The sequence below is a fragment of the Pipra filicauda genome, unplaced genomic scaffold, assembly GCF_003945595.2.
Source record: "Pipra filicauda isolate LSUMZ 115617 unplaced genomic scaffold, ASM394559v2 scaffold128_size5466820_pilon, whole genome shotgun sequence".
Taxonomy (NCBI): domain Eukaryota; kingdom Metazoa; phylum Chordata; class Aves; order Passeriformes; family Pipridae; genus Pipra; species Pipra filicauda.
In genome coordinates this window covers 4,444,405-4,708,810 of record NW_024103751.1, presented here as the reverse complement: position 1 = coordinate 4,708,810, position 264,406 = coordinate 4,444,405, and the positions used below count along the sequence as shown (strand labels likewise).

The window sequence follows — 264,406 nt, the reverse complement described above, 5'->3', positions numbered from 1 at the left end:
CATATACATATACATATACATATACATATACATATACATAAACTTATTGGTTCATGGTTATGTATGATGTTCTAAAAATTTGCACTGAATTATCAGAGATTAGCCTATTAGTAAATGTTAATGGTCCTCAATTTTTTAATTAAAATGATGAATCATCATATTCAGGCTTGTCTGTGGGGTGTACCTTTTGTTTGTTTGTGTGAAATAACATTCAGTACATTGCAAGAATGTGGTTTGGGCCCTTTATTCAGTCTTGTCCGAACAATATTCCAGCTTAATTACAAACTGACGCAAGAATTACCAGGCAGACTCCTAAGACATGACGCAGCCACAGGTCAGACACCCAGTCTTCCAACCCTAACATTTATGAAAATGAAATTCTTCTCTGACTCATCAACTAATTATATTTCTAGAAATACCAACTGAATTACTTATTTCTTCTCAAATCTGAAATGGAGCATTTTCACTTCAGAATAATAGTAAGAAATAAATGTTATTACTATAAATAGTTTGAATAAAAGTTATATTAGATAGCAAATTGCTATTTCTTAGTCTCTGTCACCAGCTACCAATGCCTAAACATAAATACAGTGATACTCTTGTGGTGGGCTGACCCTGGCTGGATACCAGGTGCCCACCAAAGCCTCTCTGTCACTCCCCTCCTCAGCTGGACAGGGAGAAGAAATATTACAAAAGGCTCATGGGTCTAGATAAGGAGAAAGAGACATCATTCAGCATTTACTGTGACAGGGAAAACAGTCTTGACTTGGGGAAAAATAATTTATTACTAGTCAAATCAGAGTGAATAATGAGAAATCGCCTTCCCCCCAGCCCAGGCTTATCTTTATTCCTGAATTCTCTATCTGCTTGCCCCACAGTGGTGCAGAGGGATGGGAAATAGGGACTGCAGTCAGTTCATCACAGGTTGTCTCTGCTGCTCCTTCCTTCTCAGGGGAAGGACTTCTCACACTCTTCCCCTGCTCCAGTGTGGGGTCTCTTCCATGAGGTGCTATCCTTCAGGAACAGATTGCTCCAGTGTGGTCCTGTATGGGGTCACAAGTCCTGTCAGCAAACCTGCTCCAGCATGGGCTCTTCTCTCTATTGGGCCATGGGTCCTGCCAGGAGCCTTCTTCAACACAGGTTTCACACAGTCTCCTTTGGGCACTCACCTGCTCTGGCATGGGGTTCTCTAGGGGCAACAGGGTAGATAGCTCCACCATGGACCTCCATGCGTTGCAGGGGAATCTCTACTCTGGCATCTAGAGAATCTCCTCCTGCTCCATTTTCACTGACTTTTGTGTCTGCAGGGCTGTTTCTCTCACGTGTTCTCACTCTTCTCTTTGGCTGCTGTTTTCACAGCAGTTGCCTGCCCTCCCCAACCCCTCCTTTTTAAATCCATTATCCCAGAGGCACTACCACTGTCACTAAGGGGCTCAGCCGTGGCCAGTGATGGGTCCATCCTGGAGCCGTCTGGCATTGGCTGTGTTGGAGACAAGGGAAGCTTCTGGCAATCTCTCACAGAAGGCCCTCCTGTAGCTCCTCACTACCAAAACCTGGTCATGCAAACCCAATACAACTCTGCACAATTTGGGTCAACTACTCTTATTCAGATGAAGCCAACTGAAATAGGTGCAGAGAAGGGCTACAAGAAGGAACAGTGTGTCTCTGTGGAGGACTGCAGATTGTGGAAGGGATTACATGGCTACTATAAGCAAAGAGGATACATTCGATTCAAGAACAAAGGCAAGTAAACTCCTCAGGGCTGAAAACTGGAAATTAGAAGGTGACAGCTGCTGCTAAGCAGTAATGCTCCAGGACAGCCTTTTTCCAGAACCAAGAGGTAAGATCTATGTGGTCAGTTTTAAAGTGATGCTTGATATCTGTGTTAAATGTTATATAGAACATGACTGTCCAGTACAGAAAAGCACAGGGCAAAATGAACCAGATGATTAGCTTCAGTTTTTGTTGCTAACATTGAATTGATATTAGCAACAGGATGACCAGGATACAGACTCCAGCATAATTCAATTTTCTTTAATAAATTTCAGAGAGTGGAATTTTGAGAGATTTATTTTTAAGTCATTTTTTAATGTCATGTTTTTCTTTAACATTGTATTATTTTATTTTAAAATATATCTAATTCTTCCCTGCACATGTAGCAGCCCAGCTCTAAGATAATCACATCGCTTTTGTTACAATCAAGCTAAATTTCCCTAAGGTGTAGTGATGTCTCTAGTACCCTGGTCATATCTCCACTGTACTCACAGTTATTGCAGTAGACTGGGAGAGGGGCTGTCCTTCGGGACTAAGAGTGAGGTAGGTGCCCTATTACCTCTCTCAGTACCTCCATCTATAGTTTAAGTTCCTCAACCACTGCCTAATTCTCAGAGAACTCCCAGAAATAACATGTTTAAAATATTAAGATAAGCCCTGGGGTATTGTTGTCTAGTGACCCTTCTTTACCCATGTTTCTGAATGTCACATTTTTCACTCTGAAGCAAATTCATGTTGTGAGAGCAAGATATCAGCCTTTTCCTGGACTATTACTTTTAAAATCCAGGCAAAATATTAGTAGATGCTATAACAGGCAACACAGAGCAACGGTAATGTCAGAACCTAGGGCCATGGTCTAGTAACCACAGCAGTAGTGGATCAAGGGTTGGACTTGATGATCTCAGAGGTCCCTTCCCAGCTGATTCTATGATTCTGTAACTCGGGACCACTTCTACACTTCACAGGCTCCAGACTCGTGGTTTCTGTCTATGGTTAAACCTAGATATTCTTCATTGTCCCTCCTTCTGAGCCTAGACAGGGGAAGAGATAGGTATAGCCTGGCCCTGTCAGTGAAGAGGGTGTCATACCACAATGTAGCTCTTCTGCATTATCTCAGCACATGCAAGTTCAACTGATGCTTGTACTCTACCAGTGGATACAGAGCAAGTTTTCTAACAGTGGCTCAGTGCAATCAGAGGAGCCTTAAAAAGGGAGTAGTAAGGTTTTGCAAGGCTTTCTGAACCTGTGGTTTCAAATGCTTCATGTGCCAGGCCCATCACAAGATGGGGGGAGGATGTATGTATGTGTATGTGTTTATACCCTACTGAATTGACCATCAATGTCAGCACCTGGTCAAAGGTTTTATGAATCTCACTTGATTCAATATAGAATGGATGTAGAGCAGGGTATTGTATTTTAGGAAGACAAGTAAAAACACGGTGATTTTTATACAATGATAGATATCAATAGCTGAAGGAAAGTAATGTTAAATTACTGCCTAAGTGGAAGCTGAGAGATCATTTCTGTAAACAAAAAAAGTTGGATGGGATTCAAAACTATAGCCTCAACAAACTTGTTTACCAATCAAGCAGGCATGCTGCAATAAATCCTCTACATTCTTGTTAATAATATCTCAAAGAAGACCTCTGTGTGTGCATGCATGTTTGTTCACCTGGAATTGCCAAAACTTGAATGGACTGAGTCACGGGAAACCTGGTAATTTAAACCAAAGTACAAAACACTTAGCATGGCTGTAGACTACTATAACCACAATGTTTCAGTTCATCATATTCGAAAGTACAGTCATGTTATTCAGAAGCACCAGGTACAAGTAGTTCAATACCAGAGATAAGTGCTTTGGAGGACAGACATGGCTGCACTCAGAGATGTAACACAGGGATGTTATCCAATTGGCAATACACAGCTGCAGTGGAGCATCTAGAGATACCAGCTTTGACCTGAATCATTAAGCTTTTCCTAGTTTTTTAGCAAGAACATTTGTCCAATAGTGTCCATTTTTGTAGATGCTCATCCTGCATTTTCCACTCAAATCCTTACTGGGGGTCCTTGAAGATGAGGCCAGAGAGAAACAACCCTACAGCACAGTCACATACACTTGCACAATGCCCATAAGAACCCGAATTTACTCAGTGAAAACTAATTCAGTGTCAGAAGAACAACCATTTCACAGCATTATATCCAAGCTAATAAACCTTATCTCTGTCTTGGAAATAATTCAATATCTGGTTTTATTAACTTGTGCCTCTGCTGTACAGTTTTTACTGTCCTCTCCAGTCAGATATTGAAGACTGTAGACACTCACCTGATTTACTGCTGGTTTTCCACAGCATGAACTGAATTTTAAGTTATTGAATACAAGAAGCTGCACTACCACCACGTGTCTGAAAAACAGGAGCCATGAGTCCCTTTCATGCATAGTCTATGTGAGGCTTTGGGAGCAAATCACATTACAACAACAAAGAAACACACGGCTCCTGTCTGCAGCCTGGGCACAGATATGAATGTGACCACCAAAATACTCAGATAAAATCACTTACAGAGCAATGAAAGGAGCATGGCCTCAGATGTTTAAGGAACTGAGTCAGGCAGAAGACTACCTAGCAAAATAAAGAAACAACTGAGCAAGTTTTTGGGTGTTCAGATGTTTCACTCCAGTATCTCAGCACTTTCTTAAGTCACTTGTTAGCTCACATCCAACACCTCATATCCTAAATGTCCTCAAGTACATTCTCATAATTTCCATTTGTGACCAGGAGAACAGACTGCTTTAAAAGGATCTCAGTCTGGCATAATGAACCAACTTCAGGAATCTCCTGGGTGGCTTACTAAATAGAGGATTGGCTCAGCTGGAAGTAACAAAAATCCAAACAGCCTTAGATAGATGCTCATGTTTGAACCACAGTGCTCAGCTCAGAGTACTTTTATAGCAAAGACATACTTCAAGTAGCCATTGTTTCTGGATGAAAATCCTCATTTAACCATCTCTGTCTTAACCTTAGATTTTTTATTAGCTTTTGCTAGACTAATTATCAAATAAATAAATAAATAAAATCTCTTCCATTCAAGCACATCTTCCCTGGATTAAAAAAAATAAAAATACAGTGCAAAATGATGTAAACAGTTTATCAAGTTCTGCTAAATTACATTTTTTGCTATTTTTGTTTCCCAAAGGAAAAAAATGGTCGACTTATTTCTTGAGAAAAAGCTTTTTACTTATAGCAAAAAAGTAAATCAAGCCCTTAGTCAAACATTTTCATTGGAAGGACAGCAATCTGAGCAGAAATTTATGGCTATGAATGCAGATGGCCAGAAAAGGCTACTAATATGAAGAATAGGATTTACGTCAAATTATGAAAAAAAATTGATAACAAATCTGTAGCAGAAATGGTAGCCTACAATGTAGTTTGTGAGCCTGTGACAAAGGACCAAACACAGGACACTAACTTTCCTTTTGAGGGCCAGATGGTTCTCATATGGCCTTGGAGAAGCGAGAAGTTGGAGAAACAACAACTTGGGTGACCCTAACATCACATTCCAATGTTTTTAAACATTTAGAATTCTTCAGCCTTTAACTCTTCAATTTCCTGGCTTTCTCACAATAGCTATCTTATTCCCTGTTAGCTTGATTCTTTTTTAATTGCTAAAAAATTGCTATTGTAATCTTAAATCTTAACTTACTGGAACGTAAATCCACCCTGACTGATTGGGGGGCAATGTCTATTACTGGTTACCAAGATCTTTGGTTTAAGGTATGTTTTCACAGTCAAAGTTAAATGTTTTGTGCTGCACTCTGTGCCAGACTTTCTCAGGCCAGTTCCTGCTTTTTTCTTCACCTTTTTCCTTTTATTCTCAGAAGATTTCAGTCAAAACCACCTTACACTTCACAAAACAAAGCACAGGAAAAAATATAACATTTTCCCTACACTTAAAAACTTTGAATCTTTTTCTTTGAAGAATTCAGGTGCTTTGCTTGATTTTGGCTTTGGAATTGACATCAAAAAGGAAAAATTTCTTTCGTGGAGATGTCTCCTACCATCCCTACAATAATCCAGTTGTCCCAATCACATCTCTTCTGCATTAAGGAACTGCAGACACATTTCCCACAGGGTAAATATGTGGTCAAGATACTATGTGCTCAGTGACAATCACTTGTAAGCATTTTAGGTTGGGTACATGTTTCAGTTCCTCAGCTGTAAAAGGGATATACATCCCCACCTTGAAGAAATCAATTTAGATAATTGTGAGAACTGATCCCTCTAAAGCGCTGTCACAGCAGGCTGCTGGAGACCGATCTGACAAGGTCAACCTCTGAGTTGAGCTCCCAATTCTGTCTTCAGAATAGTCTTCAGTATGGAGTCTGTGTTGAAAGCTGAGAGTCCCAAATGCAGGCTGGTGTTCATTGTGAGAGCATGATCTGCTCTGCATGGACAGTGGGAAACGGTTCCCTATTAAAGTAATCACTTTGTGCCATTTTGCTTAAAGTTTATGCAATGCAGGAGAGGTAAGGATGCCACAGAGGCAGCTCTAATTTCAGTGCTCCTTCATCTGGATCAGAAAGAAGCTCTGAAAAGTCTAATCCAAATTTGCCAGGATTAATCACTTTTACTTTTTTTTAATATTTTTGGTAACCTACCAAAGCCCATACAGCTTTTCAAAAGAGGGCTTTAGGAGGATTTCTACCATCTGCCTGTGCCAAGAACAGAGCATAGGATTAGCTACAGCACCAGGCAGGCCTTCATCTTAACCCCCACTATACAACATGGCATGTTGGCCTCCTGGACTGCAGCCATTCCAATGCAAACCTGCCACCAACCCAAAACTTCATAAATCCTTGAAGTTACATGAACCCAATAAGGTTTCCCTCACTTCTGAGGCAGAGGCATGCCTTTGGACTCAGGCTCATGAGTTCACTGCCTTGAAAATGAGGTGATATTTATCTTTTGGATTTATTAATGCTCTCTGTTCCTTCTGTTGATGTGCTGTCAGGCACCGAGATGTGAGGCACACTGGACCCAGCTGCCTCTCTTTCCACTTGTCTTCTGATTTCCACAGAAGAAGTGGAAGACGGAGAAGTCTGGAAGACGGAGATATCCCATCAGAAACAATAAATGTCTGTTAACTACAGAGGAAAGACTCAGGCTATGATACTGTTCTTTATGGGCATCTAATTGATTCTCAGTACTAAAATTAAAGTCAGTCTGTGGGACAAAAAGCAATGGTGAAGGGTGGAGATTCAGCTGCAATTATAGTCTGTTAGTTAAAGAAGAGTAGCTTAGACCTGCCAGAATTCTTGAAGAGAAATGTAGGCTTAACAGGATTCCTACCTCTTGCCCAGAGGCTTAGGTAGTCTGCTGCATTCATGCTACAGAAACAACTGCTGTTATTTCATCATGGGAGGGAAGCAAGGTCATATCCCTGTTCTACCCTTCACATTTAACTCCTGCTTACAGCAGGAGTCCTCAGCAAGCTGCGATTTGCACTCTGTACCAAACAGAGCACTTGCACCGAGGGAAGGTAGCTGGTAGACACCTTACTGTCTTACATCTCTTTTTTGCTGCCCAAAACAAGAACAGGGAGAACAGCATATTCTTTCCTTTCAACATGATAACCATCTGACAGTTAGTGTAATGGAAAAGACTGCTAAATACTCTGCCATCTGCAATGGTTATGGTGAAAAAACATACCCTGAATACCAATGTTTGTTTGCAGACATCTTATCTAGTTTTACAAAGTCTGTGTTGTACTACCTATATTACAAGGACATCACTGTCCTGAGGAATCACGAGGGGCTTCCTTTTAAGAGGCACAGAGTGGCTGCATGATCAAAATCAGAATTTACAACAATCATGGTGGAGTGTCTTAATTATCCAAAATTAAGTAAATTGGAAAGGTTATAGGCTAAGTCATTTCCAATTCATTAAGGACAGGAAAGCAGCACATGTCTTCTTTTGGGATTCAAAGCCATGAAAGCTCTACCAAGATATTCAAGGACTATCAAGTTTTTCAAGGATCTTGACAGGACATTTGTGCATTACCATTTTTTTAAGTGTGAGTGTTTAGCAGTGAGCATGGTCACCAGAAATGTGAAAAACTCTCTTCTTTGTCCAATTTTAATTAAGGATTTAAATTTCCTCAAGAAAGTGTTCTGTCCTGAGCATTGGTTATCTGTGCATTCTGGAATCAAGACATTTCTTGCTGAAGAAAATTTTGTATTATGTAGACTAATTAAACATTCATTGGTTCAAACATGTAAGAAGACCTCTACTTTACATAATCATGTTGGTCTCCAAGAAATCTGGAGTATCCAATTCTAGCTTCAGCAGACAACAAGTCTCTATGTGACTGTATCAACCAGCCCCAAGAATCACGCATGCAGTTTTCCAGCAGAAAGACTACCTCTGTGAACACTCATACAACAGGGTGAGGGCATTTTTAGCTTCTCACCTCTTGAAGCTGCACTATGGACATCATGGTATGGATTTAGCTGAGACACTCTCCAAAAACAACATAGAACCAGTTTCAGCATGGTGGTTCACAGCTATGGTTATTAATCAGTAGTACTTGCTGCAGTATTCTGAACAATTAACTTTATTTCCTCAAAACAGTAAACATGGGAAGTAAGAAATTTAGCTCTTTCAGAAATACTATCAATAATATTATGACTTCAAATACTGGCCGTGATAGGAACTGCCTCTCTTCCTGAACAGCACTGGAGAAATGGGTTTGCAAAGATGCTGCTGGACTTCCAGAGGCTGGGACGATGACAAGACAAGGGGTGGTGGGTCCTTTGACAGTGGTGGAAGTTTGTCATGATCTGCCTATGATCAAACAACCTGAGAGCTCCTCTTAAACCACATTCCTATAGGCAGTCTGGAGGTGGAAAATCCTACATTTTATCAGGCAACTGGGAAACTTTTTAAACATGTCTACTTTCTGCTTCTCATTCCATGTGGCCAGATGGGAATTTTAAAATTATATAGAATGGAAACTGTCAAGAATACCTCTAGTTAGAGGAATTGCTAAGTTAAAAAGGATTATTTTTACTCTTCTGAATAATTTGATAAAATTGACTGCTTTTAGTAAAATCTCTGATGGGTACTAAAGGGGATAGAACTAGTACCAGCTGGATGAGAACTTCCCAAATATAAGGGTATAGTGTAAGCAACAAAAGAATGGCATTAATGAAAAAGTAAATGCAGTAATAGCTAACAAAATGAGACAGAAAACAAATAAATTGGTCTGTTGTAGCTAACTCCAGATTTATTTATAAGAATAATCCTTTTAAGTACTGAACCAAAAGCATATGTGTAATTCTTCTGAATATCAAATATTACACATGCAGAACATGTTCCAAGAGTGACAAGCATAGTAAAAGAAAAGTGAAAGGAAGCAAATGAAATATAGGAAAATAACAGTAATGCATCAATCAGTATTGAAAGCAGAACTTTCTTATTTTAAAATGATGTAGCAATTTAGTCATGGAAAGGTGATGTCAAATCTGAATACTTGCCACATGAATCAGTAATCTTTGGAGGAAAAAAAAGAAAATAAAAGGAAATATCTAACTAAAAGCCAAAGTCTATTGTATTGTCACAACAGTCCCTGCCTGGGTGAGAAGTTAATGCAACAAAGTGCCTTGACAAATTTAAATATATTTCTCCCTATAAATGATTTATATATTTTCAGCATACTTAGTATTTGCATCATTTAAGCCATAGTAGAGTGTGTGTAGAAGTCTATCATTATAACCCATACTAGCTAAGATTACTTTCACTTGATGAAAACATTTTGTGTTACCACACAGATTTCCTTGTCTTGTTAACCGGAGAAATAGGTAAATGTGTGTACATATTTATTTCTCACTTGTCCCATAGCCTTCATACACAAAGAATGGAGTTCTCTTTGTTCAAGTGGGTGTATGAAAAGCAAATCCTTCAATGTTTTTTAGTCCTGCCTAACACAAATAGGACAAAATTTTGAAGAGGTTTTGGCTATCCTACCTTGTGGCCACACTAGCAGTTACAAATTCAGTTCTCAGTGACCTGGAAAAAGTCAGAAAAGTTGATTTTGCACAATTTAGAAGAACTGGTTTCTTCATTCACATATGGAAGACTTCAGCCAGATAGCAATAAGCCTGCCTTACCTCACTGCATGCAAGTATGGCCCATCAGGGTGCAAGCAGCTTGCACAGCTTCTCTGTTGTTATACAGCACGCAGAGAAGCATGAAAGCTAGCTGGATAGCTAAGCAAGGCCACTTTTAATCCACCTTTGCAATCCATCTGTTCAAATGAGTCTATGATAAATTATTTACCACTGCAGTGACAGATGTATTCTGTCACACAGCATGTGCCAACCACTTGAGATGGCTCAGAGACAAGCACACCCAATCCTGACCTGGTCACATGAAGCTCACTCAGCAGTCCCCTGCTGTCCTACACATCAAACTGGTGCTGAACAAGCCTTCCAGAGTGCATTCTTCAGTGAACTCAAAAGCCTGTTTTGTCAGGTCATGAAAGAGAGATGGCAGTTCTGACAAGTGTAATGAAAAACCAGAGCAAGCGCCTTTTACGCTCAGCCCTCTGGAGTGACTGGAAACTCAACTTTCAGCATGAAGAAGCAGAAATGCAGCTAATTTGCCATTATCCTGTAGAAATGCAAAACTTTCTAAGGAAAGCTGTTGAAAGGATGGTCTATTAGAATTGGTTAAGCATCACCTGCAGTGCAGTACTTTTCTCTCCCACCACAGGAATCTGTTCATGTGTCAGTCAGGTCAGCTACTGTACCTCTCTCAAAAGGCTCTTCACAGATTCCATCATTTAAAGCCAGATGACTGTAACTAACTCTCACTGAGTTCATCATTAAGTTCATCATAAAACACTTGTCACTTCCTTGGAAACAAGAAGTTCAATATGACACACTTTTGCCACTTCTACAGTTGGTTGAAAGTCATCTCTCTTGAAACATAGTTGCTTGGTGTTGCTACATGTTACTTGGCAAAAAGCCTGCCAGAGAAAAGTCCATCACCCCAAACCCATCTGTAAACTCAGCACACTGCCAGTTACCTGCATGACAGGTTTACTGCATGACAGTGTGAAGGAGAAAAACTACAATATTTTTCACTGCCCTATCAATTGTCAATCAAGCCAGTAGTTCATCATAGATATCAATACTACTTGGTAACTAACATTCACCATTTTTAATGCCAAAATCAAAGATAAGACTATCCTGAGTCAGGAGCTCCAGCTTTGCCCGGAGATAAGGTCCTGCTAATACTGACAAGAAGTGCATTGCCTCTTTGAGGATGAACTCTTACTGACAGTCTGTCAGCAAACCTAAGATCTAGTTGTGTATTCTGCCTGGAAAGGAAAAAATACAGTTTGAGGCTGTCCTCAAAAGCTGCAGACTTGTGGCTATGTCATGAGGACTAGTCAATGTCAAGGGAAATTCTGCATTCAGCCTGTCAGTACTGGCTAGCTGGTCTGGGCTTGTTTTTGAAGCTCATCAGGAGCAAATGCTCATGAATCAGTTTAACACTTGGGATAGGAGAGAAAATGCTTTATCAGGACCATCATAAGGGAGAAGATGGAGGCTTCTCTGACATTGATGCATTTAGAATTGGAATTACATTCATAAACACAGTTCTTTAACTGTGATTTTCTTTTTTTATATCTAAGACATTAGGCTTTTATTTTTAAATTCCAGAAGCACAAATCTTTATTTAATGGTATTCGGTAGTTTTTCAGTATAGCACTTCACAGTGCTTTAAAAATCTTAACCACATTTTCAAGGTACAGAATAGCAGCTAAATAAATTGATTGATGTATTTATAGAGTCATGGGCAGTTGGGAAGCAGGGGAAAATGGACACATAATTGCAATTCTTTATTATGTGGTGAAACAGAAGTCTCACCTTCATAAAAACCTCAGCAAGCAAACATAAACAAAATAAAAATCTTTAGAAACACGGAGGGAATAAAACAACACATAAAAATACAGTTCTTTTGATGATGTAGACACATTTTGAAACACTATAACTGGTATTGCTTAACTTTGCTAATGACCCAAGTAACAGGAGAGAATGTACCCCAAGAAGCTGTGGATCACATCAAATTGTAGGTAATAGTTCACGTGCTAGAGGGTTGAATTGCCATTCAGAGAGCCTATATGAGCTGGGGAAATGGGCCAACAGGAACCTTATGAAATTCAATGGCAGGAACACAGAATAGACCAGAATAGCCACGTGCACCAGTACAGGCTGGAGTCCAGACTGTGGCTTTGTAGAAAAAGATCTGAGTGTCCTGGTGGACATCAAGCTGAACGTGAACCAGCAATATACCCTTGCACAATAGAAGGTCAAGCCCATCTTGGCCTAGTGCTAGCAGGTCAATGTTTGCCCTCTCTTCAGCACTGGTGATACTGCATCCAGAGTCCTGTGACCAGTTCTGGAGTTCCCAGTACAAGAGAGACTATGCTAGTGTGGAATGAATGGGTCTCTATCCCATTCTTATTTCTGAAACAGACACTAGAAAGGAAGATACTTGAAAGAACATGGAAAAACTTTAACTCCTTCCCTCTACATAAAGAAAAAATGGTTGTATCACCTAATGGAATTAAGAATCTGAGGGAGAAAGCATAAAAGAAAATGTTTAAGAGAAAAGAATGGGATAGAGACCTGCAACCCAAGCCCAAAAGGTTAACTGAAAAAGACATTTCCCAGGTACATAACAAATAATAATTTCATGTGATTTTCTCATTCTTTCAAAAGGAAAAGGAAAAGAAAAACACAAAATTAATCTCTACTTCCTACTCCTTCATATCCATCTAAAAGGAAAAAATAACTTAAGTCCCCCAACAACAGAGTTTGCTGTGGGAGAGGAGAGAAGAGCAGAGCCCACTCCCAACAGAAGCAGTCAGTGACGCTCGACTACACCCACATCCACAGATGGCTTGCCAGAGGATGCTGCTGAACTGCATCATCAGCTACTTCAAGACCAATTAAAGGGCACCTGTTTTATTTTCCTACTACTACTAGAGAAGTTCTCTTTTCTGAAAAGTCACAATAGCCACATAAGTAGTAAAACAGTTCAACTACAAAGGACTTCAGACACCTAAAACTGGCAGCACAGAGTGGTCAGAGCTTAGAATGCTTCATGCCAGGGTTTCCATAATCTTAATAGCTACTGAGACTCAGAAAAGAATCAGATAAATTAGGTGTCCACAGCTCTTCTCTTCTTCTTCATTTGTAGATTTGGAATTTACCAGGATAGAAGAGGAAGGGGAATAGAAGAATTACTTGACTTCTTTTGGTCAGGCAGACCAAGCCAAACATGCTGCCACAGCACTGATGGTGGCCGTGCACCACTAATCAAACCCTTGAGAAGCTTCAAAACTCGTTAGTAAATCTTTTACTTAAAAATAAAAAAAAGGGCTACTTATATGTTCCTAAAATGAAAGCACAAGAACTAGAATTATTTTCTCTAAAAAGTATTAATCCAAGCGACAACAAGAATTAATCAAATTAATTGCAATATCCTGGTAATACTTATTTTCCTTTAAAAATAGGGAGAAAATGTTTAGCTTGCCTTTCATTTGTCTCAGACTAGAACAAATGGTTTTTATGCAGTTGTTCTGTGTGAGAGCAATGACAGTTGAGGTTTTGGGTTTAAAGCTATTATTATCCTCCCATTTGAATGTCCATCTTTCTTCTTGTGGTTACCACAGCTAAACTGAAAGCATCCTCTGTGGAGTAGAGAGATTTGTTCTAAGGGACTGTGCCGTGATCTGGAAACACCAGTGGTTTTGCTGGTAGAAGCTCAAACACTGATCATAGCCACCATAACCACTCAGACAGCAACCTTCCTTTTATGTCCTCTGCTGTGTCCCAAACTCAACTTGCTATAGGAAAGCTTTGACAAATCAATGAATGCCACAAAACATTCTGCTTACAGACAGGATTAATAATTCCCTCCAATAGCTCATTCCAGATACATCTCAGGCATCAGCCTCCCGCTCTGGACATTTAATTAGGTCGGTTTGAGCTGATTCTTTCATGAGAATCCATTGAGAGAGGCAGGAGGAGTACATAGCCCTCAATGAACTGTGCACAAATCCCAGGTTTTGAGAAATGGCTTTTATGTGGTCAGCCCAGCTGCATTTAGTTTGCTGCCAGCCAGCCTGACTCTGACCAAGATTAATCATTGTACATACGCATTTGATCATGTACAGCAAGTGTGAACATGCCAGCAGCTGTTTTATGACCCTCTTTTGTAGATGGTATTAGACCTCACAGGCTGATGCATTACTTTTCCATATTTTTTTAAATATATTGCTCCTAGAGATGTTTGTGAAGCTTGTCAGGTGCCATTCAGTACAGACATACATTTAAACTCACATGATTAAAAATTCTTGCATAACTCTGAGCACTAAACAAAACCATGAAAACTGCTTTTGTGTTGAACATAATCTAGTCTCTCATCTCAAAAATACTTGCATGCATAGATATTTACATATGCATAATGTAGAGTTCCTGTGTTTTCAAGAGCCACTGCTCAGCCAATATCATCTAAACCCATACTTGCACTCTTTGATAATAAAAATTTCATTGATAAAGCTGAAGCTATGCCATTTGGAGCCCATCAATATGGACATTTCTTTCTTCTATGTTTAAACTTTTTAGTTAATTTCTACTGATATATAAGGGTTATCCTTGCCTTTCCTCCATACAGTAAAACCTTACCCTCAATGGGACCTCAAGCTTGTATTCCAACATCTTTAAAATAACCTTTCAGACAGGGACCTCAAGCTTGTATTCCAACATCTTTAAAATAACCTTTCAGGCAGTGATTCAGCAAGGCAATGGAACTTTTTGGATTTATTTGATCCGTATCTTTGGAGCAAACAGTTAAGCCGCCTGTCTCAGAAAGAAAATAAAGCACTTGAACTCTTGCCTTGGTCCTAATTTAGAGTTCTGTTTGCATGTTTGTTTTAGCATCTTCTGGGAACATTCTGTCTCCTCAAGAGCTATTCTACCAACATAGAAACACAATTTCATAGAGTATTTTTTTTTCCATAGGCTTTGTCAACTTGATTTTCTCTTAAATATGCAAAATGCAAGGACATAAATTATGCCTGGCATGATAAACATATATGACCATAAATAGAAAATCTCAGCAACCGTTATGCTGCCACTATATGTGAATACATATTTGGCTGCTAAATAGGTGGTCAGACAGAGGTTTTTTCAGAAAAGCTGAAAGATATCCAGTTTCTCTCTCCCCAGTAATTTTCTCCAAACCACCTAAATACCTGTGAGACATAATAACTAAGTGCAAGATCACATCTTTATGGGTTTCTCACTTCCGTGTGTTTGAGTGTTAATCACGCCTCATTGAACTTAATGGTGTTTTGCCTTCTTAAATTACTGCTACAGAAAAGCAAAGAGTACAGTTCTTTGGGCTTTGATAGTCTGATCAGTAGGCAGAGAGTCAATTTAAAGCAAATTCAGTGAGCTGTGGCATTATAGTCATATTGGAGTACTTTATAGCACAAAAAAAAATTCATCTTTATTGATGGTATGAGCACAGCAAATGTCTGCCAGAACTGGAAGCATTGTTCTGCATACATTAACATATTTGTCACACTGCAGAATCATGTAAAACCTCACTGTAGAGTGAGTCAGTTGCACAAACACATGGGAGAAATCGATTCATTACCAAAGGCTTAAACTTTGGTCAGGAGGCTGCTTGTGAGGACCAAACTGAGATGGAAGTACAATAGGATTGACTGAAGAATGGGACAAGCTACAAAGTAAACAACTTTGGACCACTGTAGCATGTTTATATTGGATATTCTCAGATGCCATCATCGGGGGAATGTCAGTGATAGCCAATCTGTCAATAAGAGACATTTGCTTTGCAGCCATGCCAGCCTCAGAGGCTGATCTTCTGCACCAGCCCAGAGCATCAATTCTGTACTTACACTATGTCATGTAATGTCATGTCATGTCTATGGCACCAGAAATTATGTAGTTTTAACCAATTGTTTTCTCATTGCTGAACAGCACTTACTGGTCTCTTAAATTTAATGCTAATTCTGGAATAATTCTCAGCTGGTGATCCTCTGGTTCACAAACCTGATCAGGTACAACACACTAAGAACCAAATGACAGCTTTCCACGCAGGGGATGGCAGCAATAATGTGTACTCATGGAAAAAAGCAAGTATACTTAGAAGCTGTCATTGTAAGTGTTGGGGGAGAAGAGGAAAGGGACATTTGCAACATTAACAGCTTTTTCAAACACTCATCAAGATTGAAATGTAGTAAAATAGGTAAAGTAGAAGTATCAAGACTTGAGTACCCCTGAATACAATGCATCTTAGGACTGTATGAACAACAACAAAAAAATCCAACCAACCAACCAAAAAACAACAAACACAATAAAAAACTATTAATCTATTGATATAATAAAATTGCAAGGAATTTAGACCCAGCACATGAATTTTGATATGACTTATCACCAAATGGACTTGTCTTCCCTCCTGTTTTACTAGATTAGATAACCTGAATGAAAGATGCATGCTTGTGTACCTATTTACAACCTTGGTGGAAACAAGTCAGTCATACTTCTCTTACCTTTGTATGTCTGAGGACTGCAAAAGCTGACAGAAACAGCTGTTCTCCAGTCCTCTCTTCTCATAGTTTTTTTCTGGCAGAGCATCTAATTCAGTTTTGCTTGGATGCAGTTTATATGGTATTGAGTAAATAAACCCATGTATTTACTAAAGCGAAAGAAAACTCATTGTCTGGTTGGATCATTCTGCTTAACAAAACTCATTGTCTGGTTGGATCATTCTGCTTGACACAGCTTGGAGTCATTGCTATATACCACGTAAAATTGCAGAGAAATAAACATCTGAGGCCTGGTGGATGGTGGAACTAACACTAGGAAGTACCTAAACTTAGTCAAGAAAAAGCAATGTAGTGGAAAAGTAGATGAGAAAAATGAATTCTCAGTGGATGTGAGTGTTCACTAAAGGGATCTACATCATCACCAAAACACTTTTTTAAAAATCTCCAGTGGTTAATCCTGTGTTTATTAGGACAGCGAAGTCCAAAGTCTCTCTCATTAAAACAATAGCCTAGATGTCTGGAAAGGAAAGCAGAAAAGCTCTAAGGCAGGCAATTGAACGTGCTCTAGCTGAAAGTTGCCAGTTTATTTCTAATACAGTGGCAAAGGCCTTTTCTAGAGCCAATAGGACCATCTCACTATTTGGCATCTAGAAGTCTGGCATTCTCATCAAGAAGAAGGAGGAGGAAGTGAAGAAAAAAACCTGTTGCAATGCAATAATATATTTGTCATAAAATCTGAGGCTTATATGTTCCCCCTTCAAAGTCTAATGCAATTTAGTCTTTTCTGGCATACATGGAAACAACAACAACAACAAAGAAACAAGATATCAGATAATGGTTACAATAGGAAAATAACAACAATTGAAAAATTGTGATTATTGTCTGAAAATTGTAGAATAAATTTAATATAATGAAGGAGAAAATGTGTTAGACATGAATAACCAAGCTTCAGGCAAGACTCATAGAGGCAATTGGTGTTCAGTTCACATTAAAATTAATGAAAACCCATTTCAAGCCACTTATTCAGAGAATTGTACCTTTTAACCTACAGTGACATTTCTCCTAATTAAAGTAAAGGAGCTCTATTCTAAAGTTCCTAATTAAAGATGCAACAAAATGCTATAATAAAAATGTATCTCAAATACAACTGAACTAAAAAGAAAAAGAATTCTTCATGTTCTCTTGTATATGAGAACATTTGTTCCTGTAAGTGTTTCCAAGTTTTTTAACTGGATTCTAATTCTGGAGAGGAATAATATCATTCCTACCCATTTCCACCCTATCCAAACACTATTAGTTTGGGCAACAAAATGAGGTTTTTGCTGTCACCACTTTTCTAGGAAAAAGTCTATGTAGAAAATGAAATCTCATTTCAGTCAAACAAGATATTCTGTAGCTTATTCAGCTCTACTGAACAAATGCCTACCCTTCCAGAATATATGGGCTTCCTAAAACATTTAGACAAATTGAAGAGCAATACAAATACAGTTCAATTATATTAAATGCAGCAGACTACACTGAATACTTTAAGCTAATATGTTCAATCTAAACCTTTGACAGCTCTGATTATCCACAAAAGTTCTCTGTCCCTCCTCCTACACTTTTCTCCAACCTCAGCTATATTGGTCCCAGCTGTTCTTAAGCTTTCTCTAACTTCCAGCAGCTAACCATCACCTCATTTCTCCTGCAGCATCTTGCAATGCTCTCCAAGCCATATACAAACTGGGTTCCAAATGAGTGTTAGCAAACTTCAGAGCTGGCTAACTCCAATGCATGGGAAGCATTCAGTTGCCAAACTGTGTTTCTTTCTTAAACAGGCTGTGGAACAAGAAATCACATTTTGGAAGATAGTTTGTAAACGTGTATTGGTTTTCAAGTTCAGTGCAGTGAGGGATTGGATGCTTAATAACTGTGTCTGATTGTGGAGTTCCCTGCACTTTAGCTTTATTTTTGTTATGGGAACAAACAGACACTAGAATAGATCTAAAATTTACAGTATTTACAGCAAGTTCTTGTTGGCAACCTAAGGCTGCAATCACCAGTACTATTTGTAGGTCCTCAGCTGGCTTCTGGAAAATGTCCAAGTTATTTCACCAATAATTTGGGGATCTTATGCATATACCCTAGGAGGACTGCACTGCTAGGCATTTGAAATGAAGGGAGAAGGTGGACACCAAATTTAGGCAGATGGTACACCTTAATTCCCTTCCTCCTCTTTTGCAATCATTTCTGTTGAGATAGCTCAGTTTAGTCCCATCACCAAACCATGCAGTGGACCTGAGCAGCTCTATCTAAATTAATAGATTCAGGCAGTACCCTAAACAACCTTTCCCTGAACTGCAGCCAACTCTGACAGCAAAGGTTTCAAAATACTTTTTTTCTCACTGATCTTCCTGTCAATGCCAAGGAACTCTAAAACATACAAATTTACAGAGTATGGCCAATGTTAGAGAGTCCAAAATTGTAAGAACTGGGTCCTGAGATTAAAAGGATATAAAAACAAGAACTAAAAGATCTTTTTGTTAGTACTGTAGCTTTTGTTAGCATTCAGCTTTCAAAGTCTGCAGTAGTTTCATACAAGTTGGAAGGACACTTCTCTACAGCACAGAGAAACTGAAACATGCCTTATCTTTTGTTAAATACCTGATCTTCTCACTGAATCAACCAAAAATTTGGTTATTAAGGAAAAAACCTACACCACAAGCTGGGCAGGAAAATGGAGAATAGTGGCAGTGCTGCCTGCCATCTCTCTCTCATCCCTCCCACAACTACATGGAAACACTGACAGTTTAGTTCACATTGAAAAGACAAAAGGAAAGGACCAACACCTGCAAAGAGCTGCTCCTTTTTAATTCCTCTGGAAGTTAGACTTTTCAGAACAAAAATGGTCCAAAGACTTCATTTGGTACAAAAGGACAACCTTTTGGTACTTACATTTTTTGTTGTCCTCTGAATATCAAGGCAACTCCCCTTTGGCAAACCAGCTTTGAGTTGGTTTGTCTAGGATTAACCATGATCAGCTATTATTAGGATGGCAGTTTCTAAAGAGTCACCAACCAGCCTTATAACTACTTGTCTTTGGAGTGCCAAGAGCAATCCAATATCCAGGCTGGGTGGCCTCGTTAAAAGTATCCTAAGATTCCTCTCCATGTTTGTGTGCTGATTACCTGTGTCAGTGTTAGGTATTGTGTCTAATCCTCAAAACTAATGAGGTCTGTCTCCAGATCCGAGGCAATCTCATTGTTCTCAGTCTTCCTGAACTGAAAAATCTCCCAGGGACATAGCATGAGAGAGCTCGCTGGAATAGCTAACAAAGGTGCTAAACATTACTATAGCAACTGGGGAAAAACAGAGGCTCAGTATGTATCCCTGATATATTTGCTATGTCTTTTATCATTCATACTCAATCTTTACACAACTGTAATGCAGTCCTTTGGCAATATAAGCCCTTGTATTTATTACAAATAAAGTAAACCAATGTTAGTCAGAATAATTGCATTTCCTTCCCTGGAGATTCACCTTGCACATTCATTGACAGGCTGGTTCCCTTTCTGTATCAACGTAGGTAATTAAACCTTTCTGGCCTAAAGTGAACTGAAGAACAGTAGGAAGCAGCATGACAGAATGTATAATAAAAACATTCTTTGAATGTAAATCATGTAACTTCTTATTTTTTTAATTATTTCATAGTTTTTTTTACTGTAACTCTCGATGAATTGTAAGAGACATGAGGGAGACCTTAACACTTCATTTTTCTGGTTTTCCAGCTTTAGTATTTCCCTGGTAGGTGTTTGAAGGTGCACAGGATATGGAATTCTGCTTGAGTGCATAACAAGTTTCTTCTTTAATTCTTTTAAACACCTAAATGTACAATGGATGAAGAGAATTTAGTCTGTCCAAGAATGTGCTAAAGGGTACTCCAATACCTGGATTCCAAAACTGCCCGGGACTAGGGACCAGACCCTAGATTTCCCCTTTATGTGACAGAGATTATGCCAAAAAATATTGCACTCTCAGTCTGAAGGAAACTATCTCCCTTTTCTCCATTATTGCTGTGTGGGTTTCAGCACTGGACACCACTCACTGTTCTGGCAATTCTCTCTAGCTTCATAACACTCTCTTGAACTATGCCATAAAAAAAAGCAGAAAGAAATTCCATCTGCTTTCCAGCAATATGAGCTAGGTGCTTGTTTTTTTGTGTTGGCCTTCAGATCTCAGCAGAAGATGGTGATGTAAGTTCCACATGGGTACTCCACAATGACTTCTTCTTGTGTAAAAAAAGCCTTTTACAGTTATTAACTTTTTATATAGAGAATGTTTCATGGAGATGGGTGTATTTATCTCAGATGGCTTTGATGAAATAATTCACATTTTTTATTGTGCATTTTATCTGAGTTTTGGGATAGTTCTAATAATTTTCAGACAGCTCAGTTTAGGTGTACAGTCAAAAGAGATTTTGAAAATTTATCTTTAAAATAAATAATCCTTTAATCTCATATTTGGATTAATCAGCATTTGCTCCACTGTGCATATTTTTTTCCACTTTTGTTTAAGGTGATTCTTTTAATATTAATCCTAACAATGTGCTAACCCAAATAGTAGTTTTCATATTTGAATATGTGATTTGTTAAGCAGTGTCAAAAACAATGAAGGCCTTGATTTTCATGAATTTTTATTATTTTTGGTTAACAGCTGGCAAGGCATGACTAATTCGTTTAATAAAGACAACATTATAATTCATATTCATTTTTTAAAGTATAAATCTGGAAAAAGGACATAATGGGTTCAGAAAAAGTGTGAAAAAATCTTAGCAACTGGAAATGGGTCATAAAAACTAATATAGCTTGCCTATTTCTAAAAAACTTCAGAAGTGTTCTCTTTTATAGGCATATGTCTGACATACATCAGGTAAAAATAACTTACATAGCACTAAGGATAACTCTGCTATTACCTGAGCCTGCTTTCATAATCAAGTAGATGCTGCATAATCTGCATTTTTGAGAGTAGACTTAAATATCAAATAATTGAAAACATTTACTGTTTGTAAGTACATTATAATTAGCAAGAGAGAAAATTTATGAGTAAACATGAGAATAATTGCTGAAGCAATAACAAAAGAAAATGCTACATGAACAGAGAGACAGAAGAGGCCTGGAAACATCAATCTACATTATGTCTCAGCCCTGTCCTGCTTCTCACCCCAACTCATCCACATGCACTGGGAAAAAGATATCAGTTCCTATGACTCATCTGGAGCTGAGTCCATGTGGATAGGCCAACCTGTTATGTGCATGCCTTATTAGCCAGGAGGATGCTATGAAAGAGGAATACAATGACTGAGCTGTGCCTTCCTCAGAGGAGTCATAAATTTCTCCTTTATGCTGATATTTGTTTCTGTTAGACTAGTAGGAAAACATCTTTGAGTACTCCACCCTGATTAAAATTATCCAATATCAAAAATAACGGGGGGAAGGGACTTGGCAAAGGGATCAATGCGAAAATTATTTGGCAGTAATTTTTTATTTTTTTTTAGGAATTTGGGTCTAAAATGATTGTAAGTTGAAGCATTCATGTTCTGTTTTATTATTATATGGGGTTTTGCCTGTCCCAAATGCAGAAAAATGAAATGTTCATTAATTCCTAAAGTAAAAAAGTTTTCACAGCTCATAACTTGAGCCTGACTTGCAGTGAGCACTGAGTCTGCTGCAAGCCCAACAGGACTCGGTGGGGCTGAAACATTCTGGATAGAGATGTGGAGCTAAAATAACTACCTAAGTTATTTTAATGACAGTAGTTACTCAGCCAATATTTCTTTGGTAGATAGCACTTCATAAACTGCAAGATATTTATTTTCATCTCTGTGAAGTGCAGAGGCAAGTACAGTTTACATGCAAGATACCTCCTAAAGTTACCTCCACCAAGGGAGATGACTAAAAAGCCATTTAGCATTGTTGCAGTAAATTTTCAGATGCCATGTGTCTAACCAGAATACATGAATCTTCATCAGGTCCTTGTTTTTTTTTATTCTGCAAAGCTGAGCAATTTAAGTGCCCATACTTGGGCAGACAGTGAGCATTTAGACGCCTTAGGGTATCCTGTCTTGTCTCCAGATGACACTCCAGGAAGACAAACGTCTCCAAACATACTGTACTGTCTCTGTCTGCTCCACATTGATGACTTGGCAACCAAGGACATCTCCACTGGCACTTGGCACTTATGTTTATGTATCTAAGTTCCACCACAGGTGAGGAATTCACAACAGCCAGGACTCTCTCCATGGATGAGATTTAAGTATCTTTCAAAAAAATTAACAAGTCCAGAATAGGCAGGAGCATTAGAAAAAAATACTGTGAAGGACTTAAAATTTGAGAAATTTTTTTGGGTTTGGGCATGAAGTGGACATGTTCCATGTAGCATTCACCAGGAAGATAATGCCCACACTGAGAGCTGTAGGTGTAAAGAATTTTGTAAAACTTTGCAGTTACTGGAAGGCTAAGAAAGATCTGATTTTCAGGACTTATGTTTTGAACTTGGCTGCTTAAATACCAGACTAAAATGATATTTTAGGCCTTAAAATCATTTGCATGCTTGAGCCAATATGATTTGATCTGTCATAAAACATCTGGAGGAGAGAAATAAATTAGGCCTCTTTCTCCCATACCAATACCATCCCAGTCCCTACTTGCTTGATTCTTTGTTTTGATTTTATATTTTCTGTCCTAGAAATAATTCTCAGAGAAGTCTAACGTGACATTAAAGAGGTTTAAAGAGAACAAAAAGGATACAGACTTTCTGGTAAGTGAAAGGGAAAGCTCGAAAGTAGGATTGGAGAAGGTTAAATAGGACTTATTTGTGCAATTGGGAAGTACCACTCAAGAAGGGTCTTACTTCCTTTAGTTCTAGTACCAGAACTGATGAGAGTTAAATGCACTGGCACTGCAGAATGATTTCTAAAAAAACTGAAAAACAAAATAAATGGCAGCCCTTACTTTCCCTAATTAAAACAGTTTAGTTACAGTAATTTACTGTCAGGATTAATGCAGCAGCAGCCAGGCAGATGAGGCCTATTAAACAGCTCTGCTTTTACCAAAAGGATTTCATTCAGTACAACTAAATTTTATAAAATCTTCATTGCGTCTAAACATCTGCATCTAAATTTTTACAATTTCATGGCATTTTTTACATTCTGTTTTCTAAATGTTTTATTATCAGAGCGTATTATAGGTTTTAAGATACTTATAAATATGCATTCCTTTATCTGTGTCCTCTTTTGAGAACACAGATACACTTTAAAGCTTTGCCTAGATCACTGTGGCAATTATTTCAGTCTCACCACTAACAGGAAAAAATCAAGAAAGCTACAGTTTACATGGCACTGGACCTCCATCTAGTGAGAAGAAGAATAGTGCATGTTTCTGGTGCATAAAACTGGCACAGTTCTTGTTTCTACATTAAAGAAGATTTTCATAAGGGGAATTGTGTTTAGCTGCCAGAAGAGATGTGGATACCTTTACATAAAACACAAAGGAAAATGTTATTTTTTATTGTGAAAAACTTCACAAATTTTAAATTGTCAGTGATTGCTCACAAATCTCAGTAAAGGAAACAGATCTTCAGAAAAACCTGCTGTAGTCAGACACATGTAATGGCTGGTATCATATCATGCTCCACTATTTATCCAGGTTAAAGACTGGAAAGGTCAGTCTAAAGCCCCTGTTCCAAGATGGGGAGGTGTTATCATCCCCACTGGACAGGTATGAAGGAAACACATCAACCCAGGGCTGGATTTTAAAGGTTTAAAGGTGTAGAGATAGGCACCTACTGAGCTTTTCAGATATGTCTAAATGTCTATTTCTAAGTCAAGGTGTTAAGTGCCTGACTCCTCCTAAGCATCATGGCAGATGGCTGTCTGCATCTATTGCCACATAAATGCCTGCAAAACTTGTCCTGACGTGCCAGACTGATACTCTGCTCTTCTTCCCGTTTGGAGGGGAACAGAACTGCAGAATTAGTATCTGCTCACTGATGCACCTGCAACAATGACAGTCCAGTATTCCCTAGGGCTTGTATCAAGGGAATCTTCAGGGCATATTTCATGAGACTTCTGTAAAAATTTCTGTGACCCTTTTACACAAAGGACAAAGCCACCAAGGCCATCTGAATGCCCAGTTTTCTCTGATGCCGTAAAATTGTCTACTTGAAATTTTTTTCATCTGCTTTTTCCAAATCTAGGATTATTTCTGTGAGATGCTATAGTATAAAAACATCTTTTTCAAGCTAGAAAGAAAATCTTTGCAATAGCATGCCTCAGTATTTGCAGGATAAGGACTATTTTTTAAGAGGCATAGGTATTGCCTATAAATATTATGACAGATAATGTCTTCAGACATCAATTTGCTTTAAAAGTAATTGATATAACTATACCATATTTTCAAAAGAGGTTTGCAAGAGAATATAAAGCACTTATGTTGATATAAATCCAATCCTATTTTTCAATGCCAAAATCTGCACATAAACACAAATTCTATTTTAATAATAATTTTTTTTTAGTTAAAAAATAACTCTCATTTCCCAATTCTGTTAGACCATATAATTTCCTCCAAATCATATATTTTGTGGGTGCACAAGAAAAGTAAGAAACCTAAATAGTATGATCTGCATCCCTGGAAAATACCATTATATACCAAGGAAATTTCTTCTCATAGTATGAATTCCATGTGAAATACTGCAGTGGTGAAATTTATTTTCACTGTGTTTTACTGTTCACTGGTGTTTTATTCACTCTTCCAGCCTCACTGTAGTCAAGTTAATGATGGTGAGTGCTTCTATATCATTTGCACCTTGAGCAGCAAAAAAAATTAAATCCACTAGATACTAGAAACAGTGGATCTTAATAGCAGACTTGGTCAAAATATGTTAGGCTTTGCTATCTATCATCTAACCCATTTTTAGCACTAGAGTACAAAGAACTGCAAAAATAATAAGGAAATAAATGTATATACTCAAACCCCCAGACAAGCAAAAAGACACAGTCAGGGAAATGGGGTTTAAAACAGAAACACTGTACAGTATGGTCCTAGATTTGGAGTAACAGCAGGGTTTAAATATTAGAAGGTCCTCCAATTTTATTTTTCAGAGTGGTTAACTGAGCCTTTAATTTTCAAAGGTTATGAAATTTTAACTGAATTGAATTTATGTTCACAGTGTTTTTCCATACGATTCTTCATAATCCTGGATTTGCGCAAACCATTTGGCACTGTCCTACATGATTTCCTTGTCTCTAAACTGGAGAGACATGGATTTGATTGGTGGACCACTCGGTGGACGGTTTCACTCACACAGCTCTCAAGAGTCGCAGTCAACGGCTCTACGACCAAGGCGAAACCGGTGATGAGCGGAGTTTCTTAAGGGGTGGTTTTGAGACTGGCATTTTCGACGTCTTTGCCTCTGACATGGACAGTGGGATGGATTGACGTTTGCTGATGATCCAAAGCAGTGTGGTGCGGTCAGCATGCTGGAGAGAAGGGATGTCATTCAGAGGGATCTGGACAAGACAGAGAAGAGGGCTCATGTGAAATTCATGAGGTTCAACAAGGACAAGCGCAAGGTGGACTTAATGGTATACAGCCAATTGGTTCACAGACAGTAAGAAGTTGAATGAGATAAAGCTTCCAGTGGTTCAGGAAAGACACATTAGAGATTGGAAAACCCGAAAGCAGAGCTCTGACTTCCTAATGAATTCCAGGGATGCCCTGGAAAGCTCTTCATTTGATTCCATAGCCTAGACGTCACTCCACTTTAAAAATTTTACTTTATCATAAAATCTAAGGCAAGAGACAAACCCACGTTCAAAGCAATTCCCAGTTCAGTTCTTATTTTAGAGGTGGTGCCACTAGGCAAACAGGAGCTATGGATAAAGCCAAAGTAAACAATAAATAAGTTCTACAAAGAGAAAAACAACTCCTTCCTCAAAAAAAAAGGAACATATCACTTGACAATGTTAATTACTTGCAAATTACAGACCACTGAGATATGTATATCCAGACTGAAATTCTCTAAATAAAATATAAAGACACCAAACATTCAATGAATTACATCTAGAGAGCTACTGAGACAACTTAAAATACCCTTAAATGAGTTGAGCTGTTAAATTGCAGGATCTGTACTTGGCACACAAATCTAAGCATCCAGTCTAGCCCACATGGATACTTATTGCAAAATCCTGTCTAATAACTTTGTCCTTTTTTTTTCTGCATTGGAAAATAAGAGTCTGAGGGATTAGACATTGGTTCTGTGTATTAAGATGCTCTAGACTAGTTTTATAAGGACTGGAAAATTTAGTTTCCTTTTTCTGTGGAATTACCTACGGATACCAGAGAAGTATTCATGTTCTACAACCTTGCTACAGAATGAATGGATCTGCCCAAAGATAATGTACATCAGCTATTTTAATCCATGTCTTAAGCCATGTAGACAAGGTTGGTTTAAACAATAAAGAAGATCAAGTCTGGCAGGGATACACAAGAATGTTAGAGTTGACAAAAAATCATACAGACTGGAATGGCTTCTCTACAACTGTAACTATAAACATACCGTGATGCACTCTAAGAAGATAGTATTGTTAATCAGAGAAATCCATCAATCATTTGCGACATGTTCCTAAAACAATGCAGCATTTGAAAAATAGAATATTAGGAATTATTATAGAGATAATTGAGAAGAAAAGAAAAAGTCTAGTAAATTCCTCCTGAACACTGCATATAGTTTTGGTCACTTCATCTTGAAAATAACAGGAAAGGGTAGAGGAAAGGATGACAGAGATGATGGAAGATAGGAAATGATTTCCTAAGAGCTTTGGAATAGGTTCCTGACAAGGAAATACTGAATAAATCACGATACTTTGGTTGAAAGGATACAACTGAGACAGGATAAAAATTACTCTACCCAACAGATTGGCAATAGAAAATGGAAACACCATTCAAGATCACAAAAATTTGGCCCTGCCTTTGCTCATTCCTTTCCTTGTGTCTTTATTGTGCTGGAGGAAAGCCTTGATTTGTCCTTGAGGGTCATATGTGTCCAGGCAAGGAATCCATTGAGCAGGTTCTCCTTATAAGAACCTTACAACAACAGTCAATGCCTTTGACAACAGGCTGAACCTTTAACAGGAGGGACATTGAGTTAAAACCAGGTGCCAGGCTGTGCACCAATGGGTAAGGCTTTACAGGGGCTTGGCCAGGCTCACCACATCCCCAGATCATAGCTGCATTTCTTCCACCATGGTCTCACCAGAATGACCCTTGGCTTTAGACCATGCTCATTTTATACGTCCTGAAAGAGCTTTTCCAGAGCAATGGTATTTGTTCTGCCTCACCCTTGTCTTCCTGATGTGGAAATAAAATCCAAGTGCAGTTCCTTAGCTCTGGTTAGTACCAGTTTCCATTCTGGAGACCAGTATTACAAAAAGAAGCTGCAAAATCTTAATTTTGGAGAAAAGCAAGGTGGCACTGTTCCTTCTGATTCCCTAAAGTTTGCTCGGTTATTCTGGGACTTAAAGAGCTTTTGCAACCCTGCTGCAGTCCAGAAGCAAAACACAAACACACAGGATAAATAGAACAGATCTAGCCAGCTTTATTCAACTCCTTCAGGTGTTAAAATTTCAAGTATTTATAAAACATGTAAGCGAAATTTATACAATTTCCATATATACAATAAAAGTGTGTAAGATACGTATGTAGATGTCATTAAAATTGCCTCTTTGACTAAATAGTGACAGTAAGACCAAGAGCTATTTAATGAGTATTTGCTGCATGCAAACTGGACATAGGAATGTATAAACAAATGTCAGATGCATCATTAATGCCATGGTAATTTTTTTCCTCTTTCTTAAGTTCCTGAATACTATGAAGCCCATTTAAGTCTTAAGAAACTTCCTATATTATTGTCAGTCACAAACTTGACATCTCGCTCAGAAATAAAACCATCAAACTAGCATGCTTCTCTTTGTTGGAAAGATTCCCTGTATTAGCAGGAGATTTGTACTACCAGATGACATTTATACCTTCTCTGCTTCTCTATCCTAATTTGAAAAATTACTTTTGAAGGCTGAACAGAGGTAATAGATTGAGAGCAGCTTATTAACTGGCATAACACAAAAGAACCAAGACTAGAAATGAGATAAAAATGTTGCAAGAACACAAAAATAGTATACATGAAGTCACTGACTTCCTGAGGCTCCTTACACCTTGATGTCATTCCCTTTTAAGTGTCTTGGCTTGTCTGCAACCACCACTACATCCCATAAAAATATACTTGTACATTTAATAGAAAAAAACTGTGCTACATTCTGAGGGCTTTATGTAAAAAAATCCATCCAAATCTCATCTTGAAACTCTGCAAAGAATCACTTCTCCTGGATGAGGTGTCTGAATTATGACTATAAGATTACAAGGTTCTCCAATACGTACAATTATATTCTGCCTTCCTCTAGGCATGTTTGGTATTCAAAGTTACCTCATTGCTTTGTTATCTTGTGAGAAAGGAAGAAAAACCGATTATAAATTTATACACATACATATACCCACACACAAACTTATCATTGGTGTATATATATATATCCTTGTTATTATCTGGTGTTCACTCATTTGTAGTACAGCTGTCATACTTCATTATTTCTTAAATTCAAAACAGAGTAAATTATTATTCTTTTGTTCTGATCTGCATATTTCTTTCCATTTATTCTATATGAATGTATTACACTGCACTGTTGTCATTATTTATTATTTTATTTAAATTTCCCAATTATTTTGGATCTGCGAATTTACTTAAGAGATAAAAATGGGGGGGGGGGGTGTTCTAAATTGTTCTAAATACACTACTGCCTTGTTCCCAGCATATGCAGTAATTTCTTGTGTTTTTAAATGCCTCACTTGATTTCCTTTGTCCACTTCAGAAAAGCCACTCTTATATACAGCAGGCTCATGTGTGGATTCCTCACAGCTATTTTTAGGATGCGTTTGTACTAAGACTTATAACATTCTCTGGAGGTGTCTGTCTTTCTACACTGATTAAATTGCAAGGCTGTGTGATTAAGCTTCTAATTTAGGCATCTCAATGCTGGGTTTAGGCACAGGCTGTTCTCTAGGGTCCTGGCTACATCACCTGCATATCTGGCGTCATGAAGAAAAGCATCTCCCTTCTTACAAAAAATCCTCATCACACAGTGAGAAAGTGACAATTTATTAAGTCCTTAGCCAGGGGAATAGCAAAATTCAGCAATGCCTGCACTTCATGAGAAGACTTTGGCCACTTTGAGTGGATATCTCAAATCAGTTGCCAGTGATTTTCTAAGTCCCAGATCAGCATCTCAACACAACTTGAGTTCAGCTGGTAAGACTCTACACATGTGAAGAGTGAACATGTACAAAGCCCACCACGTAACGCAAGGCTCACCTTCAGGATTTATGAGTCAAGAGGATGCTATTGTCAGTACTGCCAGGGGCTAGTCTCTGTTCCTGTTCACTTCTTTCATCCTAGATCTTGATATAAGAGCCACCCATCATTTTTTCTCAGTTTATTGTTTATAATTGAAATTTGTCATGTATTTTCATCCTGAGGTTCATACATGATTGTCAACTATCACAGAACTTTGTAATTCAGATAGGGATGGAGAACTTTAAATCTTTTCCTGTTTCAAACATGAAAATTAAAACGTTTCTGTCCCCTTGACTCTTAACCATTCATTCATCAAATCATAGATTTTTTTAGGTTGGAAAAGACCTCTTAGATTATTGAGTCTAACCATTAACCCAGCACTGCCAAGTCCTCCACTAAACTATGTCCTTAAGTGTCACATCTACAATCTTTTAAATATCTCCAAGGGTGGTGACTCAATTATTTCCTTGGGCAGACTGTTCCAGTGCTTGACAACACGCTTCTATGAAGACATTTTTCCTAATATCCAATCTGAAGTGCCCCTGTAGCAACTTGAGGCTGTTCCCTCTTGTTCTATTGCCTGTTACCTGAACAATAAGGTCTCTCCTGAGCCTTCTTTTTTCTCCTCAGCTGTTTCTCATAAGATTTGTGCTCTAGACCCTTCACCAGCTTCGTTGCCTTTCTCTGGACACGCTCCAGCACTTCAATGTCTTTCTTGTAGTAAGAGGTCCAGAACTGAACACAGAATTCAAGGTGCAGTCTCCCAGCTCAGGGGGTGGCTGGGTAGTCAGAGAACAACTGGGTTAACTGTTAAAGACTGAGGGAAAGAAGACCTTAAGTAACTCAGCCTTTTCATCATCTTTGACACTATGTTTCCCCCCACATCTGAAAAAGGATGGAGGGTCTCCTTAACCATCAATTTGTTGCTAATGTATTTTTAGAAACATTTCTTACTGTGTTTTACAGCAGTAGCCAGATTAAGTTCTAGTTTCACTTTTCTCCCTGCGTAACTTCACAACATCCTTGAAGACCTCATGAGTTGTTACCCCTTCTTCCAAAGGTCATAAACTCACCTTTTTTCTCTGAGTTCCAGACAAAGCTCTCTGGCGAGCCATGTCAGTCTTCTTCCCTGCTGGCTCATCTTTCAGCACAAGTGTATGTCCTGCTCCTGTGCTTTTAAGATTTTGTTCCTGAAGAATGTCTGATTTTCCTGGATTCCTTTTCTTTCAGGACTGCCTCCTGACTCTGTCAAACAGACTCCTAAGCTGGCCATGCCTGCTCTTCAGAAGTCCAAAGTGGCATTTCAGCTGGTGCCTCTCCTTACTTCCCTGAGAACTGAAAATTATCATTTTGATGACCTCCAACATCACCCACCAGTCCTTCTCTGTTCACAAACAGCAGGTCCATCAGAGTGTCTTCCCTAGTTGACTTCCTCACTAGTTGTGTCAGGAAGTTATCTTTCACACACTCCAGGAACCTCCTAGATTGCTTTCTCTCTGCTGTGTCGTATTTCCAGCAGACATTGGTAAGTTGAAGTTCCCCACAAGAACAAGGGCTAGCAATTGTGAGACTTCTCCCAGCTGTATATGGAATATTTTCCCTACCTCTACATCCTGGTTGGGTGGTCTCTAACAGACTCCCACCATGGTATCTGCCCTGTTGGCCCTCTCCCTGGTTCTTGCCCATAAACACACAACCCTATCATCACTGTCACAGTGGACTCCCATGGAACCCCTTCCTGGAGGAAGAAACCTCCCTGCCATGGGCAGGGACACCTTCCACGAGACTGGCATGCTCAAAGTTCCATCCAAACTGGTCTTGAACACTTCCAGGGATGGGGCACCCACAACTTCTCTGGGCAACCTGTTCCAGTGCCCCTCAGAGTAAAGAATTTCTTCATATATCTAATCTAAACCCACTCTCTTTCATTTTAAAGCCATTATGCTTTGCTCTATCGCTACATGCCCTTGTAAAAAATCTCTCTTCAGCTTTCATGTAAGACTCTTTTAGGTACTAGAAGGTGCTATAAGGTCCCCCTAGAATCTTTTTTTTTGCCAGGCTGAACAACTCCAACTCTCTCAGCCTGTCTTCATGGACAAAGTGGTTATGGGTGTCTGACGATCTTCATGGTCCTCCTCTGGGCTCGCTCAAGTAGTTCTATGTCCTTATGTTCGGGGCCCAAAAGCTGGACACAGCACTCCAGGTAGGGTCTCAAAGTGGAGTAGAGAGGTAGAATCACCTCCCTCAATCTGCTGGCCACACTTCTTTTCATGCAGCCCAGGATATGGTTGGCTTTCTGAACTGCAAGGGCACATTGCCAGCTCATGTCAAGCTTCTTTTCCACCATCACCCTTGAAGTCCTTCTCATTGGGGTTGCTCTCAATCCATTCTCTGCCCAGCCTGTATTTGTGCTTTGGATTGCCCTGACCCAGGTGGAGGACTTTGCACTTGGCCTTGTTGAACTCCATGAGGTTCACACAGGTCCTCTTCTCAAGCCTTGTCAAGGTCCCTCTGGATGATATCCCTTCTCTCCAGCGTGTCAAAGGCACCTCACAGCTTGGTGTCACTTGCAAACATGCTGAGGGTGCATTCAGTCCCACTATCCATGTCACCAACAAAGATGTTAAACAGTGCCAGTCCCAGTACTGACCCCTGAGGAACATCACTTGTCACTGGTCTCCACTTGGACATTGAGCCATCGACCACAACTCTTTGAATTTGACCATCCAGCAATTCCTTATCCAGCGAGAGGTCCACCTATCAAATCCATGTCTCTCCAGTTTAGAGACAAGGATGTCATGCAGGACCGTGCCAAATGCTTTGCACAAGTCCAAGGAGACGATGTTAGTTACTCTGACATTATTCATCAGTGCTGTAACCCTGCCACAGAAGGCCACCGAACTTGTCAGACACAATTTGCCCTTAGTGAAGCCATATAGGCTGTCGCAAATGACCTCCTTATTTTCCATGTGCCTTAGCATATTTTCCAGGCAGGTCTGCTCCATGATTGTGCCAGACAGAGGTGAGACTGACTGGACTGTAGTTCCCCAGGTCTGTCTATTTTTTCCCTTTTAAAAATGGGGGCTATGTCTCCCCTTTGCCAGTCAGTGGGAACTTCACTGGACTGCCACAACTTCTGAAATGTGATGGATAGTGGATTAGCTACTTCATCAGCTAGTTCCCTCAGGACCTGTGGGTGCATCTCATCAGGTCCCACAGACTAGGTTCCTTTGATGATCTCAAACTTGATCTTCTCCTACAATGGGAGGTTCTTCATTCTCCCACTCCCTGAGTTTGTCTTCTGTGACTCAGGTGGTGTGGCTGGAGCATTTGCCGGTGAAGACTGAGGGAAAAATATTGACTAACTCAGCCTTCTTATGTCCCAGGTAACCAGTTCTCCTGTTTCCTTATAGAGAGGGCTCAAATTTTCCCTAGTCGTCTTTTTATCATTGATGTACCTATAGAAGCTCTTCTTTTTGTCTTTAACATCCCCGGCCAGAATTAATTCTATCACAGTTTTAGCTTTCCCAACCTGATCCCTGGCTGCCCAGACAATATCTCTGTATTCCTCCCAGGCAGCCTGTCCTTGCTTCCATCCTCTGTAGACTTCCTTTTAGTGTTTGAGTCTGTCCAGGAGCTTCTTGTTCATCCATGCAAATCTCCTAGTGCTTTTGTCTGAATTCTTCTTTTTTGGGATGCATCACTCCTGAGTTTGGAGGAGGTGATCCTTGAATACTAACCAGATTTCTTGGATCCCTCTTCCCTCCAGGGCTTTATCCCATGCTCTACCAACCAGATGCCTGAAGAGGCCAAAGTCTGCATGTAAGTGAAAATGTGGCCAATATATGGTTCTGCTCTGATTTCTATTTTTAAGAATATGAATCCAGGAGATAAGATGTCCTTTGGAGAGGAAGGCAATATTTTTCTTTCAAGTGGTTTTCTTTAATATATCTTTGTTTGGTGTGTGGGATGGGGTTGTGCCGTACCTATTACACATTAAGAAACGAACAGAGAAAGTGCATGAAATAAGCAGAGAAAATAAACATCAGTCATATCAGTCTGATCTACTTCAGTATTAGAGGTCCACAGAAATGAGGGCCTTGGGAAAGTAAATATGTGGATTTCTCTGCAACTGAAAGAACAGTTGCAAACTGTAACAAATATTATAAGAAAAAAAATGCAACACATGGTGAATTCGAATGAATCACACAACAGTACATGGACAGCATTTTCATAGCCATGAAAGGCATTTTTCTTAATACAGCACCTTGCTGACTCCTTTAAACACTGTTATTATTTCTGCAACTCAAAGCTACAAAACCTAGCACAAACTGAAAATAGCTGTATCATTCTCCTCCCTCACCAAAGCTTAAAGTTATCTAAATTTGGATAATCTTTAGATTTACACTGTGTTAGATTACAGAATATTTTGAAAACCAAAGCCTTAGGAGAAAACAATGGCTGTGAAGCTAAAAAAGGCTTGAAAGAATAAACCCAGCTCCTGCTGGAACACAGAGATTCAGCACTGCAACAGTGTGAAAGCAAATCAAATAATCAGTTTGGAGTACCAGCAGATCAGGACTCCCCAGCAGCTGTCTTTTCAGTTTCTCAATGGAGACCAACAGATGGAAAAAAGCTGAAGAGAGCAGGCTTGCTTTCTCTGCCCACTGAATTATTTCATTCTTATGCTTTTTTGTCTATCTATAGCTTATAGCTCTATTTACCCAAAACGATTTCAGCTTTCTGTGAAACAGAAGCTTGGAGAAACAACAGAAGGTCATATATTTGTGCTGATACAGCCACTTCTTGTCTTGCCACATACTCCATTTATTTACTACTGACAAGCTCAATCTTCCTCCCCAAGCCCAGTGAAGCCAAATGGGACCTAGATTTCTTCTTTTCAATTTTACTGTAGCAGGGTAACAAAATTATAAAAACTGCCCAATTTTGTAACCTTTCTGTAGCGAAATCTGCCCTATCTTAACCAAAAATTGTCATGGTCTTTCACTCACTCAACCATATGAAGGAGGTGATGATGGCACAGGTTTCTAGACATACGAAATAATTTTCAGTCAAGTGCACAGTCAGAAAGGCATGAGAGGGGGAGCAAGGCAGGCTATTTATAATTACAGAAGAAGCTTCACAATAGCAAATCAGCTAAGCCCTGGTTTATTTTCCAAAGCAACTTGGCTCTGCTAGAGATTAATTTTCTCAGCAGGACTTTTGGCAATGTTGTTATAGCCTGCTGAGACACTCTAGACTGCCAAAATCCACACTAGCAAGGATCTCCAGTATACCGCCATTTCTAGGTCAAGTTGGTTCTGAGATAAGATTTTTATAGAAAATATCACAAGACATTTCAAAAAATGAAACACCTACATTTTTTTAGATGCCCTTCTCTGTAAAATAGACATTGTCCAATTATGTGGAAAGTTTCTCAGAAAAAAATGTAGATCTAGCTACAGCTCCACTCTACCTGCCAATTTTATATGGAACATACTTTAAAAAAGAAAAAAAAAAAAGGGGGGGTAATCATTTGTTGATCAGATAGGGATGAAGCAGCCAGAATTAGACTTACAACAGAAAGTAATTCATATTTTATCTTTGGACTTACTGTACAGCATCTGTAGTTTCAACTGCTCTCATTTTGCAGGAAGGCAAGGAGTAGAAAAATGTGCAAAAGACTGGGCTGGAGATAAGGTGAAGAAGGCCATGGACACATGTCTCCAACTTTCTGGAGCACCCAGGGGAAATGCAGATAACTAGTTTGGTGGCCTTTTGCCACAGTCAGTGTCCTCTGCTTCTCAGAGTGGCTGGATGAACTAAGGCACATATTTAAGACATTTTCCCAATTGCTTTCAAACTGTAATTGACCTTTAGACAGGTCATCTCTCTTACTGACTTCTTCCACAAAGAAGCAGTGTTTATTTTTATTTCCAATCACAATGGTTTAGTGTTTTTAAATGGTTTTGAGAGGATACAGTCTTTAAGTTGGCAATCTGCTTTTGTTATTGTGATCTTTTTGTTTCTAATGAAACCTGTTAGCTGTCTGGACTGAAAGAACAACTGAGTTTGGGGTAAACCTTGTTAACAATACTTGCGCTGGGAAATATTAGGCTGCTTTAGTCAGCATCAGCATTTTATTTCAGAAATTCTGTTACACAATCTGTCAGATTATATTCATTGTTTGAGGTTTTTCAGGAAGAAGCACTCAAATTAGACTTAGAAATATTGCAAAGCATTAAGATATGCTAGGGAGAAACCCAGAAAAAAAGACCCCACTGAAAAGAGGGCCCAGAGACTTCAGGTGTGTTATATGGGCTGGTGGTAACCACCTGCCCAACCAGCACGTGAACAGGTCTAGCTTAGTCAGGGTCTGTTCTGGCTGCCATTTAGATTCAAGGGGGCTCTATGGGGAGGTTTTGGCACCCAAATAGCTTGAGTTGGCTCCAGCAGCTTCATGGTTTCACACATGCTGGGTCTCAGCTCCCTGATAGTTGGGGAGACCCACAGAGTACCACTCATTTCTTTTCCAGTACTACACCCATTGCCAACAAGGAACCCATCAAGGACACATATATTTATTTTCAGCTCAGAGAGTGTCTGGAAAGAAGTATGAGGTTATATCTGGGATAAATCCAGGTAGGGCACATCAGGACACAGTGACAAAGGAAATTTAAATTGTGAAAAAAATCAATACCTCCTATCTCAAGGGCTAGGATTCAATTTCCCATGCACACCATATCTACTCCCCTAGTGAATTCACTCAAGAAGTCTCTGACTAGAAATCTGCTTCTCTAAGTTACAAGATTATAGAATCATAGAATCATAGAGACTGGAGGAGATCTTAAAGATAATCTAGTTCCAATCTCACTAGACCAAGTTGCTCAATGCCTTATCCAACCTGGCCTTGGATGGGGTATCCACAACCTTCCTGGGCAACCTGTTCCAGTGCCTCACCATTCTCACAATAAAGAATGTCTTCCTAAAGCTCTTTCTGCTTGCATAATTGAGGTGTTCATCCACTGCAGGAGACTGGTCTGTGACTGGTCTGTCATCTACAGAAACTATGAACAGCTCTTTTCCTTACCCTGAAGGGACAGACACTGAGCTCCGGACAAAGAGGGCAGGCTCCTCAAAGTTTGAACAGACGTCCCAAGTTTGACCACAGCCTTTTTGTATTGTAGCTGGGTACCAGCTGCTTGAACAGTGTGTCAAAGATGAGAAAATTTTGCAACCCTTGAACCCTTGCCAGTAAGAGGGGGCAGAGTTGATATAAGTGATGCTGTAGAGGGGATGCAGACAAGCTGGGGGAGAAGTGTGGGTAGAGAAACCAGTGTTGGTGAGACATGAAAAGTCCATGAAACACCAAGATGGAATTTTTTTCTGCAAAGCTTTGCACTCAGCTGAAGCAAGCTGGAGATGAATGGCTGTGCCTAAAGGAAGTGGAGACCAGAGCAAAAATCAGGACACTTGTAGTGTTCCCTTCAAGGAAAGAAGGCTTTTTAAGGTTTATGCCTAATTCCACTGCTAGAATAGCAAAGCATTCAGGTTTCCCAGAAGGAAGAGAAAGGAAATTGAAGAATTCAAGCTGTAGTGTAATGAAATGCGCTTTCCACCCACTTAGATTTAAGATTGTGATTCAGTACTGCATTTATGTAGTTTCTGGAATGGAAGGGCATTGTGATGCATCTAAATCAGATTTCTGAGCCAGCGGTAGCAGATGGACCTCAAGAAAAAAACCACACAGTCAGAGAGCTAAAATAAGGAGATATTTTTTCCCACCTCTATTTCAGTTATGGTCACCCTCTGTCATTGCCAATTCTAACTAAACTATTAATCTCTTTAAAAAATGCAACACATGGGAGATAAAAATATCAAGAGCAGTGGTTAACTAATTTTTTAACTTCGATCTCTTTTGCACAATTTGCAGCATCTATATCATCTATCTGACACTTTGACACACAGATATTTTACTGGCAATACAGGAAACCAACCATTAAAGGCTATTTCATGAATATTATTATAAAAGATTACATTAAGAGACATAATTAGAAACTGATGGCAGCCATACTTGATAATGAATTCAATTTTAAGGAAAAACCGTAACAGACTGTGAATTTGTATAGTTTTATTTTGTCATTAATTGGCTTTATTAAAATACAGTTCTAAAATAAAATATGCCTATGAGGCATTGGAAAATCTTTTATGCATAACAACCTTAATAGACAAAAGTTTCTTCCACCTTAGAAGTTGCACAGCCATCCTGCAAATTTTGCTTAATGTTTCCCTATCAAAGCAGCATTTGCTTTTCTCATTCCTGCATTGAGGAGTTCTGTACTCTCCCTTGCTATTTAGGAAAAAGCAACAAACAAACACATAAAAAACCAACCAACAAACCAAACAAAAAAAGCCACAAAAACCCCACTAACTTCCAGGACAGCATGACTTATTTGATTTGGGCAATCCAGTGCTCACCCAAAGTATTCAGTTTAATGTGATGGAGATAAATCATCCCAACATAATGCCAAACACTGCCTGTGGCTCCAAGCAGAGGAATAATTATTCCTTTCCAAGTCTAGCCTAGGTGGTGATATTAATAACAAGTAAATTTAGACTAGCATGTAAAGCAGAGAAGTTCAGTCATCAAGAGGCAAACCAGAATATCTTATAAATTAGGAAGAGATATGCACTGACTTAACATTTTTTGTTTCTGAGACTTCCAGTTACAGAAATTGTCGTAGTCAAATACGTCATTACCATTTCATTCAGCGCTTAAGATAAAATGTGGCCAAAAGCATCCATCTGTTCATCTTTAGCACCCACCCAGACAGAATCTATAGTGCCAGTTTCTGCTCAGAAGTACACTGAGGTAAACCAATAAGAACTACTTTGACAGTAATGTATTCACTTCAGGTTTAATATAGCATAAAATTTGTTTGGCAGCTCTCAGAAAGACTAGAAAATCTCCTGGAGCCCTACCTAATATTTCTTCTGAAAAAATCTCCCTAAAGACCTACCTAACACTTCTGGAAAAAAATAACGCGCCTTATCTACAGCAGTGTTTAGGTCACTGTTTCACAGATCAGTGTAAATACTCTGTCCACTGTTTAACTGCTGGGCAATCTGCTTTAAGGCATCATAAGTTAGAAAAGCATCATACAATGCCACAGCCTATTGAATATGTAGAATAAAAACCCCAAAGAACAGACTTTCTTTAATATCAGGTTCTCTAATTAGAAAATAAGATATCTGTGGGATATTGTAGGAAATTTTGAATGTTTTTCTTCAAACACCCAGTCTCACCCTGCATGAAGCAAGGATATAGAGGGTTAAAGTCACATCAGTCTTGAAATCAATCCACCTTGTGACTCAACCAGCATCATAAGCACATTGAAACCCCACATCAGACTTGCACTACACATCAGATTTCATCAAGAAGAAATGCTTAAGAAAACCTGTTTTCACCCATCTTCAGAGAATATCTGCTACATTCCTCCATATTGGCAGATAATGCTTCACTAAACTTGCCTGGACAATTTGAAAGAATGGAGTATTTTCCTGCACAAATGCTAAGGACAATATTTTGCCTGCCCATCTCCACCTTTTTTTCCCAAAATTCTGTAAAGCCCCTTTAGTCTCATTTCAAAGATGTTTCAGCCTGTACCCAGTAATGTAACATGCAGTTCTGTTGTTAATTTGAACAGAAAGGTAAGGAATGATATTACAACACAGTGAAAAAAAAATAATCCAAACTTGTCCCTCCCTAATTTACAATTTTCTACAAGAACACAAAAGGAAGACATCAAAAGATGATGTGCTGTCTATGTGGCAGGGTGTGGAAAGCTCTACACCTCTTTGTTCAGTGGAGACCACAAGTGAAATAATGTCGAGAGACAAGTGATCGTGTGATCTGTGATCATTTGCACTCTCCAGAAAAGTGAAGGTCTACAGAACTCTACAGAAGCTATACATGAAATGAATATCAAAAATTGATTGATATTAAGTTTGGAAGAACCACCTGTTACTTGATAGCTTCAGAAATCTACTTTGAAACCCACTCCAATTGATTCAAATTTTATTAAACTCTCTTCAGCTTTAATATTAGAAGCACGCTCACCGTTTACTAGTGAAACTATGACCAATGGAAATGTATGTCGTGATCCAGTGTAATAAGTTAGGTTAAAATGGCACTGGAATTGGTTAACAAGGTACTTTGATTCTTCATACCTAGAGGCAAAATGGAAGACATCTTCTTTATCCTTAGGCTTCCAGCTTCAGTTATTTAGGCTAGTTAGGATAATGAAATAGCTGCTAAAAAAGTTTGAAAATAAGCCATTGACACTACTCTATGAAAAACAGAAAGGCGGCCTTATAGAGAAGTGGAATGGATGGAAAGGGAGCTGGGAGCACTTTCTCCTTTGCTTCCTCTTTTACTGTTTCTGGGGCAAGCTAGGTACCTGCCCAGAGCCAAGCAGCCAGTGGGCTTCCAGGACCTGCTACGGGCAATGACTACTTCACAGACTCAGTTTGTTCCCTTACTTCAGATGCCCTTCTTTATTCTTCTCCCCTTGGATGTACAGCAGACCCGGGATGTGGTGCTGGTGAGAATTTTATTCAGATGTAACAGCCTGCTTAGGAATTGAGCACAATGTTCCTCACTGCATTCCTTGCAGTGGGGGTATGAATTTAGCTGTATGACTTTGTTGGCACTAGTGGAGTCATGTAGCAATATCTGGCACAAATGAGTTTGTCTACACATTCCCATGGCTGACATTCACTAATAAGATTATGTCCAGAGAAATATGGATTATCCTGTTCTATTATGATTCTCCCATATAGTGGGTAACATAATATTTGTCTAGATTTCTGTCCATTTTCACCTTTGTCTTTGCTCAGACAGTAAAGCTACATTGACAGATCAAAAACTGCATCCTCATGCACAAATAGTTTTCAAAAAAAATTATGTTTTGCAGCTCCATGTGTTTTCAAACAAATTTACCAGTTCTTGCGAGGGCTAAAATCAGTTAGCCATTTAGCATTTATAGCAAGGAAGAAGTTCCCTTCTTGCCTGGTTACCAATTCCCATTTTGACCTGTAATCAATAGATGAAGAACTATTTGGTGCCCTGGACAGACCTTGCAGAAAACCCTCCTGATGCATCTGCAAACTCAGTATGCCAAAGAGCACCAGTGTTGATGGCAGCTTGTTAAAGTTTAGAAAGAGTTCTTAGAAACTCATCTTGCTTACCCCACAGACTTGCTGGGAATAACACCATATGCTATGACATGAGACACTATTTCTTCTGCCTGTTTAACACAGCACTAGGTTAAAGCAACCTGGGCTATGTACCGCAGTCCCATAGTACATTACAGTAACTATTACAGTACTCACATACCACAGTACATTAGAAGATGTGTTGTGGCTATATTTAGGTCCCAGATTGTGAGGACAACTCTCTGTAGGTGGAATTGAAAGACTGATTTGCTGAAGGTATTAAAAATATCATTGGAGAGGTTGGATGAAAAAAAGAAATGCTGTTGGACGCAGCTTGGAGCTAAGTGAAAAACCTTTAGGCAAGCTTTTCTCTGTGCTGTATTTTATATTAATAATTTTTTTTAAAAATAGCTAAAACAATATAATATACCCATTCCATAACAGGGACTGCTATAAAGCAGTCTAATAGTACCTAAATATAACTAGCAATATAAATATTAGATCGAGAATGTGATGGTAGCAACATCATCATTAATACTAATACTAATGATGGAATATCTACCTTAACAAAAACTTTGACCTATTTTTTTAACATTAAAAGTCAAAATCTTATGGCAATGATGCAAATATACAGTAAGTTAGCTACAGGCAAAATTAGTGGATCAAGTTACTGGAAGAAAGTAAAATCTGATGAGTCCTGAAAAAAGGGTGATTGTGTGTGCCTGCAAGGTCTGTCATAAGAATAACACTGGAGAGTCTGAGAACTGAGAATTGTCACCTAAAAGCTCAAGGGGTCATTTGCAAGCTTTAAGTAATGTCAGACAGGAGAAAAACAAGCTGCTCATTATTTCTGCTGCTCACACAGAGGCAAAAAAGACCCCAAGATGAGACAACCCTGGCCAGTCAAAATCTGAACTAAAGCAATCCACTGCTTCTTTATACATCTGAGTAGAGAGGACTGTTGTACATATTCAGAACACAGTGGGAATGCCATATGAGGTATCTCACTTCCCTGTCCACAGAGGATTTGATTCAGTAAAATTATTGAACAAGTACGGGATAACCATGGTGTAAATCTGTTCTTCTCTCTGTTTGAAACAAACATGACCATGGTAATAAATAAGTCACAGCTGAAGAGAGGGAGAAAAAATGAACCTTGTCTTACCACACTTGAGAAATTCAAAAGTTAGCGTGTGTGTCGTCCCCCCCCTCCATTTAAGCTTACCCTCCTCGAGAGTCACCGGAAGCAGGTGGGCATTTCTGGAGAATGATTCATTCTTCTAAAATAATTTTCTTGGATAGAAAAGATGATTCACCACCTGAAGACAGCTAGAGAGCACATGGAAGTAGTTTAGATTAGATCCCTCATCTATTAGTGCTGAAAGTTAGGTAAAATGAATCTCTAATACAGTAACTACCAGACATTTCTCAGAATCCAGAAATACAAAAATAAAGAAAAAAAATTACAAAAGAAGATGCATGAATTTGCCTCATTCTGCTAGAATTACATTGCCTTTGAAAAGCTGACAAATAGTTACAGCTTATTCTTGACAGAATTCAAAGCAAATGCCATTAAAAGACATGTACCAAGCAGGTAAATGCAGTAACAAAGTAACATATTACTGTTTCTGTTATTTCTCACTTTGCTATTACAGAAGGAAGACACAAAGTGATGTTCAGGAAACCATAATGAATCCCATTGTTACTTTCCAAATACAAACCTGTTAAAGCAGTGCGCATTTCACTGTAAGACATAAAAAAACCCACAAAATCATGCTGATCCAAGACATTCACACCAAAAACATTAAGAGACATCCAGCCTGTTTCCTGTAAAACCCATCAGCCTATAATAACAGGAAAAAAAAGTCCAAATTCAATTCACTGCTTTGCCAAACTAATGTTTCAGAGTGGTAGAACTGGATATACTTCATGCAGGTTGCACAATGGTGGATGCTTCCCAGCTCCTAATTCCTACTGGAGATAGAGTGCCTTTTTTTATAAAATATCTGAGGGTATAATATACAGTAACTGGAAGTAATAGTCCATTATTCTCAAAAGGAAGCATCCTCTGTATTAGTTTCACATGAGGATAGCAATATATGTCTCCAATGCCTTCAGCTGGAAGAGGTTTCAGTCCACATGGTCATGCAACTCTTTTTGTGGGACAGGTGTGAACGAACTGCCAGCAAAACACTTCTGCAGTCCTTGTGCTATACTAGTCCTGTGGCAAGGAAAGATCAGAGAAGCGAAAAAGTCATGCATTTGTTATTTTTAATACTCCCTTGGAACAGAATAATCCCAATTTCTGGCAAACACATTTAAGATAATTCCTCAGATGCAGAAGCATATTAGGAAACAGCAAGAAACTCTGGGCAATAGCGTGTTCTGACAGGCATATTTAGGAAAAGGCTTCTTTTTCCAGAGGCATAAGCACAATACTTCCTAAGCCATACTTGCACTTCCTCTACATTTTTTATGAATGATTGCATTACTAGTATTGAATGAAAGGGTCAGGAAAGCAATAAAACCCTAGAGTTTATGCACATGCACACACTTGTTTTGAGTCAAGTAAACCAAAGTTTTCTATTGTGCTCTGAGCTCAGCAGGGTATCTTATCATTTGAGGCACAGTTCACACAGAAGGCTATGATTAAATATCCCTGACTGGAAACAAGTTAAATTAAAATACCACTGGCTTGGATAAGTTAATTGGAAAATATGTCAAAATGTGATTTCTCAAGATTTGCTTGCTAAGAAATTTTTATGAGGTCTGGATAAGAAAAGCAACATATAGGTCATCAGTGCATTACAAACACAAGGGTTTGTTGTTCTACAGGAGACATTATACTTCCATGTCTGAAATATTTACCCAGGTTTACATTTTCAGCATGCTTGGTTTTTCTCCCTCTGTCCAGGGTAGCCCTCAATTAGAAAATTGGCTCTAGGGGCTCAAAGAGCAGTGCCTGTATCACGATATTATATGATAGTGATTGATATTATATAATGATTAAGACTCTTCACCATCCACCCCAAAATAACTTGAGTTTTGCAAACAAGGTCATTTGAAAATGGTTCCTTGGGCAAGATGTAAATTTTCCAGCACCACGAATGACAGCTTTGTCTTTTTCCACTCCAACAGGGAAGAAGGCCAGTACAAAGGACTATAGTCATCTCATTATTTTTACATACTGAAAGGCAGTAAGAAATGCATAGCAGCAGAGCCTTCCCTTTTCTGCTGTTGTTGTATATATCTTTGAAGACCAATTATATGGATGCAAAACAATAACAAATGCATGACTTTTTCATATTATATAGAGATTTGTGTGGGTAGGTCTGTAAGCATAAATGACAGTGATGACAACATGTAAGCACACATACACACATCTCAAATCCCTCCCAAAAGTACTCATCCAAAAAAATACTTAGTTCGGAAGAGTGTCATACCTTTAATACTGGTGTCTGCATAAGTCCAGAAAAGTAAGACCTACTGTAGAAACATAACCTGGAATTTTTCATCCCAAATTATTATTTCGAATAATATTAATTACTCCACCAGTATCAGAACTAAGGAATCTTGGTTTCCTAGTTTACAGATTAAACATATATATGCACCTTCTCCCACAACAACCACATATTTCTCTTCATTCAACTTATCTTTGTTCCTTATAGTTTGGGATATAACAAAGTGTTCTGAAGCCATTACAAACAATAACTGCTCTAACATCAAATTTTAAAGTAGTGCTGGTATTAAAATTTTTAAAAACCAGTAATTTTCTGAAGATTTATGACTCAAGTCCCTAAAATAAGAGTTCCAGATATGCAATTGACCTATGGCAACACCGTAAAATCCCAACTGCTGCAAGACTGAAAACTATACTTACTGTAATCAATTACCCAGACTTCCTGCAACTTATTTGTTCCAAACCCTTACTTAAATGATTTACAGCTTACAACATAAAATGAAGATATAGTTAAAGAAGAGAACATATTTCTAACTGCACATTCATTTTTTAAAAGCCTTTCAGTCACTTGATACATGTAATAGAAGCAGATCCAACAGAGACAGGGGTGATGTTTAAACTGAGCTGTGAAGTTTCTACATAGCTCTGGGTAGGAGAGATATGAGGGGTTCAGATTCCTAGGCATGATGTCCCTGACTGTTTTTACTTCATTTACTCTCAGAGAAGTCCTAAGGAAACTGATTCTTAAAAAAAATGGGCCCCATCTAAAAGCTAAATCCCTTTAAACTGGGTAAGCTTTAACACTCAGAATCAGTCATCTAGAAAAAAAAGCCATCATACAAAATGTATGTACAAGATACAGAATGCTCTGGAAAAGATATGAACCATTTTAGTTCTGAACCGAGTATAGACCTGAAGTTGAACATAACCCTTATCTGCAGTTCCAGATCAATCCAATTCTATTTTCAATTTATTTATCTGTTTGAGTATTGAGATAGTGCTTCACGGTGGCATCATCCTTCTCACCTGATAGGGCATCCTCCAGAACAATCACCAAAACAGGGGCTGCAGATTATTCCTGGGGACAGCACTAGACTGTTTTAAGATGCTCACTACATAGCACTAAGGTACTTGTAAGTCAAGTCCAAAACCAGTTACTAGGTGCAATTGCTACAGGTGCTTTGTCTAGAAGAGAAGTGAATTCAAGTCCTTGTTTAATGAACAAATTGTTTTATTAAAGTCTGGGGTTCCTGAGGAAAAGAGTGGGCATTACTGTAGTAGCTCTGTAGGCAAGAGTTGCATTAAATGCTTGGAAAACTGGCAGGGCTTTGGTGTGACTTAAGTACCTACATTGTAGCAAGATGAGGACAGGGTTGCTCCCAGGCATGCCCAAAGAACTGACCTCATGTAGCTGGTAAGTGTAGACACCTGCTGACCCTCAATACCTCCAGGGACAGGGAAGCATCTAAACAGATTATGTTTACTTCTTCATTTCTTTAAAAATCAGTGTCTCTTGTGCCTCACTTCTCATTTTATAAAACTTTGGATAATAATTAATATTTCTTTTATAGTGATAAAAACAAACCCAACCATGTTAAAAAGAAACTGTGAACATAATGATCAGAACAGCTAAAAAATATCTGGATTTCTGTGCTAAAATTATTTTGGACATTCTATTCTTATCTTTGGGAATTTGACATACATGACAAGAATTTTTTTTAACTCAAATATTTAGAAGCTTTTATTTATTTCCAGATTGTATATATCCTGCGTATCCTACACATACCATGATTTAGTGAGTTAAGTTGTATGACATCAATATTGATATAATACTGATATTTTTATTATTGTAAAGTTTATGAAATCCATTGAAAAAATATTGAAACTCATGTCATGCAAATTCTATGCTAGAAAACCACACCACTCAAACAGTTACCCAAACCAAACACAAAAAAGAATGGACAAGACCAAAGGAGCTTACTCAAACACTTAAAAGATTATTGGAAGTACTTGTGGGGTTTTGTTTTTTCCCTCTTTATCCTCTATCATTTGTATCTTGCATTTAGCAAAGCTGGTGGATAAAGGCAAAGTAGGAAGACAGAATTAAATCTCTGTCCTCAAAAAGCTGAATATACAGATGAGGATTTTACTTAAGCAAAGCACAAATGTTTATTTCTACTCCGACACAAAGCTGCATAAAAGGTGACACCATCTTTTGTTACTCAAGAAAGCACTCCTGTATTTCATTTCACTCTCTCCTCACAACTGGAATAACTATTCCTCTTTTAATATGGCTAAGATATATTTCAGGTGATTGCTTTTCTCAGAAGAATTGTGTATGCTGAAACATATTTGGGACTGGTTTTTTTCCCCCTTGGCCATGCTCTGCTCTATCTCTATGTTTGAGTAGAGGCTGAATCTTGCTTTACTTTCACTGTAGATGGTTCATGCTGATCTTTTGCTCCCAAGGGAGTTTTCCCATTGGTCGAACAACAGCTTTCGAGGAAGGAGACTCCAAAATAGGCCCTGGACATGGTAAGATTTGTGGCCCCTGTGTCTGGGGATAATATTTCATCATTCTTTGCACTGTGTTTTGTTTTCCTTTTTGACCATACTGCAGTTTCAGCCCCTCAGGAGACACTCTGCAGAATCTGTTGCTTAGTAATAGTAACCTTCATGGAAATTAGCTTGAACTTCAAAAGAACAAAACATCTTTCATTAGTCACAGGTTTTCAGATAATGAATTCCTCTGAGAAAGTTTATTAGAAAAGCAAGCTTTCCAGAATCAAGTGCCTCCAATGTTGACCCAAGATGAATGGCCTTCTTGAAAGGGTCATTTCTTTGTGCCCCTTAAATTATATTTGAGATTGTTTCTATCAATAGTTAGGCTCACCTTGACAGTGGCACTAATGAAGTGAAGTTTTATGTAAGTGGAATCAGCCTCTCAAACAGAATAAAGCCAGAAAAAATTACCGCAGTCATATAGTCTGGCCTCCTGTGTAATACAAAACACATGAATTAATTACTGTGCTAACAAAAGCACCTCTTAAAAAAATTATCTCAAATATAAAATGCTTTTAGAAATTTTATTTTTCCTTGAAGACCTGCTTTAGTTAAAAGTACTCCTGTTGTGTGGTAAAGAGGAGGCGATAAGGACCAGAGGGGCACCAGAATTGCTGTAGATTCCTATTGGGAGGGTCAGAGGCAAAGACCTGCATCTGCTGCCCTGTGAGTGGAGAAAGCCAGCCACTGCTGTGGGCTGTCTCAGGTCATACAGGCAACAGAAAAGCAGCTGCTCAGTAGAAATGCTTAACAGGACTGAGACCTTCCTGCTAAAGTTCTGGCTTCCATCCTCCACTGCACCTACCTGAAATCCTACATTTCCATTTCATGCGGAGAAAGGCAAGGATCCAACTACAAAGAACTCATCTCCTTTAAAACACAGTCACACGGAGAAGGACTATTCTCTCAGCATAATGGCTAGCATGTGCTGCTAAGGAGGCAAAGGGAGGTCTGATTGCCTCTCCCACCACTTACCAAGGAGGCACAGCACATTGCAAGAAGCAGTAAAAGCTTTGTGGAGACAGAATGCACGGCAGAGGAATGAATGAGATACTGGTGTCTGGAGACCAGGACACATAAAGCCTCAGCTTCCACCTACATTTATAAGATTGCGACTGCATTTCACATCAGGTAATCCCTGAAGAAAAACTGAAATCAGCTGGGCAGTTTGGGCTGTCTTCAAGCATTCTGACTTGCCCAAATTAGTAGGCAGCAAAGTCAGGACCCCTCAAGCGTGTTCCTAGGCTTCCTTCTTACTTTAAATTTAGTCTTATAAATTTTGCATTGCTCCCTCTATCTAGTCTAACAAAACAAATAGGAGAGCAGCTCAGCCTTGATGCCTTCTACATTTCTAAATTTGACATAACAGAAATGGAATAATTACCAGAACTTAAAAATCATGCTAGAAGGCTGGCTGATTTTATAACAGACTCTATAAAGTCTTTTCTACACCGGAACATGAAAAATCAAAGACCAAGTAATTAAAGGTACAAGGGCAATACATTCTAGTTTAACAATGCCAAATCTCAGTGTAAGTTTTCTCACATAGAGGCAAAGTGCTCTAATTCCTTCAGACAATTTGGAGACCAAACTGAGCCCAACATAATTTTGCAGAAAATCCACACCATGGTTAAAAGTGCAGGAATTTCACACCTCATCTACAGAGAAGCACTGAAGGAAGTTAATCAAGTTTTAAGATGTACAATCTTCTGTCCAGCACAGTTATCACCAGAAATCAAAAAAAGTGTCTAGGGCTTTTTTGGGCTATTTCTCTCACTCCTTTCGGAAGGTCACCTGCCAGAAGAGCTCCTAAAAACCTGAAAACATCCACTTATCTCCACTGACTGCAAAGGAGCCTCAAGTGATTGGTGGAGCTGTCTATGCTATAGATAGCTGAAATATCCACAGATGTATCTCATCATGGATGTCTGCTTCTGCATATATGCAGAAGTGTTGCAGCACTGATGGCAATGAACAGTGCCATGCCCATCTCAAACTAGAATTTACAAAACAGGCTTTACATTATCTATGCCACATGAGAAGGTCCAGCCATAAGCATTTTCAGAGCTCAGTCAATAGCTAAAGCTGCAAAAACCCCCATAAATGAACCCCTGGTAGACCACTCCCCTAACCTCATAACTCATTAGTGAAAATATTTAGGAAGGAGATATGATTTCAGTTGTTCTCAGGATCCCAGAGGATTTAAAACAGTCTCTCCTCAATGCTTTAATCAGTGGATTGTTACCTAATCTGAGGTAAGAACAGAAAGAGGACCCTCTCCCACCCTGTAAAAGCTGTTTCACCTTCAACAGAATAATTAAATTTTCAGCAGAAGTGAGACATGAGTGTCTGGGGTAGTTACTGCATGTAACCAGGGCAGAACCTGGCTTCCCCTGCTGCTCTCCTGACAGCCTAACTGCAAAACTCTACACCACCTTGCATCAAACGGTGGCTGGTGCACAGCCTCTCACCTTCTTCCCATCTCCTCTGGAACAGCACACAGGCTGATAAACGACAGCTTCAAATCTTCTCTAGTGAGGAAGGGAAGGAAATCCAAGTCTAGGGAATCAAATCCAGAATTACTATTCTCATAGTTAAAGTGTCAATTAAGAAGCAGATGATAGATGTCATTTCATCTCATCCCTCTTCTTTTAAAAGGAATTACTTTTACAGGAAAAGGCAGCACTGACACCCCAAAGAACAGCAGGGCTTAAACTACAGCCCTGAGATTTTCACGTAAGCTCCAGTGGCTCCCTCTTGCCATCCTGGGTGTTCAGGCAGTATCCTCAGCCACCAAACTCTCCCCTCTGTCTTTGACACAGAGCCCAGGCCCAGTAAATCAAAAGAAGCTATTGTTAAACTTATATCAGCTGTGATTACATCCCCTTTGGAGATCAGACAAACTGACTTTTGGAGGAATTGTTATGTATTTCACTAGACCTTCTCCTTCAACAGACAGGGCAGTGTTGGTGGAATTCCTACTCATGTTGGTGAACAGGCTTAATTTTATTTCAGGTCTACCACAGAGATTTGGATTGCAGTAATCTATTTAAGGCAGAGCACCAATTATACAAGGAGTATGTCTCATTATTGCTGTGTTCTGTGCCCACACACCAGCAAAGATGGTTATCTAGACAGGATAATAATATAAACCAGGAACATGCTCTTCTTTGGTATTTATGAATACTATGTTACTTATTAGCAGTACTGTTAGTGATTCGGTATCAAGCTGCATTCACTGTAGGTAGAACACAACCCAACAGTTTGTGCATAAATATCCATAAATAAATTTTAAAAACTCTCTCTGTAAGGGGCACTTAAGAAGTCCCATTACAACTCACATTTTCGTCCACCCTACAGTGCAGTCACTGACTTAAGGCTGTTTTCCCCCTCATATCTGAGCAGAGTTGTGGTTGTCTCCATGAATGCCATTTTTCTTTGAGAGCAAGCTATAGGACCTTTTGTTATGGTGGAGGGTCACTAGCAGATCCTGTGCCCAGAGCCACAGAGACAGAGAAACAAGTCAGCTAAGGGATTCTTATTCAGTCATGAATTGGCTATAGAGAGATGTAGCTTGGGCTCCAAAAGATGAGTGTGGAATAAAACCTGTAACACTACTGGGGATAAAACAAGAATCCTGCACTGGCAGGATTGCTATATATTGCACATATATTTGCACTAGAGGCAAATATATGTGCTCCTGTTCAGTCCAACCTGAACTCAAGGCAGGAGAGAGTGAAGAGGTGAGAGGCTTGCTGGCTGCACAGCTTCTCCAGGCACCTCCACCTCCTCCTGCCACCACTGTACCTGTGGCAACACAGCAGTGCAGAAGGCGCTACCTCAGGGAGGTCGGGGGGACCAGAAGAGGACAAGAGAGAAAAAAGTGGTTGTTGCAGAGGTACAGTTCTCACCATCAGGCATGTGGGCAGCTGAGAAAGGCCATTTCCAAGCAACCAGAAATACCCATTCCCTCTCAGGAATTCTTTAGTGACATGTCTTTGACTTTAGCATTTAGAGAAATTGCTCCAGCAGAATTTCTGTTAAATCATTAGCAAGCTGAAAGATTTCCCCAAAACAGCCAAGAGCCTGAACATTTTTCACTCTACTAATATGGAGAATAATCTGTCACATACAAACATGCAGCACTTGAATCATAAAGGTCATTATCTTGTGTTGATATGAATCATGCCATGCAGTACCGCTGCCTGGTTTATTTATTGTAGAATAAGATGATCTTAATTACTCAGTCCAAACTAAAAGGTAGTACACCCAGTTCAGGTAGTATTTTAGGAAAATTATATTCTTTTTAGGTATTCTCTCTCTTGCTGGATACTATTTCAGTTGGTTTAGGTACTATTTTCAATTGTTTTGACATGTCTCTACCCCCGTGCCTTAGAAAAGACCACTCTAAATGCTTTACATGAGAAACATTTTGGCTTAAACAAAACCACTTAAATCAGGCAATCTTTGTTATTTAATATACAGATAAAATAAATTGTTTGAGACTATGAAGTTGGGCATTAAATCCAAGAAACCTGTGAATGTACAAACATAGAGTCAATTCTGAAGATTTTTGCTACCTTTTTGGAGAATGTTTATTTTCTCTCTTTTTTTTGTTTATTTTCTCAAGTGTTTTCACAGGTGTAATATGCACAGAAAAGACAATGCCATTTGTTTTAAAACAGTAATTCAAGGTTTCTCTACATCAGAAAAAGACTACTTCTCAAAAAAAACCAAAAAGATCAAGCCAGTTCATACTGGCTCCTGGAAAACTGGACTTAAGATATTCCTCACCATTCTAACCACAACAAACTTGTGCTCTGAATTTTTAGTTTTCACACAAAAATAAATTAAAATTTCTTTCAAGGAGGGCATTGTTGAATGATTTGAGAATTAGAAATCTCAAAAGGTCGCAGAAAAATCATTGAAATCTTACAGTTTCTTATGCATATGCTCGAAATAAAATATGAAAGCATTAAGCATACAAGTGAAAAAAAATAGTAACAGAAAGCAATAAGAGGCAAAACAATTTTCTCTATATACAGAAATATTTTACACGAATAACACGAAATGACAAAAATACACAACTTTGAGTACAAAAGAATCATTTCATCAATAGATTTATACAATTGAGAACTCTGTAAGCAGCATGCTTTGACAGAATGAATTAAACTGCAACATAATTCAAAATACATTCATTTAAATCCTCCATACTAAAGATGTCTGAAAATGTAACATGAGGGAATACAGATTAGCAATGACTCATTTCTGGAGAGGAAGAAAATTATAATTCCCACACAGAGTCAACAAGGATCTATTTGAGTTTTTAAAATCCTTGGTCTTGGTCAAGCCCACTAAAATGCCTCAATAGCCCAAATTCTGCCAACATGTTTATGTTTTGACATTACAAATGTTAGCATGGTTATGTAGGATCCTTGACAGGATCACAGGCAGCAAGACTGAGCAGTTTAGAGGTCTTCAACTTGGTTCTAGGACTTCAGCTGCAATTATCAAGGCACTGCTCTACAGATGTATATTAGACACAATAGCTCAAATAGACCTGTAAACACATAATTACCCTGCGGATACTTCTAAACCACCTTGATTCTTGAACACCCTTTTGTTCACGTATGCTCTGATCACCTCAGAAAACCTAGTGTGAATACTGTATCACTGTGTAAATTACCCCTGAATACGGCCAGCAATTTGGGTTTCTTTTCTCTAAGGATCAGCAGATGCAGCTCTGAGAAGAAACCTTGTTACAGTCAGTGTAAGCAAACACTTAATTATCAAAACAAATTAACTGTCTTTGATGTTTGCAATTTCCACTTCACAGCCAGTACTTATCACAAATTGATAAATCCCCACAAAATGTTTTCCCCTCCTCCTTCAAGAAAGTAATTTCACTAACTTTCCTGTATTACTCATCATCTTCTCTTCTTGAATTATTATGTTTTACAACACTCATTCAAATCTCTTACATTGTAGTGCTGGAAGACAGCAAAAATACCTGTTCCTGCCATTTAGACAGTGTATGCTCTCTATTACTTTAAGCACAGTTTTGCTGCTTTCAGAGATAAACAGGCATGACAGCTCTGAAATGGAAAATCCATACTAACCAGGTCATAAACTTCTGCTATCAATGTAAATGTAATTGAAAAATAAAAGCTTTACTGCAAAGACACACTAAAACACTCTCTTTTATAGTGGAAGTCTTTTACTGTCTGTCATTTCAATCAGAAAAATCTATACCATCATCAGTGAAGTTGACAAGGAAAGGAAAGCACGGACATCAATAACCCCGCCACTGCTGGGCAACACGCAACTTTACATGTAACCCACAACCTCACAACCTCAGCTAGCAGCTTTTTTCAAAAAATGAAATTACTAAATTCAAAATTGATCCTTTTATACTCCTAAAATTTAAATACTGCCAACACTTTTACCAATAGCTGTCAATGAGAAGAACAGAGATAACTTAAATTAGTTCTTCATTGAAGAAGAATTCACATTGGGGTGTGAATGTTTTGTTATCCTCAGGAAGCAAGCAGTCCCTGGACATCCACACAGAACAAGGCATTTTCTTCATGCAAACATGTACTGGGTAGATAGACAGAAGTAGAAAGAGAGATGGAAGCAAGAGAAGCCCAAATTCTAGCTCTGGTTGTTAGGTTTGTTGTACATCAATGCCCCTGTTCTCAGTCATGGGCTCAAAAAGCTCACTGCAAGGACACACAAATTTTACAGGCATTTTTCCTCAGCCTCAGAGCAAAAAGCTCTGAGCTTCAAAGTCCAAACCTAAATCTTAATTTTACTTATCTCACAATATTTATTTAGCTGATTGAAAAAAAAAATAATCTGAGTCTGGTTTGCCATCATTAAGGAAAATCTTTGCCATTCTGCTTTCCAGGCAGGTATCAAGACAGCCTGACATTAATCAGAAAGGTAGTTTGGCATTTCAGGGAGAGAAGCTGATGCCTAATAGACGAGAACAGCAGAATAAACCCTTGAGGCAGCAGCCACTACAGAGACAAAGAGGCAATGAAAAAAAAATCAATGTAAAGTAGTATCAGAGGGAAAGGGGGAATTTAACTTACATCCCCAGCAAATTCTGTGGCTGACTGTTATAAGGGGTAATGGCTGAAAGAGGGTAGATTTAGATAAGATACAGGAATAACTTCTTCCCTGTGAGGGAGGTGAGGCACTGGAACAGGTTGGCCAAAGAAGCTGTGGATGCTCCATCTCTGGAAGTGTTCAAGGCCAAGAAGGATGGGGTTTTTAGCAAGCTGATTAGTGGAAGGCGTCTGTACTCATGGCAGTGGAGTTGGAGCTAGATGATCTTTATGATCCCTTCAAAACCAAGCCATTCTATGATTCTGTGATTGTCTGTTTATGGTTTTGGTCCAATACTTAAATTGTAAAACAAGCAAGTTGAGGATTTTTTCTTCCCCTGTAATTACTATGTAGACTAAATCCTAACCTCAGCTATGGGTTATCTGCCATCTCTTTTCTGGTTTACCCTACTATTTCTAATTCTAGCCCAACAAATGCCTGACAGCATGATTTCAATAGTGTAGAGCATACCCAGCCTTATATGAGCTCTGAGCAGAAACATCACTACGAAAACACAGTATAAATTGCAGGTCCAAAAATCACTATTTCAGATAGGTTTTCAGGCATATCATCAGGTTTGAGTAGCTTGTAACAGCCTCAAGTAATAACTACAGTCACCCTTTACCTCATAATAATTTTCACATGAACACTATTTTATTAAATCTTGTGTTAGCCTAAACCTCGGGTCATGGAATTTTTGTTGCTCTCTTTCCCTTCCATTCCTCTGTTTTCTCCTTCTAACTCCTCTGATAACTGAGCAGTTAGTTACTTTTGACCAATTGTTAAAAAAACCAGCAAATTTATGACTGTACATGTAGCTATACCAACATAAATTGCCCTCCTACAACTTAAATGGGTCTTTCATTGAAATTCACCAACATAACAAATTATAACAGCAATAATAATACACCTTCAATACAGAATAAAATATTCCAATGAACAAATTATATAGTAAATTTTGTAAAGTGCACAAAAATATTAATGGAAATATTAAAAAAAAGTTTTCTAATGTTATAATGAAAACTTCTGAAATATTGTTAAATTAAATAGAAGTAATCTAATGAGACTTTTTGGATCTATTATATTGGCAGACAGCAGCAACATTTTTCAGAAAAATTACACCAACTAAATACACCATATCTTAGCAGCATAAAAAGTCCCTACAATTAGATTGCAGGCCTAGTAAGCATAAACCTGACAAAATGTTACAAATGTAGTTTTCATTTAAAAGAATGGATTTCCATGGAATCCCAGAGGTAACATTTGTTATTTTGTTTACATTGTATTCTGGTAGTAAACCCAACTATAACCAATCACTTTCCCTCCCTCTATCTTCCCAAAATTGCACAGAGTAGTGGAAAACTAAATCAAGTTATGGCCATACTGAAAAAGCCATATGAAACAAAACAAAATTCGACCTAAAGCCGGAAAACAATCCCAAAATACAACAATCATTGTCAAAGAGCCACAGTTTCAAACCACCGACCGGTGCTCCCCACACACATAGATGGCACTGGGTCGAATGCGCCGCCTCGTATGGCCAGGTAGCTGTGGCAGAAACTTGAAGAATTTGGGCATCAAGTCTAAGCATGCGTCATGAAACTTCTTAATCCTCCAGTAGTAAATCAGTGGGTTCAGTGCAGACTTGAGGTAGCAGAGCCAAAGGAGCCAAGTGCTTATCTCAAAAAAGTTGTGCTTGTAGTAGAAGTGGCTGTTGAACGTGGCAATAAGGCTGTAAGTGGTGAATGGTGCCCAACAGACTATGAAGACAAGGAATAAAATCAAGATGGTTGTGAAGGCACGAGTTTTAAAGCTCATATCAATATTCATCTGAAAAGGTCTCTGTAAGCTCATGAGACCAAGTTTGCTGGCCTGGCTGAGACATATGCTATCAGGGTGGCTATGGATACGAACTGCATTGTGGCGGACGGTGTTGAGTATGCCCATAAAAGAATACAGCATTACCAGGAAGGGAATAAAAAAAGAAATTAGCAAGATAACTATCACATAGGCTCGGTAACCTGGGCTCGTAGAGTAGCCAAAAACACACTGAGGTGCTCTCGAGGGTATCTGCAGGTTAGGATTCCCTACTGATAACGGAAAAGCAACAACAAAGGATGCCGCCCAGGAAATCACAATGAGAATCTTTGCACGGTAAGGGTTCAGTTTATCTTGCCTCTGAACTATGATAAGAAATCGGTCAATACTAATAATGAGAAGAATGGCTACCCCCTCTATGACAAAAAGCCAAAAGAACATGGCAGAAACTCTGCAAAATATATCCCCAAAAATCCACTGAGTGGTAATGATTGTTATAAGAGCAAATGGCATATTCAGCACTGCCAGCAGCAGGTCTGCAAAAGCCAGGCTTGCTAAGAGGATGTTAATTGCAGATCGCATAGCCGCCTTCTGGTAGACCATGAGGCAGACAACAAAGTTTCCAAGGAAAGAAACCAATAGGATAAATATCATAGCAGCAGAAAGAATGATCTGGAGTGGCAAACTCAAGCTCCTGAAAACTTCTTGCGATGGCAGGATAGCTGTAGTGTTTACCAGAAAAGTACTTCTCTCAGTGGTGAGCACAACACCTGAACTATATCTCAATGGCTGTGTTGTGCCACTATGAAGCAAGAACTGGGGAGTGGTAAAATTCGTATAGGCATTTTCATAGACAATAAAAGTAGCATTTGAGGTCCCAGAGTGGGCCAGTGTCAACATTGCTGAGAAAACCATTGCTTCAGGAGAAATGAAAGCAGAAACAAAAGTCTTCAAGGCATTTCATCTTGTTCAGGCAGTATTTTTAACTGATCGTTTAACAATCAAAGTTCAATGTCTGAAAGCATCAAAGTTCTTAAGTTCATGTCAGTATTTCCATCTGAAAAATAAGAAAGAAACGTAAAGAAACAAAGTAAAACTCTGAAACCAATGGGAACCAAATGATTGCTCACCTTTCCTTAATGATAAAAGCACCTTTAATATATGTTTACACTTCAGGTTGACACAATTTACTTAAGCACCAGACACAGAAGTCTCGTAATATTTGGCCTTTCTCTCCTGCTCCTGTAGTGCTGCTGATACCATACAATACTTGCAACTCACCAAGTTTTTTTTCCTACCATAACCAAGGCTGGAAACAAACTTTACTGTTTGAAAACAAACTTTACTGATTAAGAGTGAATAAATCAAGTAAGTATCTTTACTTAAATCTCATAATTTTTAAACTAACTTCATTATTTTGGTTTGGAATTGCCTACAGATGGAAACTTTAATGACATTTTTAAATAGCTTAAATAGTATCAGTATCGCCTATCTGCCTCTTTGGTAAGCACTAAAAAGCCTACCTATCCAAGTTACTGTACATAATACAGAATTCTTGGTTCTGTGTCAGTCATCCACATTAGATGTCTCAGGAAAAACATGCAAAACATTCTAACCTATTACTAATTATCAAGTAACTTATCCACAGGATAAAAGTATTTCTCAATTTGTTGCATTTAGAGACTGACTCATATCAAGATGCAGGAAACTATCTCTTCTTTGCTCACTACAACTCTTCCCATGGCAGCAAGTTTTCCTGCTTTTGCTAGTCTAGGCATGTCTTTGTTAATTCAACTTGGTATCCCAAATAATTTAACTGTGTACACCCTCTTTTTCCCTGTAGATCTAATCCTTAGACTGCTCAACTCTCTCCCTTGCCATTATACAGTCATGGAATGGTTTGGGCTGGAAGGGACTGTAAAGGTCATACAGTTCCAACCCCACTGCCACCTTTCACTAGGTTTCACCAGGTTGCTCAGAGCCCTGTCCAACATGGCCTTAAACACTGCTAAGGATGGGGCATCCACAACTTCTCTGGGCAACATGTTCCAGTGCCTCACCACCCTCACAGTAAAGAATTTCTTCCTAGTATCTAGCCTAATTCTCCCTCACTTCAGCTCAATGCCACTGCCCCTTGTCCTATCACTACATACCCTTGGAAAAAATCCCTCTCCAGCCTTCTTGCAGGCCCCTTTTAGGTACTGACACAATGCAATGTTTCTTTTTATACTTTACATGTGTTGTCTCATATTTACTATCTTTACATGTATTGTATTAGTATTGTATTATTACATGTACTTACATAGAATCATAGAATCATAGAATCAATTGGGTTGGAAAAGACCTCTGAGATCATCGAGTCCAACCCTTGGTCCAAATCCAGTCCATTTACTAGATCATGGCACTCAGTGCCACGTCCAATCTGCGTTTAAAAATCTCCAGGGATGGTGAATCCACCACCTCTCTGGGCAGCCCATTCCAATGCCTGATTACTCTCTCTGTAAAGAATTTTCTCCTGATATCCAACTTAAATTTCCCCTGTATGTACATATTCTCATAAATAAAATACAAAGATTTGAGAGTTCTCTCCCCTTTTCAGTGCTAGCTCCTCCCCTCCATCTTGGACTATTAAAGACTGTTAAAGACTCTCAGAGCACACTGGCATCTGATCAAGCTGGAAACCAGATGGATTCTATGCCCTTTTAAAAAACAGATCACTACAGACAGAAACAGAAAGTGGGATTCACCTCATTCCTTCGGGATGACTGCAACAGTCCCTTCTGGCTATTTTCATGTTTATAATCAGAAAAGGGATAGAGCCATCTTCAGAGGGCATCTCCTCCATCTCTGCACACAGTGACAAGCTTGTGCTGCTAACACAAACAGTTTACGTTTGGTAGCACAAATCCTGCCCGTGGTATTTAAGTAGGTTTTGCTTGGTATCAACGTTGGGTAAAAGTGATGGGAGGAAGCAATTTTTTTATGAATTTACACAAGGACCACATGGTTCGTGTTGGATCAAAAGTTTACCTTTCACTGGATAATACTTCACTGGCAAAAAAAATAATGGTTAGTTTAATTTATAAACAATTAAAGCAGAGTAGAGTAATGAGAAAATAAAACTAAGTCTTAAAAACACCTTCACCCCACTCCTCCCTTCTTCCTGGGCTTAATGTTGTGCCTAATTTTCTCTATCTCCTCCCCACCAGCAACGCAGAGAGACAGGGAATAGGGGTTGCAGTCAGTTCATCACATGTTTACTCTGCTGCTCCTTCCTCCACAAGGGGAAGACTCCTCACATTCTTCCCCTGCCCCAGTATGGGGTCCCTCCCACGGGAGACAGTCCTCCATGGACTTCTCCAACATGAGTCCTTCCTTCAGGCTGCAGTTTTTCTTTGAACCACTCCAGCATGGGTCCCTTCCACAGGGTGCAGTCCTTCAGGAACAGGCTGCTCCAGCATGGGTCACCCCCAGGGTTACAAGTCCTGCCAGCAAACCTCCTCCAGCATAGGCTCCTCCCTCCAAAGGGTCACAGGTCCTTCCAGGAGCCTGCTCTAGGCTTCCCATGGGGTCACAGCCTCCACCTTCGCTGGCCTGCGGTCCTCCTGGGGCTGAAGGCAGAAATCTGCTCCACTGTGGACCTCCATGGGCTGCAGGGGCACAGCTGCCTCACCATGGTCTTCGTCACGGGCTGCAGGGGAATCTCTGCTCTGGTGCCTGGGGTACATCCTCCCTTCTGCAGAGCTCTCTCACATATTCTCACTCCTCTCTCCAGCTGTAATTTGCTTCTGCACAGTAACTTTTTCTCCATTCTTAAATCTGTTACCCCAGAGGCACTTCCACCATAACTGATGGGCTTGGCCTTGGCCACTGGTGGGTCCGTCTTGGCACCAACTGACATTGGTTCTACTGGTAATAGAGGAAGCTTCTCACAGAAGCCAACCCTGTAGCCCCACTGCTACCAAAAGCTTGTCACACAAACCCAATAGAGAGTCACACAAATTCCACTTCCTAGAGGTTTGACTGCTTGAATGGGAGGGAATGACATAATTTTCTATTTTATCCTATTATATTTCAAAGACTGTAAAACTCAGCAAAAGTATATTAGCTATGTATATTGACATTTTTGCAAAAATGAAAAATTCCATTAACTTTATTCTAGATTTTTTTCCCCCATTATTTCTCTTTAATTTTATTTTTACACTAACTCTTTTAGAGAAAGCCTCAATGCTAATTACAAGCTAAAGCATCTATATTAGCCGAAATTATTCTTTCTTTGGTCTTTATAAACTTTTCCTTTACTAGTCTTCTTTAATATATTTTTTAGAATAAAGTATGGAACCAACAGTGAAAAGGTTAACAGAAGTTTCCAGAATAAGTAAGAAATATTTTAGCAATGAACAAGAAAATCTCACCCAAAGTTCCACTGAGGTTTATGACTCCACAAGACAAGAACACTGAAGAGGAAAGGAAGCTGTAGCATTCTGCAGGGACTGCAAAAGAGAATAAATTCAACAAATCATTTTGGATTTAAAATCTTGGAGTAAGAAAATTAGATCCCCTGGGCAGTATCTTTTAAAGCTCTGTAAGCAATAAGCCAGCAAAGGTAACTGTTGCATTTCTGATTGGCTTTGACAAAGTCTCTCCAACAGGGCTCTAAAAGAAACTAATCTGCCATTAGATACATGTAAAACCCTCCTATAGACAATAATCAGTTTCAAACAGGAAACAAAAGAAGGAGTAGTTAGTTCTGCAGAGAAAAAAGGTCACCAGAATGATCCTACAAAGAAAATCTATACTAGAGTCCAAGCTCATCAACCTGCAGAAGAGAAGAGGGAAATGCAAAACTATGACATTTGCTGATGATGAACATAAACTGTTTTTCAGGGCAATATAATAAAAACTAAGATCAACTATAAAAAGGCATAGAGGATTTCTTGAGGAGTAGTCTAGTCTGCCCAATAAAATTCAGTGCTAGAGATAAAGCTATGCCTGGACTGAAAAAAAGTTATCTGCACAGTAACAGGTGCTAAACTAATAATTACCAACCAGAAGAAAAACAGATCTTCAAATTTTCATAGTCTGGCCTATGAAAACATCAGCCAAATGCTCAGAATTGTTAGCAAAGACACTGAGAAGAAAACCAGGAGGTAGCTATATACATTGTGTATTCAGATATGGTATCTGCTACAGTACATATCCATGGCACCTTCTTATCTTCAGTACTATGTTCCATTCTGCACCACCCGATCTCTATTCAAAGGTCACTAGAAAAAGGTATCATAGAGGTCTACAGAGTTATTAGTGGCACAGGGAAAGTGAATGATTGCTGTCTTTCATAACATAAGAATACGAAAAGTCAAAGGAATCACAAAAACACAGACTAGCTGAGGTTGGAAGGTACCTCTGGAGATCATCTTGTCCAACCTCTCTGCTCAAGCAGGACCACCTAGAGTCAGTCATCCATCTCTAGGTGGCTTTTGAGTATCTCCAAGGATAGACTCCACAACCTCTCTAGAGGATCTGTTCCAGTGCTCGCTCACTCTGAGAGTGGAAAAAAAATTGCTTCCTGATGTTTCAGCTTCTGCCCATTGCCTCTGGCCCTGTCACCAGGCATGACTGAAAAGAGCCTGGCACTGCAGAGCCTTTGCACTTTCCCTTCAGATATATATATATATATATATATATACACACACATTGATAAGATTCCCCTGAGCCTTCTCTGCTCCAGGCTGAACAGTCCCAGCTCTCTCAGCCTTTCCTCACAGAAGGGGTGCTCCAGTCTCTTCATCATCTTTGTAGCCCTTCACTCTATTCTCTCCAGTATGTCCGTGTCTCTGAGGAGCTCAGATCTGGAAATTATTATTTCACAATTAATTGTGAAACATTTGCCACACGATGTTGTGGATGCCATAGAGCTTCTGTGGATTAAGAAGGCAATTTAGGACATATTTCACATGATCTTTATATAGATGTCCATGTCAGGAAGAAGTGAATCACCCATCTCCCTCTGCTGACTGCAAAGGGTACATGGCCATCTGATTTGAATACAGACTTTTGAGCGCATACATATGCAGTTACTGGACTAACTTTAAATATACACAACAGAATTTGCTTAATTAGGTTAAGTTTACATCCTTTATGCCACATAACTTTATACTCTGAAGTATGAAGTTCAGCAGAGGCTTAGATGGTAACATGTATCATGAAAGCTTTAAAGAGGAAAAAAGTCAAACAAAAACCAACCAAACAATTCTAATATTCCACAGTAAAGGACCAAAGTTTTAGAAAATACTGCTTTATCATAAATTTTCATTCTAAACAGAAGGAACCAGACAAGGGGAGCAGGAGCAAAGATGTTCTGCACCCTTAATTCAGTCAGAAAGATTGTGCTACTCCACATTTCTCAAGACAAGGAGCATCCACATTATGGCAAAAGACAAAGGACTCACAGACATCTATAGCCTATTCCTAACAAACCCAGGAAAAGTGTCTAAGAAAAGTAATCTCACATATGCTCTCTCACCATCCCAGCTCACTGTGCAAATAGCTACCTCCTATTTTGTGCTTCCTCCCCTCAGTGTGATGCTTGTATGTTTTCCTGTGTGGCGTTAACAGAAGGAGAATGACCTCATGCAAGCTGCTGCCTGGACCAGCCAACTGCTTAAAGTGGAAATGAGTGGAGGCCATTTGGCTGTTGCATAAGTCATCAGCCGTATCTTTTCAAGGACAAAAGAGTGAGCACTGATCAACTCTTGCAAAGAAGACACCTAACCTAGTAAGAGGACTGCAGGCTTTGGATCCAACATAAAAAGTAACTGTTGAGTGTTGCTCCTGTGCTCACTGCTTCCTGATGATTTCCAGGCAACACTCTTCTCTGTACTCTGTTTATCACTCTGAGGTATGAAATCTTTCTGTGCAGTGCATACTGAATCCGCATGTTCAGATGTGATTTGGATTTACACTTATCTAACCTGCAGGCAATGCTCTTTCTCAGCTATCATCCTTCATAAAAGTTACTGACAATTTAGCCAGTAAATTCGAGAGGATCCCCTCTATTGCAGTCATAAGTCCTTTTTTTTCCCTCTACTTAAAGGGCTTCTACGATGAGCATCTACATGATTATTAAACGTGTTCCCCCATTCTTCTTCCTACCCTTCCAACTTCCCCAAAATTATGTAAAGATAGAAATATAAGATGAAAGGAACCACTAAGATAACTTCACAGCAATTCTATTTCAGTCCTCACTCGCTCTTTGAGAAAGACAGATCCTGTAATTTCAAAGCCACAGTCATTCCTGAATGGTAATCACATAGCTTGTAAAAGACAACCATGCGTTGATAGTTTAAATGGGTAAGGCTATTGATGGTCAAGTGCTCAAGCAAGAGGCAGATAGATACCTTTTTGTCACAGCATTCTCACTTTTGGAACATGTGCTCTCACAGGTTCTTTTCAGATGCAAAAGAGGTTCATACAATCACTGTTTTCAATTTCAGTGCTAAAATTTACTGTGTATGCACATATTCTCTCAAGCAAGGTTCTCGTTCATATGCAACTTTCTTTTTATGGAACATAATAGACACAATTATTTCAATAAAGTACATACTTAAAGCTAAATAACACACAAATTCCATTCATCAAATATAATTATTGCTAGAACTATGGCATCTGTTTTTAACAGCTTTAGAAGCTAAAAGGTTTCTGTTCAAAATTCGGATAGCATGCTCAACTGGAAATAAAACATTATATCTTATATGCAAAGGTAACATCAGTCAAAATCAGTAACAGGGAACCTAACAGTGCCATAACAGGTTTAATGCAGATCAGAACACAGCTGCCAAAATGTTCAATGATTTAATATATTTGTCTGCTAAAAGCATATTTTCAATACTGATCAGCATCAAGATTTGGTCTAGCACACAAAAACACCGTTCTTATTCAGAAACTTGAAGTTAGCAATGCCTGGTACAGTGATCCTATTTCTTGGGGATGTTTTAAGGTTACAAATGGGAAGCTTCTGCATGTTTTATAGCTACTATTAATGGTTTTATTTTAAAGGCAAACTTTGGCAAAAATTATTTTTGCAACATAAAATCAAAAGCAAAGTATTTCTAGGGGAAAAACAATAACAACAAGCATGAAGGCCATGGGCTTATTTTGTTTTCAAAACAATTTATATGCCAGTAGAAAATACTTGAGTATGTGCTCTCTGACACCCTGTTATTGCACAAAGCAGCCCAGGACACACACCCCTCTCAATATGAAACAAGCATTGTTTCCTGTGCAATTAAGTAGAGGCAGGAACACATTGCAATGGAATCCTTTCTGCTAAAGCCAGTGCAAAGAATGAGTCAGAGCACAAATCAGCAGGGACAATGTTCTTACCTAAAAGGAACCAGCAGTTTTCAGTTTTAATACATATTTACATATCCTAAATTGAAACTAATCAACTCCACTGCATGAGTAGGTGACCCATAAAACTATTCACAAGAGGCATTACTTTAATTTAGGAAATTGTCCTTTTTTCCACTCTATAAACACTACTGTAGCAATTGTGGGAAAACAGTCACCTCTGCTTTGGGTCATTTAGTACAACTAATTGCCCTCTTGAGGGTATTTCCTTCTGTCCTTAATTCAGAGAGCCATTAACTGTCAAGAAACGTCAGCCATGGGAATCATTATTACTATTGCAAACCACAAATATGCAAAATGTAAAGAATAATCCTATTTTCTTAGCTCTCAGGAAAACTCATGTTCTCAAGTTGCAGATCATGTGAAAGGACTTACACAGTTCTAGATTCATTTCTTGTACTGTCATATCTCCCCGCCTTCTAACTTTCCCACTAGTTCAATGGTCATATAACTGTATTCATGATGAAGAGCTAATTAAATACCGTAGTACCTAGAACAACAGTAAACACTGAAAACATTACTGAAAATATACTATTTTAATTCATAGTCTCCTTCTAGTTATTAACACACAGCTAACAAATTGGAAGTTTCTTAAATGCTTGGTTTCCTAAATTTTAAGTGGACTATACATACAATCACTATATGTCAGTGTAGCAAAAAAAACCCAAAACAAAACAAAAACCAATGAACAAAACACAAAGCATACCAATCCAGACAGGCTCCCACGAAGAGCAGGAATCATAAGTCATCTTGTGCTGTTGTGTTCAACAAAGTATTCCCTTCCCAAATAACCTGCCAAAAAAATAAAGAAAGTAAAATGTGACATATTTACTCTCAAGGCAGGACAAGATCAGGATAGCAAAATTTTCCCTGTAAAAAAACTTTATTTTTATTGGGAAAAGTAGAATACTCTGTGTCTCCTAACAAAAGACAGATCTTAAGAATCTCACCATTTAATACTAACATTTGCCAGGACTGGAGTAACATGTTGTTTTAGGTCTCATTCAGACACATTTATTTCATTTGTAGACAAGCACACAGCTGTTAGCTGCTGTAAGTCTTATTGGATCTATGAAAATACATGCTTGGCCTTAACCATCAGGGTTCTGATCTTGATATCCCCAAAGACTCTCAAAACAATGACATTTAAATCTACGAGGTACTATTGAGCATCTTAGAGATGATGAATAAATTTTGCCCAAATGGCAAAGATATTAGCATAACAGTATCAGAAAAACAAAGAGCAAGAAAACAGGTCTAGAGAGGAAGAATAAGCCATGAAAGTTTCAGTGCAGGATCTCAGCACTTCCTTTACATGCACTTGTACCAATCATCATTACACCTTAGGTAGTTAAAATTATTTCTGTAAACGGGGCCTAACACAGCTAAAAAGTTGCACATTCTATCATGGCATAGCTGTTCTTAACTAAGAAAGTTGATTTTCAATGTAGCTTTTACTGATATTCTTAGAAGGAAGCCATAAAATTTCAGTGAGCCTTGAAAGCTGAGTTTATGTCACACTAATAGACTTAGGTGATCTAATTAGTTTATAAATATTATTTATATATAAAAATCAAGAGAACAAAGATATGGGCCACAGACACTTTCACACACTATTTTTTAAAAGGCTACATAAGTTTTAAATTCTGCCAGAATAAGCTTTAGGAACATCTCTAAGTCACCTCCACACTGGAGCAAAAGATGTCAGGATCCCTCAAGAACAAGTTTCTAAATAAAAGCTGTACACAGAGCTTGAAGGACAAAGCAACGAATGAGTTCACATGGCAATAAGGACAAACCGCACTTGAAGACCACCCAGAACGTACTCGCTCCTACAGTCACTCAAGTGCTGAGTTTCTGTATCTGCAGCCAACTTAACACGGACTTTAAACACCCAAAACATAAGGCCTGATTTACTAGATTTATGTCTGCTGAGAAATCTGCCTTCTGCAAAAAAACCACATTATCTAGCCACAATGGAAGTCAGTGTCTGAAAGGTTTTTATGATAATCTATTAATACAAGTTGTTTTCCATTAGCATACAAATTTAATCTTTACATTTATTCTACAGAACAAAGAGGGAAGGAAAAATACAAGTCTCAGATTTAGCTATGTATAAAAGAGATAAAATGTAGCCATTGGATTATTATAGACTTTCACCATTTGGTTTGTTCCCTCTTTAGTGAGATAAGTAATATGAACTGCTAATCTTCCCTCTTTCTGAAGTGTCAAAGAAGTGAACAGGTTTGCAAGCAGGCAGAAAACTGCCAGAAGCCTGGACAGATTAAATACAGCAACAACCTGTAAGATCTTCCCACCGTACAAGCATATTCTCTGACATAAGAGACACTTTTCTCAAGTGATCATAGAAAGTACCACAGAAAATATTCCCAACTCTCATTAAAATGAAAGTATCTTTAAAATCAATTTAGAAAAGCATCCAAAACATCACTATAAACTACAAAGTTCTTCCACTTCGAGCCTCCAAGAAGGAAAAAAATAAAAGTACTTTTTCAAAGTAAATCTGGAAAATTTTACTAAATTTGAGTACCTTGCAGAGATTGCTCTTAACTGGGCAGGATTGCTTTAGGTAGCTTTCTGTTGGCAATAGGTTAACACTGTTTCATAACAGCCTTTTTTCCCCTCCATTATAAATGATTAGTCAGGCCTTTTTTGTAAGAACAGAGGGGGAAAGCTCTGTAACCCTTCATGAAATTGGAATGTGAGGATTCCTGTTTCTGCAAAGAGCTCTACTTGTGGAATTACAGCCTTGATGATATCAGCATTTAGACCTGGTAGAGCTCCTGAAAGGGTAGTCCTGACCTTTTCCTCATTCATTCACTCATCCCTGAACCCAGCTCCCCACTCCCAAAGCTCAACTAAAATAGACTCTGACAAGCAAATTTAAAAGTTTCACTTTTCTGTCCTGAAGCTGTGAGATGCTGGGGTACACAGATTAAGGCATAAATTGTAGATTTAGCTTCTACATAGTAAGAGGTATTTTAATTCAAGACAGTGCTGTACCATAAGCAAGAAGGGTGCAAAACTTGTTCTTACTGATGAACATAGAGAAATTTAGATCTTGTTAGATCTATTTCGATTCCTCAAACCAGAAGCTGTCATTTCCAAAGAACTGAAATAGCAGAAGTCACAGGGATCTTAAACACCACTAAATTTAAAAATGTTTCCCACAAGCATTCAGATTATATTATAGACTTGGCGACAGGCTAGAGAAGGTCTTAAAAATATTATGAAATTGCTTTTCAAATGAGTAATAATTTTTGTTACGTACTTTACTGACAGCTCTCTACATCTATTTGCACCTAGTCTATGGTTATATTTTATCAAGTTTCCCTAACATTTTCTTGGGATATTAAAATAAAATCATAAGCAAAAATGAAGTGAAATAAAGAAAGCTGTCTTTATTCATAACAATAGTCAATCTATCGGAAGATAATAGGCAAGTTAAAAAAACTGCTTCAAGTTAGAAAGCTTTACCAGAGTTGTCCTATGGCTATTTCGGCTTTTCAACTACAGAAACTTCTCCAGTATGCTCTCTCAACGAAAGACTGAACTCTATGAAAAGGTTTCACCTTCATATAACATAAGGTAAAGGGGCTATCCATAAAGGCTCCTTGTATTACATCATTCTTACTTCCTCTGTAGTGCCCCAGTATACGCAACATACACTATTGCACTGCTTTCTGCTAAAAACAGGGAAAGATGAATTTTCTAATTTTTCAGTGGTTTTGACAACAGCTGTTAACACACAGTCTTCTTTTGTAAGCCAGGGTTTACAAAATTTACCTTACAAAAATGGTAACACCATCATCAACAGAATTTTACATCGATGGAATTTAAGCTCTCTCCCATAAAAATGTACCTGTTTCTTGAAACAAGATTATTTTAACAAAAAGGGATGTTAATGGAAAAGTGATTAGAATGATCAAATTTGTACTTTCTTCACACAGTGTGCTGCACACAAGTTCCTGGAATTTTGTTTAGTTCCAGAGCAAAGCAATCAGCCTTGCTTCTAGTTTTCCCACAGGGATTCCGCTCATGCTACAGCTAAATCTGTGCCTGCCCAAGAGTCTTGCTGCTGCAATACAGATGTTATGGATCTTACTTCTTGTCACTTGGTTCACAGAGAAGAGGTGCTGGTATAAAGTTAAATGAGGTGACTGTATTTCAGCAACAGGAACACTGCTGATTGGAGCATCCTGTTCTGAGAGTACTAAAAGGCTGCAACCATAAGATTTAGCTGAGAACTAAACAAATATTTACTTTATATGCCTATTTATGTATTTATATTACACACTTTTCTTCTTATACATATACATACACGCAATTCTTTTCAATACTTACTACCATCTCTATTTAGCCAAACATAAACATAAAATGCTCAATGCAACAAAATAATATAACAGTTATTTGTGTTCCTTTGATTTTTTCCCCCCAGAATTAGCCTACACTTTGCTGTTAGTCTAAATGAGTCTGCTAAAAATCAGTACATGTTACAATAGTAACTTATTTTTCATATCATAGAAACAGAGAATAAATAAACTATCTAATTCTTAATAGTTCTCCATACATTTTTTTTTTAAAAGCTTCAGAATTATTTTTGGCTCATGTCAGCCAACTGGAATAACACTTTCAAGATAGCAACTATTCTGGAGAAACAATCCTAGTTATAAATCTATTCACACTAGATATTAAAAGACAGTTAGATTAAGAGTTCCCATCTGGACAACTCTCAGTGTGAGACAACATATTACAAACATTGTTTTAAGGATTCTGTACCAGGATTCTACTGAAGGTATCAAGACCTAAAATACAAATATAGTTTTCCTGCCCTTCTCTGGGATTAATTTAAAGTTAAGCATTTTTGTCTAATCTTCTGATTATTTTCTCTCTTTCAATCAATCCCACTTTCCTTCTTCAGATATAATAATAGTCAAGTTTCTGGTAGCAGCTGCTTTAAACTTGTAGAGCGGCTAAAAATAAGTCATATAGATTTTTTTCCTATCAAATCACTATTATCTTTTCCATTGACAATCCAGTTGAATTTAACATATATCTACAAAATCTCTCAAACAAAAGTCAAAACTGTTTATATATGATTATTTTGTTTACACAAAAAGAGTCACTCTAACAAGACCTGTTCCACATCTGGCTACAGTACAGTTCATTTACATTAGTTCCCTCAAAATATTTTTCATTCAGGTTCAACCAATATTCAACCAATAGCCACAATTAATTTTTCAGAACATTTTCATCTGGCTCACTATCTTCTTCCTACCATCCCTCTCTATCAGCACTTCGCAGCAATAGTTAACCTGATCCACAGCATGTTCTTTATTGCCAGCTCTCTTATGGGTCCTAGAGCTCCTTCCACCACACAACGAACACACTGTTTGTCACAAGATGAGAGAGAGACTTTCAGGAAAGATTCAAGGCATCCTTGGGGAACAAACAGCCACCATGACAAACTTGCTCAATCTCAAAGTCCCTCAGCAAAGGGACAATGAAAGAGGAAAAGTCATCCTTCACATACTATGAAGTTATAGTCTGCTCCTGGTTACTGTTCCAGTGAAAAAAACAGTGGCAGATTCTGATCCATATGTATACTGACAGGACTCACATAAATACAGTAACTCCAGTCATTTGACAAACATGAAGGGAAAAGTTATAGTGCACTTAAAGCCATCTCCACAATGACCTCTGTTGGCTACCTGGCTGAAAAGACCAGAAGCAGTTCTCTCAAATGTACTCCAAATAACAGTTTAAACACCGCACGTTGAGGAGGTTTAACACTGATGGAAAAATGACTTATTTTCCAGAATGTGTTTTACTGAAAACAGTTTCATTTCAATTCAGAAAACATAGAAGGGAAATTCTACTGACCACCTGCACACACTTGAAAACCTTCCTTAGCCTTCGATTTCATATTTAGCTCACAGACTATCTTTGCTTGGCAAGTTCTTACCACTTTCAATCTTACCAAGAGCTTTCCAGATCTCCTTTTTCTTACAGAAGAAGCTAAGGCAAGTTTCTGAAGCTCTACAGACTCAACCATCACCTGTTCTCCTCCCAGCTCACTATTCCTTTTCTTCTTAAGCAGACCCAGCCTGTGAAATGCTCAGTCCATGTCAGTCTTGTTTTGAGTAGTTATGCCTCACAAATAATAAAAAATCTGGAAAAAGCTATAATCACTTGCCCATATACTTGAATTTACACCCTTGTATGCATGGCATACAACTTCAGACCAGCAGAGCAGACTCTTGTGTTAGGTTTTTGTGTTGCCCTTCACTACCTATCTGCTATCATCAGGGTTCTTTTGGAAGTGGTTGCAATTCTAAGTATATTGCATTTAGATAGTCTAGTCATTCCTTTTCTCTTAAAACCACAACTCACAGCATGCTGAGAACATGGGTACCACTACCTTCTCTAGTATTTCAGTTTCCAGGTCCATCAACCTGCAAAGGGATTTTAACTGCATGAACACAAGGCACTTGAAGTAGAGCAGCAATGCCAAATAAGCACTTTACCTCTCACATTGCAGACACTGGTAAGCAGAGGATTCACATCTTATTTATATGCTTTTTAAGGTCTGAGGTCTGCAGGTATTTCAGGCTATGCAGAACTTTTCCTGTCTTCTCCTTGTCCAGTCAGTCCATCTTATCAACTGGAACAGTCTGTCCTGTGGGCTCAGTGTACTTAAGTCTTTATCCCTATTAGCCACATGCTTAGCTAGAATGGCTCAGATATGCCCGTCTCAATGGTAAGAAGAAGAAAAACCTCTGCTGTATCAGTCAATAACCCTGGTTTGGAAACCTGACACATTTTCAGCAAAAGCACTAGGAAAAAAGAGCCAAGGTCTCTTCTTGGGCAAACCCACAAGTATCGAAAACCCAAGTATCGAAACCACAATTCAGTTCCCTTGCTCTGAGCAACTTCGTATATGTATATCAAATAGGTATAACACAGATGTTAAACACTTTATACATGAAGTTAAAAAATCTGTAACTTCACCAGATCCATAGTAGTCCTATCCTTCCTAAAGTACTCTGAAGAATCTCAGTTCACTTCCTCATCCCAGTTTTTAAGCAGGACCATATTGCTGCCAGATCTTCATTACATTGTCATCTATCCACTGGTCAGTCGTCTAAATGATTATTTTAGGATCTGTTTTACTGTACAGCTTTTGTCCATTTCCTAATTTCAATAGCAAATTTTTGTTCAGTGACCCACACACTAGGTGGTCTGAGTGGGAAGTTAAGGTACCTTTTGTAAATACTAACAAAACAATAAAAAATTAATGAACTGTAAAATACAGGAAATTAACTTCTCATCACATCATCTATCTACCCACCTAAATGAGTTTAAAATACCAGCTTCAAGCAGTCTGATGTTCTAGGGACATTCAGTTGCCATTTCATTTATAGTCTGTTTCCTTAGCAACACTATAATCCATCTGGCTGCAGAAAGCTAAATTCCCAAACCATATCCTCTCATACACCGGAAATAGGCTCAAAAACATTTATATTTTAAACAGCATACAGTCATCATGATTAGTGAGTGTATAAATGAATCTGGAAAGGCAATAATGTTCTTAAAACACACACACAAACTTCCCTGCTCTAGTTTGAATAAGAGGTTCCTGTACTGAGAATATCTCCCACCAAGAATTTCAGAAATATTTCTCTCATCTTTGTTTCACTGTGCCCAGCTGAAGGAGCCTTCAGAACTGCACATGGTCAATCAGTTCTCTTAAGGTTTTTCTAAGAGAAGCAATTTAAAAGACCTGGGATGCAATGCTACTAACGGCAGCCAAAGAAAGCCTGATGAGAGCTAATAACATTACAAAGTAGAGCCACTTGTCTTAAAAATACTTACTCTTCAACTTTTTGCATCTAAACTATAAATAACATCTATACAAACTAAACTAAAAATCCAGTCCCAAACAGCAACATTTAAACATCAAGAGTGTAAAAATCCCCAAATCAAAATATTCTGGAAAGCTAGCTCAAGACCTGGAGGATAACTAGCAATTCCCCAATTAAACTGGATAACATCAGACTTTTATCACCAGAATGAATGGATGCAACTTTAAATCACAGAATATATTTTAAGCATACACCATTTTGCATGAATTTGGCAACTTCAACCTTGCAAAAGGCAATTTCGTTCTCATGTAGTTATGTAGAGTAGAACCACCTCCTCATTGCCTATATCTAAAAGACCTATCAACAGTCTTTAATCCACAGAAGGATTCTGCCATGCAATGAGCCATTTTAGTGACAAACCTGCATAGCTTTGCCTGACTCTACTGTACAGTAGTGGCCCACAAGTCCATATTGCTCCGACCTGCTGACAGCAACTGAAGACAGATTTGAGCAGGCTGAACTGGGTAGGCCTTTTGGCAACATCTGGCAACTTTAGTAAGTGCTCATAAATACGAAGCCCCAACCTCAGGCCTTAGGTAAGTCTGTTTCCTTATCAGCATCTGTTTTTACACACACCATACCCCTCCCCATTTTCTTCCTACTAGGGCTGAGACTGATCTCACCTAATTTCAACACAGCTTTGAAGTAACCACATAAGCTTACTCAGTAGTCAGACAGAATATGCATTTCTGGAAAGCAAATTCAACTGAACCATTTCATGTATTTATTTTATTTTTCTTGTTTCTTAACAGTACTATACATTAATACCCTTATGTATCTACATTTGCCTCATAATCTGACTCAGACGTATGTCTCTACATTTCACAATTCTGTAGTTTCAGAAAACAGAAATTGCCCTGTCAACAGCTGACACCAGCCTACCCCAGGAGTGATTCACCAGTGCCCCCCTCTCTGGAGTTAAGATGCTGGGATCCTCAGTGTGCTCTGGAGCTTGCCAAGCTTGTCAGGAGCCCACAAAACACCACAACGGAATCAAGATCACCCATCTGTCTCATCATTTCAGAAGTGTGAAATTTTGGAAGACCACCAAAGCAACTGGTCAGCCTCTGACTCGATGCCTAACTCACACTCATTTATACTGGCATCAAGAAACGAAGAACCTGATTATTTATTGAAATAGCTGCATATTCAAGAATAGAGACAAACTTTCAAAACAGCGCAGAAAACAGAGAGAATATTCCAGGGCTGTTACATTTTCAGCCTTGTTGATAATATATCGAAGGATATCTCTCTATTGGCAGTGTACAGTGGAGATGCTTTTTCAAGTCTATTATTTGCAGTGGACTTGAAAATACACATTTAATCCAGTTTATTTGGATCTAGCAGTTCAACAGCTGAAGTGCTATTACCTGAGATTTCATGCTTTGATTTGATATCTCAAGAAAAGATGAATGCAGTTGGAAATTGCCTTCTTATCAAAATGAAGGGAATGGGGAGGCAAAACAACTTCAGTCAGCAAATGCACTCAACCCCATCCCTATCCCTGTAATAAATGCAAGGGAAATTTCTTATAGTAGCTGCAGATGTCCCAATATCAGTAATGCATAAATCAACTTCTCCCTGTTATAAATATTCTCAACATGTCTTTATGAGTCATTATTAAATATTGCCAAATTTCTTTTAAATGTCACCTCCTTATCATAAATGACACAGTTGGAGCTTCAGCAGACATGCTGAACGAATTCAGTAGTCTGACGGATGGAATTAGCTTTTCTCCACTCTACCAACTCATGAACCCTTCACACCAGAAATAAGACAAGTGGTGGGAGACCCCACTGTGATTCAGTTGACTTTGCTTCAAAAAGAAACAGGTAGTTCCTCTCCAGGCCACAAATTCTACCCAGAGTACTCAATACAAGCATATGAAGGTCTGGGGTACTAGTGTGCATGACTGCACTGTTGAGAGAATGGAAATGCAAATACAGCACACATATTCCTTCAATGTTTCATAACATGTCTTTGGTTAAATGTGGGAAGTTTGGATTTTTATTTGGACATTTACTTTGGTTCTTAAAATCACTTTGGTAATAAGATGAAGCACAGGTAATTTGTATACAAATGCAATTTGAAAACATTACCTGCACTTTGGAGTTTAGATGTGCAAAAGCATATACACATATAGTTAGTGACATCAAAATATCATGTGTATATTACATTCAGTACTCCTAAACACATCCACAAGTCTCATGTAAGTCTCAAGAAAAAGGTCTAGAGAAACTGAGAAGTGACAACTGACAGAAGAGTGGAAATCAAAATGATCAAATAATAAAAGACTTGTTGGAGTATTATCTACTGAAGAACTTAATCAACATATAATGTGTTTTCAAATTACTTTTCAAGTCTGACAAAAAAAAGTCACCTTTATTTTTCACAAGATATCAGTCTCTTTTCTATCATTATACACAATGAACCTTGTACAATCCTTTGAAAGGGATAATTGTGTGAATTATGCTATTGATGCAGAAGATTTGTAGCAGTAACCACTTCCAAGCAGTATCAGGTTTTGAAGTTCTAAAACAGCTTTAGAAAGACAGGATTATTATTTTGCAATTTGCATTAAAATACACGCTTTTTCTTCCGCTTTGTTGCAAAGGTTTCCCCTGTTGCTCAAAGCAACCCAAACTGAACACCTCTTGTTTGTGAACATTTTTCTATCACTTTTTTCCCTTTTTCTGTTTTTAAAACGAGAATATAACTTGCACAAGACAATAAGGTAATGAAGATAATTTAAATGTTCCTTAAGAACTGAGATATTATAGATATGAACACCACCACAGAAGAAACACACATGGAAGTTTAATTATTAAGCATTCAGAATAGGTTGTAAATAAGACATGTGATCATATATTGAACAATGACAAGAAAAAAAAAGGACTGAAAAGGTGCTCATTAAGGATTAACCTTGCCTAAACGTGGCTGTCCTAAAAGCTGGATAGCAAGGCTAAAAGAGCCATTGAGACTCTCATGATACAAAGCAGAAAGACACTGAGCAAGTAATACAGCCACATGTATCATAAACCACCTTATGGACAGGCTTATTTTCTCCACTGACTGTGCCTGAAAGGCTAGTTGAGACCATCTCAGTGCCACCACAGTACTCTGTAGATCATTTCTAACAGAGCCCTGAAAGGTAGCCTATAGTCAGTGGGTTTAAATTTGCTATGCAGGGGTCCATACACCTAACAAGGCTGAAAAAAAAAATCACAATCACAGGACAAGATAGTTGGCTTTCAGAAGCTCAGCTTGAAGACTTAGATTTACCTCCTAAACCAACAGCATCCCTTCACTGCACATAATGAGGCAGTCACCTGATGGAAGATACAATGCATGATCATGCGGGAGAAAGAAAGGAAAAATTTCAAATATCACATCTGTTTCAAAAAGCAAGGCTAGCAAAAGATTTTTATTTTGCCCACAGAAACAAAAAAGTAATTCAACTGATTTGATCAGCCTGCTATTGAATAAGGTGTGCAAACCTGACTGGAAGAGGATAGGTTTTTACATGCTTGGCAAAAGCTATCTATATTCATGACAGAGAGCGTGTTATTAAGCATCTGAGAAATACTTTTTGCTTTTCATGAGCACAAGAATCTGACTCTTCTTGGAGGCTCACAACAAAGGACAAGGGAAAACACACACAAGCTATGGTATGGGTCACTTCAGTTAGGCCTTAGGAAAAAGCTTCATAGTGACAGTGGTCAAACACGAATAGGTTACTCACAGAGGCTGTGGAATCTCCATCTTCTGTGATATTCAAAACCCAAGTGGACATGATCCTGAGCAACCTCATCTAACTTTCAATCAGGCTCAGCCATGAGCCAAGTGGTGGCCTACACGACCTCCTGAGGCCTCTTCCACTCTCAATTATTCTGTAGTTCTATGCTCCAGCCTCAGTCCACTTAGGCTATAACAGTGATTATTTCCTCAAGAAAGCCTGTAAAATCTAACAGGAAAGCCTGTTTCCCCTTTGCTTTCTTGACCTGATCTGCTTGGCCAGCTGACCTGACCCATGCAACTAGAGGGCTGCATGCTAGATTAGGATAAAATATTCTAACTGGCCAACAGAAGTGACTAGCAACTACAAATTATATATTACATCAACAAAGAAAAGGATCTGGCAGAAAAATGTAGGCAGCAGCTGGGCAACAAGATGGCCCAGAAGAAACAGGTCAGTAAAATATTGCAGGGAAAACAACAGTAAAGTCACCAGACAGCATTGCTCTGTGGACAACAGAATGGAAACAAAGCATTAAAGCTTCACCATCCTCCTTAAGTCAGTGACATCATATTACATAAAAATTATGAGGTAATGTGGGTCATTTCATAATCCATGTTTAAAGTATGCTATTTCCCTTTGTTGTCAATCCACCTATTGATCATGATCTACTGCTACAGCTTGGACAGTTACAGCCTGAGTTGGCATTTAGAGAGTTCTAACTCTGCTAAAGACATAAGAAGTGATCAAAGATACCCCAGAAAAAAATACATCTTTTGCTTCTATCTGTTTTAGGGGTAAAAAAAAAAAAAAAAAGCACTGAGGAAATTATACACCCAAAAACTATGTTAAAAAATTAATGCTATCATGGTTCAAAAGTCAAGCTCTGAAGCCTTGAGAAGTAGCAGTTATAGAACTGAAATTAAACACTAAGATATAGCCTTTAACTATGTGACTAAATACTACTTATCCACACAGAATCCAGCTTCCTTTAGAAAGTGCATTAGTCATCAAGATGAGCAAGTGTCCAAAACCTTGCTTTCTCCACAATTATTCTCTGTCACTATGTCATACCTAATCAACACAATTCAAGCCTTGCTTTAGTAACTCCCAGGAGGAGAAAAATCAAGGAAGAGATGCAAAAATCATAACCATTCTTTAATTTTGGTTGCCTGATTTGAGATGCAAAGTGCCCTGAAAAAAACCTGGTCCCAGACAATATAAAGCACAGCTCCCAAAGGCCACATCATCATCACTTCAAAGCTTTAAATTTCCAAACACTCCTGGGCTTATGTGGTCTTAACAGTATTCTTTTAAACACGGCTTGTGTATAATAAACATCTAGATTGATGTAAATTAGGTTACAGTTATGCAAGAGATTTCTCAAAGTGCCATTCAGACCAGTGGGACTCCTCAGACAGTGACAGTGTGTCACCTTGCTGAATCAGTGCTTTTACACATGAAAAAAAAAATGGATAGCTCAACTTTCTCCTAAAGCACGCACTGAAACGTCTCAATATTAAGAACTGTATTTTACAAGGTTTCATTCATATGAAATCAACTGGAATTTCACTGAGCCTAGTTGCCGGTTTGGGAAAGCACTTTAGAACATTTACCCAATCCCATCACATATGTAAGGTTTACATAAGTACCTAAGTGTTATTCTCAACTGGAAATGAGATGGTTAAACAATTACCCTATTTAAGTTCAAACTGTACTACTAGCTAGGTTAGCAAAATAAAGGCTGCCAATAAATAACAGAGATAAGAAGTACACCATTCTATTAAAGTACTTTATATGTCTATGAGAAGCACTGCAACCTGACAGAACAATTTGCAATCTGAGACTCTACTTCTGGATCCTACAACTATGCTTCCTCAGATAATAGTTACACTTCCTCTTGCCTCACTTTCCTCATTTGTAACAATGATGTCTGACACCCTTTAGAGCATTGAAAAAAACCCCAACATTTGCTCTGCCTAACTTGCTACTTGTAACACATTAGGAAAGTAGCAAACCACCATGTGACTGCATTCACCTCTAGCCATCACGATTCCTTATGGACACGCAATGCCCTGAGAACACATTTCCAGACAAGCAGAACAAGTCACATAAACCTTTCCCTGATCTTGTTTACCTCTCCTTTATTGAGAAGTGGGAAAGCCACCACGCGTTCACCTACTCCCTCTTCACCCGCGTGTACAAGTGGAGATGAAAGGAAGAAAGCTCTGCCAGTTCTAAGCAGCTGACCATGAAAAGCAGCATTTTATAGTGTCAGAGATCCTCAATGAATGGAAATTAAATCACTATGATTGAGTACAGAGTTAAGGAAGGCTACCTGCAGATAGGCTGTTACAGATAGACTATGTCCACACTAGTAAATCAAGCAGTGCCAGGAATTATTCCCAGGAAACAGAATTCCCTCAGTCACAGACTGCTGAACTGTCAGACTGGCACAGCATTCTTCTAACGCAGGGCAGCTACAGGTCTCCCATGCAAATTTGAGGTATGGTTTTGGATTTAACACAGGCCAGGTGCCAGTCACAATCACTAGCTTGTACTCAGCTATCCCATTCTGGAAGGCAGGAGAGTTCAGTAGCATTGACAAGGGCCAATCCACAAGAGTTGGCTTCAGAACCAGAAAACAGCCTTGGGTGCATTTAATTAGCTGCAGAGAAGTGGTCATAGCCTCTCCAGGCTTCATCTGCTATTATTCCTAAAGGAATATTTTAAAAGTGGCAAATGCAACGATGAAGCATATAAGCATTGCCTGATCAGCACCACCTGACAAAAGTCACCTACGCACTGTAGCACACAAGAAGAAAATTAGAAATTAGTAGAGCTCATCTTAGCTTCTTCCTGTTTCCTCTGAGTAGGCAGACTTCGCATATGATCTACTAATTTCCACAGTCTCATTTATTTTCTCAGTTTAAAAAAAGACAAAATTTACACATTTAGAATACATTCTTACAGTAAGGCTACCCTCTACATGAATAATGTAGAATAGCGTAAGAGGCTGTGCTTCTGAGGGCTGATCATTTGGCAGTAAATATTTCAAATTACGGTTATTTAGAAATTATTTTTCTTCTAATTATTAGTCATTACCAAATTTGCTTCTGTAGACTAAAAATGTAATTACTGGTGAGTCTATTATGTTATCCTGGAGCTACAGCAATTTTGGCAAATACATTTTCACAATAGAGAACTGTGCAAAAAAACAACAGTAAAAACACATTTGACAACTGACAACACACAGCTATTCCATGTCATTAATCTTGAAACAAATCTGAAGTTTTTTTACATTTTCATCTATCTAGAAACGGTCCAGTTAAAGCTGCCCTTTTTATAATCTGATGCCTCTGACACCTTTGCTCTAATGTTAGAATGTGTAAGATGTCCCACAGAAAATGCATTATGCAAAACCCTTTTGCCACTGCTTAAGCATTCATGGTTTCAGTAAGGACAAACAATTTCATTTAACAGCCCTCTTGGGCATGGATCTAACTTGCTCTGACCATTTAAAATATGTATGTTACCTGTAAATCTTTACGTAAATCAACCGTTTTCTTGGAAAAGTGTTTTTATTGATTTTTATTGATTTACAAGGAAAACTTCATTATATGTTTTGGGTTTTATATATACATACATATATATATATATACATACATATATATATATAGTAGGCTGCACTGTATTATCTGACTTTTACAAAGCAAATATGAGGAAAACCATGCAGCACACCCAAATAAAAATGACATACTCGTCTAAGTAGATGAAAAATCATCAAAACCAAGCGAGGCACTTCTATTTTTTTCCAGGAGCCACACGCACACCGTACTGACACCGGCAGGTTCAAGAGTTGTGCACAAGCAGGAGCCTAAAGAAGCAGGTGACAGCAAGAAGCCAGCCCCACCCCGTGCCCCTGACCAGCGGCCCGGAGGGCCGGTCCAGGAGAGCCGAGGGGAGCCAGGCCACCTCCTGGGGACGGAACCCCGGCGGAAGCGCGGCCCCCGCACGCCGCCTCCGCGCCGGCACCACCGCCGACGGAGGAGCAGGAGGAGAAGTAAACCCCCCACGGGCGGCCCGACGGGCCACGGGACGCGGCCGAGAGCGCCCACCTGGGGCTGGCAGCGCTCCCGCCCCCGCTGCCCGCCCGCGGCTCCGGCGGCTCCACTGGGAGAGGGGGCGCCCGGCTCCGCGGTGCCCACGCAGCCTCCTCGGGGCGCCGGCCCCCGAACCGTCCTAGCCCACGGATACGGATCCTCGGGGCTGGAGCGGCTTCCTGGCCGCGGGATCCCGGCTGCGGCGAACCGGCATAACCGTGCGGCGCTCCCGGCGCAACTCTCTCCCCACTCCTGCCGCCCGTCCCGCCGGCCCCGCGGAGCTGCTCCCGCTGCTGCCCGGCAGCGCTCCTCGCCCCGGCTCGGCTCACCTCACGGCGCGGCCGGTGCCCTGCGGAGCCCGGCGCAGCACAAGCGCGGCCTGAACCCATCCCTCCGGGAAGTTTCCTGCCATCGCAGCAGCTGGGGGAAACAAAAGCTTCAGAGCCGGGAGCGGGAGGAGGAGGAAGAAGGGAAGCGCAAGCGGAGAAGTGAGAGGCATTGCTCGCCCGCCGCGCCGCTGCCCTCGGCTGCCGACTCCCGCGGAGGGCAGCCCGCTCAGCGCCGCCTCCCCATTGGCTTCGGCGGCGCCTCTGCTGCCCGAGCAGCGCCGCGGAAACGCCGGACTGAGGAGCAGGCAGGCGAGCCAGCGCCTCTCTCCCCTCCCTGCCTCCGTCCGTCCGTCCGTCCCTGCCCGGCGCCGGCAGCTCTCCCCGCACCGCGCGTCCCGCCGCCGCAGCGCCGCCGAGCCCCGCCCGCGCCGCGGCTCCGCCTCCCGGGGGCGCGCGCACGCTCGGGCCGAGCGGGTCCCACCGCCCCCGGTGCCCGTGGGCGCTCCCGATGGAGCGGCCCCGCCGACCCTCCGCTCCGCACCAGCGGGCAGCTCGGGCTGGGCTGGGCTGAGCCGCTCCGCAAGGCCACCCCTTCCAGTTCTCACCGCCCAGCGCCAGCACGCTGTTCCTGTAAAGTTGGAGGCGTGTCTTTAAAAACCGAGGTAAAAGATGCTGAAAAGCAGGATTAACAAATGCAGAGGAGCTCCAAGCTTCCTGCCGGGCAGGGACATAAATATGTTATGTGCTTGGTGGTACTGCAGTTCTTGTGTACATAAAGGGAAAATTAGTATATCTCTAAGAGTCACTTTATCACAGAGAGTTGTGCTAGATGATTTTTAAGGACTAGCCTTCACAAGCCTTTATGTCACAGCTAACTTGGTAAGGGGGAAGGTTTGCCAGACAGGATATAGTTAGCAACGTTAAGGTCGCATAGTACGTTGCATTGGCAGCCCTATCGCTTCCGAACTGGGATAGGGTGACTGCTGATGCTGAGAAGTGCAAGGCCATAAATTGTAGTTTCAAGCCAAAGTCTACATGGTTCCGGGTAGCTTTTTGTGGTTTTCAGTAGTTCTTTCAGTAATTATGTATTACTGACAAGACTCACTATATCATAACAAATAGCTGTACAAGGTTGTAAACTGATATGAAAACTCTGTATTGTATTACAAAACTTGATGTCTAAAATAAGGAAGAGTCTTTCAGAATCCCTTTTCCTGTTCAAAGTGCATTTGCCTGATTGCCAGCTAACAAGTCTCTACATCAGATCACAACTGCTCACAGTGAACTCAAACCATGAAAGAAGAGAATGAGGAAGCTTCTCATTCTCCCAAATGGATCTCTTAAGCATGCAGCTGATGGGATGCCAGCAGAATGCTAGCAGCTACATCCAATCAAAGCACTGATATTGCTTTGATTTTTGAGAAGTTCAGGTCTTGATTGAGTTCAGCAGCCACAAGGCTGAGAACTGCAAAGCTAATACAGAGAAAAAGCAATTCTTTATGACAGCTTTAAAAAATTCTTTACTGAGTAAAATTATTTCTTTATTCCTACATCTTGTGTAACAAGTGGGTGTGAGCACTTTTTTGGTTGTAATTTCCCATCAGAGAAAAATTGCTAAGTTCTGCTGCTCATTTGGAATGCATAAGGAAAAGAACCTGTGGACCTTATTTGTTTTGTGGGACGCACTCTGAACTCCTCCCATCTGAAATAGGCATAACTAACCAGTGAGAACCTGCTCCACTGGAGCTTCTGATTTGTTTTGCTGTGGCTGAATAAAGTTTTTCAAGGCTTTTTCTAGCATAGGGGAGGCATGATATATTGATTCAATTTGAAAATTCTCAGATATTATCACTGCACTCCATCTTGTGGAAGAGGCAACAATGTGTTTTTAAATGATCCTGTTGTGGTTTGTTTGAGTAATTAAACCTAACAATGTTTGGTTCTTACTGCCAAAGCAAGCAACTACATATAGCAGTGGATACAAGAAGTTGTTTAATTCTCAGTCTGCCTAATTGTACCCAATGGATTTGTGTAAATGTCCCTTGGTTTAGGTATGAGCTTCACATCTCCTCTTCCTTTGTTTTTGGAAGGAGCTTTAGGAAAGCATTTGGAGAGTCTAATTTGAAAAGAGAAACTAAAGCAGAAAAGAATCTGCTTTCTAGGTGAAGTTGCCAAGGAGCACCCAGATTTGTGAGAGATTTGGGGATGATGATCTGTGGGGATGTGGCTGGGGTGAAGACTCTGCCAAGCAGGACTGTGTAGGGAGCTGACTGCTTGGGGTTTTGGTTTGTGTGGGTTTGCTGGGTTTTTGTTACCCCTATATGACTCACAATAATCTAGTTGTATCTGGACAATATTGGGGATTACTATCTGTCTTACCAATAAAAAAGAAACAAATGATGAGGTTCTCTCTGTCCTTCTGAAACTGCCTTTCATGGTTTGTGACCTTTTTCTCCTTGATGTTCAGTGCTGCTTTGGGAAATCAAAATAGATGTTGAGGCAACAGCTATGAACCATAGCAAGGGCATAGTCATATGTGTTTGTGTCTGGCCAGGTTCAGAGAAAATTGAGAAACTTATCTGGATTCACTGCTATGGAAGGGTTAACCTTATAATAGTTACTCAGGACAAGCTTGAAGATAAAGCCATTTAACCTTAATGAATAACTTAAAATACAAAGGGCTAGTTATTCCAGCTGTTCCTTGGATGGAAACAAAAAGGTTTTCTCGAGAAAAGACTAGAAAAGCTTAGTCATTCAGACCCAAAGAAACAGGGAAAAACAGGAAGAAGTTAGGAAGAAATTCTTTTGTGCAAATGAGGATCTTCCGAATTACCTCACCCCAGAAGTAGATTTCACAGGGAGACTGAATTTAATTAGCAGTCATAAACTGTGATTTTCTTTTTCTCTTTTTTTCCCCAGAATTCTCCTCTCTCTTGCAGTAACAGAAAAGTATGCACCTCTGTCTGTTGTGGTGTGGAACAGCAGTGCTGAATGAAGCACTGGCCTTTTCTGTTTCATTTACCAGGGAGAGCCTTGGACAACTTGCTGATTGCTGGTATGTCCTACTGCTCCAAACTGTGCTAAGTCTGGTAAAATAGAAATGATCTAAGTAATGCCTCAGTGTAAACAAGGCCTTGAAGGTGGAATGTCTCTTTCTGTCTACTATTCTAACACTGGTCTCATTAGTTCCTGATGTAATAGTAAAGGCAGGGAATCATCGCTGACTGCTGTATTTGTTAGCCTTTTCCAGATTCTTTGGTCATCTTCCTAGAGCAATGACTCATCACTTCATCATTGCACTGATTACATTAAATTGTTATTATTATTACAATATAAGTAACATAATGCCTATGTTAATTCACTTTGTGTGGAACTGTCAGAATTCCTGAAACAGTCCTCAATTGAAAGCATCCTACATGAACATTTTGGCATTACTTACACTCCTTCTAATTATTCTATTCATATTTATTATATTTAATTCTGTTCAGTGATGGGTTTTGATATAGTATGCGAAAACTCGGAGCAAATGGTCAGACCGTTTTGTGAAACCATTAGTCTCATTTGAAGGGAAATCAGGACATAACATGACTGCTCTTTCTCTTAAAGAGGCCAAAGAGTAATGTTGGGGCAGACTTGAAATGGAAGAAAAATGAAGAGTCTGCTTTTTAAAACCATTAAACACAGATGATAAAATGACGCAGTTAGGGTTTTGGTGGTTTTTTTTTCTAACAGTAGCAAGAAAAAATGCAGATGAACAGAACAAATGTCAGATGTTGAAAGATTTTATATTTGCACTTATTTTATTAAGCAGTTAGTTGTATACAATCCCAATAGAGTCTTGAGTTTCAAGGCTGACTCTGAACTCTGTGCCCTGGAGAAAAGAAAGATTTCAAAATGTAGTTTCTGGTATATCCAACATAAAAAAACACCCTTATCATCTTTTTTGCTTGTTTTTTGTAATAGAGTGAATTTGAAGATATGAAAAACCACAGCATAGTGTAACAATGAAGGAACAGTACCAAGATCTGACCTTGGCGCATTTATTCATGTGCTTGAAGTTACACAAGTCTTTTGCTCTGTTTACCACAGTAACTAGCATGAGGTAAGAAAGACTGGGTGAGTTAAGGACCAGAGTGAAAAAACAGGCTGCTATTTTGAAACAGAAATTTATGACACTGATCTGAGCATTTGTACAGAAGGCTGGCGACTTGGAGCTGAGTTTGAAATGTAGCATGAAAATGCTTTCACACCTTTCTCTAGAAAAATAAAATCCATGGTGCACATGTTTGCAGTGCAGCAAATATCAACTAGTCATTTGCTCACAGCTTCAGTTCTTTGTTTTCTATCCTGTTTTCATTCTGAGGGTAAGAGAGAAAGAGAAATCATGTCAGCAAAATTTGTGCCATTGCCAAGCAAATATGAGATAATTTAATATATAATTTCAAGTATTGGCGCGCGTTCAGTCTCTCTTATACTCTTTTGGCCATCTGACTGCTATTGAAGTAATATGTCTTTTATTTCTCATAACAAAGATGAAAAGATGGTCAACAAACCTCATAAATTCACCTGCCTCTCAAAGGCCATTTGCTGCTTCAGTTGCTACTGTTTGCCTTTGAAGCAAGATAAACGAGCTCTACTGCATCTCTGCACTGTTCACATCAATACGAAAAAATGTTTTGGGAAAATTCAGCATTCAGTTTCCACTCTATAAGACCCTAAAGTGTCTGGATCTTCAGCAATTATAATCATTTAGGAAGCTTGTGGAAGTGGAGGACATGGCACAGAGTTGTCTCCAATGTGATATTTTGCTCCTAAAGCTCAGTTCTGAGAACCATGCATCTTCAACCCATGTCCCAGTTTTAAGAAATGGAGAAGACTTCTAACACTTCTCTTCATTTGGACTCTCACATAATAGAACCAACCAACCTCCCCTTGTAGTTAACATGCTGGACATTTCCTGGTATTTCTGATCTTGGCAGGGAGGCTATGTCCAGTATTACCGAAATTGATACACTCTTTTTAATATGACATTTGTTTCATTTTGTTCGGTAATCCAGGAACCAGGGGCAAAAAAATCTTGATGCATAGGTTTCCTAGAGAGGAACAGTAAACTTCTTCCCCCACTCTCTGCCCTTCCCTCCTCCCAGTTTAATGTTTCTTGTGCTTCCATGCAGAGACGGTAATAAAAGAAGTGTAGTCCTGCCCCTTCCCAATCCCAGCTGTACCTGGTTTTGGAATTTTGCTATTCTGTCACATTCAGCTTCATATCTACTCCAGTTACTTGATACAATTTTCAGTAGAATCTTTGTGGTACATATTGGTATCTTTGTTTTCAAAATTATTTTTACTGATAACGTAGGAATTAAAATTAAAATTAAGTCTTTATTTTTCAGCAAATGCTTTGGGATCCTTACATTATAGTCTAGTGAAACTAGCCGGAATGGCTTTTCAATGTCTTAACGCAGGAAATTATCTACAGTGCATCATCTGAACGTGTCCAGTGTTTTCTGCAACTACACTCTCTAAGAAGAGGATAACACAACAGGACTTTTGCCACAAGCACCTTTCTTTTGTGATGTCACAAATTTGGTAAGGCAAAATCTAATTCTGTGCATCTTGTTAGAACTGTAGCCATTCATTAATCAGCAAATTTGACTTTTAATAGATGCTGTAAATCAAGATGGACAACATAGATGGTATTTATTAGAAAATTACGAAAAGTCCCTATAATAATACAGGTTTCTGAACTGCTAACCAATGACAAATGCTTCACAGATCCTCCAATTAAATAAAAACAATGGTGAAAAACTCATCATTAAAAGAGAGCATTACCTTAAGTAAGGTAAACCATTTACCACTGAGATATATCTGTGTTGGAATCCCCTTCTATGAATGAACAATTAACTTCAGCAAAGAATGAACATGAAATAATGAGTTTAAAACAAAATTTTCTGTTCAGTCAATTTAATAAGAATATAAAAATTTTACTGTGGTGTTGCACATAATTTTCAGTTCTCTCTTTAAAAAGGTTACTACCCTATTTTAACTACACCTGAGATTAGGTAAGTTTTCGAATTCTTTTTAAGTACCCTTTGTCCTAAATATTCCTTACTATTTTTAGAACAGCACTAGTAACTTAACAGTGACTTTCACCTGTGGAGGCCTTTACAATTCACACTCCTCAGAGAGAATGAAGATGTCTAAGAACATACATGAACATGGGAAATGCCCCACTGGGTTGGACTGTGGATCTTTTTTTTGTCTCAGACAGGGGTAAGAGACCCTGGTGCACATCAGGTATTTTGTGTGTACATCAAATGAGGAGGGTGCCATCTCTCCTCCAGAAATGCTCATTGAACTTCTAGCTGCACTTTTTCCTCTGAACTTTTTATTTATACACTCCCTAACCAAGGCCCTTTCCAGTTGCAGGGTCTCCTCATCAACGGCTTCCAGGCCCTGCCCATGTTGGTTGTTAACATCACCAAAAGAAGTAAGCTTGATGGGGGGATCCTGGTGACAGTGGGACCTGTGTCCTTTCATTTCATCATCCTTCCACACCTCCAGGCAGAGCATCACTGGGCAGCATCCACCTGCTCCTTGGTTAATCTTCGAGAAGCAACGGGTGATGTCAGGGCTTCTCTGCTTCATGCCCTCCTCCAGTTCCCTATCTGTGTATTTCTAGTTCTGTAACTCTTCCCTTTCTATCATTTGTTGTTCACTGCTGTTCAATTTTTTCTCCTTGTTTTCATTACCTATAGCCCTCTCCCTCCCTAGGGGGCCTTCAAGGTTTTGCTAATACATACCTAAACAGAAAAACAAATAGAAACAGCAGCAGTAGGAGAAACTATTCATAGAGTGCACACAAGCTTGGCCACCTTCTTCAAACCATGTTCTTTGTACTCCTGTAGCTTCCATGGCTCTTATGAAGATAAATCGTTGCTTAGTCCTTTCACTATCCATTTTTTGGATTTTTTGTATGTGAACTTATCCAATTCTTGTCTGAACCTACTGTTGGGATCTGCTGCCACAACCTCTTTCAGCAGCAAGTCTAAAAATACACTAGCCACTGTTTAAAGTAATGTGTTATTTTTATCTGTTTTAATTTAATTCCACCAAATAAGCCAAAATTGTAATGTGGTGAAAAATGGTTCTATATTCATCTTTTCAGCCACCTCTGTGATTTCATAAACAAGTCTTGCCACAGTGCTCTCCTAGTTGATAATTTTTTAGTCTGATCTCATAAGACAGCCGCTACCTTTAATCCCTTTAATAATTGCAATTGTTTGCTATGTATCTTCCCTAACTTTTATCAGGTCCTATTCCAGGACCAAAACTGTAGAGCATTCAAAATGTGGATACAATAGAGTTGCATTAGAGGTAAGGCAAAATGATGCTTTCTCACTACCATTTCAGATTATGCCAAACACTGGGTTTTGCCTCTTGTTTGACAAACTCATGCAGGGATTTCAGAGAATTTCAGTCTCAAGAACTTTAACATTTCTGAGCTGTATCTGGTCATTAGATCTGGAAGTGCTTTGTGACAATTTGTGTGCTTCAGAGAAAGCTAATTAAATACTGTTGTTAAATTTTAGAAGCAATGTTAACCAGAATTTCATTCTGAATCCCATAAACGATTACTTTTTACCATTTTTCATATCATCCATGAATATGTCTATTGGTCCCAGTGCTGTAGGTCTTCCAAAGGAACAGCTCTACTTGGAGTGAAGTGGAATTCTAGTTTAAATAAGCTCAAATGTATCTTTGGTATAAGGCAGACAAGGTGAAAACACTGTAGATCTTAGCTAGGAAGACAGCAGAGAGAGCAAATTGGAATTATTTTTGGATCAGTACCTGAGTCCTGTGATAGAAAAGCCAGCTGCTTCTTCTGTGGTTGATGATCTCCATGCTGAGTGTAGAAGAAGGAGGGGAATAAGTGCTCCTTAAACATCATTGAAATTTTCATAGGTTTTGGGTTTTTTCTTAATTTCTAAATTTTCAATGCCCAAATACCAAAAGTGAACAATTAAAGGTTTTTATCAGAGACTTTATGACTTTGAGCTGTTTGTGTGTGTATGTGTGCAGACATCCCGTACATGATGCACTCTTTGACTTGAAGGTCTTGCAGTCAAACAAACTGGGTGAGGAAAGAAATTTGTTCGTATCCATTTTACATAGAGGTGTAATGGCTCTCTAGCAATCAGACATTTTGCATATTACATTTTGCTTAGCACATTAGTTCTTACCTATTCAATATCCACATGAAACAGTAATGTATGACACCTGTAAAGGCAATTGCAGAAACAGACAGCAGGCTATTCTTTTATAAGGTTCTTTGCTGGTTTAGTTTTGTATTTTAAAAATCTAGATATTTTAAATTCATTTTATAGGAAATAAAAGAAGGTGCTACCTGTTGGGTTTTTTTAGGGGGAAATGTAAAATATCCAAAGAATAAGTAAAATGTCCATTTAAAAATGAAGAATTTCACACCATTCTATTCTTACGAATGCTGATTACTGGGGAGGAAAGGGTTGTTAATGTCAAATCTCTATGTCCTTTTAGAGCAACTCTGTTATTAAAAGGAGACATGTTTGAAGAGTGAACCTTTTGCTAATGATGAGCATCCCCTTTCCATTTTGCCTTCAAATGGAAGATCTGTTTTGTGTTTTTTTTTAAATTCAGGGAGGAGGTGGTTACAGCAAAGTTGTGCTTTAACTGAAAAATTTGATAAAGCCATCCTTTTTTTCAATTTCAGATCATGTTTACTGAAGCATGTTTCTCCTGATTGCTCTATATAAAGTCCTTTCTAATGTTATGATTGATGCCTCTAAATACACAGGCAGTGAGATGGCAATCACCAAGAAGGGAGAAAAGACATGAATAAATTTAGAGTTGAAATTCAGAACGTTTCTAATCATCAGAAGAATCAGGTTCTGGAACAGTTTTTCAACAGAAATCATGGTGGGATGAACTCTTTTCTGTACAAGATGACATCTGTGATTTCCGGCTCTGCCAATTTAATCAGAAGACTGTAACACAGCCTGGAGTCTTTATTTCTTGTGCAGAACAAAGAAAAAAGAAAAAAAGTCTGAATTCCCCAGTCTGGGCATCCTACTGTCTATGTGGGGACATAGCTACAGCTCTGTTCTAGGGATTAAAAGGAGAAAAACCACATTCTGCTCTGCTGCACCTTGCCTGTGCAGGCAGTGAGCTGTTACTGAGCTGTGGAGTTATGTTAAATAACTTTTGTGAAAGCATCTGTGGAAGTTTTAGACATGACTGCTTTTCTGCTGGAGGGCACTGTCATCAGAGATGAGCTGGTAGAAATGCTCATACAAGTGTTTCTTATTTTCTTCAGCAAAAGGTCAGCCAAGATTAGCTCCAGATATGTTAAACAATAGGTTAAATGACGCCAGCTGACTTTGTGCAGAAGCAGATTAGGAGTGCCCACAAAGGCCATTCCACAACTGAGCTCTAGAGGCAAATGAACTCAGGAAGCAAAAACAACAGCTTCTGCCATTTCTTTGGTGACTGACACAGCTCAGTGGCTGTATCTATGCAACCAGTTATTTCTGCTGCAGTCTGAATTATAGTCTCCATACAGTGAGGACCTTTGAAGTATCAGGCTTGTAACATGTCTGGACAAGTTGAAAACACTTTGTTTCCAGATTTATGCATTCTCAGATGTTTTCCTGTGGTGCACTGGGAAATGCCTGATGGAGGGAAAAATCAATGGACAATACGGACTTGTGCTTGCTTTCATGCTGCCTTGATGCCCCTTTCTTCTTGGCCTGTTTGGATGGCTCTGTACCACACCGCTGGGCCTTGCAAGTGCTGAAATGCTGGTGAGTGGGTGTTTGACACCTTGACTAATGAATATCTCATTCTGGCGAATCACTCACAAAGCTACCACAGAGCTTTAGCATGGCACTCACACTGGCACATTTTAGACCAGTGTCTTCTTTCTAAGGGTGATCAGTAGGTGCTTACAGGAGCAGTGTAAAAAACATGTACCAAATTAAATGTACTCTGCTTTCCAGCCGTGAGTGACTTATGGACTTCCTAAATCACTTGTTCTTCCTAGGTGTTACATCCCAAATGCTGTGTTTAACAACTACACATTAACTTGTACTTCAGCATTGCTTTTTGGGGTGCTTTTTTTACTTCTTTTTTAATCTACTTATATTTTTAACCTCCATAACATCTCAATGAGTTCCACAATTTAATTATACATTAAAAAAAGAACTGACTGGCTTGCAGGACTTACAGTGCACTGTAGCTACGCATTCCTCAAAGCCTATTTGCCATTTTAGTGCCCTTGTTGCAAAGTTCCAGCCTACAGGGACACATACAGAAGCTAGAAATGGAAAAGATCTATTATATCATAGTGTTAGCTCCAGCCTTAATAGAAAATGTTTCAGTCACAGCTTGACATGATAACATCAGTGTACTTTAAAGATACAGCAGGTCTCCGAACAGTCTGCAGGGTGTGAAAACAAAATGACTTCTACAGCCTCCAGGGTGTTTTTCCTCGACAGAATGAGCAGGACAGGATTCATGCTAGAGCTACTGTGAACATCTCTTATGGAATTGTCGTTTTCCTGGCAATTTTAGTTCTAGAGGTATATCCTATCCTTCAACAATTGCTAGACTAAAACTGTGTGCATTTCCTTTTATTTGTAATACAGAGATCACCTCGTTGTATTAATAAGCCAAGGTTTGTAAGTATCTTCATGGGGAATACAGTTGGTTTTCCATACCGTAAACACTGTTTAAAGAAGAGGCATCAAATGGTTGAAAGTTTACCATAAATAGTCAGTCCAGAAGTAGAGCTCAGTCTTAAACATGAAGGTCATCTTCTAAGGATTATACAGGATTGTCTCTCACTTGAAATTTTTTGATCAATAGTGAGTTTGTTCTTTTTTCCCCAAAGCTTCTTCTCTATTTCAAAGAAATAGGAAATTAAGGAAGCATTTACATCACTTTATTTTAAATCACATTAAAGCATCACAGTGGTCATGTCTAAAATTATATAAAGTGTGAAATAAGAAAAAAGGAAGAACTCAGAATAAGCATAAACTGTTGAAAAACACAATTTCCTCTGGAATAATTCAAAAGAAATAAAGATCAGTTAGTTTAAACAAAAACCCTTTTGGTTATCTACCGAGGGCTTTTCCTAACAAACAACACCACCACCCCCACCACTGCAGATTTATGTAATTCTTTTATTTAGTGGCAATTGAAAGTGGTATACAGATGATATATGGGAATATTTCATACATCTTTAAAAAGCAATCTCTTCCTGAGTAGAAAAATTGTAACTATTCTCTGTAAACAGTAGTATAGTGTATGTTGGAGTAGCAGGATTGGTTTCTCAATATCTCTGTAGTTCTATCTATAGGCAAAATATATGAGCTACTGTCTGTTTTCCTCTTTTCAAAAAATGATAACAAACAAATGCTGAAGAAAATGCCTAACTGTATGCTAGAAAACCTTCCTCTAAACCAGTCCTCAATATCTGATTAAGATAGCATGGATTTTACATTAACCTAGCTTTTTTTTTTTCTGAAAGAGAAAAAATATATTACCTTTTTTTTTTACTCAAGAAGTTTTAAATCCTCCAGCCCTGCTAGTAGATGCAAAGTTTTATTTCTGTCTTTTATAAATGGAAATGTCTAAACCTTATGATTGTAGAAAAAATATTATAAATCTGCATCAAAGGAACAGTAATTGTAAATCAAATAAACCCTAAAAAACCCATACTTCTTTTAAAATTCCTTGATGCTTGAGGGCAGTAATATGATTCTTGGCAACTGGGACAAAAGACTTTTCTGTGCTTGGGACTGATAATATTCTAATTCCTACCTCTTTGTAGCCATTTGTTGTAATGATATATAACTTAGATTGCGTTTTAGCCTCACTCTGCATTCCAACAAACTCATACAGATTAGGTGACTCCAAAGTGAAAATGTTATTTATTTTCAAAGGTATGTCCTTTTTCCCAAAGTGCCCTCAATTCATAGGAACATTCAGTGGTATGCTGAACAAGGACACCAAGCTTTTATAACAGATGAAATTTTGTAAAATTCAGTAATTCATCACATCACCTGCCTGAGTATATTTTAACCTAAATAGAGTTGAAATGTCATACACATTTTAATTAGCAGACTATATACTATTGGTAGATTTTAAATCAGGTACAGGTTTATAATATCTGAGAGTATATGTAGCAAGAACAAATTGCCAATCTGTACTTGGCTGAACGCAAAATTAGCAAAATTTGGTGCAGGGCAGTTACGTAAAAGACTTCAGTTCTATTGACCCAGATCTCAAAGCTCACCTTAGGCTTTTTATAGGAGTTTTAACCATTATAAGTGGCTATGATTTATATACATTTCTAACTGAAGCAGGTTTTCCAGACTGCACATCCATGGAGTCCACCTATGAGGCATATGGGGACTGTGGAGCGAATAAGATGCAAGCAGCATTGGCTTTGGGGAACAAATGGATTCTTAGTGAACCACTAGCATCACCTCAGTAAGTTTTGGAAGTCTGTTCAAAGCTGCCCTTCTCTGTCCCCACTGAGAATTCGCACAATTAAAAGTAGCATAACGGTTTTATTCAATATTCCTTTTCCTTTTTTTTTTTCTATGATACTCAACATTAATTTTCACTGTAATTCTGTTCCAGGTGTTTGTGCTCTACAAAAGGTTTTTGTTTCCAAGTACATGTTCTGCTACAGTAATTATCCATCCTGCACTGTAATTCGAGCCTGAAAGTTGATTTATTCTCCATGTGCTCTTTGTAGAATTCAATGTGTCACCTTTGTAACTGACTTACATCTGACAACGCTGATCTAAACAGTTGCAGAAATGTCTCATTGCCTTCGCAGTTACGAGCCCAATTAACTTGTCAACATTTTCCAGTAGTTATTTACTACAGATTTACCACATTTCTAATCAGCTACAGAAGTGGGAGAAAGAAAGACAATTAGTGTAGGGAGTGTCTTTCCTTGCAGTTTTCTAGTAACAAGTGTAACTGGACCCTCATTTCACAAGTATTTTAGGATATATAGGAGTTGGAAACGGTGATGGGTCATAAAATCACAAAGAGGGTTGTTCACTGAATGTGATGTGACTCCAAAGCCTACTGAAATTAGTTTTGTACTAATAATTTTTTCATCTACAGACACATTTAAAAATGAGATTACCCCATCTGTCTTAGCATACTTCATATGCCATTTCATATGCAGTTTGCTTCCTAAAGACCAGCTTCTGCTGTCTCTGTTCCTCATATGCTGAGAACACCACAGCTGCATGGAGAAGGTGAAAATTCAGAACAAAATGAGAACACTGGCCATTGTTCTGATAGCATTAATCCCTTTCATAATTTGCTTCTTTGTGTGTATGCTGTATCACCCAAACTAAATTTCTCCTAGGGAAGTATCACAGTGAAAGTTGTGTGATTTAAATATAGCCAGAGACAGCAAGGTGCCTTGCTAAGGGCAGGTCACTGTGCATTGCACTTTCTGGAGTTGTTGAAAGGTGCAAAGATCAGAAGCTGACACCTTCACAATAAACACTGTCTTCGAAACACCTTAATTCTTTTATGAGACTACAAGCAACTACTCTCTTTGAGAGGGCACTGCCCTCACACTTTTTCTTCAGCATGGCCTTCTGGCGGTGTGGCAGGAGGCAGTGGCTTTGGTGGTGGCTGCTGGAGGTTCCCAGCAGCCTTTTCCAGGCCTTCATCCCCATCATCAGCTGCTAGTGACATGACGGTACCATGGTGGTGGTGGTGCTGGGAGGAATTGTACAATCCATTCTCTGTCAGGGTACATCATAACCTGCCATGTTTAAAAGGTTCAGCACTCTTTGACAAAAGGTTTCCCTGTGAATGTGTTTAGTATCAAACCTTGCTGGGGTGAGAGGAGATGCTTTTAGGTCTGGGAAAATACGTATTGTGTTCAAAAACAAAATCATGATGATCTGTCCTTAGATAGTTCAAGTTGTAATTCTGGTTTTAAGATACCCAAGGGATATAGGTAATGAATATAAAACTAAAGTTGTTTCTTTTCCAAGAGGGTGCTCTGTCTGAATGGAAACCATGGTAAGTAGGGTTACCATGCTGGTACCTTGCTCCTGAGTGATAAAAATGCACATAGAGTAGGTTTTGTTCTTAGTAACAAGGCCTAATCAACTGAGTTTTCAAATAGCTCCCTCCAGCCCTCCATTGCAACTGCCATGCTTGTCCCATGCAGTATGTATGCCCAGGCTTCATGCTTTCATGTTCACTAATCCTTCAGGCATGCAGTAAGCAGCACAAAATACCTTTCACACAAAAGAAAACAATTTGTTCTTGTTTGTCATTGCTTTATTAGAATATACAACTAAGATCCCCTTCCCTGCAGAGTTGTCGTGAAGTATGACTCATCCTTGCCCAACATGTTGGATGTTCACTTTAATTAGAATATGTGCATCTAAAGATTTTTGTAAACACTTGCTGTTAATAGCAGATTACTCCCCGGTATACAATGGGAAGTATAAGCAATTTTAATACATTTAATATAAACTGTATATTTTAAGTCATGTTAGGGCAGCGCACTGACAGAAATTAATTAGGGAAATTCTCTCATTAGCGTACATTGGCTGCCATACAAATCACGCTGGCATGAAAAATTGGAATAATGCAAATTGTACTCCACAGTGATGATAAAATATTTTCTAAACACTAAATATTATTATACAAATCTTTGATATCTATCCTGTGTGGCAAATCTGGATGAAGATCCAGTTTATATAATAATGAGTGAAAACAGATAAAGTATTGCTACTTTCTAGTTGCTAATGGTACGTGTGAAATAGGCTAACCTTCATAGAATCATAGAATAGTTTGGGTTGGAAGGGACCTTTAAAGGTAATTTTTTCCAACCCCTTTGCTATGAGCAGGGACATCTTCAACTGGATCGGGTTGCTCAGAGCCCCACCCAAGCTGACCTTCAATGTTTCCAGGGATGAGGCATCTGCCACCTCTCTGGGCAACCAGGGTTTCACCACTCCTGTCATACAAAAATTATTCCTTATATCTAGTCTACATCAAACCTCTTTAAAGTCATTTCCTTTTGTCTTATCACCATCTGCCTGTGTAAAAAAATCTGTCCCCCTCTTTCTTACAGGCCCTCTGACTGTATTGATAGGCACCTGTAAGGTCTTCCTAGAGCCTTCTCTTCTCCGGGCTGAACAACTCAATTCTCTCATTAAGTAATGAGGCTCCAGCACTCTGATCTTTGTGGCCCTTCTCTGGACCCACTCTAACAGGTCAATGTCTTTCCTGTCCCGTGGACGCCAGAGCTGGATTCAGTACTCCAGGTGGGGTCTCACCAGATTGGAGTAGAGGGGCAGAATCTCCTTCCTTGACCTGCTGAACACGTTTCCTTCTCATTTCACATACAAATGTTTTCCTCAGTGCAGGCAGGTGAAATACCTTTATACTTAGTGGGATCTAACCAACCCATGTAACAATGCCAGCATTTGACAAAGCACAAATTGATGATCCAGAGATTTTACAATTTCTCTCTGGGGAGATTGTAAAAAAGATTGCCTTTCCAAACGTAGCTTAGCACACTTGAGTAAGCTTAGACTGTTCTCAAAATTTAATAAGAGAATGATAATACTGTGTGTTTATGTGTACATGTCTTTCTCCGTTGTGCAGTAATAAATCATATTTGTCTGTAAGCAACTTATCCTTTTTCTGTTTTAAATTTCAGTGTCATTCACTGACTCAGGATGTCAGAGATTTCATTATGTACCATAATGCTGTATTGCTATGTGTTAAAAAGAAGGCTCTAGGGTATGAGACTAATTGACTATTAAAATAATCTATACTTTGTGTTCTCACATCGTCAGATCAATAGCACATGATTTGAGCATTATCATGCCTTTTACGTCTCAGAAGTCTTCACAGGGTGCCACTTCACACTTTCACAGAAGAGTATATTTCAGTATTTTTATCTGTCAGCCAAAAAAATCCCTGAACACCAGAATCTTAACTGAACTAGTCTTATTTCTGAGAAATTCATAGACACCTTAATCTTATTGTGGATATTTTTGATCTCATGCATCATTTCTGTTGGTGGAAACCTGACCATTTATGTAAATAAGTATTCACATATCTAAGCTGCAGGATCAGGAACTTGAAGGTCTAGCTCATTCCATTTACTTGATGTGGATAACAGTGTACCCCTGCACTGACACAGGCTGGACTTCACCAGTTCTCCCACAGTCCTCTTGTGGCAGGTCAGAATTTTTTGGCTTTCTTTTGTCGTTGATCTGAACTTAAGATGAACATCTACCAGAAAGAAAATGTGCATATGTCACAGGACTATCAGAGAGTCTTCCTGGAGTGATTTAAGTGATATAATGACAACAATTTGGTGTATGCTCCTAAGGCAATGATCGAAAAAATAGAGATTTCTTCATATGTCTGATGTAGACTTGAGGCAGTAAGAAACTGGATTATTTTTTGTGGCATCATTGAGTAAATGTGAGAGAACTTGAAAGTAAAATGTCACCTTGCTTGTATCAATGTATCAATAGTATTAAAACATAGAATCAAGGCATCATAACAATCTATAATAGACTTGTTTCCAACTATTTCATAGAGTTTGGTGCCTTAGAAAATGAGTAACAACTGTGGATCTTTAAAGTATGCAATAAATGGAAACAATTCCTTCCATAAAATGCTCAGACTGTAATGTGGATCCTGTAACCTTATTACCAGAAAATGTTACAACAGAGGAGTTGCTAAGGGAAGAGGAGCAGTTGTGAGCTTACATATAATTCTTCTACATTACTGTTCATTAAATAAAATAAGGCAATATTATTTCCAGTGGTAAACCACAGAGAAAAAACAAGGATAAATTTTGTTTGGATTTTTGCTCTTATTTCCTTGTTCACCCACCCACAGCCCTGGCTGCTGCTTTCCAGAGACAAATGTATTGCCTGGTACTAAGTATTTACAGAGAAAACATGCAAGCCAGCAGGAAGAATGATGGTGTTACTACTGCAGGAATAATCCTTAAATTGTATATTTGTATTCTGTTGAATGATTTCTTTGTCTTTTAAGCTATATTACAGTACCTTTTCTCTCTACTTACATTTTATAGATGAGGCAGTAGAGTTAATTCCTAGTAGAAACAGGAATTGGAAGAATAAAATTCCAAGCAAAGGAGTAAAGAACAGATGGATGGAACCAGGTTTCTTTCCCCATAATTTTGAATATTCTGGTGATGCTGAGAGATGTTTGGCAAGGCATAAGCAATATGGAGTCACTCTTCCAGCAGAACAACGATGGGCAATAGTCAGAAGTTGCAACAGGAAATTTTGCCTAGCCATAAAGAAATTACTTTTCCCTTGAAGACAGTTAAGCACTGAAACAGGTTGCCCCCATTGTGGAATCTCCAGCCTTGGAAGTATTCAAAGTTTGCCCACACAAGATACGTTATTCCCTTACAATCTAAATTATTCTCTGGTCCTATGAATTAAAAAATGTTTACAACATTGTGCTTAATGTTTTGAGGTAGCAAGTGGTCTTTCTCTTTCCCAAATGAAATGCTCAGTTCTTCTTCCAAAATCATTCCTTGTCCCATTAGATCCCAGATGTCTAGATGGCTAACTGCAGTTGACTTGGAGGCTGCCCAGCCATTGTTAAAATTGTCATTTATGTCCTGCAGGTCAGTAAGACTCCAGTACTCATCATTCCAACGTGATTGTCTTTGTATAACCTTGATAATAAGGACAAGCTCTGAAAATATTGCAGACATTACAGATGCTGCTAACAATCCGCAATTTCATAAGTAAAATTAAAAAGTGAAATAGAAATATTATTGTAGCATGGCAAGAGATGCATATGGAAAAAAGCATGCCTAGGAAAAGTCAAGATTAATTTCTCATAACTATAATTTTTTTATTCCAACTCTGCTGCTAGCAAACCTCAGGAAAAAAATAAGATAATATTATTCCTAATGGCAAACCAGAGAAAAACATAGCGGTAAATTAAGTAATGTTTTGTATGATGACTTATCTAAGAGCTATGAGGTGAAGTGTCCTTGCAGAACACAGACAAAGCAAATATTATTCTCATAGTTTACATTTAGGTGCATCCTGGTAAGTCACCTTCCCAAATGATGCACACAGGTCCCTTGAGATGTCCCCTGCATAAATTTAATGATATTCTTATAAATCTCTGGGGACAGTTAAAAGCTGTGCTAATTAACAACATTAAACAAAAATAGGGCTACCTGCAGCATTGCCAGGGCTTTTGGGAACAGCTGTTTTTGCAGAGAGGGGTTATTTGCAAGGATTCAGCAACAAAACCATCTGCCAGTATCTCCTCCACAGCCTGGAACTCCATTTTTGTCTAGTGTATCTAGTGAAGGGATGCAACAGATAGGCTGTTTTCTCATCTTTAAGCCACATTTTTTCAGCTGAATCTTTAGATAACCACTCTGCAACCATAGAAACAGTTTGACCAATTGAAATGCACACTGGATTTTTATCACTTAAGTAATCATTTTTCCTTATCGTGAAAATAACTTGAAAACCAGCAGCGTGTGAAGTTAGTTCAGATTCAAGTTGTCTTCCACTGGAAAGAAACCTTTGGTCAAGACTCCACAAATGCAACGTATCCATGTCTAATGCCTAGTGTAGAAAGGACATAGCATTTGAAAATCCTTCATGACACACTCTTCAGCCTGACATTTGAATCTATTTATCTACCATTTCCTCCCTCATTCAGGAAGCTGAGATGATCTGTGCAGGGAAAGGCAAAGGAGGTGCTATCATTTCATTAAGGATAAAAGATTATTTTAGCAAAGGTATTTCATATTGTTAAAAACTAAAACCAAGGGAAATTGTCACAGAGTCCGGGTTAAATTCAAGACAGAAAGGATTAATAGCACATCAAGAACCCTATGTAACTTGTATTAATATATTCAGCATTTTGACTTTAACTTCATTTAGATTTTCATCTTTCATTTCCAGAAGTATAGCAGCTAAGGCAGAGGAAGCAGTTCATATTTCTCAAAGTATTGTTTGAGGCTGCAGCAGACTCAAGAGGATTTGAGTAGGCATGGTTTACAGTGAGTTCAGCCTTTTTTCATAGCTGAGAACTAATTACACTTTTTTGGCAAAATTAAACATATTGTGCTACAGCGTGATGTTGTAGCAAGGGGTGAATTCTGTAACTAGTTCCACAGCAGCAGAATGACAGAAAACACAAAATTTTGAGGCTAAAAATCTAACAAGGGTTTCCCATAATGCTCTGTCATTAAAACTATGGTTTTTCCTTAGGGTATCTCCAAAACATTGCAGTTTCATTACTTTCTGAAGGCTAGAGAGTTATGTATGTCCTGTACCCTATGCATCACAAGCAGGTATTTATGCTGTTTGTTGAAAGAACAGATTTGGTTTTAGTAGCAGCTTCTCAGTTTTTAATTTTAGCTATGTCACCGTGGTAAAATTCAAATATTTTTTATTTCAAATGTACACAACAGTACATTTATTTTAAAAGGGTTAAGAAATCATGATTAAATGTCAACCTATTAAGAGAGCCACAAGAAAAATGGCTCTTTCTCAAATTGCTACATTAATGAAAACTTTGGAATATAAAAAGGGTTTAATATTGAAGTATTTGATGTGCAGAAGTGAGCTGATAGAATTTATCTTTGTTAAGTGACAACAACTGTGAATTCATTCCCACAAAGGAAATCTTTAACTGGTGACAGCTAATTGAGAAAGGCAGAACACAGTATGAAATTTATTCCCACTTTCCTCTGTGGAGAAGCAAGGCTAAGAGTGTGGTATTATTTCTTCCTGAAGACACCTTCAGTAGCCTCTTTTACATTGATTCATTGCTATTCAATGCACTTGCTTTCTATTTATTCCAGTTTCACTGTAGCTTTGGTAGACAGTAAATCAGCCTTGCTCATTGTACACAATTAATTGCCTATCTATGAAACAGGACTAGAAACCTGACAGATGATAATTGTCAACAAAGTAGCAGGGGGAGTGGGAGGACTGGATTTAGGTAAGGGTGGGAATGGTAATAACTAGTATGGGGCAAACTTTTGTTTAACAAAAGTCTTAGCATTTCTTTTTGAGATTGACTAAAGTAAAAAAAAAAAATCTTCATTATTTGGTAAAGCAAGGAGTATCTTTGGTGTATTGTTTGGTGAACAAAATACTTTGCATGCAGTTTGAACTGTTCTTAGAAATGAATGTCATCTCATACCACCAAACCAAAGTATGTTTTTACAAATAAAAAAAAGGTTTTACAATATGCTTTTCCAATCCCAAATCAAATAATTTGGAGATGATGCATTTCAAAAATTTCACAGAAGCATTTTGGTACCTCTGCATGTTCAGCTTTTTGCCCCTAAATTTTGCGCAAGAAAAACATGCCCAATTTTAGTAACTTCTTTCTCCCAGTAGACATGGCTGATAATACAAGTAAGCTGAATATGTGCTGGCTGCAGCCAAAGGGTAGCCACTGATGCTGACAATGGTAAAGACTGTTTCTCCTTCTCAGTTTTAAATATACGTGTTTTGGTTTGTTTTCTGCCATGCTGATGAATTAAAGTGGTTCATAAAGTGGTCTGAAAATTGCCTTAGCTAGCATAAAGAGAGGAGGTGGGCTGTAGTGGGCTGCAGCACTGGGAACAGGGTGATAAGGAGTGATAAGGAACAAGCAAGGCTTCCCTCCATGAGCAGCAGTGAGCCCCCTTCCTGTGCCCACTGGGCTGTAGCCCCTACCATTCCCCCACCTCAGCCCCACCAAGAGGGACTTGAGCCCTGCTACTCTTGGTGCTCATGAAGGAAATTTATGGTGCAAAGGAATTATGGAACTAAAATGAGATCAATAGTTTACAACTTTTAGGGGGCCTGGATACTGTTAAGATAGACTCCTACCTAGCATTCAATTTCTGCTTCGCATTAAGGGGGATGCAAATCCACAGCCCCACTTTAAGAGGAGACACCTAACCATCAAGCCTATAGCATCCTTTAGCCTACAGTGCTGTGCTGCAAACACCACAGACCAGGACAGATGGCAATGGAGTGTGACACGTCTGCAATGCACAACTCCCACACATACAGCAGCTGAGCTGACCATCCAGGCCTACTGTGCTCTGCCCCTGCTTCATTGCTCTGCCTCTACTTTGCACCCAATGCATGGCATGGGCAGAGTCAAAACTCCTTGAGTTATGAACCACGCTGTGATGATTTGCCTGGGAACAAAGCCCGGTGCAATTAATGAAAGAGTCAGAGAAAATGTTCTGAAGACTCCACCTTTATCTCTTTTTCCTGCTGCCAACACAGGCAATTATAACCAGCTCTGCACTCCCAGCTGCACCCAGGTTGCCAGCACTGTCTGTTGTCCTTTCTTCAGAGCCCCAATCTCTGTGTTAACCAGAGCTCCCAGCTGTGACTTTACATTCAGGTTTCAAGTTACAGCAGCCCTTGGCAGGACTGAATCTAGCTTTCACCAGCACCATGTGCAGCTCATCATCACTGGGATCCCTCAGTCCCTACATGATCCCAGCTCGCAGGTGTGGGTGCTGCTGAACGACTATTTCAAAAGTAGAAATTCATTCAGCCACACCACCACTTCCCTCAGCTTACTAAAAATAGTGGCCTCACTCCTACAAGACACCATGCATTTTCCATTCCAATGCAAGGAATCCTTATAGGAGATGATTATGGGGTCTATCCTGCCAGTTGCTTCCCTCCAGGGTAATGCAGCATTAGTCCAGTCAGGAGGCCAAAACACCTCATCCAAAGACAGAACTTCAGCAGTTGAAGTAACCCACACCCACAGGGGATTTTGCACCACTGTCACAGAAGAACCACCTTGGTAGACTTATTTTTTAAATTCTTTGTCCGGCAGTAGACACATCAAACCCTACTCCACACTGCAAAGCCACAGGAGCACCACGGTGCTCTCCCTCCAGCACGATACAGGAGATAAAGTACTGTTACTGGGCACTGCTGCTGTGTAAATCTCAGCCTCTGTTTCAGACCAAGAAAACTAATTTTAAGTTTCCAAGAGAATTTAATCCATGGGATTTATCAGTCTTTTTCAGCAGAAAACACTTAGCTCTGATAACAACCCACCAGTACCTAAACTGTGAAAGGTTACAGAATTCATTAGACTTGTAGATGGCTAGAAACAGATTTAGTAACAGCACTGGCAGGCTGTTTTGATTACTAATACCATATTGGTGTACAACTGCCACAGTCTCAAATGCCAAAACCTTTTTGCACCTGAAGCTCACTTGCTCTGGTCAGGCCTCCCCTGTCAGCTCAACACCAGCACCACTTAATTAAGAACCAGAAAAGTCCTGTTTAAAAAGGGGCTGCAGAACAGAGCTGTGAAACATGAAGCTTCATGCAATCTCAAACATGATGCTCACATGGAACAAGGTGAGACAGCCACCTTTTTTATCTTTTGCATTTTGATCCTGTTTTATGACTACTTGAGCTTTGACTCCATTTTTCAATACAGAAGTAAGAAATTCCATTTTGTAAGTTCAATACACACCTCTCACATATAAACATGATTTTCTTTTCTCCTTGAGTAAAAAGAGGCAGCTTAAAAGACAAGTTCCCTGTGCTGAAAGGCTACAGAAAGATCACTTTTTGTACTGAAGGTCCCTCTGACTAACCTGCATGGAAAGCAGAGTTAAAACACTTTCCTGCCTCACAGTTCCAATCTTGCTACCTTGCCATCAGACTGCAAGAACCAAGCTATGATTAATACATATACAGTGAGACAGAAAAAGATGACTTAAGTTCACATATCCCAAAAGAGCAGCTTTTGAAGATGTAAAAGCTACATTCCTTTTGAAAACCTGTCCTATTCATAAATTCTGCAGAGCAAAACATGTGCTCAGTCCTCTCATCTTTACCTCAGCAGGTGTGCTACTCCTAGAAGGCAAGAGAGCTCTGCAGAAATAAAATAGGTTGTTGATACTGAAAGGGCAGGATACAACCAACATTTGCATGTGAGCTAGTACAGAGCAAGAGTGCAACTATATGAAGTTGTCATAGCAGAAAAGACTGGCTGGAGAAGGCTAGGAATAGACTTCGTGATAGAACAAAGCTGGAGAAATGGGACTATGTCCGAGAAAATACGGGTAAGTGAGCTACTAGACTCCCCCTAAAGAATCTTTTTAAAAAAGAAAAAAAATCAAGCCAGGAATTCCAGTATACCTGCTGGAACTCCCCTGAAGAAAATAAATTTTATTTCTCACCAGGAATGTAACCCTCATTTTCCAATAAGGCTCAGCCTGCCCCTGTGTGTTCACTCTGTATCAGTGCCCAAGGCAGCCTGGAATTTATGCAGTGACATCTGGAGAACTGGTATAATAATGCCACATATAAGAAGTTCGTCAACCGTGTGCCATTTACACAAGAAATGAAACAAATCCCTTACAGGCTTACAAAGCTCATACTTAATATACATTTTACATTAATTCCACAAGAAAAAAGCAGTTTGAGTGAGACAGGTTGTTCCTTACCAAATGTAATGATCCTATATGGTGGCCAAAAAGAACTAAGCTACATTTCAATGCACTGCATGCATGGCAACAAGACATGAAAAATTCTTCAGATATGAGCACCAGAAAACTGAATTGTGAGTTCCCACAAATTCCTCATAATTGCCTCTTCAAAACAGTTGCTTGGAGAATACCTTCTCCTTAAGCTGACAGCCAAACAGCTATAGGAAAGGGATATAGACAGAAAGGAACACAGACAAAATCAAGTCTGAAGGGTAAAGAAAATACCATTATTCTTCCAATTAGAAACTAGTAAGCAGGCAAGAGAACTGATGGGCAAAGAGTCCCTTGAAACCAGAAAAAAGGAACTAAGTAGTTCCAGAATAGACGGAACGGTAAGAGTAGTCTTATCCCAGACATCAACTCTAAAGACAGCATTATCTTCAAACACATACTCACTGGAACACTGGTGTGTTAAGCACACACACCTGCTGTGGTCAATAAGCGGACACAGGACAAGATGGTAGCAGCGAGAGTGCTTGATCAGGGTCAGGCTTTCCCACCAGGGTAAAGATCCATGCTTCTGGCTCTCCTTGTAAGCTTCAGACAACTAAAATGCTCCATGTCTGAAGACACAGTGAAAGCTAAACATTCAGACTGTACATAATTTGGATAGATAATGGTACAGATTTTACATGGTCCTGTACAATCAGCAATACCTTTGAAGTGCTGGTTTGACGCTGCCCAGCAGGTGGGGCGGGTGACCAGCAGAAGAATCTGTGTGCTGACAAACTGCATTGCATCTAATTTTCCTGGAGTGAGCAACCTTTGCCAAAGAAGTTCCCTGCTCCAGAGGAGCCTTCTGGGCTACCAGTTTACCTGCTTCCAGGGAGATGGATCCCTAGACCAACTCTGCCGTGACCTCTGCTTCCCACTGTGGATGATACATTCTGAGGAAGAGAGCCTGGCTCCAGAGAAACAGGGAATAGCTTTGCAATCATCACATTTGTGGACAGGATTTTGTCCTGAAGGTATGGCTGGAGCATTGAACATGATGAGCATCAAATGTCCCAAAGCATGTGCCTATTGAGGGTGTAAGCAGTGCAGTAGTATAATGCCTCTGGGGACTTTCAACATGAAACAGGACACTGTCATGGTGCTGACACATTACAAGACTTTTCACAAAGGCAGACAGAAGATGCCAAAATACATATCACAGTGGTCAGGGGGGCATGGTTAAACTGCTGTCTGGTGCCAGTTCTGGTGTGTTTTTAATTGACTCCAATCCATAATTAAAAGATTCATTTTTAAAGAAGGAAATCGCAGCATGTCCAATAGTAACAGCAACAATATCTGCACCAAATACATTCCGTAGCTGTTTTCCAAATATTACTTAAATATTACATTAGGATGAACAGGATTCAAACAATGAAGTATTTCTATTAAAACATTCTATAAAATAAGAGTGCAAAGCAAAGAAATCTTAGTGTTGTACATAACCCAGGTACATTAGTTTCAGAGTGCAGCTCTGTACCCCATTTTATATTACAGGACAAATGACAACCCTATCCCCACACATCCAAAGACTAACAATTTTGAATTCTTATACAATGCACTTGGTGTCATCTTCCACTATGGTACAGTGTTATGTACTTCAGAAGTGAATCAAGCAAAACCCTGAATACACTGTGGCAAACTGTACTGTAAATATGGTGTTCCAACTCCGAGAGAGAAGTGGAAAAAATCTTGCCACGAAATAATAAAGCTGATCATCTTCTTGCTAAAGTATTTACCAGACTCTAAATCTAAGACCAGGCAGAAAAGTTCTTGAAAAGAAAGTTACGTTGTAGGCCTAGTACCGATTTACATCCTTTTAATAAATTCACCTTCTTTGGTGATGGGCTCTAAAAATATTAGTGCCACATAAAATTAAGGTTTTGGGTTTTGAATGAAGGCACCCATAATGCATTTTTAAATATCAGTTCTGATTATCTGCCCCAGCTTATCTGGAAAACATGAACCACTTTTCACTACAGTAAGTGCAAAACTTCTTACTGACACAGACCTAAACAGTCATAGCATCAAGAAGACTACAATCCACCGCTACCACCTCACAGTTTGTGTCATCCTTTATGAACAATTGGAAAGGATGCTGTTCATCCTCAGTCTGCTAGTATGTGGGTAACTTGCTGTGAGTAGACATGACCTGACCTAGCCCACATCGGGTCAGTTAGACAATGCTTCCACGGGAAAAAAAAGGGTTGTTGTAACAGGATGGGCACATATTCACAAAAGACCTACTAGTGGGTCCAATTAGTAGATCCAGTTGAATTGCACAGCTACCTATTAACATGAAGCATTATTTCTCATACAGCAGATGCCATGGACTGCTGAGACCATGGCAGGTGCTAGAAGATCATCGCTCTTTACAAATTCCCTGGCTGACAGCACCTAGGGAGGTGCAGGTATTTAAGCTAAATCAGAATAGAGTAGAAAAGGAGCTATGGATCAGCCATTACTGTTCCAGCACCAGAAAGAGGCCTTCTTGCTATTCATCTTTTTATTTTATAGTTGACACAGCTGAATTTCCCAAATCTTGTGGTTAACCTTCTTCACAAAGTATAACTACTATTCCATTCTTATACAAAAGAAAGACAGCTGTTTGCATATACGCACACCTTGGCAACAAATCCTTGAAGGAACACAGCAACATGAAACTACAGAGCTAACACCTGCAGAGCACCTGTTTAGCTGCAGGCCAGGAAGTCTCTGCTAAGAAAGGCAATCTTTCAATGTTAAGGTAAAGTGCTTTAACTGAACTTGTAATGTTTGAATGGGATAATCAGAACTGCATTACATGCTCTCGTACCACTTACTGGTCATATTCTGGTTTACAAACTGTAATTGCTGCATTTCATTGAAGCCATCCAATACAGAATGGAATTGCTTGAATACATCTCACTGGTATAAGGAAGCGTCATTGTTGCACAACATGTTACCGACTCTGAACTTTCAGACACTGAATATACTTAAGAGTAAAATTAAGACAAAAGTGAGATCACACCAGGTTTTGGCAAGTATTTTTATGTTGACTTTATAGCTTTTTTGGTTTCTTTAGGAAATTCCTGCACGGTGAAAGGAATGAAGAATTCCAGAAGAGAGTTGACATCCTTCAGTTCCAGACTGTATTCTGCTGCTATTTTCTCTGCAGTCCATATTTGAGGATGAAGTTTATGATTATTAAGAAGTGTCAGAGCCTCCACAATGGAAATTTTGCCTTTGGAAACTTTCTTAACATCTAGAGCTCCCAAATGGCCTAGTTTTGTAAGTCTCTTTTCCTCCTGTTTACACGGAAGATGTTCTCCACCTCCATCTTTTACCTAATTGTGGGAAGGAAAACAAAAAGAACTTAACAGTTCTGTTTACTATGCATATTGTAGCAAAGCTGTTTTCCTAAATATGACAATTCCTGTAAGCTTCTCCAGTAAGGTTTCCTCCAGCCTCGCTTCTTGTAATTTCTTTCACAGCCATTCTACATACAACTGCCTACATGTCAACTCCCAACCAAATGCTGAAAAGCATCCCATCCATTGCACTCTATGTGTTGTACAGACTTGGCAGCCCTTCATACAAAGCAAACTACAGATTTTGGTAGCCAAATGTAAATGCAGATAACCTAATACTTGGTACTGATTCGCTGCAAGGGACAAAAAAAATAAAATCATACAACAAATTGGTATCCTTCTGATACTACTGGAAAACTTTTTTATGTAGTCTCTCTCCCCTTCCTTTCATATTCAAATTTTAGTTTTGCTACTAAAAATATTCCTTCCTTTGCTTTGTTCTAGAGAACAAGCTTTCCTGGACAAAAAGAAACTATTTTGCAGCACCATATAGAGTTTCACTGCCATGACTACTGAAGCATGAAGACACACAAGGTCTCTTCTCCAAGATCCCTTCATATTTTCAAGTAATTTCCAAACCAATTTTGGTTTCCTCATATTGCCTTTTATTAAGATTTTACTAGTGAATGACACACACACACACACAAAAGGACACAATTAAATCTTTCTTAAATTTAAGAAAAAGTACTTTTAAAGTAATCAGAGTCCACAGCCACTGACTGGCGCACAAACACTCTGTATTAACTCACATGCTGAGAAAACTGATGTAGATGTTACATCTGTGTGTCTGTTTCTAAACTACAGAGAATGTCTGATCTGTTCTCCATGTATTCCTTCTACTTTGTGCTAAAACTGTGCCTGGATAATGAATGATTTTTCAAGTCTTGATTAAATGATCTGTCTCTGGGCATCTGCCTATTCAGGACTCCAGAGCTGGTGCTTTTCCACCTACCACAGACAGACACACCAAACATACATAGAGGTAGGTACACATAATGTACACAATGCACAAAGTTGTCAGTGTGACATCAGGAACGGAAGGAAGCGTTTGGAGTAAGTTTTGCCCATAGATCTCTGTGCTTACACATCAATCATGTTCTTCCTAACAACTACAAGCAGACACAAACGAGCAAGTCTTATGTGGCAGCAACCTCAGAATTAAGGAAAGATTTGTTCCACTTTTGGCTTTTTCTCAAAGCTCTCTTGACAGGCTTATTGAAAGATACTGAAATTAGACCTTCAGCACTTGAAGATTAAAGTACTATCCTCTATGATGAAAATTAAGGATAGAGATTAAATGGAAACTTCAGGGAGAGACTGAAGAAATTTTTTTGCATTTTAAATATTTTTAGACTTGAATATCATGTAAGTGGCAAATTAGAGAGACTTAGGAATTTTGCTGATTCTAAAAATTATTATAAAAATTTTATTATTGAATAAAGTAGCTGGAATAAAGTGGTCCAATAATGCAACAAGTAAAATGCACAAGCCATAACATAACATGATGGAAAACAGGAGACTGAACCCCAGTCTGCATTTCACTGAATGAGAAGGAGTACGTTTTGCCTTCCCAAGTCAAAGATTGCAGCCTGGCAATAAAGAAACTGATAACCATACAAGCCGTAAGGTTAAGCAGAAAAAACCTAAGGCACTTCATCAGCCAGATAAAAAAAAGTCTCTGCGCTATATGACATGAACATCAGTACTTAAAGACTCCATTAAAATGTTAACATCTTTGTCCTCTATCACATCCCTGCTGCCACAGCAGTCTTAATCTCTTCTTGCAACACCACAAGCGATCTCTGGCAAATTCTTGTGTCTTTGCAAAAGGCTGGACAACTGCCCAAGTGAGAATTTAAGTAAAAAACAAAACAGGATCAACACAATGTTAAAAAGGAAGACTCTGTAAGCATTTAAAAACTTGTATAATCACAGTCCATCACATGTTCAAAACACAGGGTCAGATACAGTCAGTACTACTGATGTATATAAGGGTAATAAAACCACCACTTTTATCCACTAAAATAAGGTAGTTTTTAGGCATTGATAGAGGATTTTTCTTGACACAAAATTTGCACTGACTTTGGTGACCCCAAAGCTGATGCTGGTATGGCTCCTACAAAGAGACATACTCACCTGTACTGGCGGATCTCTGGACTCGACATAAACATCTTTTAGCAATGTGAGAAGCCTATCGTCCTTTCTTAAAATTTCTTCTTTTATCTCTGGTTGATCTAAAGGCAGTGAGGAGAAGAAGGGAAGGGGGATTAAAAAAGGAGAAAAGACAGATTTGAGTCAAATTGTTTCCTTTTTGTTAGTTCTGCCAGCTCACTGCTTCCCCAGAAGGCACGGCATGGCTCCTCCAAAAGTACAGGCCTTCTTGGCAAGTTGTCATTCTCCCCACAGCTCTGGCTTTAACAATGCTGCTCTTCACAGTGCAGTGCCGCCCGGTCACCTGCCACAGCACAGTGGGAAGCACACGCTTGTGGGCAGCACACGCTTGTGGGCAGCACACGCTTGTGGGCAGCACACGCTTGTGGGAAGCTTGTGGCACACCGGGTACAGATCTGCAATACCACCCCAGCACCTGCCCCTAGTAACAGCCCTTATCAACTGCCTCAGCAACTGCCCCAGCAACCACCCCCACGTAACTGCCCCCAGCAACGGCCCTAGTCAACCGGCCTCAGCAACTGCCCCCTGCAACTGCCCCAGCAACCTCCTCCAGCAACCGCTTCCATCAGCTGCCCCCCACGGGCTGCCCCACGAGCCACCCCCCGCACCCGCCGCCGCCGCGGCTCCCGGCATGCCCCGCGCGCTCTCCGCTCTCAATGTCACCGGCCCCGCCGCGACGCCGCCGCCCCGCACCGCCCGATACTCGCCCGCGCCCCCCGCACCCGGCACCCGCTCTCCCCTCCTCCGCCCCCGCCACGGCACCGCGCCGGGCCCACAGACACCGCCCCCCGCCGGCAGCCCCCCCCCCCCGCCCGGCGAGGCCGGCACGCACCGGCCGTGGCGTCCATGCGGGCGATGCGGTGCCGCGGCGCGGGCGTGGGCTTCTCCTTGCTGATCTCGCGGCGGGCCCGGTTCTCCACGTTGAAGGTCCGGAAAACGCGGGTCACCCGCCCGCCCATCGTCGCCGCCCGCGCCGCGCCTGCAGCGGCGAATGCACCGGAAGAAAATAATGCACCGGAAGAAAATAGCGGATTACGCCGGGCAAAGAGACAAACGAAAACTAGGGACAAGACGATTCGCTTTTTTATTTCATGGCGCTCCGGCGGACGCCAGCCCGGGGCGGCGTTGGTGCTGCCGTGGCTTTTCTAAAGGCACGTGTGCCCGGAGCCCCCGGGGAGCCGGGGTCGGGCGGGTCCCGTCGGGAATGCTCCCAAAGCCGCGGGCTGGCACACAGTTTCCTTCTCAGTCGCGGCGGCGGGCGCAGGAGTTGTCGGGTGGCGCATGAGCTGTCGGCTACGTCATGTCGTGACTGTCGCCCTTTGTTAATGGGTGGAGATGCGCTCGGTGGGGCAGCGCAGTGCTGCGGCTCGGCTTGTAACCGCACCGAGGCATCTCGGTGTACATAACATGTCGCACCCGCTTTTTGAGTATTTTCAAGTTTTTACTTGGATAATGATAACGTGGAGATATTTAGGGATGTTCTGCCTTACACTCTCGTTAACGTGTGTAGCGTTTCCTTATAAGCATCTCACTGGTCTATTCAGTAACAGAAAATTAATTTTATAAGAAGATGTCATCTAGAAGACCTACTCCACATGGAAATCGGGACACTTCCCCCATACTGTTCAGAGTTTGTAGGCTACACAATGCCATCAGGGTGCAGACCCTCTTTTTCAGCTCAGTCAACTAACCTTTCTTCTGACTTCTGCAAAAATAGCGAGAAAGACTTGAGAGGAAGTACTGAGAAACCTTGAGCCATGCCAGATAAGAAAAGTAAAATTGTAGGCAGAATCAAAATTGTTGAGATGGAATCAGCAGGTTATAGATTCAAGAAGCAAAGCATGGAAAGATACAGAATCCTCAGAGAACGGAAAGCAGAAAGAGCAACACTAAGGACTTTTATCCTGATGCAAGAAACAGTAGAGCCTGATGGTCGACCACTTGTTTCAACCAGGACTCACAGGGTCTCTTACCAAAAGAGATTAGTGTCTTACTAGTTCCAGCTGCTGTGTGATTTAGTCAACAAGTAATTCCTTTAAGTTGTGTATATGCTGTTTGCAGACTTAAGGCATGGTAATAGTTGCCTGAGTGAAGTGATGAAGGGACTCAAGCACAAGTCCTATGAGGAGAGGCTGAGGGAGCTGGGGCTGTTCAGCCTGGAGAAGAGGAGGCTCAGGGGAGACCTCCTCACTCTCTACAACTCCCTGAAAGGAGGTTATAGCCAGGTGGGGGTTGGTCTCTTTTCCCAGGCAACTATCAGCAAGACAAGAGGGCATGGTCTTAAGCTGTGCCAGGGGAGGTTTAGGTTCGATATTAGGAAGAATTTCTTTACAGAGAGGGTAATCAGACATTGGAATGGGCTGCCCAGGGAAGTGATGGATTCTCCGTCCCCAGAGGTTTTTAAGACAAGACTAGATGTGGCACTCAGTGCCATGGTCTAGCAACTGCAGCAGTAGTGGATCAAGGGTTGGACTTGATGATCTTGGAGGTCCCTTCCAACCCAGCTGATTCTATGATTCTATGATTCTGTGATTTGGAGTGGGAGTGTTAGTGAAAGACAGAGAGGAGACCAGACTTCTCGCTATACTCTTTTTTTTTTTAGGTGGAAATCACCTATTTTCTGCCCTCGCATCTATCTAGTTGTTCTTATTATTGTGGGCATGCAAAACTTGTGTTTTCAGATTTTGGTCTTCTACTAGTAGCACTACTTAGTAATAACAATTATGATGTGATATTTATTAAAGTTACAGCATGCTTGAATACTGGATTAATAAATGACAGTGTTTTCCTTGAAGGGAAGCCAAAAGACGAGTTGGTGGTGAGGAAAGCCAGCTAGATCTAGAAAGACAATGGAGACAAGGTAGTATGAGCATGGTCTGTGCTGGATCCCTGCTCGCTTTGGGCATCATGAAGGTGCAGTTTCTCCACTTCTTTATTTTAAAGACTCTCACTGTCTGTAGGAGGACAGAAATATGTATTTGTTCTCTGGTAATAAACTTACTGACCCTATCTTATTTTGGACATTGCATGTGTAATGATACTAAGAAGACAAGTAATATAGTGATAAGAACATGGAAGCTGTTAAAAGGTGCTGAAGTCAGACTGGTGACAAGTGTCCTTAAATATCAGTTACTTGCAGAATAAACCTGTGTTTTTGACTACAGGGTTTGATGCTTTTGTAAGTGTTGAGTCTGTCTGATGTGGCTACAGTGGAAGAATCCACATGGATGCCTCTGGAGGTTGTAGACCTTTGATGTGTACTTTAGCATTTCTCTGAGACATTCCTATTGATCTGTCTGCGGATAAGCCATTGTGCCAAATTTGGAAAAAAAGATTCTCCCTTCAAAAGCTAAGAACTGCCAACTTCTGGGATCAAACTCAGCACAAGGCTTCTGTCTCCTTAAAGCCTAGATGTGATTAGCACTGCCATAATATTTACTGACAGCAAAATAAATTCACCAGAAGGCAGTCAGTTAAAAACAAAGAGTGATGTCATGCTCTGCCTGTCACTTCCTATCACTGAGGATGGCACGAGGCTGTTCTTTTCATGTATAAAGAAGAATCAAAAGTACAAGATTTTTATTTTGAAGAGTCTTTCTTAGACTGTAACAAGCAGAAGAACTGAGATGGAAAACTTTTTTTTTTGCTAATTTGGTATTTTACCAGTGTGACCTTGCTGATACTAAATATCAGTAATCACGAACTTGGATTTTTTTTCCATACAAAGTGTCTGTAAGTGTGATTATTAAAAAATGAATGTGTATATATTCAGTTTAGGTAGTGTTTCAGAAGGGATGCATTTTTCATGAGCTAGGAGTCTGAATTTTTTCAGGAAATTTAAAAATAACAAACATTGGTTGTCAAGTAGCTCTTTAACAAAACAGCCCATTACAAGAACACAGACTATCCAGCTGAGCTCATGTACACTAGTAGCCTGTTCTCAACACTGGACAGCACCAAACACATCAGAGAAAAATACTGTAACTTGCACAATATACGTGTGTCATAGGCTGCCACACTAGATCTCCTTTCAATCCTTTCACGCCTCTTAAAAGAGAATTTTTAAAGCTATTGTGCACCTGGAAAATAAAAAGTACATTTGTGACCATTGTTTGAATCTTTTCCATTTTTCATCCTGTTTTTGATTATATGCTGTGTTCTTTTTTCTTTCTCAGCTAGTTCTGTAGCTAAATGGAAAATCAGAAATTAATTTTGGTAGTTAACTAACATCAAAATTCTGATTGACCTACTGAAAATTCCCTTTAGAGAAGAGAGAACAGGAATGTCATTATCATCTTGTTTTGCTATGTGGTACTTCTAAGGTTTCTTTGCTGTCTTTACTGTTCAGAAGATCAGGAATCAAAGTATGAGTCCAGATGGGCAGGTAATCTCAGTGAAATAAGAGTCTTTTTTTCATAGTGGGTGCCCAACTTGAGAATTTTTGAGAAGAGGCAGGTGAGGTTTGCTACATGATTTGTGGTCTGGAAATGACACAGCAGTCGACAGCAGAGGAAAATTAGAAGTGCCCTTATACAGCAGCAGCATAGGTTTATATTTGATCCTGTCCACATTTTCTGCCACTGACACTTTCCTCTTCTCATCTATTTGTTGCTGTTTGTTCATAATTTACGCCAGTCTAAATAGATACTTGAGCAAATTCATGTATAATTAGGATTCAGGGAATTGAGTCCTCTGTCCTAAGATTACTGGTTTCCCAGTAAACACAATGAGAGCATTGATCCTTTTGTTCCTTACCTCATCAGTGTTAGGCAGAACCAGAGAACATAGCATTAGCAAGCATTGATTATGAGCCAAGCAAAAATTATTGTCCTGCAGCTTTGTAAAGATGAACTCAAGAGACGGACTCACTGATGGATCACTGTTGCCTTTTAGTGACTTCTGGTTGTTCTGTAACTTAATTCAGTTTGTTACTCTTATTGACTTCAACAGATCCACCTCTTATTGGCTTCTGAAGTATCTACAAGTACATGGAAGGATTTTGCTTAATTCCAGTTTGTGATCAGAATGTTCCTGAACACTTGCATCTTTTCAAGGCTAGGTGGCTGCAGTGCTTTATTTAAAGGAGTTTTTGTCAAGTGCTTATGTGGATGAAGTTTATGGCGAATGGATCAAGCTCAGCCTTACGGGGTCACATACCAGTCCAGACAGGTCCTTGTCAGATAATACTAATTTCAGATATTGCGTTTAAATTCTCCTGGTTGCCTGTGGCTTGATATATCTGACATCATCTTCCATATTTTTCCTATCTGATTGTTCTACCTCAATTAGCAGGTTACTTTGACTTGGAAATGCACAGTAGGAGCCAACATATTTGAGAGTGAACCAGCCTGGTACTGGAAGGAATTAATTTTAGGAATTACGCATGCATTTTTCCTTCATTTTTACTCACAGGGTTTAGTTCCCCATGTTCTCTTCTTAGTGGCAATACTACTTGAGACAACTGACAGCCTCATTATTTCTTGTAACCCTGGCTTCAGTTCATCTCTGTTGCCAAAATGGGAGTGTAGGAATTGTTCAGAGCAAACAACATCACGTAGCTAGTCTGATTTAATAAAGAAAGAAACTCACATAGCTTTTCTAAGCTGTATCAATTACTGAGGGTTTGACTGGTCCCACAGAAAGCTGCCAGAAACACAGAAGGAAAAGCAAAAGGCAGATGGCAGGAGGAGTATGAATACCTTGAACTTGTACTGCTGCCAGGTTGGTTGATTGGTTGGTTGGTTTGCAAGACTTTGCACTTTGCTCCCTGACCATTTCACTCCAGCAATGACAGAAATGATTGTACCAGCTCCAATGAGGAGGAGGTGAACCAATAGTGAGAAGAAACTGGATGGAATGGAATGGTAGCTGCCTCGGGCTCACCTCGGGCTGGCTTTGCTGGTGCACCAACATCACCCAAGACAAACACCATCCTTTGTACTGACTTGAAGCATTAACAGTAGCCATGATTTTACTGCACTGCCACTGCAGTAGCTATCTGATGGTCCAGAAGATAGCTAATATTATGAATCCATTTATCAGCTATCTGCTGGAGTTTCTTTCATTAAATATAGCACATAACAAATATGTAACAAATATATAACCTATATGGGCTGGTACATATAATGTAATATATTTCTTCTAAAATAATGTATATTTTTCCATAAAGGATATTTATATTTTCTCCATATGGTTATTAATTTGTGATGATGCATAAATATTTATACAGGTATGATGCATTTGGTATACAGAACTTTATAACTTAGTTCTATTATCTGTGATTTGATGTATCAAGGCATTTAATTTCCATGCTTCTATACGTAGTTGCAGAACCAGTTTTATTTATTTCATTTACACTTTAATTGCATCCTTCTGCAATTTGCCAATTGTGTTTTTGCGGGTGTGCTTTACATCAAAATTTGAAATATGTTTTATTTACCTATGAAAAGCCAAATTTTGTGCAGAATGGAAAAGCCAAAATGACCTCAGCAAACACTTCTAAAACCATTTTATATATATCTCAGTCTTAAAGAAGGCTTATATATAGATCTTAAGAAGCTGGAGAAGTTACAGTGCGGTTTAATAGCTAAATGGCTTAATCAGTGTTATGCTGGGTAAGTAGCATTTGAATCCCTGTCCTGTACCTGTATTTTTCTAGACATACAGTAGCTAAAAATCTACCTGGCACACATGAAGCATACTTCCTGGCTGCTTCCACAAGCCATTGCCACGGATTCCAGCGTCTACACTAAAGTTGGAAGAGGCTTCTGTTAGAGGAAGGATTTGATCTACACCTAATGCAGTAAGTACCTATAAATATATGTCACAGAGGAAGACATAAATAAGACAAATAATGCTGTATTATTTTAGTTAGTTTTGCATTATTTCTAAATACTATACTTTATGTACAGTAATACAGAAAATTAATTACATTCTTCCTACAGGTTTTCTGAGCATTTTCATTTTCATTTGTATGTGTCACCATATACCTGAGTGATTACATATACAAATTGTGCTGGTAGAGAATGCAGTAGAGAAACAAGAAAGGTTTCAACAATACCAACACATAACTACCAGTATTAGAGTTCAAGTGGAAATCATTACTGAAGCTAGAGAGCCCTTTAGTGTGCCTCTTCTTTCCACAGCATTAAAAAATCTGGGGGCAGCATGTGGGACACAGATGTATTTTGAACAGTTACATTTACTAATTATATAGAGAGATACAGTGGCTAAATATGTAATTGTCAGGTTGCTCTGGGGGCTACTAAAATAGACTATTAAAGTGGTCCACAAATATTTAAAGAAGTACTACCTCTATGTACTAAAAGTTCATTATTAGATTATATAATAAGGACATAATTATGCTTCAAAGCTCCAGCGTTATTACTCAGACTTACTGAGACTCCTTGAAGGCAGAGTTCTTTCTTTATGTAAGATGTCTTTGGGATCATGATGAAACTACCACACTTTCATATATGCATAATGAAATGCGAAAAGAGCATTCTCAAGCATTAGTTCAGGAACTCTCTATGGACTAGCATACTTTTTGGGGCTAGAAAATGCTGAAAATGGTCAAGTTTTCTTTAGTTGATAAACAGTTTGTCAGGATGACTCATGTTTTTCTAATACGAATTAAGGAATTTAATTCTGTGCAGAAAGCTATAATGATGAGTGGTTACAAATGATAAATTTCACATGCAGAAAATTGCTAGACCCTTTTCCAGTAAGTTGCTGACAGAAATCCCTCTGAGCACCTTTCTGTGGGACCAGGCCTCAGCATCTAACAGCTGCCTTGAGATGAGGTTCCCTGCTGTACCTACAAGTTGCAGACCTCTCAGCCTGTGGATGATGGAGACTTTAAATAACTCCATACATTGAGTTAATTCAGAGGAAATGTCTTTTGATGGTCTGCCTGAATTATGGCAGCAAAGCTTCTCTTGCCAGAAGTACTGCCAGACCCTTCAATGGTTTGTGACAGGGGCCAGCTTTGTCCTGCTGTAAAATCTTGTAAGACTGTAGAAAGGACCCCTGCAGGGCATCTCTCTTTGCAGCATAGGGAAATTCACCCCAGTGACAACTGAGATTTTTAGATTTCTGCAAGCTGCTCCTGCATTCTTTCACCCTTTGTTCAGACATCAGAGGGAATGTGGTAACCTATTTGTTGTTTAATACCTTGATCTCTTTGTAAAATATGGGTCATCTTGTAATGGTTAATTGCTAAAACAATGTGGTGTTTTCTTTTTTTTCTGACACCCCTATGGATGTACCATACTCTGTCTTTGGGCATGGGGCAGAGAAGCAGAACTATAGATGCTTATGCGGAGACAAAACAACATCTGTCTCAGAATCTCTCTTCCAGTACTGAAAGGCACATGCCAGTGATCTCCTCTAGCAGACTGCAAGCATACTCTTCATGGATATTCTCATAAAATGAACTCGTTACAGTTCAGACTGTTGCAGCTACCAGTAAGAAGGCAAAATACGTTTTTCTCCTTTTCATGAATGCATGATGTTGACCGTTGCCTTTTGTTCTTTCTATTCATCCATATGTATTTCAGGTTCTTCCATAATTTCCTAGTATAGGTTAGAAAATGGGGTGGAAAGTAACACTACAATTTTTAAAACAGTAGTTATACTTTTTGCTAAAGTTAATTTTTTTCAGATGTTTTGTCTTTCTGAGGCATAAATAAGGTGCTTCTTTTTTTTTGTAGTTCAGTGTATAAATTGAACATAGAGGGTAAAAGGCTAAAGTATAGTAAGCAAATGTATAAGTAAAAGCTATTATGAAAAAAAATATGAAAAACTATGGAAGTGTATTCCTGTTTCCTAACTCTGAAAGGTTTAGATGTTGATACATTTTACAACTTAGCATTTTATTAATGAATTATGTGTGTTTGCCAGAGGGTATCACACATGTATTTTCTTTATTGCCCCTGTAGACTGGGAGTTAGATGGCAACAATATTTATTTTTATGTTAGAATTTTAGGCAGTGTGTCTGATTTTCCATTGGGCAAAAAAGAAGATGGCTTCAATGACTCCTCTGGAAACATCTTGCTCATTTGAGTTCTGTTCCTTTCAAACTATACACAAAAGCTCCTTTTTTTTTCATCCGGACACAGCAGGAAACAGGAGATTTCACACTCAGTGTCAGACCCCCACCAGACAACATTCACACACACATGTACACAGACACACAATTGTATGCTTTTGTTGCTTTTATGGACATGAGGGTCTATTGCCATCTATAGCCCCTGCTGTCATAAGCCAGATGTTTCATTTAATAACTTCCATAATCTGTCTCCCTTCCTGCAGCTTTTTGTCTCTTCATCTCAGTTGTACAGAGTGACCCCCCCCCAGACAACTCCTAACCCTCCTAGCTTCAGACCAGATTATTCAGTTTCCACTCCAAGCCTGTCATTCTGGTAAATGATTTGAGCAGCAACTTCTGTTGTTTTGGAAAAAATAAAATAAATTTAAAACAAAAGAGAAAGGTATTTGACTGTAGCTGTAATGGAAGTAACCTTAAATAGGATTTAGAGTTTTCCATAAATCAGAGGTATATCTCTGGAAAGTTAGTTGCGGTCTGCCTTTTAGTGTCTCCTGCACCATTGAACCTTAAAAAAGCAGAATCACAAGAGTACAAGCTATGTTTCCCACTTTGGGTTATTCAAAAGCCATACTGCCTTTCAGTTTCCTGGCACTTAGGCACTTAGATGGCTTTTGTTAGTACAGTCCTTGCAGTTTCTGTGTGTTCAATTTTACAGAACCCAGAGGTATACACTTTTTACATGGTGTCAAATGCAGACACAGCTGTGAAAGTCCAAGAACCATCTATAACGAAGGATTTAGGGGCCTAAATGGGACTTATGAGGAATGTAGGTAAGTCCAAAATGGTGATCCTGAAAGCCACCACTCAACTGCTGCTTAATATTTCATTCTTTCTTTTCATATACCCCTTGTTTAAGAGGGTGAGTAAGAAGCATAGCACATATATCTTCCTCAAGTACAATCATAATCCTGAAAGCAGCTTAGGGTATCTAATGTAGGGATTTTATTTCTACTAATTTGTCAATGACAAGAAGAGGACTTCCAACCAATGCACCGAGGATCTTGCTCTTTATACAAAATGAGCTTAACATATTTAACTTAAACTTTAGATAAATGTTGTCAGTCTGTGAATACATCAAATACTCCATTCAATGTTTGATTTGTTGGTGTTTGGGGTTTTTTTTGTTACATCATATCGTTGATTTTTTGTAGTCATGAAAAGAGATATGTTGTGTTCTGGTCTAACATACCTGTTAAAAATCCTTGAGCTACAGAAATTCAGCTCCAAATACATACATACAAAAATACATACGTATATAACTATTCCCATACCTACCAGATGGAGTGAAAATCAGTGTACCTAAATTTGATCTCTTCTCAAGACACAGCCAGTCTTGTGCCGCATGGAGTAAGCAGTCTGTCTAGTATTTGGTGTATGAAGCACTGTTTCTTGTCTTTCATCATGATCCTAGTGATGATACTACAGACCACCATGCATGCAGCCTAACCAGTCCAACAAACTGTTGAGGAAGCAAACATGGATCTTTTAGAAAACTGTGTCTGAATTTCTGATTTGTTAGACAACTATGCAGAGATGTGTTAGAGTGGCTTTTACATTATTCAAATACTCCCATGGCTAGTTAATGTCAAGAATGGAAAAACCAAAACATATGTTCTGGCAAACATGGACAAAAAGATATATATTACAACAAGCATGTTCCTTATCCCTACTGGTATTTTCACAACATCCAAAATAAGCAAATTTGCATATTTTGTGGATCTTGCATTCACCTTCTATCCTCAATTAGTTGATTGATTAAAAATTTTATCCTATTAGAAAAAACAGATTTTTGTTAGGAAACTGTCTATTCCAGATTTCAACTGCCCCTTAACTACAGAGTTAAGCATTGGGAAATCAACCTGTGAGGGTTCAGTTACACTGTGTTGAGTGAATCTTTGGTCTGAACTGGTATGGCTACACTTCAGCTACCAGTATGACTAAGAGAGTTCTCCCTCCTCTGATTTAAGAGCACCAATCATGCACATGAAAATAACAGGCTGTCAGAAACTAAGGTTTCCATATTGCATAAGTACTATTGTGAGTGGATTTATCTCTTCAGTGAGGGTGTGGACTAGAATATCTTCTGTTTCCAGTGCACAAATGCTGGTGAGGTGCAGGGGTCTCAGTTCAAACACTGAGGTGCTGGAGTAAGCCACAACCTTGTATCACTGGTATCTACAGAACATCATCATTTTGGAAATCTACATCCTGGCACTCTTTGTGGATTCATGCTCTGACAACATGAAGCCGTACAGGACCTTTAATAATGCTCTAAGAAACACAGAGAACTGTTAGAACACACACTGAGAAAGATGAGAGGCTGGTAGCATTTGCAGAAACAACTTAAAATGTAGTAAACCTCAAACTGTAAGTGTTAGGTGTAGCAGCCTACAATAACTGATATCTGCAGGTGCTTTTGCATGGGGAAAGACTGGAAGTCCTTAATCATATAAGGAATCAACTATTCTCAAAGTGGTACCTGGAAAATGAATAAGAAGACTACACATGCTCATATTTCTGTCACATGCTGTGTTTCTAATGTGTACCTGCTAGCTCTTCTTATTCTGCTCATCTTCAGAGGTTAGAAACTTACAAGGTGTTATGATTAAACAGTTAATTTATTTTTTACTGTGTGAGGAAGGAATTGCTGGTGTGCAGAGTTAGCACAATGAGGTCAGCACTGTCAGCTGTAGTTGTGGAGGGGATGATAAAAAGTCCTTTGGTTCTGCAGACAGGCTAAATTACTTATAGGAGCTCTACCTTTCTCTACAGGTTTCTAACACCTGCATCCTCCCTCTTATGAGGAGGAAGACTGGTTGTCTAATTGTCCCAGGATTAAAAGTGCAGCAAACATTCCATCATTCAGATCTTCACTACTGTGCTACTTTCTACTGTAGAAAGGAACTGAATGTAAGAAAAAGCTGAAGAGTAATCTAAAGACACCATGGAACTTTAAGCTCAATCGTTTTGAAAACAAAGGCATATAAAGTGCTCTAAACAAAGGCCTACGCTTTTGTTAGCAGAGTGACAGTACCGAGGTTTGCTCCAGGCTCCATAAAGCATTATATATATATACATATATATATATATAAGCTCATCTATCACAGTGGAAAAAGCACTGCAGGAGTGCATGGTTTCTCTCCCTCTTCCTGACCTCAGGCTCTGCTCTTATTCTTTTGCCAGCCATGCCATGATCCCTTTTGTGAGCTGATGGAAGTTTTCATACATCAGAGCCTTCAGTCTGATGCTCTCGCAGCAGCCACATGCTAAATGGAGAAACTGCATTTTCAGAGTACTGGCAGTAAAATATGTTTCCTTGATGTTAGAAATACACCTCCTACTTCACAGAAATAAAAGCTGTGGGTTGTCACATCTAATGTGCCAGACTATTTTATTTCAATGGTTGAGAAGTGGAGAATGATTTTGTTTAAAGCAGCTTCAGGCTGAGCCACACTCAGCTGTTCTTTTGGAGTAGGGGGGATCCAGGAAAGGGAAGTAGAGGAATCAGAAAACTGTTAATTTTCAGTGGCCAGCAATTTACTTACCAACAGTACTATATGGGTTCCTTAGAGAACTGTTTTGTTAGTTTCTTGTCTAACCTCTACTTCCTTTTTTCCTTTCCGTAAATGTTAAGCCTTGCATCTAGGGCTCTATTCAGAAAATACATAGCAGAGGAAGTATTGCAAGGTTCAAGCAGGACGTTATGCTCCCTCCTACCTGTCAGGAAACTTCTTTCCTCCGGTAGGAAATGTCAGCTCATGTGACTAAATCTGTTCCAAATGAAAGAACCGGGTCAAAGCAGTAACCTAGACAACTCCAATGTTACAGCTAACACTACTATTTATATATCTTCTACTGAGAAGGGAATAGTTACTCCCTTACCTGTTTTAATTGGGGTTTTTTTTGCCCATTGGGCTTCTTTTAAGCGGGTGCTGTCATGCAGTTGGTGTTTGTCAGCTCCATCAATAAGCAGAAAACTGGAAGCACTTAAGGGTTTTCTTCTAGCTCCAGTTGCAATGAGAATAGAGGATGGGATTGCAGCTATTATTTTTCTTCCTTTTTTAATGTTGGACCTTTATTCTGTTTGTTCCTTTTATATATTTGTGGTACTGACATGTAACCTAGAAAATGCTCAGCTGAGCAAACTGCTCAGAATATAGTGTAGTGTTTGATGTTTTTATGTTTTCAATCAAAATAGCGGTGCTGGGTATAATTTCAAATGTAACTAGGAATTGGCTGTATTTATCTGGCTAATTTTCAGAACGGTGAGATAACATGGACCAGTACAGCAGGTTTACATTCAGCTTTGCAAATCAGGAAGAGCACCGCAAGAGGAAATGTTGGGTTAATTATGGATGAGTTGTAAAGAGCCTCTAAACAGAAGGTGTACAGAAACATTCATTGCACATGATCAGAGATTGCTGTAACTTGTGGTTATGTGGGAAACTCACCATAAAGCACTATAAAATCAAATCTTGCAAAACTATACAGGAATCTGAACTGAAAAAATTTTAGTATGGGTATCTGAATGATACATGATCCTGACTGTTAATCACTTCAGATGTTATCCAAAAACTAGAAGGAAAAAATACTTCCTAGTGTGGCTGGAACCATGAAGCACTGTAGTGTTCATAGAGGTTCCAGTAACAGGAATTTTGAATTTACTTTTCCTTCATGGTGTCGGAAGGAGTAACATAAAATTCTGTATTTATGTTTGAAAGCAGTCTCAGTTTTAAGTTCAAGCCAGCTGTACCCTGAAGCTGAAACATGGCTATATTTTGGCAGCAGGGAAGACTGCCATATGTTGCTGTGATAAAGAAATTACACTGATGCCAATCTCTAAAGTCAGTCTTCTAAAAAATATATGAGGGAGTATATTTGTGGCAATATAAGCTTTTATAGAGAGAGAGAGTAAAAGAGCTTGACAAGCCTTTATTTAAGGTAATTCTTCTGTCTCTTTAACAGTCGCACCCCTTGTAAATGCTGCAAGCCACAATTCACTATTGTTCTTGAGAGAAGTTGTATATAATATATAAATCCATTGCATTTCCCTGTTGCACAGAATTGCTTGCTCTCTAGCTCCCAGCTTTCAATAGCCATAGGACAATTCCGTTCTTTAAATAAGTTCTTACGTATTGACTGGCTTTTAGTGAGCACATACTGAAAATAGATAAGAAGATTTTTTTTTTAGGAGTCATTCAGTCAGGCCTCTAAATGAGAGCATGGTTCTGGAGACCCTGGACTTGGCTGGCAGCAACATGATGTACTCTTTCCTTTTTTAAGGTCAATATAGCCTGTTGGTCTGTAGCTCTCATGGGTGAGTTCCAGTGCTTTTAAAATTGGCAATTAGCTTGGTTAAGTGCCAGCAGTATGTCAAGGATCTTTGAACACAACTATTTGTATTCTTGATATGCATATAATAAAGTGCATTGTAGGATCTATTCTTACAATGAGGTGGTTCCAAACCACATCTACTGCAACTTAATGCAGAACAAGATATCCAATACAAAATATGGATCTCAATCACAAACTTTCTGTTTCCTGTTATAAACACTGAAGCTGCTGTTTCTGATCACTGAAGAAGGACTTATACTGATCCATAAAGCTGACTCTTGAGCAGTTTCAAATTCTCTCCATTCACCAGTATCCTGAGATACGTTTGTTAGATTGCCAAGAAGTTACTGAGAACAGACTATGGATTCCACCAGCATCTTCTTTTATGTCCATAAAACATATGGACATAAAACACCATTTATGTCCCTGAGCTCTTGAAAGAACTTATCCAGAGATGCAATAAATTTGTTTTGAAGCAGGAGTTTTACTATTGTCTAGGTCAATAGTTTCCAGGTACACATTTTCTTGCTCAGCAGTGATGGTAGTCTTCAAACTTCCATTTTTTGACAGTATACAAGCTAAGTTCTTCTGTATCTCCTGTGCCAACAGGTTCAGCTGGCTTTGCACTGAGGACACCAATTCATTGCATTCTTTGTATATACACACTTTGCCATTTCCACTTCTTCTGTTAAATCCTCATGGTATTTTGCAGCTGACAAAAAACACTGGCTGTTTCTTTCTGTAATTTTTTCAGAGTGAGTTAGAGATCTCCTAAGAAGGTATTAATTGCTTTTTATGGTCCTTCATCTCATCAGCCACAGCAGAAAATTTCCTTGTGTTATTCTGAAATGAACACTTTAGTTCCAGGAAAATTCCTACCATTGGTGTCAAGATATTTAATGTTCCTCCTAAGCCATGTATATGCTCCCCAGTCAACCTGAACAGCTCAGCTTTACTAGCAAATGGCACAGTCATATTTTGTAATATGTTTGCAGACAGTTAAGAAAGTTCAGTGATCAGCAATTTTTTAACAGAGGTAAAAGACCCTGGTACAACTAATGCAAATACATTATCTGCTGAACAATGGGTAGATATGAGGCCATCTATAAAATATGCATAAGTTGTCAACAACTGTTGCTGCTTCAGACAGTTCTCACTAACTGAATCGTGTATTTTATTGACCAGAATATTAATTTCTCCTGCAAATGTATTTGGATGATCACATTGTGTCAATCACCAGTTTTCTTATGATACAGTACATCATTTGTACAGTACATCATATGGTACATCATATGGTACATCATATGGTACATCATTTGTATTAGCAGACCAAATGGCTAGCTGCACCATGAAGTTTTTCTTTGGTGTATTCAAAACTGAAACCACATATTTTTTTCTCAACCAGAGGAATCTTGGTTTCTTGCAGATTTGTCCATGATTTTTTTCAGTCATTTCTCCTTGATTTGCAGATCTGTTTTCATTGTTTCATTACATTTATTAACTGTGAATGGTTTAGTGATTGCTTTCACTTCTTTTTCCACGGTGCTCATTATGTCAATATATTCTGCGACTTGTTCTTCCCAAAATGTCAGCTTTCCTTTAAGGGCTTCATGAATTTTCAATGAAAATATAGGTTCCATTTTACTCTTGTGCAGCAGTGAGGTGTCCTTTTAACTGCTCAGTCTCTTCAGTATCAGGGGTGGCTTTATTCAGTATCAGGGGTGGCTTTATATGTTAGAGAGTCTCTTGACTCTGTTGAAGTTGAGGTCAGCAGTGACAAGGTTGAGTGCCTGTGGACCAGAATCATGGGGAAGGCCAACAAGGCTGACATCCTTGTGGGTGTCTGTTACAGACCGCCCAACCAGGATGATGAAGGAGATGAATTGTTCTACAAGCAGCTGGCAGATGTCTCAAAATCTCCAGCCCTTGTGCTCATGGGTGACTTTAACCTGCCGGATATCTGCTGGGAGCTTCATACTGCAGAGAAGAGGCAGTCAAGGAGGTTCCTGGAGTGTATAGAGGATAATTTCCTTCATCAACTGGTAAATGAGCCTACCAGGGGTAAGGCCCCACTAGACCTACTGTTTACAAACAGAGAGGGGCTGGTGGATGATGTAGTGGTTGGAGGCCGCCTGGGGCATAGTGACCACGAAATAATAGAATTTTCAATCCTCAGGGATGTAAGGAGAGCCATCATTAAAACTTCTACTCTGGACTTCCGGAGGGCAGATTTTGGCCTATTCAAAAAACTAATTCAGGGCATACCCTGGGAAACAACCCTTAAAGGCAAGGAGGTCCAGGAGGGATGGACATGCTTCAAACAGGCAATTTTGAGCGCACAGGAACAGGCTATTCCAGTGTGCCGAAAGGCCAGCCGGAGGGGAAGACGGCCGGCTTGGTTAAATAGGGAGGTTCTGAAAGAAATCAGGCATAAAAAGAAAGTTTACAGACTGTGGAAAAAAGGGCTGGCTACTTATGAAGAATTTACGAAGAGAGCTAGGTCATGCAGGAAAAAAAATTAGGGAAAGAAAAGTGGAATTTGAAGTTAATTTGGCTAATTCAGTTAGGGATAACAAAAAGTCCTTTTATAAATACATTAATAGCAAAAGAAGGGGCAAGGAAAACCTCAATTCTCTGTTGGACTTGGAGGGAAATATAGTTAACAAAGATAAGGAGAAGGCTGAGGTACTTAACACCTACTTTGCCTCAGTTTTTCGCAGTAAGACAGGTGGCCCTCAGAACAACTGGCCTCTAGAGCAGATAGACAGAGACAGAGAGCTGAATAGCCCTCCTGTATTCCAGGAGGATGTAGTTAGCAACTTACTGAGCCAGCTGGATCCTAACAAGTCTATGGGACCAGAGGGGATCCATCCCAGGGTGATGAGGGAGCTGGCAGAAGAGCTTGCCAAACCGCTCTCCATCATCTTCCAACAGTCCTGGCTCTCTGGGAAGGTCCCAGACGATTGCAGGTTGGCGAATGTCACCCCAATCCACAAAAAAGGCTGCAAGCAGGACCCTGGCAACTACAAGCCTGTCAGCCTGACCTCGGTGCCTGGCAGGGTTATGGAGCAGATCATCCTGAGTGCAATCACACAGCACCTTCAGGATGGACAAGGGATTAGACCCAGCCAGCATGGGTTTAGGAGAGGCAGGTCCTGTCTGACCAACCTGATCTCTTTTTACGATCAGGTGACCCACCTGGTGGATGAGGGGAAGGCTGTGGATGTGGTCTATCTAGACTTCAGCAAGGCCTTTGACACTGTCTCCCATAATAGACTCCTGGAAAAGCTGGTAGCCCATGGCTTGGACAAGTGTACCCTCTCCTGGATTAGGAGCTGGCTGGAGGGTCGGGCCCAGAGAGTGCTGGTGAATGGAGCTGCATCCAGCTGGCAGCCGGTCACCAGTGGTGTTCCCCAGGGGTCTGTGTTGGGTCCAGTCCTGTTTAACATCTTTATTGATGATTTAGATGAGGGGATTGAGTCCATCATCAGCAAATTTGCTGATGACACCAGATTGGGAGGGAGTGTCGACCTGCTGGAAGGCAGGAGGGCTCTGCAGAGGGATCTGGATAGACTTGAGAGATGGGCTGATTCCAATGGGATGAAGTTCAATAAAGCCAAGTGCTGGGTCCTGCACTTTGGCCACAACAACCCCTTGCAGCGCTACAGGCTGGGCACAGAGTGGCTGGAAAGCAGCCAGGCAGAAAGGGACCTGGGGGTACAAATTGACAGGAAGCTCAACATGAGCCAACAGTGTGCCCAGGTGGCCAAGAAGGCCAATGGGATCTTGTCCTGTATCAAAAATAGCGTGGCCAGCAGGAACAGGGAAGTGATCCTTCCCCTGTACTCTGCGTTGGTGAGGCCACACCTTGAGTATTGTGTTCAGTTCTGGGCCCCTCAGTTCAGGAAGGATATTGAGGTGCTGGAGTGGGTCCAGAGAAGAGCAACAAGGCTGGTGAAGGGACTGGAGCATAAGTCCTATGGGGAGAGGCTGAGGGAGCTGGGGTTGTTTAGCCTGGAGAAGAGGAGGCTCAGAGGTGACCTCATCACCATCTATAACTACCTGAAGGGAAGTTCTAGCCAGGTGGGGGTTGGTCTCTTCTCTCGGGCACTCAGCAATAGGACAAGGGGGCACGGGCTTAAGCTCCGCCAGGGGAAATTTAAGTTGGATATCAGGAGAAAATTCTTTACAGAGAGAGTAATCAGGCATTGGAATGGGCTGCCCAGAGAGGTGGTGGATTCACCATCCCTGGAGATTTTTAAGCGCAGATTGGACGTGGCACTGAGTGCCATGATCTAGTAAATGGACTGGATTTGGACCAAGGGTTGGACTCAATGATCTCGGAGGTCTTTTCCAACCCAATCAATTCTATGATTCTATGATTCTATGATCTTTTTCCAAGATTTGGTAGGCTTAATTTTTGTTGTGTACAGCTATTTCTTCTAAGCCTTTCCCATTTACACTTTATGAGTCTTGTTTATGGGATCATCAAAACATCTGCAGTGCTGGGAATAGGATTCAGAAGTTCAAAAAGCTCTTCATTATATATTTTCAGAAGAGAAAATTATACAAAGAAGAATAAAAATCAGTTTCAATCTGTGACTTTCTCTAATATTCAATACAATGTATTGCAAGACTCTTTTCAGTGGTGCCCAGTGACAGAATGAGGAGCAGTAGCCATAAATTAAAACACAAGAAGTTCCACCTCAACACGAGGAAAAACTTCATTACATTGAGGGTGGCAGAGCACTCAAATAGGCTGACTGGAGAGGTCATGGAGTCTTCCTCTCTGGAGACATTCAAAACCCAGTCAAACATGTTCCTGTGTAACCTGCTCTAGGTGACCCTGCCTTGGCAGGGGGAGAGGACTGGATGACCTCCAGAGGTCCCTTCTAACCTTAACAATTCTGTGATTCTTTGATTCTGTGTACCTGGAAGAAAATCTACTTCCCAAGCATGTTCTTCATTGGGGCTTCCCTGAAATTGTGAAGGTCTTTCCAATACCAGTTTGGCCATAAATGATCACTGTACAGTTGTACCTATAATAACTTCATTATCCAGAATATGACTACACTCCTGTACATATCAGTTGTCCATGACTCCTCCATACTCTATAATTTGTTTTCTTGCTTGAAAGTCTACAGTCTACAAAATAGGCACTTGCTCTAAATCCTAAGGCATTAAAAGGCCTGCACCACACCACCACCTGGATGTTCTTGCCCTTTGCATTCTTCATCTAACCACTTGCCTGAAGTGCAAGTAAGACTTGCTGGGTCTCAGGGCCAATCTGCCAGGGAAAGAGGCAAAGCACTGACTGCCCCATAATGCTTTTTCAGCCACTCGAGCTCCAGCCAACTGCCCTCTGCTCACGTTCTGCTCACCTCAGCCACCAGCACTGTGCATCCTGCAGTTCTGCACTCAAGCTCCAGCCAAGCTCCTAGTTACAGTGGCTCAGAAGTGTCTTAGGGAGACTCTATGCACTGCTTGTCATGTCCACACACTGTGCAGTGCAGCAAGGTGTGGATATGTTTAAGCTAACACTGATCAAAATAGCCATGGAATGAAAGGTACTGTAGCCACAACAATTTTGTGTTGCATGTGAGTTAAATGGCCCTGGTACGAAGCATTGGCCTTGTCTTTCTGACTCTGTTTTGGAACAGAAATGGGCCTCTGCCTGGTATTGCACTGCATCAGCACCAGACTGCTTGACACTTGACTTAGGGAAGGTTTGCATTACTACCCAAACCACTCCATATACTGCATCTGGCACCCACACTCTCTGAACCAATTTTCCAGTTGTTGCTGTCTGCTCTACAGATGAGGAATTGCGCTATTTCTAGATGTCTTTCATGGACACCTTAGAGCAGGGCAGCTCATGTCAGTAGGCTTAACTGAAGGCCCACACACTGAAAAATGTCTTAGGGAATTGTCATATAAGACAATATGAGGCTTGAACTCCTCTGATGTAAAATTTAACATGGAGCTATGTTGGAGATGAAAGCAGAGATTTTTGGAATCTATTGTTTTCTAGATTAACTGCACAGATCAGAAGACAGAACTGACTCCTAAGAAAATCTAGTAGCGAGAGGCAGACTGCTCAAAACTAAAGCTGCTCCGTTCAATTCTCAAAATGATATTTTCTCCTATATATTACAGCACTGTCCAGGTGCTCTGCCTTCAAACTTGGTTCTTTTTAAGGGCTCAACCAGGCCTTCTCCTTCCAGCCCTTCCGCAGGGCCGCGAACCCGGCGCTGGGAAGCTCGGCAGCTCTCACCTCCCGCGGGCACGGCGGGCTGCAGTGGCGGACCTCCAACACCTCGGGAGCGACCGACAGCCGACAGTGTGGTCCCGCGGCCCAACCCGCCTCCTCCTCCTCCGGCAGGTGCGGCCCTCCAGGGCCGCCGCTGCGCACTGGGCGGGGCGGGTAAGCTCCTCCTGCTCGGGCACCGGAGCGGCACAGCCGGGACGGCGGGTCTACGGAGCGGGAGCTGCTTCCCCCAGGCTCGTCCCGGCGCTGCCGTCGGAGCGGAGCGGAGCGGAGCGGAGTGGAGAGGCGGCGCCGCCACTGCCGTGCGCGGCCCCAGCACCTGCCGCGAGGTGAGCGAGCGGCCGGGCCCGAGGCGGCGCTTTGCCGCCCGTGTTACCTAACCAGGACCGGGGCGAGGGCGGGGGGCGGCCGCCGGTCGCGCCCCGCCGACCTGGTCGCTCAGCACCGCTGCCGTGGGGAAGGGGGGCTGTGATGGGGAAGGCAGGGGGCGAGTGTCCCCGTTGCCAGGGAGACGGGTCAAGCGGCAGCTCCGGCCGCCGGGGCGCCCCCGGGTACCGGCCGCGCTGCCGCCGGCCCTCGGCTCCGCGTGGGAAGCGGCGGGGAGCGCGGGGGGAGGGAGGATGACCCGGAGCCCGGAGGTGGCTCCGGGGCGCCGTGAGTCCCGCTTCCCGCGGGGTTATGTGGGGACGTGCTCCGGGCGCTCGGGTTGTGACGGCTCCATGAAACATGGCTCTGCCGCCTCGAGACGGGCGCTGGAACGCGTCTCGTTACTTGGTGCGAGCTGCGCTCTTCGTGTATCCGGACTTAAAGTTACTCGCTCGAGCGACAGAAACAAGCCTTTGCTCCTCTCGGGTGCTTACATATGCGAGAGCTCCCAGCTGGGAATGATCTAGTCCCCTTTATAGCTGGAACGTTAAATCTGCAGCTCTCGGAATTTAAAGGTGCTGCTCAGGTGGTTGTAGCATAGGGTGAAGAAAGATTTGATTCTCGGCACGAAATTCCCTGTTTGGTCAATATGGAGCATTTCTACCGAAAAGTCTCGGGTCCCTGCGATGCTGCAGGTTGCAAAGGGCTCGTTGCTGCCAGTTTCCCAGGCCATCGGTGGAGGGTGGATTCCAGCCCGTGGAGCGAGCCCGGCTCGCCTGTGCGGGCTCCGGCGGAGTCGGACTGACAGCTTATCCATAACTGTAACACCAAACAGTGGGAAGCAGCGTGCTTGGCATCAGGCACTGCAATGAAATGTGAAAGAAATGGAGTTACAGTTTAGGTCTTTGTACGGTGGGATAAACTGCAGACGTTGATCTCAGCAAAATAGCGTGACTACATTTTTTAAAGCTTGTTATAAATTTTTCCAGTTTTATATGGCTAGGAGAATATCTTACAAATGTTTCAGAAGCAAGTTGAGGTAAGTCTTATTTGCGTAAATGTTCATGGCAGCATTTGTTCAGTCGTGAAAAGATCAGGAGCAGACCCAGAGGCCAGAATCCTGTTAACTGTAGCGCATAGGGTAAAGCATTACTGTAGCCTTGCCAATTCCTGTTGATTCCAGGATCTGCCTGCATGAAGGAGTTGGCAGGGGTAAGACCACTGAGGCGCATTCAATAGTTTAGCGTTTTTGTCCAATAACAGTGTTTTCTGTTTAAGCAGATCCTACAGAAATCCAGTGATGTGCTGAATAAGTACAGATGCATAAAAATCCACCAATATACAGCTACTCAGTCACATCTCTTTGTGTTGTTCAAGTATACAGATGATCAAAGAAAAATTTTTACTGAATTTTGAAAGTATTCCCAAAAAACTCCTTTAATCTTTTGTCTGCTGTTCAGATTGTGAATAGTTTGACAGCATCTGTAAAGCACTTACAGTCATACCATAATGCAGTCATACCAATTAATGCCTCTTAAGCATAAGATTTTTTTTTTTAGATGCCTACAGTGTTTATAAATTTATTGTGTTTTATTTAACAAAAGTCCTTGTCACTTCCTGTATAAGCACGCCTGAAGAAATGTACATTTGGGCAGCCATTGAGTTGGCAGATGGGGGAAAATTGTACTCCTAATATTTCAAGGGGGTAAGAAGTTGCCTCAGGATTTCTTCAGAAATGGTCCAGTTTGATTGGCAGGCGTACCTTGCATTCAATTCCAAGCAAGAGCAAGTGCTTTTAAGGAAGGGAATTTTAATATGGAAACTGAGATTTCACACTTTGTAGCTCAGCGTGTTGTACAAACGACATAGAATATGAGATTAAGCACTGTCTTTACTGTTAGAAAACAATGTAATATTCTAAAACTAAAGATGACTATGCCGAAATTAAATTTCTGGATATATTTTTATGAAAGCAAGTTTGAAAGTGACTGAACTTCAAATTGGCCCTGAATAAATAGCGTAGAATATTGCCTCAGGCAGGAAACTTGAGATTCCCTGGGATTTTCTAGTGGAATTTTAGTCTTTCTTCCATTCTTCTTCTCTGTACGAAGGACATGAACAACTGTGATTGAGATGGAAACACCTGTTAAAAGTCTGTGCGTTGCTAAACATGCAAGTGAATTTGACTCAGCATTTGAGCTTGAACATAAAAAGAAATTTGAGTAACATCAAGGAAAGTGTTTTTTTTTTTCCTCTCTTTTTATTCAGAGGAGCAGTACATTTTGAGTTTACAGTAAGGAGAAGTATGGTTGGAAGATCAGTAGCAGATGGACATTTATGCTTGTATGGGTCATTTCTTCAGTGGGTACTTACATAGTAAAGTAAGCGTGATTTGACCAGAGAAAATGCTGTGTTCATTAAAAAAAAAAAAAAAAAGACTTTTTTGTTATCTCTATTTTTGATTCAGAAGGTGTTGCTTCTGCCTGAAAAGTCAGAAATTGATATAACGTAGCTTCTGACACTGATGATCAGCTTCTACAATGTAGCAAAAAGGAATGTATTCAATAAGAAATTCATGGCACTACTGTGGTGTTTTTGATCATCTCTGCTGACTGGAATATGATTAACTTAATGGCCAAGAATGACAGTAATTTAGTGCCACACTAGTATGGGGAAGTGATGATTATAAATTGAACTAGAAATGGGAATTGGATTAAATGAAAAATGAAATTAATTTAATCACTTGGGTGAGAACAGTTGACAGAGTTATCAGGAAAAACTGGCCAAACAAAAATATCATCCGCTGTAATTATGCTTTCCTACTGTAACCGCATAGTTGTCTCATTTTAATTCTTTTATTGTAAAGAAATTATCCTTCATATTTCTCATCCATCTAAGATTTTCATATGGTACTTGCCAGTGTATTCTGTGCTCTGAGGACTTCAATTACTCAAGAATTGATTGCAGGGAGCGTAGGGGAATCTTGTGTTCAAATTTTTGTATCTTTCTTCTTTGGAGATAGGGAAGAAGTGCCAAAAGGCTTAAAATTACAGAGATTTTCCCGAGCAATTAGTAAATTTTTAAAAACCTGATTTTTAATTTTTAACTGTTCCCCACAAAAAATTACTAACTGGTAGTGGTGGTATATCTCCTCAATTTCTTGAATTATCTGACATTTATACTTGATAGTGAAAGACATAGGATCCTTGACGTAGTGATTTCTAAATCTTCGCTTCTTTCTGTTCTGACTTAATTGACCTTTTGGTCACTTACGAGATAAAATGAGGTCTGCTCTTCTGTCATTCTGTATGCATACTGCATTGCAATAGTGTGTGCTTGTAAATGGGATGCTTTTATTTCCAAGAGATTTCTGAAATTTTACTGTCAAATTCTGATTACTAAAAATAAGTAATAAGTTGAAATTTTTCACAGGATCTTGTACACAATTTTTTTAATAAATTTTTGTTAAAACATTTTGGCTCATGTGTGGGTTTTACCCCTGAGTTTTTGGCTTTGAACAGTTTCTTCAATTTTAGAAGAAACACACTTAGGAGAGCATTTTTTGAGGGACATTCCTACTAAGTCTGAAGAAATTCCAGGGACAAGAGGCAACTCTAGGAGGTAGTTTCAAGAGAAGAAAGTGAAGCAATGATGTTGGCGTTTGGCAGCTTAAACTGGGATACCAGGAGATCTTTGAAACTCCTGGTTCTGGCTGCTCCCATGTGGACCAGCCATCCTGAATCTGCCTGATTTTTATAGAAAGGGAAATGTCTAATGTATGCCAGAAAAGAGCTGTAGCAGGTTCTGGCAGGTCTGGGTTCTAGGCCACAGTCTTTTGCCATTTCCATCTTTTGTGGGCTATTGATCTTTGGGCTATTAACTACTGAGTAACCTGGCCGAGTGGGATTGCAAAAATGTTTTGTCAAGATTTTATCAGACTTGTGTTTTAGTTGCACTTTTAACTGTGGAAAAACTAGGAAATAGCTTAGATTTGACTCTGAAGTCCATTACCAGACTTGCTGTGGACCTGCAATGTTTGACTTCTTTTCTAGGGAAGAAGTTTTGAACAGACAAGGTACCTGAACTAGAATATGTTTTGTGGTTCATGCTGTCGGGGGCAGCTAAGTCACTCAATGGGCAGATACCTTGTGGGAACTGGGGTAGTAGTAGGGGGTCTATACACCTACGTACATTTCTAAGCCTTCGAAATACGTTTCTCCTTTGTCTTGAGAAATGAAAGATGTAATTTCAAAAAGTGAAATTCCAGTAGTGAATGCCATGCAAATTCCAGTCACACTGATGCCTGTTTGAAGCTACTGACTTTGATATCAGCAGTTGGAGATTCCTCTGTGATGAGAAAGCAATAAAATATTTAAACAGTTATGAGTAAAATAAATCAGAGTCTTCCGAACGTCAATAATACGTGGGAATGCATAATTTTTCCCTAAGTTAGGTGACTACTCTGAACAGTTATGTAAATTGAGAATATTTTCTGCCAAAATTTCTGTAGCAATATGCTGCAGCAGTTTAGAAGAGCTGTAATTATAGGGAATGAGCTTTTTAGGGGGATAAATATTGTAAATATTTTGATTCATCAGTACTTGAAGGTTATGGTTGTTCTGAAGACTGGCTTTTGCTGCAACCATCTGTCTTTATTTTTCCTGACAGGAATGATATGTATAGTGGTGGGTTTTGACTGTATAGATGTTGTAATGCTACAGCCTAATTTATTGTTGGTTTTTCCTGAATGCTATGACTACATAGAATGCATCTTAAGATAATGTATTTTTCCCCTGATAGCCTGAACTTTAACATCTTCAAATTTTCCAACCCCTTGTGCCTCCAGAATAGCCTTTCATTCTACCCTTCAGTAAGAAACTGCTTGAAAAAAATTCTTAGCATCACTAGTTTGGATGACAGGGGGCTTTTGAAGGTGTCATATCCAAAAGTAATTTGAGGGCCATTTCTGCAATGTTGATAAGACTTGATTTCTGTCTCATATGTTTGGGGTTTTTTTAAATGATTGCTTAAGTGAAAACAGCATGGCTTAGATGAATAAGAAATTTTGAAGAGGATGTGAGCAAGCTTATGGCCTTATTATGTCTGAAACATTTTCCATCAGGTTTCACTTCAGGTTAAATAAAGTAAAAGGGCTACTGCCCTTTATAAGCTAAACTGTACCTCTACCTGGCTTATCAAGACAGAAGAGAGAAAAACCTGTTGTTTTTCAGGTCATCAGGTTACGTGGAATGTATTCTTCCCAGGTTTATTTTTTAAATTCTCTGAAATTGGTATTAATATTTTTTTTCCAACAGGTACATTTATAAGAAGAGCATGGCTTGAATAATATTTTTCCTGATCTAATACAGATTTTTAAATTATGTCTTTAAAGCAGTAATAGACCATCGTAAGTTTCTCCACTTGAAGGGATACATCTGTGGTTTTCCTCTCTTCTTTGTTATATTTCGTTTTGAAAGCTCCCTTTCAGTCAGTGGCCTATATTTTAGTTGCATAAAACAACAAAAAAAGAAAGAACTGAGGTGATGTTTTTCAGAACAGAACTGGGACTTTGACTTTAGTGAACTGTGGAGATCAAAATAGATGTCTGGAGCTAAAGGCTTAACTGAAGTACTAACTTCTTTAGTGGGGATAACAGTACCTGTTTTGTGGGTTTGGTATATTCCTTAGCTGAACTTCCTTTTCTTCCTTTTTCTCTTTCGGTAGAAAACTGAGGCAAACAAACAGGAAGGAACAGAACTCCTTTCTGGCAGGGTCTTAGTGCATCAGCACTGCAGAATGCATTGGAGAGTGTGCCATACCCCTGCTGCGCTGAGCTTCCCATCCTCAGTGAGGTTACATTAAAGTACACTCGGGATCTCTTGGATTGTGGGGTGACTATTGCATACAAATGCTGCTGCTGTATTTGCTTGTTGAGAAAGTGCATAGGAAATGGAACGATGGTGATGCGACTGTGAAGTCTTGTCTGTTTATTTTCATGTATGGGATCCATCTTCCAAACAGAATTGCAGAGGTGCAAAAACATAGGTTTTGCTGAGAGGTAAATAGGAGGACTGGATGTGTTTTGCTTGCTTACTTAGGGAAGATAACTATGAGTTGAGGTGGAACAGAAATAGGAAGTCAGCATTAGAGAGCAAGTCAGTTCCAAAAGGTTTCTGTAACCAGGGCTGGCCATGTAACACAGGAAGCTCTCCTGGACCCTGAAGTACATATTCAGTTTGAAGCATGCAATTTCATTTTTAATTTTTTTTTTTTTTTCTTTTAAGGCCTGTTCATTTTCTTTAAGACCTTTTAATCAGGTCTATCATGTGTAATGGAGTCAGATTCCATGCTTCACTTCTTCGGATGCAAATGGCAGCAGATGAAAACAAGTCATACACAAAACTGGCATAGTTTATACTCCTTGCGGCTGTTCACGTTTCCCCAGGATTTCAAATCTGGCATAGTGCAACTCTTACCTTAAAGGTGGGAAAGCTGCTAGACAGGCTGTTTGAATTTAATGAACTAATTAGAACTAATTTGTGCACTATGGACTTGGATTGATTTTTAGTGGTGTTGCAAGATAAGTGAAGAGAATTGAGGTTCCAGTAACTAAACCTTGTCAGTTGTGATTTGTGGCAGTTTAAGCTGTAAATACCTCCCTCTGCTCGTATAACAGAGCTGGGGGAGTAGAACAAGTGCCTGCATTTTACATGATTGTAGGCACTGTCATGGGATGTCAGTGTAGGTTTGTACCATCATGCCAATGGGATGGTGGTAACATGAGTGTCACTTGTCCTCTGGGGCAATAATTTGTGGCAGAGCATGGGGCATACAGGGGAAGGGGACTTGAAGCTTCTTCAATGGCATAGATTGCTTCAGTGAATTAGACATTGTTTCTAGATTTTATCCTATCACTGGCCTGTGCACTGTGAATATTGAGAATTGTTGTTGGAAACCCAAGGAATGAATTTTCATATGCTGTGTCTTTAGTTCCTGACGTATTTATTCTTTGCCCTGGGTAGTGAGGGAGATCACCAAGATCATAGCAAACCAGAGCAAGCTTTGAACACCTGAAGGGAGAAGGAAAAAAAAAAGTGGTAGTATGGCTATGGTGATCTAAAGATATAAGAGGGAAAGGTGGGGTTTCGTTGTTTGTTTGGGGGCGGTTGTCATTTGTTGGTGGTTTTCTGTTTTGTTTTCTCAGCTAGATGGTATAGTCTGGGAAGGAAGAAGAAAGTGCAAGACTGCCAAACAGAAATGTTTCTTTTGCTTAGACCTGAAGAAGTTGCAGAAGTCCAAACACTTATCTGTTCCTTTTCTAATTCAGTTTTTGCTCCTAATTAAAGGTCAGAGATTAAAAATTATTTAAAGTCTTAATTTTAGGCATTTTTCCTTGAAACAACAGTTTTTCTCCAAATAAAAGTTGTGTCTCAGACTAAGGAGGATGGGGAAAGGTTGAAGAAAATCTTGAGCTGTAAATTCAGAATCTTCTATTTGAAGGGACAAAAGCACCCCTCTATCTCTTCTCAGAATTATTTTCCACCTGTTCATCTCTGATACATTTGAAAACTGTCAGAAGAAACAGACTTTATCAGAAAGTTTCGTCTAATGGGTTTATGACACCTTGTGCACTTTGTCTGGATAGATAGTTTTCAGCTAAGTGCAAGTTGTGGATCAGTCTCTCCTCACCTTTCTATCATGTTTTGACACAAGACGTTCTGCAGCAATAATGGCTTTAGGTACTCATAATCTATCTGCCCTCCTTCTGCAGCTTATAGCTCTTGTGTTTTGCTGGCATCACTGTTTGTGGAAGTGTACTGTGGATTGGATCACCAGCATGTCTCTTAAAGCTTTAAGTAAAAAAAAAACCAAACCAATAAAATAAACCAACGTCCGCTAAAAATTAAAAAGACACCCCACAGAATTCTCTCTTATACCTTTAAACCAGGTCAGGCAAGAGAAGGAAGTGTAGAAACCAGCACTGCTGCTGAACTTGTACACATTCTGTCTTGAAAGAAGAGGAACTTGCTTTGCCCTGTAGCAAATATATGTAGACTAGAGAAAGGCACGTTGACTATAAGTACTTACTTCTTTTTTCATATAATAGGGGGTAAAAGGTGTTAAATCAGTGGTTTTATTTACCAAATTCTTGCACTAAAATGTAGTAAGCAAATGTTTACACTGCAGCTTGCCGTAAATAAACAGAAGGGTGTTTGGAAACCCTGATCAGCTTTTGTGTAGGAGAGAGCAGTCATAACAAACTGGTTCTGTGAGAAACTGAAAACAAATAAAAGATGGGCTGCTATTCATGGTTTACAAAGGCAGAAGAGACTGTGAACCAAAGAAGCAAGTAATTTTCAAATACTGAAAAACATTGTTTGTGAACCTGGGATAAATTTCAGTAGCATTTCATGTTTTCCTCTTTTCAGTCTTTAGAAGATCTCAGGAAAAGAAAGGCAATGATTTTAACCAAATCCAGACTCAGACAAGAGTGAAAACCAACTACTGCATTCAGTGCTGCTGTGAGTCTTTTGTATCTCCCCAAGATATTTCCAAGAACATTTTCTACGTATTTCTGAGCATTAACAATCTTGCAGTCACTTAAAATGTTGTATTTAGCTAAAGGAAAGAATCCTTTCAAAAATTCTTTAACAAAACTTTTTCTACAAGGAAGGCTCTTCTTTTAGTACTTAATGAGAGTGTTACCTACTACATGGAAGTAATTTTCCATATTACTGTGTGTTCTTAGCATTTGTTCAGTCTAGCATTACTGTATAAAGTGATAGGCAGTCAATACTCAGATAAGCAGAGCATTTCCAGTTGTGCAGCTGAAGGATGAATTTTGTTTTTTTTTTTTTTTTAAAGTAGTTATTGTTAAATGGCACCAAATCCCCAAATCAATGTTCTATTTTTACTTTATACTGATATATAGTTTTTGTGATTGGGCAGTGTCTGAGTGTCTGAGTATCTGAGTAGCTGATAACTCATACTGACTTCTTTGCAACTTTTTTGTGGTTTTAATGCAACCACAGCAGTGTCCCAAAGAAAGGCTCTAACCTTAAAAGATAAAGGTAGACTCAGCCTAGAAATGGAGCTGATAAGGTGGTAATAAAAATCATGGCTAAAGCTGAACCTTTTTCTTCGTTATTTCCTGCGTAGAGCGGAAACCTGTCTTCAGCACTCTTAGGGTCTTCATGGAGAATCTCTTGGTTACACGGTTCCACTGGAACCAAGTAGGCTAGAAGATAGTATTAGTAGCTCAAATGTTTTTGTGACTGTGATGGTAGGAAGAAGAAATATAATATTTTACAGAAGGGATGAAACCTTCCATATAAACATATCATTAGGTCATACAAGTTGACTGACTGTGTAGAGGTACCCACTTAGCTCTGAACAAAGTAGCAAAACACGTAGAAGCAGTATTGTTAGTGTAAAATTTTGTGTGAATAACATGTTGAGAAACTACTTGTATGTCTGCAAGTCTCTGCATTGGGCTGTGTTGAAAGCAGGCCCGGTGGTGATCTTTTAGGAATTGCCAATTGATAAATTCCAATCCAGATTCAGAAATTTTATTCTCTCTCTGAGAAATAGACTTTGAAGACCATGTTTACATAATAGTAAATTGGGGAAATAATGGAGTCCTAATATTATTGCTGCATAAGATTTCAAGTCATCTGTGAGAAAGTTTGTATTGCCAGTGGCACTTGCTGAAGGAATTTCATAAATACCTTTTAGTTCTAGTTAGTCTGCAGTTTGTGCTCTTTCTCTTCTGGAAGTGGGTGGGAAGAGCCTTTCTTTAATTATCTTGGAATTAGTATAAATGTAGAGGTAAAAACTTACATTTGTTTTTCAAATATAGTCAAGAGTTGCCTGAGAGCAAGCTGCGAAACCAAGTCCTAGTGATGATGTAGCAGCTTCCCTCCGCTCACTGGCTGATAATGCTGTGAGATCTATGACTTGAAGCGCTGCAAGATGGGAAAGATCTTTCAGACCTATTCTTGCATTATTTATTTATTTATTGGAGAACAGTTGTCTCCTGATTAGGTAGAGGTGACTGTAGTGTAAATGAATAAACCTGGCCAAAGCAAGAAGTCAACTCTTTGCTTGGTTACAGTGACTCAGGTCATCTGGATGCGGTCCTACACTTCTTGGCTGCATTAGGTATGTTACTGTCCAAAGATGGAAAAGAATCAATGAGTCTGTGCTTAGGGTGATGGATCATGTACAATACAACTGCTTGATTTATTGGCAAGGTGAGGAGCAGTCTGTCCCTTGCAAATTCTCTGACTCAAATTCAACTTCCTGTATGTGCCATTTGGTAAAGAGAAAGTGAACGCAATTTAATTATCCTCTTAGTCCTTGGATCTATCTGCAGTATTCTTACACTTGGTCATTGAAGGGAGATGGATGGGTGCTTCAGGCCATCTTTTTGCTGGTTAGCATTCTTTGTGTCACTGTGTCTCTGTTCCCAGCTCAATACATTGATGAGTTTTTATACCACTGAGTGGCTTTTAATTTTAGCATTGTCAGTCTCAAGCATTCAAACCCTAAAAGTCAATTCCCAGACATTGGCAATCACATAAATTCAGACACTTTCCATTAGAAGTCAAAAGCGTGGTGTTAGATTATGTTTTCAATCTTCTCCTGGTAAACTTCAGACCTCTAAACTTTATTCCTTTTTTTTTTTTTTGTGAAGTGAGAGCTTCAGGTACAGTTTGATTCCAGGAGATACATTTGGTGACAGGGAAGGAAACCACCGTGACTGCTTTATTTTGGCTTTTTTGTACCTTAAAATGTGTTTATTTTTTGATCACTGCTTACCTGTGATTGCAACAAAACTATTCCCTATGTTAGAGACTGAATTAGCATTTTCCTTCCTAAATCAATCTGTGTCAAATTTTGATTTAGAAGGTTGGTTGATTTTAGTGGTGATGTTGTCCCATTGATTCTTCTAGACATGTATTAACAGGGATATTTTTAGATCGTATTATTTGCTGTGGTCCAAATATAGAAGCAACCTAGGTAGTTCCATGTGGGTTAGAAGCTAGGAATCTAAACTAATGAAAAAAATAACTGGAGTAAAGGAAAATGTGAAAGTGTTGTGATACAGCTTATAAATCAGACTAATATAGTAAAATACAGCAATTCACACTTTTCCTAAGCAAATTAACTTTATTAAATGTTATGAAGTGTCTAGTATAAAATAGTATTGTTTTGTTGGGCATACGCAGCTTAATTTGATCATCATTCCTTTACTAAGTGGATTGTCCCTTTTATGTCAGCAAATGTTGCTTTTGCATGTTTGAAAGGTCATAGCAGCTGGAATCAAATGCTTTGCCCTCAAACAAGAGTGATTATTAAGAAGTTAATCTCAGATCATGCTGGTACCAGCAATATTTAATGTGTTTTAAATAATTAAAAATGCTAATGTGAGATCTTGTAGGCAAAGTGCACAGTTAAGGCAATTAACAGCATAAGATCTAGTCAAATAACTTATTTGATGTAAACTCTTTTCCACTATCAAAAAATCCCAAACCAGCCAACATCTAAATGAAAGAAAAAAACCCCTGTGTAATACAAGTCTTCTTACTCTGTGCTTTGAACTGCTAAAAAGATTGTGGATCTTTCAATTTTAGTTAGAGCTTTGACTTCTCCAAGTACTTCAATAACACTTTTAGGAATGAAGGTACTATTTTGACCTTACGTGTGTCCATGAAGAAAAGATTTTGGGGAAAAAATCTCTTCAGGGCTCTCTTGTAGAGTTTTGTTGTTACCATACCCAGGAAAATCTTCATTGTTTTCTGTGAAATGGTAGTAATAGTAATAGGCCACTGTTGTCCCTTTGGTAATTCATGGTTTGCTTTGGTTTTGATTTCCTTCTCTACCTGGCACTGTAGTTTTGACGATGTCTACCATGGCCTCTAGGAATCCTGTCTGAAAACATGCCCATCGGGAGGTGCAGTTGCTGTCCTAGTTGGCTTTACGTTCATCACCATTGATTTGGTGCTGAGTGAAGTGCTTCTCTTCCAGGGATGGCACCTATCCCCAGTTTGCTTAGCTATGACTCGTTTGTTGCTTGAGTGCCTGCTATGACTTGTTTGTTGCTTGAGTGCCTTTTACAGCTTTTCCCATCCAAACTCAAAGCCCTGTACCAGAATCCTGGGTGTCTGGGCAAAGTTTGATAAGTTACCTCCCGTTGTGTAAGGAGCTCCTTTCCTTTTATTGCAAGAAGATCATTAAAATACGAGTGGTTTGTTTTAAAGATTTAATTTCTTCTTTCTTCACTACTGGAAATGCTGTACAGTTGTGTACCCTTGGAGAACTGCTTGCCAATAGCTAGGCATCTCTTAATTTGCCTAGCTGCATCTGTAGAAATGATCTAGCAATAATATGTCCCTAATTTTTTTTTTTTTTTGAACATGCAGAGGCGTTTCTACTAGCAAGCTGTGACAAAAAGATACACAGAAATGTAGGCTGTTAAACTATGAATTTAGTCTAATTCTCATTGAAGACCTTGATGAATTTGAAAATAGCAAGGTTTGACCTCAAATAAATAGTAGAATACTGTGAGAAAATTTTTGAAAATATCCTCACTGAAACTTAGTTACATAAAATATTTTTGCTCTTTATCAGGAGTCATTCATGGCTCAACTTACTCGCTGGAACATGGATGTCTAGTGCAATTTGAGATGCTGATCTGGAAGAGACTGGATGTCCTGTGTGTTCCATGTCATCTCTCTCATCTCCCCAGGAAGATGTCTCAGATACTGTAGTGGGTCTGAAATGACAGTAAATTTCTGTATATTATCATCTGAATTTAAGTCTTAATTGAGTTTAATTGGAAAAATAAAAATCAGTACATGCATGTATAGCTTACAAAGTATTACTTTTCTTTATCAAGTGAAATAATCATCAAACTTCATATAAATGGTAGTTGCACCAGAATTGCTACTGAGTTTTCCTACTCTTAAAAAAAAAAGAAAGACTATTTGTTTATGATGAAATAAGTGTTTAATGCTGCAGTACATTTGCTTTGGATTGGTATCATTCTAGACAGGAGTTAAAAGGATTCTTAGGTGGTTCCAATAAATGGAAAGACTGAAACTTATAAATATGCCCTAGTGGGACACCTAAGAGAGATGTGGAGCATGTGCATTTGCTCTGGTTTTGATAGAATTTTCCCTTTTTTGCCCCTTCTGTTTCCTTTTATAAGATAAAATATCTTCAAGAAGATCGGAATGTAGAATAAATAGGACATGTGGGACTAATATGCTCTTGCATGCATATAGTACATTCATAGTCTTCTCAGCTGTACCACAGAGAATCACACAAAACACAGAATTGTCTAGGTTGGAAAGGACCTCTTGAGATAATTAAGTCAAACCTCCCTATTTAAGCAGACTCAGCATAGAGCAGGTTGTCCAGGAAGGTGTCCAGAGGTGTTCTGAATATCGCTAAGAAGGAAGACTCCACAACCTCTCTGGGAAATCTGTTCTGATGTTTAACCATTGTCAGAGTAAAAAGTATTTTCTGGTGTTTAGCAGGAATTTCACTTGTGTTAATTTGTGCCCATTAAGTTATAGAAGAAGCAATTTTTTAACTTGAATTATAAGTAGCTATTTGTAGCATTTAGTGACTTTTAACAAGGTAATTATTGCCCTTATAATTTTAAAAAATATAAAAGTTGTTTTAGAAACAAAGAAATGCTCCTACAGCCTTTTTTTTTTCTACTTTGCACCATTTAGCTTTCTCAAATCACAAAATCAAAGGATATGCTGAGTTGGAAGAAACTCATAAGGATCATCAACTCCAACCATTAGCCCTGCACAGGAACATCCCCAAGAGTTGCACCATGTACCTGAGAGTGTTGTCCAAACGCTTCTTGAACTCTGGCAGGTTGGTGCTATGACCACTTCTCTGGAGAGCGTGTACCAGTGCCTGGATGAAGAACCTTTTTCTAATATTCAGCTTAAACCTCCACTGACACAATTTCAGGCCATTCCCTTAGGTCCTGTCACTGGTCACCACAGAGAAGAGATCAGTGCCTGTCCCTCCTCTTCCCCTTGTGAGGAAGTTGAAAACTGCAATGAGGTCTTCCCTCAGTCACCTCTTCTGCAGACTGAACAGACCAAGTGACCTCAGCCGCTCCTCACAGGGCTTCCCTTCAAGGCCCTTCATCATTTTCATTGCCCTCCTGTGGACACTCTAATAGCTTAATATCTTTCTTATATTGTGGTGCCCAAAACTGCACACAGTATTCCAGGTGAGGCCACACCAGTGCAGAGCAGAGCGGGACAATCCCCTCCCTTGACGAGCTGGTAATGCTTTGCCTGATGCCCCCCAGGACATGGTTAGCCCTCCTGGCTGCCAGGGCACTGCTGACTCATCTTCAACTTGCCATCAACCAGGACCCCCAGGTCCCTTTCCATGGCACTGCTTTCCAGCATCTCATTCCCCAGTCTGGATGTACATCCAGGGTTGTGCCATTCCAGTGCAGAATCCGGCACTTTCCCTTGTTGAACTTCGTCACTGGTGATTGCCTCGTCCTCTAATTTGTTGAGGTCTCTCTGCAGGGCCTCCCTTCCTTCAAGGGAGTCAACAGCTCCTCCCAGTTTTGTGTCCTCTGCAAACTTGCTTAGTATCCCTTCCAGTCCTGCATCCAAGTAATTTATGAAGATGTTGAAGAGCACAGGGTCCAAGATGGAGCCCTGTGGAACCGCACTAGTGACAGGTCACCGGTCTGATGTTACCCCATTCACTATTACCCTCTGTGCTTGAACCATGAGCCAATTGCTCACCCACCCCATGGTGTGTTTATCCAGCTGTGTGCTGGACATTTTGTCCAGAAGGATCCTGTTGGAGACAGTATCAAAAGCTTTACTGAACTCCAAAAAGATGACATCAATTGGCTTCCCTTGATCAACTACATGGGTTATCTTGTCATAGAAGGAAATCAGGTTGGATAAGCAGGACTTCCCTCTCATGAAGCTGTGCTGGCTGTGACTGATGACAGTGTTGTCTTTCAGATGTTTTTCAATACTTCCCAGAATAATTTTCTCCATAACTTTACCGGGTCCTGAAGTGAGACTGACAGGCCTGTAGTTTCTGGGGTCCTCCTTCTTGCCCTTGTTGAAAATCAGGGCAACATTTGCCAGCTTCCAGTCAGCTGAGACCTCTCCAGATTCCCAAGACCACTCAAAAATCATTGAAAGTGTTTTCATGATGACACCAGGCAGCTCTTTGAAGATTCTTCAACTAATCCCAGCAGGTCCCACAGAATTGTAGGGATCCAGCTGGAGCAGCAGATCTGACACAATTTCAGGGTTGACTGTGAGTGATTGTTCTTGCTGTTATGGTCCTCCAGCTCAGGGCACTGAGACCCTCCCGGTCCATCATCCGTGTTGAAAACAGAGGCAAAGAAAGCATTAAACACCTCTGCCTTGTGTCTGTGCTTGTTTGTGAGGTGACCATCCTCATCGTGTAACAGGCTGAAGATACTTCTACACTGCCTGTTGGCATTAGTGTATTTGAAAAAACTCTTCATTGTCCCCAAGATTTCTGGCAGCCTCAACTCCAGCTGAGCTTTGGCTGCACAGATTTTCTCCCTACAGTGGCAAGCAGCATCTCTGTATTCTTCTCATTACTTGACCTTTCTTCCACTGGGCATACACCTTCCTTTTTTGCCTTATTTCCAAGAGAAGATCCCTGCTCAACCAAGCCAGCCTTCTGCTTCACTTGCTTGATTTCTGACATTTGGGAATTGCCAGCTCCTGGGTCCTTAGGAGATGATATTTAAAAAGTGACCAGCACCGATGGACCCCAGCACCTGCAAAAACATTTTTCCAGGGGGACCTTACTTACTAATTCCCTGGGCAGCCTGAAATCTGCTCTCCTCATGTCCAGAGGTGAGGTTTTGCTGGTGCTTCTCCTTTTAACAGATTTTAAACTCGATCACCTCATGGTCGCTGTGGCCAAGACAGCCACCAGTCTCCACTTTGCCCACAAGATCTGCTCGTCAACAAGCAGGAGATCAAGGAGAGCATCTTTCTGAGTTGGCTTCCTTAGGACCTGTTCCATAAAGTTGTCATCCATGTTTTTTAGGAATCTTCTGGCTCGAGTTGCACCAGCTGTGTGATGCTCCCAGTTAATTTCTGGCAAGCTAAAGTCCCCCATAAGGACAGTTGACTTGGAAGTGTCCCTTGGTTCTTCAAAGAAAATTCGTCAGCATCATTGTCTTGGCTGGGAAGTCTATAGTAGACTCCCATGACGACATCTGCATTATTTGTTTGCCCCTTGATTCTGACCCAGAGGCTCTCAACTGTGCCATTGCTGACTGTGAGCTCCGTATGTTCTAACCCTTCTATAACGTACAGTGCTACCTCTTCACTTTTTCTGCCCTGCCTGTCCTTCCTGAAGAACCTATAACTATCCAACAAGGAACTCCACTCACAGGACACATCCCATCAGGTTTCGCTTATGCCAGTGGTGTCAAATCTCTGGGACTGGGCCAAAGCTTCAAGATCCTCTTGTTTGTTCCCCGTGCTGCCTGCATTGGTATAGAAACATTTTGGGTGTGGTACATTGTAGCCAACACCTCTTGAGACAGATTGATGGATCCCATGAGTGCTCATTTCTTCAAGCTTTGGCACACCACCCCTTGTTCGTCTAATCTAGTGGCGTTTTAGTGATTGGCATGCAATTCATAAATTTCAGTTAGGCATTTAGGACTGTCTCCACAAATTATCTGATGTTTGGTTCTAGGAGCAGTATTCACAAACCCTAAATACTTGATGACATTAATGGTTTAATGTCTTGGTAGTGATAGATGCTTAAGAACAAAGATTGTCAACAACCTGCAAGTCGTTTTCATGTATATGAAGAGAAGAACGATTTCACTGATCGAAAAATCAAAAGTACACAGGTTTAAAGTCTGTATTTGTGCTTAATTAGACACTGCTACTTTTGGTCTCTGTTTGGCCCAGCCACCTGTGAGTGTCTGTTCTTTTCCTGACAAGTTATGAGAAAATGAGCACTGATAAACAAGAACTTCGTCCTTGAAGGAAGCATCTTGTATAAACTGAAATTAATTGGTGACTAACTATTGGCCGACGGCCCTCCAAGGGCATTTGAAGGAGAAAGTGAAGAGGAGGATGATGAAGTAAGCCCCCAGACTCATTTAGGAAAGACCCCCGAGGTGTAGCACGCAGGTGCGAGGAAATTCCAATGTACACACGCATGCGCAGAAGAGATACCACTCACATAACGGGGGGAGAGACCAAAGGCCTCTAGCTAGGTGGTACTGGCCACACCTGCCCAGGTAGAAGTCACAGGCTAATTATATAAAAAAGCAGATAGCTCGTGCTGGGAGCGAACTCAAGCTTCACATGGAGGACAACGTTGCCTTTTGCAGGGATGCCTGCTATCTTGTGAGCCTACTGATGCCCTGGGGATGCAGCTTCTGCTATGGGGAAGTCTAAGCATTCTAGGGTTGGTAAGACAACCTCATAAGTAACACCTGAGTAAGTGGGGGGTTTATACTGAGGGCTTATATCCCTCCTCTTTCCTTTCTCTCGGGTTCTCGTCTTGTTGGCCACTTCTTTGTAATAAATATTGTTTTGTTGAGCTTTCAACGGTGTACTGGTTTCAGTTTCAGCATTCTCCTTGCTACAAAATCCCTCACTCTTCTGTAAGCAAGCACTTAACTGTACTCTTATGAAGTCTTTCATAGGTGCCTACATTCATAGTGCCCTTGGGAATTTAAGCAGCAAGTTGTTTCACACAAGAAAATAATGTGTTTTACTTTTCTTTTGAAATTTACCTTCTCCTGGTTTGTTTTGTTTGTTCGTTTTTGTTATTTTGGGGTTTGTTTGTTTTTGTTATTCTGGGGTCTGTTTGTTTGTTTAAATAATATAAGAAGCATTGATGCAACATTTGCCTAAAAATGGATCTGAGTCTATCGTTAAATCTGTATGTACCCAAAAGATTTAAAATATTCTTGGATTGTCTCTGAAAAAATATAGAGCACATTCAAAGCTGATGTTGGCAAACAAGAACTCAAATATCTCTCTAGTAACCTATTTGATAGTGCTTAATTAGAGTGATATTTTACTTTAGTACAAGGTATTACCTTAATGTGAGTTTCTTAAGAAGTGTTGTCAAAGTCACGATTCACACTGTGAAATGCATCGTATGCATCTTCACAATGAGTTTTTTTAGACTGTATGTCTTGACACCTCCTCTCCCTACCTGATATGTTCCTTCTGCTCTGAGAGGAATTTTTATTTGCTGGATTGACACTGGGTATTAACGACAGTGGTCAATATCAGAACATTTTCTAGGTCACTGGTCTGGAACATCAAATAAGTCTGGGTTAGGAATGGAATATATGTTGAGCAAAGGATGAGAGAAAAAAGAGAGATCTCCTGTTTCAGTAAAATATGCTAGTATAAAGTCTAGAAGTCTTGTGCAAAGCCTAAATAAAAGCTCTGGATGAATCCCTGGAGAAAAAGAATCCATTAACTCTCCATCAGCTTGGACATGGCATTCAGCAGCTTTCCTATGTAAGAGGTCAGGTGTCCTGATGTTTTCCTTTGAGTTCCCAGCAGATATGTGAACCACAGCTTCTTCCATCAGGGGATGGGAACTGTACTGTTCCCAACTGTCTTAATGCTTCAAAAACTCACAGTCTAGCAGGTTGTACTCACAGAGAGGAGGGAGAAAGCCACAGTTTCCCTAGTAAATCTACCCCTTGATACCTGTCTTGAGGTGAGAGCATTTCTCCTTCTCTTCATATGGTAAGAGTTTTCTTCCTTGACCCGTTTGTACACTCTCTCTCTCTCTCTCTCTCCCTCTCTCCTTCCCTCCTGCAGCTTGAACCATGTGAGCTGGTAACCATTTTTTGTCCTCCTCTCCTTCTCTTCTCCTTCTCCAGCCAGCACCATGCAAATCATCGAATCTTGTCGGTAACTATTCACCTCTCTTTTCTCTCTCTCCTTCTCTCTTTCTTCGCTCTTTCTTTATCCCTTTTAATCTGTTGCTTTCTTTTACTCTTTTCCTACTCTTGTGGGTAACTTAAAAGCAGTGAGTTGTGTTTTACTGAAACTGGTATATGGATTGTTTTTAGTGGGTGTTTCCTGTGGAATGGGTCTTTGTGCTGAATGTCTTAGTGAAATGCTTTTTTCCCGGTTATATTTTACTCCTGTAAAAACCTTTTGCCAAAATATCTTATTTTTTCTCACTAAATTAAAAAGAATTTCACTTAGAGGAGAGTGTGTGACTCTTTCCCTGGATGCTAATTAGAGGTTATAACGAACCAGAAGGTTTTTAAAAGGTCTTAAATAAAAAATGCAACCACTCTGGGCAGTTTATAGCTTAATCCAGAGTGCAACAGAGGTGCAAAAAATTTCTCTGACTTCTTCAGTGCCACTTTCCTCATCCCAGATCAAGCTTATTTGTGGTTTTTATTAACTAGCCTAGTTAAGGTTATAGAGGTAGCAGTGACTGTGTAAACATGTTGCAGGCATGTAAATGTAAGAAATAGTGATCCTACAGTAATAAAAGACTGTACGTGCTTGAAATTCTATTTTTTCCCAAACAACAGGTTTTTTTTTTGATCTGCAGAAGGCAATGCAAAACAGGGTGAAGGCCTGGAAGCAGATGACTATGCAGACTTCACTGCTTATGGCTTTTGTGATTGTAATGTGTAATAGAATTTGAAGATGGGCAACCCTCTCCATTTTCTCCCCCTACTTCTTGCCCACAAACAATGGCCAGAAATACACTTGCCTGTAGGTCTTATTTATTCTGGTCATCTAATTAGTTTTAATTTTGCCTTTCAAAGTAGATTTCTTTAATGTTTAAATCAAATCTATTGTTTCAGTATAGAAGTGTTTTAATCACTCTGAGTTTGTTGTGAGGAAAAGGTTTAGATTAGATGGATCTACTTCAGAGCTCTAGCTAACTTCAGCTCCCGTCACTCCTACTTAAACTTCTAAGTTTAAGGCTGCATGTGAAAATTCCATTTATACTTAAAGCAGCTTTCAGCCAAACAATAAATACAGGCATCACTCTAATTCAAGCGTTTATGCTAGAGTGGTATTAACCAGGCTTATAGAAGTTTTGACATAATTTAAGTGTGGAAAAAAGGTCCTAAGGGAGTGTGTATGTCTCCCTAATGTTGTTATACCTCATTGACTTTAACACGAACATAAGTCATATGAGAAGAATTTCACTTTGCTGCTTTTTTTGAAAACTCAGATGTTCATTAGGAAGTAATGGAATTAGGAACCTGTGCCTTTTATTGTAGTAAGATGACTGAAGGGAATTTCAGTTTTGGCATTTGGCATTTAGCTTTTTGCCTTTTCTAGCATTCTTACCTTCATGGGTGTGTAACCTCTTAACACTTTTTAAAAGGTAAACTAAAGAAAAAATTTGGAAGAGCTATACTGACTGCATGGAACAGCAGCATAATTGCAACCACTAGCACTAAGATCTGCTGCTCAAGAAAACTGTCAGGGATTATTTGCTATAATCCAGCACAGTCAGCAGAATGTGAAGGCAAATGTTCTGCAGATGTTTCTCCACAAAAAAGATGTGGAACTTTGTGATCTTGATTTCTATTCTAAAATCTAGACAGAATGGCCTCTAACAGACATTGGTTCTTTTAGTTGGTTTCTTCTAAATCTGATGGTTTTGTCACACGCAGGTTTTAGGCAGGATTTTCCCTGCCCTTGGCTCTTTGTCTTTCTTCTTTCTGTGCCTTCCCAGTCTTCACTCCTGAGCATTCAGTCTTCTTGTCCAGCAATCAGAATTATTCCCAGCTGACCTCTGACATCTCTTCCTGTGATTGTGCTGTAGAAAAGTCCATTCCTTCTCATCTGTTTTGCCCAGATACTTATTTGATTTTAGTATTCTGTACTGTTCCACTGTTTCCCTTTTGCAAAAGAAGAAAACCCAGAAACAACTGCAGCTGTCTCACCTGGTCTTCATCACCAGCTTCTTCCATGTAATTTTTGTTTCCTCTTCTGACTTCTTTCTCACTTGTCATGTTCTTCTTGGCCTCATCCAAATTTGTTTCATCATCAAAATGAAAGATACTGCCCAATTTGCTTAAAGCTGCCAGAAATCTTTTGATGCCCATTTTTCTTCACAGAAAGATGTTTGCAAAAATCTTTGTTGTCTTATACTGAAGAGTGGATGAATAGTCAATTAGCCAATTATGTCAGAATGGATTAAAAGGCATCTCCTGTTCCTTCAGAGTAAAATTCTATACTTTAGTTTTGACTTAAATGATTTGATTTTTTCTGTTCAAAAAACCTGAGAACCCAGAAACTCTGTGATAAAGAATGCTCTGTTCTGCCCTTGACTCTGCTCAAGGGAGTGAGATTGGAACTAGATGATCTTTAAGATCCCTTCCAACCCAAGCCATTCAATGAGTCTGTATGGGGTAAAATTGATGGTGATTTTAGTGATCAGTTACTTTATGACTTGAATATTTTTTCAAAATAGAGACATGGATGTCAGTAACCTGTTGCAATGCTCTGATGTTTAGAGAAGTGCTGTGTGGTTGTACTGTTATATACAGACTATTTTCTTTTTTCTTTTTTTTTCTTTTCTAATTCCTGGTATTGAAAGCACCCGCTGGACATGCAGCAAGTATTTTATATTATTGTAATTATGCTGGGGAGTGGTGGTGGAGGGGAAAAGACTTCTTGAAATATTCTGGTCACTGTCCTGGAGGTGTAGGTTATCTTGAAGTTTAGTTCTGCCACCCTGTGGCTGCTGAAAGCCATTCTTAGAAGGTACGTGTTTTCTTGGCTGCTGGCAGTCACAGCCTTTTACTTTTAACTTCATGAATGCTGTTTCATGGAGAAAGTTGAGGGCCTTGTAGGTCCCATCGAGATGTATAAACTCTCTCATGTTTTTACTGAAATATATAAATACTTGTTCACTGGAAATGCCATGTAGTATTTAGACATATAACTGGTCACCTCAGTTACGCAAGGCTGTACACTATTGATCGTCAGATAGTCTTTTATTTTCTTTTTGTTGAGGTCTAGGAAAAATCTTGAAAGCATACTCTGGCAAAGTAACTGAAGATTTTGGTTCATCCCAGCTGCCCAGTGCCTTAAAAACTAAAATGCCCAAGAACTTTCATTCTGTCCCTTATAATGACTGTGAACTCAATCTATGGATTAGATACTATACTTTGAGAGTTCTTTGCATATTTATTGCCTAGCTTTGAGAAAGATGAGAAAATAAGTTCACAGAACAATAGAATAGTTTGGGTTGGAAGAGACGTTTGAAGGTTGAAGTCCTCTGCCATGAGGTGGGATCCATGAGGCCAGGTCAGGATCCGTTTGCAATATTGTTCTCCCAGCCATTCCCTAACAATGATAAATGGGTCAGCTGTAAGTAATGGCCTGCACCTTTCAGCAGGTAATTAGTATCATAGCTTAAGTGGTAGCAACAGTGGGTGGTTCTGAAAAGCTAAGCTGCTGGTGCACAATGGTACACTATTACAGTTGTATAAAACTTCCTTTTTTCAAAGGAAAAACGTGAAACAGTATACACACATCCTGGAAGCAGACGTGTTCTTGAAAGTCATCAAACTCCAACTGTGTGGTTTCCAGTTGAGTTACATGATTATATGTGGTTTTATCACTAGAATGCAACAACTTCTTGCTCAGGTGGTAGCTGAGGTAAAATATGCCTTAAGTTACACAGTTGACCATGGACCTGGATTTTATTTTATCTGAATGCCTCTTCAGAAAAAAATATTCAGAATGCTGATATATTGAGATATGTAGAAGATATAAAGCCACAAAGAGGATGTAAAGACATAAAATGTGTTTTTACTTGTACAGCTTGTGGCTTCATTTTATATTTCTGTGGTTTAAGATCTTAATGATTCTATGAAGTCAGATAGTAATTTGGTAGTAATAGAAAATAAACTTCATTATTCTAAATGTCTGTAGCTGATGACCTGAAGATAATAATGACCTTTCCAGTCTCACAAGAAAATAGTTTGTTATTAATCAGAAGACTGTTTGATTTTATTTTATTGTTTTGCTGAATTTTTTTCCTGAGTGTTTTGATCAAACCCTATTTTCCCAAACAAATCCAGGTTTTCAATTTTTTTTATTCCCTTACTGTTGTAATTGTCATGAAATCTAAGGGCTTTTTTCAGTACTGTGAATGCTTTCTCTTGAAAGTCACTATATTGAGGGACTGCATTAGATGAGCAACTTTTGATTGAGCTGAACTATGGTTTCACTGACCACAGGGGGCAATGGCAGATTTTTCCTCACAATTGTGATATTCTTGAACATTTTTTATGGAAAGAGAAAAATATTTCAACACTCAAAGATCTCAATGAAAAAGGGTTAATGTGGTGTCTCCCTATCATGGGGGAGAAGTGTGTTAATATACTCAGAAGAGCAGGTTTGCAATGAATCTTTTTCAAAGCTGTTTCCAACTGTTTTCCCTTTGACAAATTAATTTGGCAGAGCTGTGATTAAAAAGATAGAAGATAATGCTGTCCTTTTTTTTTCTGTGAATAGTAAGCTCATAATTTTGTTTCTGAAGAGACTCTTACTTTGAGAGAAGGTGAAGTACAGCTTGAAACGATGGGTTATTCTGACTTACTAAAACCACAGACAAAACCAGAAGCTCCTATGAATAAGGCTCTAAGCTGGAATAGAAAATTGCCATGGGTAAATCTGAATGGTTTTATTCCGTATCCATGACAGCCTCCATCAGGATGTGCTATGATATAATTCTGAAATGAAGTTAATGTGTACTTCTCATAGTTTTTAAATATTGCATTTTCTTTTTTTAAAAAAAGACGAAATTTAAAACAGATATTTGAAGCTGTCAAAGGGAAAATACCATTTTACTGTATACAAATGCTTTATCTTCATGGCTTAACCAGTTAGTCCAAATTTTGCTTTTTTACGGGGAAGATCTTATGATCCCTTCAGTTTGCATATACATCTAATTTGAAGTGGTGTGGGTTTAAGTGGAAGTGTTTTTCAATACTTAAAACACACATTTAGAAAAGGAGTGACTTGAGGGAAAAAAGATAACTAATTAAAGATAACTACTTGAAAATGCAAAAATCTCATCAAAATTATTTATATATTCAATATTTGTAGTAATTTTAAGCAGTTTTTGAGTACATGAATTTTCATCAATTTCTACCTAAGCTAATTTGGCGCACAGCAAATGTAATGTAAGTAGTGTTGATTCACCATTTTCCAGCATAACTTGAGAGTCATAATTAAGAATATTAAGAAATATATCTAAATGAAATATTGCTAACTGGAAAAATATGTTATCTGTACTCATAGAAGCAAAAAAAATCACATTTAATGCCAAGTTTTACAAATCACCCATTTTGTATGGTTACTGACAAGGGAAACAGCTTCAGTTTAGGAAGTTTAGAGATGCCCGAGGTGCAGGAGTTGGGATAGGCAGTAGATCTTAGATCACTCTTGCAAACCTTGATGAAAGCCCCCTTGAAAATGCTATCAAGCTGTTTGAAGGCATCTGAGAGATATTTCCTGTTCTGAAACTTGAGTTCCTAGGGGAAGAATGGCATTTTTAACTTCATTCTTCAGGAAGTCCAAAATTCTGATCCCCTGAGACTGGAAGAAATTACTTTTTCAGATATGACATCAAGGTGGATTGCTTTAAACTTGGACAGTGGCTAGAAAACCAGTAAGCTATATTCTTTATTCCTATGCAGGTGTTTTAATATATATAATACTAAGTATTTTATGTATTATATGTTTCATCAGAAACATATAGTATATCTGCATAGACTTGAGGTGAGTTGCTTCTGGCTACTGTCTCTCCAATCAGCAGAGATCAAACCTTTGATTTTGATGTCCATATTCACACCTGTGATGGAGTAAGGAATTTTTGCTTGAGAATTCTTTGTGCTGGTATGGGCAGTGCTGGCATTTATAAAGATGTAGTGGAGTAATACTTACAGATATTAGTTCTGTATTAGTTCTGGTGAAGGACTTAGGCCATTTAAGGACCTAGTTAAAACTTCTCTGTATATCAGTCGAGTCAGCTGTTGAGTCTCTCCTTTTGCTACTGGTGAATGCGAAGGTTGAACTTAAAAGCCTTCTATGACCACTGAAACGTCATGTGAGTGACATATGAGTGTATAAAATAGTAGGTACCTTTATCAGAAATGTGTTTGCTTCATTAGTTGACAGCACCTGGACCACTTACTTAATATGCTGTGTTTTATTGTCTCTTGAAGGATAGGGTGAGTTATAATATAACTAGAAACTGAGTTGATGGTGAGGGTGAAATGTTCTGAAACCATCATTGAGAAGCACTGCATATCAATTTGCTGAATATCCAGCTGAGTCATCAGTGTAAGTTCTCTATGACGTCACCCCCTTTGCTCAGAATTATAGCCTTTTTGGAAAAGGGAGAAAAATACAGAAATGTTTCCATTCTTCAAATTTTGCTGAATGGTAATATTGCGTTGTCACTGAGTTACATTAAATGATCCACATATGGTTTAAATAAGCAGCCAAAGTAGTGTAGTTTTCTTTTTTGACTATTCTATTAAAATATATTTTTCTTTTAGACTTGACATATGAAGCTGAAATGTCTTTTCAGCTATGATGACTGCTACACCAGTTAAAAATTTTCTGTATAACCCTGTTTTCAACAGCTTAGGTCTTTGGACACTTCAGCTGTTTGGGGTTTATTTATATGGTCAATTTAATATTTTGCCTTTTTAAAAAAGCTATGGAGTTTATAAATCTCATTGCACTGTACTGTTTGTATTTTCCAGAATGTTTATAGCATCATGGAATAATTTAGGTTGGAGAAGACCCTTAAGATCACTGATGCATTAACCCAGCACTGTCCAGTCCACCATTAAACCATGTCCCTAAGTGCCAAATGTACACCTCAACCACTTCCCTGGACAGCCTGTTCCAATGCTTGACAACCGTTGCAGTGAAGAAATTTTTCCTAATACCTGAAATAAACCTCCCCTGGTGCAGCTTGAGACCACTTCCTCCTATCCTATGTTTTGTTACTTGGGAGAAGAGGCTGACCCACATGGCTACAAACTCCTTTCAGGTAGACCGTAGAGAGCAATAAGTTCTCCCCTGAGCCTTCTTTTCTCCAGGCGAAATGACCACAGCCTCAGCTGCTCCTCATAAGACTTGTGCTCCAGACCCTTCACCAGTTTCATTGTCCTTCATCCAGGTTGACAGTGGCGTTTGGTCATAACACTGATTAATCAGTCAAGTATGTTGCTCTGAGGAGAGTGAAACTTCGACTTTGGGATGCAGTAAACCTATCCCCCCTCCCCTACCAGATTGTGTCTTTAGGAAAAGATAACATCATGAAAGCATGAACTTAGGTGTATTGCAAACCTCTTAGACCCTTGCCTGTGAGAGATGTAGGATTTTTATAGCTGGATGTTATTCAGGGAAGTAAGCAAACACTAATACATACGTTTGGCCTACTCTTCATTGAGGGATTTTTGGGACAGTTATTTCCCTCCTCACCTCTCTTCAGTTTTTTGAAATTATATGTGTTCCTGTGTTTGTAGAAAGCATACCTCAAGGGCAGTAGGTGCAGGACATTCAGATGGTAGGGTGTGAATTTCTAGAGAAGACTAGAGGAAAGGCCACTTTCATTGGCCAGAGTTGAATACAGTCTGAAAGTTGCTTTTGAATTACATATCCTAAAAGTATTGATCTTTAAGGCTGAGGCTGTGTATGCTTCGAATTTTAACTTTCCTCTCTGTTCTCTCTTTCTAGCTGGAATGTTTGCTGCTTTTCCTACAGGGTTATAAGCTTTGATATTCAGAAGACCAAACTGAAAGATGCCATCTGAGAGGTGCCTGAGGTATAGTACTTGGTAGTGTGTAGGAAGTATTAACATTTAGGAGGATGTTTGCTAAAGCATCAGTTAAGAAAGTAGAAAAAAGTGAAACTAATACTTTTGTTCATTAGATAGGAATTCACTTTATTAAATACATGTTATAATCTGCAAAATATTACTCTCTTGTTACCACTTATCTCTAGTAGAGAGAAGTGTGCCTGGGATTGACTGGGGACCCACGGCCTCTTCATGTGTTATGTTGTTTATGCCTTAGTTTATACTTGGAGTTTTTGATTGTGGAATCAACTTGCATTTTATATTTATGCATCCGAATTGGTGGCTGGTGACAATTTTGGGGGTGTGTAGTGTTCCACTGTTCAGGATGTATATTACTCTTCCAGTTGTTTAAAATGTCTTCAAAGCATTCTCTCCAAACTTATCTTTCTACCTTCCCTTCTGTCGCTTTCCCAGTGTAGCTGTTCTCATTTGTATTGCCCATTGTCACAAAAGAGTATTTGTTATTTATAATTTAATTACTTTCTGGAAACACTTTCAGGCAGAACACTCTGCAGAACTTATTAACTTAATTGTTTTTCTGCAGAACTTTGTAGTAGTGGGATATGCTAGTGGTTCTGTTTTACAGAGTAGCTAACACTGATCTGGGACCTCAGAGAACTACCTGATACTACTGGAACACCATATCATTTCAGTTCTATTCCCCTTCCCCATGCCATGTTTCTGCAGTTGAAGAGAAACAGGACTTCCTTGCATTTATAGCTGTTGAATCCGTCAACTGATAATATCACTACAAAGTCGTCATGTTGTGTTTAATGATTCTATGTATTTTCATTCATAAATTCCATTAAATTGCCTTGCATGCATATGTTTCATATGTTTTTAACACAAGGATTACAGGCAATTGATTTTTCATTTTGGCATTGAATTGAAAAATGGATTATGATAGAGCTCAGTTTAAAACCACAGGTGTTTTCCGTTGAGTGAAATAGTCCTCTTGATGATGGTGAAAAAAGCGAGAGGAACAAAGGTCTTGCTTCACAGCACTGGGAGAGAGGCTAATAAAAACAGAAATAAAAAGAAGCCATCTCTGGGTATAATTAGCATATTATACTTGCACTGGTTTGATTTAGTCACTTTGCTATAGAAATGACAAGAGAAATAACAGTTAGAAATAATTCCATTGTATTTTAGCAAGTTAGATTTCTTGATAACTGTCATTTAGAATATGAATTGGGTTCAACAAACAGAACAGCTGAACAAAAAAGAATAATTTGAATGAGTAATTTTTAAATGTATTTAGGACATGTCCATACATGAAACCTAAACTATCAAAGAGGGGTTGAAGTTCAGGTACAGGCTATTCCACTTTGGCCAGCCTTCTTCTGGAAGTAATGTCTTAGTTGTCGTCTTTTTTAAAAAGTAGGTTGGATTAGAGCAAACAGTCTGCAAGGCAGGGCTGCAGTAGTTTAGAGATGCCCAAGGTGTGGGAGCGGGATGGGCAGAGAGTGTGTATGGATAACAAAGGAGAATATAGCAGCCACACAGCTGCTGCATAGCATATGTGTACAGTGAATTACATGATTGTAGTGGAAAGTTGATAGGTTACTCACCCCTTAATAAAAAAAAAATAATTTATATCTTCACTTTGATATACAACAAAATGACTCTTTGTAAATTCACCTTCTATAAACACATAAATTCTCTGGCAATATAAACTGGTAGTCTCACAGATTTCAAATCAATTGCATTGTTTGGTGCCAAAGAGGATTTGCCAATATGTTTGATTTGGTTCTATTTACATCAACAGTTACGTTGTCTCTTCTGCTGCTGCAGAAAAGGAAGCTGCCATCAAACAGTCTTAGACTGGATTATGTGCAAATCTTTTATTCATACATGGAGATATTCAGAGGTGGAGAAAGCCTTAGCATTTTAAAACAAGCAGACGTCTTTCCCCTACCCCCAACACAAACCAGGCAATCAAAAAACTCCCACAACACTTCATAAATATGAATAACTTGAAATGGTCTGAAAACATTCAGTGGCACAGTATTAGTCTTAAACAGGCCACCTGAGACCATGATCCTTCATTCTTTTTGGTAGAACTGATTGCATCCTCCTTTCCACTGATGCATCAGTTGGAACCACTTAAAATTTTCTGCAATCCCTTAACCTAGGACCTTTATTATTCTCATTTGATTCTGAAATGATTCTGAATTAATCATGTGAGTTCAACTGACTTCCAGTACAGCAAATGAAAATCAGAATCGCTGAGGTTTTTAAATATGAGTATGTAATCAGGTTTCATAATACTTTGTTATACTGAGCTTTTCTTGTGATGTCTATGCTATATTAAGATTTTTTGCCTGACAGGGGTCATGACTTTTTTTTGTTTCCAAGAATTATCAAACAATCTTGCCTTAGAAAAAGTTGTTCTGTATTTTTGACAGCATATGCTTGTTTCCTGCATTTTTTTGACAGAATCTTTTCCCTTTCCCCTCTCAGTGTTCAGGAAATGCTGACAGGTCAGAGGCTTTGTCAGTCCAGCTCCCATAATGATGCTGTCCTGGCAGCCCTGAACCAACAAAGAAGTGATGGCATACTTTGTGATATTACTCTTATTGCTGAAGAGCAGAAATTTCATGCACATAAAGCAGTCCTGGCAGCCTGCAGTGACTACTTCCGAGTAAGTACAAAGACTTTTTTCTTCATATAATAATATTAAAAATTATTATTGTGGGGGACATGAATGGTTATAGATGTCATATTGAACAAGCTTTAAATTTGAGCCTTTAGAAAATTCAGGATTATTACAATTTAGTAGAGTATATAACTTTAAATATCTGCACACATGTCATAGGAAAGAAATGTTAAAACATTTTTTTTTTAAAATCATTATTTACGGTAAGTCTTCCACCCCTCTTCACCCCCAACAGAGGTAGGCAATTTCTATGAATTTCATGCCCCAGTAAAGTCAGAAAGTGGAAGACTTTTTAGTAGAGTGAAGAAATGTTTGTAGAACATTGGATCAGAGGATTGTGAAGAGGAAACTGAGGGGAGACCTTATCACAGTCTTCAACATCCTCATGAGGGGGAGCAGGGGGCAACTACTGATCTCTTGATTCTCGTGACCAGTGACAGCACTTAAGGAAATGGCATGAAGATGAGTCAGGGGAGATTTAGGTTGGATATCAGGAAGAAGTTTTTCATCCAGAGGGTGGTCGGGCACTGGAACAGGCTCCCCAGGGAAGTGGTCACACCACCAAGCCTGACAGAGTTCAAAAAGCCTTGGGACAATAGTCTCAGGCACATGCTGTGATTCTTGTGGCTGTCCTGTGTAGGGCCAGGAATTGGACTTGATGATCTTGATGGGTCCCTTCCAACTCAGCATATTCTATGAGTAGAGCATGGAAGCATGGGGAGAGGGAATGTAAATTTAATCATTACTGTGAGGGTGGTAAGGCCCTGAAACAGGTTGCCCAGAGAAGTTGGGGCTGCCCCTGGAAGTGTTCAAGGCCAAGTTGGATGGGGCTTTGAGCAACCTGGTCTAGTGAAAGGTGCCCATGGCAGGGGGAATGGAACTAGGTGATCTTTAAGGTCCCTTCCAACCCAAATCATTCTGTGATTCTATGATAAATGCAATTTAATTCAGCTTGAGAGTGGATTTTTGTAGGATGTAAATGGTTACTCTGAAAGAGGAGGCTATAGTAATTTTTTAAATGTGGTAAGACTTATTTTCAGAAACAAGTGTTTCCAAAATGTAAAGATTAAAATACTCCCTGGGAAATCTAATTCAGATACTCAGCATGGAAAATTGAACCCAGGTGCTAAAATTGGAGTAACTGAACAAATGAGTTTGCTAATAAGAAAGAGTATTCTACATATTAAGCAATTCTTCTAACCTTCATTATAATGTACCCGCTCAAAATGTTGGACTGTCTATAGCTCTGTAGTTGACTGGTATTTTTAAGTGTGAGTCATCCTGTTGTTAATCAGCGACTAAAGCTGAAATTAATTTGAAGGTCTATTTTCTCTGACAAAATTTTATTTAATATTTTGTCTACACTGTAATTGTAGCATTATGAACTTCTTCATGGTGACCTTTTTGTTTTGTTACAATAGTAATACAGTGTATGACAACAGTTCTATATCCTTAATTACCTGAGCAGAATTTTTATCTTCCTGTCAACTGTCTCTCACTTTTGGTTAGAATTTAGATTTAACTTATTCTGTGTATTTAAGAAATATTATTAACCTTGACGTTACTTTTTCTGTGATGGTGTTAAGACAATTGATTGCTCATTTTTTGAGCTTATCTGCATGCTTATGGTTTCTGCTACAGCATACTTTGTACTGCCATAGTTACTTCATAATGGTGCCTGGGCCCTGCTGTTACAGAGATTGCTTTGTACTTTTTTCCTTTTACCCCAGTGCACAGAGAGGGATTCTGGAGCTCTCTAGCTCCAGCAGGTGCTATATATACTTGTCAGTGATAGATATACTACCATGCTGCTGTTCTTGTTTGACTGAAATATTTTAATAAGGGTGGCATATCATTACTCCACACGTGACATTCTTTCCAGAGCTCAGTGTACAGTGTGCATACAAACATCATAGAGTGGGCATCTGTGCCCAGCGTTCCAGCAGTGAGGTACAAACAGTTTCTACTTTGGTCACTTATTGATTGACATTGAGATTTGGGGCACTGTGACTTACTGTGTTATTTCCAGTTGAGTTACTTGGTATTGGCTGGACAGTTACTACAAATTAAAATCTTAATGCCCTTAATTGCTACATAAATATTTTCTGTTCAAAAAACATTGAGAGAATGATCTATGCAGCATTTAGTAATTTGGTCTGCTTCTAAAGTGTTATGGTTTGGTAGGATGTATTCTTCAGACTTTATGTATGGAACCCGTGCTTCCTGAAAGCAGGCAAACAGTTTTTATTATTAACGGACAAAAGTCTTTGTTAGAAAATTGTGAAATGAATCCTATGTTCTGTAGGAAGGTGACAAAAAATTTACTATACACTGTGTTCCTGATTCTAATAATTTGGAAAACACAAGAGTTGATTAAAAAGTAATAATGTTTTTTATTTAACCTGAGATTATTGATCTTTTCATATCTAGGGGGATTTTGAGCTACTCAGGTATTAATTTTTTAAGATTTAGGAGAATGATGCCAAACTTCATTCAGAGTCAGTGAAAAGAAATGGGTGTTTCCAGAGTATGATAAAAGAGGATAGAAGATTTATTTAGAATGAAATTAATGACCATCTGAAAGTGCCAGATCTCTCTCAAATGGTCATAAAGACTAGACTCACATGCTTCAAAATTAGCTCTTAATATTACATTATTTTAACCTAAATTTTTCCTGGATTTTCCTGGAGGAATTCTTGGGTGAAACTTGCAGATTTTCTAACATTGAAGTCATTTATTAAAATCTCATTACCATGTGAAACTTACCTTTCACTACTTTTTTTTTGAGATATAAGCACAGAACTGCAGTGAACGGGATTCTGGGAACATCAGATGTTGGTGTTGCCTTTAATAAAACTGAGATGACACAACTATATATCAATCTGATACAAAGAACTTCCCTACCATAGCTTCTGGTTTCTACAGCTCATAGATTTGATTAATATCCCAGCCTACTTTCAGCTCTATCTGGAGAGGCTCTCGTCTGATTCTTATGATCTCACAGGTGTATTGGGTTTGGGTGGCTGGGTTTTGGTAGCATGGGTGGCTCCTGTGAGAAGCTACCAGAAGCTTCCCCCATGTCTGGCAGAGCCAATATCAGGTAGTTCCAGGATGGATCTGCCGCAGGCCAAGGCTGAACCAATCAGAGCAGGTATCTGGGATAACATATTTAAGAAGGAAAAAAAAGTTACTGCACAGTTGCAATTGCAACCAGAGAAGAGCAGAGTGAGAATATGTGAGGAACAACTCTGCAGACACCAAGGTCAGTGGAGAAGGAGGGGGAGGAGTGCTCCAGACTCCAGAGCTGAGGTTCCCCTGTGATGAAGACCATGGTGAAACAGCTGTGCCCTTGTAGACCATGGAGGTCAGTAGGGGTGTAGAGATTCACCTGCAGCCTCTAGAGGAGATCCATGCTGGAGCAGGTGAATGCCTGAAAGAGGGCTGTGAATCCATGGGAAATCCATGCTGGGAGGATCAATCCTGGCAGGGATCTGCAAACCTGTGGAGAGGAGCCCACGCTGGAGCATGTTTTCCTAGTAGGACTTGTGGCCCTGTGGGGGACCCAGTGTGGAGCAGGCTGTGCCTGAAGGACTGCACCTCATGGAAGAGTGACCCACGTTGCAGCAGTTAGTGAAGAATGTTGCCGGTGGGGTGGACTCGCATTGGAGAAGTTTGTGGAGAATTGTCTTCTGTGGGAAGGACCCCACCTTGGAGCAGGGGAAGGACTCCTCTCCATGAGCAGCGGTAGAAACAACCTGTGATGAACTGACCATAACCCCCACTCCCCACCTCCCTGCACTGCTCAGGGGAAGGAGGTAGAACTCAGAACTGAATGGGGGGCTGGGGGAAGATGCTTTTTAGTGTTTATTTTATTTCTCATTATCCTGCTCTGATTTTGTTGGTAATAAAATTCGGTTAATATCCCCAATTTGAGTTTGTTTTTCCTGTGACGGTATTTGGTGAGTGATCTTGCCGAGTCCTTAACTCATGAACCTTTCACTGTATTTTTTCTCCCCTGTCCACCTGTGGAGGGGACTGATAGAGCAGCTTTGGTGGGTGCCTGGTATCCAACCACGGTCAACCTACTACAGTCTTTTCTGGGTCTCCAGGTATACGTTCAATTCTACACGTCTCTGTCAGAATGAATAATTTGTTTTCTCTGTTTTGCTGCTATTGTAAAGCAGCTTCTACAAGAGACTGGACATTTGCTTTCTATGGAGTACTTTTACAGTTTTCTGCAGTTTTGTTCTGTGTCTACCTTGATTTAGATGGAGCTACTTCTTAAATTGTTGTGTTCTCTGAAGCAACATATTTTTTTCAAATTGCCGCTTCTGTCTTTCTTTTATTGCAAAGAAAAGTTTGTTAATGCTTTAGAAGGATAACTAAATGTGTACCATGTTACAGACTGAGGGAACTGGAGCCATTGTGTGGGGAAAAGTGGATGGAGAAGGTTAAACAGGGGTTCCCTTATCAAATTTTCTTTGAGGTTATAGTCTGGAGTAAAATATTTTGCTTTTCTAAAACAAGCTGGAGTCCTGAGCTTCAGCAAAATACTTAAGGGCCAGCTTGCCATCCATTCTTCCAGTTGTCTTGTAGTTCCAGCTGTAAAGAAACACTGGAGTTTAAATTCTAAGCATATCTCCTGGTTTGGGAATTTGCCACATTTGTACACCAAAATGTTGTGGGTTTTTTCTTTAAAAAAAAACAAACAACAAAACCTTAGGAAATTGGATACAAAGACCACATTGAAAATACAGAGTTAAATTGCAAGATTAGACACTTGAAAATTGGGTGTTTTAATTTGTCTTCTGCTCCTACGTGACCTCTTCTTTCTGAATGTGCTAAGGAATATAGTAGTTATCTCCACACCCTAAGAGAATACAATAAGGAATAGTAACATATGTATTTTTATGGGTTCTTTTTTAAGCAACAAACAGCATTCTAGGTAAACTTTTTTGTATTGACATACTCTAATTTGCCATTTGTCTCAATCTATTGCACTGAGACAAGGCAGTTGAGTTAGTATGAGTGCATTGTGATAACTCTAGCAAGCCAAGTCATTTCCAATTAAAACATTCTTCTGCTTTTTTCCCCTCTGGGACCAAAATGAAGTGTTATTTCATGACTTCATTGGTAGGATTTTACAGTGTTGGCAGGTGATTATATAACCTCAAGATTTTCTTGTACAAAATGGATTGTTTTTTCAGTCAGAACAACTCCTTTCTTCGTTACTTTTCATTTGAGTAGGTTTATAGTTGCAGGACTTTGATCTTTCTCAAAAAGATTCAGATTTTCCATCTAATATGGATGAACAAAATTATATCAACTACCTGGAATAGATTTTAAAGTGTCAATAATATTCTGATTTTTTTCCACAATAAGCATGCTCAATTCTTAGAAGAATTTTTCTTATCTGAAATGAACTAGTAGATTATAATTTTGCATACAGACTTTGTACTACTGACTGTCTCAGTTCATTCTTAAACAGTTTCTTTTCCAGGGTTTTCTGTATTACCTTTCCTGCCTGTTGACAGATAGTTTCCTCCCTTGCACACAACATTGCTGATTGTTCATATTTTACAGTATATTGCATTGTTTCTTGATAACGTTAGAGAATTAATTTTTATGAACAAATGCCTGAGGTGTGAAAGACTGTATGATGCAAATGGCTTTCAAATCTTGTTATATTCATAAAGAGGAAAAGGCTCTCCCTAATATATCTTAGGGATAGATCTAAAGACCTAGTTGAGAAATCAGAATTAGCTGCTGCTTTTGCAGTATAATGTGATTTTGTCTTTCAGTATCTTATCATTGATGCATATCTACTAAACAAACAATATTTTCCATACTATTGTACCCTGAAAGTGATGCTACTTAGAAATTGTCTGTCCAGATAACCTTTAGAAATCTTAGCTCTTCCCATAGGACCAAATGAGCTCTACTCTTCTAAACAAACACTAGTTCTACCTGCGGACCTTCCCTACACCCGAGCCACATATGGATAGGTACGGCTGTTTCTGAACTTCCTGAAAAACAAGACAAGGAGCAATGGCCATAAACTAAAACACAAGAAGTTCCACCTCAGTATGAGGAAGAACTTTACATTGAGGGTGGCAGAGCACTGGAACACATTACCCAGGGAAGTTGTGGGGTCTCCGTCTCTGGTGTCATTGAAAACCCACCTATACACATTCTCTTCCTGTGTTACCTACTCTAGGTGACCCTGTCTTGGCAGGGGGATTGGACTAGATGATCTCCAGAGGTCCCTTCCAACCCTGAGGATTCTGTGATTCTGTAACCAACAGACTAACTTTCTAGCTGGAGCACTAGAAGAAGAATTTTTGTACTAAGAGTCAGGCTCACCAATAGGCTTGCTTTTCCTTGGCCCTCTTGCTTGAATCCTTACAAGCAGTACACAGGTTTTTCCCAAACTAGTTGTTTGGAAATATGACAGTACAATTGTAGAGCTGTCAGATGAACATTCCAGAGTTGGCAAACCATGCTCCCTGCTATGATTCCTTGCATCTTTTGCTCTCACTGATAACTTATATGACAATTGAAACATTTTCCATGAAATACCAAGCTCCCTTTCTGCTACCATCATGATTTATGCAAAACTAGTAATATCCCAGCTATGTGGCATCTCTCATTTACTTATACACCCTTGCCATCTTCTTACTCTTAACATTCTTGCCCACAATCTGAGAAGTCTTAAGACTTTTAACCAATTAATTTCATATTGTCCTATGCCGTTCTCCATTGTCGAAGCCCTTAATTCAGAAGCAGTTTCCAATTGCTCTACAAAACTTCAGAGTATTGTATTTGTAGAATATTCTCATTTACTGTCACACCAGCAGTATTCTTGTATAAGAACTTTGATAAAGATGTCTCTATTAAATATGCTTAGTATTAAGGTAAAAATTTCCTCCTTCTTAATTCTCTGTTTAATCTCTCTTGTGTTTTTTGTTTGTTTGTTAATGCATTCTTCCTATGTAAAAATGCTAACTGCAAACTTGGGAAGGAATATAGTCTTAGTAGTGGTTTCAGGCTTGAGATTATTGAGTTTTTAATGTTCACTAGTATACAGTGATGCTGTAAGAAATCTGAGGGCTATTTTGGCATGCTGTCTAACTGTTTAGCATTGTTTTTAAACTCTCCTACACATGAAATCAGCCAAATGTGCCAACACATGGATCTGAGTGATGCCAACAATGCACAAGGTATTTGAAGATTCACAGTGGTGTCTAGTGCTGTGAACATGTTACTTATACACCACCTATTGAGAATGAGAACTCAATGCTGTTTGCTTCCCATTAGAAAAAAAAGAAACTTGCTTAAATTAAGAGGAGGCCTGGGGAAAAAATATAAGTTATACTACTAGCATAACATAAATGTTTAAATACAAATTAGAGTTTTTCTACTTATTATTCAATAACCTAGTTACAGTTGAGTGTGAAGAAAGCTGCACATTTCTTTACTTCTTAAAATATTGTTTGATATAAGCACTTCAGTACTTTGACTAAATTTAATCAAAGCCTTGGAAGTAATATAGCATGGGCAGGTGTGAAGAGTCTTGTGTAATATTTATCTGAACGAACTGTTTTTTACTTCTGGAGTATATACAAAAATGGTTTGCAAATGTATTAAAGATTTTAAAATAAATAATATTCTTTCAAAATGAACAAAATAAGGAAGTGGATCTGGTTAATTTTACTTTGTTCATCCTTATCTTTGCAATTAATGGGTTTTTATTCTGTGAGGCTCTTAAGCAGTTTTTGTTTGCTGCAGGCAGAATTCCCAGAGCTCAGGAGTGTGGGTGTTATCAAAAGCATTTAGAAGGATCTTCTCTTTTCTGAATGCTGTGTTCGAATTCCCAAAAGTTGTTATACTGTCCTTGTAAATATGTTTCTGTTGCAGTTCTTATAGTTCATAAATGAATTCATTGCAATTCTGCCAGTGTTGGGTGGTAGACAATGTGGTGTCATATCATCTTGATTTTTTTTTTCCTTTTCATTTTTTGAAGTGCCTGTATGGTAATTAAGTGCATTGTGGTTAAGTATGGCAGAATCAATTCTGCAGTTAATGAAATAGGCCATTGGAGACTGTGGCTCACTGTCTCAAATTAGACTAGTGTGATAACAACATGTGGTGTTTGGCTACTGTTCAGTTGATGCATTTTCTCAGTTTAATACTGAGACAGAAAGGAATCATTGCAGCTATGTTGTTGTAGTTGCCGATTTTCTTTACAATCTTCTTTGCTCACTCCAGGGTACCTCAGTTTAATTTTGCAGTGCTGCCATAGCAGCACATTCAGGTGTTCTGAAGTTGGGCTGGGCTCAGCTGTAGTTTCTGTGTTGCTAAGTGTTTGCCAATGGAAAGCCAGTTTATTGGGGCAGGCCTGTGGCAGAGAAGTGTTTCATACCTGTTTTCTTCGCAGTCCATATAGTCTGTTGAAGTGGTCTGATGTTTCAGAACATTGTTGGACAAAGTAGACACTCTTCTATCTCTTGTAGTGTCTGACACTATCTGCCTACACAACCTCAGGAAAATTTAAAATTATTCTGTGGGTGTAGTGAAGCTAAAAACACCCAAGGGAATTACTTGGGCAACATATCATTTTTAGCTTCAGTGATTAGGACCCACTTACCATTTTAATAACACGAGAAGTATCCAACAAAAAAGACGAGTGGTGAAGAGCTAAAACCACAATCCACTGGTTTCACTGTACATATAGTTGGTGTTAGGAAGTTTTAACGCTCTTAAAATATCATCTGTCATCTCTTCAGTTGTACGGTCAGAATCACAGAGGATCATCAAGTCCAATCCTTAGCCCTGCACAGGAACATCCCCAAGAGTCACACCCTGTGCCTGAGAGAATCATCAAAGCGCTTCTTCAGCTCTGTCAGCTTGAAGCTGTGACCATTTCCCTGGGGAGCCTGTTCCAGCACCTGTGGTGGTTTGGGCTAGGCCTTCCTTGGTGACCAGTATGTAACCAAGGAAGGGTCCAGATTTACCCAGTATTCCCTATGATTTTTACATAAGCCAGATTATAAGAAGAGAGGAGGAGAGGCCTTTGTTTTTTCTTTCCTTCTGGTGGCTTGGAGGTGCAGGTTCCCTGCTGTCGGGTCTGCCGTGTTGGGGAGTGAGGCCTGGTTAGGCCTTGTTGACCTTGGGAGGTGGAGGTTGCCGGCGATCGGTCCAGAGCGACTCTCCGTTGTCCCGAGGAAAGTGTGAGATATTTCCTTGCTAACACCAGTGGTGTTCCCCAGGGGTCTGTGTTGGGTCCAGTCCTGTTTAATATCTTTATTGATGATTTAGATGAGGGGATTGAGTCCATCATCAGCAAATTTGCTGATGACACCAAACTGGGAGGGAGTGTCGACCTGCTGGAAGGCAGGAGGGCTCTGCAGAGGGATCTGGATAGACTTGAGAGATGGGCTGATTCCAATGGGATGAAGTTCAATAAAGCCAAGTGCCGGGTCCTGCACTTTGGCCACAACAACCCCCTGCAGCGCTACAGGCTGGGCACAGAGTGGCTGGAAAGCAGCCAGGCAGAAAGGGACCTGGGGGTACTAATTGACAGGAAGCTCAACATGAGCCAACAGTGTGCCCAGGTGGCCAAGAAGGCCAATGGGATCTTGTCCTGTATCAAAAATAGCGTGGCCAGCAGGAGCAGGGAAGTGATCCTTCCCCTGTACTCTGCGTTGGTGAGGCCACACCTTGAGTATTGTGTTCAGTTCTGGGCCCCTCAGTTCAGAAAGGATATTGAGGTGCTGGAGCGGGTCCAGAGAAGAGCAACAAGGCTGGTGAAGGGACTGGAGCATAAGTCCTATGGGGAGAGGCTGAGGGAGCTGGGGTTGTTTAGCCTGGAGAAGAGGAGGCTCAGAGGTGACCTCATCACCGTCTATAACTACCTGAAGGGAAGTTCTAGCCAGGTGGGGGTTGGTCTCTTCTCTCGGGCACTCAGCAATAGGACAAGGGGGCACGGGCTTAAGCTCCGCCAGGGGAAATTTAAGTTGGATATCAGGAGAAAATTCTTTACAGAGAGAGTAATCAGGCATTGGAATGGGCTGCCCAGAGAGCGGTTGTGGATTCACCATCCCTGGAGATTTTTAAACGCAGATTGGACGTGGCACTGCGGCATGATCGAGTAAATGTACGGATTTGGCCCAACGGGTTGGAATCGATGACTCGTCGGTCTTTCCACCCAATCGCTTCTATGCTTCTCTGATTCTATGACCTCTTAGTTCCTAGATCCGGGCCACTAAATAGGGATATATATTTTGATATATAGCTTATATATATATCCTACATAATCTATATAATTTTGGTTTTGTTCCTTTTCCCTTCCCCCTTCCCTTTCCCTTGGGAAATTGTATATATTTTAATTGTATATAAGTGTAACATAGGTGTAAATATATTTATATATATATCACTTTAGCTGTCTCTCTCTCGTTTCGGGTTTTCTTGGTTGTTTTTCTCCCTCTTCTCCCTGAGGTTTGGGGGGGGGGAACTCTTGTGGTAGGGTTTGGAGACTTGGCAGGGAGCCAGCTTCAAACCATATCAGCACCCAACCACCCTCTGGGTGAAGAACCTTTTTTAATATCCAACCTAAACCTCCCCTGACACAATTTCAGGCCATTCCCTCGAGTTCTGTCATTGGTCGCCACAGAGAAGAGATCAGTGCCTGTCCCTCTTCTTCCCCTCATGAGGAAGTTGTAACTGCAGTGAGGTCTGCCCTCAGTCTTCTGCAGACTGAACAGACCAAGTGACCTCAGCCGCTCCTCACAGGGCTTCCCCTCAAGGCCCTTCATCATTTTCATTGCCCTCCTGTGGACACTCTAATAGCTTAATATCTTTCTTATATTGTGGTGCCCAAAACTGCACACAGTATTCCAGGTGAGGCCACAGCAGTGCAGAGCAGAGCGGGACAATCCCCTCCCTTGACCAGCTGGTGATGCTTTGCCTGTTGCCCCCCAGGACATGGTTGGCCCTCCTGGCTGCCAGGGCACTGCTGACTCATCTTCAACTTGCCATCAACCAGGACCCCCAGGTCCCTTTCCATGGCACTGCTTTCCAGCATCTCATTCCCCAGTCTGGATGTACATCCAGGGTTGTGCCATTCCAGTGCAGAATCCGGCACTTTCCCTTGTTGAACTACATCACTGGTGATTGCCCCGTCCTCTAATTTGTTGAGGTCTCTCTGCAGGGCCTCCCTTCCTTCTAGGGAGTCAACAGCTCCTCCCAGTTTTGTGTTATCTGCAAACTTGCTTAGTATCCCTTCCAGTCCTGCATCCAAGTAATTTATGAAGATGTTGAAGAGCACAGGGTCCAAGATGGAGCCCTGTGGAACCCCACTAGTGACAGGTCACCGGTCTGATGTTACCCCATTCACTATTACCCTCTGTGCTTGAACCCTGAGCCAATTGCTCACCCACCCCATGGTGTGTTTATCCAGCTGTGCGCTGGACATTTTGTCCAGAAGGATCCTGTTGGAGACAGTATCAAAAGCTTTACTGAACTCCAAAAAGATGACATCAATTGGCTTCCCTTGATCAACTACATGGGTTATCTTGTCATAGAAGGAAATCAGGTTGGATAAGCAGGACTTCCTCTCATGAAGCTGTGCTGGCTGTGACTGATGACAGTGTTGTCTTTCAGATGTTTTTCAATACTTCCCAGAATAATTTTCTCCATAACTTTACCGGGTCCTGAAGTGAGACTGACGGGCCTGTAGTTTCTGGGGTCCTCCTTCTTGCCCTTGTTGAAAATCAGGGCAACATTTGCCAGCTTCCAGTCAGCTGAGACCTCTCCAGATTCCCAAGACCACTCAAAAATCATTGAAAGTGTTTTCATGATGACACCAGGCAGCTCTTTGAAGATTCTTCAACTAATCCCATCAGGTCCCACAGAATTGTAGGGGTCCAGCTGGAGCAGCAGATCTGACACAATTTCAGGGTTGACTGTGAGTGATTGTTCTTGCTGTTATGGTCCTCCAGCTCAGGGCACTGAGACCCTCACTGTCCATCATCTGTGTTGAAAACAGAGGCAAAGAAAGCATTAAACACCTCTGCCTTGTGTCTGTGCTTGTTTGTGAGGTGACCATCCTCATCGTGTAACAGGCTGAAGATACTTCTACACTGCCTGTTGGCATTAGTGTATTTGAAAAAACTCTTCATTGTCCCCAAGATTTCTGGCAGCCTCAACTCCGGTTGAGCTTTGGCTGCACAGATTTTCTCCCTACAGTGGCAAGTAGCGCTTCCTCAATACTCCCTCAGGGAGTATTCCCTTCTCCTTTGTTTGTATAAGAAGCCTATCACAATGCACATACCTTTTTCTTTTGTGTAGTACATCATGCTCTTTTGAAGTTTAGAGGAGATAGCTTTCTTTAAGTAAATTCTTCAGTTCTTTCATTGTCAACAGTGCTATTTTTTTACACCTTGTTAACAGCTTCATTTTAGTAGACTGAAATATACTTTTGGCAAGTTGAATTCATGTCACTGTAGGCCTTCATCTGGTAAAGGGTGGGATTTAAGCAGTGGAACCTCTGCATTTGACTGTGCTGAAAAGCTTTGTAAATGCTGCTGGTTGCCTCTCTTTGTGAGGAATTAATCTGCCTGATTCAGCCAGTTTTGAAATATTAGACATCAAAAACCTCTCTAAGTCTCAATCCACTCTTACTGTTTGACCTAATGTGTGACTGATGAATGAGCGAAACTGCCTCTCAATCTCCTTCCTGATAGGCAATGCCTCAAAAGAGGGAGACGCCCTTAACATCTTTGGGTGAGAACATAAGAACGGCCACACTGCGTTGGATCATTGGCTTTAGCAGCAGCTTTTTGTCATGTCTGGTGAAAAAGAGTAAATCCAGGCTAAGTGTATGTGGCATGTCCTTGGGAATTCCCCAGCTGTTTTCAGCTCAGGGGCATTTCCTGAGCAGGGTGTGATACCTGTCTATTCAGCGATCCTAAATAGGTCTCTCTTCTAAGCTTTTATCTTCTTTCCCCTAGAGCCTCTGTAAGATTTCTCATCCTCTGTACAGCATGGCTGACTGCCTTTTGTGTCAAGATCTGCTTTTGTTTATTTGCAGTCTGATTTCGAGCAGTTTACTTGATTCCTTCTAGTTCTTCTATTGGAAAAGGTAACCATTGGTTCCTCGGTGTTCTTCTCATGGCATTGGATCACCTCTTTTCCTAGCTGGAAGTTTTTAACTTAATCAGATACTAGCGTAATAGACAGAGTTCAAAGGATGCCAAGTTTGAAACCAAACACCGTTGAAAGCTTAACAAAACCCAATATTTATTACAAAGAAGTGGCCAAACTAAACGGGAACCCAAGAGAAAGAGAAAACAATGAGGGAAAACGACACTCTACTCACTCAGGTGTCATTTATGAGGTTATCTTACCAGCTCCGAATGCCATAAAAATCCTCTGCAGCAGCTCTGTTTTTCAGAGGGTTGGCAGGCTCACACATAGCTGGTGTCCCCGCTAAAGACAACGTGGTCCTTCGTGTGAAGCAAGCTCCCTCCAAAAATGAGCTATCTGCTTTCTATACAATTAACTGATTACGTCTACGTAGACAGGTGTGGCCAGCACCGCCCAACTAGAGGCTCTCAGTCCCACCCCCTGGTTATGCAAGTGGCATTACTTCTGCGCATGCGTGGGTACTTTGGAATTCCCCACCCGCATGCCCAGTACGCCTCAGGGGTCTTTCTTAATTGAGACGGTGGGTTTACTTCATCCTCCTCAATCTCTCCTTCAAGTAACCTTGAAAGGCGATTAGCCAATTGTAGAACACCAATTAAATATATTTATACAAGATTCTCCCTCCAAGGAAAAAGTTCCCATTTTATCAGTGCTTGGTGGGGAAAGGATACACTCTCACAGGTGGCTGGGCCAAACACAGACTAAAAGTATCAACATCCCTGATACAGCTGTCAAATGGAAGCTGTACAGGATGCTTGATAAAGCTCGTTGCTCTCCTCTGAAGCTTTTCCAGGTCTAGTATATGTTTTGTGAGGTGAGGGTAAAAGACTTTTATGCAGTAGGCAAAATGTAGATTTCTGCATGGCATAGGGTTGATTTCTGTATTGTTCTCTCTTGCCTAAGAATTTCTAAGTTTCGATTACCTTTTTTTTTTTTTTGTTACTATTGCTAAGCGCAGGGATGATTTTTTGTTAAACTCATATGCTAATTTTTATAGCCACCATTTTAGAAACCAACTGCTTATCTAATACAATCCTTGGTTTATCACAGTTTATCACTCTCTACCCAGGCTTTTACTACCATTGAGGCTTTGCCTCAATGGACTTTCTAGCTGCACTGCTCTTGCCCTTTTCCAGTTCTTCTCTAGTATGTTAAAGAGTCCACACTGAGGTGCTCCACTGGGATCATGACTCCCTGTGAAAACTGTCCCGGTCTCTTCTTGCTCACCATTTTATGTATTCAGTCACTTATTCAGGCAAAGATCTCTCCTCTTTTCTCTCCTGCTTAGTTTGCCTTCCAGGCATTTAAAGGCCTCTGTCAAAAGCTTACTCTTCACCATTAGGTTGCATCTATTCCTTTAATATGTATAAAAACAATTATGTTTTTGTGTGTGTGTATGCCAAAACCAAATTAGAAATTAGCCTCTCCTTGGACATGTGCAACATTCTCAGCTACTGATGAAATAACTTGGCCTCCTAGGGCCACGGGGTACCAGCTATGTGAATAGGCAACAAATGTACACAAAGTCCATTTTATATAAAAATTACAGAATATTAGGACACCTTTCGAAATGTCCATCTGCATTTTCAGAAGCTCTCATACCTGGCACTTAATCATGTACCTTGTCAGGGTTAGATTTCAACCAAGGAGTAGGTCTATAGAATTTGAGGGAATAATTAAATGAATATCATCGTGGTCTGTTAGTTTGGAAGGGTTTTGTTTGTTAGAGCTGAAGGAAAAGGCAAAGGATAAATGAGCATGGTCAAATGCAGACTACTAAAAATAAAATGAAGAAATGGTTTTATAGAGGCATTTGTTCCAGAGGAGATAGCTGATGGAGGGTAGAGCACAGCTGCTGCTGAAAACTACTGTGACAGATGACTGCAACATTAACACAAGCTTGGTTAGTCAAGTCATTCTTTTATTTCACAAATTGTTAGTGCTTGTTTACTTTTTTAGGTTTTTATCAGTAGAGGATATGAACAAACCAAAGAAAAATAGCTGGTTTTATTACTTTGCCTTTGTATAAAACAGTTTAATAAATATAGGGATGGGAATTAAGGGCCATACTTCAGCAAAATTATGCTGTATTCTTAATGGAAAGCAAGATTTATAATTATAATGGAAAATAGGATTGTTTTAAAGGATGCGAAGGTTGTATAGTTCAAACTCTCATAAAATTGGCCAGATATGAAAGGTATCTAGTGCAAACCTTCATAAAATGAACCATTTAAAATTTCAGCATCAGATTCCTCACATAATAAGTATGCTTTCTAGTTATGATGCAGAATGGAAGTAATTGCCACAGTTTATTATTGCTTGGAACATTTGGATGTCAGTGTCTAATGACATTCGCATCACATTATAAATGGCTTCTTAGGAAGCTAATTATAATAACGACTAAGATTGTTACTCAAGTTCTGGTAGATTAAGCCTTGCTGTACAACTATTTGGTTAGAGTTCATATGAACTGAGCTGGGAACTTGTCTCGATGGTATTGTATGAAGTATGTTTTTAAAAATAAGTCCCTTACAGGTGTCCAGGCTTTGATCAAGGTTTTTCCTAGGGGAAAAAAAAATTGCAGGAAGCTTTGTCTCTGTGAGTGAAATGTATTGTGATAGTTAAAATGCTAGTTCAAGAGCTAAGTGACTTTTATTCCAATTTTATTTTGGGCTTGCTTTTGATATCACTTGCTAAAATCATCAAAGGACGTGAACAATAGGCTTATGCATTCATTGGGAAGCATTAAAGCAATTTAAGCCAAAATTTGCAAATGTGACTCATCCTTTTCTCTGCTTGACTGGAAATGCTGGAAAAAAAATCTAGTTTTAGTTATGCTGCTTCCTTTATTTTCCAAAAGGCAGGCCTGCTTAGGCCTGTTGTTAGGACAGACTGTACATTACTGGAGTGTTATGCAGTGCTTTGCATGGCACTGTTCTTACAATTCAGTTTTCTTGCTTCTGTCATAAAATAAAAAGTAATTTGATATTCAGGACCACCTGCAATGACTTATTAATTTTAAAATATTGGAATTAATAAGATTACTGTAGCTGTAGTAGTTCACAGTTAATTTTTTTTATTCCGATACAGGTTTGCACATGGAAATTGTAGAATTATTTTGTTTCTATAATACTACTTGAACAAATTTTGAATATAGGTCTTTTTAGTGATGACTCAGCAACTCATTAGCAGTAGCATGATACAGCATGATACACTTTTTCCACGTGTCTTAAATTATGTTCATACATCTAAGCAGAGATTTGGGGAAGACACATTACACTATTAAAGTGACTGTGAAAACATGAATTACATTTAATGAAGGTTTAAACAAGGATATAACTTATTAGCAACAAATGCTTTTTTAAAAAAATTTACTTTTAAGTTTTTATTTTGACTTGAAACGAAGACCCTGTGCCTTGTTACAATAAAGAAAATTACTTTGTTTTTGGTGGAATACCCACTATACAATCAGGAAAAAATATTACATCCTTAGGTTCTCTAAAGTGTAACATAGTTTTTATTTCAATTTTCATTACTTATTCAGGGCTGTGTAATTATGTATCACTGTCTGACATTGACATACTAAAAGAAACACCAAAGGTTCAGTGAAATTTGCTTTGCTAACAGTAATATGTGACACTTAAGTACTGGGAATAAAATTGTATAATTTGCTGCACAGTTTTTGCTTTAACTATATATTCTCTTAAACTGTGAATGATAGCTGACCTTTTCATTTTATAGGATTCGTTTTAGTTGCTTGGCATATGCTTAAAACCAATATTTAGGTAGATTTCATTGGGCAGATGAGTTACTGCAGGCTCAGTTATCAGTGACTGATGTTATGTGACATTTTCTCTGGGAATTTATATAGAACTTTTTCAGAAGAATCATGTAATGAGCCTCTTAATCATGCTTCATGCAATTGGTATTGATGGATATGTTTTTCAGTGTGCAAGAGACTCCAGAGGACGTGGCTGATGATTGATTTAGGATAGATAGGCTTAAATTGGGAGGGAAACAAAGCTAGTTATGAGAAGAACAAAGCACATTTTTACATGCTGTAAAGAAACATTCACATATTAAATTGGTTATTTGGATAAGTATACATTGCACATCTAGAACACAGCTGATATTTAATGTGGACATTGTTATCTGTCTAAGCAGTATTTTGACTCCTATTCATACATTCTGAATATTTTCTTTTTTGTTGCAATAGGTGAAAAGAAGAAAGAAAAAATTATATTGCTTACATAATGAAGGATTATATTTTCTTAACATGAAGTTAAGAAAACCTAAAGGTTAATTCAGGAGTAATACAACAAAGTAGATTAAATAGATTATGTTTTATTTATTTAATACTACTGTTACACGAACAGGGAATTGCTATTTTTAATACAACTGCAAAGTATAATGTTTTGTCATGAAAAAGTTTATAGTCCAAATAGATAATCTCAGGACTGGATACTTAGAAGTTTGAGTGACCTGTATACAGATAAGTTTAGGTCCCAAATCAGAAAGAGTGCATGACTGAGCTCTTCCATTGATGCCAGTAATATTTCTCACAGGCTGAAAATTACACATGAAATAAAAAAAATCTTCATTTTAAAAAATAAAATAATCTATTTTAATTTACGGTAAAATTTTTTTTTTCCCCATAACATTTGACCAGGGTGCTTACAATATAGTTGATAATAAGAAGGAAAAGTAGGAGTGAGTTTTTAATACAGAGCTCTGTAGTGACTTAGAGGTGAGAAAGCTCACATGCACTGAACTTAACTTGCTCTTAGTTCATCTTGGCTTCCTGGGTGTTTGTCTCTTTGCCTGTGGTGCAATGAAAGGAACTACAAGAATGCTGGTTCACCCTGTGCCAACTTTCCACTCTCCTTATCTGGTAGTGATTGTGAGGAAGTGCAGAAAATGCTTGTGCACTTTACAGTAGAGAATGTGTTATATTCCTGGACAGCCACCCAAGAACAACAGCTGAAGGTAAAGGCAGGCTCTTGCACATCAGTTGCAGAAGCTTTCCACTGCCAGTCAGTTGAGGATGAAAGATGACAGGCTAAGCCAAGGGGCGAGATGGACTGAGTTGAAGTATTTGCATTGTATTTTGTAAAACAAGCTTGGCCTTGCTGAAACTCTATGAACATCATGTGAATGCAGCTTTTAATGGAGGTGATTCTAAAGTATCCCAGACCTTTAATACTGTGCTTGCTGCCTGCTGTTAAGTCTGACGTTGAACAAGAGTTTATGGGGGTTAAAGCTATGCATTGTTGGGGAGTTCCAAATGTTCATTTTGTGTTGTGGTGGACTTGGATCTAGGGCTGTTGGTAATTACTGAAGTAATGTTTGAGAAAACAGAGGGAGGAAATTTGGAAATGATGCTGTTTGGGTTACTCTATTGCTGTAGTAAGCTCAGCTTACTTGCTGGTTTTTGAAAGTTTAGATTCCTTTTGAAAGTTGCATTTAAAATTGAATCAAACAAAAATGGATAATGATGAATATCTGTTCACAGTCTTGCTGAGGGAACTTTGAGATATTTTAGAGGTTATTGCTACGTGCTGGAACCATGTACTTTACTCCTAGAAGAGTCAGGGTATTTCTTGAAGGCAGTAATTTAAATGGTCATTTATTTGCTCATCTCCCATTTGGAACATATCAGAAAAGCTGACTAGTGGCTGATGTAGTTGAAGTAATGGATGAGCATAAGAAGATCAAGATAGGCAAACTGAAGGCATTTTGTGTGGATTCAGCCTCTCATCATTTGCAATCTATAATTTTTTTCTTTAAAGAGCCACTCACCTAAGGATTTTTAATCTAGAAATGACTTCATGTGAGTTGAGAAAAGTAAAAGAAAACTTTGCTTCCTGTGGCAAAGTACTATGTGGAAGAACCAAACTTAGAGGTGCAAACATTTCTAAGATTATTATTGCTGTCATTGTAGCTTTCATTCAACATCTTCAGGAAGTTCTTCTGTTCTTGTAAAATGAATACAGACAAAAGACACAGTTCACACATCTCTTCAACTTTAATTCCTCAGTTTGCTCAACCCTTTACTCTTAAGATTAAAGTTTTCACCTGTTTTAAGCATATAGGCTAAGCTAAGTGTTTAGGCTTCTTTTACAGTCAGAGTAAAAAAGAATACCTTATCCCACTAATGTCTCTATCTTGGAGTCTAAACATGCCTATTTCTATGTATTGATTTGTCTATCTAGTGATATAAAACACTTTTACTTACTTTTGTTATACAGCTACCTAACTGTTATTGCAGGCCCTGATGACAATTTCCTTTCATTTTCTGTCAAGTTTCCAGGTATTTTACCAATTTTCCTTCTACTTGGTACTTACCCAATGTATCATATTATTGGTCATTTAATGATTTTAGTAATTCCCTTAAACATCTCTTAAGCGTTAAACAGGTTTTATGCAGATTTAAATTAGAATCCAGTGGTTACCTCAGTGTTCAAATATTAATTTTTTTCAAAACTTTCAGCAGAAAACTTATAGAAGTTCAATACTAAGAATTCCAGCTCATGGCGGTAAGTTGCTTAGGATTTCAGTCACCGCATTTTTTTGACAGCATAATCATTTGTTCTTTTTATATCCATTTTCCTGTCTCCTGACACTGTGTATGTTTTGGTTCTGTTTCTTGCCTTTAAAAGGCCACTAGGCTGGGTGGAATTCACTGACAGTTTGCTTGTGTAAACTGTCTTACAACTTGGTTTAAGTTGTTTTGTGATTTACTGTTTGCTGTGGCTGACATGGCTGTAAGACTGATATGTTCAAATGAGGAAAAGCTCATTACTCTCATGGGTATGGAACATCTGAGTAAGTAAGAAAATAACTCAAAGGCAAGGATCAATTCTGGATCTCACCATTGTAACAGTGAGCAATTTGTATTTTGGGGATTTTGAATATCATCTTATGTTGTCTGTTACCCTGGTGCCTGTTCTTCCAGTTATATATTGTGAAGGAGTCTATACATATATTGCTGCAGTGCTACCTGACTGATAAAATCAATGTATCCAGACATTTGAACAGTAATACATTATTCTAATTTGATAGTATTTTACAGCTGTCTTGCATTTTGCTTTTGAAAGCTAAGCAACAGCATGTTGCCATGCTGAGCATGGGAAGTTAGACACAAAGACTGTGCTAGGCATCTTTTACTTGGGCTCTTCTGCCTGGTTACATCAGATCTCATCACATCTGGGCCTCTACACCTGTGGTTTTGTGCCACTCAGTTCTGAGCTCTTGTTTTTTGTGTTCTATGTTTGCAGAAGAAAACATTTTATAAAGGTACCTTTGGCTGCTGAGGGCAAAGTTGTGAAACTACAAGTGCGCTCTGTATTAAATGCCCACCAACTTGCCACATTACTTTAAAGTCAAGTTTTCAAGAGTCTGAGAATTTTTTTTTGTTCGAATATTTTTATCCAAGAATTGTGTGTTTTGTTTTCTTTTTCTTTTGGGTATAGTTCTGTAGCTTTGTTTCTGATTTAGGCCAAGATTAGAAGAAGAATGGAGGGTTGATTCCTCCCTTCCTCCAAAAAGAGGAGCTAATAAAGTGTCAGTGAGCACCACAAAACTAAGGCCATCCAAATTTGTAGCATCTGAAACAAGGGTGACCTCAGGTGGAATTCTACAAATGCAATATATCCATTTGTGACAGCATGTTGAGACTTGAATTTTGGAGCAGCTGCCACAGAATGGCAAGCGGATTGTATTTACTTTTCATTGAGGGATTTGCTTTACTTATGTAAAATCTTAAATGAAATAGCAGAATTTAAAGAATCAATTTATTTACCACAACATTGGCTAATTATATGATTGGATGGCAGAACAAGATCTGGATGTTTAAAGGAACTGGAAGAAAAGATAAGTCGTTACATCATTGGGTTTTATTATAAAAGGAATCTTTGGTTAACATTGGCAATTTGTACTGCCCACTCTCATGAAGGTCTTGAAGGGGAAATGAGCCATTTTCAAAGAGATTTTATTTTGTCCAAGTGGAAATGTTTTAAAATAAAGTATAATAGCATTGTCGAATGAAGTCAATAACTAACATGATTAACATTTCATGCTTAACCAAATTTGGTAAGTTTTCTGGTAAATTTGACTTATAATTGTGCACTTGTCCAAATATTTTGTATTTACTTTGTTTTTCCTGTCTTATCTCTTCTGCATCCACCTGAGACATTTATCTTATTGCCTTGTTTTTAACATACCCAGAGGAAAAATAAAGTAGGCTACTAGCCTTGCATTAAAAGCATGACTGATGGATCTATTTAAGCTCACAGAACCTCAGAGTGTTTTCAGAGATGCATCTTAAATTAGAGTTTGACAGCCCAACCATAACTCATTCTCCAGGTATTGGTGAAGTCTCAAACTATGATTTAATGATTCACATTTTTTTACAGTTAAACTACAATATTCAAGTACTGTAGAGCAAATTAAAAACTGAGTTTGAATTCAATTTCTGCCTATGTTAGAACAGATTTTTTTCATGCTGGATTAAACCTTAAAACTACAAGGCTGAGAAGGAAATTTGCCTGCTGGTGAAGGCAGTATGGATCACTGAGCAGTACTAAGTTCATCTAAGTGGCGGACTACTTTCCTGAAGGCTAATCCAGTTCAGTTGAATGTGAACTGTCTGAGGACCATTGCAGACCTTATCTTTCAATCTGATTCTTTGACCTTGCCTCCTGAAAATAGATGTAGTTCATATTTAGTATCAAAAACCTTCACAGAATACTTGAGGGTATTATTTGAGAAAATGAAGTCTGAATAGCAGATGGCATCACATCTACGATGGAATGACTACCTCAGTGGACAAGGGAAGGGCTACAGATGTCATCTATCTGAACTTTTGTAAAGCCTTTGACATGGTCCCCCACAACATCCTTCTCTCTTAAGTAGAAGGAGGTGGATTCAGTGAGTGGACTGCTGGATGGATAAGACAGTGAGTCAATGGCTCAGAGTCCTGATGGACATCAGTGACAAGTAGTGTCTCTCGGGGGTCCATATGGAGACCAGTGTTATTTAATATCTTCATCAATGACACAGATGGAGGGATCGAGTGCACCCTTGGGAAATTTGCAGATGACACTAAGCTGAGTGCTGCAGTTGACACACCTGAGTGATAGGATGCCATCCAGAGGGGCCTGGACAATCTTGAGGAGTGTGCCCAGGGGCATCTCATGAGGTTTAACTAGAGCAAGTGCAAGATGATGCATCTGGTTTCAAGCCCTGGTTTCAATACAGGATGGGAGATGAACAGATGTAGAGCAGCCCTGCTGAGGTGGAAGAGCAGCTGGACATGAGCCGGCAATGTGCACTTGCAGCCCGTAAAGGCCATTGTGTCCTGGTCTGCATCAAAAGCAGTGTGGCCAGCAGGATGAGGCAGGTGATTCTGCCCCTCTACTCTGCTCTGGTGAGACCCCACCTATAGTGCTGCATCCAGCTCTGGGCTCCTCAGCATGGGAAGGACACTGACCTGTTGTAGCGAGTCCAGAAGAGGACCACCAGGTTGATCAGAGGGATGGAGCACCTCTCCTATGAAGAAAGGCTGAGAGAATTGGGTTTGCTTAGCCTGCAAATAAAAGGCTTTGGGGTGACCTAATTGTGGCCTTCCGTTATGTAGACAGAGCCTACAAGAAAGCTGGAGAGGGACTTCTGACAAGGCCATGTAGTGATAGAACAAGAGGGAAGGCTTTCAGTTTAACTGAAAGAGGCTAGGTTTAGGTTAGACACTGAGAAGAAATTCTTTACTGTGAGGGTGGTGAGGCACTGGAACAAGGTTGCTCAGAGAAGTGTTTAAGGCCAGGTTGGATGGGGCTTTCAGCTAGTCTAGTGGAAGGTGTCTCTGCCCACAGCAGGGAGTTGGAACTAAATGATATTTACAATCCCTTTCAACCCATATGTACCAGGGTGAATTTATGCTGATACTTTTGGTCTGTGTTTGGCCCTGCCACCTGTGAAAGCTTTGCTCTTTCCCTTGCCAAGTTATGGGAAAACAAGCACTGATAAACGGGAAAGTTGTCCTTGAAGAGAGCTTCTTGTATAAACTGTTTTAATTGGTATTCTGTGATTGGCTAGTTGTCCTCCAAGGTCTCTTGAAGGAGAGATTGAGGAGGAGGAGGATGAAGGACACCCCCAGACTCATTTGGAAAAGACCCCCCTGAGTGCAGTACGCAGGCACAGGGAAAGCCACGCGTGCGCAGGAGATGCACTTACATAACCGGGAGGTGGGACTGAGGGCCTCGGGCTGGGTGGTGCTGGCTGCACCTGGGAGGTTGTGGCCACTCAATTAATTGTATAAAAAGCAGATAGCGCTTTCTTGTGGGAGAGCTAACTTCACACCAAGGACAACGTTGCCTTCGGCAGGGACACCTGCCAGTTTGTGAACTTACTGACTCTCCAAGGATGCAGCTTCTGCTATGGGTAATTATAGGCATGCTAGGTCGGTAAGATAACTTTATGGGCAACAGCTGGGTAACTGGGGAGGTCGTGCTGGGGGCTTATTTCTCTCCTCTTCCCTCCCTTTTGGGTTTGTTCGTTTTGTTGGCCACCTCTTGGTAATAAATATTGGTTTTTGTTAAGCTTTTAACGGTGTCTTGGTTTCAAGTTTCAGTAGGGTTTTGAACCCTCCCTAGTACACCATACCATTCTATAATTCTGTGCAAAGCCGTAGTCTTGTTGCTTACTGGCAGCTGCAGTTCTGATAGCCCATTGCACCCTATGTCTGTAGTGGAAAATAAGGTGAATGAGGGCTTGTTTTCTGGCCCTGAAAGGGACTGGCATAGCATGACTTGTGACAATATGGCTAAACATCTGCAAATGGGCTGGCTTTATCTAGGCTGCCTGTTTGGAACAGCTATGGCTTGAGTTATCCCCAGGACCGTAATCTGGGCATTGCCTGGGAGAATGCTAGTTGGCAAGGATCAGAGCTCTTCTGGAGGCTGTGTTTGTTAAACACTCTGGATGATTATGAACAGTGACTGAGCTAGTGGCCTGATCCTGCTGGGTTTACTGTTAGGTGTAGTAATAAAGCTTGTGTAAAGACAGTGTTGGAACCTGCGTTAAAATAATCTCCTAAACATAAAGTTAGTAATTCTACACAGAAGAGGTCATATAGAAATGATGCCTGATCTACAGATGAGATTCAGTTAAGTGTTTCTCTGTTTCTCTGTTAAACTTAACTCATAGTGTGGAACATCATCTCTCGATCAGAATAAAACCTGTATTAGTAACCACACTGTCTTTTCATGGTTCCTATATACAAGTTGATAGTGTACAGACTATTACTGTAGCATAGTTGGAGAATGCAGAGCATCTTGTATCACTGAGCGTTTCCAGTGTTTCTGCAGGCAGTCTGTGATGGAACTGAGTGTACAGAAGGTGTGCAAATCTACCCCTGTGAAGACAGGTGTTGCTTTGATATTTTATGCTCATTATTCAGAAATTCAGAAACCAATATTATCCAAAAAGTTTGTTTAGTAGTGAATTTCTAAGAGAAGCTTATCTCTTCAAGACACCAGCTGCAAGTCTGCTTTTGCAAGGAATAGGTGGCTGATGGGTACTTCGCAGTTCCTGGCAAGCTCTGAAGCCTCACAGTACCTATTAGAGCTCATTTGATACATCTAAATGACAACAAAATATCTAACTATGATGACATTTTTAATGGATTAGAAAAGTGTCTGAACTCACTAGATTTTTTTTTTCTATCTACATTGCGTCTTCTACATTTGTTTGATAAACCTTTTAAACTATTTGTCACTTTTTTTCTGTTGAGTGAGTGTGTGATAAGTATCACTCTTGCTTATACTGGATGATTTCCAGGCAACAGATTTATGCCAAATTATGGTGTTTTAATGATGGAAGTATTGCAGGAAGCATTTGGTTCGTGAAGCCACCTGAGTCTAGGTGAATCATGGAATAATTTGGGTTGGAAGGGACCTTTATAGGTCATGTAGTCATTCATATGTGCTAAAGAGTTAGAGGGGGTAGAGCTTATTTTTTTTCCTTTAAATTCAGCGGTGCTTGTTGACTGTCTCAGCTTCTGCAGGTATCAGCCAGAGTATAGAGAGAAGGTTATGTTCATGGGAAGTGCTTTGTAACTCAAGTTCTCCAATGTGAAGTTTGGCAGCCACAGCAGAGACATTAAGTTTGGCACAAAATCTATTGGGGATAAATTTAGACTTTCTTTAGCAATGACAGGTGGTAGAACTATTCAGTTCACTTGTTCACAGTTTACTGTTTAAAGATTCGGAGTGGTGTATTTTGTTTAAAAAGTATGGGGGAGTGACAAAGAATGGAGAATGGGACTCATAAGGAGGGAAGAAGTGGTAAGTAGGGCTACTGTAGTGGGAGTGCAGGCCGGGAGGAAAGAGTGACGGGCAAAGAAGTTTAACAGAGATGAGAAGAAAAAGATTCTCACAAGGATTCAGAGGGCTGATTAGGGTTGCTTCAGTCCAGGGAGGCACTGAAGACAAATCATCTGGAAAATGAGGCTTGATAAAATGACAGTTGCTTTCCTCAGTGTTATTTTCAGGGATGCTCCATAGCACCTTACCTATCTTCACTTTAGGTTTTATGATGTGAGAAACTGGGGCAATAGCAAGTAGGGGGAGGTTGTAAGTTTAGGTGACTGCATCTCCATTCTTCCTCTTCATTCAATAGCTAGAGTATTATATTGTTCAGATTCTGGTGTGAGATGCTTATTTGGAAAGGATTGTTTATAAAAGATGGTATGTTAACTACCCCTTTTTCTCTAACAAGTAATTGTGTATGGTTTATTGCTCCTTCTTATATATAATGATATTATACATAAATATTATTTCTAGTGGTGCTTGTGTAGATTATTTTTTCCCAGAGTCCAGTTATCTTTTTTATTGAATTATACCTTATTGTGTGACTGTTCCCATTGATTTCACCAGAATTATTTAGTTAAGAAGTATATATACATGGACCAAAGGGATTTGTTTCAGTTTTTCCAGAATAAGTTTTTGTATTTCTTTATTGATAAAAGGACTCAGTTGAAGGATTGATTGCTGTAAGGTTAATATTGAAACCTTGGTATAGATCTCATTCTAGCTCTCAGGTGTGTTGCTATTTAGATTTCTTATCCAAAATTGGTTAATAACGTTTCTCTTTTTTCCATAGGCAATGTTTAGTCTCTGCATGGTTGAAAGTGAAGCCGATGAGGTGAATTTACATGGTGTCACAAGCCTTGGTTTAAAACAAGCCCTGGACTTTGCATATACTGGACAGGTATTGTGCAATTCTTCAAAGTAAGAAACACAGTTGAAAGCAACTGCAATAAAAACTGAGTATGTCCTTTTCAGAAGTACTAGAAATTATTTTTCTTCTGCACTACCCAGTACAAGGTATTTTGATTCAACAGATCTTAATGTTTGTATACTGTGATGGATTTTTTTCTTTAGAAGGATTGTTTAATAAAAACACCACTTATGTGCATCATTGCCAGGTAGTGAACCATGTAGGATTTGTATTCCCTTTTTGTGGTTGCCTGACTGTTCATAAAATCTTAATATGAGTTGATTCTGCATGCTAAATTATATGTAAAGAAAGGTGTTTTCCTAGTAAAAAATATTTATAAACTCTGCTGTGTTTGAAAAATTATATAATTTAGGAGAAAAATAGTCTCTTACTCTCTGGACAGATGCAGTTCAAGTATCTTTGTAAATGCTTATAGGTACTATACATTTTCGTTGTGACACTATGACCACAGGTTAGATATCACATTATATCACTTCAGAAAATGCAGTGATGCTCCTTTTCCCTTTGCCCCTTGCCATATCTCTGCACTGCATGGTTTGAGAGCATTGCTGCGTGACTTCATCTCAATTCAGAGTTCCTGGGTAGTGAGCTCAGAACACCTTGCTATGTGCTCTTTTGGATTCTAAAACTCCAGATAATCAAACTATTTTTGGAATATTGGTACAACAGTTGAGTCCACTGATGTATTAGTGATCTTTATTAGTTAATTTCAGAACTGAAAGCTTAAATCCGTATTGCGTTATTCTGGTAGAGCTGTTGAGTTATATAAATTTAAGGCATCTGCTTCTATACTGTGGATTGAGTATATGGCCTTATATGGGTCTTTTCGTTGTTTGGTTTTGGTTTTTTTGTTTTGTTTTTTTTGTTTGTTTGTTTATTCGATTGGTTGGTTAGGGGTTTTTTGTTTTGTTTTGTTTTTTTACAAAGAAACTAAATAGGAATAAGGAAAAAAAACCCTACCTGTTTTAAAGGATCTATTTTTGTCACCAGCCCACACAACAGTTATAGCTTAGCACTTGAATTTCTGTGTTTCTACTGTTATGGAAAACAGAACTTATTGAAAGTTTTCTTTTATATAAGTGATAGATAGAGATGCCATACTATATTAGTGAATTAGCTGAAGATCTCAGTACATGACTTGTCATTGGTATATTTTTCGTTGTTTCAGTTGAAAGTTTTGATAAAAATTGGAATGGTAGGCACCTGTATCACCTTTTTAGTAACTTTAAATTATAGGTTGATTATTCTGAAGGGAGAACTCTTGTTAGAAGTACCTTTTGAGAGGATGGGTTGTATTTGATTTCTGTCTGACCCATCCTGTCTGTTGGGATTAGATATATTCGCCATCTTTCAGCAAAACTCATAGTCTAATAAACATGTGTAAAATATATTGAGAACCTTTGAAAGAATGGATATGGCTTTTATGTAACCCAACAAGCAACCGCACATTGCTTCCAGGATAATATTCCCAGCTCCCTAGCAAATAATATGCGCCTTCTGTCCTTGGTTCTTTTAGAGTCTTTTGAGTCTTTCATTTTCAGGCATAATCTACTTTGAATAAATGAATGGGGTTCTTAAGTTAAATATAGATGTGCATGTATGTGCAGTTGCTCATACATATAAGTGATTATAAGGTGAAGTTTGCTCTGTCCTGTCTCTCAGGTACACCAAACGCTACTTTGATGAATAGAGAAATGAGAAGTATTCTGCAGGAGTTTTCTTATAAAGGTGCCTTTGAAGCATAACTCAAGTGATAATGTGGGTCTGAGAATTAGCAGTATTGCTTTTTTGCTTTAGGCCTTGAAATTCTCTTCTGGCACTGGGTTTCTATGTCTTGAGCATTGCTTATGTACTGACTCAGGCTGACAAAATCTGGGTGAGCATTTCAAGGCAGTGAGTGGGAGTAATCCCCAAAGGCTATTAATAAACTGGATTACTGGATGCTTACATCAGAGAGAGAGTTCTGAAGACACTCATCTTTGGTTTGGTTTGCAAACTGTTTCTGATTTAAAAAATAAAATATTGGTTAGTAACGCAAAACTCACTCATGCCAAATACAATCTTATATTGCTCTGAAAATGTAGGTATCAAGACATGATCTGAAATACCTCTTAAAAGTGAAACCCATGAACTCTATTTAGTTTCTTTTTTTTATTTGGCCAAAATGTTGGTCAAAAAAAATGGATGTTTCTTTAGGTAACGCTGTGGAATTCCTTAAGTGTCTATGTCTAAGAAGATAAGTAATTAGTTGCAGCTTTCTTCTCTTTATTTCTTTAATATGCTGAACTTACGTTTGAGATGCTACACATCAAATTGAATGCAGCTTTCTGTGAAAAATAATATATTGGAGACATCTGGTGGAAATATTTAATATTGCACAATGGCCTGCAGTTTTTGAAAGTTATCAAAATTAAGAAATTTAATTTTTAGGATAACACTGAAATCTGAAATTAAACTCTGTCATCCTTGCCTCTATTTTGTTAATTCTAAATATGCCTGTGGACTTAAAATAAAAACTTGGTCTTCCTGTCTACTTAGGCAGACAGTGCCTTATCATAATTACTGTTGGAAATATTTTGTTTGTAAGGGAAACCTGATTGTTCAGAAGAAAAAAGTTTTAAAACTCAAATACAAATAATACCATAATTCCAACTGAGTTAATCCATTACTATGGTCCTTAATCATCACAGAGAAAGAAATTTGGTGTTCAAATAGGTAAAACTAATGAAAGGAATGGCAGCAGAATTCTATTTTGTTCTATGCATATAGGTTCTCAGTAATCCTCTAATAATGAAATCTTTGGTAAAAAAAAGTCTTAAATATGTTTCATCTTGACCATAGGCATTTTACCATATAATTCCATAATCAAAATTGATTGATAGGCTACAACTTTCCTGTTGTAGTTGCCATATCCTTTCTTCGTAAAAGGGCTTTAAGGTCATTCTCTCTTCTGTTTCACAGCTGGCAGCAATAAGACCAGGCCAGAGCCTCAGTGAGTAGATTACTTGCCCTGCCTTTTCCAAGTGTTAGATTTGCATTGGAAGGGAGATACATGAAGTACAATCCAATATAGGAACTATGTATTTTAGATTATTAATATAGAGAAGCAGTTCTTGGTGCAGAGTTTGGAGCTCACAATTCTTTCTGTCCAACTAAGAGTCTTAACCACTGTGTTAGAGAGTCATGGGCATTGTTCTTTTCTTTTTGACTATTTTTTTTTTATTTTAACCCTTCTGTTAGCAAGAGACACAATCTTATTTGGAGGAATGGGATAGCCCCTAAATAGGCCAGTGTAGTTGGCTGGCGAGTCACAAGAGCACTGGCTTTAATTTGCAGTGGATGATCCTAATTCAACAAAAATACAAACACACAGTTGGAGTCCTATGCATACTGAAATGCTCCAGACTTGGATCTTTCTTCTTGGTAACTATGTTTTATCATATGTCTTTAATCTATGGTAATGGAAATATTTTGCATTTAGATAGAATTTTATTTAAGGACCTCAAAACACATTATAAAAGCAAGTAATCACTGTCCTTACTTTGCTGCATCATAAACAGGAAATTATTTTGGGAGAAAATTACTTTCCAAAGACAGCACAGCAAACCAGTAGCTTTATTAGGGCATAATGCCAAGTTTTGCTGTTTTCCTAACTGGCCGGTCTCTTTTCTTTTTGCTCGTTTTGGTTTTTTTTCCTAAACTATGATATTTTGTTTCTGTATTAATAGAAATTAAATTGTTGTCATAAAGTTATAAAATTATTCTGAATTGTTAAAGCTTACAGCTTCTTTGTGAAATTGTACTTTCATTAGTTATTTCTTTAACAAAAAAAACCAAAAAGACCAAAACATGAAAGAATGAAAGATCTTCTCAGATGGTAAACAAATAGTACAAATAAATGTTTTCAAGTACAACAATTTCTCCTGATAATTGCTTTGATTCCTTTATAGAATCTTGGCTTTCATTTCTCATCAATTCCTCCCTTCATTTGATATTGACAGTTTTTCTAGTGATCAACAAGTATTTCACCTACCATTTTTAGTTAAGATCGGGGAAAATAGCTATCAATATCTTAGCACCTCTTATTGTGTTAATCCTCTCTGTCTTGTGGATGAAGGTGTGTTGCAAAGGTGTATTGTGATGTTTGATTTTCTTGGGTAAGTGGCCTTCAGTATCCTGTGCTTAGCAGTTCCACTGGCTGCCTTTTGAGTGAAATGAATCAGTTAAACCACCTGCTGTCCCTCGCAAAAGTGACTTAAAGTATCCTTCTTTACTACTGGGGACAGAATGCCAAAGTCATGGATACCTGAATACAACAGGTCTGTGTCTTACTGTAAATACTTAACATCCTTTTTCAATGCAATTTCAAAGCCAAAGGTAAAAATGTGATACCTAGATAGGGGCGTTTCCTTTTTCACTTATATCAGGAGGATAATCTTGTTTCTGTGCTTAGCACTAGGTTATAGCTGCTAGGTGTTAGGTTCACAGTTCAGGTACAGATTGCCCAGAAGGCTTAGAATAATACAAAGCTTAATTAACTCATTTTATGAAGTTTATTTTACAGCAAGTTAAATGTTCCATGTTATTTGCTGTGGACAGAAATTAAGCTAGGGACAAGACAGCCTTTCTAGAGCTGAAAATGATTAAAGTAATGAAACACCTTCGCCAAAAAATAGTGAATTTGCTTGGAGTCTTGCTTATTCAAATCCTGTTTACTTCTAATAGTGGTATTTACTTCATAGTGGTATGAAGCTATGTCAGGGAAAGATCAGGCTGGACATTAGGAAGAGGTTCTTCACTGAAAGGGTGGTAGATCACTGGAACAGGCTCCCCAGGGAAGTGGTCATGGCCCCAAGCTTGTCAGAGTACAAGGAGTGCCACTCTTAGTCATGTGGTTTAGGAGAAACATGGAGCAGAGACATAGGACTAGATCATCTTCCAACTTGAAATATTCCATGATTTTACGATGTATATGGTGTGCATTTAACACAAATTTTCATTTAGTTTTCTGGAAAAATATTATAACCTATATCAGAGGATGCTGGTTGTGATTCCTTCCGGTATTGGCTAATGAGACATCTGGATTTTGTAACGAGTGCTACCAAACATTACATGCCAGGGCTTTGGACTGTTGCCTGCAGGGAACTAGAACATTCTTTCCCAATTCACTTTTTTGAAGCAGAATTTGTCAATGTGCAAGGAGCTTAGAATTCAACTGAAGCATGAATGAACAGGGAGACAGGCAAAAGTGCTGTCTGGTTGAGAGTGAAATGCAGTCTAAATTACTTTAAAAGAAAAGTTAAGGGTTTTGATTGCTCTCAAGCACACAGAAAGATCTCCATCAGGCAAAAACAAGTGATACTTTTGTTAGATGCCTGTCTCGTTTTAAATGCTGATCACTGCAAGTGAAGTCAAGAAGGAATTTTCTTTTTCATCAAAGGGGCAGGAATCTTAGATATTTTTTCTTGTTTTCTATGTTAAATTCCATATCGTTTACTTTCTAGAATTTTCTGACATGAAATTACATATTTCCTTACTGTGTGTGCTTGTGGTGTGCATGTGGTGGTATTTAACTGCATTTATGTTAATATTCATTTGTGTTAATATGGATGGCCCGAATAACATATAAACAACTATGCTGGTAATTAATAAAAATCAAGTCATTTTATTAGTGTATAGAAGCTGAGAGGTGTGGAATAATTTTGAATCACCCCAGTTTCAGTAGAAGGAAGGTTTGCAATATTTTCTTCCTTTTTATTGTTTTCTGTTTCTTGTGGATTTCCCCAGCATGCAGTTTGCTTCTGGTGAATGTTTAGCATAGATGAACTATTATTTTTGCATATCCCCAAGTGAGTATTGAATAAAAGTTGAGGTAGTTCCATTTATGGCAAAGTTTTTTGAAGGGATAAACTAGACTTTCCTCAATTACCTTGGGAAACTCAAAGCTGAATATGTTTTCTCAGCACAATAAATCTTGCATGGTATAGGAAAGCTGTAAGAAATGGAAGAGCATGTAAGAAATATGTCTGCCATCTTGAAATACACTTTTGTTACTGAGTTTGTGCAAATCACCTCTAGACAGTAGCCAGACACCCTCCTTGTCTCTTGTCCTACTTCTCATCTCAAAGTGCTACCAGTATTATTTATAAACGGATTGCTGTAGCTTTAAAATACATTAATACTATCAGAGTTAAATATAGTTTGTCTACACCTACAAGGTACTAATGTGCTTGGGGTTCTGATTCTCTTCATATTGTGTCTTTAACAATGCAAAACTGGTGGCTGGCACTTAGTAAGTAACGCACCATCAGATGGCAACTTTCTCAGTGTAGCTCATGTCTGAATAACATACACTGCAAGATCTGTACCAGCTTGTTTTGTCAGTCTGACCTTGAGTTCTCACTTGAACATACTTGACAGTGCTGCTTCTTTTTTTTTTTTTCAATATCCATACCTCTTGGAGATATTTTTTTGACTGAAATCTGTTCTATTTTTCCATATTTTTCTCATCATGCTAAGCAACCTCAGTAGCACCAACCAAAAACCTGGATGGTGCTGGGGCTGATTCTCATTTACATTAAGATCCTTACATGTCTTTCTGGCTTGATGAAGAACTTTTGTATAGTATGTAAATTACATATAATATTCAATTAAAACCTAGTATTAATATATATGTGATGATTTGCACAAGCTTTAAGCATGTCATATACTCCCAGAACTCAGTATAAATGAGTTCTTCTATAAACAAGGATTTTTCGGTATAAACAAGGATCAGGCCCCTTCTCTCCTTATATATCCATTGTGTTGGAGATATTTTGTGGTTTTGCTTGAAGAAATGCATACACATTTTTCATTTTCCCTCAAAAATAGTTAAACTACAAAAGATGCAGATGAGTGTCTTTCCTTTTGTTTGCCTTCTTCCTTATTCTACTGTATTTGAGGTATACAGTTGATGCTGTGAGGTAAAACTGAATCATGTGGGCAGAAGAAAAAGGATCTGAAAAAAAGCTTTTCTTCCCTGTGGAGCAGTGAGACACTGACCTCATGTGGTGTGAAACCAAAGTTGCCAGAGGAAATACAAGGATAAAACTGAATAAAGCAAGCATCTTTAAAAAATTAATTTTTCTTATGGATTTCTGATTTTTGTTGGATATTGCACTACTTAAATAATTTTAGTTTATGTAGTTTATAGTGTGATTGCTAATAAGAAGTTGACCAGTGTCTTTATTCCCAAAGACTTTTTTGTTTCCCAAAAGGGATGCTCTAACAAGCTGACCCCAAGACAGCAGTCTAGCAGCTGTGGTCCAATTATCCTTACTGCTGCCTCTACATGATTTTAATTGAAATGAGTAGGAGATTCATGTGAGCAACTGACTGAATAATCAGTCTTGGTTTCTAAGCCCTTTCCGGCACTTCCCCAGCAGCATGCTCATTGTGCTTTCAGAGCCCTGCTCTGTAAAATGAAGACAGTGGTTAGGAAAATTATAAAGTGGTACCATGCAGAATAGGAAGGGTGTTCCTAGTCTGTATATTTTTAATACGCATGAATAATATTAATAGTGGAGACTTCTGAGTCAGTTCTGTTGGCCTGATTCATCAGTATATATGGATGCATCCAAGTATGTAGATAAAAGCAGGGTCTGTTATTTTGAAAAGTCTCCCTCTTAACTAAACAGCATGCATTTAGTTTCAAAATATTTAGAGGGTAATGTGGCTTATGGACTGTCACAGGGAAAAAAAAAAAAAAAGCTTAGAAATCCTTTGGGCAATTCAGATGAACTTTAGACACTGTCCCCATCCTGCAAAGACTTCTCTATATGCTTAATTGTACTCTTTCTGTTCTTTATGTTGACTCAAATGTCTGAAATAACAAAAGCCCTTACTGTTTTCTACAAGTACTCTGAGTTCCAGATGACAAACCTTCCATTTTCTTCTTTACAGATCCTCTTGGAACCAGGGGTGATTCAGGACGTCCTGGCAGCTGGGAGTCATTTACAGCTGCTGGAGCTTCTCAGTTTGTGTTCTCACTATCTCATTGAGGTGAGGCTTCTCGGCCTAAACAGCCATTTCTGTTTGGTACACTTTTGTTAAAAGTCTAATTTCGTTAGGAGAGTATTAGTACAATGCCTGGTGTAACCTAAATGGCAAAAACTGGATTTCAGGATTTTTGAGTGTAATTTGTGTTTCAGTTTGTGGGAGATGCTTTCTCCTTCCATACATTTTGTCCATTTCATTCCTGAAAGCAAGAATGCTTTCTTCTGCCTCAGTTTACCCAATGCTAGGTATTTCCCTTTTGGGATCATGAGTATTATGAAGAATTCAAATGCATAAGTGTTCACAACAGATTTTGATATGTATCCCAGGGCACTACTACCTCTGAAGGGATAGGGCTTATTATAGTGGCCCCTTATTCTCAACTGGCCTCATGCCCATAATGCTGATATCTTTATGAAACAAAAAATTTGAGTGCAGTAAACTAATTTTCTGTGACGGCTTATAGCAAGAACACAGCTTTGATGTGTAACTATGAAAAACCTTATAAAAATAAAATAGCAATAGCAATTCTACAGAACTGTTTACTTTTCTTGGTAATTTTTCAGTACGGTTTCTGAAATAGGTTGTGTTAGCTGCTTCTGGGCAACAGGTGGGCATGGAAATGCACATCAGCACAGTCCTCTTAGTATGAACTTGCCTTCCAACAGCATAACTGCCTTTGAATAGTCTGAGTGTGCTTGGCAGCACGCTGAGCTACTGAGTACTGGGGGCAGGCAGGATCTCATGGTAAGAACTTCAGGATGTACTTGAAGGCTCTGTGTCTTATGGAGAAGTGTTAGCCTTACAAAACCCTTCAAAATGTATGTTCAGATAATAAGACAGTATTAATTTGTACATTATAAATTGATTAGAATGTTAGAGGAGCTGGTAGACTTATGCAATTCATTTTTTTTTTCAGCAATGTAAGGAGGGATTTAATTTTTCTGAGAAAATAGACACGAATTGTAATGGGAAAGATGGTTGGTTTGAGAAATAAGAACTGTGAGATGCTAAATAAGCCACAAAACCATTTGGCCTACCAGTTGTCAGGCAGGCACAGGAAGGAGTTACTGTAATGAAAAAGAAGATACACATCTAACATTATACTCTGTATTTAATGGCCCCCTAACAAATCAGTCAGTGGCAGTATGCCTCTGCTGCTAATGTGGTTCTGTGTTTGTCAGAAATTGAACCAAAGAGAATATTGCAGCAAAGAATCTAGGGAAAATATTGAAAAGTAGGGAAGAAGCTGGGTATTGTGCTGGTGAGATGGGGACATGAGAGAACTGTAGGAGAAGAGCAGATATATGCTTAGCATAAATCCTTGTGCTAACTGCAAAGTTTCTGGTATTTGTAGCTCTTCCCTCAGCACCATCTTAATACTTTTAATCCTGAGGCCACTGCAGGGGAAAGGCGGACAACTGTACGATTAGCAGTGCTTCGGGTCTCATCCTTGATGTGCAAGCCATAGTCAGCTACTTAGGAAGAGATTCATAATGAATTAAAAATCTCCCAAAACAAAACAAATCAATCCCAAAATTACACTACCTCCACAAGAAAACCACTCTGGAGTGAATAAACATTGCTTCTAAATTATTCTATAATTAACAGATCCGGAAAAATTCTCTGGAGATGACAATCGTAGAATCCTTTATGTTGAAAAAGACCTTTAAGATCAAGTCCAACCATAAAATGATAACTTGCAAAAGAAGCAGAAGTGTTTTAATTCCTCTCCTGCTAATACTTTTTCTGTTGCTCTTATGTCTTTAGATGCAGTTTGTCTCATGCGTATTTATTTGCATGTTTTTTCTCCTTCTATAATTTAGAAGAGAACCATGTCCTTCATGAGTCATAGAAACCACAACTCTGTCGTCTGCAGTTGCTGTAAGATGTGTAAAAGATGTGAAATAGCACTGTTGTACTCTGAGTAGTACGCCAGGGTAGGATAACTGGAGCTACACTGGTGTAAAAATTAGGAGGAAGTGGGGCTCAGTGTCTGGATTTTTAGTAATGGAGGTAGGGAATAAGGTAGGGGATGAGAGGCAGGGAAAAAGGAGGAGTATGTGTGTTGTAAGACAGAGAGCAGTGCTATTTCTGTAGACTATTTTTTAATCAGGATCTCGTTGTAAGGTTTTGAAACTGCATGAACATCTGTGGGATGGCTATAGCTTATATCATATTGGATTCTAGGCTGTATTTTACTCTTTTTCTGGTATTTTTTAACCTAGTTCACCTCAACAAGGCATATACGTAGAGAGATTTCCAGTCTGATTAGATCATAGTTTGAATTTACCTGTCTTTTTTGTTCTGTAGTGTTGCAGTCCATACAAGTAATCAGCCCTGAGTGATTGTGTAAGCCTTTTTAACAGAGGCCAAGAAGGTACTGCACATTAAGACTGTGATATCTTTCAGGGTCCAAACTAATTATATCAAGTACCTGTTTTTTCTACATATTATTGAGTGACTTTAAAAAATGTTTCTTGCTTTATTTTAGTACTATCTGAAAATAAAATCAAAGTAGTTAAGGAAGTCTTCTTTAAAGCCACTTACCCTTGCTGCAGTTGATAACTGGGGTGCTTGTCACCCCACATGCTGTGATACAGATGCTGGAAAGAGATTAGTGCTTGCCCTTTCTCTTCTTTCTGATGAATTTGAGTGTGCTAGAGTTCTTTATTTCCAATGCTAGTGATTTTCTTTCTTGCTGTTTGGAGTTGTTCAGATATCATGAACTTAGCTTAGTTTAGCATAAATTCAGGAAATATAGTATATAGGATCTAGCTGTCATTTAATGTTGTGTAACGATGACACAGAGTTTTAACTTGTTAGGATTGTCTTTAAATGTTTGGATTAGACCAGGCTTTTCCCATCTGAGTGCTGCTTTTATTGTTAACACTCGTTCCAGCTCTCCTCTCTCTGTAGATGTTCCAGCTTGTCATTTTATTGGAACTGTCTTGAACAGTTTCATCTTTTCTTGATACTTTTATCTGGGGCCTGTAATGGTTCCATGGATTTCAATGAGGAGGATTTTTTTGCTACAAATGCAATTGGCATCACCCATACACATATCTTTTTCAAGGCATATTGGTAGTCTGTGAGGTTCCAAAGAAGACTGTTCTGATCTGATTTATCTAAGATGATTGTCAAAGTGTCTAATTGTCAAAAATTATTTGTAGTGCACTGGGCACACATTAATTTGCAGCCAACGCTGCATATTCACTGGTCTTTAAGGAATTTCCTCTTGGTTGTCTCAAAATAAACAAGATGTTATTTTGACTATAAGAGAGATCCTCTTTGTCATAGACCAAACGGCTTAGAAGACTTTAATTTGTTGATGAATCCCAAAAAGGTTTCTGTTACAAATTGTTTGAATTGCATTTATGGCAATTTTTTTAAGAATTCTCATTCAAAGGAACAACAGAAAAAAGGAAAGGAACATTCTTTCTCCCCACCCTCAATTAGGTAATATCAATCTCTAAGACATTTATGATAGCGTGATGCAGTGGAGATTTCTGACAACACTTATAGTTTATTAAATGCATTTTATCATCTATAAACTTCTCATTATCAAATGTTCTGTAGCATCTAATGTTGATTCGATATTCTCATTTGAAACTCATGCTCATTTTGGATTGATAATTTACTAATTTTTATTTTAAAATAGCTATTGTTCATATTTTCTGTATTTGCAAACAAGAAAAATGCCCAAATATTCCCTACTTGAGGTCTTAATTCCAGCTTTGTGTTGTGCAGACTTCTCCCCCCACCTCAGTCATATCTTGAATTATGATTACTCCACAACCTCTGCTGTTTGGGGGGTTTGTTTTTAGTTTCATTTGTAGAGAGGGACTCTTTCAAAGCATGCTGATGTATTTTATTTGAGACACATGCATATTCATGAATCTTATGTCATCTGCATAATTCTCAGGTACATTAAACATTGAAACAAGGCTTGTAAGCTCACACATCTGTTTCAAGCTGAACAAACGGTAAGGCAATGTGATTTTTCTGAGCTGTGTTGGTGTTATGTAGGTGTGTGAAAGCTAAGCTAAAGACTTGAACTTCGTGTACCGTGAATTGCACTAAGGTCTGTGATCAAGCACACAGCATTTGCTTGCAGAAAGCACATCCAGCTCTCCAAGATTCTTATTTTCTGACTTCCTCCTCCAGCTCAGGTTGACTGTCAGTTTTGGCTGAGATCTTTCAAGGGAGGCTAACACAGAATGCTGCAGCCAACAGCCAGACTTGGAAATTTAATGGGAACAGGTTATCTGAATATCTTCTTTACCTTTTGAAAGTTTTAGTCTGTCAAGTTCCAGTGGACTGTATTTGTCCTATAATGTTGGAGAAGGCAAGAGAAAGCTTAGCTGAAGGCATTGAATATGTTGTACATCTGAGAGTGGACTTCTTAAATGGAGCTGTGGAGAACACAATATTAGATGGTGTGTTGTTGATGACCTATTTTGCACTTTAAAGCTTGTAAATGTTTTTCTGAAGGATATATGACAACTTTATTCTTATACAAGAGAATAAACATGTTAAATCATTTATTCAGAACATAGAAGTGTTTGTTTCATAAATAAGTCTGAGTTATATAACTGATTGTAGATCTAAGAAGTTTTGTCTTTTTCCTCAACTGTTTTGTGTATTCAGTACCAAAGAGAGCCACAAACTGCAAGTTATTTCAACAACCAGAGTATTAATAAAGAGGGAATGCTATTGAGAATACAAGTTTTTAATGGATTTTCCTTCTACTGATCAACATCAACTCAGTATTGTGTGGGAAGTAATTGGTTTTTAAACCCAAGTTTGATTACCACTAGTATTCAGGGATCTGGGACATTGGACTGTCCATATTTGAAATCTTAAAGCTAAGTGGTTTTTCTGTATTTTCCAAAGTCCAGCATTATTTTTTCAGTGGAGTTCAAGGTACTTCCTGAGTTACATTCAAGGTAATAAGATGATAGTTGTGAGGGGTTAAGAAGTTGCAGAACTATCCTTAGCAAAATACTCATTTCTGAGAGGTGGCATGTGGCATGATGTTAGTTGGCATTTATCCCATTAACTTTCTGCTGCCAGGTCAGGCACCTTTTGTGAAGAACAAGTTAAATTTATGTACTGGACAGAATCTGAGGTGTCATTTATGTTGGGTTTATTGGTGGACAGTTGCATAGTTTCAGTAACGCCTTATTAGATGTGGCATTAGCTGACTGTCCTTGTACTCAGTGTTGGAAAGGATTTCCTATTCCCACAATAGCTAGGAGCACTGGGTATAGTAGACATGAGCTGTGATCCTGATTACTACTAGAGCTACTTTGACTGGTAAGAATTGTTATTGGGATCATAAATGTTTTTGTGTCAAGTGAACTTGAAAGTTTGATGCCGGTGTTACCATTAGTTTTAAGTGCATTAATGCTCCCTGCTAAATGGTAAATGTTGTTGGTTACCTTTTAGAAACTTCATTATAGTAGACAGAACTCCGCTATAGGTATATCTGCTTGCTTGCTACTGATGTCAGTCACAGCATCTTTAAACAGAGCTAATTTAAGCTGAAAAGAGCATTTTCACTCTTTAGGTGAGTGATTAAAATGATCCTGAAGAAACACAGCCCTGGACAACAGCAGTCAACTGGAATTTTCTTGGATCTGTATTGTACTGCTCTGGATTCTTGCATACAAAAGCAGACAGTGGACAGGATCAGGCCTGGAATGCAAAACTTAGATTAATCAACACGCAAATGATAGAATAAGGCCTCCTGGAGTAATTCCTGGTAATATTTGAAGCAGGCAAATTGTCTTGGGTAGGGGCATTTGATTTTTAACCTAGTACTGTAATGGTCGATTTAGGATTATAAACCAGTTTTTTTTTCATGTTGTATGGATGCCTAATGATCTGGATCTTTTCTTCTTCTAATTTTAAAATATTTGAATGTGCTGTAGAGTGAAATATGTTACTGTTTTTACAAGGAAGAAGCTACAAATGAATCTGCCTGTGGAATTAAAAGGAGGAGTGCGCGTGGTTTATATGCGTGGTGAGGCCAGAGCTTCAAAGTTACTTATTTTTCTTAAACACAGTTTCTCCATTTGGAACAGTGCCAATGACACAATCCCAACTTTCACTAAGATACACTCCTTCAGAGATTAATTAATTTGTACACCAGAGATTGAGAGCATCACCTTTGTATTGCTAGAAACCCCAGCTCACTTGGGATTTTAGCTTCTGGGTTTTTCATATAGAGCAAATTAAACTGCTGGAAAAAAAAATCTAAAGGTCATCTAGCAACCAGGCTTGCCTTTTTTTAACTTAATACAGAGTTTTTAATCTAAGTACATGCATGCACACTCTGCACACCCGACAATCCCCCAGAATTAGTCACTACCATTAAGCTTGAGTCTACCAGCTTTATCCTATGGTGGAGTGACCTTCCAGTGCTAAGAATACAAAGTAGACAGAAATAACATTGCCTTGCATTTTGCTGGTTTTAAGTGCTGTGCAACCATTTGTTGCTGTGCTAGCCTGCTGTTTTTTGAAGGAGCATATTTTGTCAGCTGTTGTCATTGAGCTATTGACAGTCATTAGGAAAGTTCTTGTGAAAAGCTCAAAAATAACTTTGGTAATTTTTCTCTGCACTCTCTTTAACATGCTGTTACATTACAGAGATACAGATGTATGAAATGTGAATGCACTAAGATTCAAGCTTCGAATGGGACTGAATAAAAAAATGGCAGTGGTTTTCTCCATTTTTCAGTTGATATCAGTGAGGAAAGTATTTTAAATAGGAACACAGAAACTGTTTGGCTTCATAGTTTCCCTCCCTGCCCTTCTCATGTTGTCTTTCTAGCCAGTGTGGCCTCCCTACCTGACCTTTCTGTCCAACAGCCCCTGAAAGACTTCTGCTTCTGGAATCTTTCCAGTATTTTTATATAGCTGTAAACAGAGGCTGATGAATCCCAGAATGCTTAGTGTACAAAATTCTTCTTTGGTTTTATTGCCATCTGATCGATACTAATGTTTTATGTTCTCCTTGTGCCTCCTGGTCTCCAATGTCTTTAGCTTTAAATTCTCCTAATTAATTGAGGCAGTTCAGATGCATGAACCCCAAAAATGGAAGTATTTGTAAATGGGTAGTGCAACTACCCTTATCTGCTGCTATTCTCGGTGACATGCCCAGTTAGCAGTCTGGGAAGAAAATTTTGTTGATTGCAAGAGACGGCACCCAGAAGACAGAATGGTTGAATTGACTTGAAATGAGACAGTCAGGGCCCCCTCCCCGGGACTGGACAGCAGGTGGCAGTGTGAGTCCATAACAGTTTGAGCAGATAAATTCAAGCTAAAATCAGAAAAAAATGAAAAGAAAAATTATTTATTTTTACTCCATATTAGTCTTCTGACCTAATCAGTAAAAAAGTCATTATTCACACAACACTGGGCAATATGCATTGTAATTTTTAACAAATAATAGGAAACTGTTAATGTTTTCACAGGAAATACAGTTCTGTCTTGTGCAGCAATGGTCATTTATCACTGCACTTTGTGAAATCACTCATTTGTTCTAATTTGAATGTAAATGACTCTAAGGTTTTACAAATAAGGTGACAGACTCACATAAATGTAATTGCAGGGTTCATCTCTCTCTTTTTATATATCACTCATTAAGTTATGAATTAAATACATCGTATTAAACCAGGGGCATGTCCAATGATGATATTGTAATGGCAAATTACTCTATGCTATTAGAGGTGTATTTTTTATTCATGGACATTAATTTGTCATTAAGCGGCATTAGTTTAGCACTTTTATGTGGAAGACGTGACCTGAAAGAGGAGACTTAACAGCTCTAATGTGAAAGAACAGAAATACAGGCACCAGATATACAGTTTTTTGGTTTTTTTTTCTCCTTACCTCCTGTAAAGAGGCAGAGGGACATTTTATTTGAATTTGCTTTGATCTAAAGCACTTTGAGTTATGTTTAGCTGTTTTAGCAAAGGTATTTCTGAAGCATGAACATGCTTTGGTTATAAAGTATTTACCAATATGGGAAAAGCCAGAATGCTAAGTACAAAATGGTGACTATAAATCATGTGTAACCTATGAACATGAAGAGAAGACTGGGCTTGAAGTGAGTTACAGTTTGATTTTATCTCAGAAGTGTCACTGTGGTAGAGAGTTAATTGTCTGTCTTTTCTTTCCTCTGTACTGGCTTAGCCAAAATAGAACTGTTTTGGGTTTATTTTCATTCGTAATTATGAAGTAAGTCTATTTTAACTCCTCTCTACTTTGTATTTTTAGGTACACTACTATTATATTCTCAAAGGTAAATTTCAAGTTTGAAATGCAGGAGCAGAATCTTTCTTAAGAAAATGAGTAAGAAAATGTATTATTTGATGAAATTTCAGAGGCGACTTAGCCCCTGAAGTATTAAACTTAGGAAAATAGTGAATGACTCAGTCTGCTCCATCTTTAAAAGACTTTAAAAAGATCTTGTAAATTTTATTTTAATTTTACAGTCAATTTAATAATTTAATTTCAAAACTTTGTTTTTTAATAGTGAAGATGGATTGAAGTCATAAGGATCCAAGTTGATACATTCTCCAGTTACACAGCATTTGCATTTTAGTCTTTTTTGTAGACCATCTCTAATTAAAGACAAAAGAAGTCTGGACTTGATGTGAACCTGTGTATTTGGCAGTTGATTCCTTGCCCACCCACTATGTGTTATATTTTTCTGATGGCTTAGTCATTACTATTTGATCCATCTATGTGAACTGCTCACAACATATTCAGCTAGTATTGTGGTAGTCATGAAAATTACCTAAGCCCAAATTATTTTAAACCCAAATTTAACACTTTTAGCTACTGTTAAGTATTATTTCGGTACTTAATAGAGAAGCATTTTTCAGTGAACCATTTAAGTTTGTAGGGCAGCACAACAAAGGAAACAAGTTCTGTGTCAGGTTGTTGATGTTTTCCAGTAGATCTCTTAGCAGCAGTAAATCCAAAAGCATTCTAGCGCATTCCATCATTTATGGTGTGTTGCTTGCATGACTGCATGAGTAGAATTTGCCAGGAAACCAGCATTTTGCATCAGAATGGTGATGTAGACTAACTCAATTTAGAACAAAAACTCCATTTTTGTCCAGGGTATTGAATAGGCCTTGAATCCAGAATGAATATAAACATATACATGCTGTAATGACTTACTGAATCTTCAGGCAATATGTCATCAGAGCTTTGAAGGTTATAAATTGTCCTCATTCATCTCAGTAATTCTAAAAATTAAAGATCCAAACCTAGGGATTAGTGGTATCAACAACTTTTTAACCATCAGTTTTCCTGCAAGTGTGTTATTTCAAACTGAGAAATGTCTGTAACTTCATTCACCTATGTTACTGTGTAATCTAGTCTAAACATCTGTTTATTAATCTGGAGGAAGTTGTTGCTAAATTTGCCATCTGTTAAACAGAGTTTTACAGAGTCTGTGATTTCTACCGTAGAGTGTGTCTAGCTGCATAGGTATAGCACTGGATCCTAATTGACTTAAATCAGGAAATTTATTTGTGGTTCAGTGGGAACTGAGCTGGTAATGTGGTATTGTCTCTATGGTAATTTTTATGGGAGCTATTGTATCCTCTGGATTAGAGGGGTAGTAATATATTGACTGGACTTGTAAACACTTTGACCTTTGTTGTGAAAGCTATGCAGTGGAATTTTTTTCTAAATTCCACTTCAGTGTTTTCTCCTTGTTTACAGTAAGCCACATCTGTTCTAATTATATATGTAAAGGGCCTTGAATTTACATAGCATCTCAGCACACCTGTTTATCATGGGGAAAGTATTGTAGTAACCTCAGGTATGTTCAGTCCCCAACACTCATTGAGATTGGAATTCCCGCTGACTTGAGATGGCATGTTGTGGACATACAGAAAGCTAGGGGGACAGGCCTAATGTATGCCAGGCCCCAAATCAGTGTTCTTATGTGCTTGTGTTTTGTTTTTGCCTGCCTCTCAATATTTTTACTCATACTTGCAGCATTACCATCTTCATGGGGGACTGAAGTATGCAGCGAGTATTTGTATGCAATGGTGATGTCAAGGGCCCCCAGAAACTGATATTGAAGGTTTACTGTAACTAAATACTTGAAATTATTTGATAGCCTAGATACGGTTGTGACTCTTAACTTGCGTGTGTATTATACACCATTGGTAGAAAGTCCTAATCAAATTCTGAACTCATATAGCGCCATTCAGCCCTGGACCAAAACTTGAACAGAGAAAGTAACTTCTTGAAAAGGAGTAAAATGGGTAGCAAAAATGATCAGTGTGTGTGTGTGTGTGTGTGTGTGTGTAATATCTCGGGGTGGGGGAAACCAAACAACATTAGGTATATGTAACCTTTCATAAGCTGTTGATAGGGTTTTGCTTTTAAATGTGGTTGAAATCTTTGAAATTTGAATGTTTTAGCAATATTTCTTATTAAAATCTGTATTTGAAAAGGACTGATTTTTCTAACATTGCATGGAATAATCATTGACTAAAAACTTCTTCAGTAAGCTGTAGTTAATTTTTAAAAGCAGACACTGTTGTAGATTAACTGCAGAAATACAGTATTTTGAAGTAACTGAGCTATGTCCCATCTTTAAATGCCCTTCAGCTGTTAGAGTGTCACAGAATCCCAGAATTGGTCAGGCTGGAAGGGACCACAGTGGGCCATGTGGTGTAATGTCCTTGCTCAAGCAGGGTCATCCTAGAGCACATGGCATGGGATTGCATCCAGACAGTTCTTGAATATCTGCAGTGAGGGAGACTCCCCAGCCTCTCTGGGCAACCTCTTCCAGTGCACAGTCACCTGCACAGTAAAGCTCTTCCTCATATTCAGGTGGAACTTCCTGTACATCAGTTTCTACCCAGTGTCTCTTGTCTTATTGCTTGTGACCACTGGCTCCATCCATCTTTAGATACAATGTTGAGGAGCCCTCTCAGTCATCTCTTCTTGAGGCTAAACAGGCCCAACTCTCTCAGTCTATTCTCCTAAGAGAGATGCTCAGGTCCCCTAATCACCTTTGTAGCTCTGCACTGGACTCGCTCCCGTAGCTCCACATCTCCCTTGTACTGAGAAGCCTAGAACTGGACACAGCACTCCAGATGTGGCCTCACCAGGGCTGAGTAGAGGGGCAGGATCACTTCCCTTGACCTGCTGGCAATGCTTTTCTTAATGCACCCTGGGATACCATTGGCCTTCTTGGCCAAAAGGGCACACTGCTGGCTCATGGACATCTTATTGTCCACCAGGAACCCCAGGTCCTTCTCCTCAGAGAATGTCACTTCACTTGATTCTGTTGTTTTTAAAGGGGAATAAAGGAGAGAGGCCCTTCAAACCCTTCAGGATTTTGAGAACCTGGCAAGTATCTATAGTTGTGAACACTTAGAAACTGGGCCTACAATGATCTCTTCTGCATTTAAAGGTGATGTCTTCAAGGTGAAATCTTGAAGTCAGTGAGAAATGTCTTAAATATATGGTGCATTTATTACATATTTTTCTCTCCTATTTCTGTGGGAAAAAAAAGACTTGGGGGTAAAGCAAGGAATTCTGATGGTTAGCTGTTTGGGATTTGGGAGTGGGAGGTTGAATTATTTTTTATTCTTGGTAAGAGCTGCTAGAAACTAAATGAACAAAATTCATCATGATCTTTGAAGGCTCATGCACTGCTGGTGCTTGTCATCTTCAGCAGTGTGAACATTCACATATATTAGTTTTGGGAGGACTTGTGACTTTTTTGGCACTACTGAAGATCAGATATAGGAAATGTCAAACTGGACATTGAGTCAAGGCCCATTTTTTATGTTTGGCCTTTGCCCTTTCCAGGTTTTCGGATGTTGAAAGTCAGATTTATAATAATTTCTGACCAAGGGAATGAATCCCTAGTCAATAATGCTTAAAATACGACCCAGCTCCCCATGATCCTGACATATACCGATTTTTTTCTTTTTTAATTCGGTTGTTCTTCCAGATTTTTTTTCGTTCTTTTACTTTTCTGCCCATTTATGGCCTAGTACTATCCCTTTTTATGCTGTTTACCTCCTGAAATCAGTTCTGATTATTACATTGTAAACCTACTAATCACACAGTTCCTAGTTATGGGAAAGAGACATGTTCTTTTCACTGCAAAAATTTAGGAACAGGGTGTTGTACAGTATTTTACTGGGAAAAATGCCTATACAAAACATGTTGCAGAGATTTTGCTGATATATTGAGTTGTACCCATAACTTTAAATTCTGTTAAAGTTGGTGAAGACAGGAATTATCTAACTACTAGAGCACTGGAGTGGGTTCCAGGCATTTGAGGTTCTGTTCTTTGTATATTCTGCATCATGGGAAATCTTCTAAGTTATTCCTCTGCTCCTCCTTTTTTCTTCTCTAAAATGAGAATTTGCCTTGATTTTAGTGCCGTGAGCTAAAAAAAAAAAATTCTTAGTGATTTTTGAGTTGAGGTCAGATATTGCAGGAGCATAGAGATACCTGAACAAATAACAGTTTTCCAAATAAAATGGAAATGTTGCCTTTTTATCATTCACATACTTATAATCAGGTTTTTTTAACTGCTGAGTACATTCATATCTTCCTGCAGCGGCAACGAGTCTTGCTTTTGAGAGAAATGAGAAACCATTCTAACCTCAGAGGTCAAATTGCGCAAATATTTCCTTCTTTACCTGTACAGTCGCCAAAAACCTTTTTTTATTGCAGTCATTTTTTTTTAATGCAGAGCTGCAAAAAGTTCATAATCCCATGATAACAATGCAGATAGACCTATACTTCCTAGTTCTTGGGCCAGAGTAACTCTGATCCTACATTCATGCGCTAGAAACTATTTTCTGAAAATTCAGTTAAAGCTTTTTTTGCTTTCGTATATTCTCTCCATTTTATAAATATCTTTGCTCAAGATCAAATCCTCCAGCAGTCTTTCTTTAAAAATCTAAGCTGAGCACCTTAAATCTTGTAAGTTGTTTTTCCAACCTGTAGTATTTTCATATCCTTAAAATGTGGACTTCAGAACTGGGACCAATAACTGAAAAATAGCTAAAAATTGCAATGTGGAAGCAGCAAGAGGGTTTGTTTCTTTTATTGGACAGTACTTGGTGTGCATTTTATGACAAGCTTTTTTTTTTTTTTTTCCACAGCACTGTTCTAAGAACTGATGTTGCTATTTATGTCTGCTTTTCGATGCCTCCTGATGGCTTGTCAGTATTGTGCCAAATAGAGCCTGGTATATTTTCTGTATCTATGTAGCTGTTTTACTGATTCTCAGACAGATATAGATATACACATGCTTTTTTGTTTTTCTTAATGTGATTACTTTAAAAGGAAAGCCTGACCATACTCATCCTGTCATTCTCATAATTTCATAATTTCTTACCCAGCTGCTCTCACGGAATCTTCCGCAGACCCTGTGGACAAAACTTACCATTCTCTACTTCAATTAAACTGTTAGCAGTATTGGATCAAGAATTGTTTCCTTGAGGGCCTTGCTGAAAGAAGTTGCACTGCTTTATAAGTTACCATTAATAAATTCATTTTAAGATTGTCATTGAACAATTTTTTGATCCATCTAAGATGCATCCTACTGTAAGTATGTGCTGTATGAAATTTATGAAATATTATAGCACACAACTTTGCCTAATTCTCCATGTGTTCAATTTGTCCCATTTTATGCTGCCAGTATTTCTTGTAAACTTGGAAAACTGAGCTCTTCCGAAGTTTCAAAAAAATATGTTCCTCTGCTGATGCCTTACTCCTGTCATGCAAGTCAAATGTTAGTATATAGCTCAAGTGATGTAATTTTATACTGCATTAGGAACTACTGATTTTTAATAGGTGATTGATTCTTCTTTGTCTATCAAAGTTATACTCATTGTTGAGTTATCCTACACTGGATTCAGCCTTTCTGTAGATAGAGTATCACATACTGCTTTAAAATTCTAACAAAGTTTTGTTGTTTTGGGTTGTATAGCGAATATTTCTGAGATTTGAATCTGTCTGTATTAACTAACTCATCATTCCACATATTGTAGACAATTTGTTTCATTCTCTGATGTTATTAGATGTTCAGCTTACTACAGTTACTCTTTTCCAGTTCTCAGTTTTTAGCTGTTTATTAGCTTTGTGAGCCTTAAGCTTTTGGTAACAGGCTGTTGCCTGAGAGAGGTCTTCAAGAAAAGTGGCCACTTGCTGGGCTTATCACAGGGTACATATATACATCAGTGAAGTGTTCCAGAAATAAAATGTCAAAAAAATGTTGTGAAACAGTTGTTTGTATCACATTATATATTCTTTGCATATGAATACCATTATTCTTATTTATACCTACAGTGTTAACATTAGTATATTGATAATCTTTAATATACTTCCTGTTCTTTGGTGTAACATCACGAGTGTTGACTTTGTTAGTTAGTGACTATGATGCTATTTATCAGTCTTCATCATTTTTCATTTACATATATGCAGAGCAGTTGGGGGAACTATCACTCAGCCTCACTAAGAAGACACATCTTTGAATTATGATTCTAATTCTCCTGCTATATTCCAGTACTGTTTTCCCCTTGTAATCTCTGTGCTTCTTGTCGGGATCTACTCTCCTGTTCTTTGGTCTGGTTTTTTTTCATGCTTCTGTATCCGAAAGCGATAGTGTCTTTCTAAGACCTGCTGGAGCTCCAAAGTGAATCCCAAGCAGCACAATAGAAACAGACTTTCAGCCTTCAGGTTTTGTCATTGTGATTAGGCCCACAGTGGACAATGATGCAGACATAATCTTGTTTAGCTGTGGAATAGATGGTTCAACTAGAATGGGATGAGATTTTAGACTGAAAAGTTTAAAGTCATTACTGAGCATATCCAAATTATTTTTCTAGAGGCTGATGAAGGGTGTCAGTGGAAGTTTTTCACAGTGTTGGCAACTCCTATGAGCTATTTCCATTCTGAATATTTTTAATATGGAAGAGAAATGATCTTTACCTGTCAATCTCGTTCTTAGTAAAGTGTAATATGCTTTTAGAGACATTTTCAAGAGATTTTAAGGTAATTCATCTTGAAGCTGGAAAACTTCAGCTTGATGTATTAATTGGTGGGAAAACAGTAAGTTACTTTAAAAAAAGGCATTGGAAAGGGAAACTGCCAGGTACACTAATTCCTCTATTGATAGATATATCAGTAATGCTGATTTTTAATTTGGTGGTTTTTTTTACTCTCCCTCTCTCTTCCATGCTAGTAATGGGGATGAAAATTAAGAATAAAAATCACACTTTAAAAAACTCTGAATCAGAAATAATTTTTGTATTTGTATTTTCACTATGTCTGAAATTTTTCTACTTATTATGGATTTAAAACTTACTCTGATTTTCAGTATATTAATGGTGGTTTACTTGCCTACTTTTCACATAATAGAATCTTTAAGGTTGGGAATGACTCTCTTGTCATTGAGTCCAACCTTTGATTGAACACCACCGTGTCAACTAGACCACAGCACTAAGTGCCACGTCCAGTTGTTTCTTGAACACCTTCAGGAATGGTGACTCCACCACTTCCCTGGGCAGCCTGTTTTAGTGCTTAACCACTCTTTCAATGAAGAAATTCTTGCTGATGTCCAATCTGAACCTCCTCTGGACATCTTGAGGCCATTTCCTTTTGTCCTGTCACTAGTTGCTTGGCTACAACCTCCTTTCAGGCAGTTGTAGAGAGTGATAAGATGACTCCTGAACCTCCTTTATTCCAGGCTAAACAACCCCAGCTCTCCCTCAGCTGCTCCTCACAGGACATGTGCTCCGGACCCTTCACCAGCTCTGTTGGCCTTCTCTGGATACGCTCCAGCACCTCCATGTCCTTCTTGTAGTGAGGAGCCAAGAACTGGACACAGGACTCTAGGTGTGGCCTCACCAGGGCCACGTACAGAGGGACAATCACTTCCCTGGTCTTGCTGGCCACGCTACTTTTGATACGAGCCAGGATACCATTGGCCTTCTTGGCCACCTGGGCACACTGCTGGCTCATATTCAGCTGATTGTCAATCAGCACCCCAAGTCCTTTCCCACTGGACTGTTTTCCAGCCACTCCACCCCCAGTCTCTAGCGCTGCATGGGGTTGTTGTCACCAAGTGTAGGACCCGGCATTTTACCTTATTAAATCTCATACCGTTGGCCTTGGCCCATTGATCCAGCCTGTCCAGGTCTAATTTGAAACAAATCTTAAGAAAATTATTGAAATAATTTTTCCCCCTAGTAAGTAACTGGTATGGAGCAGGACAATTACAAGATTTGTTACTCAAATATAGAAAGAAATTAAATAAGTAATTGGAAAATAGTTTCTGAGCATCCTCAGTAGAATCTATTGCATCATATTTAATTTGTAACATCATATTATTTCTGTCCTGCCTAACAGATGGAAGGGCTGTTACTGTGTCTCACTTCAGGACCAAGTTTGTAGAGAATTTTCATGTATTAAATCATACGATGGCTTTGAGCTACTAGAGTGATACCATCAAGAAAAAGGCAGTTTGAGTCCATTTCATGCAAAGTAATTTATAAAGCTAAAGAAGTATTAATGCTAGTTTACAACGTACTGCTGAAAAATCATGAATACTGTGAAGAGTTTGCCCATGCAGAAGAATAAATGAAATCTTACTGTGAGAGATAGAGAAAAGGGCAGCTAAGATGATCAGGAAGGCCTGTTTTATGTGAGGAGATCAGAAGAACTTGGCTTGCTTAGTCTAGCAAAATGAGGGCTGAGGAGGAATATGATTGCTTTCTGTAAATATATCAAGGGAGTAAAATACTGGGGGAAGAGGGAGCAGGGAGAGAGACATAGTGCTGTTAAATCTAAAAGATAATGTTGGCACAGAAGCAAATGCATATAAACTGTCTAAGTAAATTAAGATGGAAATTAGGAGATGGAGTCTCAAAATCAGGTGAGCTTTCTTGTAATACTAGTTGAGAACAATATGGATCTTTCTTAATTTATGCTGAAGATGCTTTGATGAGCTTGTACGGTATGGTAGAGGAATAGGCTTAAAATAAGTAAAGGCCTCAAACTGCTATTAGAGCCTGTAAAATATATATACATAAAAGGAAGTAACAATACAGTCCTATTTTTATTTTTTTTTATTTGTAGTTATTTATTTTAGTTGCTACTCCTATGAGCTTTGGGTTTCTAAAGGACAACACTTGCTCTTTCTGGATTTATCAGTATTAGCAACAAAAACAAAAAAAAAAAAGAGAATGTTTACCATAAAAAATTGATGGTTGTTGATAGATACACTAACTCTGAAGAGCTAGCAAAAATATAAAATAATACAACATCTGTAAAGACTATGTACCAATATTTTGTGATTTCTACTGGAGTAAAGAGTACAGGAATATGTATGGAATATGGCATTCCTCACAACATATTTGAAGACGAGGAAAGCTCCCATAATTGGCAAAACCAGTAAACACTGATAAATCTTATCAAATCTTCCTTTTCTGTTTCTACTCTCTGAAATAGTATAAAAGGGACAGGTGAAGGGTTAGAAGATCCTCAGTTTCGACTTTATCCCTGTATTTTTTATTTGTTAAATAGTATTGAGTGCTACAGTTATCTGGCCAGGAGTACCTGGTGAGATGTGAAGCTTTTCATTTGGGGAGTTTCTGTGCCAGGTACAGCTAAGAAAATTCTAAAAATTCCTACAGCAACATCTGTTAGCCAGGGGAAAGCAGCTATTGAAACCTCTGCAGAACCTTACCTGTGGTTGTTCCACTGGTCCCATGGAACTTTAACTGTGTAGTCGTAATGTTTCATGATTATATTTCTTTCCAAGATACACATAATCGTGTGTGCAGTATGTAAGAGGTATGTATAACCAGAATCACTTAAAATATTTGACTGGATTGCCAATTGAAAATATTTGTACTATTTAATAATGTAGATTAATCTGGCTGAGATTCTAGAAAATGTTTGCTTTTTTGGTTTTACTTTAGAGGATCTGCATATGGCATGTTTCACTTTCTTTTTTGAAGACCACACATTTGTGTCATCACATGAGCAATCTGAGAATGTCATGTCTTTCTGCTGTTCGTGTGAAGCTCACAGGCCTCCTTTGTGCCTTCAAAGAGGATTCTCAGTAGCATCAGCCAGCAGGGTTGAACCAGAAAATCAAGCAGACATAGAGAAACACTAAGTGAGAAGGGAAATGAGTTCTCATAGAGTAGAGGGAAAATAATAGGGCTGACATATTTTGATATTGTTGGTCTTTTACTTACCTCTAGACCTACTTTGAAATAGCAGCAAGGATGCAAATAAATTTTTCATGCTTAAAGAAGAAAACAAATAATTACAGAAAGTGTAATTACCCGAAAAATTATTTTATAAAATGAATCAGTTAGAAAGTCGTCTTTTCCAGTGCCTATAAAAACATCTGCAGTCTGCTCTTATAATAAATGTAATCAGTTTTATACATGGGAAAATTCTGACCCAGCTGTTCCACTGTGACCAGGCTTCAGCAAAATGCCCTTCATGGCTCAACTGGATGGCTTTAGTGTTTGATGGAGGGAAATTTCAAATAAGATCTAAAATACACTTTTTGTGCTTCTGCTTATTATGAAACATGCTGTCCATTGCTGTGCTGTTGAGTGTGTTCATGTTCTGTTAGTTCTTTGATCAGTGTGGGAGGTTTTGCAGAATTAAAAGCTTTTACATAGAAAGGGAGAGCTAGAACCAACAGAACGGTGTTTCTTTTCTCTTAAAATTGTGTTGATTGCTTTTGTTGTCAGGCAAGTGTATTTTTGTCACTACAGTTTTTCATTTTGTTACTATACCTTGTCTATTTAGAGTCCATCTTTGCTATGATTTTTGTTAAGGTTCTATTCTGAATGGTGGAGCTGGTTCACAGTATTTAATGTAGCAGAGAACCTGGAGGGCGTAGGGTCAAGACCTGTTGTGCTAGGTGCTGCTTAAGGATTTTAAATAACCACGTCCCTGCCCCATAGACCTCACATTTGGGGTCTCTTTGCTTTAAAGAGGCTGAACTCCTTTTAGGAAAAGGGGAAGTAGTGTCGCCATGCAACTCTTCTCTGCTACAGCAGCCGGGCTAGTCATTTAATACCTTGATTTATAACAGTGTTGTAATCTAAATAGGAAGCAGGTGGAGTTACAACTGGGTACGATACTTTGGATATTAATGGCTTGGCTTGGCAGTGGAATTCTAAAGCTGTATATACTTTTTCTGTCTTAATTAAAAGCTTTTATACCCAACAGAATAAAGTAAATATTGTTTGATCTCCATAGTGTGCTCCCAGACTGTAGATTTGCACAGCAGGGTCTTGATAATCTGAATAAATTGTATTTCCCCAAGGAGTTTATCTTTCAAATAAGGTCATAAAGAAATGCATTCTTTCCCCTTAGTTCTCCTTGTGCTTTTTCTGCTATTTATAACACGGAGCAGAGGAATAGAGGTATATTGTAGTCTGCTGTGTACTTGGTTATGATTAACTCTGATTTATCAATCTGTTACATCCTTTTCTTTGGCTTGTGCAAGGCAATTATTCTTTAAAATACAAATGAATAAAGATGGATTTGGAAGTAATTTAAACATAATGTTTATATCTATTTTTCCTGTTTGGCAGTTTATCATATCTCTATATTAAAATACACTATGCATTAAAATATGGACAATGTCACATAATTTATTTTGAATATTTAATATTGTCATCTTTCAGATTATGTTTGTTTGGAAAATAGATTTTCTTTTATGAGGGTTTTAAATGTCAGCTCATTGTTAAATTGGTTTGGCATCTAAAGGTTAATAATACTGAATCAGAAGACCAGTAGTGTGGAACAGTGGATTCCCTTACTTCAGTGGAGGGATGTGCACTAAGTAGGATGCACAGGATCAAAGGTAGTTCTTATTTTAGCAGTGCACACTGATAAATAATTTGGCCAATTTACTAAATTTGAGTTTACTGTGATATTTCAGAACAATTTCAACTTCAGTTGTAAGTGCTGTATATAATTTTATACATATTTTCTTAGTCTGAGTGTGTTTCAGCAGTGTAACGTACATCATATTAGAAGAGATAGGATTGCTACCTTTCCCTAATTCTCTTCAGCTCTTAGTGACAGTTCTGCTTGTGTTCATATTTCGTCCTTCGGCTCAGGAAAGATAAGTGGCATATACTTAAAGGTTTATAAAAAGAATGATTAAGAGGTTCAAGAATTGATATAAGCCTGTTTTGTATTGCATGTTTTAAAGAACATACTGTAATACAGTACCGGAAGAAAGCTACACACTACTTTAAAATTTTAAGGTTGCTCTTTTAACACAATATAATAAAATCTGTGGAAAACAGAGACTGCCAGTACTCTTACTCATGACCACACCTAAATTTCCTGTTTAGTAACTTATTTAATCATTTATCAAAGTTTTTAATTCAATTAAGTGTTTAATGTGAAAAGTCTATTCAAATCAGACTCAGCTGGCAATAATTGCTTTGATCCTTCCTGTGGGATTTTATTAAAGCTAGAAAGTAAGGTGCATTTTTCTTGCAACTAACTTACCTACTGCATTTTAGCCTATTTCTGAAAGTCTTACTACTTATAAAGGGCAAAGTTATCTGATCTGGGTTGTACACTGAGCAATCTCAGTGTGACATTTTTGCCCTCTAGTATCATCACAGAGACAGTAATGTACAGTACTGTATAATCTTGATTTGAATATTGTTATGACAATCTGATAATTACCATTTGTAAAAGCTAAAGCAGTATTTGACTCTTTGTCTGTGAAATACAAACCTGTAGATCAACTCTAACCTTACAAAACCAAAAATGAAATGTTTCTGATTCCAGGCCAAGACCAGTTTTAACAAAACATACTTACAGTATTCATCGAGCAGTAAACTGTAAGTCCAGCAGGTCACTAGTGTATTATGTTAAGTGAAGCATCAAAAATCATCTCAAACTTCACAATAAAAATAAGTAAACAGATAACCTCCATAATAAATAAATAAACACACATACATAAATAAGCATCTGAAATAAGTTATAACATATAGTATAGTAAATAAATAACTGGTGAGATTATATTTATCCATCCACAAGTATCTTCAACTCTAAGGCAGCCTTCATAAAAACAACTTCAGCTGGTGTTGATCTGAGGGCATAGGGGAGTTTGGATGACCATGAAAAATAGCCAGACCAAAAATGAAGGCTTACCAGTGTCATTCAGATTTCACTGAAAATGTGAAGGCTTTTCAGGGGAAGACTGCATTTGTGTGTCTCATTGCTGTTTCTCTCTAATGAGGAAAGATCTTATTATGTTATCCACAGTATCATCCTCTTCTGAAGCCCTCTAAAAGCCACCTCTCCTTCTCCATTGACACTTTTTGGGGTTTGATCAGGCATTTGTTTTAGTTGGGCTGTTGATCCTCAGGTCACCGTGCTTGATTATTCATTCATTCATTTATTTATTCATCTATTTATTTATTTATTCTTATGCTCCCCAGATACAGCCATTGACTACAAAAAAGCTCAATAAATACACACTGAGCTCTTCTAAATTTCTTTCTGGCATTTGGCATTAATTCAATCAGTGAGTTCTTTGAAAAGAAAGTTTTCCAAACCCGGGACAATGAACTATGGTTGTTGCTTGTCAAATACTGTGATGTTTGCTTTGATTAGACTCTTATGTGTTGTTGCCACCACTGCATAGCCGTAACAGAAGTGGTGTTGTGAGGTACCATCTGTGATCTGAGGATATTAAGTCACCGAGCAAGCATACAGACCAGATACTTCTCATGTAAAATTCATTCCTTTCTCTTTCTTTCTGCAACTGCAGATTTATCCCTACCTCCTCTGTTAGTGTGAAGAGGAGCCGACACTAGAATATCTGTGGCTTTTGGGATGATGGCTGTTAGTGCTTGTTCTGACAACGTAAAGAACTTTTCTTTGTTCTTCCAAGAAAGCAATGTGAAACTCCTATGCAGCTGTTTAAGTAGATAATGAACGGGATTTATCTTTAGTGTAGGACTCTGCTAGAGAAGTGCACTGTTCAGACTGGGAGGTTATGTAACAAGCAGGAACCTGCACAGGAATTTGATTTCATTTCCTCCAGTACAGACTCCTCTAACCAGGTAAAAAAAATTCTTTCTCCACTCTCCATTGCATATGCATAAACAGCTCCACAGTCATTGGGACAGGCACCCAATTCACACGTTCAAGATGTAGTCCGTAAAACATTCCAAAAAACCCCTCTTCGCACTTTCCCATCTTCCCTGTTGCTCTGCTCTATCTGCCAGCCGTGCAGCTCATTTGACATTTACAAGATTTCTTGTCAGTTTCATTTGGTGCTGCCATTCCATCCAGCAGAGCAGTGAAAGTGAAATTGACTTAATTTAGTCTGTTTCTCTTCCTTGCTCTAGTCCCTATGTTAACTAACCAGCAAAGTGAAACTGACGAGACTTCTTGTCATTTTCACACATGGGGCTGGTCAAAGAGAAGGCAGCTGATAGGGAGCAATGCAGGAAATTGAAAGATGAAAACCAGGATTGCGGAGGAGAGAGGAAGAGAGGTGTGAGCGTACAGCAAGAACAGAGAAAATGAGTAAACATGCTTATTTCCCAGATGCACTGGATACTTTTGTATGATACAAGTGACTTCTTGGCCTCTCTCCTGAAGAGAGCAGTATGGTCTAGAACAGCAGTAGTTAGTTGTCCAGATTTATATCCAGTTTATGAGGGATGCCAAGTTAAAAGTGTTAGCCCGTAAATATAGGTCATCTGCTAGCAGGATGGAAAAAGCTTACTGCCTTGAGTTACTGTAGCTTTTGTGTCTTCAAATTTTCAGCTGCTAGAAGGAGGGGGAAAAAAAGCAGGAGGCCAACATGTACTACAGGTTGATGTCAGTGGTTGGAGGGAAAAAAAAGGGTTAATTTTTTCACTGAAGAAAAATTCATCCGTAATAAGATGTAGCTAAGCATCTTGTATTTTGTGAGGTTTCATGGAACTAAAAGTTGTACTACACAGGTGCTCTAGCTCAATCAAAACAATAAATAATGAACAAACAACTGCTTTGTAACAAATCATAGTAGTTAACAAATACATTTTTTAAATGCACTTGTTAGGTCCTGTGAGTTCTTGTCGTACAGTGTAAATCATGCCGGTTTATTATAGTATGTGCTAATCCATATTTCTTATAGATGCTTTATGCACATATAACCTTAGAAGTTGCAATATAAATTAGTACTATCATATGTACATGTATGCTACAAGTGCATATGTATAAGCATATGCACTGGTAGCATTTACACATACATTTTGAATGAGGCTGTGTTAATTAATTTCAGGTTATATTGCCTTCTTTCTCAACAACTCCAAAAGAATGACCTTTTATCATTATCTGAGACCTGTGGGGGTTTTTATTCTCTGTTTTGTGTTTGTTTATTAGTTTGTTTTTCTGAGATGTGTTTTGTTTGCTTCGTCCATTTAGGAGTTAAATAGTTTTAATTACTTGGACCTGTATAAGCTTGCGGACCTCTTCAACCTGACTTTGTTGGAGAATGCAGTCATTGGCTTCCTAGTAAAACATCTCTCTGAGCTACTGAAGAGTCATCCTGAAGAAGTTCTGGCACTCCCATACTGTCTTCTTCGAGAGGTTTTTAAAAGCGATAGACTCACTTCACTCAGTGAAGAACAGATCTGGCAGGTAAGGAGATTGGTGAACAACCAGAATGTGTGATACTCTATAAACCATAGCAGTAGTCTGTTGTTTTGAAACCCTGGAGCAATCTCGAGGGAGAATAAGCACTTGAGCAAAAACTGTGAATAACAACTGAGGGAAATTTCTAAATGAAGTTCCAAAAATGTTGTGTTGTGTTAATGCAATTACTTTGTTTGAAAGAGAAATTTGTCATACTGCTTAACTTGTGCTACTTAAATATAGCCCGAGATTTCCTTCCAGATCGGATTTCGTTGGTGGGAAGACATGGCTGATGCATGCAACTCAATTATCATTGCCTCTGATGAGGCTAGTGCTACAAGTCTGGTGGCAAACCTGCTTCTGCAGTCTGTCCCATTCACATCAGTCACATTTAGCTGTGTAACTTCAGTAGTCATTTAAATTGTTTGGGCCACCACAGCTGACTTTGCCTGAAGCAAATTAGAGAATCATCACACAGGCAGCTCTACTAAGAGATGAGTGGAAGCTTCAGTGAAAGGTTTGTGGCAAAAAGCTGGAGGTGGCAATCACTTCCTTTAAAAAAGCTGGATCTAGAAAATAGCCAGATTGCTACCCATAGAGTATTAACACGATAAAAGCCTTATGTTGTGACCTTAAGTGTGTGTCTTGGGAGGAAACCTAATAGAAAAAAACCACCTCTTCAGAGAAAAACAAAAACTAAACCAAAATCTATCCTTGGAAACATTCCTATCATATGTCTTTAAAAATTGTAATTCATGATATAGTGGAAGGCAATCTCTATCATGTTGGCTACCCAAAGACTTCTCTCTGTTTCCTTTTTATTGTCATGTTTTATAGAGGAAAGTATTCCTTTGTATTTCAAGGTAGAATATAACTTGCTTGAAAGAAACCTGTGCATTCTTTTTAGGAAGCAGGTTATATTGATCCAACAGAGAAGACTGTGAGTCAGAAAACTGATTTATATTTCAATGGCTATTATTTATCTACTTATATTTTGGATTATTCTGAGGAAATAATTACATTTGTATGCCATCATTTTCTCTAAGTGTAAAATGTGTTTTTATCTGTGGGTCAGTTCATGTTCTGTGGATTAATAATGTCACACAGGAACAAAATATTTATTCTTAAAAGAATAAAATTTTCAAGTTAAGGTCTTCAAACCACAAAACCAGTATGTAGATGTAACTTAACCCTTCAGGTTAATAACTGGCATATTTGTTTCCAAAACTTTGAGCCTTTAGATTATGTAGTATTTTACAAAGATGATATTTTCTGCAAATACTAATATGAAGTTAGACTTTTTCCTGTCTTAATCCTTGGAGGATACATGTACAACAGAACCTGCAGCACACTACACATGATGATGGGTTGGGATTGGTTGAGGTTTTTTAGGCACAGTACAGTGCTCTGCAGTCCTAGCCCACATTCCCTTATTCATGGAGATGTCTGATTGGCTGATAGGGTTTCATCATCATTTCTCTGCAGGGTCAGTGAAATCCCCCAGCTACATGCTTGGGTATACTTTTGCTAGAAAAGTTGCTGCAGAAAGCCATGCAAGTACAACTTCATGCTAGCTCAGTAGTGAGCAACCGCATCCAGAGGAATATGCTGTCTGTAACCTGCTGTAATGACATTTGGGAAGTGGCAGCGATGCTTTTTTCTTCCATTTTAGGCATCAGGAGTTTTTAAATCTTGTGTCACTGTCCTGTCCTGTCCTGCAGAAAGACTCAGAAATAATTTTCTTAATTGTGTGCACTCCAGTCAATGAGCACTTCGCGAGGCAAATATGACAAACGCTCTGTTTCTGTTGCAGGGTCATACTGGGGAGAGATACTTATAGGTAATATGCTGCTTTCTGAGTGACAACAAACTCCACACTGTCCATTTAAGTGTTATCGTAATTGCCTCTCTAAAGGTTACTAATGCTGTTCTGAAGAATTTTTTTAAACTAGTTTTCCGCTGCAGGCAAAACGTGCATGGGTGTCTTTAATTCAGTCTGTGCAACCAGGAAAAAAATATATATTTATAAATATTCCAGGTCTCCAGAATGAATTAAAAGACACATATAAATATTTACCAATTTGGGCATTCAGAAGGAAATAATAAACTGGTTTTTTGCTTTATCTTAGTAAATAAGTAATTCCCTCATAGTCAACCCAATAGAAGAAAATCAAATCAGACCAGCTATATTGCCTCAAGTGTAGTTAAGTTCATCATTTTTGCTAAGGTTATAGTGGTAATGCAATATACCATGGAAGAATCTAATATTCAGCCCAGGGTGAAGATTGGGCATGCCAGAGGATTAGTGTCAGGGTGCTTTATAGAAGTGAAACTTGATGGACAGGCTGGAGACAGATCTACAGAATCTCATTAAATTGCTGAATTGTTCATTACTGAGCACTCTCACTGTAATAAAGTGCTCATTGACTTTGACAAATCCCCATCCCATGTCTTAAGGAAGAACAGCAAAGCAAGAGGTGTTGGGGAAGCTAGAGGAAATTGGCACAAAGTGGGGGAGATAATAGAAAAGCTGATGGGGGGATGCTACCATTTGATTTGTCTTACCTGTGACTAGTGTGGCCTCCTGCACACACATGCCTGCACGTTATGGTGATATTAATTCAGCATGTCCCCAAGGCACCTTTGCTAGTAGGCTGCCACAGAGCCCTAGGCACAAATTAAAGTTTCCCTCAGAGAACCTTTGAGAAGGGTGCCACTGTCTGCAGAGCACAGTTATTTACACTAGTTGGAATTCCCAATGTCCACTGGGTGATTTGATCCTAATGCACATAAAGATTAAGGCAGTTATTTTAATGTATCAAAATGTGTACACAGAATGATGCTTGAATGTGATTTCAACTGAAGTGACTGCAGTTCTTATCTGTCACATTTTGAGTTTTTGTTAGACTACCAGTTTACAATTGGACGATTTTAGTGAATATGGTGAAATACAACTGTGAACAGATCAAGTTTGAGAAAGCTAAACAGTAATAGTACTGGCAGTGTGCTAGGATATGGATTAATGTAGAGTACTACAGTAATTCCTGTTGATTTTTCAGACTCTTTGGCTTCATGTAAGTGTCTTATTTTAAGTGGAGACAATAGACAAGGACTATAATGATGTATTTCTTAAAACAAATAAACAACAAAAAGCCCACCAGAAAGCCTGCGTAGGCTGTGAAATTGGAGAAATTTACTAGCCTCCATCATTAGGGGTTTTTTAGGTAGGCTAAGCTAGGAATAATGATTATTAGTTGACATAAGATTTGGTTTCATATTGAGTTTTTACATTTTTACTAGCATGTGAGATTATGAAATATTATTTTGTATACAGGAAATTTATTATTTGTCAGCTGCATTAAAATGTGTAAAGTTAAAACAGTGACATGTAAGAAAAAATTAAATAAAAAAAAGATGAAAGAGACCAAGGAAGAATCCTGAAGAAGTTGGAGGAAAAGAAACTAATTTTTAGTATTTTTCTTCTTCATCATGATCTGTGCAGCACTTCTTTTTTCCACAGGAAGCAGTCCTGACAAGGACATAAATGTGTAGTTTATCTTGAAGTGAAAAGTGAGTCTTTTCATAATTAGCCATTGTAAGATAGGCTCATTGGCTCTACTTTAAGGAAGCAGGTGAATTCTTTCTCTTGATAATTGAAAAAGTAACCAACCCTGTAAGATGGAACGTGTTGGAGAAATGTAGCAGTAGAGGGCTTGTTCTTGGAACCTTAGCGAATAGAAAGCAAGCCCAAGATTTATGAAAAAAACTAATGTCAGCCTTAGTTATAATACAGTTATGCCTTATGTTTTTTATTAGAAAATTCAGTGTCATAAGGCTTAAATATTCGTATTTCAAAGATCATACTAATAGTTACATATAGAAATATCTACTGGATCATTCTGTCTCCCCACAGCACATTGGTCAGGTATTAAATACTGCCTTTCATCCAAGGTCAACTCCCAAATCACATTTGGAAATAAGTCTTAATGTGAGATCAGTATAGATTAGTTTCTTCCATCTCTGCTACTGTTTAAGTAGGTGGTTAAAGGATATATGTTTTTTCAACAGCTAACATTAAAAGCAGACCAATTTTAATATTTTTCAGTGCTTTTGAAGCCAAGGTTAGAAGTTTTTTCTTAGTTTTGTTTTTTGTTTTTTTTTACTTTGCCGTACTTCTTGGTTTCTTGGTAATCAACTGATAAGCAAGGAATCTAGGAAAACTTGGTAAATAAAACTACATGAGTGGTTTATTCAGCTAGAAAACATGCAACTTTGTTGTGTCTTTTCCAGGGCTAGTCTCCTAAGACATTCTAGCCCTGTTAACTTCTTTGCATGTAAATTCTGAACTTGAGTTCATGAAGTACATGTTCCACATATGAAAGTGTAGCACTAGTTATTCTTTTTATTCCTTCAGATGTGATGTCCAAAACCGGTGTTTGGTCTCTATATTAGAGAATTGTCTTTGCTTGAATAAATAGAAAAATAAATGACAGGAAGGCTACAGTGTTTAGGTCAATATGAGTTGTTAACATCTCTTTTATAAAAATAAAAAAATGTACAAATCCAGTTTTCTTATTACAGTCATGTTTATCCTCTTCTAATGGAGAGTAAAGTGCCCTATTTTCAGCTGCCTTTTTTTATACTTGAGTTCCATTTTGAATTTCCTAGTGACATTTGTGGAGGGCCAAAAGTATTCAGCAGAAATCCTGCTGTAGGATATTTTGCAGTGTACGCATTGTGGCAGAAAGGCCCAAAGACATCTTCTGTTCATCCCCAGTGATGCACACATTTACCTATGCAGAACAGCAGTTTCTAAAGTGGGTTGTCATGTTCCAGTAAAAGCTTGCCACTACTTCAGTACAGTACTTGATTTTTTTTTCTGTCAATCTTTTGGTATTGCAGAGCAATTTTTAATATGGAGAGAGCAAAAATAATTTTTCTCAGGGATATATGTATGTTTTGATGAAATGTGGCCTAATTGCCTTGCTAAATGTGAACTAAAATTTTAGTGCAAAACAAGTAATGACATAAAATAGTAAGTGAAGGAAAGCATCTCAGTAGTCAATGTTATGTTTAAGCAGTATATTAGCCTTTCACTGTGCAAGAAATAAGCTTAAGTGCTCTCTTGGGCAATGAGTGAAATAATGTCTGGTCTAATGCTCGTTCCTAGTGAGTATTTACCCTAAGCAGAAAACCACCACACTAAAATGTAGGTGTCAACCTCTCATCAAGTAAGACGTAGGAGAGAAAAAAGGAGTTTGATGCATATCAAGACTGAGGTGAATTGGTGAGGCTACATGGGAAAATTAACATATTGCCCATGCATGTTTTGCAGTGCTTTCACCTCCTTTTTTGTACCCTTTTCACGAGTAGTCTATGTAAAAGCACCAGAGGGCCACCTGTGAATCCCAGTATCCACTGTTGCACTGTGTGTATCATGACTAGCTGCAAGCAAGATCACATAGTTACCCTCAAAGTAGTGGGAAAACATAACCTGTGATAGGACGTATATTTCCTTTTCCTAAGGCTAATCCTCATAAACATAGGTATCTTCCCTGATTCCTTACAGTATCTCCAGACTGTGTAGGATTAATGTTGCATATGCAATATTTTTGGTAGGACATCTATTATATATAGGCCAAGCTGGTAGTTGTGGCCTAAGGGCTTCAAGGAGGTCCGTGTCCACTGGAACTGTGGACTAAACAGGGTTCATGCAGGATATGTGGATCAAGCAGCGGAACCTCATACTGTCCTGCTGATGTGCTCAGGGCATGCACTATTTTCCTGATACAATTTCTGCATCATTTGTAGTATGCCAAAATGGCATTTTGGCTTACAGGGAAAATAAATGCTGCCCCTGTTGGCGCTGTCTCCTTATTTTATGAAACACCTTACCCCTTTGTCTGCCTTAGCTTAATTCTAATGGGCTCTTAATCTTGTCCTTGACAGTAAAGTTTTGTGAACTTTACATATGCTTTTGTTCTGAACTTTTAAAAGTTTCTGCCTCCTATTTTTCCAATGTTAGCTAATATTGTTATTGTTATTTATCAAGTGTAGCAGTATAGAAAGGGATTTTCTCTATTAAAACTGGGTTTATGTTAGGAACAATTGCGTGTTCTTCTAATTTTCTTTTTGATGCATGTTGATTCCAATCAGAAAACTTGATTATTTTGCTGCTATTGCTGTGAGCAGTAGAGAATTACTGAAGAGCATTACCTTTGTTTCACTGTCCTACAGTAATATTGCCTCACCTTATTTATCCCAGATTACCTTCAGAAATGCACAGAATATCACACCAGTATTTAGAAAGGCTGCTGTGCCCATAGCTCTTGAATTTAGGTCACTTCTTCAGCTAAGCAATGGATGTGCATTTTTATTTAGAAAGCCAAAGAAGAACACCGAGGTATACATGCGGCAAGACTTCGTGTTATTACATTCTGTGTTTGAATTTGTCTGTTATGGTGGGGTTTGTGTTGACTCCTATGCTCTTTGTGGCTCTAATCTATTGGAGATTAGCTGAAGTATAATTGTATTAGTATACACGTATATGGTTATATAAAAAAAGGTTGCTGAGGCTATTATGAAAGCCAGGTGTGATTGGAAATATAAATTACTTTAATTTTTAAGTTAAAGAAAATAACATGAAGTCTACAACCCACAGATACCACAGATGATCAAATGAGGCAGTCTGTTGTTTCTACCTTAATTAATGTCTTCCATTCAGAGATATAAATGTTAGTAATCTCTACTCTTTCAAACTCCCAGTAAAGCTGTTTAACACTGTTACCAGTCAACTTAAGCTTGTGGAAAATGAGAGAAAATTAGAAGCTCTTGTGAGAATTCCAAGCTCCATATTTCAACAAGTTTTCCTTTGGGAGCTGATAGAAGCATTACTTCTATTTGTAACTACAAAGCCAAAGAAGAGAAAAGAAAGAAAGAAAGTTGAATTCTAGGTTTTCTGAAATCATACAAATTGTCATCAATATGTTAAGATATTTAGAATCTAGTTTTGGGGTTGAGCACCTAAAATAATTGTGCCAAGGCAGATGTAGTAAAGTTACACTCATATGTCTAGACCTGCTAATAAGTGGATTAGTTCAACACGACTGCTGAGATCTGATTAGTTGTTGTCCTGTGCTATCACTTCTGCTCCAGGACCAGGACACTAGTGGCTCCAGGAGGTTGAGCAGGCAAGGAGATAGAAAAGCAGTGACACTCCTGCACATCTTTGCTTACACCAACTGTGCCACCCTTGGCAGCTTCCAGATGTGCAAGTGATCTGCATGGCTGGGGGTTTCATTGCCTTAGGACAAAGGGTTCCTTATACTCCTTTGATCATCTTGGACTCCCTCGTGTTAGGGAGAAATGGAAGAAATTACAACAAATACATTTGTCAAAAAGATCTTAAGAAGCCTTACTGTGAAGTGGCTTCCAAGCTGTAGGTCTATGTGGGATAGTAATGACAGATCTAAAGATCACAGTCTCTGAAGTGAAAATCTATGCTGAAAAGCTTTCAAAGTGCTCCTTTAGGGTGGAGCCTATTTTAATGTTTATGTGAAACAGTAGAGGTGTGCATTTTATGAGGTTCAGCTTTTGGCAGTTGCAGGTGTTTGTTTGCTTCAGATATTATTTAGTCAGTTTAAATAATAAATTTATGTTTGTGTTAATCTTGTAGCGGGGAAGCTCTGATGTTCCTAATTCATTAGATACATTTGGAATCTTAAATCGTTTACAAATGTGGTTCTAAGTGCGTGACTTATTTTTTAAAAGAAATAGCTTTTATGAGAAAGATAAGTTGATTTTGAAAAATTAAACTCATCGCTTAAAAATGATACCTGCATTAATCTGAAGCCTGTCATGTGGGGATTAAATGAAAGTCAATAAATTGATGGAGAGAGTGGGGTTTGTTCAGGCTGGAGAAGAGAAGGCTTCAGAAAGACCTTGTGGCAGCCTTTCAGTACCTAAAGGGGGCCTACAAGAGAGCTAGAGAGGGACTTTTTACAGGGGCACATAGTGATAGGACAGGAGGCTATGGTTTTAAACTGAAAGAGAGTGGGTTTGGATTAGATATTTGGAAAAAATTCTTTACTGTGAGAGTGGTGAAGCACTGGAACAGGTTGCCCAGAGAAACTGTGGATGCCCCATCCCTTGAAGTGTTCAAGGCCAGATTGGATGAGGCTTTGAGCAACCCGGTGTAATGGACTCTGCCCACAGTGGGGGGTTGGAACTAATGACTTTTGAGGTCCCTTTGAACCCAAACCATTCTGTGATTTCAGTTGGAAAATTTGACCTCGGTGGTTTTGTAGTAACAGTGTGTTGAGAACCTGCATATTTATAAACCAACTAAGAAGAGCATATACTTTGGAGTACGTTTTTGTGTGTGACCAAAGATATTAATGACATACAAGTCCTGTATAGCTGTTGTAAAGATTATTATAGAAAATGATACATTTTTATGTGATTTGTTGGATTTGGCTATTAAATCCCTAGAAAATTATACCCTAACAATAGGGAAGAAAGGAATAGGAATCTTTTTACATCCAAGAACTATTTAGACTAATTTTCACAGAGCTGAATTGCATTTTTATAGAATTTTGTTGATTTTGTGCCTATTTCATTTTCTAACAACTTTTACTGATGAAAGCTTGTAGGTTCCTGTCTCCATAGTGAGCCACTACACTTCTAAAATACATTTCAGAGGCAAAAGTAACAAGAGAGGAATAGCAATAAAAACAATGTGTATCAGATGGTGAAAAATTGTCATTTCCACTTATAATTATGTACCAGCAACTTATTTTAATGCTAAATGTGGCTATGTAAAGTTTCAATGCATTTGATGTCAGCCTGAATGTTTCCTCTAAAAATAAAAAAGAGTGAGTCTAGATTTTGAAATGATGGCTCCTGGGAGGAAGATCCTTTTCCACCTCCCATGTGCTCTGTCCTTACCCTGTTCCAGAAAAGATAAACGCTATCATAAACCCTGATCTCCTTAAACTGAAATAAAATCACAGTTAAGAGCCCTAGTTAGACAGATGTGTTTATGAAGAGATAAGCTTCTGTTCTTTGCAGCTTAAGAAAAACTTACCGGATATAAAGCACCTAGCAATGTTGGTTCTACCATCATAAATGATGGAGGGTCCAAACTTGTGCATTTTCTGATGAATTAGAAAATGGATGGCAAGAAGGTTTTACCTCAGAGCTTCTTGCCATTTGATCCAATTATTAAAGGAGAGTCAGGTTTTAGGGACCTATGAATCTACATTTTAGGAATGTTTATGATGGGGAGACTTCCTTTTAGTTTCTAACTATCTATGGCTGGACTTGTTTCAAAGGAAAAAGTGAGATTGTGTCTCTGGAAAAAGCAAGATTGTGTTTCTGGAGGCCATATTTTGAATTTGGTTTTATTTGCTTTGCTTTGTCATCCTCCACAAATTCCTTTTTTGATGATCTTGTTAAAACAAAATTTACCTTGATTGCAGGAGTAAGTCGAGCCTTTCCAGTGTGATCAATCCCAGCTCGCTCATTTTATTTTTGTACGCTCCCAGCTGTGACAGTCACTGCAATGCACAGGAAAATAGAGTGGTTGTGAGTAGTGGGGTAGCTGTAAATTCTGTTGCAATAGGAGCTACACACAAGCTCATACATTAAACACACACCTCTAAGTATGGAGTGTCATTGCTAGGAGTTACACTGGGCCTTACTTGCTCCTTCTATCATAGTGAAACAACAAGTTAGGTGCAAGAAGCGCATTTGTAGGTCTGCCTTTGTAGAGAAACTCCAAATGACTCTAGAGGAAGCTCCTTCGTGGTTTGAGGACCTGGTTGCACAAGAGTGGACTTGAAGCACACTATGGGATAGTTTTGTCTTTGCTGCTCCAAAGTTAAGAAAAAAATGCAGTTTTGTTGCTTGTGTAGAGATGTACTTTAGAGCTGAAAAAATGCCACAAGTACTTTTGACAGATGATATTTAGGGAACTGTTTTATCCTCAGTTTCCGATACCTGCATCTCACTAGACTTTGCTCTGTGGCATGGAGCACCAAAATCTCCACAGGATTTTTGTAGTGGAGTAAAGAGACTCAGTTGGACATCTTGAGGGGACAGAAGATTTTGATTAAGCCACTTAATTTTTCTCTCTCTTAGTTCCCGCTTTGTGAAAGTGGTTGAAATGTACACTTCTCTCAGAGAAGCTTGAGTTTTACTGCTTATAAATTGCTTTGAGATACTTGGAAGGAAAATGCTATATAATTTTGAAGTTCAGATTCCCCAGAAGGTGTAAAATGGCAAGCTTCCATGAGCTGTGATAATTTACAACAGCTGAGAGTTTACCTTCTGTCTGTACCTTACTTCACTTTGAGCTCCAGTAGATGAGAAGTTCAGTTTTTCTTTTATAGCAACTCTTCCTTACCGTATATCATTTTATATATTAGTGTAGTTTGGGTAGCCTTTTGTAAAGTTGATTTTTTGATCATGGTTGTTTTATTGTAAGTTTAAAAAGTGGAAATATCTTTATTGAGTTTAGTCAATATCTTCCAGGTGGACTTCTTCCTAGTCTCATTGCTAGTAAATGTAAGAAATAGAGAAAACGTGAAAAGAAGTGAATACAATTTTGAAAAGCATACATTCTATTCTTAACTGTTATTATTACACTGGCAGTTTTTTCTATGTGTTTCATAACAAACACATACATAAAAAATTGAACTAACACTGTCTCTCTCACAAACCTTTTTGATAAAATAATGTCCCTTTTGAGAAGGCCATTATAATTATATAGCACCAGGGAAGAAGGAAACCTGCAGTAAATCACTGGACTGAGAATGCAAGGGACTCTACTTGGTTGGTGGAGATTTTGTCTTTGAATGAAGAATTCCTCTCTTCCTCACAAGGATCTTGTGCATAAATATTTAATGAAAGTTTCTGAGATGGAAGTACAGGTATTAAAATTGTTACCAGTGGATCTGTTTAATTATGACTAAGAAATCTGCCAAAAATGTGTAGGTTGTGTACTCTCCTTGCACCAATTGAAAGACTGTACAGGATAATATTTTTGTCTGGCAGCCTTGTGAGGAAATCGGGCAACTGGTGATGATTGCTTTTCAGCTTAAATGCTTTAAAAAGATGGATCTTGTCAGCACTTGAGAAAAATTGAGAAGTATTTTTAATACATTGTGATTCACTTTAATGCCATTTATTTTTTTTTTTTTTTTTATTAATACAGCTGCATTATGTACCTCTCCTTTAATCACAGTATAATATCATGAAATAAATCTAGACACTTTAGCCAATAACTCTGCTTGGTGCAGTGTTTTTCAGCCAAAAGATTGAAATCAAATTTCTGCCTCTTGCAAAGTGGCTTACAGACAGCAGAGCTCATGTTCTGAAAGTTGCAGGTTGTCTTGGCATCACAGAGATCTCAAACCAGCAAACTCCAACCAAGAGATATAGTAATTCTTATTTAGCAGACCAAGAGCTTCCCTAAGTAGTATTCTGGACAAATCCACTGCAGCTTTTGCAGAGGCTGATCACAGGTCAGGAGGACATACACTAAAAAGTGCTTTCACCCTCCAGATATAATGAACCTTAGTCTTCTCTAATCTTCCTTTGGGGCCATATATTTCCTGAAGTCATAACTCATTTATATTTGGCTTCCCTCCTTATTGCCTGAGCCAATCCCTCGGTCCTCCAAACCCTGTCCATCTGTGAAGCTAAGAGTCTGACTGCATGGCAGTGATTATGTTTGAGTCTGAAAGGATGCATATTTTGTCTTTCCTGCCAGCTGGGATCTCAGTCTTCAGTTTGGGAAGACACTTTAGGGGCCTTCCTGTACACAATGCCAGTGCCATTGCTGAAGCAAGGATCTAGAACTAGTGTGGGATTGGCTGGGTAGGAGTTGGGGACAAATAGCAGAATAACGGGATCTTTGAATATGTGCTGTGATCCCTTGTGATGGGGAAATCTGAATGTGAGACATTGCTATTTATGTAAAGAAACATGTTTGCTTCTGAGTCTTCTTTCTGCTGCATCCAAGAAAGCATGTGTTGGCAGCTTCCCAAACTGTTACTTCCCTTCCTCACTGGTGTGTTAGGAATGTTTTGGGTTCATTCCCAAGAGTTCACTAAATATATAGATATATACATAGATATATATATATATCATAAACAGTGTCTTTATATTTGGAAAATATTTAATATTTGAAATGGAAGGAAAGTGAAACTCAGCTGTCAGCCAAGTGGAAGCACTGAGGGGGAAGTACTTGCCAAATCACAGGAAGACTGGGCAACTTTGGTTGTGCTTCTTTTACCTAGGACTTGGAGCTAATAAATCTTAATTGGGCTGGCTTGAAGCCTTCGTGCTCTCTGAGGGTAGCAAAACTTCTCTAACTATACAAATAATAAGGACCAGAAAGCCTTTCAATTTACTTACATTAACAATAGACTTCAATAATTCTAAATGGCATTCTCTGTGTCAGCAAGGATGTGCAAGTCTGCTCACAGCTTCTTCCACTGAGGGCACTTGTGTGTCTTCCACTTAGATGAATGTTCTGCTTATGACCCCAAACTTTTAACGAACTAAAACTTGCATTCTGTCATATGAGAAGAGGTATATGACATAAAATTTCTTAAGAGCCATTAGTGTTTGGATCAAACTTCTCTATCCACTCCCCCTTCAGGCAAATCTTAATCTTGGCTTCTAAGCTACTTTTTTGTTTTAGTAGGCTGACCTGAACATTGGCAAGCATTTTGTGATGCTTGACAAACTAGAGAACATCTGATGATGACCAGGATCACAGAACAAAAGATTTACCACTCACCACTTGAAATACTTGCTTCTTTGAGAGGTACTATTCAGTTTGATTCTTTTTGACCTCACTTTCATTACAGCAGAATTGTGAGGATGGGAAGCCATGTGGCTGGAGCAGTGCGAGTCTGGGAGAAGAAATTAACTAGCTGAGGAGGTGCAGGAAACTCGAATCTTTCATTCTTTCCAGATTTTGCCTAAGCAGCCCCTAAATTTTTCCCCCCCTTTTTTTTTTTACCCCGTTCATTTGTGAATCGACACACTGAATCTGTGTTGATAGTAAGGTAAGAAACACCTGGTGGGATTGATTAATTTTCCATCCTTTCGAATGTGGGAATGAACAACCCAACCCACCAGAAAACTAAATATTGATGCTGTCAGTGGCATGATAATTGGTCTCTGCTTTCATCTCCAAACAAACCTTTGCTTGGATTCTATTATTCATTCAAAGAGGAAAAGTGTTATTAATGCAGTGTTCTTTAATTCTTTTTTCTTTTGTGTGTGTGAGAGAGAGAACAGGAGAGCAATAATGCAATAAATATATCAGCTAAGAGAAAACATTTACAAGAGATCTTTGCCCATTTTTTTTAATCTTCTCTTATCATGAAGAATGTGAGCTGTGATAAATTGTTCTGCTAATCAAACAGCACTGAAAGGTTAGGTCACTGGAAGTCTTTAGTCATTTTGTGCTTTTCAAGAGTGAATTTGTTAAAATTATGCTGAATACCCACTTAAAGCCTGGGCTGAAAACCATACCTGTGTTTTATAACTCTGCACTGTCAGAACCCATAATAAGTCAAACATTCTTTCAGAGGTACTCATAAGGGAGAAAAAACCCTGTAAATTTAAGAGTAATTTCAGATTGTAAATGAAAAAGAGAGGCACGACTGTTCATTTGCACCAATCATGCCTTCCTTTCATCTGCTCTGATTAGGCCTGGTGCGGTTTCATCAAACTACTCCATCACTGAGCTGTCACTCCAGTCGTCTGTTGATTGAAAACAATCAGGGCTCTGATGGCACAATTATTCTGACCCTTTAACTAGAGGCTGCTGTGATAATGAAAGGTTGATTATGATAGTTTGTGCCTCTTTCAGTTTGCCAAGAAGGTTAATTTGGGCATCAGACGGATGTTTAATGGGCGCTTGCTGGCTACACTGAGGTAAATGAGAACGTGCAGTCTTCGATATTGCACGGATATAGTTTGGCTGTCAATCATTGTCATTTTGAGTTTGTGCCTCACACTCTGGAAATCACATTTTATTTTTTCCTTGGGATTTAATTTATTCTGTGCCCTGAGGAAGTTCTTTCACTCTGTGACCTTCACAGTAGCTTTCTCTGTCTTTTTTCCCTTCCCTCACATGAAGCCCAAAGGCATAATACATCTAGAGGAACGTTTTTCTTTCATTTTTCACATTAAAAAAAAAAAAAGGAAATTTTAAAATCCCTGTTTATCAGCTTACCCTGAACAGAGCAAATGTTTTAATTCTAATTGTAAAATCAGAATGAGCAAATGGAAGCACGCCTACTTGCTAATGCAGCGCCGCACTGGGGGCTGCTTACGTAGACACACATTTGTAAAACTGACAAACAGGTAATTTTAAAATGTCTCTGTGTAAAGAGGGTGGGGGATGGCACAGCTTTGTTTTCACAGGCTACACGCACATGCCTCAGCTCAGTGCCTTGTAAATGTGGTCTCAGTCACTGTACTACAACTTTTTGAGTTGGAAAGTCTCTTCAGGGTTCGGGGCAAAAGGCATTTCACTGCTGATTCAGAGATTATTAATATTTACTGTGTTCAGATTGAGAGAATCATATGCATAATTTTGTAGTGTTTGGCTCAAGGTGCACAAGAAATGCAAATACCTCATAATTTTGATTGTTCCACATGCAGCTCATTACAGTCTTATTTTTATGCACATTTTAAATTCAAAATAAAAAGAAGAAAAAGATTTTTATCTTTAAGACCTTCCTGCGTCTAGGCTTGAGACATTCATTTTCCATGCTACCCACTGAAAGATAGTACCTGATTGATAAAATTGCAGAGAGTCTGAAGGCTGTGCTGTGTGGTTACTACCTTCTAAAAATATTCATGTGTAACTCAAGGCTTTGAAAAATTGTGTGTATGTGTTTTGTTGTGTCGTGGGGTTTTTTTCATCAGCACTTCTTACATTTTTCTTCTTAAATGGGTGATACAGATCAATTTCATTCACCTTACTTAAATAAAATGCTTAAATGAATATCCTAAGGGTTTTGTCCTTTGTAGTCTCTAGAGAGAGAGGAGGACTTAGGACCCATTTAGAGGTCCAGATTTAGACCCTTTGGAAGTCCCTGTTCGTTGTCAATAGAGATGTGGTTATGAGACAGGAGATTCCAGTCTAGAACACCTGAGGCTTGCTGAGTTAGATAAAATCCAAAAAAAGGCAAAATTATCTGTAAGTTTAGAGCTAAAATATATATTTCCAGGGTTTTCAAAGACCTAACTAGTGAAGTCCAAGTTTTCTTTTTTAAAGTTCCCTTGGTGGTGCTTTAAGGTGATTGCTGTAATAACTGTGTTGCTTTCATGACTCTTTTTGGCTTATCAGTCAATAGGATCAGATTTATAGTGCTGTCCAAAATGCTAAGGATACAAAGATATTGACTTTTTTTTCTGGCCAAAATGTTTTGCTTATTTTAAGAAACAGGTGAGATTTGTTTTGAAAGAAGAGATTTGTGGTTCTTCGCGGTATATCATCAACGGATTGTCACATACAAATCAGATAATTTGTGTTGCATATATCTGATCTCAGTCCAGGAAAATACATCTCTCCACTTTTGTTTCCATATTTAAAATTTTCTTTTCTCCTAAAATGGGAATGTTCACAAAGTTGTTATAATTAAGATTTCCATTTGTTTTAATGAGACAATGTGAATTCATTGTTTTAAAACTTTAGAAAATTTGTTTCCTTGTATTTGTTGTTGCTAAAAAAACCACACAAACCAACTCCCAAAAAGACAACACTCCAACGTCCTCATTTTTTCCACTACTGTCACCTTTTTGGCTTCATTTCGGTTATTAGACACCTTAGATGATATAAAGTACCACATTTCCTTTACAGTCCATTGGACTACAATATGAATACATCAGCTAAAGAGCAGACCAAGATGACTTTAATAGAGTTCCTGTGGCCCCTGTCAGAGCCCAGAGTTAGAAAACTGTTTGATTTCTTGGAGCTCTGTGAACAGCAACTTTCCCTGACACTGACTTTGTGACTTAAAGTAGTTTCCAGGTGAACCTGAGCCTAATGAGTATGTCAAGTTTTTTGCACTCATAAAGTAGCTTGGCTTTTCTGATTAGAAAACTTGCTGTGATGTCAAGTGAAGGTCTGGCACATTCCCTAGCAGAGTGACGGGAGAAGGATTGCAGGGGGATGCTGAGCGGGTAAGGCAGAGGCGTGATGGGCTCTCTTGCTTTCTGGGATAACTGGTAGCCCAAAAGAGTAGGTAACTACTTCCTGCAGGGTTATCTTCAACAGCAGTGAAATTCCTTATTCAGCTTTAACCTCCACTGCCTCTGTGCCCTCTCCGGCTGTGGGATGTGTGTGGTATGTACACCATTAACAGTCGGGAGGGAAGGACTGAGCTCTGAGGCTGTGTGACTTGGACTGGAAGCGGAAGCAGGTGTTGGAAGAGCAATGAATCACTATCTGACATGCAAGTATACTTCTATGTACGCTCCAACTGTGCCACAGCATATTTTTCCATCTCTTTTCTGCTGTTTTGAGGATGCACTCTTGCTAAATCATGTAATGTAACCTTGAAAAAGAAGAATCCTGTGGGTTAAGGCATTAGAATAAGAGAATTAATCTGGTTTGAAAATCCTGTCCTTCTGAGGGTCTACATTTGTCATTTACTTAGTTTAGAAGATGAATATGGCAAAATATATTATTTATTAAAGTTGATATAGGCACTAGGCTGTAGCTTCCTTTTCTCACACATTCTTACATTAAAATTAATAGAAAAGAAGCTTCTAGCAGTTTAAACAGAATTTGCCTATATGGCAGAAGGAGTAGGAGCCTTTCCTTGTTTTTGTAAATTATTTAGCAGTGATACAAATATTTTAAAGCTCAAAATTGTGGATGGTCTCTTTTTTTTCTTTTTTTTTTTTTTTGCTTGCTTACTTGTTAGCATGTTAAACACAGTTGTAATTTCAAGTGCTATTGATATCTCCATAGAGAAGCTGGAACGTCTTTCCTTACAGCATCATAAAGTCTATAATGGCTTTGACTTTATTTTGCCAATACTGATTATAGTTGCTAATTGTTACTGCCAGTGCAGCTAAAACATAGGCACTATAATTAATGTATAGACATGGTGAATTATGGAGTTTCTGTGTAGGCACCAGGTTTCTAAGCCTGGATTAAACAAAACCTGAGTAAAGGTGTTATAAATTGTGTTGATAAATATACAGATGTTTGCTGGTATCGTACATGGAAGTTTCCATCTCTGCCATATGTTGATGAGAGGTATATTTGGCTCCTTTGCACTGAAGGAAATTTAGAACTGTGTTACAGCCCATCAGTGGCTATTTCTCCTACAAGTGGTTTTGTTTTGTCATCTTCCCTCTCTTCCAGAATACAGAAGCAGTAATTTAATACATCATATATGAAAGCCATGAGTAACAGAAACATTTATTTTCAGCTCCTTAATGTGACATTCCCATGATCAGTACAGGGCAGTAAGTTTTAGCCAAAACTTTTTTTATCACACAGCTAGTTAGAAACACCTGCTACACAAGTTCTGTGTCATAATGATTTGAAGTATCAAGTAGAGGAGTCTGTCCTTACACAGAACTAATCGATGTCTTTGATAATGACTTGGATGAAAGAATAATATGGGGTTTATGTTTTCAGAAAATGAGAAGGTGGAATGGTCTTCAAGCACTTTTGAAAATGCAATTAGGATTGAGAACGATCTTGACAAACTGGAGCAGTGGCCTGAAGTAAATAGTAGAGAGTTCAGTTAAGACAAAGAAAGCATGACACTTAGTGGAAGTTCTGCAGAAAAAAAAGAGAAAAAAAAAAGAATAGTACTCAGTCATAAGCTTAAACATGAATCAGCAATATCATAGTGCACCAACAATCTTGCATCATGATGTACAAGCAAGAATGGCATAGATTGTTATAATCAAAGAGATTCTTCCAACCTCTTCACTACTACTATGGCCTTAAGAGGAAGATTATGTCCAGTTTTCAACAGCAAGCATTAAGAAAGAGGGCTGTTTCCTTTCAATAACAGAGAACTGTGAGCCAAGCAACAGTGAAGAGGAAGCTGCAACATACATACTAAAATGCATCTGAGGTGGAGGAGAAAATGAAGGTAGCAAACTGTTTTTCATCCTGTATGAATGAATCAATTTCAAGAGTTACTCTAGGGATTCCAGAGCTCTGGAATATGAACCCAAATGTGGAAAATGGGGGCAATTGGTTGAAGGGTTTAGAACTCCTGCAGAGGTAAGAGGAAAATCTGTCTGAGAGGATATTAGAGCATGGGAATGGTTTTCCTGAGGAAGTTTAGCTATCTTCATTACTGGAGGTTTTGCAGAATAACTTACACAACAATTCTTAAAATGTTTTAGGGCTTTCCTAGTCTCTTTTTAGGCCCAGTTGGATTCAATACACTTTATGTGATTTAAAAGGTATGTCTAATTTTGGCTGTTGATACCAGCTGCAATTCCTGAGACGTTTTAGAGTTTTCCCTGCTGCTTTCTGTCAACCACAAACTAGCAGAGCCTCTTCTGTGTTTCTCTCTTCTCTGGCTTAATTTTTGGTCCCCTTATACCTTTCTCTACTTTATGAATAAAATAAATGAAGAAGAAAAAAATATTTGAGGATTCAGCACGTATTGTGTTAAATTCCTTTAGTATTTTGTCATAAATAGACTGAAAGATGGAGGGGAGAAAAGGTTTTTCTTTCTAATCCTCTAATATTAGTCTTACTTATTTCTGGTACACCTATGGTATCCAGTGATCTCATAGTCCCTATGTTTATATTATCACTCCAGCAGCTTGATTCAGGGATAGTATGGTCTCCTACAGCATCACAGATTGCATGATGAGAGTTTTGCGTAGCAGCAGTGCCAGCTGATAATGCTGTGGAAATTCTTTAGGGGGGCTGGTGCAATAAAATGTTTTTGTATATACAGTGTATATACTACTATAGGTAGCTTTTTAGTAGGTATCTTTTTGTGTTGACCAATAGGCTTTCATAACTGCTTTTTAGATTAATAGACACCACTACATAGGCAAACACATAGCTGCTCTTGCAATGCAAGCAGTTTTCAAAAGACCAAATTTTTACAGAATTGTACACAAATAATTGGTGTTTTGTTTTTCCTTTCCTTCCCCGCACTTTTAGCTGGCTGTAAGGTGGTTGGAACACAACTGCCGCTACCAGTACCTGGATGAGCTTCTCCAGTACGTCCGCTTTGGCCTTATGGATGTGGATACATTGCATACTGTAGCTCTTACTCATCCTCTTGTCCAAGCAAGTGAAACTGCGACAGCACTCATTAACGAGGCCTTGGCTTACCACCAGAGCGTCTATGCACAGCCAGTTTGGCAAACCGCAAGGACAAAACCCCGCTTCCAGTCAGACACTCTCTACATTATTGGTGGGAAAAAACGTGAAGTCTGTAAAGTGAAGGAATTGCGATACTTCAATCCAGTAGATCAGGAGAACGTTCATATCGCAGGGATTGCTAACTGGAGTGAGCTGGCGCCTATGCCTGTAGGGAGAAGCCACCACTGTGTTGCTGTCATGGGAGACTTTCTTTTTGTAGCTGGTGGAGAGGCAGAGCACTCCACAGGGCGCACGTGTGCGGTGAGAACAGTCTGTCGATATGACCCTCGCACTAACTCTTGGGCTGAGATAGCTCCGATGAAGAACTGTCGGGAACACTTTGTGCTGGGAGCCGTGGATGAGTACCTGTATGCCGTAGGGGGGAGAAATGAATTGCGTCAAGTGTTACCTACAGTGGAACGCTATTGCCCCAAGAAGAACAAGTGGACCTTTGTTCAGTCCTTTGATCGATCGCTCTCATGCCATGCGGGATATGTGGTGGATGGTCTTCTTTGGATATCAGGTAGAAAACGTTTCACACAGTTTGAGGTACTAACAAAATATCAAAATACTGTCTTGAATTAAACTAATAAATCTTCTATGGTTTATATGTCATGATAACTTTTGTCTTAGGAGATGACTATTTCAAAGAATTGAAGCCTGATTAGAAGTATAGGAGCATAACATACCCATACAATATTTTATTTCTCCTAAGTGTCTCTCTGTGTTTCAAAGCTGCGTGTCATACGTGCTATCTCATGGCTGCCATTCATAAATCACAGTGAATTGAAACGATAATGCACTTTTGGACAAATTTCAGATGATAAATTCTGTGCTTCCTAAAAACAACCAACCAAAAGACAGTTTCTGTAGTATGATCTGGTACTTCTGACAGTGACAGGTCCCGAGGGAATTGCCTGAAGTTGTGTCAGGGGAGGCTTAGGTTAGATATTAGGAAAAGGTTCTTCACCCAGAGGCTGATTGGGCACTGGAACAGGCTCCCCAGGGAAGTGGTCACAGCACCAAGCCTGACAGAGTTCAGGAAGAGTTTGGACAACTCTCTCGGGGACATGGTGTGATTTTTGAGCCGGTCCAGGGCTGTGCAGGGCCAGGACTTGGATTTCCATAATCCTTATGGTTTCCTTCCAACTCAGAATATTCTATGATTCTTTGATTCATTTAGTCCTGATATTGAAATGGAAAATTAGGTGCTTGTTGGCTTGTACTGTTCCAGGGCTTGAAGGCAGATGTATGAATTGCACCCAGTTGCTCATCAGTATACTGTAACAGGCCAAAATGACCTTTGTTAGAAATCATCCATGGCGCTGTCTATAATGAGTGCACAGAACTGTCTGGATGTAATCTTAGCTTTATGGCACAGATAGATGAATGTATAGGCCTTATAATCCTAAACTAATGTATCATTTGCAACTGACTCTGATGCAGTTTTTATGTTATGTGTTACATTATTATGTTACATTGATGGGGGTTGAGGACATTGTTTACTCAGTCTTTGTAATGACTTCTGGGGTTAGTTATTTTGGAATCTGGTCGATAGTGTCTACAGAAAATTTCTTAGAAAAATATTCCCCTTTTACTAAGAAGTGTTCCATGGAAGATTATATAGTTACAATATTTATTAAGAAAGCTAACAAGTAAATGGGGCCAGCCTTTGAGGTAAACGTTCAGTGATTGGCATCTTCACTGTAGATACCCTGTGGTATCCCCTCTGGGGATTTTAATATGGTCTGGAATACCTCTGGTGAAAAGATGGTGTATGAATGGAAGATTAAGTTAGCTACTTAGGCCTTCACCGTGCTTCTCAAAGTATGTTGTTTAGGTGAGCAGATGTACCTTTTTGTCCATATGGATTAAGTGCCTCATGGGAATGGATTCCTAAGCACTGGCAGGGGACTTAGCAGGTATCTGTTTTTACTAATATACACTAAACTCATGAACGATGACTTTGGAATTAACAGCAGGACAAAACGAAGAAAATCAATGAGATCCCTGGCAGGTATTTGCATCTCTTCCTTCAGTAACCATCATTTAAGGAATCTTGTAGAGTTTGTGCTGTGTATTAATCCTGAAGTGAGATCCAGGTACAGTGCAGGAACAGGGTTTCTGTTTTAAGGTACCAGCTGGGTGTGTTCAGTGCATTATCCTCTTTATTGACTACTTTCCTATTTTATTAGTGAAGAAGGATGTATCTCTGTGGAGGGCACTTCAAATGCATGGAGGTTACTACTGTTGTATCTTACTTACTGGGGTTTTTTCCCATCTTATGGTTTACACTTGTCAGTCTCCATTGATGAAGAACAGGGCTTTTCAGGAAACTGTGGTAAGCATATTCATATAAAATCATTGAATGTGCACTAGAAATCCATCAGTGTGGTCTTTCCTCCAGTAAATGAAAAAAGTAATAATTTTTGTCTTAATTTAATTGAAAAAAACCTGAAAACAAACAAAACAACAAAAAACAAACCAACCCAAAAACTCTAAAATATCCAAAACACAAGATAGCATTTGATAGGATTTTTAAGTCAAATGTGGGACTGATTGAAGATTAAATTTAATCTTTCCAGATATGCTAGGAAAGGGGAAATTATACTGAGGATTAATTCATGTGCTTAGTTATGTAGGTGAAATGCATGCCTACCTGTTTGTTTTAAATACTACCTGCATTTATATAATGATGCAGTGTGATATTGTGTTCAAGGATATCCCTCTAACAGAGCTTAGAATCAGGGGGAGAGGTAAGTGGAAGCCTGTTATATCAGCTCTTTAAAACTGGGCAAAACAACAAAAAAGATTTTGTCAGTATTGTTCCATTTATATTTGTAAATGCCATGAACATAACTTCTGTTGTAAAACCACAGTCAAGAACAATGTTTTGGCAATGTAATAAGATAGATAGGGCTTTTCAGTTGTATTTGGGTAGTTTTTGAGAAAATGCTTAGAAGTTTTGAGTTGCTAGATTCCGACAGGTTATTATGAAGTACGAGAGCATACCATGCTACAGTTCAGTAGTGTATTGATCTGAATTATGTACTCACAGATTGAAAACTGGTTTCTATGTATTGAATAGAGTTATTTTAAAATGAAAGGGAGAAGGAGATATAATAACTGTAGCTAGCTTTCTATTATTAATTAATTGCTTAGGACTAAAATGTAGCTTGTGGTACATTCAGGGCTGGGGGAATAGTACAGAGAGATGTTTTATTGTATCATAGTCACTGCTGAAAACGTTCACTGTTCGTCATTGAATATAAGATGTTAGCATAAAAGTAATCAGTAATGCAGGAGGGAACCTAATTTTGAAGTATGTGGCCTAAAATTAAGTAATTAAAAAATTAGTCTGAGTTAGAGATGTTTCTGAGCTGTATCCCTGCTGCCTTTTCTGGGAAATATGGGTCATCAGCAAAGAGCTCTCAAAGTCAGTCTGCTACTACCAGCTGGCAAGGGAACCCTGAAAATGTGCCCAGTTTTTTAGTGAGTGAATAAATTAAACAGTGATAATATAAGTTTCTAGCCCTTGTATTTGTGGAGAGAGTCATCAAAGCATGACCTGCACGATGACCATTTACTTAGTGCCTCTGCTACAGCTGCTTGCCCTCTTAAAGGCTTTGCTGGTCAAAAGCTGACTAGACTTAAGGGGTTTCTGCTATTATTGGGAGTCATTTTCAGCTTTACTTTGCTGCTCCTTTGGGACAAATATGACAAAGATTCAAAAATAACAGAGGATAAAATCATGACAAAGGCAGCAGGGAAGGGAAGTGAGCTAAACAAAATGCTATACAAGTGTAAGCATATATAGGAAATGGGTGGCTAGTGTTTCAGGTGACAGAGGGGCTTCTAGGCTGCTACCACCTCTTTGGGGTTTTTAACCTGACAGAAGCATGTTAAAAGAGGGAGCCTTGGAGCCCTTTGCACTCTAGAACTAGTCAGACCCTCTGGTCAGCACAAGTGGATTCAGCTCTTGAGTTTTCTGGGCTCCATATTGTTATATAATTACTTTTTCTTGGGTGTTTTGGGTTTTGGGGTTTTTTTTCGTTTGTTTGGAGTTTTCTAGTTATTTTTTTTTCACAGCCATAGTTTTATTTTCTTATTAAAAAAAATACGTGGGAATTCGTCAAAATAATGTGCTTGTTTTAACTTCGATAGAGTTAATTTTCCTCATAGCAGCCAATATGGGCTGTGTTTGTATTTGTGCTGGAAACAGTCATGATGATATACAGGGATGTTTTTGTTACTGCTGAGCAGTGCTTGCACAGTCAAGGCTTCTCACCCCACCACACCAGCAAGGATGCTGGGGTGGGCAAGAGGTTGGGAGGGGACATAGCTGGGACCCCCACTGACCAAAGGCACATTCCATACCATATGGCATCATGCTCAGCATATGAAGCTGGAGGAAGAAGAAGAAAATGGGAGGACGTTTGTAGTGAATGGCTTTTGTCTTCCCAAGTCACCATTACGCTTGATAGATCCATGCTTTCTTGAGGATGGCTGAATTAATTCCTTGTTTTGCTTGCTTGTGTTTGTGTGTGGCTTTTGCTTTACCTGTAAACTGTCTTTATCACGAGTTTTATCACTTTTACTCTTCCAATTCTCTCCCCACCCCACCCCGGGGGAGTGAATGAGCAGCTGAGTCACTGACTGGGGTTAAACCACAAAAGATAAGTTCTCTGTACTGACATTGCAGCATCAGGCAGAGGGTTTGGAACTTTTATAGAAGGATGAATCTTACAGGCCCAAGTTAACATCTGATGCCATGACCAATTTCACAAATGAATTGCATGCCATGTGCTTGAAAAGTGAAGTATTTCAGTGAAAGTGAAACAAAATTCACCAAACACTTTGGAGTTCAACATTACGAACAATCATTAACTATAAAAGCGGGGAAGTATTTTCCATAAGAGCGAGAACTTGAACTATGCCCCATTTCCCTGCATCCTCCATGGCGTGCACATGCAAATCTGGAGATCTGCTTTTCCAGACACGTTAACCTTCCTCCACCCGTATAGGTGTAGTGCCCCTGGGGACAGCGAGGGGCAGGGAACCTCTGCCAGGCACTCCAGCTCTGGGCCATTCCTGTGCCTGAATCTTGGGATAATGATGCTTCCCCTGCCTCAGGTGCTCAAGAGATTAGCACATGAAAAGTCTTGTTTAAAGCAAAGTGTTATGCTGTTGTTTTGCAGAGGCCCGAGTTGTCTGACCTTAAGTGTGTCAGCTAAAATCACATCTTGACATACACATAAAAACTCAACTTGGGGGAAGGGGTAAACAAGCCAACCCTGTACAGTTGCTTTGTATTTAGTAAAAGGTATAAATATTTATCTTCAAAATTCAATATTCTTTTTGGGGTTTAACTGTTATTTTCTCCCTAATGGTGGTGATTTTGACCGAGGAAATGATGGTGATACCGTATCTTGGAGAATTATTCTGAGTTTGTAAATGATTCGGAATGAAAAGTATTACCTTACTGTCAGTATGCTGTTGTGAAGAGAAAAATATTTTCTCAGTAATGCCTAGAAAATTCTTTTATGAAAAATAGATCTGGAATAATAAGAATTTACAGAATCTAACAAAATCAGGTTTTACAGTGTGGCTGGCACAGGATTTACCAGGAGCAGGAGGTTAACAAGTACATAAAAATTGCCTCAGTGGCCCAGTCTTAGTCTGTATATGGAACATGTACAGACCTCATTATTACTGTATTTGAATAAAAGTAATAAATCTCGTACCTTTCAATCATGGACATTATAAGTTTGATGCCACTGATTCTTCTTAGATTGAATGTAAACATCCAGTTTTAATGATTTTAAAAAAAAAGAAAAAAGCAGTCTGCTAACAAATGTAGGGCTTGTGCCCCTCTTGCTTGCAGCTGGATTACATCTGGAGTGGCACAGCATTAATTAGAGCTGCTGTTGGCATCTTCCAGGGGACTTCTTAGAGTGGGAGAATATGCTCCAGCTCAGCTGCCCTCAATGCACCTGGGCTGGCTGAAGTAAGAGGCAATGGGTTTGCATGTTGAGGAAGGATTATCTTGTGTTTAACACACAGACACCTAAGAGAGGAGAGATTTCTATTCTAAAATAGAAGAGCACCTTGGGGTGTTATGTCATGTCAATTTCTATATATTCCCTGGATTTGCTGGAAGGAATACACATGGGGGCTCTTTGCCAATATGTAGTTTTACACATCTCCCAGTGAACTCAGATTCATGCAGCAACTGGGGACTTCAGAGAGAGTTGTGAGATTTTCTGGGGGATTTGGATTGGATTAGATTTCTCAAGTCATATGGGGGTCTTGCTAGGACATGTTATAAAGATGGATTATAAATTGTCGTTTGGGAAAATGGTGTTGAATCTACTACCTCCCACCCTTCTCTCTTTTTGGAAGTGTGTGTCTTGAAGGTGTTTTTCAGTGGAGTTTCTGGACAGATTGGGTGGGCTGTAACAACCCAAAATGTTTCCCGTGTGTGGAAAGGGCTGGACAAGGTAAGGTGTGTCTTGGAATCCTCCAGCAAATTCCTCATATAGACGGACACTGTTGCATGAGCTGGGAAGTTACAGGTCCTGAAGGGCTTAAAAACATTTACAGCCTGCAAGGGAGTGAGCAACAGTGACTGTGGCAGTGTAAAAACATTGCAAGCCCACAGGTTGGATGATGGGTTTTCCGTGAGGGCGTGCTCATGTCTGTAAGAGCAAGACACAGACTTGTCCTGAGGGTGCTTCAGGCCTCCCAGGAACTGGAGTCCTCAAAGCCAGCTGTTCATGTCAAAGTGGTGTAACCATCGCTCTATTTATAAAACCCAGCAAGCACTGACCAAATTGTAAATTTTCTGTCATTTACTCAGCCAGACTTTTTCTTCTCTTTCATTAACTTTTGGGTTACTACTACATTAGCTGCTATTGCTTGACATCAAATTTAGTAGCATGGTTTGTATTTTTAAATACTTTGTGTTGTTATGATGTCTCTCTTTCTATCCTCTCCTTTTCTCATAGAAAAAACAGCAGAGAAGTTTAAGGAATTCTCTCAGAATTACACAATTTTTTTCCGGAGAAAGTATGTATTATTTTTAGCATCATTTAAACTTTTTTTTTTCCCCTCCTTTGCCTATGTTTTGAGACACATATTGCTGTTCTTTTGCCCTTTCCCAGCTGCCTGGAGTATTTTTAAAAAAATAGTTCAAGAGGGCATTGCAGACTTGTTAAATCTGAATTTTGGCAGAAAATTTTAAACTTTCGCTATAGCACTTCAAAGTTAGGAGGAACTAGAGTTTGAAAATTGATGCAGATATAAGATGGCATATTTAATGACAGATGTATCTATAGAAACCTGTTAAGATGCAGATTATCCCCCTGAGGAGGGGAGATCAAAACTGCCAATCTATAAAATATACTTGTTAGGGGAAGGCATGGAATCTATCTCTGTGAGCACTTTGATTGCAGGGGACAGTGTAGCAGCATGTGGCATCATAACCTAAGAGCAGACAAATCAGCTTGATGACTTTCAAAGCCAAGAATACTGCTGGAGGCAAGGGTACTCCAGTCTAGAAGAAATTAAAACATATAGAGACTGTTATTAATTCCAGATCTATTTTTGTGTAGTCAAATCTGTATGCAAATCCTTAGCATCTCATTTTGGCAGATTAATCTAAAAGTGAAGAGCGATATGTGAAGGGAATGTAATGACAAAACACCAGAGAGGAGCAATATTGCAGAGGAAAAGATGTAAGCTGTGTACTTGATGTGAGGGGCTCTTTGTGAAGAGAAGCAAATAATTTTGCTTATTTGATTATTTTATTATTTTACGAGGAAGCAACACTCTTCTTTCTCTTCTTCCTCCACATCTTTCGCCCCAAATTAAGCTGTCCTTTTGGAATGGAAATACATGACCCAGCATTGTGTTTCTGATGTGTCTCCTGTAGTTTAACGTTCTGGAGGTAATCATCCAAATAACTATGATTTTTATTTTTCAAAATGCTAATCTGACATCTCATTTTAAACATTGTGCTGGGAGTGAAAATAACTGTATGTAAAAGAAAATCAAATTACAAAACAGATATTAGAAAAGATGGGTTTGTGCGTGTGGCTGATGGCTACTAGGACTGTGGAGGCTGCACAACAGTGTAGAGACAAATAACAGATTGTGAGTTTAGACACAGGAGCAGTCATTGGTTTCCAATGCCTGTTCTCGTGTGTGCACATCACAGGTTCTGTGTTGAGCAGGGTGCAGCACAGTGTGATGGAAATGGTTTGCAAAGGCTGCATCTCATCCTAGCTCTCTCTGAACCTGTAAGTGTCTCTGAGCTGGGAGTTTGTGCCATTGTCCATGTCAGGCCCAGCACAGGTTGGTGCTTGCTGAGATGCACCCAATTAACAGCGTTATTTCTCCCTGCTACTGCAGCTGAAGAGGACTCTAAAATAGATACATCCATAGTTTCTGCTATCCATTGATCAAATTCTCAGCCTCACTAAAATTATTTGGAGTAATCAGAGGGTACTTGTATGTTAGCAAGTAGCTCAACCCAGTAGGAGCAGATCAGCACTAAACTTTGGTTCTGAGTTCTTTATATTTATTCCATGTACATGTTCACATCTTTTGCTTTGGACTAGATTTGTTCTGGTCCTTTGGCCCAAATGTTCCCAGTACTAAGATGGAACAAAGCTATTCAAAAGACCAGTTATTATTTCACACTCTTATGCCACCATTAAGAAGTGAAGCACAGCTGGTGCAAATCTGGAACAGAGCTTCTGGTTTAACTTCAGTGCACACCCGTCCGAACGTACAGCCTAAAAGAACATGTGAGAGGTGGGGAAGTTGCTTCAAAATCACGATATGGCTCTGAACCAAAATGCTGCCCTAGCTGCAGCTGGACACTGGCAAAATGAGGATTCCCCAGCATGGAGCTTGGAGATAAAAGGAAAAAAAAAAAAACCCAGCAGCCTTAGTGGGAGTAGCTATAGCTCATCCAGCAGGAATGAGTAGTAGGAATTAGTAGCTGCATAATAGCTTATTGTATGATTAGTGTTGTAGGTGTCAGTCATCTTACTGACTTATAATGTTAAGTATAGGTGGTAAAGGTTAGACAAGATGGAGTTCTTGTCATACCTCTAAAAGGGGGACTGATGTCTATGGATTTATTTTTAGCTTTTTGTAGATTTTAGAAGTAGCTGTAGTTAGTTCACCCTTTAGCACAGTAGTTTACACATTTACCCATCCCAATTACCCCATTTCATATCTAACTATCTAAATTCCTGTAGCTTGTTTAGACTTCCCTCAAGGTAGGCCTTCTTTCTGTTTAAGAACATTTGCACCCTGGCTTGAACAACAAGATACATCATAGGAACAACAAGATACATCATAGTCAAAGCATCCTTCAAAACCCAGAGTTTTGGAGGAGCTCCAAGGACTGGATGTGCTGTGACTAAGAGGAAGATAAGGAAGAGGGGGTCCCAGAACCCCCTAACTCAATTGCCAAAGAGGCGTGCCGAGGGCAGAACTGGGAGGAACTGGGGAGCTGATAAATCTGGGATTGGTTGGGATAATACCTTATATTGTGGAACTCCCTGGACATGAGGTGCATCGTGTGTATTTCCCTGGGCCTAAGAGCCTAATTAAAGGACCTGCTTGTCTTACCTTATATACTAAATTGGCCTGGAGTTTTTTTCTCTGGGATCTTTTGAGGCATCAGTTTGGCCATAGCTCAGCCAGCAGGAATGAAAATCACTGTGCCGCTGACCTGGCTGAAACAGAAGAGAAGCATCAACAAATGCAATGACAGATGAAATTTGTTCTTCTCATTGCTGTGGATTTTGTCCACTATTGACACGTGCCATTAAAACTCTAATATAAAACGTTTGTCAGTATGAGTCGCACTGGTGTGTGGCCAGTGGCATGCCCTAGTTCTGCCCAGACCTCTTGGTAGGATGAAGGTGAGGTGCAACTTGCAGGTGTTATGTCTGGTCCCACCTTCCCATGGGCCCAGGGTGGTGAGAGAGGGGTACTGGGACCTGTGGCAGTGCTGCAGTGACACAGTTTTCCCAGGAGGTTTGAGCACACTCAAGAACATGTTTGCACAGGTAAGATTACGGACTTGACACTGAAGTTTTCCATGTTTACTCAATGAGATTTGCCTTTTAAAAATAATGGAGAACAGGATGATTGGGCATTAAACATCTGTTTACTGTGTTGAGGTAAATGGTTTGCAGCATCTACTTGGGTCAGACTCTATTCTGAACTTTTCTGAGGTGCTTTATACTTTGCTTTCTGACTGTTATTGGAAAGTAAGTGGTAGACCAGTTTCTGTCACTATGGAGGAACCTTCCAACCTAAGTCTACAACTAAACCAGGAGATACTCTCTCTACAAACTAAATATAGGATTGCTTTCAAATATGTAGGTGAGCTCAGCTGCACACATTTCCTCCATGCTGTCCAGCTGGCATTGGTATCCCACATCATGCTCCTGGTTAGGCAGAGATTCTCTCTGACCTCTTTCTTCTCTTTGATGCAAGCCCACCTCCTCCTCCTTTTTAAACTGTCACACTCTGCACACTCCTTGGAACAGGGATGGGTTTTATCTTAGTGTCTTGACTAAGGCTGAATGCACAGTCATTTAAAAACAGATCAGTTTTTATCTCGTTTTTAGCCCATAGAATTAGCTTTACAAAGGAAGTGTGTGTAGGGTGTTAATTGTTGCTATTCTGTGTTTCTCTATGTTTGACAAATAGGGCCACTTATTACCTTGTAACCAGATTAAAAAGTGCAGTGGAATGTAAGCAGAAGTTGTGGTACTTAATGTAATTATGTCAGCAAATGAACTCTAGAATTGGTTGTTTTGCTGTATCTGATCTCGGTCCTGGTTTTGCTTATATGAAAAAATATAACTTGTATAAACTCTTTCGTAGGAGGAGTAACAAATACTGCACAGTATCAAAACAGGCTCATGGTCTATGATCCTAAGCAGGTGGGTATCTGTGTTGTGTGTTTTTTCTCAAATGTTTTGCTTTAAACAGGTCTCCTGGCAAATGCGTACAATGATTTGTAAGGCTAAAAGCGCTGACCATTTGAATTAGTGGTATTTAAATTCACTGGGTACTGATGTGTGAATTTAACAGAGTAATGGAGACCCTGATGACTTATTATGTTTTTTAAGCCTGTAGGTATTAGAACCATCTTAGATTAAACACAGAAATGTGCTTTAAATCCCCTGTATTTGTCACTATTTATTTTGCTTGTTCGTTTTTTTTTGTAATCCAGCAGCCATGGGCGACATATACTCAAAGTCAGTGTCCCAAAACCGCTACGTGTCATTGGCATTTCTGCTTTGAATTGCATATATGAACCTTTTTGTTTCCTGTATATTTTGAGAACTGTACTACCTGGCTGTGACTTACTCTACTGCCTGCAAGGGTGCCTATCATTTCATTACCCAAGCACCTAAAATATGTTTTAGGGATTATTTCATACATTATGTATGTGTTTTGATTAGGTTAGCATGGCTCAGTAACCATTTCAGAGGGTTAGGGCATGGTTATGCCCTCTTGCTTGTATTAGGAATTAAAAGTCCTAAGCTTGCAATCAGAGTTGCGTAGCCTGATTTACACCCATGTGGAAGATTTTGACTTTGCTGATTGTAGGATAGGGGCTTTGATTGCTGTATTTGGAACCAAATTGTGCCAGGAGATGCTTCTATGTGGTTCCCACTGACTTTTTAAAGCATATCATGACTTTTTAAAGCATAGCCTGAAGCAGAAAGCAGGCGATGGCACACGTGCCTCTTTCTTTTTGAGGTGCAGTTTTATGCATTGATTGTACAAATGCTGATTGTCCTAAATCCAAGTAGTAATTACAGGCAGCAATCTTATTTTGCTTATGAGGGGGACAAATACTTAGCTACTGTGTCTCTATTGTGTACCTGACACTTAGATTCTTTACTTGCTGATGTGAAAGTTGCACCCCAAAATACCAGTGGCAGGGCTACTTCAGCGTGCTGTGTTGACAGTGAGAAAACCGGCCTGGCATGTAAAGAGTTACAGAGGAATTGTGTGCCTGCATTCTTCAAATGAGGTCCGCTTCATGTTTGTACACACAAGCTCTTTTTAAAAATTCAGCTGGCATATTGTTTACGGTGGGTACTGGAAACCATCACATCTGCTTGCATCTCGCACAGAATCTCAATAACTCTATCATTCAGCACCGGCGTTTGCTTCTGCGCGAGGCCTTTGTGGCGAGTCGATAATGCCTGCCATCTGCCACAGAGCACACAGCTACCTGCCAACAAGCCGGCTGGGGTGACCTCTGCTTCCCCACCACTGATTAGTATTCACACATCGGCTTATTAGAAATGACCCCACCAGGCCCCTCTGTTTCTTTGCCTTTGCAGTGCTTTGCGGCTCACCTGGCAGGCACTGCAGTGGAGGAAGCTAAAGATATAATCAGGGGATGCAGGCAGGCTTTCCAAAGCAGATGGTGTCTATAGTCTGGTGTTAAGAGACTGGACTACTAATGCAATCATTAATGCCTAATATTCAACTACTACTACACATTGAAATGTGTAGCTATATATTGTGGAGGTTAAAAGGCAGAAGTTTTAGGGGCTCTTGAGTTACCACAAGTGGTAGCACATGTATCACAAAGAATTTCCTCACAGATTTTAACTTCCTCCACTTAAATTAATCTCATCTGCTGCCAGGTTGTTTGAGGAGCAGGAGCAATTTTTTTCTTAGGTTTAAATACTGTGCTTTAATCCCTTATCTTCCATGTCTTCTCGCCTGTCCCCATAGCAGGTAGAATTCTTGAATATTGTTAATGAGTAAGAAAAATATGCAAAAGGATGTTACTTTGTAAGTTTCCAGAAATAAAGGGTTAACATTAAACCAAATACATTAATCATTTGAGAAGATTCTTAGGAAATTATTTTTCCTTGTTGCTTCATTCTCCAAGGATAAGATCAAATAAGCTTCTGAATAAAGAAACGTAGAAGAATCTCTCGTCTCATAACAGAGCTCATTGGTACAGATAATTGTAGCGCTGTATACAAAGCAGGCATCTAATAGTCTGGCTTAAGTAGCATTTGCTACTGAGTTATAAAGGAAAAAAAATACTTTTGAAACCTGATGATCTAGACAGAAATAATACAGAGCAAGAAATACTATTAAATTAATGAATTTAAATGTGAGAACTGTAAACCACATGTTGAAAGTCCAGTACATCTAGTCAGTGTTATAACCAACACACATGTCTAATATGTGAACAACACAAATATATGCATTTGTGATTCCTGACCAAGGGTAAGAAGAACATCAGTAATGTGCTACTGTTTATTATACTACTAATACAGGTGTGTCTGAGCAGTGCTGAGACAAGTTCTCTCTTTCTCTTTCCAGAATAAGTGGTTAAGCCGTAGCCCAATGTTGCAGAGGAGAGTGTATCACTCCATGGCAGCTGTCCAAAGGAAACTTTATGTGTTAGGTGGGAATGATCTTGACTACAACAATGATCGGATCCTGGTCCGGCACATAGACTCCTACAGCATAGATGCTGACCAGTGGACGCGTTGCAACTTCAACATGTTGACAGGTGAGTATTGCACACCAAAAGGGGAACTTGCTGCTATTGAAGAGAAACATCAGTTCTTTTCTCTTTAGACGCCTTTAGAATTTGGAACTACATGACTTTGCTACCATTGCTTCTGATTTATGGACCATCGTCAGCCAACAAGACATTTTGGATTACAGTTCTGGCACTGAGTGGTCTACAAAACCTTTGTGTTAGCACATTGTACACTAAATTTTTAAGAAAGTGCACATAAATTTAATTTAATGAAGCAGTAAAAAATAATTTGTCATAATATTACCACTACTGTTTTTTGATTCTCCAGAAGCTTGCCTGCAGTCATAGATTTAGCTCCCTGAATGTACAAGAGACTGATGCATCTCTACCATAATAACATAATTTTGTAGTACTTTCTGCTGGAATTATAGGGCAAAGATTTCACTCAAATTCATTAACCCTCACTTTCTTCTAAACAGTATCTTCTTAATCAAATACCCAAAAGGAGGTGTCCTTGTTTGAATTCTGTTGTCAGGAATGAGTTAGTTAGCTGGAGTATCTGTAAAGTTCCTCTTGACTTTCACTAGGAAGAACTGTTACAGTCAGAACTTGCAAAGCACTGCAACTCACTGTTCAGCCATCCAGTCCACCAAAGTTCACCTCCACCTGATACAATTCCCAGATGTACTACCCCCTTGAATCCCTGGGGATTCATAAAGCCATAAAGTCATACAATTCATTCATAGAATCATAAAATGGTTTGGGTTGGAAGGGACCTTAAAGATCCAACTTTATTTCCAACTCTCCTGCCATGGGCAGGGACACCACCCACTAGACCAAGTTGCTCAGACCCCATCCAACCTGACCTTGAACACTGCCAGGGATGGGGCATCAGCCTACTCTCTTTCAGTTTGAATCTATTCCTCTTGTTCTGTCACTATATGCCCTTGTAAAAAGCCCTCTCCAGCTTTCTTGTAGGCTCCCTTCAGGTACTGGAAGGCCACAAATAGGTCACCCTGAAGCCTTCTCTTTTCCAGGCTGAGCAGCCTTACCTTGTAGGAGAGGTGTTCCATCCCTCTGATCATCTTTATGGCCATCTCCGGACTCACTCCAACAGTGAGTTGTCCTTCCTGTGCTGAGGTCTTCAGAGCTGGATGCAGCACTCCAGGTGGAGTCTCACCAGAGTGGAGTAAAGGGGCAGAATCACCTCCCTCGACCTGCTGGTCAGGCTACAAGACAGGCACGTGACACATTCTTAGAGTAGCACCAACAGTAGCTTTGCACAAAAGGTTGGATTTCCAGGATAGCACAGCATTAATGTTGTGCAGCAAACTCGAAGCTCAATTAGTAACTACTGGCTGCCAAAAAGTTTCAGCTCAGACTGCTGTAGGAGTCCTACAACTGAACCTACCTCACTTTTCAACCTTTTTTATTTGGCATTGCAATAATTTCTGAGATCTACCACTGAAAAGGATACAAAGGCTGTAGGAGCCTAACTTAGAAGCTCTAGGTAACTAGAAACGCTGTGTTAGGGAGATGAATGTCTGACAAATAAAGCAGTCACCTTAAGCCATTTTCTGCCTGGTGGGTTTAAAACTGCTCTAGTGGCAACTTTGTTCTTTTAAGATATTGCACAGGGTTTCTTAATTTCTGAGATCTGGAAAAGGGTTGCTTGGTTTCCAAGTCAGGCCATTATAGAGTTCTTGATGAACACTGAGAGGCACAGATTAAAAAGGAGTTACACACTGTCAAATAGAACCAGTTTTTCATCTCTCTTTTGCTCACTAGTTAATTATTTTATTATCTGGAAGAACTGACAGCCTTTGAGAAGGATGTCATCTGATTTGCAAGTGCAAAACCCTGGCACCACAGGTACGCTCATTCTGGAGCTGACCCCTGTCCTACTACAGATAGCTGCCTCTCCTTAGCCTGCAAGGTTGTTTCCACAACCTGCACCTTGAGAAGGCATCTAAGCCTTTCTTTCTGTCTGTGCAACTGGCAGTAAATGTGCCTGTTGCGCTGTGTAGTGCAGATTTTTCTAAGGCTGTATTTATCCGTCAAAACTCCCAAACTTGTTCAGGAGACCGTTGCTGTGGGGATGAACTTGAGCAGCAGCTTCTGCCATTTTCACCGTACTTGTACCTGGAGGAATGGTGGGGGTGAACAGGTGTGGGCAGCCCATGAGGGGCCCTCGTGACTCTCAGCCTCTGTGTCTGTTTGGATGTTCATGTCTGATGGTAGCTGCAAGGCAGGTAGAGGCCGTGAAGCACGTGTATGCAAACCAGTGCCATTGAGAAAGGAGTAGATGGTCCCTGCACTGCCACATTATTGCTCATCTGGGACATCTCTGGGCAGCACTGTACGGGGCTCCTGTGTAGAGCAAGGAACAGCCCTCATGCTTCACCTTCGCTCCAACATGTTGTGAATTCTGAAACAGTCAAATTACTGCCAGGTGCATTTGCATCCTACTACAGAACTCCAACATTTGGTGTTCAAAGGGTTAATTAAACACTGAAAGTGGTTTCTATTTCCTTCCTTGCTTTAGGTCAAAATGAATCTGGAGTTGCCGTCCACAATGGTAGAATATATTTAGTTGGTGGCTATTCGATTTGGACAAATGAGCCTTTGGCATGTATCCAGGTGAGTGATTTATGCTTCTTTTTAAAGTCTTTTCCAATAATGTCACAAGGATAAGTTTTGCACAGAGGTTATTAAAAAAGGAAAATATATGTGAAGTGGAGAGATTAAGGATATTTCTTATGCAGCCACTGAACCTGCATAAACATGAAGAGGAAATACTGTGGATATTAAAAATACTTCCAGATGAGCCAAAGATGCAATTCCTCTGAGATATTCCAGTAAACCAGGGTTGAGTTGTCTTTCCTTTGGCAAGGTTTGGATAAAATAACGTATATATAGTCACAGCTTACACAATCAGGTTCAAAAGAAAAAGGGTTGCAGAAATGGATGACAGGGCATGGGCTGAGAATTTTTCAGCCCGTCTTGTGATTTATTTTTTTTTCTTTCCAAGTCGTGTTTCTGAAGGGCAGCCAGAGTTAACGAGTTGTTCATTGACCACGTTCAGTCAGCCTGCAACCTGCCCTAGGACTGACTGCTTTAAAGCTTCAGTGGAAGGTTTTTGATCCCTGCTGTAGGCAACAGGTTGTCCAACAAACTCTTCTGCTCTCTCATCTTGTATAAGAGCAGCTCACCTACAGATCCATGACTTTCTGGTATTCCTGTACAGAAGCTAGGAATTCTTATCTTTCTGCATGTTCCTGAGTGAAGCAGTTCTGCATCACAGCCATCGCTTTGTGACCAGCTGGGCAGTTACAGACAGAAACTCTTGTTTTACATCTCAGTTTCTGCCCTTTTGCTGATAAAGAACATTTTCATTAGCTTCCCACTTTTGGGGGTTTAGGATTTCCCCTCCAAACTGTCCCCATAAGACTACAAGTAAGGCTTAGCATAAGAAAGGAATACTTTAGGATGCCGAGCTGCTGGTCTTCTAATGAGTTCATAAAGGGTAGATCATGCAAGATAAACAGTTAAAAACATGTTCTGGTCGTAGTATAATTGTGTTTTACTAAGTTGTTGGATACTGTACCTAACAATTTGTTGGAAAAAGTCATTCAGACTGGCTTTGCTAACACTAGCTGACGTACAGTGCTTTAGGTGGAGTAATAGCGCAGTACAGAGGTGGTGGCTGTACTCCACCTACGGGCTCATTTATAATCAACAGGTACTTTACAGCATTGCACCTGGGTTTAAATGCGGCTTAGTGACAAGTAAAAATGATCCTGGGATCTTGCTGTCTTAAATGGACATTTGTCCACATCCCCAAACTAGTTGTGAACTGGCAGCCTGCCTGACAATTCCCACATCAAAGGGAAAAGCCGTATAATGAGTGATTTGGCAGAGCTGTGTGTGCTGCCCCTTCTCAGCTGCTGGCAGAGTGCCTGGCTTTAACCAGCATAACTAGCCCTTTTATGTTCAAATTGAGGAAAACTGAGGTTGTTTTCTCCTTTGGAAGAAAAAAAATCCGCTTTTCCCATATACCTTTACTTTCTTTAAGTCAGTCATTTATTTGGCATTTCTATCTTCTGTAGAACTGCCGTGGTCCTTATATACCACCAAAGCTGACAAATCATTTCTGCTGTGCCAGCAGGAGCCCTTCTGTGCAGAGTAACCCACTTGCATGGCTGCACATTCTGCTGCCAGAAAGCAGGATCCAGTGTCACTGTTTGCTGCTGAGTGCCTGAGCACTCAGGTTTTGGTTTGGTTGATAAAGACAGTCAGTGGATCACTAGAGCACCAATACAATCTAAAACTTATCTGAAACTACCTTTCTGTTGGGATTAATAGTGCATACATGTGGTGTGTCCCAGCACATTTGTTTCAGCCTTCTTTTGTGATCCTGAAAATATTTTGCATGCTTTGACCTACAGGTGCTGGATGTTAGCAAGGAGGGGAAGGAAGAGGTATTCTATGGGCCTACACTCCCCTTCGCTTCCAATGGAATAGCTGCATGCTTTCTTCCAGCTCCATATTTCACATGCCCCAACCTTCAGACTTTGCAAGTGCCTCACCATAGGATTGGCACAATGTGAGACACTCCTTGCGCTTCACAAAATCAGAAGTGGAGGGGGAAAGCATCAAACCCTGTGTATAGAAGGGTTTCTCTGGGTCAATGAGAAGAATCAATCTACACGGACTGCTGCTTTACCATCACACATTTGTCTTAAGGTCAGATCACAACAAGCAGGAAGGACGCTACAAAAACTGTCTGCAGTTTCTCCCCTCTGCCTCAGATGTAGAAGCACATACATGAGAGTGTTTTTGGCATTTTTGCTGATGACTACTTGCTATGTGTCTACTTCATTTCCTTATGCAACTTTGTAAGGCATTGTGGATGCTCTCAGCTCCTTCTGGGATGCTCTTTTTTGGGGTCTTTATGTTCAGTTGTTCACCAACGGCACTTTCAAAGATGATAGAAAGCTCTGTTTATGTTGATAAAGATGATATCATACTCTGGCAATTATGCAACTTACTCGATACCTTTGGCAAAAAGAATAACAAATGTGTTGACTTCCAATTCCGAACTCTGTCGTTTACAATTTCTCATGTAATAATACTTCATTTTAAATTTAAATACTTGGAAACAGATTAAAACAAAGCAAAAAAGCAAACAAGCCCTATAGGATATGGGGAACAGATAAAAATTGTCTCAGCTGAAAGAGAAAGAAACTGGTGCCTCATGGTTAAACTCAAGTCTGAACGGAATTTGTTTGTCTGAGAATCTAAATATCGTTTGGGATGTCATTTACCAAGGTCTGCTATCAAATAAATGTTACCTTCTGTCATATGATCAATTCTTCCTGACAGCTGCAGTCTTTTAATGGTGGAGATCAGCCTCTTTACTGTATAATTAAAATGTGCCATTTACTTAATATTTTTAATATCCAGTTTGCAAGGGGTCACCACATTTACAATTATCAATGAACAGTCTCATTTTGTCCAACATATGGTCCCACAAATCACTGGTCTCCAGAGGCTAAACAGGTGTAGAATAATGTCAATATTTATTTATTTATTCTTTCCATTTATATAGTGTGTCTCCATTCCATTCTCCAGGCATATGCCAGCTCACAACAAATACTCTAACCTGGTATATTTTGGCTTTGCTGGGCTACTGCAGCCCCTGTCTCTTATTTCTGTGTTTTATTTACATAGCTAACAAAATTTTCAATGTTTGTAAATATTAACCAAGCATGTTATTAAATCTTCCTCTATTTCTGATTTATGGGTAGTCTGCACTTCTCTGCTTTACCTACTGATCAGCTCCCTGCCACTGCGGTCTAAGCAGACCTGTCAAATTCCTACTGATGCTCCTGCAAATGCCACCTGCAGAATATGCTGTGGCAGTAGCCCACGTGTGCTGGACAGGAAGAGGTTTGACTTTGTCCAGGGAGCAGTGTTTTCAAATCAAATGCATCTTTTCACTTCTAAGGGTCTGGTTACAGGGAAGTAACTTTATCACCATTTCTGTCTCCTGCTGGGCAGTGTACTCACGGAACATCACCTTTCCTTTTCCAATACTTATCAGGTTAAAATGTTTTATGGGTTTTTTTTGCTAAGCTTTCTCACTCTCATTGCCTAGAGAAGAGGTGCAGCTGCACTGTCTTTGCCTGTTGCGCTGACTTGAGTTGCTAACATTGTCTCCCTCTGTGCACCAAGCAAGCCTACATCCAGGCAGTACTTTTCTCTATACTACATGAAAGCTGTATAGGCTGTACATCAAGATATATTTTAGTTTCTTGGTTTGTTTGATCTCCTGAAAATCTGCATGCAAGGGACAGCTCTCCTAACAGGCTATTTACAATTCAGAAATTGTTTTCCTGTGAGGGCTGCAGGGCCCAAAGCCTGCCAGTATTCGAACTTTGACTTATGTGTAGTTTTCAGGGATACAAACATATTACGTCTCATTCTCAAGAGAAGGGCAGCTAAAATAATCAAAACTTGTGTGCAGGGGCTTTGAGCCTCATCCTGGAGGTATCACACCGGGTAGGTGATCAGCTTTTGCTCTGGAGGCAGAACTGACATATACTTCCCATTTTGTAGGTGGTGGGAGGATTAAGTTCTCAGCCTTTGTAAAGCCCAGTGCACTTCTGGCAATAGTGCAAAGTATGAATTTGTATGCCTCAACTTAGTTTGGAGGCCTTTATTTCTAGGCCTCATAGCTTACCACAGCTCCAGCTATGGAATAATTTCTAAACTGCTGCTCCCGGAGAACAAGGGGAGGGATTACGATGGATCTGGCCAACTGAGTGGTGACAGAAAGCAGCAGCAGTGACCCGCATTTGAGAAGCAGGGGGGGCAGCTCCCTTATGCAAAGCAGCATGTGCCTCTTGGTTCGAGGTCTGAAAGGCAAGAAAGTTATTTATCATGTTTGTTCTGCCCTTTAGACGCTTTTACTGCTCCACTTGTTATCACCAATTGTCTGTACTGTGAATAGCAGTTTTAAACAGCTGTGCAATCGCATTATATTAGTCAGGGGTACCTCTGCCACAGAGCCTCAGGACAACACATATGCTCTTATTAGTGTCAGGATTCTGCTCTGGCTCTTAATCATCCGGCTCCACTGATTACTGACAAGTCCCTCTTAGCCTCAAAGTTTTTGTGCCACACTTTCCTATCTGTGTCCTTTTGCTTTTGTTACAGGACCTACAGGACAGAGGGGGATGCTTTACTGCATCTTAAATCAGAAAATGCCACATAGCCCTTGGCAGTTGAGCAAAACCTGGTTAGTTATTGCCAGGTAAGAAAAGGATGGTGTGGATGCAAGAGCAAACAGAGAGCATCCTGCTGTGGCTGAGGGGTCTCAGCTGGGGAGGAGCTGGGATGGGAGAACAAGGATGGCTTCACCTGCCACCTGCCGCTGTGCAGGACTCCAGGTGGCAAAGGCTGCCCAGTGAGCTGAAGGTTCTCAATCACCATGTCCTCATTTTGCCATCTTTCCACTGAGTGTCTCAGGCTTCTGAAACTGCCACAGTTGCAGGTTCCTGTGTGTGAGCTCCAGATCTGCCTCTAAATTTTGTGCCATTTTTGGCAAACATACAACTCTGAACCCAACCTTTGTCCCTACCCAGCCTAGTGTTTTGGTACATACCTCTGACATGCAGTTTAGCTCAGTTTTTCCACAAAGCCTTAAAGCTGTCCAGAATAAGAATATTTCCCTGCTTGCTGGTTCTGTTACCAGAGAGTCTGATCAGCACAGTGTGAGAGCTGATGCCAATGCAAGTCTTTCATCCAGCTGGGAGTGTGCAAGGTAATGGGGCAGTTTGCAACCAGGGGGAACTCACAGTGCTTCAGGGAAGGTGTCCTTACAAGTCAGTAATGTAGCAGCAGTTACTGACTGCTGAGTTTGGAAGACAGTGTAATTCCGTGCCCTGAAGTCCTTAGATTTACACATTACAGCTAGTTAAATTTGCAGCTAACACTTTTGGGCCACAAGGTCCTGAGAGCTGTACTAAAGAGCTGTTCCCTGATCTCCTCTTTTGGGCCACTCCCATAATTAGTAATATTCAATCCTTTATATAGCATACTTAACCTTTGAGTCCTAAAATGTGTTAACAGCTCTTCTTAGCTATAAATAACCACAAAGACATCAGCTGCTTTGTGCTTTTCATCTAAAAAATAACCAGTTTGCACAAGCAGCAGCACCAACAGCGTCTTCTGCCCCTTTAGTGTCTCTTGAGCATTTCACACCCAAGTGCTGACAAAAGACATGTTATGAGCCAGTGTGCAACAATTCCGTTTCTGTGCACTAATGGTTTTGTAATCCTTGCATATCTAATTGTGGCTTATGACTTTCTTCTTAATTTAGCAGCTTTTGGGCAAAGTACCTGACTCTCATAATAGCTGAAACTTCTCTAACTCTTTTTCCTTTAAGTTTTGCCTTCCCCAGTTACCCTCCCCCAGACCTGTACAGACACTTAGTACATCAGTTGCAGAATCAGGGAGAAAGAGATAATTGAATATTCACACATGCAGAAACAACACAGGCAGAATGTGGAACAATGTGGAAACAAGCGCGAAAAGAGGCGGCATCTGTTTATTGAAAATTAGAATGTAGAATAAATTAAGAGGGCAAGGTTAAAACACTTCATCTGCAGGCAGAGTTTGTAGGGGAGGAAAACTTTGCAGGAAGTTTAGCACATAGACCATATAAAGGGCTTATGTAGTTTTATTTTTGCAAAATGGATTTCCCTTACCCCCCCAAGGACATGTTACAGAGGGATAAAGTGTCCACATAAAGAATAGTTTTCCAATAGAGATGATTATATATAGCTGTTTCACAGTAATGCCAGAATTAAAATGCTTAAAATGTTAATGTTGCAATGCTTCAAGTACTGAAGAACAGAGTAAGTATTTTTAGCAATACCCTCAATTCATGTAAGTGAATGCTGTGCTAATTTTTCCACCAGTGCCTATGCAGGTCATGCTGGGCCTTTCTAAAACAAATAAGAAATTTAAGCTTGCATTTTTAATGCCTGTTTTGGTGTCATTCTACAAGGAGGAGGGTAGATTCAAGATGGTGTTTGATGGACAGGAAGATGCAGTGAAGTTGTTTGTGACATGGAATTACTCTGCTGACATTTCCAAAGGCCTTCATACCACATCTATGAATACAGGGTCTGAGTTTTTACAATTTTTTTTGTTGTTCTATACATACCTTCACACTTTATATATTAAGCCTGCAAAAGATTTACCATTTTAAAGCTGCTCAAATAGGCAAAAGCCATATCCTAGTCATTCATCATAAAACAAGCTTAATTATGCTAGGACATATTGACACTGCATCAGATTTTTAATCTTCAACATAATTTTATAACCATTGCTAACAGATGGGCTGATTACACTGAATTTGAGTTTTAAATAATAGTTAGAAATTCTAAAATATGATTAAACTGAAAATACCCATTGCATACATAATTTCCAAAAGCTACTGAAAGAAGGAAAACCAGAGCACAATAAAACCTCTTTTCTGTTTCCCAAGGGAAATACGTTGCATTTAAGTGGACAGTTATCAGAGTTCCTTAAATGGCCAAGCAGTGCATGCTATTGGCAGCTCCTCTTCTGTGCAATTACAACAGATATGCAGAACCTTATTCTTTCTATAGGCCTGCTGCTCTTATTCCAGCATAAAAGGTGTGAATTTTTCTATTTCAGAAGCTATTTTATTGAAACAAGTGCCTTCTCCATCTCTATTTTTTTTGTCATTGAAAATGAAAGCAAGGAGTAACTTAAATTACCGTGTTTCTGCTCTTTAATAACAATAACACATGAGGAATTCTTATAAAATAGAGGTACAACTCTGTGGGACTAATGGAAGTTGCATGTGAATTCTGAACAGAAGGTGTCTTTTTTTATGTTACCATTTTAAGGTTACTAAAGGGAGCCAGACTTCTCTCTGCTGGACATCTCTTTCATAGCACAAGGATGATAATGGGTCAGAGGTGATTGTTATCCTGAATTCTGGAATAGGAAAAATATAAAAATGAAATACTGTCTATTCAGATCTCAGTTCTATATATTGCAGAAAGAAAAGGGTATAGTAGTCCTCTTTTATCCTGGAACAGTGCTCTGGCCAATGAGATCAGCAAAGAAAATGCTCACAAGGCTCATGTCCACTGTCCTTCAGACAGGTCTCCTGTCAGCAGGGAGACACCGGTCACAGACCATGCACCAGGCTTGGGGAAAAAAAGCTTACTGAAATTAAATATTTTGTTAAAACTCCACTGACAAACAGCAATCCCATAGTTACAAGTAACTGATTAAGATTTCTGGTAATTTTGGCTGGGGTAGAGTTAATTTTTTTCACAGTGGCTGGTATGGGGCTGTGTTTTGGATTTGTGATAGGTTGATAATATAGAGATGTTTTTGTTACTGTTGAGCAGGGCTTACACAGAGCTAAGGCCTTTTCTGCTTCTCATACTGCCATGCTGGTGAGGAAACTGGGAATGCTTGGGAGGTTGGGAGCAGACACAGCTGGGACAGATGACCCCCACTGACCAAAGGGATATTCCATACCATATGGCATCATGCTCAGTATACAGAGTAGGGGGAAGAAGAGGGGGACATTTGGAGTGATGGCATTTGTCTTCCCAAGTAACTGTTACATGTGATGGGGCCCTGCTCTCCTGGAGATGGCTGAACACCTGCCTGCCCATGGGAAGGACTGAATTTCTTGTTTTGCTCTGCTTGTGTGCACAGCTTCAGTTTTTCATATTAAACAGTCTTTTATCTCAACCCGTGAGTTTTCTACCTTTCACACTCTCAATTCTCTCTCTAGTCCCACTGGTGGGGGAGTGAGTGAGTGACTGCATGGTGCTTGGCTGCTGGCTGGGCTTAAACCATGACAACATTCAAAATGGCTTAATGCCACTAGCTTTTCATTATATGGAAGAGTTTGAATGCTGAAATTTCTCTGAACTAGGTACTCTGGCTACAACTTTATTTTCAGCATCTCTCCTCCATCAGTTGCAGAATTTACAACTGCAGTAAATGTCTGTCCTTGCAAGCAGTGTTACTTTTAGACAACATACTGTGAGAGACCCTTTCCTTCCGAAAAGTAAAATGCTGCCCTAGTGCTACAAAAATGCAGGCCAAAGGAAGAGCCTGTAAAAGCAGAAATCAGGCTGCCACTTCATGGTGACACTTCAGGATAAAAATTGTGGCAATATAAAGCTGTCTGGATTGGTGACCTCTTAGTACAGTCAGCCTGCTCACCTGCAGCATGTGGCTTTGGCACATCAGATCTGACTTTAACTCAGACCAAAGCAGTCTCTAACGCACTGTCTTGCACCCAACAGTGCTTTGCCTTTCAGCCCTTTGCTAATACTGAATGCTTCTGTGAGACAGCAGGTTGATGATCAGCACTGCCTTCTGCAGCAGCATATGTGGGCAGGCCCTGGCTGGAAAGAAGAGAATGAAGGAAGGACCCCGGTAGGGTTGTTAGGAATGGTGTTGCTCCAAGCCTGTGAGAGGACACAGAAGCCTGAATGAGCTGGGTAAAAGAAGAATTGCAGCAGTGTCCATCTGTCCAAATGTAGTAAGATGGGTAATGTTTGAATATTTAAGCAAATACATGAACAAAGTCTGTAAATCATAGAATGGTTTGTCTTGGAAGGGTCCTTTAAAGGTCATCCAGTCCAAACCCCCTGCAATAAACAGGGGTATCTTCAACTGGATCAGGCTGCTTAGAGTCTCATGCAACCTGACCTTCAATGTTTCCAGGGATGGGGCATCTACTATCTCTCTGGGAAACCTGTTCCAGTGTTTCACTACCCTCATCATAAAAAATTTTTTCCTTAAAACCAGTCTGAATCTACTTGCTTTTAGTTTTTTAACCAAACTGTTCATATGTAAAATATTACAGAAAGGTTTAATTTAAATAATGTTCATTGTCTTAAGCAGCTTTTATACAGACAGCATCTAACAAGACATAATATATAATTTCATTTTCAGTTTTTTTTTTCTATATTGTACTTAAAATCGGGATTTTCTTCTTTCCTCCTCATTGGTTTTGGATTGTTGTTTTGGTGTATGCTTGGTAAGTCAGTCTAGTCTAGCACTCTGCAAGCCTTCCTCTCATTAATATTATCAGAACTATCAGTCACATCTGCAAATGTCCATACCAAATAAGTAGACCAAACCAGATTGCCCATTTGGCAGTGGTTGAAGAATATGATGCAAAATGCAGTATTTCTGCTCACATTAACTTTGTGACAGAGAAGAATGATAATTTTCAAACTGTTTAAATTAGTTTCTCATGCACCAGGAGCTGCTGTGCATTTACATAAAGTCCTGTTGCTTTTTCAGAAACTTCCAACCACTAGAGATAGTATTAAATATGTCTTTAACAACCTACTAAACACATCATTAAATGCTTTGTTATAATATCTGCTCCATCCTTTAAAAGTCACAGTTTTTACTTTCAGGAAGTAATACTACAGTAAGACATTTGTTCTGTAATCTACTGGGTGGTAGGACTCAAATCTCAAAGATATCTCAGTCTCTCTTTGGGGGGGAGTGTATTTTTTTTTTAAAGGAAAAAGCATTTTAGCAGCAGAGTCCTCCTGAGATGAATAAAGCTCCTCCCAGGTACAGAAGCTTACAAGAAGCTACAATGCAAATTCAGTAAGTCACTTTCATAATGAAAAGAACCTCTATGTTCTGCACTATTAAGTAGCCTAAAGAGGCTTTTAGTTACTGCATTATCTGAAGTACCGATAGCCGATTTAGGCAAGAAGATTATCTAGTTCAACTTGATAAGATTACTGTAACGAAAGAGGAGTGGTTCTGAA

At 39.2% G+C, this 264,406-nt stretch overlaps 3 protein-coding genes, 1 long non-coding RNA gene and 1 pseudogene across 7 annotated transcripts; 2 read left to right on the top strand and 3 right to left on the bottom strand.

Annotated features, from left to right (window-relative positions):
• Window positions 1-46,354: 46,354 nt before the first annotated feature.
• GPR63 (G protein-coupled receptor 63) lies at window positions 46,355-80,933 on the bottom strand. Its single transcript, XM_027724748.2, has 4 exons — window positions 80,553-80,933; window positions 65,145-65,230; window positions 60,442-60,519; window positions 46,355-57,083 (listed from the first exon to the last, which is right to left on the bottom strand). The coding sequence occupies exon 4, from the start codon at window positions 56,939-56,941 to the stop codon at window positions 55,682-55,684; it is 1,260 nt and encodes a 419-aa protein (XP_027580549.1). The 5' UTR covers window positions 56,942-57,083; window positions 60,442-60,519; window positions 65,145-65,230; window positions 80,553-80,933; the 3' UTR covers window positions 46,355-55,681.
• Window positions 80,934-81,020: 87 nt separating this feature from the next.
• Window positions 81,021-88,852, top strand: LOC113989842. 2 transcript variants are annotated; one of them, XR_005567072.1, is made up of 5 exons: window positions 81,021-81,214; window positions 83,472-83,607; window positions 84,516-84,654; window positions 85,946-86,825; window positions 86,976-88,852. It is a non-coding gene; the product is annotated as an uncharacterized LOC113989842 (long non-coding RNA). The 2 variants fall into 2 exon arrangements; XR_005567071.1 differs by having other exon boundaries at window positions 85,946-88,852.
• Window positions 88,853-106,645: 17,793 nt separating this feature from the next.
• Window positions 106,646-110,836, bottom strand: NDUFAF4 (NADH:ubiquinone oxidoreductase complex assembly factor 4). The gene is made up of 3 exons (XM_027724751.2): window positions 110,512-110,836; window positions 109,644-109,741; window positions 106,646-107,483 (listed from the first exon to the last, which is right to left on the bottom strand). Exons 1-3 carry the CDS (start codon window positions 110,636-110,638, stop codon window positions 107,187-107,189), a joined length of 522 nt encoding a protein of 173 aa, XP_027580552.1. The 5' UTR covers window positions 110,639-110,836; the 3' UTR covers window positions 106,646-107,186.
• Window positions 110,837-123,742: 12,906 nt separating this feature from the next.
• On the bottom strand, window positions 123,743-125,436 carry LOC113989844 (annotated as a pseudogene).
• Window positions 125,437-130,511: 5,075 nt separating this feature from the next.
• On the top strand, window positions 130,512-257,336 carry KLHL32 (kelch like family member 32). Of its 3 annotated transcripts, XM_039390826.1 has the most exons (12): window positions 130,539-130,720; window positions 139,187-139,279; window positions 157,562-157,649; window positions 160,146-160,326; window positions 186,706-186,813; window positions 194,785-194,883; window positions 218,374-218,589; window positions 237,773-238,499; window positions 248,891-248,949; window positions 251,372-251,564; window positions 254,083-254,177; window positions 255,986-257,336. In XM_039390826.1, the coding sequence occupies exons 3-12, from the start codon at window positions 157,627-157,629 to the stop codon at window positions 256,145-256,147; spliced, it is 1,863 nt and encodes a 620-aa protein (XP_039246760.1). In that variant the 5' UTR covers window positions 130,539-130,720; window positions 139,187-139,279; window positions 157,562-157,626; the 3' UTR covers window positions 256,148-257,336. The 3 variants fall into 3 exon arrangements, with proteins under 3 accessions (XP_039246763.1, XP_039246760.1, XP_039246759.1); XM_039390825.1 differs by lacking the exon at window positions 139,187-139,279; XM_039390829.1 differs by lacking the exons at window positions 139,187-139,279; window positions 248,891-248,949; window positions 251,372-251,564; window positions 254,083-254,177; window positions 255,986-257,336 and adding an exon at window positions 245,850-248,846 and having other exon boundaries at window positions 130,512-130,720; window positions 237,773-238,525.
• The last annotated feature ends 7,070 nt before the right edge of the window (window positions 257,337-264,406 follow it).

Coding starts and splice junctions, on each gene's coding strand:
- KLHL32 (XM_039390825.1), top strand. CDS start 157,627: ATGCCATCTGAGAGGTGCCTGAG. Junction 194,884..218,373: donor GTTCTCACTATCTCATTGAG/GTGAGGCTTCTC, acceptor TCGTCCATTTAG/GAGTTAAATAGTTTTAATTA. Junction 248,950..251,371: donor TGGTCTATGATCCTAAGCAG/GTGGGTATCTGT, acceptor TTCTCTTTCCAG/AATAAGTGGTTAAGCCGTAG.
- NDUFAF4 (XM_027724751.2), bottom strand. CDS start 110,638: ATGGGCGGGCGGGTGACCCGCGTTTTCCGGACCTTCAACGTGGAGAAC. Junction 109,742..110,511: donor CCGCATGGACGCCACGGCCG/GTGCGTGCCGGC, acceptor CACTGCCTTTAG/ATCAACCAGAGATAAAAGAA. Junction 107,484..109,643: donor CCAGAGATCCGCCAGTACAG/GTGAGTATGTCT, acceptor TCCCACAATTAG/GTAAAAGATGGAGGTGGAGA.
- GPR63 (XM_027724748.2), bottom strand. CDS start 56,941: ATGGTTTTCTCAGCAATGTTGACACTGGCCCACTCTGGGACCTCAAAT.